Source organism: Gymnogyps californianus, chromosome 2 (genome assembly GCF_018139145.2).
Source record: "Gymnogyps californianus isolate 813 chromosome 2, ASM1813914v2, whole genome shotgun sequence".
Classification (NCBI taxonomy): domain Eukaryota; kingdom Metazoa; phylum Chordata; class Aves; order Accipitriformes; family Cathartidae; genus Gymnogyps; species Gymnogyps californianus.
The window spans coordinates 150067669-150272925 of record NC_059472.1 but is presented as its reverse complement, the minus strand read 5'-3'; the positions used below and the strand labels follow the sequence as shown (position 1 = coordinate 150272925).

Below are 205257 nucleotides of genomic sequence, written 5' to 3'. Positions count from 1 at the left end.
CTTAAAAGGTAAAATGCCCAAGTAGTAAGTTATTTCATCAGTCTCTCTATTAACTGTAATGCCCCAATTATCTTTAAATGGAAAAATAAAGCAACCTAGAACAAGGACTAAAATTCTTAATTTTTCATTTTTGTTGCCGAATTCTGCTTCAGAATAGATGTTTACCCTTTCCTGCAGTCCACCGCAAAATAAACCATTTTCTTTCTGAGAGGAAAAGCTTAAGTTAGTGGGTCAAACTGACACATCAGCTCGCCTGGGCTTGCACAGTGCTTGGAGTGGTATCTGAGTTACCGACTCGGAGTGTTTCGTCGGGCACGTATGCTTCTAGGCCACTCACAAGTCCCATGGGACATTGTGTTCGTTTGTAGGACTCAAAGAAAGTAATGCTTAAACTAAGTTACTTTTTGCATTGTGTTATGTCTTTTCCAGAAAAAAAGCCTAACGCGTACTAGGATTAGAGAGAAGACTTTTAAGCCCCTTCTGTTTTGTTTCAGTGCAGTATTCTGCATTTCCCACATGTACTTAGGTTCAGGTTTCTACTGTGCGTGGAGAATTTTTTCCTCGGTAAAGCTCGTATTTAGTTTTTGTGAGATTGTTTCAAAGGATGAATAGTTTCTTCAGAGATTTACAGTTAAAGTTATAATCTGAGTCTGGTTTTGCTACTGCAGTATCTACAGTAATTTCCCCACAGGATTAAGAGTTTTCTGTGTATCAATGCTTAAAATCAGCTGTACTTGCAATTTGCCCAAGATCCTTTTACTTTCAAAGTCATTAAGTATTTATCATGTATTACCATGATTAATGTATGATACCAAGCATTCAACAGAAAAATGTCTGAACGCAAAATTAAAGGAACACAGTGTGGGTGTATTTGTTGTTTAAGAATTCTGGTGCTAGATAATGGTTAAAGGTTTCAGCAGAAACATACACAAAAACATTTGGAAACAGTTAAAGTCTGGTCTTAAATTTTGTCTTATGTTAAATGACAGTACAAATGAGAGAATTTGGAGTTCTAGACAGCTGGAGACTTTTTCCCTCTTGGTATCTGTGTCTGAAATACAAGTTGGATATTTGGAAGACTGTATGGAATGATTTTACATCTCTATAATAATACTATGGTATTTTGTGTAGCTGACATCCAGCATTTTAATGAAGAGGGTATATCCTTGTGATTATTGAGACTTTGTTTTGCTTCTATTTTAGTTGTACACATATGTCTGTTTAAACAAATTTTTAAAGACATGTTGGCACAAAGCTGCCAGCTACACATTTCAATATATGAATGGAGAAAAATATCTTCAGGATTTCCAGAAGGGCTCAAATGGCACAAACAGTATTTGAAAACTTCTTGATAAGAAATAAATAGAGAAAATTAGGTCACAGTTTCTTTTGTAATTAGGTCCATTTCTTTTCAGTAGTTGTATTACAGTCACGACTTGAATATGCTAAAAAAACAGAAGGCATGCTATAATTTTCCTCAAGTGAAATGTAGATTTGTGGTTTAACAAAGATGTTACAAGCTTTCTATAGGACTATACACAGGCTCATGGAAACTTAGTTTTAAGGGATTCAGTACATGTTTTAAAGGCAGAGGGTCTGTGGGTATGGCAGAGAGGGACTGAGAATGTTACAAATGTGAGTACTACCCTGGAAATGCATCTTTGTTTTTGTAAGTCTCTGAACAAGGAGGTTAGCAAGTTGGCTGCGAATGTTCTGTGGTTTCTGTTCCCTTCTTGGTAAATATAAATAAGTGCCAGTAAATCTTTATTGGTAAGCAAAGCCAAAATTGTTGGAATTATGGAGAGCTGAAATGTAGTGCCCAGAAGGAGCACGCCGGATCCTGGCGATGCTGGCAAAGCTATTGCTTTACTTTCTTCTGATTTTGTTAATTTTTACAGCAAGAGTAGAGAGATCGCAGCTTTAACACAAACTTACCAAACCGGGTTTAATCATTGGCAATTTCATTCTTCTTTTCCTTTTGGCCCGTGTACAGCTTTAGTTTAGTAATCTCAGTCATACAAGGAGGGGGAAAGGGATAATTGACTCATCTCGAAAAACAGCGAGACACCAAAAATCTGACACAAAGACATCTTTTACTTCCCTCTCAATGGACGCTAGAGGCGGTGTGTTTCTGAAACAAGGGGTGAAGAGCTAGTGTTTGATCCAGATGGAGAAGCACACGAACAGTGTTTTGTCCCATGAAAACAGAATAGATCTGAGAGGTCCCTGTGGCCTGTTTGATACATGAGAGCAGCGTGTGGTAAAAAAGGCCAGGAGCAATTTTAATTTTTATGCAGCCAGTGTTGGCTTTCAGGGCTTCTTGTTTAAGAAAATGGCAACTGGGGGCAGTTCTGCTTGTTTTCTGTGTGACCTCTGGATATTTCATGGTGTGTCCCCTCCCTTTCCTAGATTTGCATTACTGGCTTATTTTTAAGAAATGATGGTTCCCTGAAATTGGTCTAGGCTTCAAGTGGTGGGAGCAGTCATGTTTCATGATCAAGGCGCACATTTATGATGGGGCAGTTGCACAGACGGAAGCATGGGTTGAGATCACTCCACAGTGCACGTAGGCCCTCTCATTCTGAGAGCTTTGCATACCACGTATGGGTTATGCTTCCCCATTAAACCTACTTTAATGGAGCTTCTGGAGCCCTGCTCCCAAATACAGACTGGCCTGTGTTAGGCACCATATGAACACGGAACAAAGATGTAGTCCCGGGTTCAAAGAAGCTCACTAAAAAAGTCAGAGAGATGGCAGAGCAGTGCAGCCCAGGAAGAAGGTGCAAAGAGATCCAGTGAGCGCAACTCTTCTTACCAGCTGGCACCGGAGGCTGTGCTGGCATAATGGGGCAGTCACGTCTGGGATTCAGCATCTCACGGGGGATCCGGTGGTTTAGGGGGCTTCCTGGCAGGGCTTTAGCCCGTGCTGGGTAGTGCCTGGGCACAGCTGAGGGGTAGCAAAAGGTTGGTCCTAGCAGCCGTGAGGCCAGCTTGACTGCAGGAGGGAATTTAGCTGTGTATAGATGAGCTGTGCTCTGCCTCTCTGCTTCAGAGCCAGAACAACAGGTCTTGGCCCATTTTACTGACTGGTGCAGATGGAGGCAGTATGTTCGAAGTCCCATTTGCAGTCCTGGCTACTATTGATCGTAAGGCACAAAAGGAGTCTTTTTGTTTGGTTGGTTTTGTTGTTGTTGTTGAAAACTGGCCTGAAAGTTTTGTTATTATTGGTGCTATCTGGATAGTATGAAAGAGCAGCCTTAGTTATTGGCCCTGCTGGGGTATTATTCCAGATGTTTTTCTTTACACAGCTGTTAAGCAGGAAGTAGAACCAAAACCAAAGATTGATTTGAACCATTGTTTTGTCAAAAACCAGAACTGAACCTGAATTCTTGTCTCTTTGGACTTCATTGAATTCAGATCATCATTGGCCACAGCTGGCTCCAACCCCAGCTCAAACCAAACTGAACAAAGCACAGACTCTGACCACGCTTTTGAATAGGTGAGACTTTGAAGGCCAAGAGTCTGCATCTTGTAATGAGCGCAGCTGATGTTACCTTCAGGCCAACCTTTATTTTATTGTGCATGTGTGCATATGTATATATGTTTATGTATTTATCAAGTGCTGTAGTGTATACCAATGTATTTTAATGAAAAAAGCAGGCTTACAAAAACAGTTTATTGCTTAATTGGAAGATTAGTGACAGAGTAAAGAAAGAAGTCTACTGATATAATACCAAAGTTTTAGCAAATGGATGCATAGTTTTACTCACGCAGGACTCTTACACACCTCAGGAAGCTTAGAATTTTACATTTCAAATATACTGTTTTGCCCCTATTTTGTGAAAGTCAGAAGAGCTTGATTGAATGCAGACTACAAACTTGTTCACTACAAACCTAGTTAAACATGAAATCTTGCTGGGATTAGCTTAATTGTTCCCTAAATGAAAAGGCTGCTTTGTACATAGACTGTAATTTTATGCTTGCCAGATAAAGAAATGTGAACCTGTCAGGAGACACAGGAATTTGTCTGTGCAGGAGTATCACTGGGCCAACTGTCTTGCCTTTTATGTGATACTGTGGTGTAAAACACCACTCCACTGGTTTCGTTTTACAGAAAACAGTCTCTGTGGTGGTATCCTGTGGGAACTGAAGTATCAAGTTCTATTTTCCCTTCAAAAGTCCAACTACACATGTACCCTGCTTCTGAAACTGCGCTCTCCATGACTGTCAGCCAGCCGCATGGGCTGGGGGGATGCTGGGGCATGGCAGGGGAGCTACAGGGAAGCTGTTCCAAGCAAAGCAGGAGGTGCCACTCTTTGCCATGGCAGAGACTGCCATAGGTAACACCACAGTGTTTGAAATGAGAGATGCTATTTGTGGTAAGATTATACAGTAACTTAGTAAAAGAGGAAAATACTTTATTATTCCATTTTTAATCTTCAGAACTTTGTGACACTTCTGATTATCAGACACTATTACTCTGACTGCAAACTCTTCTATTTTTCTTTTGGCTTTCCCACTGCCTGCTTGAAAGCAAGAGTTGCTGTACTTAAAGCCTTTATTCTTTACATAAATGTAACCCTAAAAGATGTGGAGTTCGTATCTTCCAAAGCTACCAGACCAAGCAAATAAAAAATTTCTGCAACTGTTCTCAAGTGACTTATTCTGTTTAATCTTGTTTCCTTTCTTCCTAACCAGTCTTCTCAAAAAGCCTCTCCATGTCAGAGGCCAATAGTTTAACAAGGGCAACATGGAGCAGAAAGGAGAGGCTGGCCGGGAACCACTGGAAGGGAGAAGCTGGGGCACTGCCAGGCTCTGAGCCACTGGGAAGTCTGCAAGCCTGGCGCAAAAGTGAGCAACCTATGGGTGAAAACAGCATGGGAAGACGATTTACACAGCAAGGTGTCATTTACTCCCTCTTAACTACAAGAAGGAGCAGTCTCCACCCCTGTGCCCTTCGCTTACAAGCATTTAGCAGGGAGCAGTTAAGTTACCCTCTGTGCCAGGGAAAGCACTCCCAATGTGCAGTTCTTAACTCCATCGTGGCAGACTCTGCACATGGTTTCCCTTCACAGTGTCACGGTCTGAACGTAGCTCTCGACTTTGTGGTCTCCACAAGTCGTCTTCTGAAAAGTGATATTAAAACCTGCCTACTCTTAGAGTCTGTTCAGGTCCAACAAGTCCTGAGACATGCGTAGTTGAAGTGTCTGTGTATCACAAGGTGGGTGCGTTCTTAATCCTGAGCCTCCTTCACGTTCACCTACTTTGTACCAGAGGGATGGTGGTGGCTGGTATTAAGTCTGCTACCCTGGCAAAATATGATGCATTTATAGACTGGGTGTTTGTTATTGTCCTTGCGACCGCATTTAAGTACCTCCAGTGAGACACTCGCACTCAGATTTTCTGCAGGAACTCCTGGGTCGCTCCCAGCTACAGTAACTTGTCTGTCACAAAATCTAAGTGGAAAACACAACAGGCCAGATTCTCTCTAACTCTGAGAGAGCATTGCAGGGAGGCAGTGCTACTACTCTGCTCCCTGCACAGCTCTGCTTATAGCAGTGGTTACTTGGCTTGGGCTCACTAGCGTCATGTAAAATCCTTATGGATCCTCATGGTTTCAGTGTTCAGGATTGATGATTCTTCCTTCTCTTTTAGCATCTCGTGAATAACTTCAAATTTTTTCATGCTAATGCAACTCCCTCTCTTCCTGGTAAATTGCCTCATTTTGTGCTATTGGAAAGTGCTTAGTCTGGATTGCTTTACTATTAGTACCTAAAGGCGGCTGCTGCTTTCTGTATTACGTATATGGGACAAGTATGAAATATCAGCAGATAGCTGACACCACTTCAACCCCTAAATGAGTGATGGTAGGAACTCTTCCTATAGCTAGCCTCAAATGACTTTCATCTGTACCACTGAAAAACACGGGCTTGTTCATGCAGTTAAACAGTGTGGCACAGATGAGATGGTAGTGGATAAAAATGCGGTGCTAGTGAAGTTAGTAGAAAAGTTTCATTTTTATTTTAACAATATCAGAGTCTTACCTCTTGTCCTTCTTGCCTGGGAAATTAGGAATGCCTGTGCTCTGAAGACCTTGTAATCTAATGCCAGGTCTTGCTGACTTTTACTGTCGAGCTTTAGTGCCTCGTTTCATGTGTGGTCCCTTTGACTTCAATAACACTCCTCACAATGGGGTTGGCAGCTCTCACCCTGGAACCAAGTCGATGACTTCTCTGAGCTCAGGGTCTGGCTTTGAGATAAGATGCAATCAGCAAAGATGATAAATATTTCGGTGAGTAACTAAACATGTAAGAGCTGTCTGGTTATTATCTTTGGATTCATATCTGAGATTAGTATCTGGGAGTGAATTTCAATGCAAATGCATCTGAGTCCTGTCAAGCACATGATAGTAAATATGTGTTGCTGATAAATCTATTGACTCTTTGTCTAAATTATTTAATGCATATTGTAGGATTGTGGCAGACTGGCATGCCCTTTGCTGCTTAGCTGTTCATCCAGGGTTTCATTTCTTTTACACCTATAATGTGTTCCCGATAAATCTTCTCACACGCTTTTAAGTAATTTCCCAAGTGCTCTCAAAATGGAGGCAGCAATTCATCTCTCTCACTTCAGGCAATTACTACTGAAATCTCTAAACCAGTGTTTCAGAATAATTAACCTTAATTAACCTTAAGCCTTAAAAGATTTTCTAGTGTTGATCAGCACACCTGTAAGCTGCCTGTCATACATGTGTAAACTCGGAGCTGTCAAGCAGTTAGTAAACCCATATAAAGCGAGCTCTGTCTGCTTTACTGATTCCGGCTCAAGCAAAGGCACAGCACTATATATTTCAACTTGTAAACTGCGTATCTTGTTTTTTCGTTATTATACTTCTGTGTAATACTTTCCAAACTCTATTTTATTGTATTCCACAGTTAAAAAGCCACCTGGATATTCCTTTTCTATTCTTTTTTTTTAAACTATCTCTAAGCCTTTTTGCATGTTTTTGTAATGTGTAAGACAGACTCAGACAACAGAGGTTTCAGAAGACTTGTGCAGCTGGTAGCTTTTTGAAGACTTCATTTCACAATTCTGTTGGAATAAATGTGGGTACTAACGAGAACAATGAGTAAAATGTCAGTTGTACTAAATATAAGTGATCTGTTTTACAAAAATATTAACACTTTTGTCAGTTCAATTACACCTGTGCATCATTCTACTAGAGCAGAGTAAAAAAAGAGAGTCTAACAGATGTAAGTACGCAAATGGGGTGAACCAAGGAAATATAATAAATCCTTTAAACTAGAACGTTTTGTGAATGTTTTAAAGGCTAGCAGATGAGAGTATGTCCAGGTGTTCTTTGAACCCTGCGAGGTGATTAAAGTGAACAGTAAAAAGCTGAAGTGACAGCACCGAAATACATGAAGATACATGCCTGTGATTGGGATTTACACAAAAGGAACAGCTAGTTCATGGGAATGGCGAGACTGCCAAGCATGGGAAATAGGGGAGATGAATATTTACAACTTTCTCCAAGTGGGAAAACTGGTTGTAGGGAATCTCGGTAAGTATCTTCTTACACAGGAAGTAAAATTCTATTTATTTATCTGAAGGAAAACATTCACTGCTCTGCTGAAAGAAAAATGAGAGACATGATGAGTTGAAAGAGTATAGCCAGTTATGAGCAGCATCTAGGGTCTTCATGAAACAGTGAAATACTGAGTGCTACAAGAGGATAATCAGTTTTCTGCATTTTTAAATTAATACGAAATGCTACTCTCCCACTTTTGCTGTACAGCCTGGGTTTTAGAATGTCAAGAAAGTATTTGACATTTACAAGAGACTGCAGGCACTAATACAAATCATTTTTATCTATTTATCCATTTTAACCTCCACGCTGAGTGAATTGTTGGCTCTGTGCAATTAGTCTCTGTGCTTCTTGACAAGATCACCACAGATTATCATGAATTCTATTAATAATGCAAGGTGGAAGCTCTGTTCTCCAAGTCTGTTATTTTACTTCTAGAAAAACATCTAATTTCTTACCAACCTGATATAAATAGGCCAGCTGACAAATATCCCAAAAGAACAGAATACACTCGGAATAGTGAGATTTGAACTGACGTGTTTTTGGCAAAAAAAAGTTATACAGGCTGTATTTGTCTGAAAGTTTAAAAATAGGAGCCTTTGTCATATATGGCAGGAGAGGCCAGGTTGAGTCATGATTGATGTCACTTGAAAGAACACTTTAAGCTTAGAAAATGACATCAGAATCATCAGAATTTAGTGAGCTTTAGAGTGGTCCCTGAAGCCAGGGTGCTGGGGATTCTGGAAGATACTTTGTGGATGATACACAGCACGCTGCCAGACATCATCTGAATGGAAGCCAGGAGCTACGGTACTTTCAGATTACATTTCTAAATGATGGGTATAATTTGTTTTAATAACATTCATTTTTAGTTAAATGCATGTTTCGAACTGTTTTCAGGTTTTTAGATTTGGTGCAATGCCCCGTTTCAGGCTGGAAGAGCAGTCTGTCACTGCCTGACCTCTCCCCTTGCTCACTTACATGACAAGTTTCCAAGAGCAGTCAGGAGTGCTTTCCTTATTACCACGAGTCTGCAAATACAGCAGGGTCTCTTTCCATTTACTCTTCTCCAGTTTTAGTGCTCAATTCCTGCTGACTTTACTACTGAGCGTTTATAAGTCAGACTGTAACAGTACATATGCATGTTAGAAGTATTTCTTTTAGCTCCCAGGCTAAAACTAAACTTTGTCTGTCTGTCTGCTACTGCTAGTGTTAAAATAGAAGTAACAAAACAGAAAAGGCACTTGGATTTCGCTTTATTAAAGATAACCAATAAATCGTGCAGAGTCTGGGTCACAGAGAGGCTGTGCAGAGCTTTTGCTGTGCGGAGTAGCGAACCTCCTTGGAATAGTTTCTTCTGTTTCTCCTTTGATTTTCCACATACAGCAAGTCTTTGCTTCTTAAAGTAATTTTAGTGTGAAAATGAATATATTTAATGTAAGTGCACAATGCTACTTTTGATCCGGTTAGATCTGGTTTGTTTTTAAATAGCTTTTAAGTGCAAAGAGAAAGTAAACTGCAAATCACATTTCTAAGTAGATTTGTATTTATTGCAGTTAGCAGAAGCATCTTTTGTTCCTAAAAATGACAGATATTAGTGAAAAAATGAGTTGTATGGTTGCTCGGCTGCATGCCTTTAACAATACTTTATGTATAATCAGTTTTCATACTAAAATGAGTTCATTCCAGGAAAAGAAAAAGTTCATCACGCAAGCAACTCCGCGAGTAAAGCATGCTTGTTAGCTACTAGCTGCTGTTATCTGCCATTTAGATTTGCACATTGTGCTCGTTCCTGTTCTGTTTGAAGAGCCAAGTGGTGGATGAATTATTTTTGGTATTCCTGATTTTTACTTCAAGCCAATAAACACCTGTGTGTGACTGGCCTGCCGGAGCCGTTCCACGAAACATCTGGGCATGCTCCAGCCCTGGGGCTACTGGCATTCAAAATGGTCTTCCCTGATCCTGCCGCTCATCGCTGCTGCAAACTGCGGCCTGATTAAGCGCAGGAATTGGATCAGGAATCCTGTCACTCCTGTGCACCCAACTCTCTTGGTGGTAGAAGAGGCAGACAAAGGGACAAGGACTGGTGGATTATGTGAGCGGTGAGGGAGAGGGAACTGTGTGATTCCTTTGAGAGCAGAGGGAGTTTTCCGTGGGTCTTCCGTGTTATGTAGCACACAGAAAAGACCTGCGCTGGAGGATGAATCATTGCGTAGTAAAAGCGAGCGTGCTCTGTGGAATCTGTACTTTCTTTGTTGCAGCCGTTGGAAGTACGTAGTGAATGAAGCAGACAACTGTAGAGAAGAGAACATGTTTTCACGATTAAGGCATGAGTGCAGCCCTGGGGAACTGAATCGTATTCCTGCCCTTGCCACAGATTTCCTGTGTGATACTAGTCACTTTGCACATGTGGTTGTTAATTGTGTTTTTCTTGGTGCTTGGTACAGTGGAGTGTAATTTGTAGAAGTGCTGAGCACTTGCAACTGCAAGCTGTAGGCAGCGGGAGCTGTGCTGTGACTGTAAGCACTGCTGTGCGAGGAATACTGAGAAATCAGGCACTGTGCATCTCAATGAGGCAGTCAAGAAAAGCGGAGGCAGGGATTACAAAGATAAATCTTCATGAGTTCAATTTATATGGCTGGAGAACAGCTTGAAGAGGCTTGTCCTTCTTAAACTTGTCCTTCCTTGTACCTAAAATAAGAACAGCAAATTTCAAGCTAAATACAAATGCAATATTTGTGAACAATTGCTGAGTTTAAGATACTTCTGCTAACCCAAGAATTAGTAGTTACTGTTTAGCACTTGTCTGTCCTTCATCTGTCTTGCTTTTTTTATCTTTTTAACTGAAGATATTATTGTATCACTGAGCAGTCACTGAAGAACCCACTACTAAAGCAATATTGTGAGTACATGTATGTTTTTACTGACTATATGCAAAGCAATCGTTAGGGATACAATAGCCTCTGTGTATTTTCCCATAGTCTTAACATTGTACAGCAAAAAGATAACACACTAAAAATACTACACTGTTCTGTTGGTAAAAGTTGAAAAAGACACATAAGACACTTTATGGGAAGATACTTCTGGAAGTGAAGAGTTACTCTTCTGCCTACTCTCAAAATAAAACATGATGGTTTGTGTATGTGTATCTTACAAATCACAAATTACATGAAAAAATGTATAGCATATAAATACACAGCTATCCTTATATCAAGATGGGCAAAGCAAAAAATAAGTAGCTTTCATATGAGAAATGGAACAATGAAAATAGGAAAGCACATAACTTCACAGATTTCTGTAGTATAAATAGCTTTGTCAGCTTAAATATATTTTGTCACTCCTTGATGCTGTAATCCAATGCCAAGGAGAATTATGATTTTTTTTTTTTAAAGTGCCATTTATTTAGCATGGTTACCATATTTTATTAGAAAACTCTTCTATTCCACCATTAGTTAATCACAGCTTTATAAAACATTACATTTGGAAGTGTCTGTTTTATGTAACTAGAAGAGGTATGCTCAGTTCCACCAGAGGTGTTAGTTACATAGGTGACTAGAAAATTACAGGAATTTTTTTTACTTTAGTAATCGCAAACACATACTAAAATGGAAAACCAATTATTTTCTAGATTTTGTTTATTTGAGATGTAGCCTATATTTTTGTTGGAACACAGAGCCATGCACTCAGGATGCACACAAGGCACCGAAAGTGGAATTCAGGCAATCCAAATCCACAAAAGCGATTCAGAAAACCTCTGCTTTACTGACTATAAAATCTGAATTCACTTGGCTCTGTTGTTTTGGTCCTGTCAGTCTCTTAAGTGCCAAAGCTTAGGTTTCTGTGAGTACACCGAACTCTGAACTTGTAGCTACAGCTTCTTTTAACCCCATTAAAAGACAAGCCTGCACTCGGTTCCCTGAGGGGCTCACTTCAATCCAGGTGCCCTGAGCATACCTACCACTTACTGGCACCACTGGCTGCTTCCAGGAAGGATCTCGCTCCTGTCCTGGGCTTGTGGCTACTTGGCGATTGCCCATGAACTTGTGGAGTTGTCTAGTAAAGTGGTGAGTTACGGAGGACTCGGGTTCCTGCATGCTTCAGAGTCACTGCCTTACTGTTTTAAGCTTCAGCCTGTTTTACAGAAAGGAATCCCATCGGACAGGGACTGTGGCTCCATGAGGTGCCCTGGGAGAGGGTCTCAGAGCCCTGCACCCGCATGGGCACCCCCACGCTCCCGAGAGGAGTGGAGGGGTTCAGAGACACCCCTGCGCTCATCATTCCTGTTTGGCAGACTGAAGAGCGGAGCACTGCATGTCTGTATGTGCATTGCGGTGTGCTCACATAATCAGAAAGCAGTTGATGTCATGTTTTGAGATTCATTTGAATATGGTCTGCTCTCAGTCTCAAACGCAGCATATATAATTATCACCAAAAGTGGAGATGAAAAAAATCACCAGATCATCCTTTACTGTTACCAGTATGGCAGACAACACCGAGTGTTTTTAATTACTGTATTCTACTTCCATATAGAATAAAATTAAGTTGATTTTAATTGTAAAGTCTCAATACAGTGAGATTGCAAACAGTTTCCCCCCCTGAAGATTCTACTCAATCCTTCACCATGTGGAGTATTTAATTCCAATTTCGCTTACTTTAAACTGAATGGAATTTTTGTACCAAATTAGGACAGCTAAGTCCTTCCACGCAGAAAACTACTGAGCTCACTGGATATTTTTCTGTCGTGGTGCCAAACCATACAGCAATCATGCTGAGGATATGGATGGAAGAAAGGTTGCTCTGCACAGTAATTCCATATAGGAATCACTATTGATTACAGCGAGGATACTTTATGGGTAGTGGTAAATTATGAGGTTTCTCTTGTAAGTGAGAACATTGATTTACATGAGTAATGCAAAGGCTCACACGTAAGCTGAACTCAAACTTTAACTGTCAGCCGTAACACATCTATTTATACCACAGATCTGTGCTTAGCCACTTATATTTAATTATAATCAGTTGCGGTGCCTCCATTTTCTGTGTTTACTCAGAGAATCACATTTCTGAGGTCAAATGCAATGACAGTCATACTGTAGTTATTTGAAGACATGCTTAGTTGTACATTCTGCATATATCTGAGGACAGAATTTCTGGAGAAGAAAGGATGGGTACGATTTGTCTGTCCTTCCTTACATGAATAAAGTTTCACACACATCAATTTCAGTCAGGGCATGTCTGCGCTGCACAACACAGTGCTGTGGAGAGATAGCCAAAGCAGCTCAAAAGGAGCCAGCTTGGGTAACTGGAAGCAGTTTAACCACATTGCTTAATGCTGCACACTGTCTAATTTACCCTGTTTTTTAGCAAAGTAAATTAGCTTTGGCAAAGCATTGCACAAATAAGTTAGCCTGCATCCAGTCCATGAGCCAGCTTTGGCACCAATTTCTACATCGTACTTACTGTGCAGTATAGCATATCTAGTAGGAGATGCAAAGGACTGCTTGCATAAAAATTTGCAGATTCAGATCCTCAAATTTTATTCTGAACTTACTCATTTTAATGGCACAAAACTTTTATTAACTCTTAAATGTCACTGCTTCAAATTTAGTGGTGTTACTGAACCAAAATATCAAAAGAATAAAATACCATTATAAATGAATCACTAAAGCATATCATTTTGGGCTTACCATGCTTAAATATGCTTATATTTACTTGACAGCAATAGCAAACTGCTGGTAGTAATTTCTTCAGAATCTTACGCCTAATTGCTTCTGACCCCATGCATACAAAGACTATCCTTATTGCCAGTATGAAAGGCTTTACCAAAATCTGAACAAATCTCAAACCTTTTACATTGAAATCTCAGCAGAAAAATGTCATTAATATAACTAAACTTTGTTTTAGAATGTCACGGGTACTAGATTTTCTGAAAGAGTCTGGTAAAAATTAAGTTTTACTGTCTGCTGTCTGACAGTATTGTTGATGGACCAAATTTTTCCTCCCATGAAATCGATGACAGAAATCTATTGATGACAATGGGAGCAGATACTAAAGTCTTGCCATGTAGGATTTTCCATGTATCTCCTTCCATCTCTGAGAAATTATTTCAAAATACCCAGTAAGATAGTCTTTTGGCATCATAATCAGCAACCTTTTCAATACCAAAGCAATAGATGCTAACTTGATATTCCAGGAAAAATTACATTCAAACTATTCAGTGTTATTCTTCCCAAATCTAAACAGAGCACATGTGCATGCATTTTGAAAAAGTGCCCCCCAAATTTTACATTCAGAGTTGAAGGCTTGCTGGAAATCAGCAGCTCTCATAATAAACTGAAATAGTCATTTATGCATAAATTGGATGCAAAAAGAATAGAGAGGGTTTTTTAAATAGTTTTAATCTCCATCTCTGCTTGAGCTAAAAAATAAATGAAGATATAACAGCTAGATGCAACTCTTTCTACAATAAAATAACTAACTACCAAAATGTGGGAGAGCTTCAGATCCTCTCGAACAACTTAATGATTCTAAATTTCAACTAAAATGCTTGATTTTATACAGTTATTACCAGAAGAAGAAATGGAAAAAATCAGAGGAAAAATGTACCCATATGGAGGACTCTAATATCCATGGCACAGATCTTGAGAATAATACCAGAAAATTGGCTGAATTAACTGTATCAGAATGTACACTATGCAAGAAGACATGTAGATGTAACATACATTTCTGCTTCTCTCAATAAAAATAATTTTGATAAAAAGGCAACTTTCTTCCCCGATTTGAAGTTCTACTGTAAAAGGATTTGGAATGGAGCTATAATCCCTAGTCTCATCCATGCAGGCCTTATTTTTCATCCAAGTTGAGTGAAGATGTCAGTATCATCAAATATATTCTATGGACTTGAAGGAGAGTTGCTTTTTTATTTTGTTTTGTTTAACAGCCCGCACAGTACAATCACTGAAACAGAAATTTAGATAAATAATTTTTTTTTCTACCAAGCACAGGATTAATGCTTAACCTTGCAACATCCAACTGTTGCTCCATATTAATTTTACAGCCAGTTGCTGCTCAAACCCTGTAGCGATTTGGCTTTATTCTGATCTCCAGTCCTCTCACAATTTCACATTTTCCCATATAATATTACCGTACCACCATAAATGATAGAAGCAGTCTCTTCAAAACCAGTGATTGCTCCAAGGTGCTTGAATTTCTGCCTTAAAATGACCTACAAAGAAGAGAAAATGCCCTGATGTCAGTCTTGGCTTTCTTTCTGATTATATAACGGGGGAAAAACGATTTGGATTTTTTTTTTTTATTTTTATGTTACTTTTCATGACAACTGTGCAGGGAATTATCCAGAATTACTATTGGTGATTGTCTAAGTAGTGAAATGGGGCTAGCACAGTAATAACTGGAAGCTGAATACCTGAAAAGAAAAGGTTTTTAAATTCTCTTTAACTATGTGGTGTCTTTTGCATGTTTGTATTAGCACCTAGTGTGAGAATCCGGTCTTCATGAAACAGCCAAACTCTCCTTCCCGATTAATATCACCACGTTACAGTCCAAAATACTTTCCACCAATACCTCTCATTTTTCCTCTAGGAAAAGAAATCCATAAATGGAGACTACTTAACGACATTCTATTTCTAACTTTAAAACAATCTCCCTTTCACACTCCCACCCCAAAACAAACAGCCCAATCCTTTCTCCCTTTTTCCCCATGAAAAAGGAGGCAATTTTTAGAAACCACTAAGAAAGCAAAAGGCATCTGGGCATGTCAGTAGCATTCACTTGCGAAGGGTTTATGTTTGAAAGCTAAAAACACTGTCTTCAATCACAGTACAAGACACACTGTCTGCAGTATTACTTTTAAAATCAAGTTATTTCAAATGTCTAGCACCACAGGCTAAACACATAACTAATAAGTGTAGCTGGCAATTTTTCTTCCTACATTTTAATTCTCCATTTTTTGTTTTACTAGCCGGAAAGTAAAAATCTTTTCTAAATTGCAAAGGTGAAAAGTGGTTCTGGATACCCCTGACTTAGAGTAAGGTGCTTTAATTTGCAGGGTTACCACTTTGTCCATTCCACTTGGCACACATTATTTTGGATAAATATTCTGTTGTTCTTTGTTTTGTTTTAATTGAATCTCTACTACTTCGGAGAAAAATATCACTGTTGAAGTTCCATTAATTTTTATAATATAAATTAGAATGCCTGATTTACACTGAAGCCTTAAAAGGCTTCGGTATCTTTCTCATGGCTGTACAGAAACTGTATTAACTTGTAGTTATAATCCACTCATAAAACTAATTCAACTAACCAATGTGCAAGTTTTAAAAGACATTATGTAGCTTCTATGAATACTGAATTGCTATACTATTAAGGTCAGAATAATTAACTAGTTCTAGAAAAAGCATTTTATATGAACATTGAAATGCATCGATATTTTTCCTCCCTGGAAAAATGTAAGCAAAATATAAATTTTTTATGCAGGGAAGAATAAATCAGAAAAACAAAGAGAATCAGCCATTAATCCTTTCTGTGTGTAAGGGGTTGAACCGCTACATGAACAAATTAAGGTGGCTAATGGAGTAAATACTTTGGTGACTCCTCCTGTAAAAGTCAGCATTTTAAAACAATTCAAAATTTATTCATATACTTTAAAAACTCCAGAATATCCTTCTCTGAAGCTTTCTCTGTCAGTGTTATTATGTACACATATTTTAATAGCAGAAATTTCAAGACAAAATATTACATGAAGAGGGAATTGAGGTTGAAGATGCAGAAAGATAAGGGAGGAATTAAAAAGAAAAATCCTTGAATGTAATTATCCCCCACTAAAGTATTACAAACCCAGGAAAAACAGCCTAAGTTTCACTGAAAAGATATCCCACCATGTTAAGGCCCCTGATAATCTGACCTGTATCTTGTTCTGATGCTACAAAGAAAACATGCGAATTAATTTACTACATCTTTCAAAATCACAGTCTTCTAACCTGGTACTCCAAATATTATTATGACATAGTCACAGTCATCTGGTTATTACACCACACTGATTATTTCTTCCAAATTATACTCAGAAATATTCAAAAGACCTGGGCAGTAGTAAACAGAAATGAACAAAAAGGAATAAACAACCATCTACAAATAGAGGGAAGCACAGTCTAGTAACACAGTTCATATTCTGAAATATTATGTTCTTTGCTGATAAAAACTTATTAAATCATATTCAATCTTGGACTGTAAACCATGATTCCCATCTGGAAGCCATTTCTAAAAAAGAACAGCAGAATCTCTGTTATTGTCATTGTTCGGAAAAATATCCACATATTGTTAATCTATAACTTATTAACCAAAATATTGTCCTGCTTTATTTTCCTTGAAGATTTTTGAAGTAACTGTCTCTTTGCCGGACACCCATGCACAATATTGCATACCTCTTTGTCCCTTGCATTGAGTTCCATTTGAAAAATGGTCTTTTCTATTTTTTAATTTTTCGGGTCAAGACAGTCTATTGCACAATGTCCAGCCTTTAAAAATCCTCACTTCAGGTCATTTTGCATTTTTTGAAGCACATAATTACTCAGAAGACAAGAGGTAAGCAGGAGATCACAACACAGAAATCACAGACTCAGTGAAAAATGACTAGTCATTTGCTTTCTAAGGATTAGGTTTTGAACATTTTTTTCCATAAAATCATCTGACATCAACAGATTCATCATGTCTTCCCGCTCTTTTCACATGTTTTTTTTTAATGTACCTTTCTCACATAGGTCACCTCTTGAGCTGAAGCCCTGCCTTTCCACAAAACACTACTCCCTAATTAAAAAAAACAACAACAAACTAACAATGGATTACAAGAATTCAAGATGCATAAAAATGTTCGTTAACAACTCTAGGCACCTAAATAGTGCATTTGTACTGACTGATACAAAATGAAATAAAGGCAGCACAACTGGATTTTTTATTTCTCTAGCTAAGCCCTTTTCACCAAAACAGTAGGACTTCTGTTTGTTTTGTGAATGCCAAAAATATGTAAATTTTCAAACAAAAGCAAGCTAATGAACAATAAAGGGAAATCAACAAATATTATCTTGTTTTCTCCTGATTTTCAGCTTGTCTGACAAACTGCCCATGAAGCTGATCAGCTAAACAGCTATTTAACAGAAGGAATAGCTGGTATTATTTACCTTGAATGGCTTCTTTATTTTATGTAAGCCTCTACAACTGTTTTTTACAACTTGTATTACTGTTCTACTTTAACAGTAATAATCTACACCCTATTCTACAATAATGTGAGGAAAAATATACAAGAAAAATTGCTTACACATTTTGGCTGCAACTTTGAGATTGTAAAAAAATTTCCAATTGCCCTTCTCTCCATGTTAACAAATTCTTCATATTCCCCATTTCTTTGTGCCAGTAACAAATGATCTCATCTTTGACTACGCTCAGGCAAACATTTCACCTACTGTTTTATAAAATGTCTTTTACATTAAAAATGTAAAAATAACTTACAGTAAAAAGTCACTAGTACATAAATGTACTACTACTAATTTATAGAATTAGCCAAACATGGTGCAAATGCCATCTCTGGGTGGACCCAGTTCCTGAGTAAGCTGCTTTTGAGAATACATTACAACTTTATTGCCAGGAAGTTTTTGCACGCTGATTTTGAGTCACCAAGAGAATACTTTCATAGTTCTTTAAGTGATTACTTTACTTAACACTTCAGCTTTCAGACAAAATTTTCTAAGATATCCATTTATACTCTTGTGCTAGGAGGTATTAATAGCATTGATCAATCAAATCTGGTAAAAGCAAAAGGAGGTATTAAATATCCTTCAGTCTGGCTAAGTGAGGGAGTTCCTAAGTGCTTATTTTTTAGTGATAGCTGATGTAAGAAGGCATGACTTCTTGTCATCCAGCAAGACAAGCCTGAACACAACCAAGGGAATCACCCAGAGCTTAACTACCAATGCAATAACTGCAGTAATGACTTGCTAGAGCCAGTATGTGTCTGAAAACCTGCAAAAGACTACAGAGCACAGAGACTACAAGCAGACAGCAGGAACAGAAATTGTTCATATCACAGAAGGGAATGAGTGAAGAGTTTTGGCACTGAAGAATGCAGTTCACAGAACACAGCAAGGTGTAGGGCAGGCATGGCAGAGTACTTGCGTGTGAACAGGCACCATCTGGAAGTCCCTGCACCCACGAACTCTGCCCTAGGCTCCCTAACCTTGTCATCTGACTTGAAGGTCAGGGAAAGAGTTCATGAGCAGCAAAAGTAATGAGATCTGATTTCTCATAGAATTATGTGCTTTGTCCTTTAATCTTCTGCTGTCTACCTTCTCCATAAAACACCCAGTGGGCAAGGCTGAGGTTACTCATGTTCTAATTAGCCAGCACAGTATGAACAAAACACTTGGCTGGCTGGTTGCTACAGAACGTGATCTGCAGTTCATATGCCTGCCTTTACCTCTGCAAGGGTATTAATTTTGCTTTCCCCTCAATTCAACTACCTCAGGTTTTACAAAACTTGTAGGAGCTTATTTCCAAGACCATGACCCTCTGTGAAATATGGTTCAAATTTGCTATCCTCAGGTTCAAAAATTACTTTGGAAAGAGGAAGAAGATGGGGACCAAAAGATAGAGACTGCATGCTATAAATATTTTTTTTTTCTTTAGAAATGGAATTTGATTTTATAAGGGCAAACTGCAATACTATATGCTTGAACCCTGCAGAAAGCTACAAACTCATCAGCTGAAAATTAAAGTAATGGATTAAAAATTGGTTGTATTATTTAATTGCAAGGTGACGACAATCCTTAATATGATCTGAAAAACAAATGCAATCCTAGAATGTAGTAGTTGAGGAACTTCCAAAAGAGACGAAGACTATTCATGCCATTGTAATGGGTCCTGGTGAAATGACCTTAGAAATAGGGTCAAATCTATTTAAGAAAAACAAGTTCAGACTGGAACACAGGCAAATAGATACTAAGATGGTAAGAGAAATGAAGAACTTGCAGGCTGAGACTAGAGGAACTGAACTTGTTTAGCCTAGCAAAGTGAACTCTAAGAGAAAATATTCTAACTCAGAAACTGGGTGTAAAATCTAAGGAGGAAAAGTAGCCATTGAAAATAAGGTAAAGGACCTGTGTTGGTGCAAGAACAAATAGACACAAACTAGTCACACAAATTGAGGTTAGAAATTAAATCAGATGGTTTCTAGTCTTCAGAAGAGTTAGAGCAGTCTTCCTACGAGTACAGCTGAGCTACCAACTCAGTATTTGCCTGCCACAAAGAAGAAAGGGGAAAAGCACCTCCAACCTCTAGACCATCCATAGGCCTTTAGCTTCTAATACCAGATCCCAGCAGCATTCCTCGCTGCTGGCTTGCAGGACGTGTTCTGCTTTTTCATTTTTTGACTTATCTGTCCCCATAGGAAGTTCCACTGGTAACTAAGCCTAAGCTAGTTAGCGAAGCTCCTTTTATGGCCAGTGGCGATGCATACTCTTTGAGGGCAAATCATCCCATTTATCTTCGCCACTGAAATATCTTTCCTTCTTGCTGTTCAGTGGAACAGTGATCTCATTTAGGAATTCTATTTCTTACTCCACCGACTTCTTGCCTAAAATACTCAGCTCTGTGTGAAAACTCACTGTCTTCACTCCCCACCACCTATGGTGGGGATACTTTTACTCCCTTTCACATTTTGCTGTTTGCACCTTCTGCCCATCAAATTCAACTTTTTAACAGTCATTACTTCAGTAAAAAGAAGAGATCTAATCCCTTCTGGAAATGCCTTCATACATAGTATTCCATAAAGAAAAGAAATTGCATTAAGTCTTTATGCAGGCTTTTTTACTAAAAATGCTCTTTCATTTTCACCTAATCAAATGATTCATTTTCTATCTTCTCAAAGTTATGCAGTGAAACAAGAAAAGCCAATGCTACTCTTAAGTCATTATTGTGCAGACTGCGTGTACTTATTCGCAGTTACTGCTTGAAAGTTTCAGTAAGTAAAATGTATATGGACAATCATCTCCATGAAAAAAATGTATTAATCCCACACTGTTATTCTTTGAAATATATCCCACATACATTCCATGACCTTCCTCATTATTAGAGGTTTCTTACCCAGCTGAGTTCTCAGTTGGTAAAATAACTCTTGGCTATGTTAACTCTATCGTGTTGGGACAGCTGGGTACTTCTGTTGGACTGTCTTTGAAAGGATTATTTTCCTATGCCTTCAGAAGGACACATACACTGGAAAGCTGAACATAGCTTCCTAACTTCAGCTAATGTGCAACAGGTAACCATTCCTTCCTACATCAACTCTAAGTCCAGTTTTTATCATCTGATAGGTATTTTGGTGGACCCAGATAACTGAACTGGAGGGGGGATTTACAGGTGGGATGGGAAGTCAGGGAATATAATTCTTATCGGTCCGGTGGTACAAAAGATGAGAAAGGCAGGTAGGAGTGCAGTAGCAACTTTATAACTTAAAAATTTATCCAGAGTGATGGCTCATTCACATTATGGATCAACAGTAGGATTGAGGAAATAGTATTCATTTCCATTCTGTGTTTGGGGTGCTTTATTTGCATGTTTATAGTGTTGTGTTGTCCTCAGTATGTGAAAGGACTTCATTCATTGGCACTGCCCATACGTATTTCCTTTACTTCTTTCAAGAAACACTAATTTCACATTAAATTTTCTTTAACAAAAAGCATTTCAAGCATAATCTGTCATGCTGCCTCAAGAACTAAAACTGGTCAATGTTAACCTTATTAATTAAAGCTGTCTTCTTGTAATGACTGAAAGTTAGTGAAGGGTTTAAGCTATACTGGCTAAAATTCATGCTAAAAAGTATTCACTGGTCTTCCTTTAAACTCTGGTGTAAAGTAACTCTAATCACTACATTATTTAATTCCACACCAAAAACATACAGCCTGTTTTATTATTTTAAACGTAGCTCCTCTTACCCTCTAATGAGAAATGTCCTACCCCTTTAGCCTCAGCTTCACTCACTCCACAAGCCACCACCCACCCCCCTGCTCACAAACCCTTCTGCCTAGCACTAACTGCCACACGCCTGACCCCTCTGTTGGCTCCCGGCCCCCTTTCCCAAGCCAGAAATGTGTGTTTTCCACAGCGCAAGCCTTACGAAGGTGCCCCTACCTCAGCACCACTGGATTTTGAGGGACACTGTGGATAGTGGTTGCAGCAGCAACCACGCGCCGCACTCATCCATCTGCTCTCCGGGCTTCAACACCTTCGGCCTTCCCCTCAGGGTATCACCCTCCGGGGCGCACCTCCGTGGCCTGCACCCGCAGCCGCCACACCAGGCTGCACGTCCAACGAGGCGGCAGGCCGGGGGCAGCGGCCCTTCCCCACCGCCGGGCGTCGCTTGTGTTTACTCGCTTCTCCCGGTAACGGCTGCCGCCGGGCCCCGTCCCCATAGCAACGCCGCCGGCCTCGGCCGCGGCCCGAGCGGCGATGGCGGGGTCCGGCGCGGCTCACTCGGGGCAAGGTAGGGGGCGAGCAGTGAGGGGCGTCCATCCGCCGAGCTCCTTGCGTCCCTGGGGGGCTCCACACAGCAGCCGGGCTCCAGGGTCCCTCCCGCCTCCTACAGCAGCCCTGACCCCAGCCTCTGCCCTCCACACGCCGCGGAGTGCGGGCGGGCAGGCGCCGTGCCGCGCGCCGCGGGCTCTCCTCAGGGGCGAGGCCTCCCCGTGCCCCTCACTTCTGTGGCTCTCGGCCTCTGCAGGCTTGACGGGCGGGTCTGACACCGCCCTTTTATCCTCCATTTAAAGAAAATGTCTGGTGGGGTCATTGCTGGGGGTTGTATGCCTCTGTCTGCCTGCACTTACAGGTTTTAACAGTGAGACCAACTTTACAAGGAGAACCTGAGAGCTGTTTGTTACAGGCACAATTGAGGCCTTCTGCTGTCAGCTCCCCAAGTTTCTAACAGCACCAGGAATTAATTAAGATGAAAAAAACTGTGTTTTCACCTGATTACCCTATTTCTATAAAATTTGTGAGTTGTCTTCTTCCATTCCCCCTTCCCCAGTTCAGGGTTTTAAATGAGTTAAAAGAATCTAATCATTCCTAGATAAGTTTATTTCAAATTATAGCAGCCACAGCATATTGCATATATCATTTCAGAGCTCAGTTTGGTCATTCTCTGGATGTGTTTCTCTGCTAAGGTGTACACCTTTGATGCTAGTTGAGACCATGGGAGCGGCATTGGCAAGAGCAGCTCAGTGGACTGCTGCTGGTTCTGGAACTGGCACACTCGAAATCACCCCTTTGAATGAATCTCTTTTAAATCAAATTATTAAGTTTGCGGAGGATTTCAGCACTAGACATCCTCAGGAAGCAGCATTTGTCTTCAGAGAGCCCCTTGAGTGGAAAACGCAATTGGGCTGTTCAGTATTTGGAGAGGGTTATGAGATCAAGTAAGTCTGAACTGCAGTGTGTTTTGAAATGTTGAAGGTGAACTACGAAGCAAAACTCTGCTCATTTAGCATAAAGAAAGCCTTAGTGTATTTGGGAGGCTGAAATGGGTGGGGGTTTTACTGATATATATTGAAAAATTTGAGTTAAAATTATTTGTAGGTTTTTTTGAGAGTTTGAGACTATTCTATCTTGGTTGTGATACAGACCTGTTTAGTTAGTAATTTATACAACTTGCACTGTCTATTCCTAAGACTTTTTACAACATGCCTCTAACAGTGATTAACCCTGTGATTTCTGTTAGTGTTAGGAGTGGCTCCTCTGTGGTGGGTTGACCCTGGCTGGCCACCAGGTGCCCACCAAGCCGCTCTATCACTCCCCCTCCTCAACTGGACAGGGGAGAAAAATGGGACAAAAGGCTTATAGGTCGAGATAAGGACAGGGAGATCACTCATCTATTGCCGTCATGGGCAAACCAGACTTGACTCATGGAAATTAGTTTAATTTATTGCCAATCAAAAGTCAGAGTAGGATAATGAGAAATAAAACCAAATCTTAAAACACCGTCCCCCCACCCCTCCCTTCTTCCCAAGCTCAACTTCACTCCTGATTTTCTGTACCTCCTCACCCCCGAGCAGCACAGAGGGACAGGGAATGAGGGTTGCAATCAGTTCATTGTGCGTTGTCTCTGATGTTCCTTCCTCCTCACACTCTTCCCCTGCTCCAGTGTGGAGTCCCACCCACAGGAGACAGTCCTCCACGAACTTCTCCAATGTGGGTCCTTCCCACAGGCTGCAGTTCTTCATGAACTGCTCCAGCGTGGGTCCTTTCCACAGGGTGCAGTCCTTCAGGAATAGACTGCTCCAGTGTGGGTCTCCCACGGGGTCACAAGTCCTGCCAGGAGCCTGCTCCAATGTGGGCTCTCCACAGGGTCACAGCCTCCTTTGGGCACATCCACCTGCTGATTTGCAGTGAATAAATTGGTTTACCTCGGAAGTTTTCTGAAATGCAGTTTAAAGAAATTGTATATGCTTTATCATGTGAAGCATGAATAACATTCAAGATTCTTCTCTAAAAGAAGAATTTTTATTAAAGTTCTTATTTTAAAAAGATATAATTTAATTTTTCTAGTGGAGCAACTGTTCAGTCTGAAGCCAAAGGAAAAGATGGCCAACCATTGCTTCTTCTTACAGCATCAACTCTCAGAGTTCGCAGTTTTGACCAGCTGTCGTGTTTGCTACAAATTGCTATGGAAAAAAAGTTAAAGGAAGCACAGGCATGCCTTGAAGGTTTCCTTTCTTTTTTTTTTCATCTTTCCTCTCTTAAAAAGTATGTCTTCTCCTTTAATTCATGTTTATGAAATGTGAAGAAAGAAAAGCATGCCTTCATTTTAAGTATATGAGAAGGTGTTGATTCATGAAGGTGGCTAAAGGTGCTGATCCAGAAATTAATGAAGTTTCTATTTCTTCTTTTATTTTCACAGAAATCAATAACAGAGAAATCTGGAATAAAGTTAAAATAAAACTGGTGAATCTCATATACAAATTCATGTATACTGAGTAATACCCCAGCTATTGCAACAGACAGTAGGTTTAAATTTCTGAAAAAGAATGTCTTATTGGAGGCCAATAGCAGTTTTTCCTATGTTTGTAGTTTAATCCTCTTTTAAAATGTTACACCTTTAAAAAATAGCCAAAGAAAAACTTACATGCTTAAGACATTCTTACCTGCACAAGGTTCACAGTGAGCACTTCCAGGTCCTTCTCACAATGGCTTTTAAAATACAGGTATGAGTACTTCTGCTGTGTGATATTCAAGTACCAGATTTTCAAACTGACAAGAAGACCCTTGATATGCCAAACTGGATATCCTCCTCTCATTGGAGGTAGAAGAGATCAGTAATACTCTTTGGTAATATTAGTAGAAATTGCATCTGCAATACTAAAATATAAATGCTCATACTGGATCAAACTTCAGATCCATCTACTCCAAGGTCCTGTCACTGACAGTGATCAACCATGAATAATAGGGAAGAATAATACAGACAGGGTATCATGCAGAGGCATTCACAGATGCATGGGACTTCATGTGCAGGAACAGCAAAATGTTTTTGTAAAACCCATTGACATGCAGTTATGTCACTGTTTACCGAAAAGAACAGCTGGCATAGCTGAGGAAGTAATGGGACCATTGGGAATGCTGCTAGAAAACTTTAAAGATGTTCTTTAACACTAAATCATATTTCCAAAATGATCAATTTTCAGTGAGTTAAACCCATTGCTTTCCTGTTTTGGTGGTCAGCCAGGCATGTTTTCTGGAAAGGGGGCTGTTGATAAAGGGAAGTATTTAATATTCACCTCTTGGTTGAATGAATCTTAATCTTTGTTGCGAAAAGCAATTTTGTTTCTCATGAAAAATTTCTTTTTGTTCTTAATGTTTTCATATTTTTAAAAATGCATTTCAAATTACAACAGAGGGATATGAAAGAATACATCATACAGTAATATTTGATGAGTAACTATGCACATTATTAAAGTTCTTATTGTAAATTAATAGCATCAAAATTATTCAGCAATTGAGATAAAAAGTGTTTGTCTTGCCTAATAATTTTTAATGTAATATCACATTATATGATTCTGTTTCATGTTTACAGCTAACAGAGATCCTATAGTGAAAATTCTTGGCCCTGAATATGGGACTGTTGAAGAAGATATGTCCATGTTGCATTTACTTGACAAAGTGAAAAAATATGATGACCCTGAAACAGAGATGAAAATGAAAATCTTTCTTCTTCTTCATCAGCTGGATTTGCAACTGCTTAATAGTTCCTTGAAACACATTTCACAGTACGTGCATTTCAAAGGGAAGCTAAGCATGTCAGCCAGTGCATTTTTTTGTTTTATTGTTAAATCAGATTGGTTTCAACACACAACATGTGCTTTTGGTGTGACATAAAGAAATTTATTGAAATAACTTTCACTGTTCACTAAGTTATTGAAAAAACATTTTTTTTCTGAAGATTTTGCTATAGGTGTGGGTATGCAAGTGTGTGCCCGCGAGTGTGGGGTTTTTTATTGCATATGTTTTGTGTTTTGGTAGCAAATTGAAGTCATTTGTACAAACAACAAAGTTACAGTTAAATATTTTCAAGGAAATGTTTATTTCTTCATGGAAGCATATTAAGTATTACATTGAGTCTGTTTCATACTTATAAGGACTTCATATTAGCTATGGAACTAAAATTTCACTAAACTAACAGATAAAATTAAGAAAAACAATGGAAGATGACCCATTTCCAGATTTTTGTTGCTACTATTAAGACTCAATGTAAAAGGAAAAAATCATGTAATATTCTCTTTTCATTTCTCTGAGTACATCCTTTTGATGAATACATTTTAGACCTTTTTCTATTAATTGCAGAGACGTAAGACTAAATCCAGCTGCTATAAATAATGAAGTGAATCTTCTCAAGAATTTCTCTGGGAAAGGAGAAGATACAGTACTGGAGTCACTGGAATATACACCAGGTCCAGATCTGATCATATCTCATGTTTATATATACCCTTATTAAAGTACTCGACTTCTTTGTGAAAGTTGCTAAATTAATTTCAGTAATAAATTTAAAGTGTTTATTTGTACTTTAAAGTTATAAAGTAAAATAAAAAGTATTTTCAGATATGGAAAGCTGTTCTTCAGCCTTTACTTACAGAAATAATCTCCAATTATATGAGTATCTTCAGTGGAAGTAGAGGAAGTGAACTGAGTCCCTGATCCTGAAAAGTGCTAAGCACAGTTGCAGTTCTTGGTTGGATCGGGCCATGGGTCACAGAGCTTTGCATGATTAATTCTTAACAGTATGAAATCTTAAGAGTAAGGTATTGTTTTGGGAATTTGATTTGTATACATGTTATATTAATCATCGAGCATAACTATTAAAAAATACTTTTAAAGTAGATAAAAACGCTAATGCTAATTGGTTACAGATTACGTGTTCTCTAATGGATGCCGAGCTCCTCCCTGGAGACAAGTGCATGGAGAAATTTGTTATTTATTCATCAAACCACATGACACTGATCCTTTGTATATCACTTGCAGCACAGCAGGAGTGTTTTTAAATGGAGTAAGTAATAATAAAGGATACCATGGAGTAATGAATATTTTTATGTGCTAAAATCAAAAATCAGTCAGGTTTAGGGTAGTGGTATTGAGGCTGTAAGACCTGCAGAGCTAGTTTATTGGTACAGAAGGAGAAGACACAGTAATAAATGTATGCTAGTTTTCCCATATGTTTTGAGTGCTTTTTCCAGAAGTTTTATACTAGGAGTGTATTCTGCACTCTGCTAGCAGTGTTTGTTTAGTCTTAAACGTGCCCTAACAGTCCTTCACACTATTCCTATTTAAAGATACTGTGAGACTAGATGCCTCTCTAGTGCCTCATTGCTCTTGATCTGAGGTGTAGTATTATTGTGTGGCTAATATAGCTTGCTTTTGTCTTTTTATAAATGGCATGCAGTTCTTTTTCCTTTCAGTGGAAGCTGAAATTTCTAAAAATAGAAATTGTTTATCTCTTCTACTTTTTATTTTGGTTACCTCTTTCCTTACAGATAGGTTTTATTCAGGCATAATAGTCCCTTATGTGTGTTAAGCAGTGACCAGAGCTCTCACATTCATTTTGAAGAGAGACTGATGTCTGTCAGGTGTAACTCCACAAACTGATTTCCTAAGAGTTAAAAAATCCAGGGAAATTTTGACTTAACACGTTTTTGATAGATGAAGCTCATAAAGCTTGGGCCAGTCAGGTCACATTATTTTCTGATCCTTTTAGACGTCTGCCATACTGCACTGGAAGCTCATATTTACTTGGTTGTTTGCCATAAGCCATAATTTCTTTTCAGTGGAACTACACACAGTACAATTAACTGATGGTAATTGCTTGCAGAATTCTATGTAAGATCTTGATTATCTGTTGGGGTCCACGGAGATGATCCGTGCATCTTTACAAAGCATTATTGAAGTTTGATGGACTCTGCTGAACATGAGACTTTTGTACCTAATTCATTACAGTATGACTTCTGTGCTCTATAGCACTATTTTATGATGCAGATTAAATTACCTGTGTAAGGCAATACTATTAATAATTTTAAATTTATTCTTTTTTTAAGGGTCAGCTAAAGGGTAAAGATGACATTGACTATGAAAGAAAAAGTGATGTATATAAAGATATTGTCACATTTTTAAGGGAGAGATCACCTAGATTTGTAGAAAATATGGCTAAACAGGTATGTATTTACTGATACTGAGTGTATATTCTACTTTGTACAAATGTACGTTGTACATTGGTAAGAATTCCATTATAAACCTGGCTGAACATTTATGTCCTTTATCAAAGATAAATCTGTGATTAAATGAAGAATTTTAAAGACTCTGAAATGCATTTATTATTTTTCTTTGGATTTGTTTCAGTTTCTACTAAATATGTTCCTTTCGTAAATAGCAAATAATACACTATTTCACATATCGTTCTGTCATACCTTGTTATGAGGTTTGATCCAACATGTGAGGTCAGCTTCTAATTTTGCATGAAAAGTTTTGCTTGTCTTCTGGTGTTATTCTTTATGGAGCACTGGAAATGTTAAAGTAGGAAAATATGATATCCTTACGGAAAAGGTCAACTTTTTATGACAATATTTTTCTGTGATCAAAACCATTTAAATTTTTGTCTTCATTCTTTGTAACCCAAACATACATAATAGCCCAACTTCTTTATGAGAGCTGCCTGATTTGAATATCAGAGCTGAGAGTTAAGCATCCAGCTTACACACTATGTGTTGCTTCAGCCACTGTAAAATGCAAGTGTTTTGGCTTTTATTTAGAGCTCTATGTTAGCTAGAATCACACAATGCCACTACAATTTTAGTTGTGTCATCATTGATGATAAAAACTCTTTTTTCAGATTTCTAGTGTTGTTATAAAAGATTAATAACTTGGTGGTAAAATTCATTACAGGCCAAAACCTGTCAAAGTTTTATTGTGGTTATTTATATGCAATTTTAATTATTGCAAGAAGGAAGTAATTAACAGGGAAATTTTCTTATCCTTTAGTTCTGATTTTCTGGGATGTAGGGCTGATGTTTATTTTTTTTGAGATATAGATATTTGACAGTTCTGAAAGAACAGAGCATTTCAAGTTGTACACATAAATACAGTAGCTTATATTGACAGTAATGGAATTAAATTTGTAAGTTGTTCTGTTTGAAAGTGCAATAAGTTCCAAAATGTGTTTTATTTATCCCATAGGCAAGTATTTTTTTAATGTTATATCTACATATTGGTTTACATTTCATAAATGTAACAATATATGAATGTTTTCAGACATAATTACTGGTTTAATGTATTTTCAAAGTGATCTGGCTTCGTTTGATGGTCATGAAAGGTAGAATATGATAATATTTTAGTATTTTTTTACAGTTCTAATCTTAAAGGTTAATACAGATTAATGTTAAAGTTGATAATAGAGATAATATACCTTTACTTGTTTTCTGCTTTTATAAAGATACTGTAGCTATTCAAGAAATGTGTACACTTATTAAATAAGAGTAAATAAATAGTATTTATCCTATTTTCCTTCAATTGTCATATAAATCACTTAATATTCCCTGACTGTGTAAATAAATTTATGCTGAAGAGTATAAATTATACTATTTTAATGGTTTAGGAATATCATATCATATTGCCTTGCTGAAGAGCTGGGTTAGTACATTCTGCATTCTAAAACTAGAATTTAAACAAGTTAATACTGTAGAGCTGCAGAGCATTTGTATTTGAGGGAAAATCTTCTCTACTCTAAAACTCTGAAAAGCAGAGAAAAGCTGTATTTCCAAGGTTGCCTACATGAAATAAATTATGACTGGAAATAGTTTGATTTATTTTCTGAGGAGAGGAGAGCTTCAAAAAGCTCATTACATACATATATTGCAAAACCAATTAACTTTTATAATATCTTCTTGGCCTTGTTGAAGCTAACATTTAGAATTGCTGTGTTGGCATATAGTGCTGTAGGAAACATACTTTTTAACATGTGCTTAGCTGGTCAAGCTACAGCATCAATTCCCCTGTGATTTGTCTAGTTTATCATGTGTTAAATTGTCTTGTCTAGAGTACATTTTCAGAATGAGAGAATTAGCATGAGTTAGTTTATGATTAGGCAGTTGGGTCAGCAAGCCTGGAACAGCCGATTCGCATCAGGGACTAGTCAAAAACAGACCATACTGTGACAGTCTCCTTAAAACTGCCTTGAATCAGATACATAAAGGAATGTCTTCACCTATCTGGTAGTGACAGCTGCAATAATAATAATAATAAGTAATGATTGCATGCTGTCTTTCCTGTAAAAATTGAATATGTTCCAATAGAGAATAAGAGTGGACAAGAGTCCATTCTGTTCTGGATATTTTTGATCAGCCATGGTACTAGACACAGACAGCTGAAGGATTGGTAGGTGCCACTCAGCTCCATTCTTGTATGTGACTTGTTCAACAATGTTTTGTCCTGAGAGACAGAAGATGAAAAAACTGAAATGGAATGTGTTTATATTAATTCTAAACTATATCAAATTAAGTTACTTGGAACTGAAGTCTACCAGTTTATCATAGCCTATTTTCAGTTTTATGTTCATTATTTTTTTGTGGGAATTTTTTGTAAATCCTTTATGCAGGGAAATAGTTTTTATATAAATGATCCATTGAAAGCAGAATTACTGACTTTGCAATTCTAGATCTTAAAACTCATTTGGAATTAGGCTCTATAAAAGTGCTTGTGTCACAAGTTATTTAACATACTAGAAATTGAACAACACCCAATATTCAAGTATGTTCAGAAAGTTCCAAATTTAGCTAGTTCATTTATTTCAAAAACTTTAATTTGCAGTAACAGCTACTTTCCAGATTAACGTGTCATTCTTTTAAAGGCAATCTGATTTTATGCTTACAATCTAATTCTACATTTAATACATACAATTTTTAAGCACAGCATCCTGGAATTGTGCTTATAACTTATTGTTTTATTATGCATTATTCATATAGCAATATGACTGACAAACCATGTCTCCTTTTATTAGGAATATAATTTTTTTAAAGAACCAACATATGAGAAGAATTATCAGCGTATGGAAGTAGTTGATGCTAAGGTCTCTGGCCAATCCCAGAACCTTTATGATTTTACAGAAAAGAATGTACGTGAGAAAGTGAAAAGTTCTGCAGCAAGAAGGAGGTCCATTGACAAGAAGAAATTAGAACCATCTATGAAGTGGAAGAATACTGGGCTTTCTGCTTCCCACAGATAAGTAGTTATCTTTATAATTGAATTTTCCTATAGATCTCTCTAAACTGTGCTAATGATTGGACTGCGTGTTACAGGTTTGCATTATTATCTTAAGTTAGGAGCAATAAAATAAAATTTACTACATGTTAATTTCTAAGAAGAGAGTATGGACTACCAAAGAGATTTCTGGTTTTCTTCTGTTATGCAACAACTTTGATGATGTTATGTCATTTCCACAGCAAGGCAGGGAAGTATCTTACAACCATCTGCAGTACTGGTCCTCCAGGACTGTGATATTATCATATTTTTGGTGTACAATGCCCTTTAAAGCAAGACAGAGTAGACAATCTAATCTAAACCACCCTTTCTGAGGGAGGCAAAAGAGATCCAGGATGGAAAATCAGGATCACTCATACTACCAATTTTCAATGATTTCATATTGTATGAGCCACTTTTCTAGCTCTGCTTAGCAGCAATCTTCACTAATGAGATTATCTCAAAGTTTGGACACCCAAAAATAAAGTATACATATATTGGATATTGTTGGATTTGTCTTCTAAAATCAGAACAGAGTTCTGATTTCATGTTTCCTGATTTTGTGTTAATGGAGGAAGAAGAATATCTGAAGGAAAGGCTATGATTGTCACCCTACAAAAAAAAGTCAGTATCTTCTCAAGTCTGCCAATGTTGCAAGAAACATTTTAAGAGATTTTGGATGTGACCTACACTCATCAGTTAAAAATATATGGTTTTCCAGGGACAAGAGCTTATCTTTTTCCACAGTCATTGTTAGAGTCTAGATGTAGTGAAATTGGCTGTAATCATGAGTAGCATTCTCTTTTATTGTTGTGACTATGATAGTATGACCAGCCCAGGCTCGAAAGGACATGTTGTTTTCACAACATTGTAAATTAGGGAGAAAAAAGCACCAGAGATTGTGCCCAGCTAGGCCTAGGAGTCTTCATGGAATACAAGGAAAGCAAGATATATTGTATTCAACATGATGAAAGCTGTGGAACAGCTCAGTGTGTGGAAGAACTAGGCAGACTAGAACTCCTGCCTGGAAAAAAGATGACTGGGGGACAATAAGACAGATACAAAAAATCATGACTGGAGATGGTAAATAGGGAACAGATAGTCACTGTCCATTCTAATACAAGATTAAAGGGCATCAAATGAAAATGAGCCAGTGAGACCAGTTCAGAAGAAAGGGAAAGACTTCTTCATACAACACATGGCTAAGCTCTCAAATTCTTTGCCACAGGATGGTAGAGGCCATTTGTTTATGTGAGTTCAAAAAGCAACCAGACACATTCATGGAAGAAAAAACTATCCAAAGCTGTTAATGCAAGGACGATCAGGAATTCCCTGAATCACAATTTGCTGAAGAGTATTCTGGAAAAAATAATTGCCATGTTCTTCCATTGTTCTTCTACTGTTACCTAGATAGCTGCTATTGGTCATGGTTGGAGATGGTATCCTAGGATAAATGGATCTGTGGTCTGTCTGCATATACTCATTCTTTGTTCTTGTATCACATAAAGGTCAGCATAATATAATTTTTCTAATATTCCACTATTTTATTAAAGCAGAATTAGTCAGTTAAGACACAGCATACTTTCTTTTTAATGAAGTTTATTGTGTAGGTTCATAAGCTCATATATACTGACATAATATGTGTCCAACCATAGCTTTTTGATTCTATGTATATATATAATAATTTTTTTTCAAATAAAAACAAATATTTTAGTGACAAGGCTGCAAAAAAAGATACTGAAGAAGAAGGGAGAAGTAGTACTGTGTCTCTGAAAATCAAAAAGAAAGCCAGTGGCATTTCTTCTGAATCTGTTAAAATACAACCAGCTTCAAAATGGTATGGGTGACTTATTTTTCTTCCTTCAATTTTTTTATTTTTATTTTCTGTATCTACAGTAATTATCACCATACTTAGTATTTGGTAATGTCAATTATATTTTTCTTATTCTGTTATTAGGCAGTGTTGTCATACCTGTTTAAAATGTGCTTGTTCGTATTGGTTTATAGCTGTTTAAAAGGGGTGATGCTGTTTATTTATTTTTAGTAAAACATCAGGCAGGTTTGAAGACATTAGTGAAAGTTCCTCAGAGACTGAGGAAGATGAAGAACAGCCTGTACGTCATCAGGAAGGAAACACCGATTTGCCATCAGAATACTGGGGAATTCAGAAACTTGCAAAATATTTAAAGGTAAATAAGAAGCGTTGATAAATTGTATTAAAAAAAAAAGCTACTCTTTACCTTCTACATCTGAGGACACCAGACCAGCTCCTCATCCTTTCCACCTTCCATATATTTTAGAATAGCCCTGCTATGTAGTATGTTCAAATCCTGGAACTGTGGACTTTCCTATCACGCACCCGTTTCTCCTGCATTTGTTTTATCTGCTATTTTTGGCTTATATAGACCCTTAGATTAGACCATCTGTTCAGTGTTATTTAAAACTTAAGATGGTATAATTTCTTTATTAATTATTGGGTTTCTGTTTTGCTTTTTGGGTGAAACTTTCCAAGATATTTCTTTATGTGGATAATAACTTTCAAGAGTTTTTATTAAAATTGAATACTTGCCTAAAGTCTTTCGTCAACTATGATTAATGCATGACTGAAGTAGTTCTAACGTGGTCTTGTGTCTGGATAGATGCTGTTAGTGGACAAGAAAATGTATGATAAACAGGCATCCTCTAAAACAAAAAAAAAAGGTTTTTTACACAGACTTGTTGAAAATCTTTTGGAACCTATAAATATAGATGTTTAGAATTCTGTGTATGTCTGAAACACGTAAAAAACCCAACAACCCTCCACTATTCTGGAAAACTCTAAAACTAATTATGTTTTTCCCTCAGGAGGAATTCCTTTACAAGTTTGAACTGGAATTTATGTACTGTAAGTTACTAATAAAAGCACTGGTTTATTTGGTTTTTTGAGTATAGCTACAGAGTATACACATCCGACTGATAAAATGATGGTGCTGGCATTTGGTACAGCAGAAATACTTGTAAGGAATAAGCAAAGCTTTGGCTCCTTCCAATCCTTGAACCATTGCAGAAGAGTAACTCAGTCTTTTAAACAGTTTTCAGTGCACTCACACTGCTTGTTCTCAGTTCGTGTATGTGGGACATATGCTAGTGGTTGTAGCCAAAGAGACAGAGAAAAGGATGGATAATACAAGTTCTTCTACAATTCTTTGCGCCTTATCTTTTTTAGGTTGGACCTCTATATTCTTGTCATTTTGGCTATGCTAAAATAACCTTTTGCAAGTGTAGTCTGGTGTAACATTCAGCATGTAACTTGCTCAGCTATCTGCTAATGCTGAACACACAATATATACATTTTGCATGATACAATTGTTTCTATTTGCATGTAGTTACAGTTCAAGGTGTTGTTTTCAAATCTTTGTCTACTAATAGCTTGCTTCTGTCTGTCGTATGGACCACCTCTTCGTACTTTTCTGAGAGCTCAGAGAAATAACCATGCTACTTTTTAGTAAAGACCCAAGGTCCTCCTGGAGAGGATACTTGAAAGTCATTACTGTTGATGAACTCCCAGAAATCTTTACATTGGCCCATTTATGGGCCACCCTCTCTACCGACAAGGCTCTTCTCTCCTGGTTACATAATTCTCAAACTGCCTTTCCTCTCTAGATCCTTCCTATAGTCATGTTTAGATTTTAGTATTGGACTTGATTCAATACTGAAACATATCTACACTTGCATGAAACCATTCTGAATGAAGAGTGAGAATGGCAAATAGGAAAATATATTTTTCATACTCTTCTGTTTTAGAAATTAGTATATTTTGTTCCAGCTGTCAACAAGCAAAATTACTTAATGGCTTAGAACTAGAAAAAGAAAGGGGAGCATTTTTGATCAAATTGTGAGTACCTGTTAAGAAGTGTTTATAATACAAAATTCCATAATATGAAAAAGTTTTGTTATGAAAATTCAAATGTATACTTGTTTATGTATTCATGCACACTGGAGTCTTCCAATAGTTCTTTAAATTAGATATGAATTAAACAAAGTACTTGAAGATATACTTAAAATAGTTCTTTGTTGATTCTTAGCTACGTAAAGTGAGAAATCCCTAGTGTCAGATAAAGCTGAAGAGATGCTTCAGTGCCATACCACAGACAGTGGTTGAAATGTTTTATTGATGGAGTGCTACTTTAGCTTGCACATGGAATTCATTTTAATTCAAGTATAAATACTGCACTTCTGGCCAGACTTAGGAGATTTTTTGGCATTCTTGTTGTTCATGTAGGCAAGTGTTCATGACACATGCAACATAAGAGACAATAAATTTATGACTGCGATATTTAAGTATCTACAAGCATATTTATATAGAAGCACAAATTTCAGAGGGCTTGTGTGTCTTCAAACGTTGTATACATTGTTTGCACATCTTAAAAATTTAATAAAATGCATTAAATAATAGATGTTTGAGATACCAAGTTAGAAAATATAATAATTTGTAGGTGCAACCATTTTTTGAATGTCTGCTAAAGTAAATGTGAATCACAATTCAGCAAGACTCTATAAAAGATCAATTTGCAAACACAAAACTTCCATAAAACCTGAAAGATGCCTAATTTTTATACCAATGTTAGATTGTCATTAAAACTTAAAAAGACGGTTGCTTCCTGTATAAAGCAAACTTGCTAGATCCTGTGAATTGTGCCTGTAGGCTATGTATTTGTATACCTCTTCATGGAGAGAAAATTCCGGTGCAGGGGAAATTCCCTTCTGACTTTTTGCCCTTCTCCATTCCCCCTCCTTTCTGGGAAAGAGCAGCCATGTTGGAATTGCTCCACTGGGAAGCAGCTGCTTCTGTGGTCTGGCTCCTTGTCCTACCTTCAAGCTTCCCAGGGCTGTGAAGCAGAAGATAGAGCATGTGTGCTCTTGCCATGTCTCCCCATTGAGTTAAGAACGGGCAGCGAAGATAGATCAGTGATCCTGGTGATGGCGTTGTGTTAGGCACCTTTTGGGGCTAGAGTAGATAAAATTGGAATGAAGTGCTCTGTTGGTGTTTGTAACGGTGAGATTCACTCAGGAGAGCCTTCTTCAAATTTCACATTATTTATTAAAGTAGTGCTTCTGAAGTAGATTTCTAGAGGAAGGACTACATTTTACATGTGAAAAATTTTAGGAATAGGGTGAAGGGGTCACATTTTACAATTATGTTTTTACTAGAAATGGGGAACATCAGGTAGAAATGCAGAATCTTCACTGCAGCAGATCTGGGGCTGTTCACTGAAAAAAAAAAGAAAAAAAAGGTGAGAGCTGGGCACAATGCTTTGTGCTGCCTGCTGTTGAGCACTGATTATTGCCCGTTTTAAGATAAAATTGAGATGTTGAGAGGTGAATTGGGGCTGGTGACTGCCCCAGGAATAATTCCAATCTCCAGAATAAGTCTTTAATCCCTTAAGCCTTTCTGCTGCTTGGTTTTGGTTCCCTGTAAGGGTGTGATTTATATGTACACCTATGCCAGGGTCAGCTCTAGATAGAGTTCTGCAGGACCATGTCAGTTCCAGAATTCTTCCTTCAGTTTCTTACCTGGAAAGTCATTCTACTTTTGGCTGTATTTCAGGGGCCCACTAGTGAAACCAGTCAAATCTCACACTTCATGTAAAATATCCACTAATTTCATATCTGTTTTGAATTACTCCAGTTCGAACGACCTCATTCCCAGAACAGCATTGTGTTTCTTTTCTACTTTGGAATCATAGGTGGACAAACCTGCTGTCTCTCCCCAGCTGTTTGCATCTTGTGCCAGGTCCAGGAGCTGGGGAAAGGCTATGGTACTGCACAGGAGCTAGGGAAGATGTGCCCTGCGTGTGGCCTTGAACACTGGCTCCCAGGTGCCCATGTGCCCTGGTGCTGCGTAGCAGTGGGTGGCTGGGAAGGGAGGATGTCTGTCACATGACTCAGTGAAATCTCATTCACTGGACAAGGAAAAGGTTGAAATAACTGTGGGATACACTGGGTGTATTCAGGTCTGCTCCACAGCTGCATTTTGGCAGGACCTTTAGAAGACTGCTGCATTCAAGCAACATTTCTGTAGCTGGCAGGAGGCCCTCTGTATTGGGCTTACATTACATAAAGATGGCAAACAGACCAGGGAGGCAGCAATGTACAGGAATATTCCTTCTGGTCTTTGGCTGTTCCCTTTTCTTTCTCTCCAACTCCCTCTAAAAGTCCTCACTTACTTCTAGGCAACTGAGTCAAGGAAATGAAGGTCTTAAGAGATCAAAGCTATGGGTCTAGTTCCTACAGTGCATGTGTTGCAGTGAATATTGGCTGGGCAAGACCTACTGCCCATCACTTCTGCTTCCCCTTTGCAGTGCAAGCAGAGCTGAGCCAGGAGAATGTAGTGTGGCTGCTGCACCGCAGGTAGAGTTTATTTCCTCTTCTCAGGAAGCTCAAATTTATCAGTTGGGGAAATGCAACTGTGTATTGGCTTGCAGGAAGGAATAGCGAATCCTCAGCTGAGCACTTTGTACATGGAGGGCACTAGCATTCTTGGGGAAGAAAGTAACAGGTTAGAAATGCAGAAAGTGAAATAGGCAGTGAAATGATGCAGGGAGGCTCTGCCAGGAGCTAAGATGCAGGATCTGAAATGAGAGATTCATGTAGATATTGTTGATAAGCAGTAGGGGATAGTTTTATTCCCCAGGAAAAGACAGGGAGACATCTGGGGGTTGGAATTTAGGGGCTTGGGGCAAACCAGGGTGCAGGAAATCCATGCATGCATGAAGGGTAGGAATGTAGACAAGGAAGGTCCAAACTATTACAGAAACAGGGAGCCTATTTCAGAACATTTGAGGACCAAATCTTAAATGGCAGTTGCATGTGTGTGTGGAGTTCTTTTGCACTCTATATGCAAGGTTTGCAGTGTGACATTTCTCTACTTGGAGGGGAAGAAGGAGGCAGTTAACAACTGCTTGCACACTTCCCTACTATGCATTTAATATAAAGTCAGTCACAGTTTATCTCTAAGATGAAACTTGTCATATCTGAGGTCTAAGGGTTTAGATATCTGAAAAATAGATATTTTCCTCATAAAATTTTGTGATAGAAAACATCCAGCCTTTCAAAATAAATTATTACTTTCTTCTGCAAATGAAAATTGTGTAGCAGTCTCAGCCCTCCTGTGGTTTAACAGGTGGTGTATACAGCAACTCTTTTATATGAACCAGTTATAAATTTATGGCACTTGCAAAGACATTGATGTGTCTTGTAGATTTTTCTTAAAATTTGTATGAAATAGAGGATAGATGCAGGTTTTTTTAACTGCATAATGGAAAAGTATAGCTTTCTTAAGTTATAATGGTATTGGAAATGTTCCAAATTATTAAGATTACACTAGTACTCATTATAAAAATTTAAATTAGCTTCATAAACTATGCATGGATTAAGAAATCAATTGTATTTTGGGATTAGCAGAAAAGTAATTCTGTTTTATTCTGAAATGCAGAACCTCAAAAGAGACATGAACATATTAGCCTAAGGAATAAAATAGGTCTTCAAATACTGTCATTTAAAGTAAAACTACACAAAAAGTTATTTTAAATTTTGTAAGACAAGAAAAAATAGTATTAGTGTTACAGTGTACCCACTAAAGTACCAATTGTTTGTTTACTTATTTTACACGTTGTAATACTGCTCAAAAGTTTTGTGGTAGTCACAGAAAAAGTCTAAAATCGCTGGTGTTTATGGATATTCCTGAACAACAAACTGCACAGAGAACTGCAAATACAAATTCTGAGGAACTAACTCTATTTCTTGACTCTGCTTCCATTTACCCAGGAGGAGTCACCAGTGGGTAGAACTTTACAACTATAATTGGATACTTAGATGATTAACATAGAAGTTATGAATTTGGTCAGATACATAACCAACTTTGAAATTATTTTGTGTGCAAAATTATCAAAGAAATTTATCTGTAATCTTGAAATCTGGCCCTAGGTGTGGAATAGATCCAAATGTTAGAATCTAATAGCAGCAGTAAAAATATCTGATCTGCGTAGGAAATATATTGCACATTATATTTTTTTTTCCACAATATGTGGATAAGAGTTAACTGTTTTTTCTTTATAATATCACATTAGCAAGACTTGCATGAGATTATATTTTAGCTATTAAATACAAAATAAGCATATATAAGTGCATATAAAATATTTTTGTATGTAAAATAATTTTGCCACTGTGTAATGCATTTTTTCAGGACTAACCAACTTTGCAGATAATTTACCCAACCTTATTAGTACAGTGTCTAACAATAAATCTTTTCTCTTCCCTTATGAAAGTATATGGTGGGGTAATATGAAGGAGGTTATTCAACTGAACTGAAAGATCAAGATGAAAAATAAATTTTGCTGTAGTTTGGCTAAGTGGTAGACTCTTATTTTTCAGAAAATACCAAATGTATGAGACATAATCATGTGCCACCTGCTAGTGTTTCTAGGCACATGTTTGGCTAACCCATCAGCCTTGGCAAACCTGTCAGCTTTCATATCACTCTCTTCTCCGCTGTTCACGAACATCTCTTGTTCCCATCTTCCAGTATTAGCCAAGATTTTTTTTTTAAATTTCAGTAAAGAATGTGATTACTGAAAAAAAAGGGAATAAAAATATGGCAAAACTGCATTTTATAGTTAAGATATGTATTTTTAACAAGCTAGCCAATGCTGATCATGAAAAAGAAATCTTTTTATGATAAATTTACTAGGTAGGAAATATTGGCAAATGGTGAACTCTCAAATTATTATTATAATTGGCAACTCTGAAGCACTTGCATAGCTCTCTCCTCAAAATACTGTACAAACAATCATTCCTCATCACAAGAGACATATAAGGTTCATAACAGCCAGTTGATTTTTGACCATTAACACCAACTCTGATGAATTTCTGTGTAGTGGAAGTGTAATTGATGTTCTGAGGGTCACCCATTCCTAAGAGTTTCATACCTGATGATGAAAAACAAGATAGAAATAAAGAAAAAAAAAGCAAAAAAAGTAGAATTCAACAAAAAATGAGAAAGAAGAGATGGTATGTAAAAAATGAAGGGCTGAGGAAAAGAATGTAAAATAACTAATGTTTGATTCTCCTCTTTCTGCAGGATTGTATTCTACTGTAAAAGCAGGTAATTAAATTAATGAGCTACTGTTTTGACACCGTAACTACTGTACCTCTAAAATAATGGTAAATTGCCACAGCTGTCTCAATCTGACTTAAGGCTTTATAATCATGAAGTAGCTAATCAAATTGTTGGCTTTCCTAAAGAATTAGAACATGATTGTGTCTGAAAGCTACCGAGAGTTTTAGGAAGTGAGAACAGCATTCTTCATTGGCTTTAAGTGTTCCACATTGGATCTAGGCTCAATTTAATCACAGCTGACTATACACAGAGTTATTTCAGAAGCATGCCTGTGCTTCAGCTATGTCTTCATCTATATTTGTTTTTCCTATGCTTTCACTAAGTTCAGTTTTTAAGTTTGTTTTATTTCTTCAGAGAACATTTGTCTCTTAGTTTTTCACGAACTATTGGTATAATTTTTTTTTTCTTGCAGAATCTTTTTTGGTTGGTTTCAAATGACACTGTCTTTTCTGTCTGCTCAGTGCTTATGAAGCTTTAACAGTGTGCCAGCTCTCCAGTAGCCTATACAGGCACAGGTCCTTCCTAGTTCAACCTCATTAAATTTTCTCCACAGGTTCACTTCCACTCGTTTCCCAAATGAGTTGGATCCATAAAAATAAAGTAGCTGTAATAACATTAAGGCTTTTATTCTCTTTGTGAGCCAAGTGCTAGGCAAAATCAAAATTGCTTAGGCAGGTCTGACACTGACACACAAGGTCAATAGTACATCTATATTATGGGGAGCATATGTCACATCTCCAAGTCTGCAGTCAGGATTTGCAAGTATCAATGTTAAATTAAAAAACAGTAGTGCTGTTTGTGTAGACTTTTTTTTAAAATTTAATCCTAGACCCTTTTCTCTTTCTCATTCAATCCTCATTTCCTGCTAATTTCTGCATGTTCTTTTTAAAAATATATATGCTTTATTTTCCTCAGATGAAGTGGCCAAAGGCAGGGAGGGGGCTGTATCCTTGTTCTAGTGCCAAGACATAAAAGTCAATACCTAGATTGGGATTCATCTCACCTAGCTCTAAATGTAAACAGAGTAGGTGTTTTTAGCTGAGCTGGGCGTTCAAGGCTACCTTTATGATCAGTGGAAAAAATAGGCACTTTAAGGATGTGATTCATCTGATATTTTAAGCATCTAATTCAGAGTGAGATGGATCACGTTTTCAACTTCATTGTTGACTTGCTCTCAATTAACAGGAACGTAGGATGGCTATAGATGACTCGGTCTTAATTATCAGGAATGTAGGATGGCTGTAGATGAGCGAATTTAGACATATGACTCCCATCCCCACAGTCTTGTTCATTTGAAATCGTCAGTGAGTGTAATGTGAAGTAGTCTTTTGAAGGCCTATGTTATTCCAGATTCTTTATGTATTTGGAAATAGGGGTTTGCATGCTTTCTGGCCTTTTTTCCTTGGAGTATTTTGTAAGGATCAGCCTTTTTGGTAACAGCCTTAGAAACTAATTGGCAGTCCTCAGTTAATGGGAGAATTAATTGATGGGCAACTGCTAGATACCTATGCTCTAACTTTGGCCTAGCCAGCTTGGTGACTGTGCTTGAGCTTTGTTTACGTAGACAATATGTGTGTGATCAGGATCCTATAGGTTTATTTTGCTTCTAGTTCTTCAGAAGGGTTTCAGTAGACCAGACCTACTGCCTTTGCCCAGCTCTTTACTTTCTTATCACCATATACTGCACTGTCTTTGGAGCTCTTCAGGGAGTGAGCTGCAAAGTATCCTCACATTTTTAGGACGGTTCTACTGACACTATGTTGGTGAACAGAGAGGCTATCTGGATTCTGGAGAAAAGCAGGAGTAAATAAACATCTGGAAGGAATTTGCAAGAATTAGCTGATCAAAAAAACAGCAACGTGTGGAGATTTTGTAACATCTGACTGAGACTGATGTTGTCTGAGCAATCAGAAAAGCAAAGTAAAAAATCCAGTAATTTCTACACAGATGCAAAGGACCTTATCTGCCTTTTGGTCACAAAAACATACATATATCCTTTCTTTGAGGAATCATATGAATCTAAGTTCCTCACTGTTCTGAGAAACAGCATTTTTGTTCTCTTTACCCAAGAATCACTTTTAAGTTTATATCTTAACTTCTGAGATACTTCTGAGTTACTTTGTTCTATATTAGCCCGACTAGCTGTTCTCACCTACCTGTACTGGCACATAATACTTCTGAGAGCTTGTTTGTTTGTTCTTCTTGCAAAACAAATTTAGCCATATTTAGCAGTTTTCCTGAAAGAACATTTTTTGTTCAATTGGTATCTTTTAGCTGGTTGGTATCTTTTAGGAGGGAGATTGCATCAGCAGCAGAAAGGGCATCTTTATGGGATGGGAGGGAGTTGGGAGGGAAGCATAGCTCAAGGACACCATGAGCCCTAAATGTTCACTGCTCATGTCAAAGAGACATTTTGAAGGCCATTGAACTATTACTGTAGGGTAAGTTTGTCTCAAGGGCTGTGATTCATGTAGCATCACATACGACTTCAGCCAGACACTGAAGGCAGAAAGGGAGGAAAGAAGGCAGATATAAAGACTAACATCAGGTGGAAGCCTATATAAAAAGAAATTTGCAGGTAACTGGGCTCAAATATTTAAATTTAAGGAGATAGCCCACTTGCAACAGGACAGTATAGGACTGCAGCAGTTTTAGATTGAATAAAGTTAGTCCTGAATGCCATAGCCTGATTCCATTAAACTTGACAAAAGGGCTCTTTGCTGGCCTTGCAGAGGTTTTCAAGTCTGCAGCCAGCTTTGTTCAGGACACGGAGTGTCCAGATACTTGTAGAAAATCAATCATCTCATGATGAAATGTCTGAACATAACTCTCTGGTCAGCCTGCAAGAGCTGAAGGCATTGTATTGTTTGTATAGGCACTATGGACTCATGACAGTATAGAGTATTCAGGCTTACCAACAATACAAGTATCCTACCAGCACTGATGTCCTCTATGCGTGAAGAAGACACAAATGCTGAAGACTTGGGTGTGGTGCATGCACTCACTGTATCCTGTCTTAGTGTCCATGATGATTCTCCAGGCTCTGAGTTATTACAGAGAGGCTAGTCTTTTTATGTACATAGTTACCATCCCTTTAGAGCAGGCTGCAAGATGGAATACAAATATCTCCTTTAACCTCACAACTGAAGATGTTTTGTCAAGCTGTGAGTGGTATTGGCCATGTTTCTGATGCTCATCAGGCAGGCTGCGTATACATATGATGATGTCGCACTCTGCTATTACAGTTACTGTGGCAATGGAGTTCCCAGCCCAAACCGATTCATTACTTGATGGTAGAAGTTAGCGTGACCATTTCTGGAGGGAGTTGTCTGACCTTTTGGCCACAGATGTAGGCACACAGAAAGCTTTGCATTTCAATACCAGAGAGCATTGAATGGAACAACTCTCCTATTGTCTGTGACTTACCAAGTGTGTAAGTCTCTGTTCTCCAGAGCAACGTCTTCTGAAAGCAAGGAGAGGGCAGGACAGTGACTGAGATTCAGTGTGTCATGATCCAAACAAACAAGTGAGCAATCTTCCTTCAGTTGGGGCTGAAGAAATGTGTGGCCTGTAACTTTCAAAAACATGGCCCTATCAACAAAGAAGCTGAGGTAAATCACCTGTTCAGGGACTCCATCTGTGTTGGTGATAGTGGTAGCTGAAGGCAGTGTACTGCTGGAGAGAGAAGATGGTACCAAGGAGGGTAGTTTCTCTTACAGAGCATGGTGGAAGGTCATGGTTTGTGCATTAAGTAAAGCAATCTGCATATGCTAAAAGGGTCTGTCATGGTGGGCAGAGGAAGTCTAGGATGGTTGCTGAAGCTGAGTTCATTCATGCTGGAGCGTCAGTTGGAGACTGTGGTGTGAGTTGGAGACAATCTAAGACTTACTTACTCTGTAAATACGGTTACCTCAAGACACTTTGCCAGATGAGCTGAAGTCTGAATTCCGGTACAGCTACCAAAGGTACTACAGGTGGCCTGTGGTAACTAAAACCTAAGCCAGAGCTAAAACTCAGATTCTCTTGAATGGTGACATTTTGCAGTAATAGTAGTTTCTGATGGATCAGTTAGATTAAATCCCAAATTAACATCTGTTGCAGTGATCTGATCTAGAAATCACAGTGGGATTGTGGGTTTGTTGTGCACATTACAATCTTTTTATTTTTCTCTCCAAATTTATCTAGGATTGAAAAGAGTGTGGTCCATTGTCTTTACAAAATGGTCCAGATGCAACTGGGGAACAAATACACTCCTAAACTGAAAATTTCACAAATGAGAGGAAGATAAACTTGCACGGTTAAGATATTATATATTACCTTGGCCAGGTTTTCTGTGGTTTTTGGGTCAGCATTTCACTTCTCTCCAAGTTTGAGGTTTGAGAAGTTGCTGGGAAAAACATTCTACTATTCCTAGTCCAATGAAGTAAAAGTTCATATGTTTACAAATGAACTACATTGACTCTTACCTCCTCTATAGTAGAATCCGATTACCATGAATCAGAAAAGGAAAGCTAACAGAATGGATACATGTCTTGTGAGAGTTTTCAAGAGGGAATCAACAGTTGCCTAACAAAACCTTCTGGTTCACTCAGAAAATAACAGACTTATTCTTTTGTTTGGAAACTCATTTCTTTTCAATTTCATAAAATATGGTGACAATTTAAACTCACTGTGTCTGGGTCATAACATATATGTCACTTCTGCCACTGTGAAGGGTCAGGGTCAAGGTATTAATCTGCAACTAAGACCGTGCAGCTTCTGTGCATGGTTTTAGTCCAATGTGAACGTTTTGGATTTTGTGATTTTGTGATGCCTGTGATTTTCCACTGGCTTTACTTATATTAATCTGTACGGTTTACATACTGCCAGGCTGTAGCCAAAGAACGCCAGAAGATTCAGGAAATGGGGCAGGGAATTATTCCATAACTCAGTTATACTTGTCTATAACTCATCTCTTAACAAGTTGCAGCTTGTATGTTTTATAAACTAAAATGAAAAATTGGAACTAGTATTTAAACCAAAACAAAACTCAGAGTGTTTGGAGGTTCACTAGCATAGAAAAATTGCCTTGCTGAAGCATATTATACGTATTATACTGTAATACTTAGTCTTTCATTAAGCTTTATCAAAATTTATTTAAATTTCAAAGTATTTTCCAGCAGAAAATTGCAAAATGGTCTGTGATTTGAGAGAGTAAAGTTCAACAGAAAATCAAAAAGTCACAAAGGTGTAAATGAAGAATTCTGTTTCATACTTTACTACTTATTTTGGCTTTTTTTTTTATAAAAATGGCAATATTTTAATAATATTTTGGGCTGGGATTCCACTTAAACAATGTTTTTGTTCTAGGAGTTTTTTCATTCCATTAATGAATTTTAATTAAGTAATTTCTGGTATAACAATAAAGGTTGTTATAATTTGACCTACTTTCTTTCAGTTATCACATAAAACTATTCTGTTTGTTCAGTATTTTCTAAAAATATATTGACTTGGTATGTTCGGTCTTAATGTTGTCAAGTAGATTGTAATTGCCATTCAGATTATATATACTCATAATCAAAAGTAGGGTGTTATTATACATAAGAATGACAAAACTGCCCACAAACAGCAATTTTCTTTCCTGTTATTCAGTCATAGGCTTACTGTCACAGACATGCACATTAAGGTGTCTATCCAGGACTTCCTTAATACAGTAAATAAAATGAACTTTTACTATGGCAAAATAAATTTCAGCCATAGGTCTAAACAGAAAAAAAAAAAAATCCTTGACGTTGCCATGCAAAGTAAAACAATATTTCATTTTCTGGTTGCATTCAGTCATATTCACTCTAAATCCAAATACAAATTAAATAAATTAATAAAAAAACCTCCAAGTAGGTACCATATTTATAGAGATGTTTGTGAGCCAAAAGCTGTAGAATTTTCATTTTATTTAATCTTGCTTTCTCTCAGGAAACTGAAATGCACTATAACTTTATTGCAATGTTTATGTTTTTCCATGCATGTATGTGCATTTTACTACAAATTGGGCAACACATTTGGAATCATCTTTTTTATAGTCTTGTTAGTACTTTTATTACTTGTACTCCAATAATGCCTTTAGGTTTCAGTTGACAGTGGGGAACAAAGATACTGGGAAAAGGCTTCTGGCCAGTAGCAGGCAGGAATGTTGTCAAAGGACTCAAGGACCACTGGTATCCTGAGTCCAGGTATGGTGCCTTTCTCATAAAACCATCTTTTCTCAAGAGTGTTGACTGTGACAATTCTAAACTGTGATACAGGTCTCTGCTGTAGGAAGATCAGTCAAAGTGGCATAATTATGCCACATATGATGTCAGAGGGTTCAAGCAAAAGCAACAGGGTAATGCATGCCATAAAGTGGACTGTACCAGATTAGATATTCCATAGGTCTCCTGTACAGCTTCTGTACAGTCTCAGCTATCTGAAAAGCTAATCTTTCTGCCTGCTGGCAGATCATCTGCAAAAACTTTAATGGTGTTTACCCTTTCCAAGAGATGACTCTAGAGGAAATCTTGTATCTTTCTTTCCTAGCCTACTGAACTGCAATCATAGTTTCAAATTTTAAAGCTTTGTATTGACTAGGAAGGGTTTTAATTAGGATGGGACATATGATATTGAAATCTTAAGCTTGTATATTTTATTATCTACTATCTGTATCTATGATCTTATTATCTATATGGATCAATTTTCTTTTTTTAAAGAAGAGAAGGAAATACCTAATAAAAAACATGTAATATTTACAAAATTTCATGGTAACAAAAGTTCACAAAAAATAAATAATTGAAAATAGGGCTAGAGCAGAATGCAGGAGGTCATTTACTCCATCTGCTTGCCTCCAAAACAGCATCAATTCTTTGTGTGTCTTCTGGACAAATATTTCTGTAACTTTTCTTTCCTGTGATGGAGATTTCATAACTGCTGTAAGCAATGTATTCCAAAATTCAAATATTCTTACCATTAAAAAAGTTTTTCTAATACCTAGCATAAATCAGCCCTGAAGCCATTTAACCCCATTATTTCTTGTCTTACCCACAATGGACCTGGAGAACAGATGATAGTCTTTGTAGCTGTTCTTTAAACCACCTTCTTATTCTCTTCATCTCTAGAGTAAACAGCTCCAGTTCCTTCGTTTTTCTGTGTAGATTATATTTTTGAGATATTTTGCTGTCCTCCTCTGCTCTTCATCAAGTTGGTCAATATCTTTTTTGAAATATGATATCTAGAATGAACATAGTACTTCAACTGTGGTTTTATCAGTGCCAGATGGAAGAAGGATTATTTCTTGTATTTTACAGGTTACAAAACTGGTTATAAGACTCTCTGAAGTTTGCTTTTCTGTCTGACAACACTGTGATATCGATAGGTAATATCTGTGTTGTGTTCCATTGTTAACACCAGATTTTCTTCTGCAGTTCTGCGAACTAATCATGGTCTTTGGCATCAGCCAGTTCTCTCAGTACCACAGAAAGGATTCCATTAAGCTCAGCTAGTATGAAAACATCTAAGTACTTACTGACTAGTTATGTCCTTAGCATAAACAGAGTGTTTACTACGTCATCATTGACATTAAGTATACATTACTAGAACATAGTAAAGACTAATGCATAAAAAAGACCCATTAATGCTTTTAGCCTTCTTGGTTTCATTTGTTGAAAGCTTGCCATTGCTAACAGTTTTTTTCCTCTTGATTATTACGGAAGCATCAAACAAAATGATGGTTTTAACTTGTGTGTCCCTTGGTAGTTGTATTTTGGTTTGTGTTCTTATATGCTTGTGTTATTCTTTTATTTTCATTCTTAGTTATTTGATCTTGTCCTCACTCTCTATATGCTTCCTGAGTTTCAGCCAACTGCAGAGCTCATGATTTTGCCTGATTGATCTCTTTCTACACTTCCTGTTCTTCATCCTCAATGAGATTTTTGCTTTTGTACTCATTATGTAATTTTTTAAAGGCACTGATGACTCTTCTGAGCTTCCTCTTTCATTCTTTCCCCTTACATCATGCCTTCTGGTTTCCTGAATTTACAAAACAACAATGGATGAATTTCTGGCCTCCTACTAGCTTTTATTTAATTGCTATTTGATACACTGCCATTTAAAAACATTGTTGTACCTGTGCAACATTCTGGGCAACCAACCTTCAAACTGCCCTGACTTTTGTGGGGAATCAAGGTGATTTCAGCTGCTTTAGGAGGTAATGGCTGCAAAATAAGCACAAAGCTATCTTTGCCAGTTGTTTTCACTGTTAAATTCATTTAACAAACTTACAGAGAAAAAAGTGAAATGCTTAAGAATATTAAAATATGTCCCTATAGCTAATTTTGATTTTTTTCCCTCCCACTGGAACTCTCTTGTGGCTTAAGAAGCCCTAGGATGACCTTAAATACTAATTTTACCAAATATTAGCACCAGTAACTAAGTGGGTAGCTATTTTCTACCACTGCTGCTGTTGAGGAGCCACCATAACTTGAGATTATAGAATCATAGAATGGTTTGGGTTGGAGGGACCTTTAAAGATCATCTAGTTCCAACTGCCCTGCTATGGGCCAGGACATCTTTCACTAGATCTTTGAGCAGTGTGTGTCAGGCATGCTGTATTTGAATGTGTTTCTCCCAGAAGGTATCAGAAGGTACTTGAATACTTCAGAAGCAGTATCCAGCATTCCCTGAGATCATAAGGAAGACTTTCTGAAGGCCCAAGGATTTTGAAAGGGAGAAAGATAGGACACTAAGCAAGCCAGTGAAAAGGGGGCCTGGATGCAGCCAAAAGTTTATGCATCTTCCATCTTGCTGTGCATTCAGAATGGACTAACAACTGATGCATGTGGTCATATTTGGAGAAACATTGCCAAATCAGGATGTTTCTAGTATAGTGCTGACTAAACCTGTGAGATTGGACTCACAGATACCAAACTTATATACAATCCTATCATTGTCTAAAACAGCTGCCTTTGTATACATACATTAAAAGTTTTTACTAGATTAATCTGTGCCTTATTGTAGTATAGAAGTGGTCTGTTAAACACCTCAAAAATAAAAGCAAAAGAAAGACAGGCTTTGCTACACATTCTTTATAGTTCTGTAATTCTTAGTTGTGAGCTCTAAGTATCATAATAGAGACATTACACATACATTGCACAGAAGATGTTTTACTGATAGTGTAGCAGTGATACTGTTTTATTTTCATTTAATTTGTGGATATATATGTTATACCACTGTATAGGAAGAGAGACACTTTTTAAACCAAATCTGTGTTTAATTTCAAGCCTTAAAATTGATTGTTGATCTGCCAGTAGAGTTTATTTTGCATCCAACATATCAGATTTCAAATGGTGTAACAACATGATGCATATTTTATGTCAACTTAATGGAGAGGTAACTGTTTCCATACATGTTAAAATCTATGCCGTAAGTACTGCAAGACTTACTGTAATGATAACTTCAAGAAACAAAAAATAATTGTTGAAACCATCAGTAATATTTCTTATTTTGTAGAACTCATGCTTCAGCACATATGAAAAATATTTTATTGTGGTTTTACTCTAAAAACAATTAAAGTGGTGTGTGCATTTCTGAAGCCAAAAAAATAAAATGCATATATGTATTTTATATACAGTTCTATTTTTTATTTAATATAAGAGAATTAAAAGTTGTTTATTTTTTAAAAACCTGGTACATATTAAATGTCATATGCCAACCATTATACATGTAAGATAAGTGAATTATGAATTACTATGTTATGTATAAACATAGTTTCACTGTAGGAGAAGCACTCCTCAAAAGAAGAGACATTGCTTGTTGGTTAGCGATATACTCTTTACATTTATGTAAAATAATAAAAAGACAAGTTTTCTCTTTAAATACCTGTTGCAAAATTTTTATAATACAAAGCAAAGTAAATCTCAAAGTTTTAGCTATATGAAAAGACCACAAACTTCATAAAAGGACAGCTGTTAGTCCTTTTGAGCTACAGAATATTCTGTGTAGTTTTGTAATCATATCTTATGGATATTTAAAAAAAATCATTTAGAGTTTGATATGTATGGATAAACTGATTTCTCTAGGAAAACATTTGAGAAGTTGTTACAATATTTTCTTCCGTAGGACATATTTTCAAAATAGATCAAAAGACGTTCTTAAAGCAAGACACGGTTCATTTTCTTCTAAAGTCAAGATTATAACGATGATTAAAAAAAGATAACATAAAAAAATAGTAGGAATCTTCCTTTAGGACACTATATGGTACAGATGTTAAAAAATTACCTTTATATTTAACCAGTTTTCTGTGGGGAAGTTCTGTGGATATCTATTGTTACAAGAAATTCAAGTAAAAATTATCTATGAAGCACCATTCATGCACTTTGTTGATTAGCAGAAGTGTTTTGTCTGATGTAAGTTACTGATCTGAAACTTTATGAAGTATTTTTCTCACATTCCTTTTGGATGCATTTTCTCACTTGCAATTCTCTATTACATTTATGGTATTTGTTGAAGAGCATGTTAAATTTAAAGACTTTTTTACTGTATTTGTCTTAGTGTTTCTGTTTACATTTAAGAAATACACTGCAAAAGTTCTGTTTTTGTTAGATCTACTTGTTTCATATTAGCAAACATTACTCAGTTTTTCAATATTCTGTATTTCAGTATGATGATGTGCACAATTTAGCAAAATATTTTCCTCTGGAAAGGGTTGGCTCAAAGTCCTTTACAGTTTCAAAACTGTCATTTGAAAGAGGTGGGCTTGGGCAGCACAGTTCAGATCTGGATGGGAGCCAAAGCTTCCCTGGAATTCAGAGGCATGTGGGAGGTGGATACTGTAGTTTGATTTACTAGGTGCTCTAAGTTGTAACTTCCACACTAGCACCAGTTGGCATTGCTCATGCACTCCAGCTTCTGTTGCAGCTACATGGTAGCTCAGCCCTCCTAATTTCTGTGCAGCTGGGTTCATCCCTGATGTGATTAATAGTAAATCTATATTACAGGTTCAAAAGAATGCATTGTTATCATATGGTTTAACTTTCTGCATACCATAGGTGTATTCTTTGATCTTTTTCTTGCTTTTAATCTAGTAGCTGTGACTGAAATAGAGCTTATCTTTTAGAAAAAACATCCAATCTTGACTGAAAAATTTCCACTGCTGGAAAACTTACCATCACTCTAAGTGATTTCTTCCAAAGGATAATTAACCACACAATGGAAAACTTGCACTTTACTCATCTGAATTTTAGTACCTTTAACTTAAAATCATCAAGCCTCTGTGCTAGACTGTAGAGCTCTCTGTGATCACGTTCCTATTCCTCATAGATTTATTTATTCACTATGAATAAATCATACCTTAATTTACTTTTTAATAAACTAAATTGTGCTTCTCATGTCTGTCTTAATGCAACTGTTTTCCAGGCTTACAATCATTTTCATTTCTCTTCTCTGAATCATCTCCATATTTTCACTTTCCTTCTAGAACTGTAAAAAGGAAAATTAGACACAGAATTTCAGTAGTAGTTGCACGAGTGCCTAAAAAGAGATAATACCTGTGTTCCTATCCAGTACTTTCAATTATACATCCCAAAATTGATCCTTTTAATCAAATGTTACACTGTAATCTCAAATTCATATTCAACATCCCAAGCCTTTTTGTATTCTCTGGTTTTCAGGATAGAACTCCTACATTGAGCTATACCCTGTTTTCATTATTTGTAAGCGTATGACCTTAAATTTAGACATAAAAGAAACTGTATTGGGCAGATCAAAAGGCATGTATCCCAATAACCTGACCGTAACAGGAGGGGAGACACAATGATTGGGATGGAAGTTTTCTGTGGTTAAAGCTCATCTTTTGCACTCCAGATGTCCTGACCTCTGATTTCCACAAATGTGGGAAACTTAACTGCATAACTTACAGTAGTGTGAAACTCTATTCATATTTTACCAAGGCAGAAGAAACCCAGGACCATAAATGAATGCCCAGGGCAAAGTAAGAACAGAGCAAAACCACAGCTTTCTAGTACTCTCCAAGCCACCACTGGTTTTTAGCTCAGGGAGTTGAAAATTGAATGAGATATTTATGTTTTTACTGACCTTCAATGAAAACTTCTGACTTTCACGGAATCTTTTCACAACTAGTTCCACTAGTCTGTTACCTCATTCGAAGAACCAACTCCCTTTATTTATTTTTAACCTGAATCGTATTATATCTTATTATCAAAAGAGATTGTATCTATATTAAAAGAGACATTGGACAGTCAACCCCTATCTATCGTGCTCAATGCCATCCCTAACATTCTAGACCTCTATCGTATCCCTTCAGGCATCCCTCTCCTAGACTAAAAAAACCTTGGATTATCTTTGCTGCTCTTCTCTGAAAGTTTTCCGGTGCTATGGTTACCTTCCTGAAACTGAGGCTGCAGAACTGCATGAAGTTTTTAAGGTATATGTGAACCATGGATTTATACTGTGGTATAGTGACATTGTCTGTTCACTATTTTTTCCAAATAAGTCCTAATATTCCATTTGTTTTTCGATTGCCATCTACCCTAGCCTCAAGATATCATTTCTAATTTTTAATGGTCAGCTGAAAAACTATCATTTCATCTGTGGAGTTAGGATTGGTTTTTCTGATGTGCATCACTTCTCATTTTCTCATTTGCTGTTTTATTGCCCTCTTAGTCTTCATAAGTTCTTTAGCAATTTGTCACAACTGGCCCTGAATCATAATGTCATCAACAAACTTTGTCACATAACTAGTCTTTCCATTTTTCAGGGTGTTTACGAGTACGTTGAATTGCATAACTTCAACACAGATCCGTGGAACTCCACTAAATCACATCCCTTTATTGAACTGACTATTTGCTCCTATCCTCAGTTTCCTATCCTTTAGTCATTCTTTCCAATCCATGCAATGACCTTTCCTCTTATAATATAGTGGCTTAGTTTCTTTAAAACCAATCAGGGAGGGACTTTGTAAAAATCCGTATGGAGTCCAGTTAGACATATCAACTAGATCATCATTGCTGCAAGCTTGGTAAGTTTTGAAGGTAGGACTTCTCTTAACGGATCCGTGGTTGCTCTAAGTATATCATATTGTTGCAAGAATATCATATTTAGACAGATGTCTGCTAATTCAATTCTTTATTACAGTCTACCAATTTGTCCAGCACAGATATTTGGCTAAAAGGCCTTGGTTAAGCCTTGAACTCTTTTCAAAGTTGACATTGCATTTGTTGTTTCCCAGGACATTGGTAACAGGGCAGTTTGAAGCAAGAGGATACATGCCACTTCTACTTAATCAACTGTTTTACCCTGTTTCCTTTATAACTCAGTTGAATACTATCTAATAATGGCAATTTGTTATTGTTCACAATGTCAGCGTTTTTTTATAAAAACTTTCTACAGTGGCTTCAGTTTCAGAAAAATCCTCTGAAATGTCCACGATAGAAGATTCCTGTTGGAATCTCTTTGGTTTCTTCCAGAGTGAAAACCAATGCAAAGAATGCAGATAGCTTCTCTGAAATGTCTGTATCTTCACTGTGTATTCTTTTGCTGTCTGCAAACACTCATACAAAACTCACATTACTTGACTGCCTAATTTACTAGTCCATTCACAGCAAGCCATATTAGTCATTTGTCATCTGTGCTATTCACTCTCACTTCAATCGTTGTGCCATTTGTAGACTTACTTTATCAGTAATTGCATTTCTTACTATGTCTGCATTATTTAACACCATAGAATGAAAATAATCTAACATGTTTCTTCTTTAGTAGTAGTTTTACTAGTACTAGTAGAAGAGATTAAGTTTTGTATTAAATGCACTTTACACATTTGTTAATGACTTGCTTTATTTTAGGGAGGTAATCCGACAGCTACTGTAATCGCATTGTGTTCGATGAGAGATTTCAATCTGGCTCAAGAAACTTGTCAGCTGGCCATCAGAGACATTGGATGTCTTGAAGTGTTAATTAATTTACTTGATACAGAAGAAATTAAATGTCAGGTAAGTAGCTTTGTCGAATAGAGCAATGAATATGCCTTTTCTATTAGAATATTTTTTCAATTTTCAAAGTTATATAGTAAAAGAAAATTGATTTCTTTCTTTTCTCATTTTTGTATTTTCTTCATTTCAAGGGTTTTTTAGAAAAAAATCGATTTCTTTGACTTTCAGTTTCCTTCTGATTCAATTTAAAAGATAAAATGTTTTATATAACCCAACATTTTAAATAATTTGTCTGTTTCTGTATACTTAAATAATGTTTAACTTCTGTTATCTTCCATTATTTAGATTGGTTCATTAAAAATCCTGAAGGAAATTAGTCAAAATACACTGATCAGACATGCAATTGCAGATCTTGGGGGCTTACAGATCATGGTGAAAATACTGGACTCTCCAGATAAAGATCTAAAATGTCTGGCAGCTGAAACAATTGCTAATGTTGCTAGATTTAAAAAAGCACGAAGGACAGTTAGGCAGCATGGAGGAATCAAGAGATTGGTAAGCAGACATTAAAATTTGTACCTGTGTCATAGGCATATTTTTGTCCAAAAAATATGCCATGTGTTGTATACATGATTCTTGTGGTAGTGTTTACCATCATTAAAAAGCAGTATAATATCAAACTTCCCTGTAGATAATTTAAAAAATGTTTTTTTTAGGTTGGGCTGTTGGAATGTATTTCAGTGGGATCAGCCAGTCTAACACCACATCAAGCAAAAGAGACTGAAATAGCACGCTGTGGGGCTTTGGCACTCTGGAGCTGCAGCAAGAGTGTAAAAAATAAAGAAGCAATCCGTAAAGCTGGTGGCATTCCATTATTAGCTAGATGGCTCAAATGTTCACATGCAAACATCTTAACCCCAGTAGTGGGGACACTACAAGAATGTGCCTCAGAGGTAGGTAAACACATATAGCTAAGTTATTTCTAATCGTTAAAACAATTGGCTACTAAAAGGAAGCATTACGTTTGACTGTCACTTAAACCAGGGCAGTTATCCCATCAGGAAGTAGATGCTTTGTGTGGTCAGAGTGTTTTTGAGAAGGTCACAGCTTGTGATGAAGTAACGACCACATATTTTTTATTTAAAAGGCTAGGAGTAGTTTGTGAAAGAAAATAGATAGAAATGAAATCCTTAATCAGTTTCAATTTTTCTCATTTTTTTCATCATACTTGACAAATTTGGCAACTTAAGATGCTATATTCTGGTTAATCAGTACATTTAAATTCTACAAAGGTAACCTACAGGTGTGGCCAAGAAGATCCAATGTAGTGCAGGGCAGTGTGGTTTACAGTGTCCGTGTGAGTTGGGTAAGATGGTGTCTGATTGATTGCAAAAAGAAGAAAGGAATATATGTGATTTTTCTACAGATTTCCTTGGCAGGTTTCACAGCTTCGAGTATATTCAGTTTTTAAATTTGAATACAAGTATTTTTGACTGTTGCCATATAAGATGAGTGGTTATTTCTCCATTTGTGAAATCATATTTGAAATTAAGGTGCATTGCACTTAAGGTCAACAGTATACATAAGTTCTCTTGGTGAATTTGAGACATGGAAGACATGATTTTTCAAAAGATTTTACACTATAAAACACTTTGTATTTTCAAAATTAGCTTCTTGAACTACACAAGTTTATGCATGCTCCACAAGACAGCAACCTGGCAGATTTTAGCTTCGGTAAGTCTATATTGAGAAGCTGAAGTTTTTGAGGGTTTCTTATCTGGCCAAATTTGGAAATGACACTAAATGCATCTCTTACACAGATGTTTCCCCTCTCTTAAATAATGGTCCCCTGTTACAATGCCTGTGGGTTAAAATTTGGAGGAAAAGATCACTAAAAAATCTGAATTCTAAAAACATGCTTTTCTAACCTTGTTCTAGGAATAGATCTGTTGTTTTGGCTGCTGTCTCTCGATGAAGTGAATGGGTACTTCTTGATCCCATTCTGAAGCATCTTTTTCTTCCTTGGGTCTGAGCAGGGAATCTGGACACCTTTCAGAGTATTCTGAATTCTGTTTGAGCCAGGTGGCTACAAAATGGGCATTGCAGCCCCTGATTTTACAGGTGATTTGAAGAGCACTGCAGAGAATTTATGTATTTGATTAACTTTGAGAACATCACAAGTGTTTTCAAGGCAGTGCAGATGACTTGTGTTTAAAATAAAGTACAAGGCTTCTCAATATCAAAGCCTAGAATTGTAGCACTGTATTATTATTGTGACTAGTGTTATTAACTGTTAATATACAGGATTTAAGAGATGCAGTTTATCTTTTTAGCCAAGTTACAGACTTGCAATAAGGACAGAAGGAATGATTGAGAACCTTGTGAAAAATCTGAGTAGTGAACATGAGGAGCTTCAGATGCATTGTGCAAGTGCCATATTTAAGGTAATTGTATTATAATCAGTAGATCAGAGCCAGGATTAGCCCTTTGTTTTCATGGGGTTGTCAGTTTTAATATTTCTTAGTTTTACTATTTCTCTAATGTGTAAGAAATTACTTTATAAAAATTTTGATGGTCTTTGGATAATTCTTATGAGAATATTTTAGCTGCGTATTTAATATTGTAATTAAGTTCCTACTTGCTCTTCTTGTGTGCAAGCCCTAAATTGCACGGGTAACCAGTGGAGAGAGGCAGGGCATGCTGTGCAAAGAGCTGCTTTGGTTTTTTATGTTTGTTTGCTCACAAGGTGGACAATGTGACAGTATAAGCACTGCTGCATATACAGTAGCGGTTTACTGTCAAACTCTCTTAGTGAGTTGTTAGCGTATTCAGATACTTTAATAAAATATTCATGTTTTTTCTGTATTAGCTTTTACTAGTTACAACATAATACACCTAGCTTTTGAAGACATCATTTTACACATTTTACATAATATATATATTTAATTTTTTTGTATAGTGTGCAGAAGATAAAGAAACACGTGACCTGGTTAGACAGCATGGAGGTCTACAACCACTATCTGTTCTGCTTGGTAACTCTGAAAACAAACAACTTTTAGCAGCTGTGACAGGAGCAATCTGGAAATGTGCAATCAGTGGAGAAAATGTGTCAAAGTAACAATTTAATTTCACAAACATTTATTACGTTATCATGTTTTGATTTTATGGGCCTCTATTATTTTCAAAATTGTTATGTCACGATTCTTCAAAAACATACTTTATAATCACTTGGGCTTTCAACTTAGGTTTTATAATACTTAAAAAATTGCCACCTGACCTCATCAAGGTACAGTGGAGACAGTGTTAAGTTCCTAGAATCTTAAGAGTCAATGGGGATAATTGGTGCCTCTAAAGAATAGTTAAGATATAGGACACTGAGTCAGGAGATGTACTAGCACATACTAAACAATTGACACGTGGGCATATCTGATATCCTCATTCCTCTCTGTAGCTTACAAACCAGAATCACTGCTGCGTGGTGGAGAGAGTATTTAGCACACTTAGCTTTAATGTTTTATGTCAAGAGACAGAGAGCAAATTATCTCATTCTAGGGTAGATATCTAATACACATTAGGTCCACCTACTTTAGAAATATACTGGAATCTAAGATAATTAGCCTAGATGCCTCTCTCCTTGACTATAGAAGGGGCTCAGAAAAGTAGCTTAATGTGGACACCCAGCTTCTAAATGAGTGGAATTAACTGATGAGAGTCCTACCATAGGTACCTACAGCCTCTCAGTATCAGGGTTTGAGTGATTACCTGAGAATGTGACAGTGGGAGTTAATCACCCTCCACCTTTCATGGAACAGCTTAATGATTGAGAATACTCGACCCTCTTATCTAAAATTCATGTATCAGATTCATGCACCTTACCTCAAAAAAAAGCCTGTTCCACTGGAGTATGTGCTAGGTTTCCTGCTGAAGTGATGCTGCTCTGTACAGAGGAATGTAAGATTCATAGGCTGGAAGGAGTATCAGTAAGAGGTAACCTCTTACCACAGCCCTAATTTTAGTGTACTTTGCTGGACAAGCAGATGTGATAGATAACTGCTGGATAAAAATCAGGAAGAATTCCAGTAATAAGGGTTTACAATCTGGCTTTTTACTGTCCTAAATGAGTTCCCAAACTGTTGGTATGCAGAGCCATGGTCTTTACGTACTCTACTGCTGTCCTACTGCTTCTTGCATTCTTCGTTGCACAGTAACCTGGCTTTTCAGAAGGGTATATCCTCCTTTTCTGTGGGCTTTGGGTATCTGTACAGAGGCATCCTGGTTCTGGATTAATCGGTGATGAGATGGACTGAATGGCTCTCTCTATACTAGTAAAATAAACAGGGCCAAACCTTTCAGGGTTCAGACACTATGTTATGATTATCCATACTGTTTAACTGCTAGCACAGTCCCTTACACAGTTTGGCCTGTGCCAGCAAGCGCACTCCCAGACAATGCCCAGACACTCCTTGAGAACAGTGCAGGCAACAGATTGTTTCCACTAGGCAGAACGGGTGAGGCCACCCTGAATTGTGAGGATAAGAGATTTTAGCCATATGGATGCTATGTTGTGCTTCTTGTCCTCAGGGCTACAGAATGAGCCCTCGCCTGTTTTATTTATTAGTATAGCTGTAGCCAATAATTCTGTCCAAATGCAAACAGATTTTTGCTGGGCTACTCACGTATCTTTGGCAAGTGCTTGATGCTCCACGAAGGTTACTAGCCAGGCACAGCTCCAGGCTTGAGCTGAATTCATGTATTATGTAGTGCTGAGTCTGAAGCAGTAAACCCTATCCAAACTCAGGATGGGAGGGCACTACAGAACAGGGAGGGAGGATAATACGAAAACGCCTAAGTAGATCTGGAGGGATGAGCTTGAGTCTGGCATGAAGCTAGAACTAACAAACCCTGCTGGTTCCTGCAGGGCCACTTAATTATCTTCGAACTACTCCACAGTATTTCCTATATCTGAAGTACATTGCTGAGATGTTGTGCTGACTCAGCAATGAGCTGGTACAGGTGCCTGGGCCTGACTACCTCCGATTCCAGTTTGCGTGCAAGCAGCCGTACTGCTTCTGGACACAGGATGGCCCGAGCCAACAGTTCTGTCAGTGTAGCCTGCCCATTGCAGAGCCAGCTCATATCGTTCCATCTGTGAAGCAGTTGATATGCAACACAGATAAAGTAGCCAGAGAAAATCAGGAGGTTTTTTTAAATTGTTTGCTTGCTTTATTGCTCTTTTTTCATGCTGTTGATGTTTTCTCTTGAAAAAAAAAATTATAGGGATACTTCCAAATTATAGTGAACAAAGAGAGGAAGATTCCTTTTTAAGCAAAGGCTTGAATGATGAAAAATGAAAGTTTCTCATTTCTCAGTTACTTTAATTGTTATACTGATAAACCAGCTTGGAAAGATTAACTTTTATTGAAACAGTTCTAGTTCTGCCATCAAAATCTCAAAAATACTAATTTTTTTGTATGAAAGAAAAGCCACAGGTACAACTGATTCTTGGAAAATAGAGAGTATTTGTAGCTCAAGTAGACACTTCCAGAAGCTAGGGGCCTTGGGGGAAGCATATATGAGAACTCTGTACCCTCAGAGAAATTATCTCTTTAGGGGAGGAACTATGTGTATTTACACAAAGGTATAAATCAAGGCATAATTATTAGGTAATATACAGGTTACATTTAGCTTGATATACCAAGTGGAATTGTCAAGGTGTACCACAGAAAATGTATGAAAGGAAGATACAGTATTTGTTAAGTGTTAAGAATCCTCTAAGTTCTGAACAAAACGAACCTAGAAGATGACCCCAGTACTGAGGAATAAAACCCTGTTCTGAAAGATGAACTTCTGAGGTTTAGCACACATCTGTTTGTAGGATAGGACCTCCAGGATTTTTAAAAACATATTTTTGGTTTTCAGTACCAAAAGTGCTATGAAGAATGAGGGAAGTATTAATATAGCAGTCAACTAAAATTTCTGTCAACTTATTTCTTAATTTCAAAATGGAATCTGACATAGTACAATAGAAGTGTACTAGAACTATAGGTCTGACCTTAGGAAAATGCGTGTGTTAGGCCTGAACTAATTATAGAACTGGTCAGGGCAAACTCTCTAAAGGCTAACATTTAGTGAAAAGTAAGGGTGATCCTTTGGTCCAGAGAGGTGGAGGAGGGTCTATATACTATATATAGACTATATACTAGATATATACTACTCTAGCTATTGTTAACATGGCAGGAAAAAGTACGGGAAGTTAGGATGCCACAGTACTTGCCAGTCTTCCAGTATGTTTTCAGCTATTTATAGATGTTGCATCCACATGTCAAGTTTTAAAAAAAACCCTCAAACTACTCTGCAGATTCCTAGATAGCTAAATTAGAGAAATGTATTTAAAAAGGTAGAGTAAGAAATTATGCTGTATGTCACACTTTCAAGAACTGATTGGAATGGTTTACCTGTATTGTGATTTCTTCAACAAGATAATTTACATACAGAAATTAAACATTGTACTTCAATTATAACGATACTTTAATTACAAAATTAAACTTACAACAGTAACATACTGAAAATAACAAGTTTGGGTTTATTGCTGTCTTTTAGATTTCGGGAATATAAAGCCATAGAAGCTTTGGTAGGACTGCTTACTGATCAGCCTGAAGAAGTCCTTGTAAATATCGTTGGAGCACTGGGAGAATGTTGCCAAGAGCCACTAAATCGAACTGTTATCCGTAAATGTGGTGGAATACCACCTCTAGTGAAGTTACTTACTGGAACTGATCAGGCACTACTTGTGAATGTCACCAAAGCAGTGGGAGCTTGTGCAACAGAACCTGAAAATATGATGTAAGCTATTCATAGCATTTTACATATTGAAAAAAAAATTTTTTTAGTAATTCTGGCACAAATATAGTCAATTCTAATCTGACTTAAAAGGATATTTTACTTTTTGTTTTCCACAGGGCTGTGTCGGTTAGTTACATACTACTGTAAAATGTGCTGTGTATATAAAAAAAATTTCATTAAGGAAATATATAGAACATAAAGCTTTTGCATTTGGGGGAAAATCAGATAATTAGTAAATTAATTTTTATTAAAGTTAAAATTCAAAGTTACAGAGCACTATTTTAAAGTGCTGTATGATAGGTAGCTGTTTTGCCTTCTCCTTTTACATCTGTTCTCAAATCATAAATAATAGCCTAAATTAGAGAAAGTAATTCTAAAAGGAAATCTGCACATTTAAAATAGAGTATTATTTGTATTTTATCTGTTTTGTCCCTCTCCATCATTCCTTTTATGAACTCAGACATTTTTTGGAGCCTGTTCTCCCCTGTTATTCTTTTGTAAAGCCAAAGAAAAAGGCTTGTCTTTTTAGTTAGAGAGTTGCTGCCTTCTTTGGTTTTGTGATGTAGATTTGTACAACTTACAAAGATCCTTGAGTTTTATGATTAAGTGTTCCAGTTAAACGTTGAGGTCGGCATTTACTGTGCTTACTGTTCCCTTACAGGGATATTTACCTCAACATTCTCGGCATATTTCCCTCCTTATACATAAGGAAGGTCAGAAAGAGAGTTTTATTAAGCTCCTCCTGTTCTGATTTGCATAATTCACTTGATATTCGTATAGCAGTGCAGGCAATTCTTTTCCTGAATAGGGCTTTTGTTTTCATGCTTTGGCTGTCACCCAGTGGCAAAAGGCTAGATGGTACACAACTGTAAACATGGGTTGTATGAACAGTTAGCCATGTAGCATAGAAGTATAAATAAATGAAATCACTTTCACGACATATCTCACTAAAAATCACCCTTTAGAGTAGTGTATTAACCTAACAGAATTAACATTGTAAATCAACTGAGAAATTTAAATGCCAATAAATATAAATTGATATTTATAAAACCTCACACATACTCCAGTACTCAGGACTGTCATTTGTAGTATCCAGTATGGATAGCTTCATACTGGAATGTGGTCAGTATAAGCACAAAAAATAACACAAGTTGCTGCTAGAATTGTGATAGAACAAAGTCCATCTTGTTTTTAAGAAGGAGAGAGTACAGGTTGTTTGGGAAAAAATTTTATAGAGTTTGCGAAAAGTGGACAAAGGAATCAAATGTCAAATTTGGTTCATATGAAAAAATTCTCTATTGAAGGTTCTTTTAAAACATTTTTAAAAATATTTTAAAACATGAACAAGTAAGCAAGATCTTGGATCAAGAGTAGAATATACTTTTTACTACTACAAAAAAAAGTTACACAGAAATTGTTATTATTATTAGCAAGACTGTGACATGTACCTGATGTATTGTATGTATTGTGCTAGTTAGACTTGTAGTACTAGAAGAGATAATGCTGCTGTCTTTTCCCAAGGCATGATTCATCCAGGTGTGGATAAGTTTGATACCAATCCAGCAAAATATTTAAAAACAATGCTTAGTTAAAACATTGACACCAGTGCAACTATTCACATGTTTAAATGATTTGCTTGGTTGAGTGCTCTGCCTCTCACAGGGTTAAGAGCACTTAAGAGCACCCCCACCCCCCAAAAAAGGGACATCCATTCCTGTCCCTTTTCCTCCTCTCAGACCCATACAGCAGGAATTGAAATTGTAGCTCCTCATCCAAACTGCTCTCCTCCTTTTTGGGAAGAGTAAGTCACCAAAGACATGAAGGATACATAGTCTGTAGTATCACTTTGTTCCATTTACAGAATTTGGGACTAAAACAATAAGTAGCCTTGTTAGAAACTACTGTGGAGTTCATTCTCTTTCTGTAAACGTTTTCTGAAGTTCTTAACCAAAAGGACACATCTTAACAAGGATGTGGAGATGTGCCAAGATTGTCTTCTAGAAAGAAGCAAAGCAAAGCCACTTGTAGCCTGTAAGTATATACAGGTGATGAGAACTTCCTATTGCAGGTTGATACTTAGCTGTTTCTGGTCTTCCTGGTTCATCTGGCTGGACCCCTATTACATTCCTTATTTCATAAGCACTTATGCCTCAGAATGGCTTGACAGGTTCTAGGAGATCAGTTGTTCTCTACTATTAGCTTTTCTCCTGACAAATTTGGCTACAGGTTTTGAGGCTTGTTTTCTTTGTCATCTGTTACAGACAAGCCCTATTTAAAGAGTTACTTTTTTAGTTTAGCGCTACAGAAACTCTGAAAACTATGATGATTTTTCTGGATTCTGCTATCATTGACTTTCATATGTACTAGAAACCCAGAGCAAAGCAGGAAAATTTAAAGGGAGTATCAAGCCCTCATAAGGATTGAGAATTTTCAGATATCTTTTTACATTTCATTAGCTGCATGTGTGTTTAACAAGGTGTGGCTCAGAGACTAAATATTCAGTTGAGCAGTCCTATTTTGAATGTGGTTATACTTGCAGCAGTAGATATGTGGAAACCATACAGACCGAGAGGGGAGCTCATGTAGTTTCTGTGAATGATTCAAGGGTATGTAATGAAGAAGATGGGATTAATATAAGAAATAAAATATTATTATGGATTATAAAAACCTGAGAGTGTTCTACAAAGCAGTGCAGTTAACATCTGAGGGAAATATTGTACGTTTATCATGAGTTCCGTGGAGGAAGCCTGCACTGACAAAGAGAGACTAGTAGATCGACATAGGTGAATCTACAGCTTCTATATGTCTTTTATATATTTTATCTCTGCCATGTTTCCTAGTGGACACTTTAACTTCTACAACTACTGAGTGGAAGGTACAATAGTGTTACTTTTCTGCACCAAGCCTTTACTTTAAGGCAACTTCAAGCAATTAAGTGATTCTTATTGACTCTATTGAGCTATGTAAAATAAAGAACAGCAGCCAGCTTCTCTCACAGCAAAAAATAAGTTGACTTATCTTAAAAAAAGCATAACTATGTGACTGAACTTCCTTACTATTATGTGGACAACGTGAAGCTGTTCTCCGTACTCAGTCTGCTGCACGGCCACTGACAGAGATGATGCTGCACATCTTTTATGTATATTTGTCTTTTTAAGGAACTTTTTGCAAGTTACTCTTTTTCTCTTACTAAAAACAGAGGACTAGTGCTTATTCTTTAACTGCCACTAGGTTTTCATTTGCCCTTTTCATTTGAAAACCCATAGACTTAATCTCTGGCACTCAAGACTGAGGGTTTAGAATCTTATAAACTAAAATGTACAATTATTTTAGCCAAACAGATGGAGTTTGAGTCATTGGTATATTATACTATTTATCAAAGCACTCCACAGCAACTAGTGAAAGTTTTAAGAAACATGCTAAATTGTGGTTTCAAAAAAGACGAGATTACATTCTGCCAGAATTAAACCCTGTAATCTTACCAGTGAGCACAATACAGAGTCAGTATAACTTTGTTTATTTACTTTTGTATTTGTGGTCTAAATTGGCAGGCAATTAAACTCGAGTTCTCAAAAGTTCTGGCAAATAACACTGTAACAGAGAAAGATGATAGATATAACAAACAGATGTCTAGGCTGTGTCTGTGTATGTGTGTTTAAGCAATTTATGTTGAAGTTTCTACTGGAAATGTTCAATATTAAGTTTGAATTTGAAAGAGAAGTACTATTTCAGATTAACAGCTTTGCTAGTTTCAGATATATAAAAAAAAGCAAAGTAAAGTTCTAGAATTGTGACATTCTAGTCTTGCACAGATATTTCATGATGTTCAATGATGTCATGATATGAAGGTTCTTAAATGAAATAATGTGAAAAGTCTTTTATTAAACAACTGCTAACTGTAAACAGCCAACAGAAGTCACTCAAAAAAATTATCTTTTTAAATTATCTGCACTGGTCAAATAGCAATACCAATTCGCTCTAACCTAGACATTCCAGTAATCTCTGAATGGGTTTAATTGCATTAAAATTATTTGCCCATAAGACATATTCTATATACAACATCCATCAGCTGTTCTGTGTGGAAACCAGGAAGATGTTTTGCTCATACACCTTGCAGTTGTCTCTTTGTAGGAGTGATGTCAGCTGCATACCCCCTCACCTCTGCTCTAATCATGTCTGGCCAGCACAGGAGTGCATAATAGGAGCGCCTCTTCACTCCAGCTATTTCTAACTGCCAATACAATTATTCTTGGTGGTTTTGTGCGGCAGAATAATCTACACCTTGTTCTAAATTGTATCAGTGATCAAATAAGAACAGTCTATGACAAGGCACAGAGCTTTGAATCAGAAGAGGTGGCCACTGGCCATCTTGGTCCAGATCTGTTGTGAGATGTCTCTACTATGTTAAGGTATAGAGCCACAATAGTTCAGAATCTGGGCTCTTGCTTTTGAACTCTGCATATTTAGATACTGTTATGTACTTACAGTGAAGCACCAGACGGCAATTACCTATAATAAAGTTTACATTTCTACTTTGAGTGACTTTCATGCCTGTTAAGATTTTGACTATTAATAGTGTTCTGTACTTTAGATACATTACATACATGAAGTTCAGCCATTCTATAAAGCAGTTAAATATTTTAACATTAAAATATTAAATATTAAGATTTTTTTATATCAACTAAATATCGTATTATTTCAGCTTTTATGAGATTCCCTTCAGCTTTCAAAGAAAATGTTCTGTGTCTTTATTAAAAGACCTCTCCTTTAACAGTCCCGTGAGTGGTTGCTTAATTCAAATTTAACTGTAGTTTAATTTTATCATCATAATTTCAACAAATTATTATAAAATATATCATTTAAGTGACTGTAACCACAGAGTGACTAATGTACTAGCTATGGATGAATACAGAATTGAATGCAAACCAAAGTAAATTTTAAGGTATGTTTGCTTGTATTTATTGTTGCAAGTAGCTTTATTACAGCGTCCTGCTAATAATGTTATAATAAATTTTGGGAAGAAGATTAGATACAAAAGCAATATACAAAAGCAAATCAGAATACTGTTTAGCATTATGCCATCATAGCTGAAATTTTCAAGATTACAGGTCTATTTTCCCATCTCTTTCTTTGTTTATTTGTAAAGAAACCTAAACGTGTATTTTTGTCCACTTTAAAAAGGAATTTTCACATAGAAAGGAAACTAATGTCTAAGCACTTTTATAGAGGAAATATTTTTCAGGGCCATTTATTTTAGTGTTCCCTTTGCTTTTATAGCAGATATGCTCATTCAACACCCGGTTTCTTCGTCTGCTACATTGTGCAGTGAAAACATAGAAAGATAAAAAATTTGAACTGTTTAGCAATGCTTTCTTAATTGGCAAATACATGTTCTCAGCAAGATGAAAATAAAAGGGTTTGTGCTTGTATGGTGATTACACAGCGATAATTCTTCCAGTATGAGAATTTAAGAGTATCGTTCTTGTATGTGGAGTTCTTTTCATTTGAGTTAATCTAGTGTAACTGAGAGAAAGCAGTAATCCATGATGAACAATGTAATTTGGAGATTTGTTTGTTGAGTTCGTACTGTTTTTTAGTTTGATTTTATACATGTTGAATGGATGGAGGACTACATTTTCAGATATTCTGAGCTGTTCTGTTGGGTCTAAGACAACTCGTCTTTCTGGACTTCAAGCAAAAGGCAAAACTCTTCTTTAGAAAATGAACCATAGAGGGAGGCTAGTTTACCTTGAAAAGCTGAAGAGAAGACAAGAAAACTGAAAAGAAAATGAAAGTAAACTTTAAATTGAAAAGGAAGCTTTCAAAAAAACAGAAAGGAAAGATAAATCAGCCTAGAGGTTGTTTTTTTAAGTGTGGTGGAAAAATCTGAGCTCAGTGTTTGGCTTCTATCTCTTGATTTTTATATACTAGTTGGAGCTGGGTCATTTATATTTAGCCCCTCTTGGGAGGAAGTACCTCATGTTGGTAAATGGTCAGTACTCTGCTTGACTAGAAGAAAGATTCATGGGTTCTTTTTTAATTAATTCCAATATAAGAAAAAATTCCTTGTGCTTTCTGAAATGACAGGAAAGTAATGTTAAAATTGTTTAAAAGTGTTCGGGGTTTGGAGGGATTTAAAAGCTTGTTTTAAAGCTTTTACTTAAGTCATCCTGACTATGTGAACATATATAGGTAATGGTGTAGTTTGTGATCATGCTGTTTTATTTTGTTGCATTAAGACTTCTGAATTTGTCCTTTGAATGACGATTTTCTTGCAGTTGATTTGGAGCTGAGTATGTAAAATAAGCTGTATTAAAATGAGCAGATCTTAAAAAACTTATAGTGTCTCGGCTTAACCATAGCTTTGTGCAAAAAGTATTATTTTAAAAAACATAGTTGTTTAACCAGTTTGCATAAAAGCATTATGAATAAAATCCTTGGTTATTTTAGACAGAGTTCATGTCCTTAATTATTTTTTCTGCTTCAAATGATGATAGGATTACATACAAAGCTGATTTTATAAGTAGTTTAAAAATTTCCTGGCAAACCTATATATAGTGAACACAAATGAGATGTTTTATCTGATGTTTTTAAGCACAATCTGTATTTAAATTTCTCTTGTATTTACAATTAAAGATGTAGACTAATTTTATACAACTGAATTTTTACTTTTGAGGTTAGACAATGAAGGTGTACTTGCTTTTCTTTATCTTCAGCTCAACTGCTTTGGGTTTAACATATCTTTTTGAAAAAAGGCATGTTTGTAAAGGCTATTAAGTTTTGTTTGACCTTCCTTTCCGTTTAAGGTATTCACTGGACCCTAATGTGAAGTTATGACCCCCAAGCCTGATTGATATGTAAATGTAACACAGATGGTGTAGAGATGATTCTGATGATAATTCGTTTTTCAGCTAGTCACGAAGATACTTTGATTACAGTGTGTTTAAGTAATTATAACATAGTGTTCAGTGTTAGTCTCGTTGGTAAGGAACACATAAGAAACAAGTTACACGTTATTCGTGCCCAACAAAGGATGCACTGTGGTGTGACCATTTTAATTTCTAATGCTAGATTAGAAACATAATATTTTAAAATATGTCATAGAGTAAGGTAAATACATTAAGCATAGACTGAATAAAAAGTTAAGTACATAGTTTTGGGCATAAATATTTGTTTTGGAAAGTATTTGTTACTATATGAAAGAAGCCAGTATGCTTGAATTCAGATTTCACTTTGCATGCAGATCGTTAAAAAGTCACATGCTTGTTTTCACGTTTGTATGAGTTCTGGTTATAATGTAGTTTACTTTATCTTCTATTAGCATTTTGAATGACAGTGCTGAAAAAAGTAAACAATATTAATGAGATTTAGTTAGAAAACATAATCTGTCTTTACATCATTTGTTCACACCCATCTGCTGTAGTAAGCAATGTTTACTGAATATGTTGATGACAATTAGCTGACAATAAAACACAAGCGCTTACATAAAGCAAAACAGTATGTTAAAGAAAATCATACCAATGTTTCTTAAAGCAGTGTTCCAAGCAAACTGATATAATTTAAAATTTAACATTGTCTACTCCATAATTAATTATCTTTTTTTTTGGTCTGTTTCTGCAATAGGATAATTGACCGTCTAGATGGAGTTCGCTTGTTATGGTCGTTGTTGAAAAATCCTAATCCAGAGGTTCAAGCAAGTGCAGCTTGGGCTATTTGTCCTTGCATTGAAAATGCTAAGGTAAGAAAGCATTTAAAGTAATAGTGTTGTTATATATATACTCACATGTAATTTTTATATTTGGATGATTTCCAGTGATACTTTGCTGTTTGCTACTTACACTCTCTTTATTTCATTCTGTTAACTGCTTAAAAAAATCGATGTATTCACTTTTCAAAGGTGAATAGTCCTCCATCTAGCACTCATTATAGCATTCTGTTTTGCCTTTACAGTGCTTACTGTATTTGGAAAATATATTTTAATAACTTATCAGGACCTAAACTTACTGTTCCGAAATAAAGCATGCTGAAAATCTGACAATGCTGAAAGCAGAAAGCCTCTACTCACAAGCTATGAATAGCACAGGTAGTTGTAGTTGTTCTCCACTATGAGGTACTTCAGCTGTGTTCTCAAGAGACCATCATTTGGTTTCAGAGCATATTTCAGACTCGGTGCCAATGTAATCCTTAGATTTTCTGCTCAGACTGCCAACAAAAAGTGCCAGTTGTGAATAGTGGTTGTTGTGCAGGTCAGTTGTGCACAGAAGACTGAGCTATTCATTTATTTCATGTCAGTTTCCAAACAGAGATAAAATGGTGAGTATAAGCTGTAAGTCATCTTCACTGAATTCTTACTGCTGACCTGTGGTAAAATAAATGGGGAAGGTTTTGTTTCCCATTAGAAGTTTCCTAGAATATTCAGTAGCCTTTTATCCTTAATCCTTGTACAGTAATATCTTCCGTTTCTAATGTACCTCCGTATTTAACGCAACTTTTGCATCTTCTCTCTACTATACCACAAATATATGTCCTTCTGCATATCGTTTGAGATCCTGACTATGTAAAGAATGGAAATTCATTCAAAATGCTGGATATCCTTAGCATCCTTTGCAGGCACTGTTTCCTGTTTGAAATTGAGCACTGTATGGTTGCTATTAGCTTATATAGGTGGATGGATGTAGATACAGATACATGGATGAAAGTATTGTGAGAACATTTGGTCTTGATTTTTATAACTTAAGCATTTTCTATTTCTTCACAATGATTTCTACAATGGCAGCTTGCTTGACATTTTTCAGACATGCTGGTTATTCTGAATTATCTTTCCGTCTTTTTTTTTTAATGTACACTCTAGTATAATAAAGTTTTTTGTTACCTAATGGTGGGGTGTATACATGTGTCCTCTGTCAAGGTATGACTATACCTGCCTCTCTCTTGAACAATATTGCTATAACTGAATGTTAAAATATTACTTTATCTCAGTACTGAGGTAATACTTTCTATGTGTAAGACACTGCGACCTGTAGTGCCAGAGTAGAACTGCACATTGCTAGAGCTTCCAATAAAAGCACTTTTTCAGAAACTAAGGGGATAGAGGACAGCTACTGAAATTATAGACTACATGGATTTTTTTCTTGTTTTTTTTCCCTGGGGTATTTGATGAGTGTAAGCTATGTACATCCTTAGTGTAGCTATCCTCCTTTCATCTCTCGTGGCTGCCTGCCCAAATGCTAATCTGTGACCCCACAAAGAGTTCTTTGTGTGAGACTGAGGCAGAGTGGCATACTGAAACAAACCTACCAATAATACCCTTTCCTCTGACACTGAATGGAAAGAAATATGTATAAAGCAGCGATTATAGCCACACTGTGGAAGTGCAGTAACTATTTCTATCTAAACAAAATTTTGATTTTTTTCTTCGAAGTTAATAATATTCAATGATTTACACCATCTTCCAAGAAGCGCAGTTTGGTTTATGCAGTGCTTGATTCAAAAGCAGTAATAAGTATATGACTTTAAAAGGATTATGTGCATTCTGGCTTTTCCAAGCCTGTACTTGGGACTGCAGACCATGTTTCAAATAGCTGTGAGCTTGGAATCTGGATTTGTTTTCTTTTTGTGTTCTTTTGTGAAAGCTGTAGTGGTTCTTTTCTGTAGTGTGGAGGTTCATAGATGAAATTCAACTTGTTAATAGTATCAGAAACAAATTTTTATAACAATGTGCAGCATCCATTTTTCTGCACAGACATTTTCTGTACATCCAACTTAAAGGTTATTTTCTATGATATTTATAAAATCTTAGAAGCTGGTCTATCATACCGATAGGGCTGTTATTGTCATAGTATGTGAGTACATGATTCTCTCTCATGCACTTACTCTAACCATAATCTGTTTAAGATTGGAAAGTCTACTATTTCTGTTTTACCATTAGGGGGATAAGAGTCACAAAAGGCCAAGCCTTGAATTCTCAAGACGTTTAGGTGCTAGCCAGTTTTGAGCTTTTGGGTCTAACTACTTTGCCTGCTGTTAGACAGGAAGTTAATTGCACAGGGAGCAGAATCCAAGTTCCCGTAACCCTGGGTTATTTATGTCGGCAGTTAGTTACATTATGGTAGTTGGTTCAGAGTACTTCCCGTAGAATAGAATTGTATCAGTATGATATAGCTAAGTGATATTGTTTGTTACAGCAATATGATGCAGGTCAGTGATATTTGGTCCGTGACAGATCTAAGACTTTTTAAATAGAGGATATAAATTGTACACCATAGTACGTAAACTGTTACAGCTCTGACAGCCATAATATTGGTTTGGTATCATTCATCACTTCTGTATGCCAGCATTAGTTCTAAATATTTTTAGCCTTAAGAATTTCTTGTAGAGTGAAGATCTTACAGGTAGGCTGGCAGTGATATAATTTGGGTGGTAGAACTCTCCTGAGAAAACTTGCACAGCACCTGTGAGTGCTACTTCTGAGTCTTAGACAAATATGTCATGATTTTGGATAAATTAGTTCATACATTTTTTTAAATATAAGACATAAAAAGACAAGAATGTCATTTATTCAAAGGAATTATCTTAGCAGAAGCAGATTCTTATTAATTAGTTCCTTACTTCCAAAAGGAAAAGTTACTACTGCAGGCACATTGGTAATGACAAAGTGTAAGTGTACTGTCCAAGAAACACAAATGATTATGAAAAATGGCTAAGAAAAGTCTACTCAACTCTGTTGATGTTGGAACAGCAATATTTGGTTATGATGCTTCTTTGAAAAACAGTATTTATAATGTTCTCCCAACATACATCAGCCCAAACAGAAAAATTTAGAGAAACTCTACAAAGATGTTATTTGGGCTATTATAAAATGCATCCAAAGGCATTGTGCCAATAAGAGGAAGACTGCCAGCTTGAGTTTGTATGAAAATACCTATTTCCTCACAGAGTAACCTTTAAATAGAATATCTTGAAATAAATTTAAAAAAAGAAAAGAAAAAGTTGTAGAGGTTATTTTCCATCCTCATATTTAGTAGAGTTTTGGGTGCAAACATGAGAATAGGAATGGTAATGTCAGGCATCATCTTTTTCTCTGTCCTTTGTCTGTGCTTGTATCAGCTTGCAACTTTCAAAGTTTCAGTTTTAGCCTTTGTTATAGCTACAACTGTAAAGGCTTTCTTAAAGAACTTCAGGAAGCCAGCTACGTATAAAGTCTGTCAAAATAATTTAAGTAAGCAGTCTGAGACTGGGGATTTGAGAGAAGAGAGAGAGAAAGTTATTCTGTTTTCTTAAAGTGTACTTGTAAAATGACATCTCACACTTTTCTGATAAAGTGTGATTTTTTTTTCCCCCAAGTTATTGCATCCCTTTCAGCTCTGCAGTGGAATTTCATGGGTGTGATGAAGAATGACCAGCCATCTAAGGTTGTCTGTGTATTTCCTACATACAGGGAAAGAAAATGTCCATGCTGACACAAAAAAACCCAGAATCAAAACTAAACCAGGTTTAAGAGGGAAGGGTCATGAGGTGGGTATGTGTGAAGGTCAAGTAGCCTTCACTCTTGCAGAAGTATTATATACTGAGGAAGTGACTTCTACTGGACCCAGCAGTCTGGAGTTAACCTGTGGGTGGAAAATATGCTGCTGATGACCCATGCTATTTAGGATTCTTACATAGATTTTGCTTGTTATGGAAATTTTAACATAACCATATGTATAAAACCACAGAGAACATTTCTTTACTAAAAGTAACAAAGAAATGTAGTTGAACTTGGAAATTCCTCTGATATTTAACAAATAGTAAAATTATTTGCTGTTTAAATGAGTTAAGATGCTTTGTTTACACGTTTTACTAATTTAAAACTGTAGCGTATAAAGATCAGTCATGGCCAATAATGCACACTGTTGTTCATTTGTTTTATATTTTAAAAATTTTACTTAAGTAGTACCAATACATTTTTGTTTACGTACCATTCTTTGGTTAAGCCTATAATGTCAAAATTCTCTACTTGAGTATGTACAGCATTTTCCAGTTTCTTTGTTTTCCTTGCTACGCTTCTTGCAATTCTATACAGAAACCTTGGCAGTTCAAACTTAGTGCTCTTACTGCTTTCTTTCCATTTTCCTATTTGTTTTCTCTAGACATTATCATTTGTAACATCAATCATACCTACTTCTCTATATTTGATCTCATTTTTATGCAGTTTTTAATCCCTGATATCTGGATGTAGACTTTCCAAATTTTTAAGCATTTGGTATGAACTAAACTTCAAAAGAGTACTATAAGAGAGAGAGACAAAAAGGAATTTTTGGCTTGCCCCTCAGGCCTTGCAGAGCACCAGGGTCCTTGGAGATGTAGGAAGCCCAGGAAGCCAGACCTGGCTTGGTGAATCCATAGCTGGCTGCCATGCTTGCCAGGGTACACGCAGAACCAGCCTATCCAATAATTCTTGACATGGGCTGCATAGAAGTTTCGTGAACCAACAATCAGGAGTTGTTTGGACCTCCTATAGACATGTTACCCTGGAGATCCTGAATAGACTGATAGAGATTGCCCTGAGGTCCTTAATGTCTACCAATATAAGAGTCCAGTTCCTGTAAGGCACGTAACCTGAAAGCTGGGAAGCAAAGGGAAACTAAGAGCGTAACCCATATCTCTCTCATTGGGGAGCCTCAGGTCCTAAGTTCCATGCAAAGCAGCTGCCTGAGAGCTTGGAGACCGTAAGAAGCCAAAAAGCTTAGGAGCTCCTGGAGACCTTGCTTTCCAGCTGTTTGGCAGCCCATCAGGCAAGAAGTCAGGGATTCTGTGAAAATCAGAAGCCAAGCAGCCTGGCAGGCTACTCACCAGCCATCTGGCTGACAAGAGAAAAGATGAAGAGGCACGTTGGTAATTTAGCCTGCCTTTCTGCCTGCTTTCTGTCAAAACTTTTCAAGAAGTCGTTGTGTTCTTATGGAAGGTTTTGGTTCTGTTCCATTAGCATTTTCTGATGGAATACTGTTCCACTGGAAAATATTTGACCAGCTTTCCTTGTAACTTAGTTTATAATAGCTACACATGCTAGTCAACAGCTTGTCATGTAGCTTCTGTACTTTTAAATTAGACTTGCTAATTGGATTTTAAAAATCTATAAAAAGTTTAAACCCCATCCTCCTCACATTTTTTCTTTTTCATCTCTTCTTTGTTTTTCCTTCATGACCATCTCACTTTTTTCCTATCTTTACCCTCTGTCTTGCCACATGGGACTTCCATAGATTTTAAGGCAAGAAAAGAGCATGGAGATCATTGTGTCTCATTTACTGCATAATATAAACCAGAAAATTTCAAGCAATCATTTTATCTAGCGCAGAAGCTTTTGATTGAAATATAACATATTTTATACTTCATGCTTGTTGTTCAGATTCTCAGCGGTCTGTAATGGTAAGTGGTACAATATGATATGATTGCCTTCTCATATACCACTCTAATTTATGGAACCATGCCAGAGTTGCGAAGACACAAACAATAATTGTTATAACAATTTATTAGTTTGTGTTGTCACTGCATTGATTGTTTACCTAGACTGTCCTCAGAACATTCGACTATTGCTGTCTTGCATCTCTACAATATTAAACTACACATTAGTGATGACTATCTCATAAACATATTAATAATTATAAGAAGTTTGCTTAGACACTTATTTGGATTCAGTTCAATCCAAAACCAATGGAAACAATGTTTCGTTTTTCCAGTTATTCAATGTTATCTGTTTCTCATACTTCCATTATTAAAATGCTTTTCAAAATATTCTACAGCAAATCATGACGTTTTCTCTACTGTGGCCTCAAAGGACTTTGATAGTAGTAGTTTCACTGCTTCTGTGAAAAAAATTAGAATTTTGACATTTACCCAGGCCTGAAGTTCAGTGAGAGTTGTGAGGAGGGGGAGGAAGAGTAGGTGTAGTCTGCCAGACTGAAAAGCAAGGAAAATGGTAGACAAAAGGACTACTAGAAGTTGCATGAGTGACTATGTAGACTCCCCTCCTCCCCATCTTTTAGAGAACATACATTGCATGCTTTCTTGGGCTATACGCTTGGCTAATGGACTTTGCTTTTGTTTCTTGAAACTATCAATAGCGGTATACTTGCCAAGTGTTTAACTGTGCGATGATCAGATCCCTGAAGAGCCAGGAGTAAGGAATTCTGCTCTTCCAAGAGTCATGTTAAAGCTACTCTGCTTTGCTGCTCTGGCTGTAGCTGCTTCAGTGAGGTGAAGAGGACAGGAAAATCCATGTTGATCGTCTGCTGTTGTTTTCTCAACACGGAAGAAAAGTTGTGAGATGTAGTGAAGTAGTCTCATCTTACAAGGTGTTTCTTCATCTGTTCTGCTACAGTGGAATCCTCCACAGCTGTATACACAGGAATAAAATTAGCCTTTAAATATAAAGTGATTTGATTAATATTACCACTGAGTTGTTTAATAAGAAAAATGAATAGAAACCTCATTATATAAATTGTGTGTTTCCCTTTTTCACTGAACAGCTATATATAATACAGAAATTTATCTGTTGCATTTCTTTATTTTGAATTTTAAATTGGGTTGTGCATTAGGATGATAAGTTATTCAGTTGGCAATAGGGGATGGAAATGAACAGCTTCCTTCACTAAGGAAAAGGTAGTTTAAAGATGACTCTTGATAACTCAATTTTATTTGCACAGCCATACTATCACTTTTTTTGGGCAAAAGCAATTCAATTTGACAAATTAGCTTTGACACCTTAAGCTTTTTAAGATGTTCTAAGAGTGAAATACTACTTGGTTTTAGTGGAGAAACTTTTATCTTTCAAGCGGAGTATTTTTAAAGATAAACACAATGTGTTTTTGTAATACGGTGTTTAGCTTTAAATCTTTCAAGAAACCAGTATTCACTTTGGAAGAAATAAGAAAGGAATTCAGTTACAAAAGGATTCAGTAGTTCTTTTACAAGAACTGTATGTCTCAACTTAAGGCTGATGAACTTTATTTACTTAATGAAAATAACCACAAAACCCCATATAATATGATGACAAGAGAACTCAAAAATCCCAAATGTTCTCCTTGTATAAATACTGCAAAGATCAAGTGATTTTTCCAAATCTGTCTTTCTGCAAATATCGTAATGCTTTCTGCTTCTAATTTAAAAAAATGTGTAAAGCTGGTCTGTCTCACAGTATTTCTGCTCTTGGCAGAAGCCAATGTAGAAATAAGTGAAAAGGGAAAGTTAACTAAATTTTGCTAATAGTCATGCAGTTCAACAAGATGAAAATATGTGATTAAAGAGTAGCAGGATGAGGCTTTTATTAGCACAGCAGGTAACTTTGCTGGTCTCAGCATCTATGCCAGATAATTTTTATTTTTTTTTTTTTTTAACTGCTTGAGATTGCAAACTCCTCCCTTTGAATCCAATTTTTAAATAGTATTCGTCGTACTTTCTGAGGATAAAAATTTTGCTGCCCACTAGTTAGAACATGTGGTCATGTGAAGTCATGAAAAATCCTGTTACCTCTTCCCATCTTCTTCAGCCACTTAAAATGTAGTTTAACAATCCATATTTTTTCCTATCTGTCACCTCAGGTTAAATATTACATTAAAAGTTATAATAATGACGAAGATTTAAATGAAGATATTTCCTGTTAATACAGTAAAACGTTCTTGCTCCTCTCCCCCCCAGTTTTTTTTAACATTTTTATTGCTTCTTTAAATGTCTTTGTGTTTGGCCTCTTACTTTGTTCAGCTCAGAAAATATTATTGTTAAAACAGAAGCATTCAACCTATCATCAACACATACATTCAGATGTATACAATAAAATTATCTATTTTATTGCTCATCAGTGATTTTATCAATATTTTTATCTATAAAGGCTGTTTCTTAGGCTGTATTCTTACCATACCATTTTTTTTTCCTGTCTAACTCGAACTGAGTAGCCTTGTTAGGACAACTAAGAAGTAAGGTTTTGTCACAATAGGTAAGGGGGGGAGTAAATTACCTAAATTCTTCTAAATGCATTTTTCTTTTCTTTCAAGTTGTTTTTTGTTTAACTGTATCCTAAGATGTTCTCTAAGCTTTTCAAAATACTTGAAGTTTGTTGAATAACTTCATATGTAACATTAAAGAAAGTAAATGTAGTTTAATGGCTATATTAATAGTTTAGAGTTTGCAGTATGTAAATGCTGAAGTATAAAGGTAGTCTTGGGCTGGAAATGGAACACTTACCACTTCAAATTCAATATCAAAATCATGTTATTACCCAATAGTAAACTACCCAGACTTTGAAACAATGCCATTTATATATCTGCACTGAGGTTTAAGGACTACCAGTAAATATGAAAGCTTAACACACACTAATAGCTGGAAGTGACAAACTCTTTGGGTTAAAAGTTGCACAAAAAAAGTTGTATGTGATTAATTTAGAAGGTGGAATTTAAAGATTGCATTTTTTCCTATGTGAAACAAAAAGTAGAAAAAGATTTCCAAAGACATGTTATATATGATTTTTTTTCTCTTATGTTACAAAAATAAGTATAGATGAAAATGCCTGAGAGTATTTAGAAACTATAATCACAGAAATTACTTTAGACTTTATAGTATGAACAGCTATCTGATCATTAATACAAGTATACTCAAAGAACGTAGATTCAAAAGAATTAAATCCAAACCTCCGCAATCACAGGCACAACTTCATATAATTTCTTCTTTAAATATCTTTAAAGTATGGCAGTTGTATATAGTAAATGCACATCTTTCAGTAAAAAAAAAAAGTAGAAATTTACTGTGCAAAGCAAGTATGTGGTTTTCCTAAATGATACCAAAAAGATTACATTTGTTGTTTAAATTTCTTTGAAAAAAAAAAAGATCTTGTACATAACGTAATGGATTTTAAAGCTCTCATTTCAGTCCTTCTTTCTGCTCATTGTTCTTCAAATTTCTTGCTTCTTTGCTTTTCTCTTTGTCTTGCACAGACCACCAGACTACACCCACAATCATATTTGGGAAACTTTCCTGACATGTGGTTTCTGCAGTTTCCCTCTGCTTTTCATCACTGGTAGAAGGCTCTGTCCTTGTGTTTAGCTGGTTTCACAGACGATTATTGAAACTCTTTTCTTTTACTTACTGCTGGATTGTTTATATATTATTCCATCAGTTTAATTGGACTGTACTCCTTCACAAAATGTGCAAAGTATAAGCTTGTCAGAAGAGAAATTTAACAAGTAGGATTAAAATCACCTGGAAAGAAAATATGTACAGGTAGGAAAATATAAAATGTACATATTAGTTCATTAAGATGGGATACAGATTATCTTATCTCTTCATGAAACATCTTTCCAGAGCATGAATAATAATACACAGATATCTGAACCATGCAGAAAAGCAGAATCATTTTCATGTATAGCAGGGCCCCTTTCAAATCTTTGACACTTTACTGTAGAGTTTACCTGTTGAACAGAAGCCCTTCTCATTTGTTGAGCCGATATTTAGACACAAGGTAATGCACACTTCTGTAGTAACTTTCAAGGAATTGAAGTAAATGTAAAATAACTCATTTTCTTTCCTTCTCCTGTGTCTGGTCATTTAGCTGTCTAGCCCTCTAATATGTATAGGTAAGACATTTCTGTGTAGAAATCTTTCTCTGTAACCCATTATCTACCGCCTTTGGTAAAATTTTAAAATTTCCAGACAGACATGAAAGCTGATACTGAGCAATATTGTTTTTATTCAGGTGATTTGTATAGATACATTTACGTTGTGGTATGCATACACTAACAATGATAGAGAAAGGTTTATGCTAGCGTATCCATGGGAAACACAGTGTGAGCCCACCTCCCTTTACATGCAGCTCACATGGTAATAGAAGTGGCAGAGCACTGCCCTTTCTTCTCTGTTTCTCTCAGCTGCTTTTCTGAGTCGCAAACCTGTATTGTCCTTCTTCTGCATAAACATTTAGATCCTCTTTTTATTTCTGTAAGGACCTCTGTTATTTGTTCATTCTGGGTTTTTTAGGACTTCAGCATGAAGTTTGCTCTTGGATACTACCCTTTTTCCACATGCTGTGGCTTCTGGTTTTGACCCTCACACTATATGGCTTTAACCTCTCCCTTCCAGTCTCAAGAATTGCACTATCTGTGGTGGAAAATGTTTTGTTCCTGATGGGCCTACCCACTCTGCTTTTGCTTTCCGTGAGAAGGAAACATCACAGCTAAGAGTTCTGTTTGGCATTTAGACCCGGAATGAAAAAAGATGAACTGCAGCATCTTCTGGAATTTTTATTTACCAAGTCCATGAGCAATTTGATGGATTTGCTCAGCAAAGCTAACACAATACAATTGGATCCTACTCTATTCATGAATCAGCCCCCCAAAAGAAAGAAATATAATCAAAACCATTCTTGGTCTCAGGGTCACTCCCTAGCCCTAGGAAAGTTCATACTATCCATGTTTGCACTTTCATGAAGTCCTAAGACCTTACAGTCCAAAAGGGTTTCACGAGAGCGTCTGGTAGTTTTTATTCAAAATTCTCCTATTGACGTGTTGAAGGAAGCAAATTAAAGTAATTCCACTTGCAGACGGTTCTTTCCATCTCTGTACATTTACCATCACTGAGGTGCACAGGCTAAAATTCCTTCTACAAAGTTATTGCTTTTGGCCAGTCACTTTTACCCTCTTTCCAGTGTAATAACAGTTTGACACCAGATCATCTAATGCCACCTGCAGATGTGCCACCACGACGTCACCAAGAATCTCCTCTGACCTATTTTCAGTTCCTGTTTTCAGTACCCTTTGTGAAGGGTATGATTTGGGCACTAATGGCATACTTTTAATAAATAGTTCCGCAAAAATTTGGTGACCATCAAATAACACCTGAAGTTCTTTCCCCAGTGGTTTCTGACCTGTATCTATTTTGTAATCAATAGTTCATGGGCTTTTCTTAAGTCTTATGTTTCTACAGAAATCCTTAAGTTAGCCATAATTAGGTCAGTCACTAGTTTCTATATTCATTGGACAAAGAACTTTAAGAGAGTCAGTCATCTTTCCAGATCCACATCTGAAAGGTTGAAAATCTAACAAAAAATGTCAGACTGGATTATAGATTGTATAAAGAAGTCCTGATAAAACACAAATATCTATGCTTACTATAGAGGTCCACTCAACTAAAGTAACTGATGGGCCCATTCAAGTAGAAATGGTGATTTCTCCAAATTACATTGCAATACTTGATATCCTCAGGTTAGGCACTTGAAGTTCCATCCACTCCTTTGCTAATTATTATGTTTACAATGAAGTTTCTGAAAATGCTGCTGCATTTTGCAGTGCTGTCTTTCAGGCTCTGTATAACTAGGCATCGTGAGAACTCCTTCTAGATGGTTGCTGGCAAAATGTTGCTTAGAGTTACGCACAGAGTGAATAAACATGTAAAAAATCGTTCAAAGAAGTAGATGTTTTTCTATTCTGGCATTGTTTCTGTCCACGAGGAAACTGAAAAGAGATTGTCTAAAATAATGTAATCTTACAATCTTTCTTACCAAAGAAAGAGATACATTTCTTTTCAAGCATCTCAGTTTATCAGAGTGCAATGAATCTTGGTGTACAGCATTGGTCAGTGAATATGTCACTTAATCAGTTAAGAATTTGTGCTTAAACAAACCTTAGATTTATACCCTGTGTGCTTTTAAGGGTACATGAAGTACTGTATGCTGCATGTCACTTTATTAGATACTGTCAGTTCCTCTTTGCTTGAGGCAACCAAATGAATTCCATACCCGTTAGTTCAGTCTCACAGTGCCAAAACTGCTGGTTTTCTCTATTTTACACATTGACATGTAAACATGTGCTTGATAATTTGAGTTGACTAATAAACACAAGAGTGTGAGAGCAGCCAATGCTGTGTCAGACCAAAGGTTCACTGACACAGTGTTCTGTTTCTCATACTAGCCCACAAGGGATGCCTAAGGAAAGGTGGAACAGGGCAAACTTGTAGCTGTGGTTCCCCTCCCCAGAATGCTCTCCCACCTTCAAGAAATCTGTGGCTCAGGAACTTTCTAAATCAGAGGGAATACTTTTATATTGAATAACCTTTAATGGATTTTTTTTTCTGTGAATTTGTCTAGTTAATTTCTAACATGTAAACTTCTAACAGCCACTGCAATCCTGCTCCAAGGACTTCAACATCTTAACTATGCTTTGTTTGAAAATAACTTCATTTTATTCCGAACGTGCCACCTGCTAATTTCATCTGACGCTCCTAGGCCTTCTCCTAGAAGAGGTATCCCTCTGTGCCCTTTCCATTCTACTCAAGATTCTATACACCTCTATCATACCATTCCTCATTTTTCTCTTTTATAGCCTTGAGTGTCCTAGTTGGTTAGTCATTCCTTCTACAGAGCAGTTCCCTACCTTTGATTATTCTTGTCGTCTTTCTGTAAGCCTTTTCTAATTTTACTATAACTTTTTCAAGATAGAACAGATGGACCAGATCTGCGTACTGTATTCAAGATCAAGGCACACTGTTTAGTTTTCTGTTTCTTTTCTAAGAGCATACTTAGACATTTTTCCAGAGTCATGTTTGTGTCCTTTAGTCACATTTTACATTGATTGTTCATACTCTGAGGTGCACCATGGTTCTCCCACAGTTGCTGTCATGACTTGTGTAACCTCCCCCTTAAGTATTCCTGAATACTCATTTGCATTGATACAAGAAAATAATATTACGACTCCTTTGTCTTAGCTGTCAGACTTAATGTAGGAAATAGAAGACACTGAGAGCCTAAACAGAGGTGTCTATTGCTGTTTTAGATGCCCTAAGGTATGTGAGGCACCCACATGGCAAATAGGATACAGCAGATAAGGGAGACTTGCACCCTTCTGGAGTGCCAGCTTGAGGCCGTAAAGAATACCCTGTGGTATCTAAAATCACACTAGATATACCTTTATTTAAGCATTTAATTTCTGCCTAGGTGGTGGTATGTAAAACAGTCTCACTCTCACATGTCAATCAAGAGAGCTCTGAGTTCCAAATTAGCCGTATTTCTTGGTGAAGGCAACACAGCAATAGCTGCAGTTTTGAATAATTATGTCATGCGAATCTCTTTTTTTAACATTTACATATAAATACAGATTGAATAGTTAAAAATAATGTTTCTTTTGATTCTCATTTAGGATGCTGGGGAAATGGTTCGATCCTTTGTTGGTGGCTTGGAACTGATAGTCAATTTGCTAAAATCAAAGAATAAAGAAGTTTTAGCGAGTGTATGTGCAGCCATTACAAATATAGCTAAAGATGAAGAAAATCTGGCTGTTATAACAGATCATGGAGTCGTCCCTCTGTTGTCCAAACTAGCAAACACAGTAAGTAACTTCTAAACATATTATACTAAGTATCTGAGTTTCTTATGTCAGACTGCATTATTCCCAACTAAAAGGTTATGACAAGAGCAGTAGATTTTGCAGCAGCTACAAGGAAGAGCTGTAGAATCCTTCCTCTATGAGATGTATGTTGGACATGAAAACACTCTGTGGCTGGTACTAAAATTGCTTTGGAAGATGAGCTTCATTTTAATAGTCACTGTTGCTGAATATTGGTTTTGAGAGATGCAGCTGCCATATGAGAAAAGCACAAAGGGTCGAGAGAGCAATAAATCTGAACCATGCAGACAATCTCAGTGATGGGGCTATATGTTACATTTTAATGCTAATCTTATCTAATTTCCAGTCAGTCTAAAAGCACCTTTGAAATAATATAAAAATTCACAGCACTTCCTACAAAGAGAATAATAAGGGACTACTAGGTCCATGCCTTACAGCTCTCTCCAGGTTTTAGTTGTGCTGCAATTAAATTGGGATACCTTAAAGATGTTTGAGAATACAATTCTGCTTTCCTATGGAATTTCTATTGTATTATGTTGTCTTTAATTTATTATGTTTTTACCTTCTTCAGAACAATGACAAATTAAGACGTCACTTAGCAGAGGCCATCTCCCACTGTTGCATGTGGGGGAGCAATAGAGTTACCTTTGGAGAGACCAAGGCTATAGCTCCTTTAGTACGTTACTTGAAGTCAAATGATCCGTCAGTTCATAGAGCTACAGCTCAGGCTTTGTATCAACTTTCAGAGGATCCCAACAACTGTATCACCATGCATGAAAATGGAGTGGTGAAGGTGAGGTGGAAAGTTTTTCTTATTTGGAGTTCAAATTATTGAAGAGGTTTGGCATGGTCAAAAGAAGAGATTTTTTATTTGAAATAGTTCTTGAGTACTGCTGTGTACCTCAAATTCTCTGAACTTTATCCTAAAAATGTTTGGTTAAGTAGTGAATTAGGGGACAGTATTTCAGTGCTAAAGATATTACAGCTAGGTGGTTGTTAGGAATGGAAATATGATGTGGACATTCACCTCTAGAGTACTTGACTTGACTCTGATCTAGGCTGGTAGTGACATCACATCAGCGTTTTGTCATCCTCAAGTGACTTTTGCAAAAGAAGTTGGGTTATCTTAATGGATAGTTGCCTAGTATGGCAGAAAGTCACCTAGGAACTGAGTGTAACTGGATTTGGGGACAAATTGAGATAGAATAATACAAAGGCTTAGTTTACCTGGAGCTGTTTCAGTGAATTCGCATTTACTTCTAAAAATTCTTATTTTCGGAGTTAAGTATAAGCACATTCTGCAAAGACCTTACTCTCGAAAGAATTTTTTTCTCAAAAAGATTTTTCTATCAAAGTTTTATCTCACTAGTTGAAGCCAGTAGAGTTATTCCTTTGACACAGGAGAGATAAGGATTATGGCCTTAGAGATGAAGATTGTAGGAGCTCTCAATTTTCATAAATTTCCTGAAAGATTCAGTATTTGCAGACTTTTCATTTTGCTTCATGTTCAGGTAAATGTATTGAAAGTAAGAGTTGACTTATGATGTAGTGTTACTATTAATGTTGAATTTATGCCTGCACTAATGATTGTGCACTTTATTGTGAGCAGTTTCAATTCTGGCATAGTCTAATGGTCCTGCATTATCATACATATATCCGTAGTTGGCTATGTCTGTAGTCGGGTTAAAAAGATCCACTGGTCAACAGTGTTTAAAAACTCAGTTTAAATGTGAGTACTTGAACTGACTCAGATCTAAGCTGCCCTTTCAATGCTGGAAAGTAACATCTTCCCATCACAGTTGCATTATACTGGCTACGCAGCACAGGGGAATATATACTGTACTACAGCTCAGTTTGAAACTAGTGTCTGATGACTTTTTAATGTTGCTTATCTTGCCATTCAACTGACACAACCCATTTTCTGCCCTCCTATCATCTGTTGTTTTCATTCATTTTATTATGCAGGTTTTAGGTTTTATAAGTTGTAGCACACTGAACATACTGTATAAAGCCAATTCTGATTATATACTTTTGTAATAATTCCATCTCAGTCTAGGTTCATCTTTATTTTTCAGTCCTGGTTAAAATATTTAGGCTAATTAAAAACGTTTATTTGCACTTGGAGATAAATAGGGATGTACAGAAAAATATCACAGGTGTTTAGGTTTTTTATTATTCACAATGTTCTGGAATGACTATAATATGTTAAGGGAGAGAAAAGAGAACTGATAAAAGGAAGAGCGAAACTACAAAATAAAGGAACTTGGGTTATGTTTGTTGCATCTAAACTTTTTGTCCAGGGTGCACTTCTCTTCTCGTGTACAAGAAACTTGTATTTTTGTAATGCAGTGGACGAGTGTTTGAATGTGGGTTTGTATGTGGGTCCATCACAGAACTGAAGTGGAAGTGGCTCTCATCTCATAACTGATGGATGGCCTGAACATATGAGAGGATAATGACCAATTCTCATCCCATGTGTCAGTGCACACATATATTTGTATCATATAAGCAGATGTGTATTAGTAGTATATGACAGGAAGCAGCTGCCTCTGGTCCATGTTGAGACTAAGAGCCAGGGTAGCAGTTCTGCTGAAAAGGACCTGGAGAGTAGGTTCGGCAAGCTGAACATGAGCCAATAGGCTGCCCTGGGAGTGGCGAAGGCTAACAGGATCCTGGGCTGTGCTAGCCGGAGCGTAGCCAGTAGGTTAGGGGTGGTGACTTAGCCCTTATTAAATCACATCAGGAGCACTATGTTCAGTTTGGGCTCCAAGTCCAGTGGAGGGCCACGAAGATGGTTGGGGACTGAAGCACATGACTTGTGAGGGAACTGAGCTTGTCTAGTGTTGAGAAAGAAAGCCTTTGGGCAGCGCTGCGTAATAGCAGCCTGCCAGTGTCTTAGAGAACTTTATCGAGGTGACAAAGGCAGGCTCTTTACTGAAGTGCATGGTAGGAGGACAAGAGACAATGGTCATAAATTGAATCTGATGGGTTCCATCTGGATATAAGGAAAAAAATTCTACCGTGAGGGTAATGAAGCACTGGAACAGTTCCCCAGAGATGCTGTGGAATCTCTATCCCAGGAAATTGAGACCTGACTTGACAAAGCCATCAGGAACCTGGTCTGAATTCAGTGTTTTGACTAGGAGGCTGGACTAGATGACCTCCTGAGATACCTTCCAACCCAAGTGATTCTGTGATTCAGATCTTCTGATTTCCATCAGATGGAAAATAATGAAAATAATAGGAAATATGGAAAATAATGATTGATCTTTGCAAACCACTTCTTCACTATCTTTTGATAATTAAGCAGTATTCTCCAGCTTCTCAATGGACTTTATTGAGCCATACCCATGGCATATTCAATTAGGGAAAACAGCCATAGATGTGATAATGAGCTTTCCCATTCAGTATCCAGAAACAGTTACCCTGTCTAATGTGGCAGAAACCTTCGTCACTATACTTAGTCAGATGGGTATCTCAAAAGAAATACTGTCAGAGGAACAGATTTAGTCACTCTGTTGTTTAGATACTTAGGGAGATGTGTAGGATAAAGTGTCTGAATTCCACTCTGTATCATTCAGAAATGAAATATTCATTCCATGAACAGAAAATTCACTTGAATTTTAGGTCAGGACTACAAATGTATGTGACTAAGAGATGCAGTGCTATCCCACATACCTTTAAATATTTCAAAACTCCATGAGGTTTGACTAATCCTCCTCTGTAGTTCACAAGATCTCAGTTTTTGGGGGGAAAGCAGTCTGACTGCAAACAAAACTTGTTCTGTAATGAATCTTTAAAATGCAGCCAAACCTGACCAAGAATTAAGAAGTTAAAGAGCATTAAGATAAAAACACCTGTGACTGCACATTGCCGTGAAGGACCTGGAATAATTCTTCATACTTGCTAAGTATCACAATATGCAAAAGTCTTGGGAAGGATTTTTGGAAGTGATTCAGAATATCAGTGAAATCACCTCTAACCTTAAAAGGCTGCCCTGTTGATTCATGCCATAAGCTGTTTAGTTTGGTAGATTGGAATCTCTTCATAGCCAGGAGGTGACTGTGAACCAAATACATAGCCAGGAAAAGAAACATTATGATTCCTTACTGCTCATTTTTCTTACTGGCAGTAAAAAATGAAATATCCTTGGAAGACACTAATTTATCTGAAGGAGTAGTTCTTGCTGGTCCCCCAAAAAGTGAAAATAATGGAAGTTTGGTGGAGTGTGTTTTCAGATAAACTAAATCAAACTAGTCAGATGGTTGATGTCATCCGTACCAAAGACTGTCAGCCAATGCAGAGTCAAATGTACTGAAGAAGTGGAAATCTTTAAGAAGAGATCTGTCCAGCTCTTCAAGTAAACTGTCTTCTGTTCAGTGTCCTACTGAAGACAGTGTGTATAGAGTAGAATCTGAAGTCCTAGGGTCACCCAGCAAATGTGTAACAATGAGGGAAAACAATTTACAATTGTAAATTGAGCCTTGAAAACAAGTTTCATACTTCTAAAGTTAGAAGATATTAATTATTTTAAGAAATTTGTCCAGCTGAAGAAATTCTTTAAACACATCCCATAATTAAGGCTAAGAGCTACAAATAAGTAGGTAAGCTACATGGAATTATCTTATTCAACACCTGCACATATTTCATTTTTCTGTGTGTTTGTTTTCAATTACATTCAAGTGAACATTCATGGAAGTGCTTAATTACAAGTGCTGCAGACATTTAATCTGGAGAACATGAAACTAATTATACCTACACAAACAAAAACATTCTTCACAAATAATATTTCTCTATTTTTAATTATCCAGATATTTTAAAATAGCATTTTTTTCTAACATAATAAGTATAAATGGAGCTGTTATTAAAGCTTTATTCCTTTAAGTCTTTAAGAAATCCTTAACATAAGGCAAATTGATAAAATGGGTAAGTCTAAACAGTAGGACCCTGGAGCGGTTCCTGGCTCTTATGTCCAAATGCATAGCCTGGCCACATACTGATTGCACATTAGGACTAAACCTGGATGCATACATTCTGGTCTGTGTCAAAAAAAAAATGCAGGTGCAGAACTGGAACCACAATATGTATGAACAATTGGGCATCAGGACTGCAGGGCATATTGCAAAATGCATTTGCCTTTCAACTAGGATATAGCCAGAGAGAATCCAATACCAGTGTATGTGTTGAAGTTAACATGGGTCAGAGATCCATGTTAGTAAACTCTGAAAAACCTGTTCTCCCTAGGCCATAAAGTGACAGAAGTGCAGTGAGAGGTCATCAGAGCTAGCTCTCTTGAGCTATCTTGAGCCTTCTTACCTGTCTAGCTTTGGTAGCATGGAGCTCAGTGTCAGATGATTTGCCTTATTCTAGTACTATGACTGCACTATAGGCATACCCATTTTTTAAAAAGTGTGTAGTTTAGTTTTGTCCCTATTTTTCAAGGAGTGAAATTCTCCCACCCACAAGAGGACAAGACGTATGGTCATCTGAAGTTTCTAACCCTAAATAAAGCCTGGTTTAATTAGCAATTATCCTGCTGTAATGTTTCCAACCACTTTCTAATGCTTGTATGTTGTGTTATACCTAGAATGTCAAAGCAGCAAAGTCAAGTGAAGCAACAAATAGGCCTTTTTGGAGGATAGATCAGACCAGTGAGACATAGTGGTTCCTATCCAGTGAGGATGCCCGTATAATAAGTGAAACATGGTGGGCAGTCTGAGAAAATATGTTCTGTTGGACCTATGATAGTTTCTCCAGATGCGCTAGTCCAAGTGCTTTTGTTCTGTGTTGCCAGAGCTGAGCAAATCATGAAGCAAATCAACATGCACACCATGACAGCTCAGGGCACAGCTGGCCAATCCACCAACAGTTATGAGCTTGACTTCTATGCTGGCACTATTGGAATTACCATCAAGAATCAATTAGTGAAGTTGCAGAATGGCTAAAGGGGCATTCCCAGATGGTAAGGAGAGTAGGTGGAGGAGACTTAGTTGCTCAAATGCAAGAGTCAGTGCAGTGCTGAATCTTGCCTGGTCTGTTCAGTTGGTCTGCCTGGCACAGGTGAGACAGTAGTTGCAGCACTGTGTCTGTGCTATTGGGTATCTTTGCACCGTGCTTCTCAGTGATGACAGAATGTCTGGGTGTTTTCATTCTTCTAGCCTCTCCAGTGAATAGCTGACTGAAAGCATACTTTGTATTTACGTAGGTGTTGTTATGTACAGATTTTTCCAGGACCAATCATATTTTTGCTTCTGGAAAATTTGTCTGGATTCCTCTGATATTTTTTCATCCTTTTACCAGATATCTGGTGTTTCAGTAATCATACCCAGTTGGATTAATGTCACAGCTGCTGTAGTTCTGACTAGGTTGCAATACATGCATAATCCCAGGTGTTCTTCAGCACATGTTCATGTGCTATGTTCACATGCACAGAAAGTCTGATGCTTCAGGGAAACATTTACTCTGCATGAAAGATACAGTTGCTGAGTGCTTGAACAGTTGGTCAGAGACTTTCTCAAAGCATCAGACTTTCTGACCATTCACTACGCAATGTGTATATACATGTTTCTGTCCAGGAAACCAGGAATAAAAATATATAGGGAAAGTAATTTCAGCCAGATTCTCATATTTCACATTTTGCCACTGCTGCAAACAGTATTTGCTAATCACAAAACAACAGGTATATGTACACAGTTGTGAGAGAAAACCAGTGTTCCAAGTTTTCACCTATTTGTAACTGCACCCAAAATACGTTCAGTTTTCTCAAGCAAGGCTATGTGACAAAAAGGTTGAGAAATACTGGTTTATGTCAGCTGCCATGTGAAATTCTGAGGAGACCAACAGGGAGATTTTGGAGGAAGTTTAGAAAGGCAGTTTATGAAGTTTTTCTTTTATGTTCAGTTTCACACTCAATATTCTTATGACTGGGAATGGAACAATGGTTATGACCTGTGACAGATGAATCAATGCTTTCTTTCTACCAAACACCAGAAAATATTTCCTCTTTCTGAAGTAAAAATTCATGGCTGTGCTGGAAAAGAGATTTGTATTTTCAAAGACCCAGTTATGACATGTGGAACACTAGAAAGCAGGAGAAATTTTTAGACATCAGACTAAGGAACAGGCATCAACCTGAATTCAAGATGGGAAGTAGCTGTCCACAAACAAAGGGAGAAGAGAAATCCAGTGGGGGATTGGCAGTTTATAGCCAAGATAAGCAGGAGTACCAGGCAACGTTCTTCACACTTGGAGTCTGTCACAATTAGAGGGAAGAGAAATAGGAAAAGTCACAGACAACTGAAAGTATCCAGCCATCACCACATTCTTCATGGAAACAGCAGAAAATCTCCCTTAGCTGTTGTAAAGGAACAAAGGTGTCTAGCTGTAGTTGACTGCTGCTGAAACCTTAGAACAATCAAGCTTGTTCAGGAAAAGATCTCCAACTGTCCACTAAAGAGTACACTTTTTTTAACAGGGATGCTCATTTAAGATGAATTGTAGAAAGACTGTTCTGCAAGGCACAGGCAGATGAGGAAGTGCAACTACTTTAGTAGTGAAAAGATGAGTCTAAACATGGTTTAAAGGAAGAATTCAAGTCATCTGAAGATCCTGAAAGAATGTGTAAATCGTTGTCCAGGAGCCCATGTCACTGTGTCAAATTAATACAATGCTTCTCTGTGTTACAGTCACACTTTTTCTTGGTGATGTTGGCAAGCTGTAGATTGGGATATGCTTCTGAAGTGAGTGAGTGAGGATGGTGGTGTGTATAGGCACTTATGAAACTGCTCATAATATGCCTTCTAAAAGACTTCAGATATTTCGAAAGATTCAAAGTATATACAAGTGAAAAACATGTAACTGATTATTCCTGGTCATTCTTACTTTGCAAATGAAGAAAGAGAAAAAGTAATCTATTGTGGAAGTTAATTTCTGCTATTGTGGAAGTTAATTTTTGACTTTGTAAGTGATATAAAGGATTGGTTTTGTGGAATATCATTATTATTTCTGTGTAAAGAAGGCCTAGGAAGTTTGAATGGCCTCATCACCTACAGAGTTGAGGCCAGTCTTATATGATGAGGCTAATGAGACCTCTGAGGAGATTATTAAAGTAATGAAAAAAAGTAAGAACAAGGGAAAAACAAGCACCCAGAATCAGGCTGTGGAAGAACAAAATTCATCAAAGTCATCATTCATCTTAACTTTAAATATTTACATTGTGAATGTGCCCATCTGAAATAGTTACCCAAATTCTTATAATAGTCAAGGAAGAGGAACAGATTCTTTACTGTGTTTCATCTCTCCTAATTTGGACATTTATGCAAAGATAAGGCACCTCAGTCTCTACTGGCAGTATTTTCTGTTCTCCTTTGGCTATAATGGCAGTGCAGGTCCAATGTTCAGATCTGCACATCTACACTGTAGGTATCTACGTTTAATGGGGTGAATCCCATCCCAAGGCAGTGGAGACCTTGTTTAAATGACTATACAGTCCAGTTCATTGTTAGATTGGAATGACAGAATTCTGAATAATAGTGCAATAAGAAAGAGCTATTAAAAAAATTAATTTATTCTTTTCCTAGAAAAATACAGATGAGATGCTTTTATATGCTATGATGGTGAGGAAACACTATCTGCCCAGCAGTAACTGAAGCACACTTTGAACGTGATCTAATAAAGCCAGATGTTTTAAATTAGTGGATCTAACTAACTTGAATCCAGGGATTTTGAAAAAGATCTTTGGAGTATTAAGGACGGATTCCTTTCATCTAACTTTGGCCACTTTTAGGTATGGAGTTTAAAGTAGTCTAAACTAAGACACCTTCTGTAGTCAATGGAAAGAGAGAGAGGCACCTGCAGACTTGTCCTAGCTGAAAATAGATGCCCAAGATATCTGGAAGGAATAGACTCATGAAAGTGCCTAGTTTTCTCCACCGAGTATAGAAAGGACCTAGGTGACTAGCTTAGACTAAACAGCTAGCTTTCAGACAGCTGAATTTAAATTAATATCCTCCTGAATGTTGATTTTCAACAAGCTTGCGGTACAGGGGAAGTTGCAGGGCTGGAAAAAAGGTTATGTGCCAATATTTAAAAAGCCTAAATAAGATTATAGTCCGGTAAACTGGACACTATTCTCATGTTAAATAATCATAGGTACATACATTATAATACTAGAAGGGATTGTTTTAATGATCTAGTCTGACTAGTCTTGCTCATACAAACCAGAGACATTGCTTCAATTTATTTCTGTTTGGAATAGAGTATATCTTTTAGAAAAACACTGACTCTTTACTTAAAAAATTCCAGCGATGGAAAATCCACTAGAGCCATCATAACTTGTTCCAGTAGTTAAATACCTTCCCCTTAAAAACATGTGCACCTTATTTGTAGCCTAAGGTTTGTCTAGCTTTATCTTATGCCATTACATGTATGATACTGTTGCTTGGTACACCGAAAAGCCCTACATAACTTCTGTTCTCATATACATTCTTATTGAGTAAGATCAAACTACTTGTCACATTGTCGTCTTTTTAACTAGCTAAGCAAGTGTAATCTCTGATGGAATTTCTGTCTTTTTAACTCTTTAATTATATTTTTGTGTCAGTTCTGAATTTTTTGTTTTTGAACTTCCCTTTTGAACTGAATTTCAACATACTTCAGAATGGAATTCAGTATTCCAGTAATATCTGTATGAATACTTAAAACAGGTAAAATAACTTCCCTCTTTCTGTGTAAGCTCTGTTTGAACATCAGAGATTTTCATTATTCTGTTTGGCCACAGTATTGCCGTCAAAGTTCGTATTCAGCCAATTTTCTACTTTGATTTCCATGTCGTTTTGGAAACTGTTCCCCACGTTAGACCTTCGCATGCTATAATGTTGGCCTTCATGCACAGGAGTAAGAATTAGGTAATACTATTGATGTAAATCACCAGTGAATTTAGACCTTGTGATGTAAGATGATTTTTTTTTTTCAGGAGATTAAGTCAGATTTTAATTGTTGTCAATACACTTTATAAAAGTCAGATGAGTTAGCCCTCATTTTTGTAAGAATAATTCACAATTTAAAAGCAGCCACAAAATGTATTCAAGCATTTTATTGTTTTAGAGAGGAAAATTTTAAGAGACCACCACACTGACTCTTCTTGTAATGCCTTTAAAACAAAATATTGCCTTTCCACAATGGAAGAGTCCGGGTTTGGCAGAGATACCATTCATTAGAAAACTGAAGAAGTTCACTGGCTGACAAAGTGGTAAATACTTTTGAATTATGTAGACACAAGTGGATTGAGGCCTGTGAAAAGAATACCAGTGGCTTTGATTGTACAGTATGAAGCTAAGAAATGCCTGTTCTGCTTGCCAATGAAATTCTACATTTGCAAGTACCTGATCAGATAGTACATAAATATCCTAAAACATTTAGGGAAATCTTCCCAGTGAGATAATTTCCAGCATCTCGTATGAGGATCTCTTGATGTTTTGACTTAAAGTTTGTGCTTGAATTCTGAACGAATTAAATAATAAATAGTAAAGGGTTTTTTTTTTTTCTATTTATTAATTTACTTCTGTGTAATGTGATGATGCTTAAAGCCATTGATCACAGATAAGTGGTTCACTTTGCTAGGGAGTGATGTATAGCTTCATAAGAAGAAGAAGAAGACGACAACTCCAGAAAACTTTCAGTTTAAATGTAGCACACAACAAGGTGGAGGTGAACAAACAGATAGTAGTGGAGTGGTAGGAAAAAAAAATATAAAAATATTTGTATTGATCATATTTGATAGTTCAAGCAAACCAAGATACAATTACTGCTAGTTCATAACTGCAACTCAATTATTGTAAGTAAAACATAAATACCAAATACTGGTTGTAAGCTTTTTGTGAAAACCAAGGACCACTGGATAATAGCCAGTCACCCAGACTTTAAGGCACTTATACCATATGGGAACCATAACTGGTGCTGTTGGCAGTCTTTTGCGCGTGTGTGTCTGTGCTGAAGGCTACACAAAGTCAGAGTAAATTAGCCTCTGTTGACCTCTGCATTGTTCTGAGCTGCTTTTATTATCCAAACAAGTTTATTTAAAGATAGTATGACTGTGCTGCACTATGAACAGGTCCATTTTCTCCTCTTCTTATTCCATTGTACATACAGAACTAATTATTTTTGGGCTAGAGGAACCGTTAACTTAATGATTACAGTACGTATCTGAAATGCAGAAGATCAGACTTTCCATGCATGTTCTGATATTTTTTAATATTGAAAGTGTCTATCCAACCTGCCAGTGCATAGAACTGATCTTTAGCCTTACTCTGTGGTCTGGTTTATTGAATTATTCGCACAACATGGAAATGCTCCCTTTTCTTAATATTACAAAATATTAATAGATGCCTTGTAGCATATCAATTGTTGTAGCTTATAGGAACTTCACCAGGGATGCTGAAAACCTAATTTCAAGTGCTTGGTACAAGCAGAGACTCATGCTTCTAAGAATGGGACTTGATTTGTATACTTATACGTTTGAATATATATTTTTTTCATTAATCCATCAGATTTGTTCTTGTCTTTTCATCAGACTATAGCCTCAAGAGATGCATGGGGGGGTTTTCAGGTTGTTAATTTTTTTTTTTTTTTTTTTTTGGAAAAGAAGGTGTAACAGCTATAATGTATTTTCTGAATTCTATGATAACTTAATAAGAGGTATTTGTGCTTTTTGAGTTCTGTTCTTAGTAGTAGAAAGATTAATCACACGTAGGCTCTTCCACTCCCTTGTAATAATCTAAGATATAAAAACAGTTGGTTTAACCATGATTTATGAAAGTTATTGTGAAATGTAGATTTAATACTTGGAGAGTTCTTTTATACCTTGTTATAATGACTGTATTAAAAAATACATTTTGTGTATTTTATTGTGCAAAGCTTCCAGAATATTGGTCATTGTTTGCTAAAGTCATAAATCCTTACAAGAAGTTTTGGCTAACCATTTTATGTGAAAAGACTTTCATAAGACCATCTTTGTGAAATAAATAGGTGTGAATTACAAAATATGGAAGACAATTACTAGTAATTTCTATGAAAATATTCTAGAAACAACTTTTTGCCACAAACCATATATTTCTGAAGTTTAGAAAATGAAATGCAAAAGCACTGGCACCTACTTGTTTAGGAGTATTTGGCTGTGGGGTTGGTTGTTTTTTGTGGGGGGCCTTTGGTGAGAACATTGAATACAGAATATAGAGTTTTACATTATGAAGCAAGGTTTAAGGTAAGATCTTTATAAATCAGTCCAAAATATTTCATATAATGTCTACGCAGTACTATTATCGGGGTACAATAGTATGTATTTGCATATTTACATATTTATATTTTTATTTTAAGTTTAGAAGAACACACTTTTTAACTGTCATGGTTGGCTCTATTCAGGCTCCACAGTTCAGGCTGGAGATACAGCGTGTTTGGCACATACTCCAAGCTGATGCCTGTTGCTTTCTATAAATTAGTTGTTACAGTTCTTGGACGTCAAGAAAGAGGGCACTAGATCGCAAAATTTCTGCATGTCTGTTGTCTACAGAAAGTATGGCCAATCCCTTCACCCACAAATTTATTGATCACATCACACTTCAAAATTTCAGATATAAGAGGTTCCATAAACTAAGTCCAATACTGGCATATGTTGTTTCATTTCAGAAGGATTAATGAAAATTGACAATGTTGCACCACTGCAAATTTCTATTGTGTTAGCAACTGCCAGGTGTGAATGTTTTCCTTACAGTTTCAGCTCCAGGAAACAGAAACCAGTAAGCCTTTACCTTCATAATAAGCAAAATTTCACCATTCATAAAATAGGGGTACTTACATGTAAAACATTTTGCTTTTCCACCATTGCCAAAGGTAATGAAGTTTGGCTTCAGTGTAGATTAAGCCTCAGACTTTAGATTATTTTTCAAAATTTCACATTACTAAAGTTTATGATACGTAGCAAGTGTTCTGTTAAAATCTGGCTGATCCCGGATGGGAAAAAACAGCAGCCTAAGGGAGATCAGCTTATCTTTGCCCAAACTCTGTGCTTCAGGAGACCTCTAATTTTGTAACGTTTGGATAACAAACCTAGAGGCTGGCATAAAGCTCCTCTTGGCACATTTTAAACATCTTTTAGTCTTATAAAAAGAAGCTTGTCCCACTAAGCTGTAGGTTTGTTGGAGCTGTTTAACAGTAGCTGTGCCCTGCAGCTCTTTTAGTGATAAATGAGCCGCTTCAAATAAGTGCAATTGCAGCCAACTGTGCAGAAGGAATCATTAAAAAAAATTTAAATAGACATTTTTGAAGCTTAAAAATGCACAAACAAAGTATGTTAAACCAAAATATATGCTGCTTCTTTTAATGGAAAAGATTGCTACTGGCTAAGCCTGCCAGCTTCAATAGGTGTGCCAAAAAGCCAAGGAATCTGGCAGAGTCCATAGATAGCAGTTCCATCTTTCATCTATATTTCTTTTCTGTATTTATCTTGCTTTAGAAAATGCAGAGAATGTCTTTTCCTTCCGACTTGGCACTATTTCCAAACCACAGAAATACACAGAGCAGCTTCTTGCAATTGTTTAGCTCCCTGCACCAGTCTTATCCTTGTGACTATGTGAAATGTTTCTTTCTAATTTGGCAATAATGAGAAAGAAGAATGTTAAAATATTTTTATGATTATGGAATAATATCTTAGCTAAATTGTTAGATATTAAGATTTGTTTTCTTAATTGAGAGATACTGGGCTTAATGCACAAGGGCAGAATGCCAGGTAATTATTTTTGGCATTCAGCTAATCAAAAATAGTTTCCGTGTATGTAAGGAGCTATTCAAAGAAGCTGAACATAAGAAATACCAAGAACAGTATACATATATATACACACACATACATATACATATGTATACATATGTGTAAATAGAGGCTGAATTGTCACTCAGGACTCCTTAATGTGCCGAATTATGCATTCATTGTTGTCATCTATGAAAACTTCTTTTTTTTCTTCTCCCTGTAGAATCAATCACTCAGTTCAAATTGGCTTCAAGCCCTAGTCATTGTAATCTCTTTTATGTCGCCATTTCAAAGAGCACTCTGCAGTATCTTTTAAGTAATATGGCACATCTTATTGCTGTCACTTTCAAGGTAAAGATGCTAAGGAAAAGTCCATTTGCAATGTGTAGATTATGGGGTGGGCTGTAGTGTTAATGTCCCTGGTCAGGGTTCTGTACCTTGGCATAAAGTCTAAAGACCTGACGAGGCTGCCAGGTGGCATGAGGCTGATGAGAATTCTGTCCTGACTTGAGTGAGGCAGGGTCAGGTTTTGAATCGCTGATGCAATTATGATTATGTAACAATCAGTTGTATGTAAAAGCTAAAATGTATCTTCTGCTAGACTAGGAGTGAAAGTCCATACAATTTCATTTTATTGGAAATTTTATTTTATTTAATTTTGCATTTATCTCCAAGGATGATAATTGGCTGTATTTACTAGCTGCTAATCAGTGCAGGATTTCTTGCCACAGTTTATGATGATTTTTAATCTCTGGAAGTTTTGAAGAAAAAAATTAATGTAAAAGTAAGAGAATATTAACCAATAACGCTATTTAATTACCAAAGGAGTCTGATACACTGCAAATTATATGTTATCTTTGGATCTGGGGAAACTGAAAAGCCACGTAGAAAGTGACTTTAGGTTCTGTCAGTCTACTCATTGCATTTGTATTGAAGATAAAGGTAAAAATAAAAAAACTCTCTGTGACATAGGATTGAGAAAGCAGGCACTCATAAGGTGCTTCCATACTGCCATACAGGTATGACAGTTCCAAATACTGGACTCAGGCTAAGATACATAATTCAGGGCTCTGTGGCAATATAGAAAGGTTAAAATCTCCAGAAGGTATTTAGAACACCTAAAATCAGAATTGCCCTCTGGAGGTCCTGTCTTTCACCAGTTCTTGCCTACTGTCTACCTTGACCACTGGTATGTTGGATAAATCCAGGTTTATTTGCTCTTTTTATCTCTGTACATTCTATCTGTGCAATCTGCACAAATCCAACAGTCATTAGACTGGATGAGCTCCTTCACAGAATTCCAGAGAGAGAGAACTGCTGGACTCCAGAGGCATTATAGGCTAATGGAGTGTGTATGTATCTGAAGAATATCTGTCATACTTTTGTACTGGATTTGCTGGACATTCACTGTATAGAGAATATTTTATTAGTCTTTTGCTTCTCAAAGCATTTTGTCTTTTCATCAGTTGTATAGTCTATTCACATGCAATAATCCTGTTGCTATTTGAAAGTGTTGGATTGACCATGCTTGCATTTTAAGAGAGCATTCAACAGCACTCTTCACCAAAAACTCCTATAGAAGTTAAACTGCTATGCGATGAGAAGGCAAAGTCCTAGAAAGGATAAAAAATTGGTTAAAAATGAGGAATCAAAGTGTAGGAATTAGGATCAAGTTTTGCAGCCAAGGGATCTTGCCATTCAGTATTTCATTAATGATAATGGGAAGGGTGGTGAATGGTGAGGTTGCAAACTTTGCTGACGATAAAGTTCTTCATGGTAGTAGAGATGAGAGCCAATTGCAAACTGCAATTCACAATGCTGAGCCATGGAGGTCAGATCTCCTGTGCAAGTACATCACAGCTCAGTGCAAAGTTTTTACCTTTCATGAAAGCATTGGATTTACTACACTGGACAGTATTGCACACTACACGTGCAGCAGATGCAAAGGGACTGCCAGTAACTATCTGTTAGAACTGAAAAGATGTCCATATATTTGGGCAGGGCAATAAAGTCCTTGCAAACAATTTGGACAGAAAAATTTTCAAGGTGACATACAGCTAGGGACACCCTGAAGCCCTGACTTTGATCTTGGGTTTGCTTCTGATTGATCAGGCTGTTTCTGTTAATCTTTCTGCTCTTCTTCTCATAATCCAAGAATTCTCGTAAAATCTGCAGTTAAATGTAGGAGTTATTTACCTTTAAATTTGTGTTGACTTCCTGGGCAGTGGGGGGAGAAACTGATACTCTGTTTAATTCTTCAGCATCACAAATGCATACAAGGGAATTGTATTTTGAGAAACCACTCTCTGACAAATGCCAATAGTCTGCATAAAGATGCTCCTTTTCAGGAAAGGATGTTAAGTTCCTTAATTTTATCATGATTCAAGCATGTGATGCACTGTTCTCATGAAAAAGTAACCTCTTTGAGCTGGGAACTGATGAAAAAGAGAGCACATCCCCCACGTAGGTGCTTTGTCTTACACCAGCTTCCACATATTGTTATAATTAGGTGGCAGTGTGCCCCAAGTATACTCACCCAAGAATGTCCAACATGCTGTTAATAATGTTCTTGTGCTAGCATTAGTGTTGTGAAATAGTATTTTGGGTAGCTAGTTAACCAGCCTTTCCCACCATTTCATCCTACCTGAGATACAAAGTAACCGCCATACCGAGTTTAGAGTATTAATCGTGATTCCTTTTACCTTTTGCAGTGGTAGCATTCAGCTAGAAGGCCCACATGATTTTTTTCTTTCTATAGTAAAGCATAGAGTTGCATGGTTTTAGGGAATTAATTTTCACATCTTCCCCCGCATGCTTTAACCAGCTTTAGCAGAGTTTTTATACATGTGCTACAACCTCCGCTTGCCCAAGCACAACTATAACTTTCTTTTTATAAAACTAAAAAAGCCCAAGCGAATGAATAAGCCAAAAACATCCCCAAAACTTGAAGCTTGGAATTTAAGTTGAGCAATTACTCAATAAAAAAGTTGAGGAACAGTCTTTTGCTCAAATCAGAGGAAAGTTTTAAATTTAACTTCTATTAGTTAGTTTTTCATTCCCTACTTCATAGTTACATCTTTAGAGAGGGAAGGAAGCAGATCAAGGCCTGTAGTATTTCCTGGCTGACATACACAAGTCAGGCAGGCAGGTATTATTGCTTGCTTGGAGGCTACACAGTGTCTTTAAAAATCTCTTATCTCACAAAGCTTCCAAAATCCAGCAGCCACTCAAGCAGTTTGTGGCCAGAGTGAGTCCTTGAGTGGTTTGGGGGAGATGTTCTGCTTTTTTAAAAAAAAAAATCTAAATCCACTCTAGAGAACTATATGCAAATCACAAATACTTTGGTTGAATGTGACCTGAATGGAGTGCTACTTCAAACCACCCCTTATGTTTTAATCACCAAAACCCCAAAGCATTTCTCTGTCACAGTAAGTGTGCATGGTAATGTTTTTCCACAACACAGACTTTAGGAAAGCACACAAATTTCCAGCACTAGTAAATATATTTTATGACCGCTGTATCAGACTCTGATCATAAAGAAATGCTCAAGTGACTCAGAAATTTGGGTTGATTATAGGAAGTTGACTACTTAGTATAAAATAATTTATTACTTATGTTTTTCCCTAATAACAAAAAAGAAGCAGTTTGACAATCTTGAAAAGTAACTTCCACTCTGTGTTCATCGTTGCTTTCATTTTTTTTCTGATATTCATTTAATTCTCTGATATCGTACATTTAAATCTACAGATATGAATGAATATGTGGACTATACATGGACCTTCGCCCATGAATAGCTCTGGTTCATTTCTTGCTTCATCACATTCAGAGTTTCATATTTGTATGAATAAAGCTGAGCTGTGTTCATACCATCTATACATTTATTTATGCTGTGTTCTAATTGAACATTTTCTAGTACATTTACTAGTCTAAAACCAGACTGTAAGTTGAACAATACCACTCATCTTCCAGTTTATGTAAATGTATGCATTGTTGCCACCCACACATCTAAAAACATGAGATTATAGATCAGTCTTCTTGCATGCCATAAAAAAAACAGCTTTAAAATACCCTGGCTCGTTATTTGAAATAAATGCTACTGTATGGATCTACAGTGAGAACATCCTGCTTTTATCCCCAGACTTTGATATGTAAGGTTTACTAGCAAAAGTACCCCACTGGTTTTGATTATAATGATCATACATAGGCAGAGAGACAGACACTTAGCCCATTGGACCTAAAGCTATATTAACTTTAGAGATCAAAATCAGTACTTGGAATTGAATACAGAAGAGAGTTTGAAGTCAGTTCATGCATACCAGTAGATCTAACATACTTTTAAAATACTAGTACAGTCAGATTTTGTACCCTGTTCTCAGGATAAGATGCAATTTGAGATAAACATTGCAAAATTTGTCACTAGTCTGGAAACTGTGGTGTCTCTTTGCTGCAGTTCAACATATTGTCTTCAAAGACAGACTAGTTATAGTGCATTTCAGGAATATCAGACAAACTGGAGAAAAAAAACAGCACCATGTTTTCAGGGTATTGCTGAGAAGCCAGGCAGAACCCTTCAATATGCGAGGGTTAATGGACAGCTTAAACCTCCTTTTTTTCCTCTGACTTGCAGCTGATAGTTTATTTGCAACTGCCCCTTCTTAACTTTCATATAATCTTCATATGACTGCTAGAGATAGACAGACAGAATGATTGTATTCATATTGATAGTAATGTTAACAAGTTTGGAAAACCAAAACTAAATTAGCAATTCTTTCTCAATTTCCTGTACTACCTCCTCAGTAATATTTGGGAAGGAAAGGCAAGGTAAAAGTCATGGTCCTGTAAAATCAACAGAAAGCAAAGTGTGAAAAAGCAGGTAAGTATGGAAAAGGAGCAGGAAATACAAAGAAGAAAGATTGATCAGGCTGGCAGCGATATAAGGGAAGGATAGCCCCCAACACGTTACTGAGTCAAACTAAGTTGTGAAAGGAAAGGAACATCCATGACATAAGTTTACTGTTTTGAATGTCCGTTACATGTAGTAAGTAAGAAGGCTCCTGTTTTAATAAAATTAATTTCCAGTGAATTGAAAAACCTTTTTTAAAATGTCACTCTATTGAGATTATGAAAAAGTTCTTTATTCTCTCTGTCCCACCAAAAGCCTTTTATATGTTAATCTTCTTTTGAAAACGACCATGAAATAAAAATAAAATAGAGAAAGTGGTTCAAATAAAAATATGCTGTAAGACCCTGGGCTTCATCACTTCTGGATTATCAGATCTGCCTATTGCTTTTTGTGGGATGAATTTCATATCCCATAAGACTCTTTGTACATTGGAATGTTCATGATGATTGAATTCTTTCTTAATATTGCACCAAACATCTTACAGCTGAATGTAGATTCAAACTGTCTGCCTTTAAGGACTCCAATTGGTTACATATAATCCTACCTTTTAAACAAAGATTAGAAATAATTTTTATTACTAGTTTTATTTAGCTACATTACCTTTGCATGATAAGTTTATATTTAGTTAGATTTACATCTGAAATTGTTGGAAATATCCCTCTGAAGTCCTATAAGTTGCAATGGGAAAACCTTTAAACTTAGTGTATTTTAAAGTGGCCTGCAAGTTTATGGTTTTTAAACTATTTTACATTTCACCATTTAGCGTTTTGTTCACTTCCTCCTTGTCACTGATATTCAGAGTTCTCTGCCCATTTATTACGTCTTTGCACAGAAGGGGGGCATCCTTCTCTAAATAATTGTATGATTATAAGAAACAGACAATTAATACAGATGAGGTGGGGAGAGAGCTGTAGGGTTTATTCATATTTTGTAGTTACATAAAAACTTGCAAGTATGTACGTGTACTTAAAGTGTGTACCGTATTATAATTCCCTTTAGGCATTCAGGTTGTATGTATTTCTCCAAAGTGATGCAATGGAACGTTTAACCTTATTGGAGAGTATGAGAACTATATTCTTATTTTGTATTTTATTAGTGTGTGCTCAAGAGGATTTCTTTTCAAGAGTGCTGTCCTCATTGTAGTAGGCACAATTCAGATGTGTTGCAGAAATACGGTCCTTGTCCCAGATACCTTTCAGTTTAGTTGTAATACAGGAGGTGACTAAACAAAATAAATAGACAAAAAAGGACAGATAGCAGGTAGGAAAAACAAAAACATGAAGCTGTGCCCAGAAGGATTTTCAACTTCAGATCTATCATGGCATAAAATCAGTTGAAGTTCACTGAAGCTGTGTATTCTAAAGAAATAGTAAACATCTCATGGTAAGGTACCAGTAATCATATGTTCAGAATACTTCAGTGAACCTGTCAAGCCCTACTCTTCTTTCTCCCTTGTTTCCCAGCATTTTGTGGGATTCAGCTTACCAACAGCTGTTTTGTTCCAGGCAGTCACATAGGAAAAAGTAGCGACTTGCCAAGGACAAGTCACCTGTCCGAAGTCCTGAGATAGGTGAGATGGTTTAATATCTGGAAGTGCACCACAAACTGCAGACAAGTTTGTTCTCATCCTAACATGTCTTGCTCCTGTTTGCAGACAGTGCACAGGTTTGCCTGCCCCTGTACTTTTTCACTGGTTTTCTGAGGGAGGAAGGGAAAGATGAGAAAGAAGAGACAGCTCCTGGCCAGCCTGCTGACCACCACCAACGTTCAGGTGTACCGTAGCCCAAGCTGCATCCTTTGGACCTCCTCATCCCCCCAGCCATCCTTGAGTGACTCCAAAAGGTTGTTACCCTTTTTCCATGGCTGCCAGAATGGAGATGTGTTTCATGGGAGAGAGAAGAGGAAAGACAGAAATAAGAGAGGAAAGGAAAAGAAGCCAGGTGTAATCTTCCTAGGATTTCTCCCACCCCAGCCAGAGAGCTTCAGTTCCCACCTCTTTACATTCAGAGTGAGTGAACTAGGCTACACCAGGGGTTGCTCTGACTTTAGTCCCAGAGAGGAGAGACCTTATACAAGAGGGAATCAGCACAGTGGGTGTCTGCCCTGCCCGTCTTTTGCCTTTACTGGAATTTCTTGGTACTGGATTTTGTACATCTGCTAGCTCAGAGTGTTCCCTGACACACGGGACTTTATGTCTGAAATCTATTCTCTTTGTGCCACCTGAGAAAAACAAAATTAATAGAAAGCACCCCAGAACTTACACGAGCATCTTCTTCTTAGGAGGCTGTGCATGGTACATGTTGTCTTACCCTTTCACTCAGCTGAAAGAGGAAATCAGGAAATTGGCCTGAATTTTAGTTTAGAAACAGTGACTTCGCTTAACCTTCATTACGCTTTGATTGTGGAGTATGTTTTATTATTTATAATTTAATTTTATGAGAAGTATTTTCATAGGAATATGTGTAACATAACACTCAAACTAGGTGCTTTAATATTTTCCAGTGTGCAATATGGTGTTGAAAGTTAGAAAACGCTGGCTGGATCTAGACTGATACTTTCTTGGATAAGCTTCTGCCATATGCTTTTATTTAAAGTCTTTTTTTCTTTTAGGTTAGATTTATAAAAAGCATGTGAAAAATGTCTTTTTTGGAAAAGAAGTGTTACGCAATTAGAAAATCACAGCGCTAGAAATTTAGCATCCCTTAGGAAATGTTGCATGTAAAAGAAGTCAGATACTAAATCTAAGTTTTTTTAAAAATGGCAAGTCCTACCACCAACTGGAAATGCTATGTCAATCCACAAGATGTTGTATTGAAGTAAATTTCTTTAGTTCCAGGAATTTTAAGCTCTATGTGAACTCTGACTAGCTTCCCAGTATAGATATGAATCTTGTTGAAGGACTTTGTCCATATTTCCTTCTGATTAGAAAAAATCAAATAAAATTTGTTTTACAGGGCAGAAAACCTAAAGAAGCCAGAAAAAAAAGGGCATTAAATATTTTTTTAAGAGTTCTTCTTTATTCATTATTTGCTTTCATGTTCACAGGACTCCAGAGTATTGAATAGGGTGATCTTTTATCTGTTTTGTATGAGCAAGGGAACCTCTTTCCAGCAGCATCGTTCTACACTTTCCACTGTTTTGGAAAACTTGTTGTAGACACATCACGTGACTAACCCCTTATTTAAAGATTAATACATACAAAACTGTATTCTTTCTGAAAACATCACTTTCTATGTTTTCTGCTTCCTGCCTCTGAGTCTGGAAGCTGCAATGACTGTGACTAAAGGAAAGTGAGTACTTATAAATTATTGTAACCAGTACATGGAGCATCACTACCATCTGAGATTTTGTCAGATTCAGGGTTTGTTGGTACAAAACTTGTCTACGCTTTTTCTGCTTTCGAATCCCCTTGCGCTACTTCTTTAGTAGAAGTGAAAAATTCTAGAAAGACATCTTCATAGAAAAGAGAATTACTAGCCCATTTTTATTACTGTCTTTACTCATCTAGGGATCCATACCCATTTTGAAATGACACTTTTACAAGTGCTTATGTTGATGCTTGTGTTATCTTGTTTGAAATAATACTTTTTCAATTGGTTATTTTGTGATGGTAAAGATACTGTGTGGAAGGAAGCTGAGCTTTCAGACAGTGGCCCGTGGCATCATTCATGGCGCATGACTATGCAAGCAAATATTATGGCTTATCCCCTTACCTCTTACTACTGCCCTGAGGAACAAAAGAGTTTCCGTTTTTGTTACACCTTTGGTCTGCCAGAGAGCGTAAGACCCAACAAGAAGAGTTTGCAAAGCGTGTCTTCAGAGCAACAGTTCTTCCTCCCAGTCTGGGGCACTACAGGCTGGTCAGCCTCACATTGGTCTCTGGGGAAATTACAGAGGGAGTCCTCTTGGAACACATTTCTGGGCAGAAGGAGAAGATGATTGGGAACAGTCAACTTAGATTTACCAAAGGTAAACCTGATTGCCCTCTACGTGTCTAAGTTTGTAGATGAGAGGAGAGCAGTGGATGTCATTTACCTTAGCTTCAGCAAGGTTTTCAACACTGTTTCCCACAGCATACTTCTGTCCAAGTTACAATGTATTATAGTCTAGATGTGTGAACGATCAGAATGGATTAAAACTGGTTGGATGATCCAGCTCAGAGGGGAGTAGTTAATGGTTGTACTCTATCTGGAGGCTGCTGACAAGGGGAGTGCCGAAGGGCTCTCTCTGTTGGGGCTTGTCCCATTTAACATGTTTGTCAGTGACCTGGGGAAGGCAATGGACTGCTTAGTCATACAGTTTGCAATGACACCAAATGGCCAGTTGCAGCAGGGGCGACGGTTTCGATACAGTCAAGGGAAGGGCTGCCATTCAGATATACCTAGGCAGGGCTGGAGCAGGCCAACAGGAGCATTATGAAATTCAGCAAGGACAAATGCAAAAAGTCCTGCACCTGAGAAGGACTTGCACTTGCACTTGCCTTTGCAGTGATACAGGCTAGGGACTGACTGGCTGAGGAGCAGTTTTATTGAAAAGGGTATGGAGATTTGGGTAGACAGCAAGCAGAACATTAGCCAGCAATGTGTCCTGACAGCAAAGAAGACACGGTACTGGGCTGTATGAGCAGGACCATAGCCAGTAGATTGAGAGAAGTGATCGTCCCCCTTAGTACTCATTAGACCACACCTAGAATACTGCACCCAGCTTTGGCCTCCGGTATGGGAAAGACATGGATAAACCATAATAGGTCCAGCAGAGGACCACCAGGATGGTCAAGAGCTGGAGCACTTGCCCTATGAGGAGAAACTAAGGAAACTGGGCTTCTTCAGCCTGGAGAAGAAAGCAGACTCCATAGCAGCCTTCCAGTACCTACAAGGAGGTCAGTCATCAAGAAGACGGAGCTAGGCTTTTCACAATGATGCATGGCAAGAGGATGAGAGACAACAGGCATAAACTGAAACAAGAGTAACTGAATGCAGGGTAAACCTTTTTCTCTACAAGGACAGGCAAACACTGCAATAGGTTGCCCCAAGAGGTTGTGCCGTCTCCATCCTTGGAGGTTTTCAAGATCAGGCTGGATAAAACTCTGAGCAACCTGGTCTGACCTCGTAGCTGACTCTGCTTTGAGCATGACATTAGACTAGAGACCTCCTGAGATCCCTGCCATTCTGAATTATTCTATGATTGTGCAATCCTAATATAGTATCACAATTCTGTGCTGTTTTAAAGCTGGGATAGTACTAGCAAAATCTTAATTGTTCTGAATATTTAAATGATTTGGCTGTGCATTGCTCTTGCTTTTGGAACCCAGAAATGCTACATATGCTCTGTACGTTCTCCAAACAGCTTGTATTTGTGCTTATTTGCTGGTATGACATGCTAACTGTGCAAAAAAATTTGGACTCTCGCCTTAGAATATAGATACCTGCCAACAGAAAATGAAGGCTACATAGTGCTGCAAAGGCTTTCTCTGTCTATGGAAAGTGCCTCTTATGTGCCAGAAAGAAGCATTTATACCACATGCTTTTTTACTGCTTCTGACATCTGTTAACATTTACATGTGTCAGAAAACAATACCTGAACAGTAAAGGGAAGGGATACATGAAGTTCAAGGGCATCACATCAAGAAAAAGGACATGTTATATTGCACTGGTGCATTGGAGTAAAAAAAGATTTCTTGGACTTGTCAAATATATCTAATATGTGGGTATAGTCTGTGTATACTATCTATGAATACATTTCCGTACCTGAATCGGACGACCCAAATTGCCTGTAAATTGAACTGAACCCATGAAAGGGTCAAGGAGTGGCAGTCAGGAAGTGAAAGAATTATAACTTTCTTGGTATATACAAAAAAAAATAAAATTTTATTTCATTTAAGGCAGGATTTATATCAAAATCTTCAAAGTCAGATTCCTAAATATGGAATTACCTACTTACATTCAAATATTTTGCATTTTCAATAATCTTCTCTTCAGCTGTCTTTTTGTTAGCACAGAAGGACTAGGTTAACTGACAAATGTTGCCGTATATCCTCAGTCCTCAGAGGCAGCTACTGTATTGGACTGTGTTTCCAAGAATATTTCTTTGAAGTCCCACTGTGAAAATCCTGAGACACAGTGTGGTACAGGATTTTGTATGACGTGGCAGTTCTTACAGATGTTACCACTGGCAAGTGATTTAGAAGAACAACAAATTAGAGAGCAGCTGATTCTTGATCCCCTGAACTCAGAAGGAAAAAAATCGGTATTTCATACCTTTATAAAATTGCTGTTTGCATTGGTTGCATTAGTAGCACTAATTCTTTAGGCATCTATTTGGGTACTTTGAACCAGTGTCGTGTAGTATGCTGTTTTTTGATACCTAACCCTGATTTTCCAAAATGCACCTGCAACGAAGAGCACAGACCCTTCCCTACAGCCATTGTCATTGCTTAATATTGAGCTCTCCATGGAAAGTGACAGAAAAATACCTATTTTCCTAAGTCTTCTGAGCCTAAAAAGAAGTAGTGGCTAAAAGAAGAAATAAATGACCTTGAATTGAGTCCTACCTAACATGTAGTCATAATAAAGGCAAAGGTCTGTTTTTGCTTTTTGCTATATTTCCACTAGACAATGTATCTCCAAAACTTCTGCTCTTACGTGTTGATAACAAGTCTTATGCTGAAATTATTATGAAAGTTTGAGTTCCATACTCACTACGCTGAAAAAGCCTTGCATTAGATCTGTGAAGATGCAGTGAATAATGACATAAGGCATATAGTTTCCTTGCCCCCAAATTTGAAACTTATGACTTTACCAAAACCACCGTATGAACGGTATGTGCATACATATTTTTGGTTTTGAGTCAGGGATATGAAGGATCTAGACCAGTTTTCCTCTCTAAGTTATACAAGTAAGTTGTGAGGCACCCAAAGAAACACTTTAAGCTGATGAGAAATCAGCTGGTGGAAAATAGCAAGGAAGAAAGATCTTCATCCAGCAATATTTCTTAAGAAAAAAAAGAAGTTAAGCATCTGCTAAGACTTGCATGCTGGCCTTTGTGCTTTGTAGAGCAGCTTTATCATTACACAGAGACGTGCTCTTTGGTCTTGCTTCCAGTTGAAGTCAGTGGTGAAACTTCCACTGACTTCTCTGGTTGCTGACCCTGGCCCAGCTTTTGCATGCAAATAAAACATAAGAACATAAAGCTTTCTTATGTTATTTCTTCTCATGTCATTTTAACTCTGGCATATCCTTTCAGGAGCGTTCATACTTTAAGAATTCTTATCTAGCTACTTGTACATAGACCTCTGATTACAGTAATGGAAATTATAGGAAGAAGAATTGCTAGAAAAATTTATCATTGATGCTTAATTTACATAATACTCTTTTTGACATAATTCAGGCCTATCACAGGCACTCTTACAAGTTACATGTAGGGGTCAAAGGGTGAAAGGTGACTGGCAAGATGCTTGTTTTCTACATTTGGCTAACACAAATACTTCCTCAAGTATAAAATGCTTTGATCTCTCTAAGCAAATGCCATATGTGTGCAGCTGTGGCCCATGCCTCACGATTGCTGGAAGGTTAGAAAAAGGTAGCATATGAATTTGATGTCTGCATTCAATTTATGCTTTTATATTTAGCAGTTCATAATTTTGTGTAATATTTTAGCTGTATGAAAAATATGCACCGGAGTTGAGTGATAACAGATTTCTCTGTGGTTTGACTCAACATTGTTTGGGTGAACACAGAATCCTAAGTATTGCAGACTGAAAATATAGGTTTTAATTAGAGCTGTCTGAGCTTCAAAATACCTGAACGCACATTAAGCTTGGCAGATTTTCAGAAATCTGAGGCTTGCATGGAGCTGTTTTAAGCTAAGCAAGTCTTCTGTTTTCCAGCCTATATTGCATTTGCAGTTGCATCACTGACTTGCAACACAGTGAAGAAGTGAGATCCAAAACTATTATTAATGGTTTTCTGATATGTAAAAATGTTTTATCATCAAGGCCTGTCTTATGTCATACTTGTGTTGAACAGTACCTTACTCCAAGGGAATTTCCATTAAAAAAATTGAATGACTTCCAGAGTAAAGGATCTACTCCACATGACTGAAAGGCTGAATCAGCCCCAAAAGTTTGGCGCCTTTCTTGAGCTTTTGTTTTTTACCTTTACATGCAAATGTTTAAGACTGATATGCCCAGATCTGTATCCCTCAAGCAGTTTAACGTGAGTAGTTTGCTGTGACAATAAAGAAACCTGCTACAGTCAATGGGACACAAGGGTCCATTCACATGGATCCAGTTTCATGATCAAGGCCAAAAAAAAATGCATGGCTTTGTTTATTAAAAATCTTAAGCATGTACAAATATACTAGTATACCTTAGGGGGAAAACCATGATTTCAAATAAAGCATATGCAATTTCTACTTACAAGAAAAAATCCAAGTCACAACCAATAGACAGGCATGATACAATAAACAGAAAATCAGACATGAAAATATCAATTCACAGGTGCAAATACGATAAAATATAAAGCATTGTGCTGTATGTGTATGTTAATACATATATGTATACAAAAGTATACATCTGTAATTATACATACATACATATATAATACAGTGTTGTTAATATGATTTTTAGTATTTTATTTATGTGTGTGGGTAAATTGTTCTAGATATGATTTGAATATTATTTAAATAATAGCACGCTTATTTGTTTTTCTTATGCTGTTTCTCTTTTGTATTTTTGCTAGCTCCTACTGGCTATGGTAGGCTCTACAGATGAAACTCTGCAGGAGGCAGCAGCTGGTTGCATAGCAAACATTCGCAGATTGGCTCTAGCAACAGAAAAAGCAAAGTATGGCTGATGCTTTAGCAGCTTTTACCAACACGCTTGTTTTGCAATACGGCTACATTTAAATACATGATTACTCCTTCTAGCATCTGTATTTCATAGCAGAGCTCATTTATATGAGGATAATTTAATAACAAAAAGAAATCTGTGGAAAATTATGTTTGTTTTTACATTATTGGTTTGTCACACCTAGGTTTTATAAAACACTCACACCTAGTTTTGTGTGTCTTTTAGTATTACATCTTTCAAAAGACTATCAGTTAAGATATGTCAAAGGCGTTTTCTACAATTAATACGCTTGTATTTGAAATGCATTGTAGATATAAATGGTTTTGCTTATCTGTGACATTACAATAAATTTTCCTCCACTGTGTGTGGTTGTGCAGTGATTTATGAATGTCTTGAACAATTCCCTTTGTGCTAAACTTGTCCAATCATCCTGTCATTATGGTTTTGCCTGTTTGATCACTTGCAATTCACAGGAGAGGACAAAATGCAGATACATCAATCTCACATCTGGTATTATATAAGGACTGCAAACAGCTGTAGCAGTAGACATCACTCCAAATTTCCTGTTTCTACCAACATCAAACAAAATAGTGTTTAATTTTATAAGTAGCTGGTGAAATGTGTTTTAATTAACATGTGTTAACTCAAATTAAAATTTACCAGCTGTAAATAAAAAGTAGGGTATTACATTTACGTTTACACATTCTCTTACTGTATTTTTTTCATTTTTAAACTGAGGACAACATTGTACTGATGTAGTTACTTTATTTTTCTGCATAAAATTATGTTCAGAATTAGAGTTGCTTTCAAAAAAGCACATAAACGATTATTGATATTATAGATTACAGACCCACTGTACGTACCATGCTGAACAAATGATACTAAGGTAATTCCTTGAGAGCAGTAATGTCTTAATTACAACCACAGGGTGCTGACAAAACTGAAAAAACCCAAATGTTTAAGTAACTTGTGTTTGTCAAGTACTCACTTCTGAATGATTTTTTTACTTCCCTTAATAATTAACAATTTTGTTGTTTTGGAAGCAGTATGTAATTTCATTATTTTTCCTCTAACTAGCATGGCTACTCAAGGCAACTAATTTTACTACTGACAGAAGCTTCTAAGGAATATGTAATGCAAATCCAACTTTTTATTTGTGTTTTCTCTGAAGCAGACATGAAGGGTCATTTAAAATTTCCTTGTGTAAGACTGATGCAATTCTGAAAAAGGACGATTGCATTGGGCCCTTAGGAAAGGTGTAGAGAGTATTTTGAAGGAAACCAACTATGGACAGGTGCTGACAGTGTGGACATCAAAATATTAATCCAAGTAGTATTTTTTGGTCAGTGCAAACACCAACATAGTCATGGGGTTGTCACAAGTTCTGTCAGCAACCAGTGACCAAGCAAATGCTAGTTTAGGTATTTTCCAGCTCTGCCCCATAGGCCTGGTATGTTATTTTGAATAAAGATATCCATATTATTATACTGATGTCACAGCTGTAGTAGTATCATATGCTTCATTGCTATACCCAAAAATACTTCTAAAATAAATGCTAATTGCCAAATTCATTTGGAAGAGGAGAGGCTTGATTTTATTTTTGTAAAGATATTTATATTTTGTAAAGAGAAGCTGTAGATACAAATAGTTTATCACAGTCTTGCTTATGAATAATATGTAAAATGGTGGCTTATTTTTCTAACTGTTGAGGGCAAAAAAACTCCCTGACAGTAACTGTTGTCCTTAACATGACCTCTCAAGGCATTCCTGACTGTTTAGCGTGGATTTCAAATGGAATAAGTTCTAAAGTAAACTTAATTTTATGATACAGGTGTCAGGGCAATAAATGTCATGTTCCTGACAATGAAATGGCCTCAGCTTGCCACTCTCACTCACAGTGGTAGCCCTTATGCCTCGGAGTAGTTCATCTGAAGTCTTTGTTTTAAGACCTCAGACAGTTAATCCCAGACTTAAGCTGACTTATTTGTGCTGTTTTCTTTTCCTTTACCGTGCCTGCAGTTTTTAAGTTCTGTACAAGGAGAAGAAATGTTGAAATCGATACAGATCGCCACACAGGCAAAGGATCAGTATTAAAAAAAACACATCCTTTTTGGCTAAAACTGGTGGATTCCATGTAATTAATATAAAGAGATTTAGCTGTTGGAAAATCAATAAATGAATGTGATCCCTGGCCTCTCTGAGCAGTGCAGTACAGCGTGTACATTTGAAAAGCTTCCACTTTCTCCGCAGAGCGTTGAGTTTCACAGCACTGCAGCCCTCTGAAAAGGGATCCTCACAAAGCTGGGTCCCACTTGCTGCTCACACACCCCTCCTGGCAGCACCCGCCAGCCTATTCAAGCCCTGGCACCAACTCGAGCAGCCGCAGCCGCCTGGGCCCGGCATTCCCACAGTGTATAACCGGGCACCAGCCAGCTCCTGCTCCCCGGCTCCTGTGCCTGGAAGGGAAATGCCTTCACTCCCTTCTCTTTCCACCAGCTGCTACTTGTCCACATAAACCTGTAGCCTCTTAGGAAATATGGTTATACCGAGCATGGGAGCTCAATATTATATTCAGCACAGAGCAATTTGATGTACAAATTCAATATAGAGTCTTATTTTAGTTGCAAAAATGAAGTGACTTAAACGGGGGGGCGGCCTCTGTCCTGTTCATTTGCCATTGTCTACTCAGTCTGCTCCCTCCTTGTTTTCTCTATGTGATCCCTGTATTTTCACAGTCTTGTAATACGGGGGGGGGGGGGGGGGTTCAGTTTATTTACATCATTGATGTTACCGTCAGCAGGGAGTATCCATCACTTTTCATGATTTTGGGAGCCAGCTCCCAGCTCTGCACAGAGCACCGTGCTCCAACTGGCAGCCATAAAGCCAGGCCTGCTCTTCACCGGCTGCTCATTTTCAGCTTCGTTCCTCATTTTCATTAAAATGTCAGAAAACTTAGAGACCAAGTAAGAAAAGTTGTCACAAGAAAGTGTTGTTTTGAGTATGGAAATACTATAGTTGATGAGAAAAAAAGCAAGAGAAGAAATCTTTCACCTTTATGCAATTATTTCTGGAACCTTAAAGGCCCACCACATCTTTCAGTCTACACGTCTGTCAGCAGCAATATAGCTTTTCTTCTACCACTCCATGACTTTATGATTTATTGCTTGGTGACAGATAACCATTATCAATAATTTAATTGTCCCAGGATGTTCAAACTACACATTTGAATCTGGGATTTATGTTCATTTCCTCTTAATGTTCATGCTAATGACAAGTGCATGTGCTCTGACACACCATATTGTCTCCAAGTTATTAGGGAAATATAAACTTCATGGCCTGGGTGCAATGGATCTGTGATATATTAGGGGCTTTGTTATTCTGCTCCGTCACCAAAACTTTCCTTTGGCGAGTAAATGAGCTTGAGATTCACAGGGCTGTCTTGAGATTTGACTTACTAATTTGCTTTAGGCTCACTGATGGCTTTGTGTGAAATCACGGTACGTCTTTCATTCCACATCTCCTAAAATGAGTCAAATGAGCTGCTGACGCTGGGGGTCAGATATGAATTGTCCCAGGAGGCTGAACTAGATAATATGTTAGTTTAAGAATATCATCTCATAATAAATTAAATGGTTGTTCCTTGCACATTTCCACCAAAATAATCTCTGTTTTACACGTGACAGCAGGATGACTGTGATGGAAACATGTAATGTGTTTCTTCAGCAGTGGTATTCAAGTCTCCATGCAGGCTGCTTGCAGAGCTTATTTTCGGAGTCAGAAGCTGACTGCTCCCCAACTGTAAATTGTGGTTTGTCTCTTCTTTAGCCACTTAAGCTTTGCCACACACTGCTCAGGATCCAGAACAACAGAAGGAAGCAATGCTGCATCTTGGCCACTTCTCAATTCAGACAACCTAATCTGCTGCTGTTTGGTGACCTGACACGGGCCAGGACCAGGGTGTCTGCAGCCATACCCATTGCAGCGGGAAGTTACATTGCACTGTTTCTGAAGGAATTAATTTTACCAATTATTGTTCCCTCCCCTGCTTAAACAGTATCTTGCTGCTTTGGCTATTGAAGCCAGCCAAAAGTCACCCATTTTCATGAATCTTTTCCTTGAGTGCAATTTTACATTTTAATGTGTGCTTTTCATCCTCTTGCCTAGTTATCAGTTCAGTAATACTCACTACTTGCTGGGAAGGATTTCCATGGACAGCATCACTGTGGCTTGTGTTTATCCTCTCGACTTGTTTCTGTGTTATCTGCCAGACTCCCTTCAGTTGGCAAGTTGCTCTCTCTTTTCCAGTTGTCATTGGCAAGTTATGTGTTTTATCCTAGTCTACATGAAGCACGGTACCCTTCAGCTGCTCGATCTTTCTTTTACGACGACTGTAATCAATTCTCCTTTGAACACAAATGTTTTCTTTCTGAAAGACTCATAAACCCACATAAGGAATCTTTTACTTTGGCTACCATATAATATGATGTGGCCTAATCCTATCACTTCTGCAGTTCTCCAGTGGCACAAACCCATCTTCACTAATTTCATGTGTTTTCTTCCGTCATTTCGGAATCTGGACGTGGTGACAAGATAGTAGTTGGCCAGTCAAAACCTTTGCTTGTTGTCACTTTGAGTGTGTGCTGGAGAAGGACCAGAAGAATGACATTATACTAATGCTGAACCATGAAACAACAGGTCATAAACCAGCAGTTTTCAGTCAGCTCCCCATTGCACCAGGATCCTGAGTGCCTTTAAAGCTTCTCCATTCTTCATTAGGTGAGAATCTGCCTAGAAGCTTTTGGGGGGCAAAATTGTTCATTACAATCTTGGTGGTAAGCTTTTGTCCAGCCATGCTGTGACAGACCCTACTTCTCCAAGTGGCTTGGTGAATGCAGGAGAGCAACACAGAGCACCTGTGGTCCAGCGGGTGCATCTGGCAGTAGAATATTCCTCCAATGGCCGAGCCTTGAACTGCACCTTCTAATACCCAGATTAAATAGCTAGGGATTTGTGTACTGCTTCTGAAAAAAAAAGGCTTTAATAAAAAATGGTAATTAAAAAGTTACAGATGCTGATAAAATTAAAAACATATGATATGGAATTGAAATGATTTAATGTTGAAAAATGTTGGTTCATTCAGTAGTAGTTAAATTTCCAAATAACTTGTCTTGAACAAGCAAATAGTTTTAAGTATTTGGCTACGTGTCTTTTTTTAAAAAAAATGTGAACACAGATCATGTTGCTGGTTCCCTCTACCACAGACTGGTAAAGGCTGCACTACAAAATTAGTGCAGTAAACCACTCGTCTTTCCAGTTGCCGCATTCTCTTCTCCAGTTGACAGCCTTTTGGGGCCTCCTTGGCTCTTCAGCAGAAAGCACCAAGTGCAGTTCTGTTGCTCTAATGAAAAAATAACAACAACGTCTGGGAAGCCATAGAATGATGCAATAACCGTGCTGCTCTGCTTCCTTTAATGTGATTGCATATTTGCCTGGCCCCAGTGTTTTACTCCTGCCAGTATTGTACTGTAAAGAGACTTGGCAGAACACGTTCAAAGGCTGTTCGTGGTTTTTCACTCAGCATTAAACCTTCCAATGACGGAAGGGTGGGGGAACACATATTGGGACAAACAGACACTCAAAAAGTAAAAAAAACAGGAGAAGGAGGCTGGTGGTAGATGGTCAGCAGTTTAGTAAACCTTGGTTATGGGACGGGTTGATTAGGGCCAAGCTGAGACCCACTGGAGGACAATACCATGTATTAAACCAGTGGGTCTTCTCTGCCCACTTTCCAGGGGACAAGCAGCCTAAAGGAAAAACAGCTCCTCATGTTCTGAGAGAAGAGATCAATGTTGCTTCAGTCTGGTAACCAAAGTCACACCGTCCTTGATAACTGTGCTTGGTCACAATGGGTGCGATATAGTGTAGAGAGAGGCTCTAGGATTGCCACTTTTTGTGCTGTGTTTGCCCGGTATATGGAAAATTCCTGTCCCTGTGGCTGCCAGTCTTGCTCTGCAGACCTTCACTGAACTCACTTATGGCTGACTTTCTTTTTAAATTACACCATTTGGAAAGCAGGCTACCTAGTCCTTACCCTTGCATGAGGTTAGGCAGAAAAATATTCGAAGTGGAGCTGGAGCAACTCTTGGAGAGAAATGTTCCATGTGCACTTGCAGATGAGGGGCAAAATATGTTCAGAAGCAGAAGTTATGGTCAGATTGATGCCTCCTTCCAACCCCTTCCACAACTGTCTGTGGTGGGGTGTCACGAAAAGGAAAAATATTTGGAAAAGCGGACATCTGTGGGCCAGCCTTGGTATGCTTCCCAGAATGTAATGACTAGGTGAATGTTTTTCAGCGCAGCAACTAAGGAATATAGGTGACTGCCAAGCACTGGATCTGATGTGGCGTGAAGAGGCACAAAACAAAGAGGAGTGATTTCTCCGAAGAAACTGAGGCCTAATTCTTTCCAAACTCAGCATTAAAAAAAAAAAAAACAAAACCAAAACAGAACTCTTTTCAGTCCCCTCACATTGCTTTTCAGATTTTTGCATATCTTTAAGACACTTCCATTGCGTGGACATGCTCATTTTCACCAGTCTTAGGGCTCTACAAGCACCAGTGTAGACTCATTATTGTCGACATTTCTATATCAACAGAGTTACTGAGATCTATGTTATGATTTTAGTTCCACTGGCAATTACTGATATCTAATTACCACTTAATCTGTTCTGAACTTTGTAGGAATGTGTAATAGAAACCACTTTAACTTTTGCTAGAACTGAATTTGAATCCTGTGTCTCCTCTCCTACATGACTGCCACATCCACACCCACCATCCCAAAGAACTGAAACATATTTCAGATTTAAGAGGAAAATACTCTGTACTCTACCATGTACATTCTTGCTCTGGGAGATGGGAAATGTAGGCTCAAGTGCCCCACAGCACCCTCAGACACTCTGCAAGTCGCAGAGAGTCTCCATCAGAAAAAGCCAATGTGAGAGAGGACCCACGTGGCCTCGGAACAGCTATTCCATATCATGGACAACCATTACAACTAGGACAAAACACAGCTGTGATGCTGGGGCCTCAGAAAGTGCTGACCAAAATGCTCAACTCTAGAAGCAGCTTTAGGGATGTGAAGCATCTCTTTGCAACCTCAAGTAAGTGTGTATGTCCCTGAGAGGGCTGAGATCAAGCACAGAGCTTCTCCATGGGGTTTCCCAGTGCCACCGGCCCCGCTGGAGATCTGTTAGCATCCTGCAGCAGTGGGCAGGGGCCTGGTAAGCAGCCTGGGCTCAGCGCTTCCACCATACATCTGGCGGGGTGTGCACTGGATGCAAAGAGGCATATATTTTCATAGCAAATCTAAGTGGCAGTTTAGAAAAGCTGACCCAGCCAAAGAAAACTCTGGAAAACCCTGCAGAATGAAACAATAAAACTGTCTAAGAAGTTAATCCAATGAGAAAGTTAGTAATTGTCAGAAGTCCACCAGATTTACATTTCTAAAATGAAACAGGCCAAAGAAGTAACAAGATTGTGCTTCTATAATCAACTAGTAGCAGTTTTACAAAGTAGTAAGAATGTGGAGGGAATTCAGTTACAAAAAGTGGCTGCCACCTGCAGGTACCCTTTCAAGGTTTTAATCAATGAGGTTTGTGGGAAAATAGGTGAAATCTCACTTTGCTGGGGCAGGTAACATTTTGCATTGGCCAGTAGCAAGCGTGATTTGGGCAAACATGTCTTGAATAACTGCAAACAAAATGATGGCAAAACAGCTGAATGAGAGCCAAAGGGGGCTGCAGGTTGCCCCTGGAGAGGTCCCGACAGCTGAGGATGTGCTGCAAACCCAGCCTGCTGTGACCAGGAACAGTTCCCTTGGGCAGCTCTGGGCGACAAGTAACAGCACGAAAATCCAAACACGGATTGTAGGATATCACTCCTGCCCAAGGAAAATATAAGGAGAGTGATGGGGGAGTCACTTCCAGTGATTCCCACATGTGCGGCTGGTGTGCAGGTACCCAATGTGCTCCAGCCCTGAGAGCACTGGGGCAGCACGACTGCGCTCACGCACTCCGTTTCTCACCTTGCTCTTTGCTGCAGGGCCCTCGCGAGTGCAGCTGCATCCTCAGCTGCAGGGAGAGGTGCTGGTCAGTCACATTGCTGTGTGGAAGGAAGCGAGGTGGAAAGAAAGGTTTATTAAGGAAGGACTTCATTAAGAAGCAAAGAAAGACGATTCGGTTTCTTAGCTTGATGAATGCAGATTTGGGATGCTGCACGGTGGAATGGCAACCCAGGCTGCCAGGATCCAAAGCCAGCCCCTCTTTTGGCGAATCATTCCAGCCACCGAGGGGCATGAAACAGTGCTGCTTCTACTCAGGAAAAGGACGTGTGCCCTATACACCCTATACTACCCTTATGCTGCTCCCCTTTCCATAAAGACTCAAAAGTACATGGCGCTCTGCTATGAGAAGGGAGCTCCAAAAAGCCTTGCAGAAATTTTTCTGCAGTGGGGATCCCAACACAATGTGTGAGTCAAATGCCCTCCTCGTGTCATGGCATTCACTGAATTTCATGGGGATGCATCTCAGGAGGGCATCCCTCCAGCCTGTCCAGACCCCGCTGCAGTGAGACTTTGAGTTTGCCAGCCCTGACAAGCAGCTGAGCCACGAGGGAAGCAAGAGGACTTGAAGAATGAAAATGTGCATTTAGCTGCACAGGCTGTCTTGCCTCCAGCTCAGACTATTTCCTTCTGTCTCAGTCTGATAACTGTGCAGTCTCCCCAAACCTTCTCAGATGGCTGCTGTCCTGCAGATCCCAACAGAAACAGGGTGAAAGAAAGCTTACAAAAGGCTTGATATCTCTCTGAGCAGTCTCAGTCTCTGGTAGATTAGCAATGCAAACAAACGAAGGCTTCTTGGAACTAGCCAGAGACTTTTGGCAAACCCATGTGTTTGTGACTGCTACCTTCATTGGAGACGATTGACACGACTGTGTCCTTTCCAGGCATTTTGAGCATTTCTGTATTATCAGCCACCTGGTCCAGGGCTGCAGAGTCCATCCAAGGGAGGACTGAGGCATGAGGACTGCTTGAAGCAGCTCCATGGGTAAGAACCTTAAATAGCTGGATCTTTTGTGTAAGAAATCATATTCCTTGGCCGGTTTGTAAATGTTCATTGCAAACTATCTAGTGCTGCTGCTAGACAGAATTACCTTAACTGGGACCTTATGGCTCAATCCATGGAGAGTCTCCCACATAAACACAGGTATGAATCAAAGTGCCTTTTTTTTCGGAGAGAGTGCTCCAAGTGGGCCCAGGCACCTCAGTCAAAGCCTTTTACAGGACAGTGGCTGTGACAACATTGAAAAAGGTCTCACAGTTGAGTTCTCTGAACTACAGGAGGCCCAGCAGCTATTGAGTGTGTCCTCCTCAAGGGCTTCTTCAATAAAACCAGCGGTGTGTCACCTGAGCACTGCGAAAGGCTGTCTGTTCCTCCCCAGATATCTGCATCCCAGCCAATGAAGGCAGATATTATAGGCCACTGAAGGAGGATCAACAAATGTTGAGAAGTAGGTCGATTTTCAACTCCAAGAGTTTGTAGCCAGGTGGTTTTAGCCCTGTTATTGTCTGGAGAAAGGTGAACAGCAAAACCCTTTACTAGGATTTGGCTGCTCCTGAAGTCCCCTCTTGATTTGAGATCCTGGGATTTATAATCCCAGGACTGGATCCACAAACCCTGAACTAGATCTTGTAAATGGCCTGGCAGTTCATTGTTTGCCAGGCAGGTATTTTCACTCTCTGATTTACCCATCTGGAGTAAGACACTCAGCTGTCCTCAGCTGTCCTCGGAGAGAGTCTCAGCAAAAAAGTAGAGGCCTCCTCTCCATGTGTAACCGTGGCTTGACCCACTCCACCCAGGACCTTACGGGCTTTCCTAAGAAGACCAAGTGTTTGAGCCAACCACCTGGTGATATGTGGTGATCTGAGGTTAGCAGTTAGTGAACAGATCAGTTGAGGAGATCTGGGCTTTCACTGCTGCCCTGGGCAGTCCAAAGTTCTGTTCACTTTCCCTCTGGTTGGAGAATCTCGTTTATGGGCGAGGTGCCCGGCTCCTCATCAGGAAAAGCCTGCCAGTGGCAGCGAGGTACCCCTGCAGGTGCTGCGTGGTCAAGCTGCTCACCACGTCCCCATGTTTCTTTCCTTACTGAACTGGTGAAGAGGAAACATAGGCAAGCAAGGGATGCCCTGGTCTATTAAAAGAGGCTGGGATATGCCTTGCTTCAGCCTTATGGAGAAGGTAAAGTCCGATAGGGCTTAGCTGACCTCCGCTGCGCCCTGGGAAGCACCCATGTTCAGACATCTGGAAAGCCTTGCTCTGCAGAGAGGTCCGTAACCCTGGCTAATGCCACCACGACTCTGGTGTGAGTGGAGAGCCTCTTTCCAGGAGGGGCCAAGCCACTGTCTGGGCAGAGCACACGTTTAGACTATTGCTCTAAAAAGAGGCAGGAGCACTTCACGACAGTGCTGTAAGTACCGTTACAGGCACTGCCAGGACAGGGGAGGCACAGCACCAAGATCTGCCCCGGCCCTGCCAGGGCCGTCTGCCCAGGGCACGTCCCGCACCGGAGGAGCACACAGGAGCAGGCTGCGACCCTGCTTTGTGCTTGCACTTCTTCCCAGTATTTACCCTGGCAGCTGAAGCAGGTAACTTTATACCGTTTTGCTACTTTGTGGAAACATTGTGAGGTGACTGGCACCTGAATTTGTTGACAGCTTTGAAGGAAACAATTTAATTATGCAAACCTGACACTGATTCTGTCCTTATGCCCTGGGGCACGTCCCTGCTGATGGCAGCTGCAGTCCTCCCCTGGGCATCTGAGGGCAGCTTCTGTCCCAGTCCAGCAAACACTTACTGGATACTTAATATTACACAAATGAGGAATGCTTGCAAAGCCAATGGGATAGCCAGCGGGATAGCCAACATTTATGCGTACAATCAAATGTGCAATTTGGGTCTGAGCGCTTTGTCATATTCTTGGCCTGTGTTTAAAAAAAAAAAGAAAAAAAGACGAAAACCCACAAATCACATTTAAGCTAGCAGAATGATTTATTAAGAAAAAACACTGATGGATTTTTGAAGTACTGAAAGGGTTGAAATAGTCTGAATAGAATAAAAATTGACACAAATTTTTACCACAATGCAAAAGGAACTTGAACTATTCTAATAACAGTTTGCTTTAATGTTCGTGCATGTCTTCACATCCTGCTTTTGGCAATGGCCAGAAAAGAACTACCGAAATACTGTGAGAAAAGCTGTTCTCATGTTATTTCTGGCCCTGCTGTAATGCATGAAATCAGGACATCTCATGAGAGACACTGATATTCAAGATTTTCAGTCTATTTTTCAGACAAAAAAGTCTGAATATGTATCTAAACTTCTGGTTTTAGTCATGGCTAGATCTCAAAGCAACAGGGAAAGTATCCCTGAGGTCACAAATCAAATAGTCACAATACAGAAGAAAAGATAATAGTTATATTCAAATAACTTGGAAAAAAAACCCTGCAAAGCCAATATTCACTTAACATGCTAAGGTGGATGGCTCCTCATTCTCAAAATAACCCTTAATGACATTGGGGAATTTCTGAAGCTTATTCATAGGGTGGATGGGGATGATGATTAAACCTAAAGTGCTTGAAGACACCAGCAAGTGTCATAGGACTGGTACCTTGTATGTGTGTGGCTCTAATCTGTCTAAAAATCATTTTTGATAAACACCTTCAGGATCCAAAGAAACAAGGGCTCTATGAACTATATGGTTTCTGGTGCCCCTGCCAACTCCGAATAAATACACTGTGTGTGTAGCCAAGGTCTTGGAGAATTATTTCCTGAAAACTACTTTAGAACCAGAAGGAATTAATGAAGATGTGCCAGCTATTTCCTTTGCTGGCTTGCATGCCTCAGCCTCACCAATAATAAATAGTAACAGTTTGTACATGAGTTATGCTGCTACACCTCATGTTTTGCACCCTGCAGAACCCATCTCCTCTGTACACAAGCAGGAAAGGACAGACAGAGTATGAGTTTGTTGCCTCTCCTTGGGTATCGACATTCGAGGCTGGCAATAGCTGTCGAAGCCAAACTGCATTTTGAGTGTTTGGCTTTAGCCTCTGCTAAAATAGCATTTGTGTATTTTAAAACTATTTACAGAGGTTTAACTTCAGTTCTGCTAACAAGGAGATAATACAGCTATCAGCACTGGTTAAACAGATTAATATGATCAGCCTAACTTTTTAATCTGCTTGAATAAACGTATTTATTATTACTGGAAAACTTTAAGAAAACTTCTAAATCATTAGAGATTTATAAATTATCAGTTATGTAAGAGATAGAGCAACTGGGGAGATGTTTTTATATGACTGCAAGCAATAAGGAAGGAGATTTTCAAACTCAGGCCAAGAACATTAATCGCAAGTCATCTTCAGAAAAATCTTTCCGCAACCTTACTTCATCCTCAGATTTTCTCAGGCTTCCTCTGCAAGAAACCAACCCACTACTGGGTGACTCCTGAGCAGAGCCGGAGAGAGCAGGATCCCGTGTCCCGGAGGGAGCTCTCCCCAGGCGGCTCCGGGTGCCCAACCCCGTACAGTTTTTATAGAAACTGGCATTAACTTTGGGGTTTTCCTTCAAGACACAAAATCCCCTCAATTACATTCGTGTTGCCAAGGCAACATGCTCCAACTCTGCCTGTCCTCTCCAAGACCCGACATCTACCAGAGGAGCTTCTAGACAGAAAATCATCAAAACCCTGACTCAACCGTACAAGGTTTTACACCGTGCAAGCAGCCAAGAGGCTGAGGATATTTCAGAGTTTTTTATGCAATAACTGGAGGGCCATCAAACTGAAGCATGTTATGACTACTTCTCCCTGTTTAAAATCCTAAAAGTCAGCCTGAATCTTGTATCCTCTCTGTCTTGTCTCCGGAAAATGCCTCAGATTTGGGGTTGAAAGTGAATATGCTCTGGGCTGACGTGTTGGGAGCTGCTACCCCGTGCAGAGCTTTGTCAGTACAAAGGAAAGAGGAAACGTTTCTGCTGGTATTATTAACATGTCAGTAGCACTGATAGATTCCAACTGAGATCAAGCCCTCTTGTATTAGCCGTGTGCCAAAAGCAGAGTAGGAAGCAGAGAAAGGGGAGGAAGCGTTATTATTCCCGTGTTACAGCTGCAGAAGAGAGGCACGCGGATTGTGAAATCCTCCAGGTCACACAAAACCGCGTGCGGCTCAAGTGGGGAATGGAGTCAGCCCCTCGCAGCTGCCCCTGCCATCCCCTCAGCCCATGCGATTCTCCCCACCTTGCCGGGTTGGTTCACATTTTCGGGTATTTGGGGATGCTCGAGAGTCCCAGGGGACGGGTCCCAGGCAGATGCCACGTGAATCGCTGTGTCCCTGCACCTTACTGCATCGCCTTCGCTCACACGCACACGCACATCCTCTTCTCTCCCTGCCCAGAAAAGACAGACTTGAGCAAAAATTCCTCATGGTTTGAACCATTCTGCAGGTAATTATTTAAAATTATGGGTTGACCTCTGTATCTGTAATACTGAAGAATATTGGTGGTAAAAATACCTGACTTCATGCTTTCCAGTGGAGCTAGATGGGAAAACAGGAATAAATAGTAGGGAATTCAGTAACACAGCGTGCAGTGTTTATTTTTGCACAGGTGGCTGAAGAAAAATTAGAATTATAATTATTATTGTTATCAACTGTTCAACATTTATCCTTAACTTTTCAAAGCAATGATTTCTGCAATGTGACCTGCAACCATTAATGTTAAATCCAAACAAATCCACATTCATTTTTCAAATGTAGAGCAGACATCAGCCACCTGAGATACTACATGAAATGGAACTGAATCGTTCCCTGGCCAGTAAAGGCACCGAAGATGTGAATTTCCTCAGAGAATATTAAATACAGATTTTAAAACTCAGTTAAAAGAAACATAGTTATGAAAAGAATAAAATATATATAACATAGCAAAATTACCTATTTTGATTATATTAATGCATTACACATAATTAAGAAAATCAGCCTCTTTTGGGATGTTTTATCTCCTGTTTGTACAGAAACAAGGGCTCATGTACATATTTAAGGCTTGAGTCTCTGGCTTTGTATTCCTTGGGGTTACATGAAAATGAGCAGCAGAGGAGGGATGGTGCAGACTGGAGCAATCCACACAGTTTGACTCCATGGAGAGCAGAGAACTGAGGAAACCAGGTGGGCCATAAGAGCCACGAGTGGGGTCTCCTGTGGGGCACACACAGATCCCACCTGGGTCCTAAGAGCATGGAATGGAGAACGGCTCACACACTTGAACGAACCTTAATAACGAAGAGGCCTGATCTTGAGCCACCGACTCTGTCCCGGACCAAACCGCAGAGCTTCTCCTGCTAACCACATTTCCCCCTAATTAACGCTGCGTTACACACCGTTGTCATTCCCAGGAAAAGCACCCAGCCCCTCTCTGGAGCCCTTTTGCCCTTGTGGCTGGTCACAGAGCCCCGACAGAACTTGAGTTAAGGGGCGCTCGGAAAATATGGCTCCTGCAAACACCACGGCCCTCGTCCTCCTCCGTGTGTCCACTGCACGCAGCAGCTGAAGTGCAGCAGAGGGCCTCTAGAAGGTGCTTTGTTTTACATGGTCCAGGGGATGGAAATCTAAAAAATGCAATGAAAAATGGAGGTGGAACAGAGCAGCGAGAAAAAATAAAGCCCCTGAGCACCAGTCAGGAGATTGTTTTTCTGACTTTTGGGGGGGGATTCACATCGAATTAGAAAGAACTGAGAACTAGTCCTTGGTTGGAGATCTTGTTATGTTTTTGTTTATTACTTCTTAGGACAAAACACATCAAGAAGATGCAGAACAGAACTGGGTCCTACACCCTCCTAGATGAAGCAACAGCTATGGGTTGGGGGTTTTTTTGGTCTGTGGTTTGTCTGGGGCTTTTGCTGCCACTAACCCCAGTGCTTTTTCCAGAGTATGAGGGTGTCACCAGGGACGCCACCCCACAGGGCCCCCTGCTTCTTAGCAGAAACAGGGGACAGCACTGCCTCCTGCAGCTCCCAAAGAGGCACCTGCCCCCTCCCCATGTTTGCTAGCCCAGCTCCCTGCCTCCAGAGTGGCCTCGGTCCCCCCACACCTGACAGCCATGTGTAAGGGCAGGTTCAAGGCAGAGCTTCATGGTTAACCTCTTCCTGTAGCTGAAGCTCCCTGGCCACCTCCCCTTGCCATGCCATAACTCAGGCTCTGGGTTTCATCACTGAGCTGAGCTGGAAGCCAGATGACAAAATTATGTGTCGTAGCACGTGAGTCTGCTCTACAACCCAGCCCATGCCCTCAGTCTACTCTTTTCTAAACACAAACAGCATGCAACCCTTCCTGTTTTGTGGAAGACAAGAACTGGACCTTCATGCAAGGTCGCCTCCCGCATTTGTACAGAGTCTGGTGCAGTTCTTGTTTTCGGCTTTCTCATCAGGTGAAGTATGGTCCACCTTTCTGCAGCATTCAGCGGCCTGCAGAGAGCAGACCAGCTCCCTTAATGAACACCTTTCCTGGATGTAAATGGCAAGGAAATATCTGAGTTACACTGAGTGCTACACTGGAGCTACAGTCTATAATTTTATCTCAGTCTAGCCTTGCTCGACCTGGAAGTGAAACCAGGGTTTGGTTAATGGCCACATCTGCCAGGCTTCAGGATGTCCTCTTGACAATCTCCCCATTTCACCTTCTTGCTGTTGTTGCCCTCCTTGCTCCTCACAGTCTTTGGCCCTGCGGTTTGACAGTATTACCTGCCACAGCACCAGCAGCACCACCAACCGCAGCACCACCAGCAGAGCTGCTTTAGGGATGGTCACACATGATGTTGGTGTGTTTGCTTCCTGCATATATGTTTCCATTTCAGCACACCCTCTTACCGATTCGTCCAAATCAAATACCCATAAAGAAATCAGCACATATTTTATCTTTCAGGTGCTCCTTCTCTGCTGTTGAGAAGCCTTCCAAAGCTCATTTCTCCACAGGTCTTTGCATGCAAAAAGGCCTGTAATTAGGTGGCAACTTCAGAGCCTACCTTTCCTTTCTAGTAGACCAACATAATTGTCTCTCCCCTTAGCTGTCGTATGCCCAGTACGATGATGCCACTGCTACCAAGGATGGAGCACTGAGCCCCCCTTGCTCTAAGCCAGGGGCTATTCTAGGCATTGTTCCTGCGAAATGTTCAAAGGGGACAGTTCTTCTTCCTTCCTTAGGATTATATTTAACGAAACTCCACGTTATGAGATTTAACTTCACCGGTACTTTATTTCACCCCAGTGCTTTGGGGGCTGCCAGACTGAGCAGGAAGAGCCCCTGCCAAGGCTGTGGCTCTGCCAGCTCTGGCTGCCTGCAGAAGCACCATTTCAGCCAACTTGGTTAAGCAGGTTCATCCTTGTCTATGTGTGCCTCAGGACTTCGCTCAGCGCTGACCCAGCTGCTGCCATGGATGGCAACAGGTCTCCGCAGCTGCTCTCCCTGCAAGTGTGGCTATTTTGCAGTGTAGATAACACCTCATTTTGCATAATCCTAAACAATTTCTCACCTACCCGACTTCTCAGGCCCTTTGACATACATGGCCGTAGTTATTTAGCCACCCAGCATGCCATAGCACAGAGTGTACCAGGGACATGAAATTCTTTGAATTTCAAACATATATGTTTACTGTGAAGGAATCCGCAGCTGGAGGGGGGAGCTGTGAGAATGTAACGCCAAGGAAGTGTTTCCTGAAAGCATTTAAAAAATAACCAGAGCACAAAGCAAGGGACAAAAGCAACATTTTGCTGGGAGTGCAAACCAGAAACGAGAACTGTATTTAGGAGCGTAGATGGGACTCTACCAAACTGGTTTTGGATTGCCCCCTGCTCCTGGCCAGGGAAGGGGGAGCAGGCAGAGCAGCGCTCCGACCTGCCCCAGCAGTGCCAGCCGGGCTTTGCAGGGCGGCTGCCCACCGCAGGCAGCCGGGCTGGGGCTGCAGCCTCTCGGCTGGCTGGAGCAGGCCTGGCACTGGGGAGCTCCACTGCTTGCAGCCTCAAGAGCAAATTCTCCTGTCAGCCTGACGGCACAGTTGATTTTTTCCTGGCTCCTCCAGTGAGACAGATTAGGCCCCAGAGCACCACTTTTAAGCTCTTTCTGCACGATATCCCTTGGAAAGTTGCCTTGCTGCCACTTTCTGGCATGCCAGCCTGGCCTACCGTCTGTCTAAGGCTGGGCACATGGGCATGGGTTGGGAGAAGGGTGTTGCAAAGACTGGCAAGGAGCTTCTTGCAGCTCCAGCCTGGCAGGTGCCCGAACTCCCCCTGCGCCCCCGGCCCCCGCCCCACTGCGGGATAGATGGGAGCCCCAGTGCTCCCATCAGTTGGCGCTGCACCATCCTCAGGGGAGCGGGCTGCGGGCCGCGGTATGCGGCCAGCAGCTATTGACTTATTTTTCCGTGCATGGCCGGGTAAGTAACCTTAATTAAAAACATGAAGCCCACAGTTTGTATCACATTCGCAATGTTAAACAAGCTCTGGAAATAGAAACCCTGTTTTCATTTAAGCTTTTCAACCGTGATCTAAGTAATAAAATATGGAGGGGGCGGGTGCGTGTGAGATTTACATGTGATGATTTGAGAGATCTCGCTGCTTTAGAGGCTTGTAAGGCGCCGTGGTGCCAACTGCTCCTGCCGGTGCCTCGCCGCGCTTGGCAGCACCTGCCCCGCACAGACTTTTGGTTTTTTCCAGAGCCGCTTTCCAAATGCTGATTCTGCCCTCGTCTCTTGTTGCTGTGATTTATTCTGGGTGTGGGTGTGGGATCTGCCAGGTCCTCAGCAACCTGCTGCCCTGGCTGCCTGTGCCCTGCCTGGCTCTGGGCAGGCAGGCAGGTGGGCAGCACGCACCCCCACCACTCCTGGGGACCACCGATGTCCTTGAGGACAGCCACGTACCCTGCAAGCGCAGACAATGATTCCCCGAGCCCATGCCCAAGTGGCACCATCATCAGAAGACACGGGGGAGATTACCTTTGCCTTCCCGGTTCCCCCTGAGCCACCATGCAGGGAATGAGCATCCATCCGACCATGGCAGGCAGGCAGGAGGGGAGGCTCTTCCGAGGACACCTGCTCTGTACCCTGCCAGTGCATGGGCTGACCCCGCTCCAGAGGCTGCCTCAGCCTGCAGGGTCCACAGAAACCTGCCGTGCCCCATCTGTGCCTCCCCTCGGGAGCTGGGGGCCAGAGCCTGTGCCTGTCCTGCCAGAGGGGATCACCCCTGCCGTGCCAGAGGGCCTGGGAGAGAGGAATGGGAAGACAACAGGGCAAACGCCTGTATGAGGCTGCAAACCACTGAGATCACCTTCCCACTTCGCTGGAGTGAGCAGGAGCCCTCAGGAGCTTGTTTTTGATAAAGCCTGTCACTTTCTCAGTCTCCTTTTGCTGTAATATAACAATACTTCCCAGGTCATAAACAGTTCAGCTGGGCATGGCAGTGACTGGAGCTGCATGTTTTGCAGCAAGCCCCTAATAAGGACGTTAGCACAGACTAACAGGAGGCATTTGTCCCACAGCATCCCTGTATGCCCCCCTTCCCCCCCCCCAGCTGTTTCTGAGTGCTCTGGCCAGGGCACGTACTGTGGGGGAGCCTCGAACAGGGCTTTGCCCAAAGGCCCGTGGAAGCGCGGGGTGCATGGGCTGCGCAGAAGTGCTCCCGCAGTCATTTTTGCCCCTTTCTATCCTTCGTTTTCTCGGCCAGGGACTGCCAGCAAGTTGTTCGTGGGGTTTTTTCCCCACCCTGGGGACAGCGATTTTTCTCCCTGAACGCTGGGGCGTCTTCAGCGCATTGCCCTTCCCCAACCTCCCTCCTGGTTCCCTTCAGCAACCGGAGAAATTACAATCCGCTCGGTGATCCCCGACGCCAGGGTGCCCCTCTTCCAGGGACCCCCTTTCCCAACGCGTGTGGCTGTGTGACGTCGCAGAGAGCGCCCGTGACGTCACGCGCCCGTGACGGAGGGGTGCAGGGAGGGGGGCAGGCCACAGAAAGCACCCCACGGCGGGGCAGAAACGGTGTGGCAGAGCCCGAGAGGGGGGACGCGGCGGGCGAGCGGGGGTGCCCGGGGACAGGAGCCGCCGCCGCCGCCGTGCTCCGCCGCGGACCGGAGCGGCCGCGCCCGCAGCAGGTACCTGCCCCCGCCACGGCTCCGGGGCCGGGAAGGCGGGAGCCCCCAGCCCGCCTGTCCCCGCCGCTCCAGCGCCGAGAGCCGCGCACCCCCTCCGCGGTGGCCTCTCCGGCCCGGGAGGACGGGAGGGGACGAGGCCAGGGTGATGGAGAGGGGAAGGGATAAAGCCGGTAGTGGCTATGCAGGCTCAGGTCCTTTGGGGTCACGCTTGCGGGAACAAGGACGGGGACAGGGAGCCCACGGGGAAGTGAGGTGCCGTGGAGGGCGTGGGGGCGCGGAGGGGGCGCGCGCGGGGGGTCCGCGCCGCGCACGTCCCGCCGGGCCCGCGGGCGCAGACGGCTGCTCCCCGTTCACCCGCGGCGGTCAAATAACGTCTGAATTACATCCTTGTAAATATTGACTGTGGCCATCTTCTTCGTTTCTGCGCACAGTAACCGAAATGTTAAGCCCGGCGGAGCCGGGGCCGGGCTGCTGCGCCGCAGGGCGGCGGGGGGTGCGGGCGGTGTGGAGCGGCGGGGCCGGGGGAGCCGGGGGGGCCGGGGCACATCTGTGGGAGCGGGCCGGTGGCGCCCGCAGACCTCGCCGGCGACTGAGCATCGTATCTCCGCGGGAGCGCGCCGGCCGCGCCGAGGATGCTAAAGGGAGCGGGCTGTCTCCCGGCTTGGACTGCGGTCTAATTTATAATCCTTGGGGGCGGACGGACACACAAGAGGAGACGGAGAAGGGTGGGGGGAGATGTCTCCTGGTCCGGCTTCATTAAACGCCGGCGTTAATGAGCGGCGGAGGGCTGCGGCTGCCAGCACGGCCGCCGCCGCGCCGGCTGTGCCCCGCGCCCGCCCCGCGCCCCCGACGGGGGTCTCTCCCGCGGGCCGCGTGACCCCAGCCGGTGTCCTCAGCCGCCTTCCCCGGGGGACCCCCCCCCGTGCACACCGGGGACTGCCCAGCCGTGCACTGCCGTCCCCTCGGCTGCCCCTCGCCGGGCTCCTACCGCCCCTCCGCGCACCGCCCCCCGACGCCGCGCTGTCCGGGCGGAGCCCGTGCCCTTGCTGGGGCTGCTGGGGTCCCCTCGCCGGCGGTGCCCCCCCCCCCCGCCCCCTCCAGGGGATGGGGAGCGGCGGTCCCGACAGTGTGAGTGGCTGCGCGGCGGCTGTGCCTCCGGGCGCCGGCTCTGCGCATTTGGTGGTCGTTAAAAACAATTTGTTTCCCTCCCCGTTTGGGGAGGGGAAGGGGAAAATCATTCCGGGGGAGGGGAGGGGAAGGGAAAGGGGAAAAAAAAGGAGAGAGAGAGAGAGAGAGCAAGCGAGAGAGAAACACCAAACCCAACAGAAAACCCGCGCTCCGAACTATTGCGACACGGAGCGAGGAGCGCGGCGGAGGCTGGCGGCGAGGTGCGAGTGGGAGCGGGCCGGGCCGTGGGAGCGGGCCGGGCCGAGGGGGCCGTGGGAGCGGGCCGGGCCGCGAGAGCGGACCGGCGTTGGGTGGGGGGGCCGTGGGAGCAGGCCGGGCCGTGGGAGGGGCGGGCTGCGCCCCCCCTACCGTGGGTGGGCAGGCGGCGCCCGGTGCCTCCGCGCTGCCCCCCCCCCCCCCCGCCGGTCGCGCCGGGCGGGTCTCGGCGGTTCGGCGCGGCTGCCCGGTGACCGCTGCCGCCTCCCCGCAGCGCAGAGCGAGCCCCCGCACCTCGGAGCCGGCGGCCAGCCCGACGGCGGCCCCCAGCCCCCCACCATGAACACCATCGTCTTCAGCAAGCTCAGCGGCCAGGTGCTTTTCGAGGAGGACGCCAAGGAGCGGGAGCGGAGCGGCCGACCCTACGTGGGGGTGGTGGAGGGGCCGCACCACGCCGAGGTGCTGCTCCCCGACAGCCCGTCCATCAAGGAGAGCCTCAGCCTGCGCAACCGGCGGACGGGGTATGCCGTGCGCTCGTCTCCGCGCCGCGCACCGGCTCCGCGGGGCGGCCCTGCGTGCCGCTGCCGGCGCTCCCGGCCGCCGCGTAGCCGGTTTGGGGTTGCGAGATGGGTTTCTAGATGGGTCCTCCCCCACGCCCCCGGGTCCATACTCCCTGGGACTCTCATTCCACAGCTACGGTGGGAAATTCCGGTAATAGGTGATGCAGAGGCGTCCGATTGGGCTGGAATGTGCCAGACAGAGCGCTCCTGTCCTGCGGTGTTTGACCTCCCCCTCTCTGCCTCCAAACAAAAACAAACCGGGGAACCCGGCGCTCCTCCGGTTTGGTCGGGCGGTTCATGTAATTAAAGCCCCCAAAACAGAGGCGCAAGGCGGAACGTGTGAAAGCTGGGGGACGGGGCGGCCGCGGGGCCGACCCCCGCCGGCGGTGCCGGGGCAGCCGGTTCGCGGGCGGGCACTGCGCGGCCCCCAGCACTTGTGCCGCCGTCCCCGCTGGTTTGCAGCGCGCTGAGCGAACGGACGGGAAGGAGCTGCGTTGTGGGTGCATTCCCTGGGATGGGACTTAAAACGGACTAGCGCGATGCCTGTCAAGGGCTGGGTAGGGTGATGTGAGGTTCGCTTTTGCTAAAAAGGCAGCTGAGGCTGAGCCGTTTGCGGCTGATTTTTTTTGTGCTGGAACAGGTGAAATAGGAGGTGATGAGAGGACGTGTGCGCTCGGCGCGTTGTCAGCCGTAGCTCGAAGGGTTGAACCGGCGAGCGCGGACCAGACATTTCGGGTCAGCTTTACAAAGTAAAGACTAAGGAGCACAGTCAGGAGGCACCGAAACCGAGAAATCCCGAGGAGCTGTTTTTACTGCCGCATTTCCACCTTAACGATTGCATCAGCTCGTACTTTTAACGGCGGTGCTGGTTGGTAGGACGCACGTTATGTTTCATCGAAATGTTATTAGCAGCCGATCGCGGCGGAGCTGGGTTGCCGAGGGAGCCCTGGACGAGGCAGCGCCCGCGGCCGCTCGGGTCGGCTCGGCCCGGCCCGGCCCGGCGCGCCACGGCACAGCCCGGTACGGCTCGGCTCGGCTCGGCCGCCGGCCCGGCCGGCCCGGCCCGGCTCGGCTCGGCTCGGCTCGACCCGGCGCGGCCCGGCCCGGCTCGGCTCGGCCCGGCCCGGCCCGGCCCGGCCCGGCACAGCGCCGTGGCGCCCCCTGCCGCCGCCGCCGGGAGCCGCCGTGGCCCGGAGCCTCCGCGCCGCCCCGCGCAGCCGCTGCCCGCCGGGCGCGCCGCCGGCCCCAGTCCGCCTCTGGGTGTTCCTTCCGATTTCCCCGGTTTTGTTGGCTCGCTTTTTATTTTCGACCGTTTTTTACAAAGAAACACCTTTTCCTTTTTATTTATTTATTTTTTAACGGGACCTGAGTTTCATTCCCCCCGGTTTAACCTTTTTTTCCCCGGCAGGCGTGGGGCTTTGGGGGCTGCTTCGCGTCGCTGCCGGCGGCGTTGGGGAGCGGCGGGGCGGCTCCCCCGGGAGCCCTCCTCGCCGCCGGCTCCGAGCAGGGAGATGACCCAGGAGGTGCTCGATGCCGCGGGTATCTCTGAATATAACCGGCACATAAATGCGGGCGGGGGGTCAGGCTCGGTTCGCCCCGGGGGCAGCCCGCACCGCGGCCCTGTTCTCCCGGCTGCGCCGCGCGGCCGGGGCCGTGCGAGGCGGGCCCTGGCCCCTCTGGAAAGCCCCTCTGTAAACAGACCGACCACACGCCTGGCAGAAGCCGAGCACCGAAAGCGTCGGGACGCTCAAACGCCGCACCGGCGGAGCCCTGACCCCGCTGAAGTCCCCGCGGTGGAGCCGCCAGGGCCCGGGACCCCGAGCCCTCCCCTCTGGGTCCGCTCCCCCAGACCCTCCACCGGGAGTCCGGGGGAGCTGCGGGCATCGCCTTCTCCAGAGCAGCCGGCCCGGGCCGAGGGTTGCGGCCGTGGAAAGTCCCCGAGCACCCCGCGAGGACGGGGCTCGGCTCTCCCCCCGGGCAGGGCGCACCCCCCCGGGCAGGGACAGACCCGGGCGGTATGCGCCCCGGGGCTGGGGCAGCCCCCCCGAGCAGGGTCCCCCCTCGGCCAGGGCGCGCATCCCTGCACGCCTCCCGCACCGGCGGCCGCGCAGGGGAGCTCGGCGCCGGGGCAGGGGCCGGGGGGTGGGGGGGCCGGGCAGGTGCCCGTCGCCCCGGCCGCGGCCCTCAGCGCCCCTTCTCCGCGGCAGGGCGCGGCAGAGCGGCGGCAAGGTGCGGCACAAGCGGCAGGCGCTGCAGGACATGGCGCGGCCGCTCAAGCAGTGGCTCTACAAGCACCGCGACAACCCCTACCCCACCAAGACCGAGAAGATTCTGCTGGCCCTCGGCTCCCAGATGACCCTGGTGCAGGTAAGGGAACCCCGTACCCCCACCTCCGGCGGCTGCTCTGGGGCGTTCCGCGGACGGGAGGGACAGGGACAGCATCAGCCAAAGCCCCTCTGTGGGCTGAGCAGGAGGCAGCGCTGGGTATCGGGGAAGGCATCAGTGCAGCCAGCAAGGCCAGGGGTCCTGTGCGCATCCTTCCCTCTGCCCTCCCCAGGGCTCTCCCGCCAGCAGGGCTGTATCCCCCAAACAGGAATTCCCACATCTGGGCTATCCTGGCTGGGGAGGTGCTAAAGGCAATCGGCAAAAGGTGCGTGCTTTCCCTCCTAGGAAAAGATGCCCTCATCCTTTAATCTCATTCATAAATACAGTGGAAATATTTTTGCTTAGTCTTTAAAAATCTTCAGGTAAAAAAAAAAGTCAGTAACGGGAGAGTTCCACACAGAATAGGAATTGTTGAGGAAGTTGTAGGGAGCTACTCTTTTCCCTTTCGAAAATGGGCTAGAATGGGAACAGTTATATTGTTCTGATAATAATCATCACCTGTGGCACAGACGTTAGTGTTACCACACACACGGTGTGCAGCAGCTCAGCACGCAGTGACTGTGCTTCACAGTCTTGCAGGAATTATCATTATAGTGTAATTAGACATGGGGAGTAATTGTTTTGCTCTCAGGTAAAACTCCCCTGAAATGACTGGCGGTTGTGTTGCAGTAAGAGGTATAAAGTTGGCTGCAAATGTTTATAAATCTTACTTCTTTGTTCTCTTTGCCATCTGGCACTCCATTGAAATATGTGGTTAAATGCTATCGGTTGCTGAGTGATGCTATCTCAAGTCTGGATGTTGCAAAGATTTATGCATTGTGAATAATCTAATTTCCTTACTGCAAGCTACTGCTAGGTGCATAAAATGAAACACATGTGTTTGCAGGATTGGGTCCTCAGCGCTCTGCCTAACACGTTATGTGTCACTTTGCAAAGGACATGAAGGTATCAAAATAACATGAAGTATTAGAAAAAGAAGGTGGTAATTCAGCATTATTATTTTGAGTGCTCCTTCAAAAAAGCCTGTGCTATGAACTTCGATCCTAGTAACGGCAAAATGGGAAACTTCTACACTTTAGTACCTCACTGTGAAACTATTGCACTAGAAAAAACACTACGGCTTTGACAAAAATAATATTAATGTCTCAGAAAATGCCAGTTGTAACTGGAAGATATAGTTAAAACAACTTCTCTTGCTTTTAAAAAATACACATGAAAGGTTGGCTCAGACTTTTAAAAAAATGGTTACATAAACACTATCCATCCAATGCCACAATTCAATAGGAGTAGTTTATTGGAATATGGCTTTTAGAATATTCCTGTATTTTTACATGAGATTTAAAACATACATGCAGAATACCTGTTGGGAGACTTTCACGTTAATGACATCTTGAGGAGTTCTCCTGTTCTTTTATAAATGCCTCGGAACGAACAGACAAGGGAAAAAAACTGGTGCGTTTTTGCAGTATGTCTCTCATGGCAGCTTTGATAAAGCCTGATGGGTATATGCTGTGTTAGGCTCTATAAAAGCATTAAGTGAGCCATAGCCCCTACTCCACAGAGTTTTATGGTCTACATAAGGTGTAGAATTAATTTAAAAAGAATCATGGAGGGCTGCATTTATCTCTGTTAGACCCCCTTGACTCTAGTGGATTTACGCTGAAGCTGAATTTGACCAGCCTTATTTCTGTGAACTGTAATATTTGAAAGAGCTGTGCAAACCAGCACATCTATCTTCATTTACAGAAGCACACCATCAAAAAGAAACCCCAGATGTTTCTTCCATCATTTGGGTGCAATGCTCTTTTAATCCAGGAATATGATAGCACCTGTACAAGAGGTAAATACATATGTCTGGCATCAGCAGTAATTCCTGAGCCTGGAAGAACAAAACAATACACACCCCACATCTACTTCTTGGATGCCCAGAAAGAGCAAGACTATAATCCAGATCAAAATTCTTGTTCTCTGAGAGTGAGAGAAAGCACCAGGCTGTGATCTCAGTCACGCTGGGTACAACTGAAACGGCTTGCCCGAAGGCTGTGCTCTTTCAGCTGAGCGGTATAACCAAGAGCAGGCTTGGGACTGGGCTTCAGTATGTGTTGGAAAGCTTTGCTTCAGTCCCAGGAGGGGCACTTTGCAAAAATATCAGCCAGGGTCTCCTGTGATTGCTTTTCTAATCTAGTAACACCAGACATCGTTGGAGAACCAGGAATTGGTGTATGATGTTTTCTCTGGGTTACACACCTTCACGTTCGCTGACCTGTTTTGTATTTCCTACTTTTCTTCCATTTCTCGGTGCTGTGCCGTGATGTTTGCTCTTGGTGGGAACGTACACTTGCCCCCACAGCTTTCCACTCCTGTGGAGGCTGTTGTCTGCTGACAGCTGTTACCTCTTCCCAGCACCCCTCGTGCGCTGACGCCTTGTTGTTGGCAGCCCTAGGGAAGGCAAAAGATCCCGTTGAAAATCCCTTTGAGTTTCCGCCAAAATGCCATTCAGGGAATGAATTGTTGGCGTTTTTTTTGTTTTTCACCTGACTGCCGACCTTGGAAAAGGTCTTCAGCAGCTGCCTGGAAGATGACAGTAATATTGATAATATAGCTGTAACTCTTCTCCACATGCTTTTCTTTCACCTAATGAACCTTATTCCAGTATGTACCATCTATCCAAAGGAGCTTTTGCAGGACTACGGCACAGGTAAAACCAATCCTTCTGTGAGACAAGGAGGTGAACATCCAGCCCTGTTTTCTACTGTTATTATTAGGACAGTACCTGCATGTAACATCTTCCACAACTTTATTTCCATTAGTTTTGCTATCACCCAGTTGGCTGATTTTAAATTAGTTTATTGTACCTCACTAATACTTTGGCTAACCCCCCTGTTCCTGGGTGCAGCGGGACAGGAAGGGGGCTGTTCCAGCTGCACGTCTGAGAGCACTGCAGAAGGAAAGTCAAACTCTTTCAAGGAGGCAGGATTTCGCAGGAATCATAAATCATCTTGTTTCTTAATAAGCAGTAGCAAACCTGGGGCAAATTCTGGGCTGACTTGTTCCTGAGCAGGCCAACAAGGTCTTCGGGAGTCCTCAAGGCAAATGTTATTGCAGCTTTCAGTCCAACAGTCCAAAGTTTTCTACTTCCCCAACTGCCAAAGCAGGAAACCAAAAAAGCAATATAGTTTGAAAAGGCATTTTATGTTTTACTCCAATTAGATTCCAATTCAGAATCCAATAATTTGTCCTATTAATATGCTATTAATATGCTACATTTTCATTTGTATTATTACCACAGTGCTTGATTTATTTTATTTTAAATTTTGGTTTAGATGTTCTTGTGAAATAAAAAAGAAAAATGGCTGTATATTCCTTCCAGAAAGAAATATGAATGGCCATATTGTTGAAAAGAAGTTTTTTGCAATACTAGGATTAATATATTGGTCATGTGCTGCTATGGATTTAATGGTATTCAGATTCATAAAGGCATCTCCGGATTACTGGAGGAGGAGATTTGCTTGATTTCTGTTCTCTTTCTGAAACTTTGGCCACTCTTAAGCAGCGAAGCAGAACAAATTACAATAAAATTGAAGAGTCTCTTCAGAAGTAAAGCCAGAGGGTCAATATTTCATGATGCCGATATAAGTACCTGATGCTCTTTGGGAATGACTGAGTTGCTGTAAAATGTGAATGCTGGAAAGCACATCTGTTATCGTTCTCCTTGGGTTTTGTCTTTTTACTTCTTGAAGAACTACATGATTGTTACTTTACAAGAACAGTGAGTTTCATCATGCGTTTTTTCAAGATTCTTAGTTCTTTGGGAGGTTTCTGAGACAAAGATTTTCCCACTGGCTTGTATGTAAATCATTGTTGTGGGTTTTTTTATTATTTTTGGAGGTCACAGGAGTGTAACTTGGGACCATGGCAAAGGATGGATGGCTTTTGGCAGCTTTGGTTGGGGTTTTTTTGTAATAGCTTAAGTAAGTGTGGTGCAAACAGGCACTTGTAGTGAGTGGGACCTACAGCAGTAGGCATGCAACTTTTTAAAGACCACATGGATACACAAGGTAACATTCGGGGCTGGTTGAACTTAGTGACAAAACTGTCCTTGGCTTTAAAGAAGCCAGGAGCAGCCTGTAATAACCCAGGCAGTGGCTGGAGTTCAGGGTGAGCATGGTGTCTGGTACAGCCTGTGGCCATGTAGCCTCTTCCAGTCCTGGAGGTTGTCCAAGACTGAAGACCGGGAGAGATGTTGAATCTCTTGATGTCTTAGAGGTCGGATTTTCCAGCAACATACACCAGTGCCCAAGAGCAGGAAAGCACCCAGAGATACCACACCACAGATCTAGCCTAAAAATCTCTTAAGTGGATTTGCCTAACTTTCCTTCAGCTTTAATGGGCCTTGTTGTATTGCATTTGGGATAAGAGTTTCTGGAGTGAGTTTGCTGCTTTGTGCTTTAGCAGAAAGCTTCTCTTGTAAATGCTGACTTCAGGTTCTTTCATAATGATCAAATACTACTATTTCCTCCTCATAGCAGAAGACTTAAAATATGACTCAACTTTTCATACTGATATGCAGAAAGCAAAGTGCTGGCATGGGAAGAATGAGCCCAAAATAAACCAAGAGTACCATGCAAAAATCACTCCTGCTAAATTTAATTGCTTTTATGTGTGAGTCACACTAATACTACCCTATCTTTCTTTTCTGTACATGGCACTTCACTGATGAAGTATTTCAATATGTAATGAAATGGAGCATAATGAAACCTTTCTCGTGAGAGGTTGGAAAGCTGTCAGTTTTGTAAGATGCTGCAGTAACTGCTATAATATTCAGTGGGACCCTGGATTGATCCATCTCTGTCGTTACATACTTGATTTCCGAGTTATACTAAACGATGCAGCAGGCAGGTGACTGCTGCTTCAGCTGAGCAGTCTGGAGTGGGTTTGTTAATGGCATTAGAAAGTGGATGGATTCCAGCCCACCCTTTCTGGTTTACTATAATGATTGCTGTGTCAATATGATGCATATAAACAAGTAGCCTTGGAAGAGAATGAAAATTACTTACTCTTCTCTGCCGGCTACAGTTTTGGTCTTCTAACCTGTCATAGTAAACTACGTGGTTTGTAAAGTTACGTGTTTGGCCTCTGAGCACTGATCCAGGGCTCACTGTATTTTCGGTGGACCCCTGTTTCATGTAAACATGATTTTAAGTAAAATCAAAGTGACAGACTTAAGGCGCCACTGCTAAGTTCTGGGTGGGACTCTGAACTGAAGTTTTGTTTTTCCTTTAAGCAGATAGTGTTTATTTTTCTCATAATCACCCTAGAAGAGATTATCGATCCAGAATAATTAGCCAAATACTTCTGTGCGATTTATACAGCCTTAGCTGCAATAGGCAGATGACAAAACTAGGGCCAAAATCCAACACTGAGGTCTACAGTTTGGCTCTCTAGTAGGTGGGGTAGCACGTATTGATAAAACATGTGTTAACTTGCTTTGCAGGTTAACATAAATTAAATGGTATGATTGTTCCCAGGTGAGAATATGACTGCAGTAGTCTCCGGCTTCCTCTGTGTGCACTTTCACAACACAAAGATGTGAGTGGGGCTATAGACTCCCGACATTCTTTACATTCTCCTTTGCAAGTAATGCTACTCTGCCGCCTTCTTGCAGAGGTCATGTCAAAATACGCTTATTCCTGCAAGGAGTAAATAGCGTTTTTAAGACCTGATTTATCATTAAACAAATATTGTTAGAGTGTAGGTAGCTTGCCTCTGCTCTTGCTTGTAGTAAGGTTATGGTAAGGTCACTCTGTCAGTATCACTATTTCCTATTTTATATATTTTTCAGTTACAGTAGAATCAAGGCCAGCATTTTCTCAGGTATGCTTTCATGCAAAGTCACTGCAAGTACACGCATCCCATTTGGTGGTTTGATTAGCACTGCTGGCACAGAAGACTATACCATGCCCTTTTGCTCCTTTGGTGCCTAAAGCACTGTGAAATCCTTGTGTTTGAGCCTGACTTTGTGGTGACTCTGTATGCTAGAAGGATACTAACGTGCGTCCATTTTGCAATGTCAAACTCTAAAAGATGCTCTGCAGCTGAGAAGGAAGACAAGCCAGTCTTTTGTTTAGTAGTCACCTTGTGAGGAATCTGCATCTTCACTGGTTTTTAGGGTTTCCACAACAGAAAGAGTTCATAATAGCTGCTGCTCTGTGGAGCAAATGGTTGATTTCTGCAGTGACTCAAAGTACGTTGTGTTCTGTGTAAGACTTTCCTGATACCCACTACCTGTCACACTTAGAGTACTGGTAAAGCACAAGGGAGAATTTGGGCTTTTATATAACCAAATTCAGAGTGGGTTTTTGTGTTCAACAGCTTTATTGTAGCCTACATAAATGTCAAAGGCAAATTACCAAACATTAGCAATTAGTTTTAATTTAGGATGTTAGTAATATATCGAAGGTTCATATTGAAAGTTCAGGGCATTATCTTTAAAATAAAAAAAAGAAAGGTGAATATAAAATGAGTATTTTGGGACACCTTAATTAAAACCTTGTTAATAATGAGGGTTTGCTAACACTTGTGAAGGGTGGGAAGCCTGAACCTGCCTTCTTGTCTGAGGTTCCTGCTCTGCTCAGTGATAGTTTCATGGACTCCTGTTCATGTTTCCCTTGTTTGCCATTTTCTTAGGGCATACATAAAACTCATGAAAACTCTATGGGTTAGATTTGTTTGTTTGCATCTTTTTCAAGGGAAACTAATACATTCATTTGTATGCAGGTATCAAACTGGTTTGCCAATGCAAGACGTCGCCTGAAGAATACTGTCAGGCAACCAGATCTTAGCTGGGCTTTACGAATAAAACTGTACAACAAATATGTTCAAGGAAATGCTGAACGACTCAGCGTGAGCAGCGATGACTCATGCTCTGAAGGTTTGTTGGTGCTCTTATTATCAATTTTAAACCGATTAAAATATATTTAGAAAGTATCAGATACCCTAAGTTAGCTCTGATTTCTCACAAAACGCCCTCAGTGGATCCGCTTTTACTTTTTGTGAATTAGGTGCCATTTTTGGCTCCCATCTACTAGGCAGCCTTGCGAAGCGGGATTGTGTAGGTTAATCGGGGTGACAGTCTGGTTGCATGTTATTTGCCTGTTTCGTATAGCATTGTTACTAGAAAGATAACTGTTAGTTCATTAGATTCTACAAGCCTATTCCTTTAATCTGCATTAAAGGAAAAAATTGATTACATTTGTTGGTTTAAGGAAACGAGAAATCTCCTGACTGTTACTTTCCCTGATGGAAGGGCTATAGCAATATCACATCATTAACAAGAGGATCTGATTAACAAGAGAATCTGATTAACTTCAGTGGGGCTTATTATATGGTAAACTGAATATTACAGTTATTTATTTTATGTATTTTACCAGCAAATGTTTTCCTTAAAAGGTGCACTGAAATTCTCTTTCTTATCCAAATTAACAAATGCAGGAATTTTTTAAATAGCACCCTATATTTTTTAATAAAACATTTGTATTACTTATGCCTGTGGGTACTTTTTTTAGTTGGTTGTGACATGGAGATACGTTGGCAGGAACAAATGCTACAGAACATTGTCAGAAATCTCTATGTGAATTTATAGAAGAATATGTTTCAATTTGTACTCAGTTTCAATTCTCTTTGTTCCAATTTCAGTTTGTACTCACATTTCTTTGGTATGCACTTCCCCTTAAAAGATTGGTTGCAGGACAATTAAAAGAGTACAGTTTAAGCAAATATGCTTAAATATTCTGTAGCATTCAGGAGAACCAATTTCAAGTTATGATAGTAAGAATTCAGCTTATTCACACAGATTTTTAAATGTTTATCATTGATTTAGGGCACTTCTCAGTTTTTTTCTACCTGCCTTGTGTTGCTCATGAACAAATTAGACTCAGAGACTGTTTTTTACAGTTAATTAATTTGGAATAGCTGGAACATCTGAGAACCCTGGGAACTACTGTGAGCAATGTGTGAACAGAAGAAAATTAAAATCATTGTCTAATGCTGAAGTCTAAGGTTATTGGCTAGTTTTAGTTATATTTATAGAATTTTAAAGCACGTAGAGAAAGCCTCTTGTTAAATATTAGGTATTTGATGTATTACTGTATCTTTGTTCTTTTGTTTTCAGATGGAGAAAATCCTCCAAGAAACCATATGAATGAAGGGGGATATAACAAACCAGTTCATCACACTGTGATTAAAACTGAAAGTTCAGTAATAAAAACAGGAGTGAGACCAGAAACAAGTGCCAATGAGGATTACGTGTCACCCCCCAAATACAAAAGCAGCTTATTGAATCGTTACCTAAATGACTCATTGAGACATGTCATGGCTACTAATGCAGCTATGATGGAAAAAACAAGGCAAAGGAATCACTCTGGTTCATTTAGTTCCAATGAATTTGAGGAAGAATTGGTGTCTCCGTCATCATCCGAAACAGAAGGCAATTTTGTCTACCGGACAGGTAAGGGATTCTTTCTGCATCATTCCTAATACAGCCAGCTTTGGTGAATGGTGTCACCTGGAATGAGTGTCACCTGATTGTGCCTTTTATGAGAGTGGATAGCTCCTGTCCACCCTCTTGTATGAGAGTAGATCACTCCTGTCCATCCTCTCGTATGAGAGTGGATAGCTCCTGTCTACCCTTTCATTCACTGGAGAAGTTCTACCTGAAGTATTGAAGTTAGATGCTGTTATTGACTGCTAATGAAGCTGATTTGCTTCTTGAATGGAGCTATGGGGCTGATTTTTGAAATGACACTTACAGGCCGTTTTTGTCAGCACCAAAACAAGCCTAAAGAAGGAGAAAACTCTTGAGCATTCTATTACAATAAGGGAGGACTAGAGGAGGACTAAAGTACTCCATGGCCCCAGCTGGGAGGAAGAGGAGGGCTTTGAAATTTCAAGGTGGCTCTTTGTGGCACTTACATGAGCTATATGTCCCCCAATGGAGTGCACGTGAACACCTTCCCCTGTTGTACAGCATCGTTTCTGTCCTCAGAGTGCCTTCTCTGGTGCGTGGCCCTTTGCTGCTCATGCATCTCTTAGGAATACATGGATTAGTTTAGACCAATTTCTGCATCACTCTCCAGACACAGTGCACTGAGCTAAGGGGCCACAGACTTGGCCATTAAATATCTTGGCTTAAGGTTTTTTTGAAGGGTTACACAAAATTTATTATTTTAATCTTATCAATAAAAACATAAAAGCATGATTTATATCATCTGCTGTGTTACCAGTCAGAGGAAGGCACATGGGACTGCCTGGTTCATGCTAGTGAATTGCTGTAAATCAGGGCAAGATCAGGACTTGCTCAGGTCCCTGTGGGGCAGGGAGTACTGGAAGGCTCCTCTTGTGAAGCTTGTTCTGTATTTCTTTGGAGATGTAAGGCAAAGGCTGTTCCCTTATCTTTGAAAAAAATGAGGTTTTGCATCCCAGACTCTGGAGGTCTCTGCCAGCGTCTCAGGGTTTCCACCCATCGCAGCAGCGCTTTGTGTTGTCCTGGGGCCGTTCTCCGGGGTTTATTCTGCCAGGGACCACCCTGCGGGCAGCATCGCTTTTGGGATGGTTGAACATTGACGAAAAGTACTGGAGGGCTTTGCACTAAAGTTAATACAGATTTAGATGCTGTACTTGGTTCCCCGTGGCTTCCCTGGCAGGCAGGTTTGGGTGCCCCTCGCCTTTGCAACCTCTCAAGTTTGCAGCCTTTGCCCTCTCTTTCCTGACACATTGCATGTGATTTTTTTGTCCCTGTGGTGGGGCCACAAGGATTTTGGGAGGCTGAATGCTCTGGTGAGCGTAGGAGGACGTTGGTGCATGCAGGTTGTCAGGGGATGACCAAGGGAGGAGTGGGGCCCCTGTAGAGATATGGGATCTTGTGGGGAGCCAGAATAGTGCATGCACGATGAATAAGTTTATAAATTAACTCTCTCTGTTCATTTAGCTTTTTTTTTGCAACATACCAAATGCATTTGGTCCACATTATGGGCGTATTGTCTGCCAAGTTTTATTTTTAAGTGAAAAGTTACTCAAGAACAGATGCAGCAGCTCAGATATGTAAACTTCTGTTTTTCTGTTCTTTTATACCATAACTTAAAAACGGACACAATGTCTTTTTAAAAATTGTAATAAATTTGCTACTGGATTAAGTTCTTCTTGCCAAGTTTCAAGCTGCACTGAAAAATATGGTCTTTAATGAGAAGGCTGAGACAGGCACACTGTAACTGTGTGAGTTCACAAGCTGGGCTGGAATGCCTAAAAAACAGTATATTTGTCCTTAAAGTCTATAACTGACATTCCTGGAACTCCTCTTGAGCTCATATTTAAGTCAGTTCTTAAATATCATTGTTAACTTTTTGAAGTGCTATGGCCTTTGATGAGAACACACCAACAGCTCTCAGGATATAGTTTTATTCTTTTTACACTTCCAAAGCAGACAAGCAGTAGCCTGCTGATAGAAAGAAAAAGATCATGTGCACACACTATATCATTTGGTATATCCTTCCTATATATGTGTGCGCATTCAGGAAATAATAGGAACAAATAGGCTTTTTTTCAGCTACAAGATTACAGTCCCATTAAGGATTTTCTGATGATGTTATAACATGCAGGAATTGAGCCCTTCATGAACAAAGCAGATATTTTCAAGTTGTCATCCATTCACAAAATATATTTACAAATAGATGAAATTATCCAAATGATTGTTAGACAGGAAGAGATAAATAAGGACTTTTTTTTTTTTTTTTTTTTTTTTGGTCTTTTCTCTGTAATTTGAATACCCGGGATGGCAGTTCTCAGTGCAGTTGTATAGCAGACCTGTATCTGTGTTCTCAAAAATAGCTGCAATCCATTTTGGTTAAGCAAAATAAGAGGGTCTGGCTGACTGTACCACTCATACCTTCCTGAAACCAGCAAGTGTATTTTTCAGTGAGAGATCACCACTTATAAGGAGCTCTCCACTGCAGTTTTTTAAGTGAAACAGCTAATTTTTAACACAGAGGGGTTGAAGCAGAATTGCAAGTCCCTACTAGATGTTTTAGTTTATGAAGATATTTTGAGTAGTATTTCAAAAAGCACAGAGTGAAAACTGATTGACATTTTATTTTTGAGAAACGTTTGGCAAGGTTGCTGTGCTCCTAAGAGCAGGCAGTCATTGGTGTTGAAGCAAATTCTTTATTGTGCTTCCCTGGAAAAGCAACTTTTTGTAGCAGATCGTGAGTAGAAAGCTTACTCACCGCGTCTGGTTCATGTTACGGGCCAGACCCTGATTTCAGGTACGTCAGTGTGCCTGGGGTCAGTGTGGCCACGTGTGTCTCGACAGCCCACGCCAGCTTAACAGGGTACGAGTGCAGTGTCCAGTGACAAAACCAAGAAATTGCAGTTTAAAGTTTATAAGGAAAACGGGTTGTACAGTTTCCCATTTCAGTCATTAACATGCTTATAAACACGGGACCATATGCTACTCCAGCTTCATGCAACTGGGAAATCCCGTGTAAAGATCAAGGACAGGCTATATAACCGACTGTCAGGAGAGCGGCCTCGCTTTATACCTCTGCACGATTATTGCGAGCTCGTGGGAAGCAGCTTTAGTGCCGGGCCGGGAGCGGCAAACCCCGAGCCGGGTCCCTCCCAAGTGCGGTGCCCGCGCAGCCGCCTGCCCCGGCCGCTCCGTCCCGCTCTGGCTGCCGCGGGAGGTGGTGCGGCCGGCCGGCACGGGGAGAACGGAGCCGCCGGGAAAGAGTGCGACCGTGCTCGGATATGTCACATATGTAAGCGTGTCTGCCGTAAGCTGATATGCTTATGTGTGTAACGTGACATACGCGAATGTGTTCACTGAAGGCAGAAAATTTCAGTTTGGATTAATCCTAGTGCAGGTATAATATATAAATATATATAATTGGTCAAATATGTGTCTTAAACTGACCACTGAAAGGCTTGGTTCAGTGTTTTTGTTTAGTTAAAAATCCATGTTGGAGAACAAGTTTTCATTAACTCCTTGGCATGCTGTCATTCACAGCAGGTTCTCTGTGTGACAGGAATAACTAAAACCAGACTTGCCTATCTGTATTTGTTGTACAAATGCACGCAGAAACAACAGTCCGACTGCAACAAGCACTCCAGAAATCTATAAGGAAAAGATCTAATAATGTTTATAGTGAGGCTGGACATAAATCTAAAGCGGCAACGTCAGTCTTTGGTTTACGGATCACTAAAATGCTGACTTTTTCTGTAATCACGCTGCAGTGCTCTGCGAGTACCCTATCATCAGTCACCTGCAGGAACAAAATATTCTGCATCGTTATAGCACAAGGAAATGAAAAATCCCAACTTTCTGGGATATAGCTGTCTGGTGAGCTGCGTTTGGTGAACGAAAGCAAAAACTAAAATGAGAGAGAGAGAGATGAAATAGCAGGACAGGGAGTTTTCTAACTTTTTTCTGTAGGCAGATTTTCAGTGATTTCACTTTATATGTTACTTAGCACAGTAGAAAAGCCAGAATAAATAAAAATAGTGAGGAAACTGAAGACTTGCAGGCCTGGAAAGGAGGGTGGCTTTTAAAAAAACTCTTGAATGACTGGTTGATTTTTGAAGATGTTTGATCTCTATTTTTAGACGTTTATACTCAGGAGTGTGCTCTGTTTCTGATGTTTTCATTACTACTGCTTTTTTCTTTCCTCTCACCTTCCTTCCTTTCTTTCATTTGGATCCTGCAAAGTTTGTGATTTATAAAGCATGATCCTGGGTCATTTATTGCAGCACGCTGAGCACCTCTGATGACACCCTCAGCACACTGCAGGATCAGGCTCACATTCATACGGAGCACTTAAATGTAAGGGTATAGCCATGCACATAAGTACTATAGAGAGACACATGCAAGCTGCAGAACAGTGCTGTGATTTTGTGTGGTCCTTGCCAACTTTTCCTCACAATTTAACATTTTTAGAAATTAACATGTAATTTAAAAACGAGCTATAAAATTTAAAAGCATAATACGAACACAATGGAACCTGTTTTCAGAAACAACTCAAGGGACCCGCAAAAACCACTAGTACCAGTGACTTTTGCAAGTTTGATCTAAACGGTGCTGGAGACCTTGGGGATACTTTAAAATAAATGGTAACCTGGGAGAGCTGAAGGAGGTCCTTGTTGCAGATCCTAATGTCATCCAGAAGTGAAATGGAAAAGGGGAATGTCAAGTACAGTATTAAATGCACACAGCAGCATAACTGCGATTTGAAGGTTACACAGTTAAGATCATATTTCTGCAGGAATTTTATTATTACATGACCTGATTCGTCAACAGTGAAATAGCATGGAATTGAGAATTGAGGAGAGGATTGCGTTTAATTTGCTGTTCTGGTTTTTTTTCTAAAGAAAGATTAAAAGGAAATGGCTTTACTACAGGGACAGTGTCAGGTTTAATATACCACATGTGATAGCCCAAACTTGAGAATTTTAAAGATCCTGCCCACTCCCCACTAGTTAAGTCGGTTGTTCACTTTTTGCGTTTCTTTCAGTTTGAACAGCAAAAATCAAATAAGCTGGTTTTTAATTCCCTTTAGTTTCTCGGTTTCTCAGTATTTGAGCTGCAAAGGGGAATGGGTCGGGATTATTTCTACGTGACCCTGGAAAACAGTGCTTCATCAAAACTGAATCTTTTTTGTGGAAAGGTAGCAGTTTCAACCTCTCTCAGGAGGGGGAATGGAGGAAGAGAGCGCTGGGTGGGCTGGGAGCATTGACGGCACCGTGGGCAGAGCACCCTCCCAAAAGCCTGGGCACCCAGGGGCTGCCAGTGGGCAGGGGAGAGCTTTGCCTGGAGCCAGCCCCACCGGGAGGGGAAGCGGCGCTCCTGGCAGTGTTAGCTTTTCTGAGCCATTTCTCTCCACTCCCTGCTTTTAATGGTCAGTTTTGTGGGAAAAGAGAGTGCTTGTTTTCTCACAGGTGCTGGGTGCAAACACTGTGCATCCTTGTTTTATCTGTTTGTTTTCAGATGCAAATGGCTGTGAATATTTTGGGCCTTTTTTTTTTTTTTAAACTCTAAATATTAAAGATTCTGGAGATTGGGCTATGTGCGGGTCAGATGTGCTTCTAATAGCAGCATGTTCGTGGATATAATTCGAGTATAATTGCTGTGGAGACCCCACGGAGCAGAGGAGGTGCGTGTGCCCCTCTGCTGGTTTTGCTTCTGTTGATGTCATGGCAAATTTTCTGCGTACTTCAGTAAAAACTAGCTCGAGCCAGTTGTTTGGCCGCAGAGGATTTTCTTCAAGTCAGCTTGCTTCAGGGCAGCACGTCTCAGGACTCCTGACAGCTTTATCATCGCAGAGAATGAGATGTTCTTGCATGAATGATTTGAAATGGAAAAGATGACAACATCTGACCAAAAAATCAGAGAGACCAAAAAAATCAGGGGATCAGCCATGTTTCCATGGCCACAGGTTGCTGCTGCCCGTGCCGGTATAGCAGCCCGCCTCTGTTTCTCCGAGACCATTAAAATTTCCCCAATGCAAATATTCGCAGCAGCGGCCAAAAAAGCAGCAGACCCCTGCGCTTGCCCAAGACCTCTCTCAGACACAGCAGGAAAAATGTATGGTGCTGTCACCGATCACTAACAACTATATATTTTAATACTCCTCTTTAGAGTTAGCCAATGCTCCAGGCCTCAGCAAGGGCTGTTCCCTGGCAAGCCTCGGGCCTCGTTCATTTAGTGAAGGTGTGTGTTCAAAGAGAAAGAAATATTTATCCCCATTTTCCCATTGTTCAAAACGTCTTTAGAATTATGCTTGGTCTTAAAACCTGGGGCCAGCCCAAATGTGAATGTTTCAGGAAATTATGTGCATGGAAAAGCACATGATCATAAATCAGACTGTTTTCCAGTTTTAGCTGTAGACTGCATGGCTAGTAATGAATATAATAGGGAAATTAGTAAGAAAATTAGCAGTTAATTTAAGAAGAATTTAAAGAGTGTGTGAAACTACAGCTTGGGAAAACTGATTTAGTGAAATGGATGTGATTCCTTCTCTTCTTCCACTGCCTAAGCAGGACTTTCCCCGGTAGCCAAATTTCTGTGCAGATATTTTACAGCAGAAACGTCAGGCTTCCATGCTGCCTTGCAGCGTGTGTCAGCTGGCTTGGCTTTTGCACCGATTCAGGGGATCCTCAGCCTTGCAAACGCCAGCCGGCTGGAGCCACTGCCACTGCAAGGGGTTGCATGCGTTGCAAAAGGAAGCACTACTCAAACGAGGAGGGCGGAAGGGGGTTCGGGGGGAGATAACGAGATGAGGTAATGGGGAAATGCACCAGTTCGAGTGGAAGAGCAGAAAGCCCTGGGTGCTGCAGGGGGCAGGAGCGCGGGTTTGCATCCCCTGGGTCGTCCCTGTAGCCTGGCCGCCCTGCGCTGTGTTGGTGTGCATGCAGAGGGACCCTGCCACTGTGGCTTTCCCCTGATAGCTTCTGGGGGCACGAAGGAGGGTACGTCTGCTCTTTCCCCTACCTGGGAAACCCGGCAGCAAAATGTGATTATCAGCTGTTTGTGCCAAGGAGGGGATGTAGGCCAAGGAACATGAAAAATATGGCATGATTTTAAACATGAAAGAGAGAAAAAGAGGAGCAAAATGCAAGAGTGTTTGCAAAGACAGAAACGCAGAGATGTGTGCTGTCACTCCATCAGGAGTGGCTTTGAAATTGCACACTTAACTTTATATATCACTGACTGGAAAGTGCCTTTGAGTGCAAAGTCGTGGCTGGAGGCAGATCACCCTGGTGCTGGGTTGTGAGCAAAGACTTGTGCAGGCTGTGACGCCGAAATGTGCCTGTTCTGCTCCTTGGGGCTCACGTGGGTCTCCAGCTGGCTCTGCCCCTGCACCGAGACATCTGCCCATGGCACCTGCATGGAGAAAAATGAGAAATTACAGGGACAAAAACCTTCCTTTTTGCCCAGTGAATTACTTTTATGTATGAAATCTGTCATCTCCTTCACGAGTAACCGCTGTCTTTGGTGACACTTACTAACACGCTAATCTATGTGCAGTGCAGCAAAGTGTGACCAGGAGGGGACGGGGTGCAGGAAAGTCAGGCGTAGGCAGGACGGGGTAGTAGCAGGAGCGGGACGAGGGCTGGACTTTTCACATTCCGGGGCAGTAAATTTAAAGGAATGGCAAGGCCATAAAAGTTTCACTTCTTTCTGGAAAAACGTCTGAATTGAAACTTCATACCTGGTGTGGGGTTCCTGCGTGTCCCAGGCTCCTTCCGCTGCTGGGGAGAAATAACACGACTTTGGGTGACGTCCTGGTAGATTCTGCTTGTAGGGCGGACTGTCCCCCACGCAGTGTTACGGTGCTGCTGTTCATGTTGCTGTAGTTAAGGCTGTATCTGTGTTTCCATTAGAACCCTTTTAATCCACAAATTTATGACCCAGCTGTAAAAATTCAATCCAGACTGAAACTTGGCATGGGCAGTGTTCGTTCTCCCATCTGTCGAAGGGATTTAAGCAGGTACATCCCGGTAATAACCATTCAAGTTAGGCTTGTAAATTTGGAGCATGATGACTGCTGAATAAAACTGTGAGCTTCTCAGTAGTCCTGGAGTTTGAAATATTTTATGCCCGTGTTGAGACTAGTGAAAAGCAGCTTGTTTGTATTCAGTCATATAGCTGTAAATAAAGAAAATGTTTTGGATTTTTCTGCGTTTGCTTACATGCACAAGAACATGCATTTTCCTTACCATGGCAATATTTTGATGTGGGTGGCAAACGCTTGAAACTCTGCAGGGTTGCTCCAAAGCAGGGTTTGATCATTCCCAGGTAGCGTAAGAAATTATATTCACGCTGGTACGAACGGTAGAATTTATCTATTGATCATAATAGAAAAAAAATAGGGAAATAAGAAGACTGGATTGTTTTCTTTTGAGTGGGATTTTTGATTGGATTCTTCTTAAAATATCTCTAAAAGTGATTCAGTATTGAACTGCAAAATTAGTTTTATTCACCATCACTTCCTCCCATTTTAATTTTCTTTTCTAAAAAGCTACACACTGAACGTGCCTGACCAGATAGACTAGTAATCTTATCTGATCCAGCAAATCCTATTTCCCTTTGCAGGTTTGTGGTTTTTGAAAGTCATTCTGTAACTTAAAAAAACTCCTTTATGTGTTTAACTGAAATTTTTTAGGTCATTTGTCCATAATGTGAATACCAGAAACATAATGATGAAAGCAGTTTAGCAAGACCAGACTTCTGATCTTCCATGTGTATTCACAAAGAAACTTTCAGGAGGGTTTTGGCACAGTTTGAGAAGTGGATTGAAGGGGGAACCTGGAATCTCTATGTGGACTAACATTAGGCTGTGGATGAGTTTATACCCCGCCACTTGGAAGACTCCTTGATTGTATTCAGAAAACGTGGGGAACCTATGGGTATTGTTTGTGTATGAGATTTTTGCCATCCTGATGGAGGAAGGGGAGGGCTCATGAAAACACCTGTTCTGGAAAAACATCCCTTCATCTGTAAAGTTCAGTTTCTAATTTCTGATTATCCAGAAACAGAGAAGCAGAGTTGGATTCTGTTTTATTTAATCCACTTCACTCCGAACTTTAAAAATTGGGTATGAGATACAAGGGGTAGATGTGAAAATTATTGGTGATTACTAAAGTCCGTTTGAGGTCTTTTATGCTTTGTGGCATTAAATTGGCATCAGATAGCCACTTTAGTTCTGTTAAAGGACAAATATGTCCTAACAGTCAAAGCACACAGAAGGCTTGTATAATATAAGGGAGTTTTATGTGAGGTACAAAAAAAGGAACAGGAGTTTAAAGCAGGAAAGTAAGTTGGAGAAGTAAACTGCATTGTAGAAAATCTGGAAAAAGTAAAAACAATTCAAACAGAGAGAGATCAGATAAACAGCTAGAGCTGGAACAGCTGAAAAGAAACACACAAAAATAGGTAAAGTGAAATTCCAACAAGCCATGAAATGTGTTTTCCTTAATTTTTCACAGTGGCCTTGAAACCTGATGTTGGAGGCTCTATCTCTGTTCTTTCACTGATGGCCAGAAGTTGAGGTTATGATGACCAGATCGTTTGGTATGGCACTGACATTTCAAGTTAAAAGGGATTGCCAAGACTCTCAGTTATGACACTAAAATATACCGCTATTTCTAGGGCCAATTTTCAGTCCCTCCCTCATGCCTCCACATTGATTTAGGCAACAGATGCATTAAAAGCAAAGCAACATTCAAAATAATCCCTTAGCTGAAGCTGGGGGAAGGCTGGCTAGTGGGCTGTAGCCAAAATTCCTTAAATGTTACAATGTTTTACATTTCTAAATGTAAAAACTTTCTTTCCAATGTGAGGTACCAGCCAAATGTCTTAGTTACGGTATCTCAGAGTAAAAACTGGCATATGGCCTTGTGGTCATTTGTGGGTATTGACAGATTTACACTGTCGAAGATCAAGTTAAATGTTGTCGGTTTCTCCATCTCCCCTTTACTTTTTCAGGCTTTTTTTCTCTCAGTTACTATTTGTCAACTTAAATCCAGTTTGCTGGAAAAATGAAGGCTCTTCACGACCTGGCTCTTCAGGAGCAAATTGCCTCAAATTCTTTCTGCTAGCCAAGGTATTTTGTAATGCATTGCAAAACAGCAGCAGGATTGCTCTCCTTGCACTAGATGTACTTTGTGGGCTAGACACTGTGGGCCGTTTTAATGAGATCTTAGTGTGCTGGAGAATTTGTCTCAGCCGTTGACTTCAGGGAGACTTTCATCCGAGGTCCCTGCTCTTCTAATTGCTCTTCCTACCCCAAGGAGCAGGGTCTGGATTTGCCCCATTGTGGGCTAAGCCATGGGGAGCCTGGACCGGCAGCTGCTCAGGGAGCAGGTCCTGGAGCTGGTGTGCAAATTACGTGGTCTGCTCCCAACTATTTATGACAGCTTTGCACAGGAGTGGTGGATTGCCCATTACACAGACACACTAAAATTCATTGTCCTGCTTTTCTCCCTCTCATGTTGTTTAGCTGGTGTAGCTGTTGGTTACTGCATCGCTAATTCGTTTCCCCTGGATTGTCTTCAAATAGGAGCTTTCTCCAGAAGGCAACGGCCTTTGTTCCTTTATCAGGGAAAGCTCTGGGTGGCCGTGGCACTGTTTGTGCCGGCAGCAAAAGCAGTGTCAGCAAGAGCCCAGTGTAGCCTGTGAGACTGAGGTTAGCTGGGGGAGCACGGGTGCTGGGTGAAGCCTGGGGCCCTTCCCTGTCCACAATGTCAGAATCGCAATTGTTACGGGCTTCCTAATTATTGAAGTAGTACTGGATGTTTAGAGACGCTTTTTGAAGTGGGGAGAACCCAAAAAAGCTGTCCTGCTCTGGCCAGCTCCAGAGATGGTAGTGGTGTTTGTAAACCATACAATCTTTCATATATATACATATATACACACACACATATATTTCCTCAGTGCTCTGTTATGATGATGATATCTGTGGAATTCAAGCCTGCTGCATTGCTGGTTTGCTGTGCTTACTCCTTCAGCTCAGCTGTGCAGTAGTTAACCATGGTAGTGAACTTTGCAAAGATAGAGGAAAAGAGGCTGCCAACTGTATTATCCATAATTGATGAGATATCTCCCTTTCAAATCCCATGCTTCACTGAGGTGCTTACTCCAGCTTGCCCAGCAAAGGCGAAAATCCTATTCATGGAAGTCAGCAGAGAAGACAAGGCTGACCTGCAGGTATTGATCCCAGTGATCCTTTGTTTTATGCAAAGGCCTTTTTTTGCTGGCTAAACCAAAGTAAAGAAATGCTTATTTAAACATTTTAAATCAATAAAAACGGCAGACGTCTTTAGAAGCCTGTTTTCCTTTTAGTACTGTCTCCCAGCATTTCTGCTGCTGTTTTCACTCCTCATCTAATGAGACTTGTGAGTGATAATAATTTCTCCTGGCTACGAGTGCACATAAGCATTAATTTGTGTTTGTTACATTTGCTGTGGATCTACATAGGGAAAAGGTCATTAATATTTCTCAGTCCTCTATACCTCATTCAACTCACTCACAGATTCACATCCCTGATTCTCTGCCCTCTTATTTCTAAAGGGGCTAATAATTACATCTGATGTCCGACTCAAAGTGCCTTTAGCTTCACCTGCTGACTGATGGACAGGCACTCAGATATGTTTTAAAACCAAGCCTTTGGAAGTGCTTTATGTTGGACAAAGGAAAAATCCAATGTGCCAAGATCTGGTCTGGTTTTTGAGTGTTTTGGCCTCAGAGCACGCTACATGGTTTGACACACAATGTTCATGTGTTTGCAAAGCTTTCCAAACTTAACTTGGTGAACTCCAGCTGCTTTCAGTGGGATCTTTGCTCACAGATCAAAGACTGTGACCCTCGGAGAATGTAAGTGTTCATATTTGGGTACTGCTCTTCCTTCGTTCCTTGCACAAAATAGGAAAAATAAAGGCTGTATTCAGCGCCACGGTACTGCTGCACTTGCTGATGTTTGAGGACCTCTGTCATCTCTCTGCGGGTGTCGTGGCTGCTCAGAGACACCCCTTCCCTGCCGAGAGCAGCGGTAACACCCAGCCCAATGTGAGCCCACCAAAACCCTCTCCTGCCTCATGGTTGCATCCTCTTTCCATCCCATCCCGACAGCCTCCAGGCAGCAGCTCCACGCTCCCCACAGGACCAAAAATCCTTTAACGGGGGCTGTGGGACATGGCTCTGCTGGGGCAAACTCGGCATGAGCCGCTGGCTCCTGCCCACCCTCACCCGTGGAGAGCCTGTGTCCCACCACGCAACACCTCCTGCGTACAAAAAACCAGCCCGCAGCCCCAGCTGGGAACGGGAGGTCTCGGCAAAAAGCCGGGTCTGAGTGAGCTGGGTGAAGGGCAGCAGAGGAGGGTTGGAGCAAGGTGTCTGAAGGGGGTAGTAGGGAGAGGTGGGTTCGCGCTGCCCCTCGGCGTGCATGCCATGGGTTATCCAGTAACAGCGCTCACCTTTGTCCTTGGTGAGCTCTGCTCCATCCGAGGATTTTGCTCCCTTGGCCCTTGCCTGTCTTTACAGGTGGACTATGGGTTTAGGAAAGTCAAATTCCCTGAGATCACAGATACAGGGTAACCATTTATAGAGGAGAGGAGGAGGGAGAAAATCAACAAATTCCTGTGATATATTGTATGTCATCTGTACGTGACACTCCGAGACCTTCAACTAAAGACCTAAATATAATTTAGTTAGTAAAAATATACCTTAGTTATAATAAAATGATAATAGTGGAACTTGGCAACAGAGCAGCTAATAAATACTACACTTTTGAAATGTGCCTGGGATCCAAGTACATACTCTTTTACTGTGTAGTTAAAGCATGTGGCAGGACATGCTAGACCAAGATTTTCTTTTTGTCTTTCCAGTGGAAAACTAAAGTTCTTTGTTTAAGTGAAGCCTATTGGGAATTTTTCTTAAGTAAAACAAGGAGCTAAAGAATTCCATTCCCTTTTGCCAACTTTTTTCCTCCTTCAAGCCAAATTATCGATTAATGGGGCATTAAATATCAAATACTGCCTAGTTATATTCATACCCTTTTTTATTTAGACTCCTTCAATACTTTCTCGTTGGTGCTTCAAACACAGCTGAATTAAAAGATGAGATACTTTGTTGAGAAAATACTACCCCTTCTAAACCTTTTTGGCCTTATGAAAATAAAGGTCAGTAATATGAAAGTCATTAACTTTGCATATTTAACCCTATTTATGATTTTTTAAAAGAAAAAAATATCTGTACTCCTTTAAGATCTTCTTCTTCCTGAGCTTCATTTTTTGCCTTCCTCATTAGCTGTCTCCATTTCGGTACCCTATCGTTTTGCCAGCAGAGCAGCCAAGTGAATGCTTGACCATATTTTTGTCTGGCTCTAGCGAAACCGTGATCTGACAATAGAATACTTTTCTCTGGGTTTTCCTTCTTCCCCTAGGGAACCATACTTCAAGGGCAACCTGCTTGTCCAGCGTATGAACATGTGGAAAATCCACTGCTATGCACTAATGATTTTCAGATGGGCAATTGTTGCTGAAAATCATCCCAAGAGCAGCAGCTTCTCCATTGTAGCACCTAACCACTTCGGGATTGCATTGCTCGTAGCTGATCTGGAATAAACCCTTTGCATTTATGTATAGGGTGGTGACATTTGCTGCATCACACATATGTAGTAACAAAATTTAGGGGAAAAGGAGGTAAAAGTTACAGCTGTGGTTCTTTTTTGGCCATTACAACGTGCATCAAAATCTGACACTTATTTTAGCTTGAAAGTATAAATGTAGGAAAAAGTCGAGCTATGCCAAAGATCCATGACAGCAAGGCAGAAGCACCCTGAATATTGTCCACAAATTAATCACTTTCAAACTTTTGTTTTAAATATTTACAAGGAGACTTGTCACATGCTGGGAGAGAGAAGAACGAGTTTTAAATTTTAAATCATTTCTATTACTGTTCTTCTCAGAATATGCATTCTTTTTAAACAACTTTCACTTTTAATCTGTAATTAAAGCCAAAGTTTTCTTTTAATTTTAAAAGCTTGTCCTTGGACTAAAATAACATGGAACATTTTTAAACATTGATCCAAGCTGCTGTAGATACATTTTATTTAAACCACAGAGCCTGCAGTTGGATTCCTTGCTTTGCCAGATCGGCTACGAACTGTAAGTGTGGCAGTAATGACTGTGGAGTCCTGGATGCTGCACTACCAGCGAGGAGGGTTGTTTTTCTGGAGTTGTTCCTCCCTTTGGGCCCTATTCATGAATGACTTAATCTCTGTGTATGATCAAATGTCGTGCAAGTTACTGTGCACAGAAAAATCAAGGAATGCTTCTCTTCCCCGCGTTCCTTACATGGAATTGCTGTGCCTGCCCGGCAAGCAGTTGGAGAGCGGTAAGGGTGGGAAGCAAGCAGCAGCAAAAACACACACAAAAAACCACCAGAAGCAATATAAAAACAGTGAGACAAAGAAAACATAGAAAATCTTGAAACATTGGGTGTGCAAGTTGGATTGGGCCGTGCATAGACAGCTCTAGCTTGCCCAGGCAGCACCAGCTGGAGCGGGGAGCCGGGCTTTCAACTGGGGGGTGTTACAGGGGTGATACGTTCACCATGAAAAACAAAAGTGTTCCCCAGTATTTTCTTTGGAGTGTTGGCCATAAAGATGATTTCTAGTGCATGTTTCTGTTAGCTTGTTTTGTCTTGGAAAGCAAACATTTACTGTTTTGGTGGGCAGATCTCAAGAAGTTCAGGGAATCAGTGCTTCTTAGTCTTTTTATCCTCTTGACCAAATTGCTTGTGTGGTGTAATTCTGTCCTTTCACAGGATGTTAAACCACTTCACTTGAAGCCAAGACAGAGATGTTCTTTAGTTGTGATATTAATTACACGATGCATGCCATACAAGGAACTTTTCTTGTGATGTTTTGGTATTTTCTCAGAGATCCAGAAGAATACAAGGGGTGAGGCGGTGCATAACTGTCTCCATATTTATACAGACCTCTTCCTTAGTCTTTTAAGTTTCAGCACAGTTTTTGCTTATGTTAGGTGCCGTTCTCAGTTAAGAGTGAAGAAAGGACTTAAGTTATCTGAGTTGTTTTTCTCATCACCAACACCCTGCGGCCACTGCACGAAATTCTGTCTGTGTCTCCGTGCCCTGGTGTGGGGACAGATTGCTATAGCAGGACTCCCACGCCAAACAGTGACTGGTGGCAAATGGGGAATAACTTGACTCAGGCACTGAACTCTTCCAGCTGTAAATGGGAGCTACACTTGTTTGTCCAGGACAGTGACTGGAATAGTCATTTAGCTCTTTTTGAGACACTTTCCATCCCTTTAGCAGTGACAATGGACTTAAAAGATGTACCTCGCTTTTCAGGTAGGTTATGGCTGGAGTATCATTTTAGCCCTAGGAGGCAAAAGATAGAAGAAAGGACGGGGACCAAAGGGAGAAAGGAAAACTTACAGCCAGGAAATAAATACAGGTGGGAAAATAAAGAACAGAAATTTTTGGAAGATTGTAAAGAGAGGAGAGTGCTGGGAGAGGATGAGGAAAGGGGAATGCAGAATTGAGGACAAGAACAAAAAGGAAGAGGAAAGGGGAGAGTGATGGAGGGGAAGGAAGAGGAAAGAAAAGAGATCAAAGGGATGAAGGTAAGAAGGGAAAATACTGGGGAAGCAGATATGATGGACATACTGGTAGGAATCTGGAGTGTAATGGGGAAGGGCTCTAGAATAAATTAGAGAAGCATAGGAGATACTAGCATTTTTCACAGTCCAAAATGAGAAGTTTGACATTTTCCTTTTCAAAGTGTTTGAGAAATGAGGGTAGATAAGCACTCAAGATATTGCCACTCTTCTTGGAAGGCATCTTTGAATCTGATTACTATGTCTCGGCATTTTTTTCCATGTTACACAGGCTAAGAGCAAATACACTTCCAGAAAAGGGTATGACCTTGCTTAGAATACAAAGCAAATTAGTCCAAACTGTTGCTCACAACTCAGGGAAAAACCAGAACTTAGTCTGGGACTGGGAAATACTCTAATTCTGGTGGCAGTGGTGGTAGTGGTGGGGGTGTCTGTTTGTGTGGGGTGTGTGGTTATTAATTTACTAGTTTCTTGGTGCATCCACAATCCCTGACTAAGCTGGACACAAAAGTATAGAAGACTTTTCATACTTTGGGTTAATCATACCCAACCCAGACTTCGGCGAGTCCCACGAAGACCTGTCTTGAAAACTGTAACTAGTTTTCGGGCTACTGTAAGACAGTTTGGCCAAGTGTGGAGACTTCTCTGACCCAGCGTTCCTGAAAGTTTGAACTTCTCCCAGGTCTAGTCCTTTCTGTAAATTTTTCAGATCAGATATTCTGTTTGAAAATTTTTCAAGTCATCATCTGTAAGTCACAGGCAGAAAATCTTCTTAACCTATTGCATAGTTGGCTGAGGGCAATGTCTTTGTGCTCCTCTGAGATGAACGTCGGTCAGTAGCGTAGACAGGACATCACCCGGAATGGACCAATAGTTTGATCCTGCATGGCACATCATGCATTCCTATATAGTTCATGATATATATGAACCTAAAATATGTCATGCCAAATCAGATTATACATATAATTTTCAAGTTCAACAAAAGGTTTTGTTTCTTTTTCCCCCATCATTTTTTAAAGAAACAGAATTTATCTGAATTAAAAACATGATTGGTGATGACGAGTGGGTGGTTCTGTTTACCCTGCCACATTATATAGTACCACTTTTACTCCTTGTTTGGATAGCAGTCACAAGACCCAGATATCAAGCTGTGAAAGTATTTTTCTTGCAGCAGCCTTTCTTTTTTTGGCAGGCAGTGGCTTTGGAGATGCCTCGCATTTTGTCATGTGATTGGACTGCTGATGAGGTTGCTGTGCTGCCTCATTTTCCTGGATTCCATCTGAATTAACTCTTCTTTGGGCTGCGATCATTAGCACACTTCTGAATGAGTGGGGCTTTGCATCATAGTGTAATGAGCTCCTAATACTTAGTCTCTGCAAGGAAACAGCCGTAAAGAACAAATTCGCTGCATTTGTTCCACGTGACAGAAATGTGTTTTCTGTACCTCCAGCTGTCCACATCGAAAACACATTCCTTCTTCACAGTAATATTCCTTCCTGAAACAAAAGAAAATGAGGGGAAATGACTAGTATATAATCGTTCCATCTAAAAACATTCAGCTTAGTCTTGTAAACACACAAACTAGTTCTTTGTAAACAAATGTCTTAATTTTCTTTAAACTGAATATTTAGCTGTCAAAGATAGAGAAGCTGGATATGTCAAACACATATGGTTCCTATTGCATCAGAGGCTTTCTTAATTTTGGTATTCTAATTGAAAAGACATTTTTGAAAGCATGCTAACTTTACAGAAACTAATGTATCTGACTCTCTGTCGGGTCTAGGTTTTGTTCTTCCATCTATCACCACACTCTGGAAACATTTTCCACTTTAAATGTACAGCAGTAACAATATCCCTCATGGACTTTGAATTGCCCTCAATACTTCCAGTGCTTGACGTGGAAGCACGGTTTGGGGTAGTTGGTGTTGGGGAACTGACAGGGCCTTAAAGGGGAGAGAATTAGGAAGAGATGTCAGGGAAGGAATGGGAGTAGGGACTATAATTTATTTGTAAGTTTTTGCCTTATTCCTGGATAATTTGTAACACAAAATGCCCTAGGCTAAGTAATATCTTTAACTGGACAGAATTTCTATCCACATCAGAGAAATACTGCAGGTCTGCTTTAAAATATAAGCTATTTTATAAATGTCATGAAACAACTACCTGCCTCGGATGAAGCAAAATTTCAGTTTGGCATCCAATATGTATTCATTTTTCTTCCTACAAATTATAGGCAGAAAACTATTAAGTTTACATCTGAAATAGGTACATTTGAAATAATAGAAAACACATTTGTATCTGAGGCACTGCCGTTAAGTTTTCTGCTAGTGTGGGCTTTAACTGCAGATGCGTGCTCTGCAGAGAGCTGAGCAGTATACATGTGCTTGCAGGTTGTGGTGGGGTGGGATGTCTTGTGGAGCTGAGTTAGAGCCCCCTCTCCAGCAGCATCCTGAGCCCTTTGCAGCGCAGGTGCTGGGCTCTGACCTGGTGCAGTGAGTGCATCAGATGTGCCACTGGCTTTGGTCTGAATTTTGTATAAATTCACCTTTCCCAAGCATACAGAATATTTAACAATAAACTACCTTTTTTTAATCCACTAACGTGTAAAATATAAAGTCCACAAGGGTCATAGAGGTAAATTTATTTATTAAATGGAAATACTTGGGTCCAAAAAACATTATGAATCATTTTGGTGTTTTAAGTTCAGGATGCAGAGTAAATTATTCCAAAAATAATGGTAGCCAAATGTCATTCCCTCCAAACGTTTGTGTAATATCTATTTATCTGTGGGCAGATGACTGCTATGTATAATCAGAGGCAGACTTTTGTCAAATTGAGACTAAGTAAACACAGCTGAACACAAGCAAGTTGGACTACAACTTTCTTGAGTTTTGCCAGCGCTGTTATGACCTTGAAAATGAGCGTTTCTTCAGAGCAATCTGCTTTCAATATGGGAGAATTTTTAGTGTTTCAAATTAACAAGTGTTCATTGGAAATTTGTTCTGTTTAATTTTAATATTTTTTTTTCCAAATAAATGAAAAGTGTGTATTCGCCCAAAGGAGGGTATCCTTTCTGCTACTTAGAAAGTAGGAATATTTTGTAAAGGAAAGTTTCTTGCACGTATTCTTGAAATATAAATGCCTTTTTTTTTTTTTTTAAATGTGCTGTGCAAGTAAACGTAGTATTTAGGCAGTAGATTTTATACCACTACATATCTAGATACTGTTTACATCATCCTTGAAAAAGTAGTACTTCTATTTATAAATGTTGCCCATTTTTCTAAAACTTAGTCTCCTACTAAACGTTTTCTACAGATCCTGTTTTTCTCTGAGACACAAAAAGAGTCTGATTTTGTTGACAAACAGGAGTACAATTTAAACCTTAGTTTTAATATGCAAATTTTCTGCTTTTACATTACCAATCATTTGAACAGAAAACATTTTGCTCCCTTGATTTTAAAGGCCACAGCATTTGGAGTGTCGAGGTGGCTTTGGACAGAAGTCAAATAGGAGTCTTGCTCAAAAATTTGTCTTTCAGTAATTACAGCAAGTGAGTCTCATCCATTGCCAATATCTCTGTTTCAAGGCACTTCTTTTGAAGGGATATTTTTTTCATTTTAAGTCCTGTATACAAACCAGCTTACGCACCAAATTCAGGAGTAGGACACGTGCACAGGATTGTGGCCAGGGGAAACTTTCCCAAAGTCCTTGTGTCTCATGTCCACAAGTCATACTTCCCAATCTGCCTTTTTTTTGGGAAGCAATTACCATTTTCAAATTTCTAACATTCTTATGGCAACAACAGTTTAATGCCAGCAACCAAGCATACACGGCACCTTGTATTTGATGGGTTGCTACAGTATGGCTTTCACTTTGCAAGCCAAGTACCATCCCAGCAGGTAGTCTTGGATGTTTTTTGAAAGAACCACAGCAGAAGCCTCTTCTTGCTTCAGTTTCCTCTTCCACTATCATAGTAGCAAAAGAAAAATGAGGATGCAGTTGGAAATGGGGAGGGGGTGGAAGAGGAAGAAGATGATGGAAAAGAGGACAACATGACTGAGAAGCTATTTTAACTGAGAATTGCAAACAGTGAATATGCCTATACATTCCTATACGTTCCAACACTTTGTTCTCTGTACCAAAATGCAGATTTTAGAAACAAAGCAGGAGACGCTGCTCCCAGGCCTGGCTGAGCAATGCGGCTTCTTAACATTAACCAAAATCATCTGGAAAAGGCCTTGATGCCACGATTTTTAGACACTTTGTTGTTTCCTCTGGGCAGCTCCTCCTTGGGGACTAAGGGTACAGACACTCACAGTGTCAGTGTCCTGGTTCTTATTCTGGGATTTCTGCTTCACCACAAAGCCTAATGAGGCTTGTAAAAATAAAAATAAAAATAGGGTGTGCCAGGTGTCACCTAAGCCCACGAAGTGGGCCTCTGGGTGTTTGGAGGGTGCAAGGCAGGTACTAATTGCAAAGCTTAGGACCATCAGGCAGAACTTGCCTTGAGTTATAACAGCTTGTGGCAGCCAGCTGTGTTGGAGGTGCGAGAGGAATGGGAGAGCCTCGCTGCAGATGGGGGCTATGGGTGGTCAGCAGCCTTCAGGGTGTGCTGAGCAGCCCTCAAGATGCTGCTGCCTGAGATGGTAGTTGCCTAGGAAGTGCTATCAGGAGAGTATTTTAAAAAGATATGCTTAACCTTGAGTTGCAGTTGGGGTTGGTGGTGTATGCCAGCGCTAACCGCGTCCTGCCTGCAGGCTGGGTGAGCCACTCTCTCAGCGGTGCTCTGAGGGGCTGATTTTGCCAACACCTTGCTGGTTTGTTCATCTGAAGTAAAACGGTTGGTGGCAGCCAACTAGGTAGGTTGTGTGAGTGCTTTGTGTGCCCTGATGAATCTGTACCCTCAAATATAACGTTTGCTGGTGGTGCACGGTCTGTTTGCCTGCTGTTGCAGAAGGAGGGTGCGGAGGAAAGCAGGCGTTGTCTGCACGTGGGATTTGCTGCGTCTGCTTTGCAGACCCTTTGCAGGTCTCCATAAACTTCACAAACTGTGATGTATAGGCTATCACTCTATGGGAAAGCTTTGGCTCACAGGCAAAAGTAAAAAGTAAAAACTCTTGCAAAATGAAAGAAAAAGCTTTTATTGTTTTAAAAGTGGAAACAGAAATACTACTAGTAAGAGCAGCGAGTTAATTAGAGAACATGCAGCATTTCAGTTCACAGAGCTTAAAGCCTTTGTGTTGTAGCTGCCTGGCTTGCGTGGCTGCTCAGAGTCCTCCTCTCATCCTCCGTCCAAAGGCTCAAAGCCTGGAGTTGGACTGTGTTGGAGGGATCAAAGGATCTCAGTTTTTTTCACTATAGTTATTCCCTAAAAATATGAATGTTATTTATGTCTGGAATCATGGCTTCCTGTCTCCTTGCTTTTCTCTATAGAAGTGGAAATTCGGGATCTTAGTTCTTAAAAGGGAGGTGAGGATGCAAGGCTATCTGTACAAATACATGATTGTTGCAGGTGCTGCTTACCCTTAGGAAAGCATCTAAGCAGGTCTGGGAAGACATAAGCAAATTACAGAAGTGTGAGTTACTCTGAGATAGTTAATTTGGTTGCTCCTTGAGCAAAAAGTCCACAGTGATTTCCAACTGCATCTGTGTGAGGAATTGCATTCTATGAATGCAGATATTTTCCGCATTTTTATGCGTATATATGTAGCCCAGTTTCCCCTGATTGCAAACCCTGCTGGGTGAAGGGGTTTTTTTGATTTATGGTAACAGGAGGGAAGACTGGTTATTTATACATGCTGATAAAGCTTCTGAGTTGTTTCTGATCTACAGATCTTTCAAATTACTCAAAATTGATATTTTTCAAAGCAAGTCAGTTGATTTAACCATAAATACCATATGGCTTTACCATAAATATGTATGTGTGTTTTAAGTCTCTGATATAGCAAGCTGTTGCAGGAGAGAATTCCCTAATAGAAATCTCCTGACTTCCAGGAAAACTTGTATGAGCTAATGTAAAACAAATATATAGTAAATATGACATTATTGCTTTCTGCACCTGTCTTACATATTTTTGAAGCACCCTATCTCTGCAACAACCAGACATTTTTAAACAAACAGTATTCACTCTATTTGGGGGAAAAAATTTTATGAGGGGCTGCTTTTGATAACACTGTCTTTGATTTTGGAGGCTGATAGCTAGCAATTCAATTAGGTTTTAGAGGAGGCTATTGGCTTTAACTGCTGTTAAATCATGTCCACTATTGTGACTTGGGCTACGCTAGTCAAGGAAATTAATGCCTTTTTGGGAGAAATACATTTAACAGTTCTGGATAATACATTTTTCCCCTGTGGTAATAATACATTGTGCTTCAATAATTTGTCACTTTATTAGTACAAAGGCATGGATTACTTTTTATCACTTGTTATTTAAAAGATATGTGTTATCAGTATCAGAATTATTATTACTACTGTTTTGGTGTAGTTGCTATTTAGGTGTAGTTTACAGTGGCCAGTGTAACTTTTTCAGGTGAGAGCCATTTGCAATGATCTCAGAGAATTGGCATCTCCACTCGGAGAAACAGCCTGGGCATATTGCCCATGGTTCGGATACTCTCTATTTGAAAGCAAATCTGTTTGGATTGAAATATTGTGGCTTAGGGTCCTCTACAGCTCGGCAATTGCGTCTTTGCAAACTGCTCTTCCTGGGATGAATGGCAGAGGGTTTGAATACGCCTCGTTGTTATGCAGTGTGTCCTACGGTTAGAGGAGTCGAATGGAACAGTAGTAATCTCTGCAGTGTCATGGAGTGAGTTTTACAGAGGTCCCAAAATTCATGCAATTGTGCTATACTGAGAACTGCAAGCAATATATCGAGGTCAGGATGAGCTAGTAAGCCCTGTCTCTCCACAGCAATCTTTGCTACGATATAGGTCCGTTAATGTGGCATAGCATTGGTGTCACGGCTCAGGCAGTGTGCTGTGCCACCAGGTACACGATGCCTCGCTACGTGGTGCACATTTACTCAAGCGTGCCTCAGTGTCTGAGGCCCCAAGTGCTGAGAAGTCTGAATTCAGTCCCATGTTGTTATCAGTTGACGATGCTTCCCTGCTGGTTTCTTGAAAATCACTGTCTCCAAAAGCAGCAGTGTGTGCTGAATAACAAACCCCTTCACATTCAGACTCTTCAGGTTTGGGAACGGAGCCAACATTCTTGAAGAATGATTTAGTGGCCAATAAACATCTGCAAAGTCTGTAAGACTGTCAGAAGCAGTAACATTGAAAGTAAAGATCATATCAGTAGCAATTCCCCTGTCCTGACAAGGCATTCAGTGCAAATATTTGTTCAGTCATCCTTGCTCTCATTCCCGTTATCACAGACAGTTTCACATGTTTTGCCAAAAGAGCAATTCCATCTTCTTCCACAAAGCTGTTCACATCCAAGGCCTTTGCAATGTTAAATACCGGCCTACTACTGTTTCAGGACTTCCCACACATGCTCCTTTGGAGTGCAGGAGCCTCATCTGTCTTACGCAAAGACTCCGCTCTGACGGGCTCTTACAACTTTCAATTAGTGTTAAGGTTTTGCTGCTCCTTGAGGATTCCAGCTCAGTCTGGCTGATTTATTACACTGCACCAATCTCCGTGATAGTCAGGGTAGTCTTTGAGCTCTTCTAAGTACGATTCTCCTGCAGAGTCATTGAAATTGCACTGCGCTAGGACTCAAACCATTTGTAAATACAAGATGATGTTTGGAGAAGAAGGAGGTGTTTCTGCTTCTTCAAAACCTCTTTGCAAATGGATACAACTTCCTGAATAATTCTGGGCACACGATTCTTCTGCTCCAAGAGCCTTCCCCGTTTTGCCTGGTTTGCTGCTCTGCATCTCACTTGCTTGGTGAATAGGAGAACTGAAAGCATAGCCCTTCTTGAGATACCTTGCAGTTTACTAGAATCACTGAGGGCCTGTTCAGAAGGTGTGTGGGAATATTTAGGTTTGGGAAGAAATCCTGTAATGGAAATAATAACAGTGCAAGTTGTGGGGAGCAGGAGCGTGAAGACTGCAGTAGCTTCACAAGGGAAAGCAAAGGGAGCAGAACTAAAAACTTGACTCAAAGAAATTACAATCAAACACTAAAATCATTTTTGTGCAATTGGAGGTGAGAATAATCCATGGGCAACTGTTCCCCCTGTGGTTCACTCAGCAGTGTTTCTTTCTGCTGGTTATTCTGCATACAGTCAGGGAGGTGTGTGACTACAGCCTTCTGTGTAGGTTCCTGTAATTCCTGAGGATGCTGAATAAAAGGGTTCCTATCACATTTCTAACTAGATGAGGAAAGAGATACTTTTCTGACGTATGTGAACTTTGAAAGAAGCCTCAAAACCCAGCTCACGTCCTCACTGGGTGCTCGTTGCTGCTCTACTGGTAAAGCACTAACGTGAACACAGCTAAGCATCTCTGAGGACAGGATGATTAGTTTCATGATGTGCTGTTCGGTGCCATTTGATACGCTCCATCTGGTCCTTCACAAACTTTAATAAAGTTGTTTTCATAAGACGTCTGTAGGATTTCACAAATGGGGAACTGAGGCACCAAACAATTACAGTTTGAAGTCATTTTAGATACCTAAGACCTTGTGCATGCTCATGATTTCGTGGCTCTTTATAGATTCAAAGCACAGCTCTCATCGACCTCATTTGCACCTGCAAGTGCTCAGCACTGCTGAAGATAAGAGCCCGGGCTCTCGAGTTGGAGTCCAGAAACTGGGGAACGTACTGTGGCATCTGTGAAAAGGTTGATTAAAACAGCTCCTCCAGCCCCACACACAAACCTGTAGCAGAAGCAGAGACACTATCAGTCACTAACATGATTTACTTGGCATTGTTAAATCCATCTGACTATCTTTTATCTTCTTGTGTTCCCCTCCTGCAACAGCCTTGCAGCTGCTGTGCTGTGGCGCTGAGGTTGTGCGGGGAAAGGTCTCACCTACTGCTCCGGGTTTGGCCCTGGAGCAGGTCTGTCCTGCACCTTTGGGGAGGCGGTGAGCACAGAAAATACTACGTGTGATTGTACTGCTGTATCTCACAGTACGCTTAGCGGGAAGGCAGACTGCTGAAGCATTCCCATTTTTATGCACACATCATATAGAAGCAGATACAGATACGTATATATACGAATATATCTGTATTGCCTTATAGATATAATTTTTAAAATTTCACATGCGATCCCTTCATCTGTGTTGTGCAACAGTTGTCTGGGGTTACCATGAAGGTCTTTTGCAGCCTACAGCCATTTTTATGGCTGTTTGACTGTTGGAGCCCTGTATGTGCTTATGCACTTCCTTACAAGCTGCTTGGGTTTTTATGCTTGGGGTCGCACAGAGTGCAATAAGTTTGGGACATAGGTACCTGGCGTTTAGTATTTGGACATAAGTATTGTGCACATCCCAGTACCCCGTGTAGTGGATGGAAGTAGCCATGTTTAAAAAGATCATGTTCGTCAGTCTCTTCTTTTATCTTACAGGCAAGTGAAAGAAACAGTGAATTTCCTCTCCCTGACAGACTTACCCCTTCTTTACTCCATGCTGCTGGCTAAACACACCCTGGAAATCAGTTCTGGCATTCACTTAGAAGTTCCTCTACTTGCCTGAAAATACAGCACCTTGTAATTTAAATTGCCTTTGTGCAGCATATGCCATGTCTGAGCCCGTTTGGCTCCCAGGCGCAGGAGAGGAGCTGGCTCCTGCAAGGGGGGCTGCAGGAACTGGGGGCACATTTCTCCGAATTCTGCAGGAGGCTTCTGAAAATACCCTGGGTGCACACATTCATATCATAATGTTACACCACATATGTAGGGTCTCCTCCCAAACCCACAGCCAACTAGCATAACAAAATCAGATTTTACTGCTGTAGTGTCAGCCTAGGGTTGAAATATGGCTTTGAAACCCTCCCTTTCACCCTGCTTTTTTAATGAAAAACAATTGGGCTGGAGTGTAATAGTGCTTACCCTGGCTGCATTTGACTTTAGCTTTTTACTTTTAAAGCCTTATTTTAGGCTTTAAGAGCTCCCAATTAAACTTTTTAGATCCAGAGTGAAAGCCTGAACGTGCCTGCCTGCACAACAGCGAGATTCCTGGGTGGGAAAAGGATATTTTTATATTAAAAATAAAGAAAATGAACACAGTGGTATGTTTTCTCCCTTCATACTCCTTACTCTTCTTTTTCCTAATGAATCTCCATTTGCCATTTTCTCATTTCCTTTTTTTTAACATCTCCCATGCCCTTTCCTTTATTTCTTTTTTTTTCTTCCTCTGCTCCTTTCTCCTCTTTTCTTTATTTCACCCTCCCCCTTCCCTGCTGCCTAACTTGGTTTCAGTGTTAACCCATAACAGTTTGCAATAGGAGGGCTAACTACTTCATCCTTGCAGTCAGCACAGCACATGCTGTAAATCCCTTTCTAAATAACACCAAAAAAAATGAAGCCTAGGTCAGATATTTGTTTATCCATTATGAAATGCATGTGGGAGACTATCACCAAGGAATCTGACAACATTACACTATTAATTACATGCCAGCTCAATGAGGAAAGATTTGATTTCAGTCAGCTTTGCAGCAAACTTGAAAAGAAAATAATACCATATAACCGTCAGTTCGTTAACAGCTCGCCTCCAACACTACACAGCCCCGACTCCCATTATAAGCTCTGCTAAAGTCTGGCTAAGAAAACAAGTCTCACACAGTGCCCTGCATCTCACCAAGGGGAACACACTGTCACTGGTCATGGGAAATTTAGAGCCAGCCATGACAGCCCGAACAATGCAGTGATTTACACCAGGTTTGTATCTAGTTTGCTAACTCATAAATTGTTACATGCAGGTGCATAGCCCAAGACTGTAAGACCGTTTGCACCGTGCCTACTATTATGTGGGGCTTTCAGTGCACTTATTAATGCAAATGTTAATATAGACTTGCAAACTCAATTCTCTTTTATGGTTTATAAAATACACCTATCCCAGTCTCTGTGGGCATGTACACTGATTTTATAAAAATCACGTGTATTAAAATGTAACTAGATGCCTGCTCCCACTTCAGCAGGCTCCAGGCTGCACAGGGAAAAGAAGTCTTCAAGTTCCCAGGTATTCAGGAAAAAAACTTGAGTGGTACCAGTCCCTCACAGTTAAAGCTTATATCTGAAGTTTTGGTGCAAGAAGCAAATTTCAAAGAAAGATTTCCCTGAAAAGGCTTGGTCTGAGGCGTGATGGCAAAGGCGTGATTTCCAACATTGGCAAGACCCAACCTGTGGGTCTTAATAGAAGAGGTCAGACCAGGGCTAAAGCTGTTCCTGGAAAAAAAAAACACTGGGAGAACAGGGAAAAACATTCACTGTAGCTGTCACTGTGAACATAAGTTGTCATTATGCAGTTTGTTCATCTGAAAGGACATAACAGCTGATGACAGGTCAGTTGTTACGCTTGGTGTCACTGTGAAGCCAAAGGAGTGAGGTAACATGGTTGTGGGGGTGACTTCATTACAAGCTGCTCCATAACCTCCTCCTGGAAGAAAGAGAGCGCAGTGGTAAATGAAAGCTTTGCTGAAAAGGAGTTTTCTCTAGAGCCTGGGCCCAGAGCTCGTTCCTGCAAGTTTCTGACAGCTTTCCTCCTCCCACCCAACAAAAGGACACGGTAATAAATCTTTGTCAGTAGAAATCCAGTACCCTCCTGAGATCGGACCAGCTGCGATTGGTATCATGCGCACTCGCAGGTCACACTGCCTCGCCGTGTCTGCAGCCACAGGTCATCTGAAACTCCAACGGGGACTTTCGTCCCTCCACCGAAAGGCTCTGCTGCACCAGCACTGCCAGCCCCAACCAGGCAGTTTCACACAGACCTGCCCAGTCCAGGACCTGCTCCGGGCAGGAGTGGCTTAACGGGGGACAACACTGAGCAGATCCCATGTGGAGGTGGCTCAGGGTCTGCAGGAGGTCAGCCACCGCGCCGAGTTTGGGGAACATTTCTGTAGGAGACTCTGCAGTTTGGAGTCTCTTCCAGCACGAGCTTTCCTGTCTGCACTTCTCCATAATTCATCCTTAATAGGTCTGATGTCCCTGAGGAAACCTGAGAGGATGCTGCAAAAGGAAAAGGGTTTTAAGAGTTTCTGTGCTGGATCGGATGAGTCCTGTCTGTGTGTAGAAAGCCTTTGGTATGTGGGTCGCTGGCTGAGCGGTATCCACGTTTAGAAACTCATTTGTCTGTTCACATCAGGCTCAAAATGGGAGCTCTGCAAGTGTAAGCATGGGAAGGCCAACTCCTGCTTCCTCCAATTCAGGCTAGAGGAGCTGAGGTTTGCTGTGCTGGGGTTTTTCAAAAGATGCTACAGTCTTTGCACCAAGATTAAATGACATTTCTTATAAGAGGAAAGGGCCTGGCCTGGTGCTTTGGGCTACAATTTCCCTTCCCTTGCACTGCTGAGCAGCCTGGGCTAAGCCACCTTCCCTCCCCAGACGTGGGTGAATGTTAGTGATGTTGTGTGATTCATGGTTTACTTTGGGATCCTTTGGGAGGAAAGGAGCTGTGTCAATGCAGAAGAGTACAGGAATATTAACTCCAGTTAACCCAATTTTGTTCTTGGAGAACCAGGTATCTGAAAGTCACATGTGCCCTGAAATTGCGGTTTGGAAAATACTAGAGTCAAGGGCGGTGTGTATGTGTGACCTACAGAAATACCTCATCTCACCACTAATTTACTCACACACGTAAACTTCATTTTTCATTCAGCTGACCTAGTTTATTTCCTGTTCCTCCCTCTTTTTCCTCTTCTTGCTTGTTTTGAAAATGGTCAACATATATTAAGCCAGAGTCTCCAAAACCAACAAAAGAAAGTTCAGGAGAGGCAGCAAGAGAAACAGCTGAATAACATTACCAATTTTAAAATGAAGATAAGTTATACAGGACCTTTTATTGAACCAACAAATATTTTACAGTGTTCACCATTTGCGACCAGCAGTTCTTTTTTTCCCTGTGTTTTGAGCTAGAATAGAAGGTGTGTAATTCGTCAGGAATCTGTACATGTTTAAGTAGCTTCAAGAAATATGATGGTCATGTGGGACTGACCTACTGTGTCTTGACTTCCATGTCCATTTTTTCCCCACTACATAATGTTCTGTACCCTTTCCTCTCTGTCTCATTCCCTCATTCACACGTTCTTCCCCCTGTTGGTTTCAAGCCATCTTTTCTTTGTCAGTGTTACCTGATAACACAAAGCAGGGTTTTAAGCCAGTTGTTGCGGTTCGGCTTGAGCTGTCTATAACACCAAGCGGGGGAGCAACACGGATGCTTCTTGGTCCTATGTAAGTGGTTGGTCTTTCCTTTGCTGTTCCCAGCAGGGCCTTTAGGTGAAGTCAGTTCGTCACCACACACGTGTGATATTCTTAGGTCAGAATTCTTAGATCCAAAGAATAAAATGTAGCTATAATTAACATTATTTAGCACACCCCTGAAGTCATCCAAGTATATAAAAGTTACTAGTCTGGACTCGGCAAACGGTAAGGGTCTGAATTGTTCTGAAATACTTGAATGTGCCACAAGCACCACATAGCCAGAGAGCCTTTGTATGTTGTAAATTGGAGTAGGTATATGTGCTACAGCATTTATGCTCTGGCTTTCTTCTCTAGTACTGGATGCAGTATGTAAAAGGGCACTGTGTATGTACTTAGATATATATCTTCTTGTGAATTATTTGTGTATTATTTTGACAAGTCAGGTGTAATGGCAATGTACTGGAGGTAAGTGATGCTATTGTCCAGTTTAAGGATGGTTTGCCTGCAAACCATGGGGTTTATTTTCTTTGGGTGGGCCTTTCTGATAGCAGAAGAACAAAAGAAAATATTTTAAATATAGGAGAAATCGTGGAAAATTCTGCTCTTAAATGCTTTTGAAATGGTCAAAGTATTGCCTAGGCATGTTGTCTTTGGACTTCGGAGACTCATTTCCATCTCTGCTAAAATGGGACTGCAGGCTACCTTGCAAGAGAGCTGTCAGGATCAGCCAGTGAATATTTATGAAGAAATTTCGTGGTGAAAAAAAAAATAATATATGCTACATATATTATTAATAATTATGTGAGTCCTGAAAAATACCATACTGTATCACAAAGCTGGTATTGTCCGGTGACTACATTCTTGGCACGGCGTGCTACAGTAAACTGTATACTGAAAACTCATACTAATGGAAAGGTATACAGGATTCCATTGGTAAGTGATTTATAGTGACTTCCTATTATAAACAAGAGGGAACAAATATCCCGCCTTGCTGGTTTCTTTGGACGGATGGTGAGAGCAGAATGAGACATTCCTGGCCAGGAAAAAGCTGATTCTCTGGATGCTTGCAACTGGGAACAGAATGAAGCACCAGAAAGTGAGGTATAAATGAGAATCCCTAATTATAAATGATTGAGTTTCCATTTTCATCGTGCTTAAAACTTTCCAGTTGTAGAGCAAATGACCACTGTTTTAAGTGATTTCCAAACTTTTAACAAAAAGATGTTTCTGATGTTTAACATTAGATAGACTTACTATAGGATCTCAGTATATGCTGAAAGCCTACCAACATCCTTTCACAAGAAGCACATTGCTTTCTGAGACAGAACAAACCACCTTCAGCAGCAGCTTCTTTTTGAGTTTCAATTAATAAATATGCTATTGAGCACAACTGTAGTTTATTTAGGAAAGTTATTTGTGCTGGCCAGTGGTATGCTGTTGATAAACTTCAGTGTACACCCTATCAAATAAGTCTTGGGAACAGTGTGGAATGTAATAATGCACCAGCATTGGCTTTCTCTGGAGTCACTTGACACATTGATCTAAGCTTGACAAGTCTGTAGGGGTTGCAATTTGTATGACAGCCTACCTTGATCCAACTACTGAGAGGACCACACTTTTTCAGGTGAGACTAGAGGTGGCTGCCACCTAAGGCACGTTAGATTCAAGTTAACCACAGCACTTGGAGAGGGCGGCTATGATTCATCCTTGGTACCTTGTCTAAAGGGCTGCCTCTCCTGTAGTGAGAGAGGGCTCATGAGTGACGTGCAGGGTCTGCCCATCAGCACTTGCTCTGGGGTGAGTCCTTAGCTGAGGCTACTCGGTGAGATTCAGTATGCTGCATCATTTGTCCATTCCATCCGTCACCGTTTCCAGAGATGTTACCCAGTCCCAGTGCCATTTCCTCATTGCCTCAGAGAAGAAATCTAGGAACATGTTGTGCAATGGTCAAGAAACTGAACACTTTCTATATTGACAGTGCTGTTCTTCCATTATATTAATGAAAAAGTCTCACCAAAATGTTGCTTTTACAGTTGAAATATAGTTTGCAGTTGTGCAGATATGTCAAATATCAAAAGCTTTAATTAGTAGTTGAGGATAGAGCAGGTAGATTGCAAAAGATGAAGAAAAAGCAAAATGTCAAGCAAGATTCACCTTTTTTTTTTAAAAAAATTGATAAAATTTTGTTGTCTGTGTTCCCCCTCTTGTCACTGAAGAGCCAGACATGGCCAGACTGCATTTCTTCTAGGCTGAGCTAAGCAGTTAAGGCTGTAGTTACACCGCCAGTTTAATCTCCAAAGGAGAGATACGGTCCTCCTCTCATCCAGCTCACAGCATATCCACATGGATGATAATGCTGCCCAAAGGGAAACAGTGGGAGGAGGTGGCCATAGAAGAGGGCTTTGCGGTCTGGTTTTGCAGCAGCACTCAGGGATGTTGGACTACAGCGTTAGGTAGGTGGCCTGAAACCACTTCTTGGAGGACATCTCTGTTGCTTGTGAATGGAGTCTGGAAAACTAGCCTGGATAAAGATACATGACTTAGATGGCAGGTTCATGGCAAGTGAGGTGAACCCTGCTCTTCCTTTTGAGTTGCGTCAAGTTGGTTTGATTGGCAAGATGTCAAGGAGAACACGGAGAATGGTCTTTGTCTCTCTCAATGTGGTTATCCCCATCCAAAAAAAGGATGGTAATACTTATTTCCTTCACTAAGGGCTGTTCAGACAGATGTGAGCTGCTTGGATGCTATGGTAGTGCAAACTGGGATATGCTGTCAGAGGTTTGGTATAACAGAAAAGGATTTTTGGCAAGAAAAAGGGGGCCTGTTCTTTGAAATGACGGATTTTCAGACTTCATTGTACTAACATGCTTTTACAGCAGTTATTAGCAAGAGCTTTGCGAATTATCAATGATGGTTTTATTGTAACCCAGTTTCAAGTTTCTTTGACATAAATTATTTGTTTGAAAAAACATAAAATCTGAATGGAATAAAAAAAGACTTGTAATTCAGGAAAAATCTTCAGCAAAGTTAAACAATGGGTAGCTCTTTGCTCCTGGATTTTATTTTTTAGCTTTGCTACTGCTTTTATATACCATGGGCAAGCCGCTTTCTTTTAGAGCTGGCTAAACACCAGTAAAAAATATTTGCAAATACTCTTTCAAATAAACGCTGGAATTGGAATGTGTGTCACCATTCACACCTACTTTCCTCAGAAGTTTGTACAAGCAATTTTTTTGTTCGTAGGAAATATTTTCCAACAGCAAAAGAAACTGACAGATGCTTGAGAGAGGTGTATTTATATCCAGGTTTGCTCTGGCAATGATGTTCTCTATTACTTGCCATTTCCATTTCTATACCTACTGACCTATTCAGTCCTAAAACTCCTCTTTAAAATTGTCTCTATTAAAAAAAAAATGAAGCGGGGCTGAAAAATTATTTGTAGCCAAGCACAACATGAAGAAGGAGACTTTTGGTGTCATTCAGTACTTCTCTCTGGATCAAGTGTTTCTTTTTTCCTTGGTTCCTTCTCCTCTGCATAGGTAGAGCTTCCCCCTCTTGAATCCCGTTCAAGCATTGATCTAGGAGAGCTTAAGAGATACTGATTTAAGATGTGCTCTTTTGGAACAAAAAGTAAACCTTGGTCACTGGTGGACATTTATTTATAAAGCTGTTTTGCGAAAGGATGGAGGCCTGCTAAATCAAACAGCTTGCCAAACTTCTGACCTCTGAAATTACAGCTGGTCTCCCTGCAGGTCTTTGGTGAGACTGTGGTCTTCAGTGGTCACCTCCAAGTGCTGGGGAGTGCAGCTGGGCTGAGGTGTTTGACGCAGGTTGGCTGTATGAGGAAACGGGCTGCTGGTCGGTGGTGGGCAAAGTCACTCGTAAGTGGAGAGCTACCAAGGGTTGCAATGTCCTTTGAGACCTATTCCACTGGAAGCTCTGTTTAAAGAAAAGATCAACTTTTAATTAATAATCTGATGGAAATGTAGCAACAAGGTTGATTTTTAGTTGGGAATCTAGCCTCATAAAGAGGTGCATTACTTTATGAGATTTATGCTGCGTTTAGGGGCTTTTTGTGTCTTGTAGCCATTAGTGCTCATGTCGTTGCTGTTTCTTTTGTTTGACTTGTTCTCCGTAGGTATTGCAGTTAGGCATCAGCTTCTCACTCCTCTATAATGCGTTTCTGTGTCAGGATAGCAAGCCCACTGAATAAAGCTTACATGTTTCTGCCTGGTAAATATTTCTGGCTTCTCTGTGACGTGAGGACGTAATGAATGAACAAATGTGACTCTTGATGGGAAAGTGTAGCTTTTGCTTGTGATGCAATTTCATCTTTGAAGGCTGCTAACCAGGTGTGCTTGTTACTTGTATCCTTCTCAGCCTGCCTCTGTGACTGAGTTGCAGCCTGGGCAAGGGACACATTAAAAACCACACACATCATGTGTGCATGGGTGAAAGTCCTATTTTTAGTGCATACAAGAAGGCATTCACTGAAGGGCAATGAAGCTCATTTTTATTTTTAGGTTTTGCAGTTCCTTATGTTTTGAAAAAGTAGCTCTATCACCCTGCAAAATGTAGGTGAACCTCCAAGACCAGCTTTATTCTCACTATTGCCCAGATAACCTTTTCCCGGACATAGGCCGGTGTGGGATGCGCTGGGCAGGGTTCAGCACCAGTTCTGCCAGTGCAGTTCTGGTGAGGCTCAGTAAGGTTCTGCCTCACCAAAGCCTATTTCTGTAAGGTCATGTCTTGGGAACCTCCCCCAGCATTTTTTTTGATGTGCCCTGCTCCAAGCTCAGTGTAGCTTTCTCCAGGCAGACACTTGCATGAAGTTGGCCCTTTATATGTGTTGAAACAAAGATTTTTATTTGGAAATCTAGTATCAATTTTGGAATTATCTTGGGTTATTTTTCCATATGCCTATTCCATGAACTTGCTTGTTTTAAAAACTATTAAAAGAAAAAAGACATCTTTTTTTTTTTTCTGTTTTCAGAAACTCTGGAGAATGGACCAAATAAGTGTGAAAGGTGAGTGAGGGACTTCACAGTTTTCCAATATTATTATTATTATTATTATTATTATTACTACTACTACTACTACTATTACGGTTTTCCTGACATCACATAGCTATGTAAGCTGCATGTCTAAATACTTGTTATTGCTTGAATCTAGCGCAGCTAACAGAAAAGGAACCAGCAAAGATGAAACATACTGGAAGGAGATCAACGCAGCTATGGCCCTAACGAACCTTGCCCAGGGGAAGGATAAACTGCAGGGAACTACCAGCTGCATCATTCAGAAATCATCACATATATCAGAAGTAAAGACTGTTAAAGTGCCATTAGTTCAGCAGTTTTAAGAGATGGGTCCTTTTTCTTTTTCCTGTCAAACGGACATTTTCCTCACAGGATTGGTTTTCAGCAAAATCAGATTCACAGATATGAGGCAAATGTGGAAAATAGGCCCCCTTTAACAGTATGGTCAGTTTAAAAAAATAATGTTCCTTCTGACTCAGACGTTTTCATTGTATTAAATGAAATGTTCAATTGCTTCTATAAAAGGCATGTAAATTATAAAAAAACTGTTTTTATCAAAACATTAACTTATTTTATGTTAATCGAAGTGCGCATAAGATGTTTGCATTGCTATTACAGTAAGTGCCTTGCTTTCAAAAAATAAGCTATAACGTGGGCATAGTACAACAGTATTATGCCTCAAAATGACAATGCCATAATGCTTAAACTTTGTATATTATTCCAAGTGGGCTTAAGCAGCCTAGGGCTAAACACATTACTGCTGGAGGCCCTGGAGAGTTGTGCTTATTTGACTTGTACAAATTGACGAGTCTTAATGAAATTGTTACATCATTTTCTCTCTCTTTTTTTAATCAACAGTGTTATAAAAATTGTACAGTATGTTTTGTCAAAGTGACAATGAGGTTGTTATGCATGTTTCTTACCTGTATATGCAGTATATTAAAATACCAAAATCATTCCTTTGAAAAGTGCAATACTCTAGAACACACAAATTTAGGAAATAAGTTAATTGTTCAGATTATTTTGAACTTATGTTCCCAGCTATGTTGCTCATTAAAGATTTCTAGTTGAGAAGGTTCTAGCCAGACTAGCTGTAAATTCAAGTTGAATTTCTATAATTTTAAAGCTTTGCTAGTGACTTACTGAAGTCTTGATAGAAGTAAAATTGATTTCTTCTTGTACAAAACTAAATCTATAGTGCCATTTATTATTTGCAAGGGAGCTCAAAAAAGTTTCCATGCCGGAACTTATTACTTTAATGTGGTTTAAACATTTGTATTTTGTAGGTACTGCATAAATGAGGACAGTTGATTCACAGTTCACATTTCAGTGAGAAAAAGCTATAATATATAAACTATCAAAGCCCAAATTAGAAACACAAATGGGAAATGAAACATTGAAAAATCTCAGCATTTAAGGTGGGAGGGTTTTAAGTAGATACTAAACCATGTATTAAATGTCATGTCTCTAAACTTGACTGCTATTGAGTGTAATAACTAGCATAAAACCAGGTTTATTTTTAAGTTTTATTGGGAAGCGTACAAGTTATTCTTAAGTCATATAACAATAGTCTAATGAGGTTTACAGTGCTTGAATAAGCAGTGGCAAAGCCAAAACCAATTTGTACTGAATCAGTTACAGAAAACTGGAAAAGAGCTGATTGTTGCTAGGATTTGGATTTTTTCCTGTGGGTATCCTGTCAGGTTTTTTCCTACTTATCCCTTTCCTTGTTTCTCTTTTTGGTGAGCCGTCAGTGAACAAGACAAGACTTTAGTCCTGCTCCCACTGAGTTTAACTCTCACTTCAATGGAAGCAGGACTGTGCTAATGATGAAACTAACTTGCAAGTAGAGGCTGTTCCAGTTGCACTAAAATAGTCAAGATACATTGCAAATATCAGCCTTGGTGTGACTTCTTAGGAAACTTCTTGATGTAACATAACATGTTGTTGGGTTTATTTAGTGTACAATGAAAATGATTTGATATGAAAATATTTTGTACATATATATTTTTACTTTGTTTTCTAAATTGCTGATTTGCATTGACTTAAAGTGCCAAGCAAGAAATGTATGTCATGACTGTATGAACAGTTGAAGTATATGTTTTACTGACTTGCATCATTATATGTCTAAGATTCCATGACATTAATTTTTGATACTTTACTGGATTTTGACATAATAATGTGAGTTTATAACTAATAGCAGAGAGTTAATACTTCACTTTTGTTCATACTATTATAAGTTATTCTGGTATTAAATATTTTGTGACAATAAATTGATGGTTTTGACAAACTTTTCTGTTAGAAATATTCACAGTGTTTTTGTCTGTATAAATGACAACAAAATTTGTCATGTAAAAAAAGTACTTTTGGGGACTTCTCTGGAGTAAAACTGGAGAAGACAAGCCATTGTATAAACAACTTGTTCATGGTTCTTTTTTTAAATGATCAAAGCACAAAGAATAATCTGTAAAACACATCAAGTGGGTTTTAAATTTAAGAAATACATGGCATAATTTCTTGTTACCATTTCCTTTAATTTATTTTTTTTCTACTGCTGCTTTAGAGTTTTCTGAAAACACAAATTCTAATGAATTATGTGTGTGTCTTTTTTTTTAAATAACAAAAATCATGATCAGTGCTGAGCCAACAGCTAATGAAGACTCAATAATTATTTATGATATTGGGAAAACAAACATTATTACTATTGCTCTTTCTTGTTTCAACGTATGTAACCATTTTAGTAAAATAAATAACTGCAAACAACATCTTGCTGGTTTGAATTAAATATTCATTTATCTGTCCTTAGTCATTTGCATTTCTGGTTTCCTGTTATAGTCAGGGTTTTCTATACTGGAATACAAGCATGTGAGAGGCAAAGACAAAACAGGAATGCTAGTCTTTTGATTAATATACCTTGTGGTGCACAGTTATGTGAAGTAGTTTAGCACATCCCTGATGAAAATGACTGTTCAGCAAGTTTAGGCTAATGATTGCTAATGACAACATGGCATGGTGCTTATAAATCCTCCACACTGGAGGATTAGCCATAGCTAATCACTGTCCTGAGTCACTGGAGAAGGTCCATGAGCTGGGAAAGACTTTGGTCATTTAGGGTTTTTTATGAGTGCAGGCTACATTTGTCTACAGTACCATGTATGGATACACTGGCTGTTGGAGCACTGGTGGAGAAAGAGATGCAGTCAGCCCATCTAGAAGTTCAGTGCTCATAGTAATGAGAGCCCAGTGCAACTGGTCTCCTAACTTTTGTACCTCAGCAAAGTTCCTCCAGTTGCATGGGAGGGGTGATAATTAAGATTTTGGTGGGCAATTGGCACTTTCAGGGTTTATGTCCTGCTTATCTGTGATATATGTATACCGCTGTAACATCTGTGGCCATCCAACATGTCAGTGGAGATTTGGATATTCAGTTAATATGCAAGTTCCTGAGGGAATATGTGCAGTCTGATTTTTCCTGTTGGGAATGCATAGAAACACCTGCATCCTAATGATGCTGAGCTTCTTGGCATCTACTTTGTACCCGAGTCGGACATGAAGAAACCAACTCATTCTGCTCCCACCTACTCTGTCACATCATTTGCAAGAGCTGAAGACTCCCAACCTCTTATAAACCATTGAGAGTAAGGGGAGCTCCAGTTCTGCCTGGTTGCTCAGCAGTTAGAAGATACATTGGGATCAGGACTACAGTCTCTTCTTCCAGCATCATATAACAGCTACAACCACTGAGCTACAGTTCTCACTTTGTGGCCTCATGTTCTCAGTTGCTGGCCTAATGTATAAATATGTATGCCAGGTGAAGCAGTTCCACCAGGGAGACTGAGAGCAAGTCCCGGGACAGCACATAGGCCATTTTGAGGGCATGTGATAACTTGGTGGCTTAAGTTTTAACTTGGAGTTTGGCAAAGGATGGCAGCTAGACTTGGATGCCCACATGCAAGTGCATGAATTAATCACTGCACTGTGGGTTAGAAGGAGAAGATGGGGAAGGGAAGTTGATAGTACCTCTATACTGTGCAAGGAAGAATGGATTTAGCTTAGGCTAGGGGAAAGACTATGTGGGCTTAAACCTGTTTCTTCATTATCGCTTTACTCAGCTAGTTTTTCATTATGTGCCCTGGCTTTGATGAATGATGTTTTTATCCACCTAAACTCTCCGTCAGTGGAGATCCACAATGCCAAATGTGAGATGCTATTACAGGAAGCAGCCTTGGTTATAAAAATGAGCGGGATTTTTGATAATCATGAGCTTCCAGAACTCACCATACTCTTAATGCCCAGAAAGTCCTTCTTTGTACCCCCTGCAACATCCCCAGCAGTGGGAGAGAGTGTGGGAATCGTTCTGCATTAGTCAAAAGGGGACCTGCACTGGGGAAAGGAGTTTGTGGCTGCCCTGGGGATGCTCTGGAGTACCAGGGAACTGCTTTTTCTCCCTGCTTCGCCACAATGAGTGAATACTGACATGAGCAATCGCTCAGGGCCAGTCAGGGCTATTGGGTAGCGTGGCGGTGGGGCACACCACACCCTGCCTACTGAGGCACTGCCAAGCAGCGGGGTTGCAGCCACCAAGCTCAGACCCTCCTCAGGAATCCTTCCAGAGGTTTTCAGGCTCAGTGATGCCTCTGTTTCTTTTGGTCTTGAGGAAGCCCTGGGCCATATTCCCCTGCATGGCTTCCAAGGGCTGGAGGAGACAGGTGTATCTGCTGCTGAGTCCCCTGTGTGGGGTGGAAGATGAGAGTAAGCGTGACTAGTCATCCAACCTCCCAAAGCTGCAACAAAGCTCTTATAAATGGAGCTCCACCAGGGCTATACAAGTCTTATTCATAATTTCAGCATTCGAAAGAGCAGTGAGGACCTCAGAGCAGCCCTGGCAGAACTGGGATCCCGGTACTGCCAGGAGAGAAAAGCAGTTACAACAGCAAAGCTTGCCACTGCTCCTTGAGTTGGGTACTGCCTCAGATGTCCACTTGCTATGTGGCAAAGGGAAGGGTGGACCTGTCTTCTATCATGGCTGACTTTCTCATGCATACCGTTTTTTGCTGTGAAATCTCACGTTCTGCTATGAAGCCTTCAACTCAAGTTGTGCTTCCACTTCTTAGTCCTTAGTGTGACTACACTTTCTTAAACCCTGGCCTGTTACTTGCAGGAAAATAGAGCCTGGACTCGGCACAGACTGAGGACATCAGACCCTCCAGTACTCCACAAGCAGCTCTAAAGTCCAGTGGGCACCAATTCAGTGGTCACAGTGACGGCTTCAAGCATGACAGACTCCTGTTTTATTCCTGTTTTACTATGAACAATCTGTGAGACTTTTGGAGAATCAGAAAGAACCTCAAGGGGATCCAGGCTCCTAACCTAACAAATCCAAGTATTTCTGAAGGTCCGAGGGCCAAGGCATGTTTCCATGGCCGAGTGCAGACAGTTGCATGCCTGCTCCAAGCCAGCTGGACAGAAACGTGGCCTAGTTCAGAAACTGGGTAACCAAATTTGGCATCAAGCCTGAGCTGCTACATCAAGGTCCCCAACAGAGCATGGACTGGACTCAGCACGGTGCGAGTATGTCTGTGCAGCTTTTGGACCATTGCTTGTTCTATGCCTTCACTTGTTCACAGCAATGTCCTCAAATTTCTCTATGCTTTGGTGCAGCATTTCAAAGAGGACAATAATACTGCTCTGCTGTATTGGCTGAGCTGTTGTGTGTAGAAGGACACTGATAGCTGGGAGCTGCTCTGGTGAAATACCTACCTAGCCTAGTTAGCTAGGGCAGGAAAGTGAGATGAAGCATGACGCAAACGGCTGAATTGCCTGAGAGCACTGCTTTGACACACTGTAAGGGAGGCTATAGGAATCCAGCCTGGATGTGAGTTCATGTTGTACAAGCCAGTTTGCCAGCGTCTGGGTGTGCTCAATCCCCATTAGCAGCACAGTTGAGACCCAAACCCACAGCTTTCACAGTGTTGGGTTGCTGAGCCAGTGTTTAGTTTTGGGCTCCATCTTGAAACTCCTCTTGTTTAACAAGAAGGGAGGAGGTTGGCTAGAATACAAGTACCTTGTGAAAAAAAGAAGAAGAAAAAAAGTGGAAAAGAGACATGAACGCCTAATGCAACAGAAAAAAAAAAAATCCCAAACCTCCTTAATGTTGCTGTTATGTCAGCTTGGGTTATTGGCAGTGGAAGTGGTTATTGGCAGCGGAAGTTAGGCCTGGCTCAAGGCTAATATGACTCGCGCACCTGACTTTTTAAAAGGAGCTGAGATCTGGTTTCTTTATGGATGGACTTTTTTTCATTCTTGGTGTTGGTCCCTTCTTCAGATTTCCTTAACTTTCCTTTCAGCCTGTTTTGGACTTGATTCTCCTTCTATCTTTCTTCCTGCCTGAAAAGTCTCCTGTTACATGCAGACAGCAATGGGATCCTTCATGCCAAAGCTTATTCTTCTGGCTTTGCAGTTTCTAGGTCCATATAGGTGAAGGATGTATGATTCAACAAGCTGGTGTTCAGTGATGAAGTCTGGTATCTCTGTTCTCCCAGCCCAGGGCCAGTGAACATATGAAGTCTCAGGAGTGTGCAATAGAGGCTCTTCAACCAACAAGCTCCACCATCTATCACTTCACTCCTAACTACTACTGCTTTTGGCCATCTTAACTCCCAAAAGGACTGTCAATTTAACCATAACTACCTAAGAACTGCCAAGTCTCTTTTTATGAGCTGCTGTTGAGAGTTTAGCTATTTAAGGCTGATTTTAAACAATTTTTATTGGTACTTCGTGGCATGTGCCTGATTTACAGTGCTGTAAATAACCACAAATTAGGGACATTTCTTTCTTTACGGTAAAGGCACATTATCTTGAGCATAAGAAAGATAGTTTGTTGGTGAAGAACTGGAGTGCAGGTCCTTTTCTGCCACAGGCTTCCTGTGTGAGCCCAGGCAAGCCTTGTCCCGGGTTTGGTCCATGCAGAGGAGCTGGCTCTCTCACCTGGGGAAGCTCTAAGCACCAGGGAATGTGGGATCAGGATCCCGTCTATGAGATGTCCCTCAATGATCACCCTGCTGCTGTGAGGCTCTGAAGGTAGGAGAGAGCAGTGCTGTTTTGTAAGTGGCACACTCAGTTTGATGCACTTAAGGAACCATAGGTATCTGATGTTAAGCGTAATTTAAAATTGCATCTCAGGCACATGTCCCAGAGCAGGCATCACCTTCTGCAGCACTTCCATCTCTTCACTGACTGCAGCAGGAGAATAAGCTAGTAACTGACACCAGATGCCCAAACCTGACACAGCTAAAGTCAGGGAAGACAAACCATGCTCTCAAAAAACAAGACATTAGGTCCCACACCATGAAGAGACCTCATGGGCTCAGGCCACCACTGCCTACCTTCCTTTGCAACATCAACTGAGGAGCACACTGAAGCACCTGGAAAACCTCACCCTAGGAAGGGGGAAATGTATCTTTCCAGCCTAAAAAAGACTTCCTGAAGTCCAGGAATTTGTGGATGTAGAAGTTCAGGTGTAAGATAAGATGTTTCACTCAGGACCATCCCTGTGACTTGGGGATGTTCAGCAAAGCTGTCTGATCTTCCTCATATTAACTGGTGTGAGGACGAGAATCTTCACTCTAGGGGGTTTTAAGCTCCTTTTTTGCACCCTTTTAAGAAATTGTCAGCCAGACCTGAAAACTGTGGAATGTGCTCATCATATTCAGAAGAAATCCAGAAGTCAAGCAGCAAAAGACAACCCTGCCCTGTGCTGGCATGGTAGGAGAGGACAGCAGACTCATAGACACCACGCTGGGGGCTTCATTGCCTTCACTGCACTGCACAGATGGGCTCCTCTTCAACGGTAAATTTCCCATTCACGTTTGCTGTCTTCACGTACAGAGAAAAATGAAGCCAGCCTTCTATTCACAGGGAGGAGTGAGGGTGTATAACTGAAATACAGGGCTAAACGCTTTGGGCAGCAGTTAAAATGTGTATCTAGCTTTGGGGATCTTGTGAAATGGCCACAAAATATGTGGCCGGATTTTAAAATGTTCCAAGTACTCAATGGCAGCCAGTGTAGTCATGAAAAGCGGTCAGCAGCATTTCAGCTAGATCTTTGCAAATTAAATGCCAGGTCAGCAAAATGGAAACATTTTGTGGAACAGGACAACTGGGTTTAATTTCTTTGGATTTCTTTTAAGAAAGTTTGGAGATGATCAAACCCCCAAATTTCTTTTTTTTTTTTTTTTAAATGAGGAAGTCTAGTTTTACAGATTAAATTTTTTTTTGTCTTGAAATGTAAGATAATTATAGTAAGAAATGTTGAAATCAAAGCCAAAATAGAAATCATTGAAATGTATCAAAATATTGAGGTTACTGAATTATGTTTACTGACTTTTTAAAAATGTTCTTTTGGCTATTCATATTCATTTGTTTATGTATTTACACTTTCCAACCCATTTTAAAACAAGAAAGTTTTAACATCTCAAAAATTTCCACAGGATGGAAAAATACACCCCCCAGAGTTGCATGGAAGAATTTTTAATGCTCAATGTTTTGAAAATGAGAGCACTTTTGCATGGTGATCTGTGGATATAAAAGTCTGTATCTCAGTACTTAATTTTGAGAGTACTAGTTTTTATGCTGAATCATTTCAGAAAGCACAATGCTGTAGGTCACCTTTGTATCAGTGTCCTGTTGCCTTCAAAAAAATAGGGTTTAAGGGAAACTGTGAGATTTTGCTGCTGTCTGGGATGATGAAAAGAATTTGCATTCGGCCAGAAAATGAAGACAGCGAGTATAGCATTTCCTAGTACTCCTCATCCTTGGAGAGCAGACACCTGCTGTGGTAATGGAAGAACCTATGTGATACTAGTTCATGCCTGTTGATTACAAATAATAGAGAAAGCAAGAGAAAGCAGGGGTGTCAGACTGAAGATGGCATCCCCATCACTTAAAAAAAGACTGCAGCAGCAATAATAAATGCATTTCTCAGTGAGCAGTGTAATGGCAACCAGAAAACTTAAAAGTGGTCCAAGATTTGCTGCAACGCTTCACTGGCAGTGAAACCACATGCAAAAAAATGCAACAAAAAAAAGCAAACAGCCAACAGTGTCTCTCCATGCTTCAAGATGTAGAGCAAAGAAAATCTTAGTAATTTCCAGTCCTTTGAATCCCTGACTACACTCCTGAAGCTGACATCTGCTGAGAAGGGTGCCTATAGGTGGGCAGCAGAAAGGTCTTCTTGAGAGCAGCCTGCCTAGGCTGGCGTAACCCCATCAGGCCATGCCCAGGGCCAAATTGGAGGAGGCTCCAGCTGGAAAGTCTGGTGCTTTTGTCACTTTGAAGTGTGTAAGGCGTTATACAGTTACAAGTTATATTTACCCACCTCTTTCACCTTTTAAATAAAAGCTTTCCTTTATGGTCTTAGTTACTAGAAAACCACATTTCTGTTACTGCTATCTCAATCAAGGCTACTTGCAATAAAAGTGTTTACTATGAAAATAACTATATATGCATCTCTATATAATGCAGTCAATATCAAACATCTTCTAAGAAGCATCAATCAGATTCCCTTTCAGGAACAAAAATACAAGAAGGTTGCAATCTTTTTGCAATTTCCTAATGGGCAGTTGAGGTTGGAACTCTATACCCAATTTATAACATGAAATACTCCCTGTATCTGTTTCACGAGGACATGTATCAGCACGAGAGTGGGATTTGGTGGAACCTGGATTTACAACTGGAAATTAAATACAGGCATGTGGAAACATTATTATGTAAACTAATACTTAGCTACTTCTTGCTGCATTCCCTCAACAGCAACAAAATGGTAGCATGGAAACCAAATGCCAAGTGTAATTTTTTAAATCTGTTCTATGAGAATGAAAAGAAAAACAGTCCCATGTAGAACCAGGAGGACTCGTTACTTTTTCGTCTGTGAAGTCTTAAATGTCACAGCCCCCGGGCTGAATTCTCCTTTCATTAAAACCAATGGAGCTTTGATATTGGTTTCCACTTGAGCATGAAAGATCCCAGAGACTCCGGTTTTCACCTCTTACTGAGAATCCTGGCAACATACTTCGATGTCTTGCTTTCAGTAGTTTGTTTTGGTGGCTCCCATTGCTCAGGTAGGAAGTACACTTCAGAGAAGCTGTAGCTCAGAGACACACTGAGCAGCAAGCTCTCAGGTGCTGGTGATTCAGCATTGCTCTAGCCTGAGGCACTGCTGCACCAACCCAGGCAGGAGGGCAGATGAAAGGCAAAGTGCTCCATGATGCAGCCAAGTTCCCTTCATCTGTGTTTCATCCACTTCTCCAGTCCCTGCAGATCAACCAGGAAACCACCAGAACAAACAGTTGAGGCTCACTGCACCCAGATCCTGCCCACACCTTCTTTGTAATAGCACAGCAGTGAGAGACGTAGCTGCTCTTGATCCCGTAGGGCAGGATAAGCAGCCCCATATCTGGCTGTTTGCACTGTACAAGGGTGTCCACTGCTTCTCCAAAACATGTGTTGCCCATCTGCATAAGGGACAGACTGGGGAAGTCCGGACAGTTGGCTGACGTCTCAGGGAACTGCAGGAACAGCCAGTCAAGCTGTGCATAAGCACCTAGAAGACAGCAAGGTACTAAAAGTAACAGTCAGCATGGATTTCTTATAAACAAATCACATAAACCAATTCGATTTCCTTCTGTGGCAGTAGAGCAAACTGTGTGTATGGAAGATTTGTAGTAGATCAGACAGCTACTGGGACTCTAGTTAGGCTTTTGGCAACGTCTTACATGACATTCTTATAAATAAGCAGAGGAAATATCATGGAGCTGAAATGACCATCGAGAGTGTATAAAACAAGTTGAAAACTCATACTCAGAGAAGTTATCAGGGACTCATTGTCAAGTATGCATCAAGGACTTCCACAGAGGTCTGTCCTTGGCTGTTTGTGTTCAGTATTTTCATCAATATCTTGACTAAAGGAATAAAGGAGAGGTTCCCCAGCTGTGCGATATGTGCTATTAGTTTTATACAACCAGTTCCTAGGGGGCATATAGCCTGGAAAAGGCCTCTGGCTGCTGCTGCCAGGGCGTGCTCCCTCTGCCTCTGCTGTTCTTCATGGTGGTCTTGAGCAGAAAAAAGCGGAGCTGTTGCAATGCAGAACCTTGTTACATTTTTTGTTGTCAACTTGGTGCTCCTTGCAAGTACATCAGAGGCCAGGGTTAGAATTCGAAATTACCTTGATACATTGGAGAAATGGCCTGAAAAATAACAGAATTCATCAACTGTATTGCAAGGACCTGTGAACAAAAGTGATGAACTGCACAGAGCATGGGGAGGTAGCTAGGAGCTCTGCAGGAGAAGATGACAGCTGATCACGAGGTGAAGATGATCCAAACCCATCCTGCTATTGTGAAAAAAGAAATTACACACTGGGTTGTATATTTAGGTGTTGAACTACATGACATGTAAGTGAATGTCTTCTGCTCTGCTGAGCTCTGTTGGGGCTGCACTTACAGGAGATAGGGACAAACTGGAGGCACCCACAGTTATCAGCTTAGGAACAAACATGATCTGGAAAGAAAAACTGATTGATCTGGGGTTATTAAGTGTAGAGAAGATAAAGATCTTCAGGTATATGTGGCCAGCAGAGAGAGGAAGGGAATAATCCGTTCTTTGAACCATAGTATAGTTGAGTAATAATGGATTTTAATTGCAGCAAAGGAGATAGTAGGTGAGTTACTGGCTAGAACATGCCAACAGAAGAAAGGGGATCAGACGAGGAAGCACTGGAATGCGTTGCCTGTGTGGGTGGTAGACTTTCCGTCACTGAAGATTTTTTTAAGAACAAGTTAGATGCATATTAATCAGGAATTAAATAGGTGTAATTGATCCTACTTTGGGGCAGGATGGCCTCTTGAGGTCACCTCCCCACCCTTATTTTCCATTTCAGCAGTCTGCCTTATAAACATGGCATGGAGGTCTATTGCTCAATAGATGGTTAAAGAATGACTAGCAGCTGGTTTATTCCTCTGTTTTTAGGAGGTGTGTTTACATTCCAGGCATAAGAGTGGAGGGGAAGGACAGCGAGTTCTGATCCCACCAGCCAGCCAGCGGAGGAGACCGGGCAGCCATCCATTGGAGGCTGTTTAACTTTCCCAGCCTTTCAGAACCTAACATAAAGGACAAAGGTGGCTCCCAGATGGAAGACAACAGACTTGAAAAACATGGAAGCTGACAGAGAGAGATGTACATTTAACATGAAAGTTAAAATTGCCAGAAGAAGAAAGCAAGGAAATTTCCAGTTAGGTGCAATGGAACAACTCCTGAAGGATCTGTAAGTGCTTTTGGCCTCCATAGAAAATACTTGGGCAGAAACCCTCCAGAAGGTATGTTTGTTTTGAGCAGAATCTGGAGTTCCTGCACTGAGCTTTCTGAAGGCTGTGTTGCAGGATTAGCCTATATTCCCTCTACTCAATGTCATGGGATACTGAATGTTTTCACTGTGTTCTGGAGCCTGACACAGGCAGACAGACCACAAAGAAAAACACGGGAACAGATCCTATAAGCTGCTTCAAATAACACTTGCTCCAGAGTCTCCGGTGAATGCTGAGAAATTCTAGTTTCACAAAAGATGCCAACAGGGGAAGAAATTATTTCACAGTTTGCCTCCATCTTCAAAAGGGGTTGCTGAACATGTTAACCGACACCCTTTTTGACAGGCTGGTTTGCGGTCAATGCCGCTAACTAACAGGAAAACAAATGTCTGTAGTCCGAGTGGGGATTCGCACTCTGCGCCACAAAGCCAAGGGAATTGCTGCCAGAGAATCCCCAGAGCTGCTCTGCGAGAGTGCGCAGGCCGGCAGGATGTGTAAAAAAACATCAGGAATGTTCCTTATGTGACAAGATGGATCATTCAGAAGGAAGGCTCTGCTGGGAATGAAAAGACTAGGTATATTGTCTCAAAGGGACACTTTGAATATGTTTCTAGGTATGAGCAGCTCACTTCAGAAAGAAACTAGTGGATAGGGAAATGGAGAGGCGGGAGTAGGAGGCAAAGCGAAGTTAAGCTATGTACAAAGATGGAGACTGAGCCAGAAATAGAAAGGGGGAAAGTAAATCAGAATTTAAGAGTCTTGCATACATTCATTACGATAAGATTTTTGTTATTTTTGTTGCAAGTACCAGCAATTCCATTAGCCAAAGAGATACACAATCACTTTTGATACAAAAGAGACAGGAATTTTATTACCATTGTATCAAATCCAGTGACTATAGCAAATTCAATCCCCTTTGCCAGCTACATGATTCACAAGGTGTTTGCTGTGAAGACTGACAATCCGACTGTTTGTGTGTGCCGAATGAGCTATTCTTGATGCGAAGGACTCGTATAAGTGGTCAGAAATGTTCAGGAGGATGATGAAACCTGAAATGGATCCAAGTGCAGCATGATAGAAATAGGCTTTGGCTCTCAAGGTAGGAAAGAGGAATTTCATAGATACTGCTAATGGGAGCTGGTTATTAAACTAAACTACCGATCACTGGAGGATGGAAACCAGTCAAATGTCCTAGATCTGAAAGATCTGACCAACATGGGACATTACCTGTTAGTGACAGAACATGGATTCCTCCCTCTACCTCCACCTGGTGCCAGGGATTAAAGAGACCCTGATTGTGACTTGCCAATATTTCAGTGAGACTACACATCTAGTTCTTCATTTAGGCCAACATCCATTTTCTTGTATTAAGATTCTGCTCCTTTAACAAGAGTTGCAAAAACCGACTTGTGAAAACATACTTACTCACGGAAATGGCAGAAATGTCTCATGAGATCCTTGCAGGAGCAATGCATAATACTGATACTGTTGCCTGTCTCTGGGCACCAGCTTTTTATCAAATGGCTTTTGAGAGGTCTGCCTGGAGAATATAGTATTAACTCCATAGTCAGAATGAAAGAGTGTGAAATGTCAAGAATCTATAACTGGTCTTGTAAGAAATTACAGTCTGGGCATATGTAATGACAAGATTTTTCTCTATTTCTTAGAATTGCTGGACCACCTATTTTTCAAATTGCCAGCAAAAGCAACACAGCAGCGGATGTTCCAGTTCCTGACAATCATTGTTATTATTAATTATTTAATTACTTTCTTCGAACTACTGAATTAAAGTGCAGACTTCATTCCTCAGTTAATTACAGGTTGGAATTAACTCTGCCCTTTAGACCAGGGGAAAATTTAAAAGCCCTAAACCATCACAATACACTTGTCTACAACTTTTCTCCCTCTCCCCTCACACTTCCCGATACATCTTTGCCACCTTGTAGATGAAGCTTTTCCAGGGATGGGTTCACTTTTACAGAGTCTGGCTCAATAGGGCACAGGATTAAATGATGACTTCTTTGTGACAGTTTACTACTAAAGAAGAATAAGCTACTAAATAAGAATAATCTCATAGGGTTTAAGCACATTTGATCTTGATTTACCAAGGCACTGGCTGTGCCATACATTTCCATTGAGTGGAATCTGTATTTTATGATGGGGGGGAGGGACAACTTCAAAGGCAAAAAGCTATGAACATGTGGATAAGAAGATTTGTATTTTGAGTGCTGCTGAGTATTTGTGTAGACAAAAAGATGGTGCTTTTGAGATAACACTGGAGCTGCACAGAGGGCCTGAAAATGTAAAAAACCAACGGTGAATGGATCCTTGAAACACGACTCCAAACCCACAACCAGCATTCACGATCCAGCCGAGAGAGGCTTTTTATTTACTTTTCCATGTCATTGAGTACAACAATTCATTTACTCCCGATATATAAATACATACACACACGACACTAAGTAATATCCTGCTGATCCGAAATGCTCCCCAGGCCTCACACCCTCCCCACCGGCAATCCCCCTCCCAGCCAGCTCTCTTCCGCTCTGCAGCGGCACAGCCCCGGGGTACGTAACTGAGAAACCTCTGCTTCAGACAAGGGAGAAAGCTTCATGAATCACCAAACAACACTTCTCAGGTGGGAAAAGCACATTCTTTGTTCCTCTACGTGGAATTAGAAAAATATGTGTAGAAGTAAAGCCCTGAAAGCCTCGGGAGAGCAATTGCTCTCTTTCTCTTTCTTTTTTGGTCTTGTTGAGCTTGTGAGTTTTGGGGTGGTTTAATTAAAGGTCTTAAAATTCTTTAACACTAACATTCAAATGCTTCATATTTTTCCCCCAAACTCGCAGAGTTTCCGTCCTCCTCTTCTCTCTCGTGTCACTTTTACTCTGCAATAAAACAATTGAATCACACGCTGGTACATAAATATTGGCAGATTTTTAGGTTTGCTGTTTTTTTCACTCAGCCTATTGGGCAAACAGCCTAGAAAGGCTAAGTTATTTGCCAGAGTTTGAATTTCTGGCAAACAGTGCAGATCCAGTACAAATCTCAAATCATATTTCAGGAATGCCGTGCTTCTACTGCACCTTTCCAACTCTTCTCTCTGTGCACTAATGACTATTATGGGGAAATGCGTTCCAGAAATGTGAAAATCAATGTAGTGGGAAATGTACCAAAACCACCTTTCCACTTATACAATCTCAGTTGTCCAAGAAACACAATTAATTAGTGTTATTGAGCTGTTTAGCTCCCCAATAAAAGCTTTTTGAGTGATTATATGAAGAACCATTGGTACTGGAGACTTCATACTGAAGTAATTAATGGAAGTTGATTATATTCTGACAAGTTAAACACAGGTTTGTTTGATATTACACACACATGGAAAACACATGCGCTATTGAGCTCAGTACCTAGGAGTTTAGATTAATGGTGTTGATGAATTATGTGGAGATTATATACTTTGCAGACACATAATGGACCTGATTTTGAAAAGCAGGCTCTCATTTTGCTCCTGCAATTTTGAGGGTGTGAATAATTGCAGGTGATTTTCTAGCAGCTAGACATCTCGCTGCCTGGTTGAATTCCTTCAGGCAGAGGTCATGCCTGGTTTTGTGCGAGGCACCAGAAGGCACTGGGAGAGCATGTGCAGCCAGTGAAGAACAAACCTACACTAGTGCTGCACGCTGGGACCACAGTGACCAGCAAGGACAACTGGTTTCATGCAGAGCTGTGGCAGCTGAGTTGGGACTTTCAAGAAATGTATTCTCTTTCTAAGTTCAGGGGCATGAACTTGGTGAACTTGAGGCTCAGCCCCAAGAGGGGAAGGAGGAAGCTGACACCAGGTTTTCTCCTGCTGCCATGCAGAGGCTGGCGACAGACCTGACACAGCCCTGAGACCAGCTGAAACAGTCTCTGTGGGACATTTACTCAGCTTCAGCCTAATATCTGAGCCTACCACTTGGCATCTTTCTCTTGAGGCTCTATGTAAAGGCAACTGAATGTCATTGGGATGGGGACAGAGGTAGTAATCGACATCAGGGTTTAAGGGTTGCAGGAGATAGCCAGGAGGTAGAAGGCCAGGTTCAAATGAGTGGCTTGATTCAGGCAGGGAATGGACTCAGATTTTGGTCTCAGCTGTACTAGTCTGCCATGTAGAACAGCCTGCACAGAACAGTCAAGCCCAGATCTGATGCCTTCCCATGTCATTTACCTGCAGGAACACATAGGGGTGCCACAGCCAGTATTACAAGGCATTTACTGAGTGCTTAGAGCACCATCTGGGCGTGCTCCCTTGGGATTTTCCTAGGAACATGCCCGGAAGGAGCTGGGACTGCAGATACCCCAAACCCAAGCTACAAAGGCAGGATGACTGCAAGCTGAGGATAGCAGCCTGGCTTTCACAGCACTCCTGGGACTGGCTTCCAGGTTCATGAGCCAGCCCAGAGCTGGATGAGCATCTCCTCCTGAGAGCAGATCCTGCTGAGCCCTGTGGGCATGTTTCAGTTCAAGACACCAAATCTGGGAGGCAAAATGCAGATTTCCATGTGAGCCAGGCACTTAAACTCCCACTGACTTGATGGAGACCTCATCGAAACTGCCAGTGGAGCCTGCAGAGGGATTCTGGCTCCGCTAAAGCACAATTTCCTTGGGGAGCTGCCTACGCCTCCCCTCTACCTCGGACACCTGTGGACACCTACAGTCAGAAACCCCCATTTAGGTGTCAGTCACCAAATGAAACCCTGCCCTTAGAGATGAGTAACAGCTACAGCACAACAGCAGCAGGCTGTTTCCAGCACCACTGTGATCACAGCCGCACACTGGCTACTCTGCCCAGCCCTCTACTGTCCCTTGGACGGGACATGCCCTGCTCTCTGTGGCAGTGAATTACCAGCACTGCCCAGCTCGAACCGACAAGGAGAAGCAGCCCTCTGAGGACTGCTGGCTGCAGAAGCAAGGGATAATATTAACACCCAGGGCAGGGCAGGAAGGAGCAGACAGCCTTCATCCTGGCAAGACCACACCTCCCTCAAAGTTTTGGTGTGTTCAGAGCTAGAAAGTGTTTTCAGCTCAGCCATTTCAGGTCACCCTGGCTGAGAAATGAGTTAAGAAGATGCATCATACTCCATATTCAGTGGTTGTACCCAGAGACTTTCTTTAGGCTATAGCTTGAGGTATGTTACACAGATAAAGAAGGGGAAAGACATGCAGACCTGTTCTGGCTTGGATCTTAAAGGCATGTGAGGAACAAATATGAGGCACCAGCATGTGCCTACGGAGGTACAGTAAGTGGAAAGTTAGAGGGCCACACAGCTCCTCTCTTCTGCGCTTGCAATCTCTGAATCGAGCACTTGGCTCTCTGTGCATCATTAAATGTTGACCACTACCATGGTCTATAAACAAATATAGAGCATGCATCAATCATTACAAAAAAGGCTGTAGCCCCCAGCTAGTCAAGCTCCAGGTCCATCTGAGACAGCTTATGTTGGCACGTACCCCAGGCAATGAGACAAGCTGCGTGGCTGGCACCCCACCACTGGTGGCTCTACAGTCTTCAGTGGAGATTTCAGCATCCTCTCCACCTTGCCTCATCCTGGGGAGTCCCAGGGTATGGGCACAATGGGGTAGGCAGGGCACAGAGGGGCAGCAAGGGGTGGAGGGGAGTCAGTGAGAGGTGACCGTTGACAATGCTCAGAGATGTCAAAAGGTCTTGCGGTATGTGGTACCCTACAGATGCCCTGGACAGTGCAGATGTGATGGAGGAACTGAGCCCCAGAGGGCCATGGCCAAGGACAAGCTGCTCTGGCTTTGTCCCTCCACATGGAAGTAGAAGACCTAACACAACAGCACCACTGTGGGTGCTGGACGAGTTTATTTGGCTGTATAAATACCTAACCCTTTCCTAAGACTGCTGCTGCTTTGATTGCTCACCTAGCTGCAACCCAACAAGAAAGACAGAATTAGGGCCTAATTCTGCAATTATTTGCTGCTTCCAGGAAAGAGCAATTATTGTTGGGAAAGGGCTTTTAACTCTTCCCCCATGCTGGCTGTCTGCTGGAGGCAGTGGATAATCTGGGAAGCAAGCCCCAAATCTTGCTGTGCCGGCGGACAGGAAGCAGTCCTTTCCGAGGAAGGGGAAAGACCTGGCTTCAGCCGCTGCTTCTTAATTAGCTGCTGCAGGTGGAGAGCTGTGCAAGTCCCTCACATTGCTTTTATAACTATCACATCTTTATGTGGCTGAACTGGTTTTTTCCACTGTAACTTGGCCATTTTTGGAAGAGAAATATTTTGGGTCACATTATCAATTTTCCCCCCATGGAAAGCTTATAAAAATTAATCTATAAGCAAATTGATGTGAGGAAAAAAGTTAGCAGAAATGTTTTCAAATGGACAACCTTCAAAGGATTTGAGCTCATTCCATTTGAATTACAAAGTCAGAGCTTTGGTCCAGCCACTCTTTGGTTCCCTACCTCTCTTCCCCACCCATGCTGCTTTGCATCACATTTGAACAGGTCCCCAGTGAGTACTTTTTTCCTAATGATTGAATTTAGCATTGGCAGAAGTACCTTGATGGACTGTTCTTGAGGTTGAAGACTCCATTTGCTGTCCACAGCAGGCACAAGAAGCCGGTGAGCTGCCTTTCTGATGGCGATGTGCTAATCCGTCTCAGGCAGAGGAGGGTACTCCTTCGCCCAGACCTACACGTTACTGTGACTTTCTATTAATGGTCCCAAGATAGTTCTCAGCTAGGGGAGCAGTTTGTCTGCAGACATCAATCTAACTGGACTAGACTAAGGCCACCATGAAGATACCTGACTTTGTAGTAATCTTGTGCCCCTGTAGTTAGTGCTAAAGCAAATTAGTGACACTGAGGCTAAATGGCTGATAATAACCTACAAAGACACAACCCTGCCTTTTCATTAAAGTGAGATGCTAATTGCACAGCCAGGCGAGCACTGAGATTGTCCACAGAGGAGTCAACGAGGACTGTAAGAGCCACCATCCCTTTGGGATAAATACAAGAAACAAAAGCCTTCAAGATGCTTTGTGGAACTAGAAAAAACAAAGCGGCCTCCACGCAGAGACGTGCATTCCTGCATAAATAATATAAAGAAATTACCTCTACTTACAGGTGTCTCATATCTCACTGGTTATTGGTTTTGTGTGTTTATGGAAAGAAGGCAGAGCAGGTCAGAGAAGCCAAGGACACAGCCTAAACAAACATTAGGATTATGGCTCCAAGAACAGAGGTAGGGCCGGAGAGGAGACAGATTTTGGCTAAGCTGATTAAAAGACAATTGTAACATGAAAAAACAGCTCCTAAGTGCTCCTGTGTCTGGGGACACTGCGCATTGCACATTCCTTGTAGACAGAGGACCATAGTAAAGAAGCCTGACTCTATCATCACCTTCGTCTCCTAATCAACACAGCCCACAGCACTCTGAATTTTGGCGAGCGACCTGGAGTGAGAAGCATTATTGTGCATGTCAGGAGCAAGAGCCAGGCTCCAGGAGGAGAAACTGAGGAGCTGTATGTGCACAGGCTCAAGAGAGACAGGGTAATGGAGATGCCACCAAAATCAACCATGGTGGAAGCAAATCTGACAGCCAAGTGGGAAGCATGGGGCTCACAGGCTGCATCTGATCTGCAGCTGCATCCTGCAGATCCTGCGGGCAACCAAAGCCCTTGCTCTACATCCATCCCTCCTCCATCTCACGCTCCGTGGCGCTCCTGCCTCCTCCTCTCCCCAGTTCTCCTCTCCCCCTCCACCCTCAACTCCTCTTGACTCTACAGTGCCAAGTGGCAGAAGGACAGAGCTGTCCCCTGTCAGCCATATGGCTATCAATGTTACCTGCATTGCTGCTGTGGTGCTGGGAAAGGGCTGGGACAACCCTCAGCACATTTGAGCTCATTCAAGCCCCCCTCAGCAAAAAGGTCTCCCTTGACCTACAGCCAGCAGCATGAGGCATCATTAAAGGAGAAAGCATCAAATAAAGAAGGAAGAAGCATCCAGAAGTCTCTTGATAATGGTGGAGAGATGACTCGTAGGAGGAGTCCTCAAGCAGGAGACAAAATTGCTTTTGGAGCAATAGCTACACAGTGTCTAGCCAGACTGGGAAGCCCCATAGCTGGAAGCAGAGACCTGTCTGCTCTGAACGAGGAGGATTTCCATGGAGCCAGGGAGACTCAAAGGCGTCTTGACAACCCAAAACCTGCTAATAGACGTGAGCAGCAGCGAGGAATGACAGATCTCAGAAACTGTGTTGAGAAAGCAATGAAAGGGGCAGAGGTCAGAGCAGACCTCACTCAGCCACCTGGCTGCACAAGTGGGTTAGCCAAATGACCTCAGTAAAACTATTTTCTACTCCATTTGTAACCCTCAGAGGCCAATCAGGGAGAGGAGAGATTGTCCAGTTCAAATAATGCAAAACTTGATTTCTTTGAGGGAAAACTCCCTGACAGGCTTCTTGGCTCTGCTCAGTGTCTCACCCAAGCGAGTGGCTAGGAAGAGGAATAGGAGAGGTTTCCAGCAGCCAGCCCAAGTACGCCAGCTCTGTCCGTGCTACAGAGCAGCCCATGACAGACAACCGAGCGCTCCAAGTTTGCAGGAGCTGTTGAGATGTGGCGCGCAGGCAGCCATCAGGCAGAAAGAGCCAGATCAGAGAATTAGCAGCAAGGGGAAAGCTGAATCCTCTGGCCTGGCTGAGGACCAGACAAGACCTGTTCTTGGCATAATCCGGTGCAAACAAGGACTCCCAGGATAAATGGGCAGTGGAACAACTTCTACACACTTAGCTGGACTTCAGCTTGCAGGGCCAGATCAGCAAAAGGAAATCAGACACCCCAAGGGCTTGGGGAATTTGTCCCACCATTTGAGTTTTTCTCTGCAGCAGCCAACCAGGAAAGGAAGCAGCTGCTAGCAAGAAAGATGGACATTAATTGCCATGAGCCCCGTAAGCACAGATATGTCAAATGGAAAAAGTGACTCTAGTCTGGTCTGTGGCATTTTTGAACAATTAGAAAAAGTGATAGATTTGGTTTGTAGAACAAGAGACGTTGGCAATAATGCAAAAACTAAAGCAAGCAGTTAAGTGCTGGTACAGTGAAAAAGTTCGCTATAAAACGTCAACTTGTTATAATAGGAGGCTGGGCCAGAACAAAACATCACAAGAGCCTAGTAAAAAGCCTCTTTCCCAGCCTGAGAGTTGCAAGGACACCACATTATGTCAGTGAAGCCCAGAGGTACACAAATGAGGCCCCAGGTTTTTGTTTAGGTCCTTGCAGTAGAACAACAGAAGGAGGAGACTGGCTACAAATCATCTGCTGGTATCTGTGAAACGCATGGAAAAAGTGGACACTGCCTCAAGGATAACCATTAATAGAGCAGACATGCTAAAAACAGTGAGGAGTAGACTGTCCAAAAGTGAACCAACTAATTGGTCTCAAATGGAGACAGTGACAGGGAAACGTGCATTTGTCCAACAGTTGGGAAAGTTGGGTTTGCAAATTGGACATCTGGAATTTGAGCTAGATTTCTGGATAGCCGAGATAGTGGATGAGCTAATAAACAGTTTGGATTTCATTATGCCTAATAGCTGAGTAAGTGCCAGGAAACCATGTCTTACAGACTCTGCCTGTGAAAATTCTTTATAAGTATGTGGCACAGGTGAGCAAAATGATTTGTAGACAACTGGTTTGCAGAGAAGGGGGAACGGCACCATTATAAGTGACATGCCATGGGAGATTTCCAGCCAAAGAAATCACTTTCCAGAGGCTGAAACCTGTTTTGAGACCTAGGATCTCAAAGGGATTTTAGCTGCTCAAGTGTTGGTATATTGGAAGCAAGAATCTGTTCCCCCTTGTGTGCTAGACATTTCTGACGAGGAGCAAATAAAAGGGGGGAAAAAGGGAATGAGGGCCAGAAAGCACGACAAAGTAAACAGATGTAGTAAATATACAGAGGAAAACTAGCAGGGAAAGAAGAGTGGAGATAAGTGCAGGGAGCTTGGTATTTGGTGCTGGGGATGGCTTACAAACCTTTGCTGTTGAGGTTCCTGGAGTTGTCCTCCCGCTCGTTGCCAAAGCAGCACAGGACCAAAATATATGAAGGTGACCATGGAGCAGCCACTTCACTGCTTAACTGAAGCCAAGTGCAGGAGATAGTCTGGGCAGCTGGGAATTTCAGGAAGGCAAGACTGAGCTCTCACATCACCTTGGGCTTCACTGGTTGTTCAGAGGAAGGAGGGCAGCCCCATGTCCTGTTCAAGGCTGCAGGGACCACTGCAGCCTAGTTTTCCACTTTGGATCTGACAAACAGCTGTGCACCTCGGTAGAAAGATCTGCTTCACAGTGGCAGAATGAAGCCCTCAGTGGCCACTGAATATGGTTGCTTACTCCCTGCCATGGGGCAAGGGGTTATACCTCCAGCACAGCCCTGCAGAGACACAGTCAAACTGCTTTTAAGCATCTCCACATGACATTGGTGCATCCGTCTTGTGGATGTCCCAGCTCACCCTGGGAGCACTGATGTGCCCTGAGAGAGCCATGTCCTCTGGCTCCTTGGTGGGGCAGTTCTGCTGCACACATCAAAAGCCACGGCCCCTACCTGGTGGGTTTACAGATGGTCTGAGACAAGCTTAAATCTGCCAGGCTGCAATAAAACTCCAAAGAAAGAGTGTTTCCTAATAAAAAAGCAGTTTGCTTTGGGCAGATGGGGAGCAAAGGAGGAATTTCTGCTGACACAATGACAGTGGAGCTGTCCAGAAACAGCCACTCCTCCTGGGTGTGCAGGATCAGGGAGGACCTTGTTTCCTAACAAGAGGTTTACTTCTAGGCTTGCAGATACTGCACAACATCAGCTAGCTTGGGTGAGCTTGTGACAGAAAACCATTGCAATGGTCACCAGAACACAATTTAGCATTTGTGGAGTTACAGAGGCTCTTGTGACCATTCACAGTTTGCCTTTCTGGATTTTAAAATGCTTTTTATATAGGAAACAGATGCTAACAGATACTGAACTTATAGTTTACAGACAGTATTGCTAAGCAAGATTTGAAAGTGTCCTGATTGATTGCAGCAAAAGTTTTAGGTCTCTGAGATGATTTATTGTATTACTGAAGCACACCTTGGGGTAAAAGTTTTATTTATATATCTTCACTATTGCTTGGATGGGAATAAAATCATTGTGGAATAGCAAAATGAAAATACTCTCACAAGAGGACGTTGCATAATTATGTAATAATTTATTATTTAACAATAACTACTTAAAATATGATTACAATAGATACCATTTTTCTTTTTGTCTAGAACATACTCTTTAGACTACCACCATTGTAGACTCATGACATTGATGAGAATGAAGCAAAGGTGCTTTTATGGATTAAATGTAGCTGCTGCCTTTCAACTGGAAGGAGTTAAGTCCTTTTGTGGAACTCAGCATCAACAGCCTCCATATGAAACATGGACATCGCTATACATGCGTATATGGAAAGACAAGTCTCTCTTGGTCTTATTTTGTGAAACTTGGGTGTCTGAAGTAGGGACAGAATGTAAAAGAAGAGCAATAAATTAAGGATCTTGATCCAACAAGCTTGGTGAAAAGCTCAAAACAAAAAGAAATTCTTTGGCCAAGTGTCCTGCAAAAGGGACAAGGAACTACAAGCAGAATACCAACCCCTTGCTGTTCAATTCCTCCTGTGTTGAGGAGAAAAAACTTTGGATGATCACTGTGATCACTGTGAATAAAGAAGCTAGCCTCAAAACCACATTATTTAGTGAGCAATTTCTCTCCCTAACAGAACCTACCTACAGGACTATGAGTTGTGACCACTCAGGTCTACAAGGTAATTTTTTTTTTTTTTTAAACCTTTTGAGAGTAGCTTTAACATACATGAACGTTGCATGTAAGTATTCAGCTGACTTATTTATAACATTGTCTTTAAAAGACCCTCTTCACCTACATAACTCAATGTCAGATTCCCTCAAACCAATTAATCTACATTATAAAATCAACCAGTTGCTGATAGAACTACCACTCACTTTTTTCCCTTCAAAAAGAACTGTCAAACCCTGTTTTCTGTAGCACTAACAGAGGCAAGGCAGGAACCTGTCCTTTTCCAAAATGAGGTGACATGCATCTATGTGCTAGCAGTAACTGTGTTATCTAGAAATTCTTTCAAGCCATTGAAATTGTTTCAATAAACTATTTTAGCCATATTTTATTTCTGGCTTCACCTCCCTTCCCCTGTAACAAACCACTAAATGTCAGAGTTGCTTTAAAAAAAATCAAATACAAAGTTACGTATTACCATTGCGCTTCTGAGAACTATGGTTGTGTGCTATAAGATGTGGCAAGCTCGTACTAAAACAAAAGGACTCTCTCTCCGAGGCATATTCATTATTCTCCCCTACTGAGTAATTGTACCACCTGCCCTCTATGGATTCTTTGTGCTTCAACAGAGATGCAATTTCTGGCCAGAGCAGCTTCAATATAGAGTCTTAGCTTCCATGGATGTGTAATCATTTACACCTGTGCAAAGTAGATGTAAACTCACTTTGCACTCACTTTACATAGGTGCAAATGACTGCACAAGGTGAGAAGCAGTGGAGAATCAAGCCTATAATGACTGCAAAGCGCTTAAGCAGGGTATGATGGAGACCAACAGAGGCACATGGGATACAGCGATCCAGAGGCAAGCAAATGTCAGCAGCAGTTTGGGAGTCTATTCTCCTTCATTGTGCGAGCAGCATCTATTATTAGCAATGGAAGTCATGCATGTGTGCCCAGAGCATAATAAATCAGCCGCTGTGTGAATGCTGCAGGCCTGCCTGCTCCAGCTCCTCTGGCACTGCTGTAAGGGTTAGGCTGCAGCAGGAAACCTGTGTTGCCACCTGGGCTGGAAGATGCTGGGTGGCTGTGTGGTTGTGAGATCAGTTTACGTGGAGAATCAGGCTAAGCCTAGGGGCTCTGGCTTGGTTTAGGGCATGTTTCTTGTTGTGAGTCAAACAGGTTAACCAAAAACCTGGCTTGATCACTGCTGAAATAGTACAGGTGCTCCTAGCCCTTTTTGTTATATTGCCTCCTAAAACTGCCTGAAACCTGGGGAGCACAAGAGCTTTCAAAGGCAACTTTACTTTTTATGAGCTGTTGGACAGGACAGAGTAGATAGGTCTAAAATTAATCTGCTGCCCTTTCTCAGATCCCTCCAACCATAAGGTTAAAGGCAGTAATTACCACGATGGGCTGTTTGGGGGAGGTTGGTGGAGAAGGGAGAGAAACTTTTTCATGCTGACTTTTTTAGCCTGAAGATTAGGGTTTATATAACAACTTTGCTTGGTAATCTGAAAAAGACTTTCTGAAATGTGTTCCTCTCAGTCTTACACCTGCCAGCTTTCTTCACTCTTCTTTCCCTAGCCTACTAATCGCGATGGTAAATGCATTCAGAGAAATACAGTTGCTATAAAGTACTGAAGTTTCTGTGTAGCATGACATAAAATTACCGAATCTGAAATAAAGTATGTGTGTCATTTTTCCAAGGGACTTTTAAAATGTGCCTCTGGATATATGTGAAAATATAAAGTACTGCTCACAAAAAATAAAAGCAGAAAGCATACACTCATGAAGGAAAACTGCTTCATTTGTTACAGCTATCTTTTCAAGGCAAAGCAGTCACATCCTGTGCGTGGCAGGCTGGAAATCTACGTGTCCCCACTGATTTTGCTGTGTTTGCAGTACCTGGTGTGGGAGAAGGCTGGCCATCAGTGCAGAAGTGTTTTCTCATGGCTACAAAGTTCTGCAGAGCCGGCACTGAAGTCAAGCCCAACATTCATTCACATCTCACGACAGTCAGGCTAAATCTGATTCACAAGCAAGATGATGACAGCTAGGACAAGGGATCATTTTTAGTTGTAAAATAAGCAATTTTGAGCACATGATTGCGGCAAATAATCCAAACAGTTTCTTATTTAATGAAAGCACTTACCAATGACAGCATCAAAGACGTGGTGTCAAGGGAGGGTGGGTGAAGCCTGGTACTGACCCGTTGCAGGCCCCTATGGGCTGGGAAAATCAAACTCTAGAAAGGGAGGACTGTCTCAATACTTACATTAACAATAGAGTGAAAGAAGTCTTTATTTTCAGTAACAGGCTTTGAGCAAAGGACTTTTACCCTCTATTCCTGTTTTCTTAGTAAGTTATGAAAGGCTTATTTACCCCACATCAGGTACCCCCAGTGGCTTCCTCTGTAATGGGCTTTTAGGTGTCTTTTCAACATGAGCTACAATTAACAGAAATAACATGTTCTCTGTAGGCAGAGCAGGACCGTAAGGGCTCTCCTGGGACCTCCTTCCCTCAAGTGACAGCAGTGCCAGGCAGTGCTGCCTGAGCTGGCTTTCTGTTGGAGTAGCACATGGGGCCAAGAGCAAGCCCCCACCCTGCCCTGGTACCAGGCTCCTTGAGCCTGCCAGCAGGATCCCACCATGCCACCTCTCCCACGGGCGCTGCACACACTGCAGCCAAAGTCATAGATATGCTGTAATGGTGGGAGGACGGAGGGGAGCGGGCTCAGGTTCCCCATGACTGTTCTGCTGTGCCATAGGCTGTGGTTGGTACCTGCAGTACAGTGCAAAGCCACCACTCAAGCGTAAAGCAGCTGCTCAGAGGGGAGCTGCAAACTGCTGAAGTTCCTTCAGCCGCTCTTCTTGCCTCATCTTCTTCTTTGCCTACAGTCCCAGATGTAGCATACCTCAAAGTTGCCACAAGCGTGTGGTTCTCTGTAGTATAGGAACAACTGTGAAACTTCTGTATCTGGTTGTGTTGAAATGCCTGGAGGCAGCTGAGATAGGATGTGGACTGCTTCACCATACTTGGCACTCGTGGTAGGATCCCTCCATCATCTTCTTGGTGGCAGCTGGCCGCTGGTACCTGCTGTAGTGTCCTACGAGTCATGGTCAATGGTGTGCACACTCTTCAGCTTCTGTGGAGGACAGTGAAATACTGTGACTAGATCCTTGTAGATTTATTCATTTATCTCACAGGTCTACTCAAATGCCTTAAATTATAAAGGCAGGCTTACAGCAGTCTGGTATCAGCAGCATCTTCTACTGCTGCTGCCATGAAATCATTTTCTTCTTCTTCTACCCAGCTACCATGAAATCCATTTGATATTTGCCGAAGGTGTATTTAAGGTACTAAAATATACTTCCTTTTAAGTGTTTGGGTATTTTTCCACCAGAGCACTTATCCTGAGCTGTGGTGGATTCTTTGTTACTTTATGTTTTTAAAGTCTAAAGCCAAAGAAGATTTAAATAGCTAAGTCTAAAACAGATTATCTTGAAAACAGTCCCTTATTAAGAGGTGACCCTCATAGTGTCTAAGTCCCCTCTTCAGCCCCTACTTATTTTTTTGGTACCCCAAGGAACATATGTTTGGAACCATCTTAGGCCAGCAGTCCTACCTTATACCTAAAACTACTTGGGATCCAGGGCTTGAGGTTTTTATCTTCCTAAGTCCCCAGAGGATTCAGTTTGCTCTTGGAGCATATGTACATCCTAGATCATGCTTTAGTAGAAAATCGTGGAAAGTCCTTTCCTTAAAACGTGTCCAGTGATATGATCCCTGATGCTCCTACCTAGCCCAGTGGTTAGAGCATTTTGCTGGGGACTAGAGGACCTGACTTCAATGCCGTCGCTGGCTGGAGGGGATTAGACACAGTCTTCTGCGAGCATGCAGGGCTATCTAGCAGCGCTGTGCGGTCACCCTGCTGGGAGGGTTGCTCTGCTCCTTTTGCTGAAAAGGAGCAACTCTTGTGAGAGGAAGGTAGGGATGGGAGTCTGGGAAGAAGAGATGGAGAAAGGGAGGAGGGAATGGGAGCAGGAGACAGGGAGCAGCTCTGGAGAAGGAAGGTCGGGTTCTGTCCCTGGCAGCTCCTTGCAAGGGAAGGGTGAGAAGCCCATGTGCCCTCCTCCCAGCAAAGTGTCCCAACCAGTGCCAGCAGCCCACTCCTTCCCTGTGGGACAACAAATGCCACAGAGAGGATGTGCCAGCTGCAGAGCCCCATGCGGTTTCTTGCGCCTGGGCTGTCTGACAGCCTCTTCTGAGCTCCCCACGCCGCCAGGAAGCTGCTCACTGCAACTGCCTTCTGTAGCACAATGTCATTATTTACTTTATCATTCATACGCTTGTGTACATTCCTCACATTTTAACTATGGAAGCAGAACAAATTGAGCATGTTAACCTTCCTTCCCTCCCTCCTGTCATCCAGTTTGCTTCTGCAGTTTTTTTTCCCCACTCTTGAAGGCTGCTATAGCGTGTTAACAGCTCAGTCTTCAAGTGTTTCCATTTACATCTTTTTTCCCCAGTTACAGACTTAGCAATCTATAGGGAAAGCATCCAGCATGCCCTTAAAGCACAGTATAGCAGAGAGTATTGCTTCTGTGACCAACTCCTGTGTAAGAACAGATCTGCTTAGTGTGGAGTCATCAGGACTGATTGCACCCAGCACACAGAAGCTACCACATA

At 40.6% G+C, this 205257-nt stretch overlaps 2 protein-coding genes across 3 annotated transcripts; both read left to right on the top strand.

The window, feature by feature from the left end:
* Window positions 1–22834: 22834 nt before the first annotated feature.
* On the top strand, window positions 22835–110313 carry ODAD2 (outer dynein arm docking complex subunit 2). Of its 2 annotated transcripts, none has more exons than XM_050892363.1 (19): window positions 22835–23058; window positions 24188–24345; window positions 25710–25902; window positions 26477–26583; window positions 27040–27176; window positions 28219–28335; window positions 31173–31390; window positions 33123–33248; window positions 33456–33600; window positions 54434–54580; window positions 54866–55075; window positions 55237–55473; window positions 56854–56964; window positions 57480–57634; window positions 61121–61363; window positions 68987–69101; window positions 82516–82704; window positions 83294–83515; window positions 110162–110313. In XM_050892363.1, exons 1-19 carry the CDS (start codon window positions 22835–22837, stop codon window positions 110273–110275), a joined length of 3168 nt encoding a protein of 1055 aa, XP_050748320.1. In that variant the 3' UTR covers window positions 110276–110313. The 2 variants fall into 2 exon arrangements, with proteins under 2 accessions (XP_050748320.1, XP_050748319.1); XM_050892362.1 differs by having other exon boundaries at window positions 31173–31393; window positions 33111–33248.
* A 20922-nt stretch (window positions 110314–131235) lies between these two features.
* On the top strand, window positions 131236–177285 carry MKX (mohawk homeobox). Its single transcript, XM_050892013.1, has 6 exons — window positions 131236–131417; window positions 133664–133823; window positions 140619–140772; window positions 142012–142347; window positions 176340–176373; window positions 176519–177285. Exons 1-6 carry the CDS (start codon window positions 131236–131238, stop codon window positions 176703–176705), a joined length of 1053 nt encoding a protein of 350 aa, XP_050747970.1. The 3' UTR covers window positions 176706–177285.
* The last annotated feature ends 27972 nt before the right edge of the window (window positions 177286–205257 follow it).

Bases quoted from the DNA above. Each gene is read 5' to 3' on its own strand.
- ODAD2 (XM_050892362.1), top strand. From the start codon at position 22,835: ATGGGAGCGGCATTGGCAAGAGCAGCTCAGTGGACTGCTGCTGGTTCT. The intron at 24,346-25,709 runs GTTTCCTTTCTT...TCATGTTTACAG, and splicing joins AGCACAGGCATGCCTTGAAG to CTAACAGAGATCCTATAGTG. The intron at 83,516-110,161 runs GTGAGGTGGAAA...TATTTTTGCTAG, and splicing joins ATGAAAATGGAGTGGTGAAG to CTCCTACTGGCTATGGTAGG.
- MKX (XM_050892013.1), top strand. From the start codon at position 131,236: ATGAACACCATCGTCTTCAGCAAGCTCAGCGGCCAGGTGCTTTTCGAG. The intron at 131,418-133,663 runs GTATGCCGTGCG...TCTCCGCGGCAG, and splicing joins CTGCGCAACCGGCGGACGGG to GGCGCGGCAGAGCGGCGGCA. The intron at 176,374-176,518 runs GTGAGTGAGGGA...GCTTGAATCTAG, and splicing joins GGACCAAATAAGTGTGAAAG to CGCAGCTAACAGAAAAGGAA.